Below are 239,653 nucleotides of genomic sequence, written 5' to 3'. Positions count from 1 at the left end.
GGAGGGAAGGAGCCCACTCCCAGCCACACCGCCTTGTTTTCTTTCGCTTAGCCTTGTCGCGCCGTTCTCTAAGCCACCAATGTCCTTAGATCAGATTGAGGGGCCCGCAGGAGTTAAGCCTTTAATCCACAGCACATTCCAAGCACCTACCCGGTGGTAGGCCCTAACAAGAACACAGGCAAGTGACACGCTGCCTGGCCTGAAAGGTCCGCTCAGACCTTTACATGAAGTTAATAAATATTAAGCTTCAGGGCCCCTCGCTTGTGGCCTCCTGGGAGAACAGGTAGTTGCTGAGTTGAGGAGAGGGGAAGCCAGCTTGAGATTAGGAAGCAAATCTATGTAAGCATTTCTAATAAATTACCCAGAGAGATCTAAGGAGAATCTGAGTCTCCAAGTCTCTAGTAATGTGTTGTGATTTGTCGTTTTAATTATTTGTTTTGTGTATTTTTAGGGCCCCCCAACGGTATATAAGTTTCACTTCTATAAAACCTGGATCATCCCCATCATGAGGGTGACTAAACAAGTAAAGGTGACCCCGGTACAGAATGGCAAGTGCTATATGCACAGAATGGTGGAGACTAGGACAACTTCCCAGAAAAGGAAAAGGCTGTGTTCAAGTTTGGAAAACTAACAATAGAGACTATAGTTTAAGGACTAAAAAGAAATTCTGTGTTGCTGGAGGGTACATCATGAGTTGGTCTCAAGGCTAGAGTACCTGCCCTTCAGCCATTTTAAAAGTGAATGAGCAAAGAAGAAATTACATTGCCCTGGTATGCCCTTCCCTTTAAATACCTGCATTTCCTGCCACCTCAGAAGGTACTTCACTCTATAGGAGCAACCCCAAACCTGGGTTGATTACCATTAAAACTTGCAAATGGCCACACAGTTTTCACATTTTGCCTAATTAAAACTTGTTTGTGGCCGGGCACGGTGGCTCACGCCTGTAATCCCAGCACTTTGGGAGGCCGAGGCGGGTGGATCACGAGGCCAGGAGATCGGGACCGTCCTGGCTAACACGGTGAAACCCTGTCTCTACTAAAAATTAGAAAAAATTAGCCGGGCGTGGTGGCGGGCTCCTGTAGTCCCAGCTACTCCGGAGGCTGAGGCAGGAGAATGGCGTGAACCCGGGAGGCGGAGCTTGCAGTGAGCCGAGATCGCGCCACAGCACTCCAGCCTGGGCCACAGAGCGAGACTCCGTCTCAAGACACAAAACAAAACAAAACAAAACAAAACCTGTTTGTTCTTAAACGACAAGTACCAGGTGCTACCTGTAAAAGGGTACTGGGAGTAAAAAGAGTGGAGGCAGCAAGGAACAGCCTTTGGAAAAACCAGAGCAGGGACATACTTGTACATTGTGTACCCATGTTCATAGTAGCTTATTCACATGTCCATTGACAGATGAATGAGTTTTCTAAATTTAGTGTATACGCACAACAGTACATTATACAGCTTTGTAAAGACAAAGGAATGAAAGTCTGGTAAATGCTACAGCATGAATGAACCTTGAAAATATGCTAAGTGAAAAGCCAAACAAATCAAAATTAATATTTTTTTATTTTTTAATTTTATATTCAAAATTTAATATGATTCCACTTGTATCAGGCACCTACAATAAACTACATAAAGACAGAAAAGCGGTTTCACAAGTAGAGTGAAATGGAGAGTTTAATGGATACAGAGTTTCAGTTTGGGAAGATGAGAAAATTCTGGAGATAGATGCTGGTGGTAGTTGAATAACAATGTGCGTGATCAGTCACACTGATTTGTACATTTAAAAATGATGAAAATGGTAAATTTTATGTATATTTCACCACAATTTTTTAAAGTTTTTTTAAGTTAGGTTGACCTTGACCTTCCTTCCTCTGTTTTTCTCCCACCTAGGGGCAATATCAATAATACCAACCACACTGTTGACGTTAATTATGACAGAGTCCTGTCTCCATCTGTTTATCTCAGTTGTTAATCACTGAGCGAGCAAACAGCCTGAGCTGCCTAGGCTAAAGTGTCCAATGGACCTAAAAGATCACTGTCTGTGTTACTGCCTGTTTCTGCCTTCCTTCTATTGGAAGACCTCCCTAGGTCTTAGCTAAGTTGATGAAAATTACACCCATATCTTATGTTCCAGCTTCATACCTCAACTGCCTTGTTTGCCTTGGTACTGCTTTCAGTTTAAAATACCACCAGCCCTATCAATCTTTTTAATGATTTGTCCTTCTCAAAATAAAACATAACTACCATTAGTCACAGAGAGTACTCATCCTCCTATAAATAGTTTCCTGGATCATCAAACTTATAGCTCAAGAGATTATTCTGGGATATTTAAATAAATGAAGTCAGGAAAAGGTTATTTTAGAGTCCTGAAGAATCTAAAGTGGCAAGTTTCCAAGTATCACAATTGCGAACCAATGAAGTGTCCAGGGTATTTAATGTTGGAAGCACTGTGATCGGAGGACAAATTCTTTCCATTTGGCAGAGTATCTTCAGTATTTAAGTATTTTAGAAGCAGGAAGTTGTTAAATGCCACTCTCAAATGCAACGATTAAATTTAGTCCTAAGCAATCACAGAAGTGTTTTGTTTTTAAACATACAATGTTCATAGGCTGCCCACCAAAAGACAAAAGGTTCTCCATCAGCGGGGGACTCATATTTCTCCCTAACAAGTGTCCAGTGGAATCTTGCCCTACACTCTGGAGCAGCTTCTGCAATTTTTTGCTTCACAAGGAAACTACCTGCTCAGGTAATGGTGATTTTCTGACCTCCCTGATCTTACAGTGAGTGGATCAATGCCTTTAGTCAAAGCAACAACCCTTTCTTAAACTCCAAAACTCCAATAACTCAATAATAATGGTAATTACCATGTCTCTGGCATTCCTACAGCATATGCTAGCATTATGCCAGACACTATACTGATATCAATATCATAATTCCTTTACTCGTCATAGCAAGGCCATCAGGTAGGTGTTATTTTTCCTATTTTATAAAGACCTGTTAAGGTTAAGGTACTTGTTCAAGGTCACACAACTTTCTCACAACTACACTGCTTCTCCATTTCTTCTTCTAGATGATCGCGTTCTGTCACCCAGACTGGAGTGCAGTGTCACGGTCATAGCTCACTGCAGCCTGGGCTCAAGCAATCCTCCCACCTCAGCCTCCTGAGTAGCTAGGACTACAGGCATGTGCTGCCACATACAGCTCATTTTTTCATTTTTTTGTAAAAATGCGGATCTCTTAGCCAGGCACAGCGCCTCATGCCTGTAATCCCAGTGTGTCCAGAATTGGTGGGTTCTTGGTCTCCCTAACTTCAAGAATGAAGCCGCAGACCCTCGAGGTGAGTGTTACAGTTCTTAAAGATGGTGTGTCCGGAGTTTGTTCCTTCTGCTGTTCGGACGTGTCTGAAGTTTCTAACTTCTGGTGGGTTCGTGGTCTACGCTGACTTCAAGAGTGAAGCTGCAGAACTTTACAGTGAGTGTTATAGCTCTTAAAGGCAGTGCAGACCCAAAGAGTGAGCAGCAGCAAGATTTACTGTGAAGAGCGAAAGAACAAAACTTTCACAGTGTGGAAGGGGACCTGAGCAGGTTGCTGCTGCTGGCTGTTGGGGAAGGGCAGGGGTCGGGGCAGGTGGGGGGCGGGGGTGTGGTGGCGAGCTTTTATTGCCTTATCTGGCCCCACCCACCTCCTGCTGATTGGTCCATTTTACAGAGAGCTGATTGGTCCATTTTGACAGAGTGCTGATTGGTGTCTTTACAAACCTTTAGCTAGACACAGAGTGCTGATTGGTGCATTTACAATCCTTTAGCTAGACACAAAAGTTGTCCAAGTACCCTACCCGATTAGCTAGAGACAGAGCACTGATTGGTGCGTTTACAAACCTTTAGCTAGACACAGAGTGCTGATTGGTGCATTTACAAACCTTTAGCTAGACACAGAGTGCTGATTGGTGCGTTTACAAACCTTTAGCTAGACATAGAGTTCTGATTGTGCGTTTACAGTCCTTTAGCTAGACAGAAAAGTTCTCCAAGTCCCCATCAGACCCAGAAGCACAGCCGGCTTCACCTCTCAATGGTACTCGCCATGGAACTTTGTGGCACCTAGCCCGGGCACTCTGGAAGCCCAGAGGGAGTTCGTCACCCCATCAAGCCCAGCAGGCGCCAGACGGCCATGCTGAGTGCAGGCTGCCAAGCCCTCACCCACCCAGAACCCACGCCCACCCGGATCCCACACCAGTCCACGAGTGCTGTGGGCAGCCCCGACTCCTGCCCGTGCTTCTCCCTCCACACCTCACCGCGAGCAGAGGGAGCCTGCTCCAGCCTCAGCTAGCCCCAGAGACGGGCCCCCACAGTGCAGTGGCAGGCTGAAGGGCTCCTGGAGCAAGCCCAGAGTGGACGCCAGGCTGAGGAGGCACCGAGAGCAAGTGAGGGCTGCTAGCACGTTGTCACCTCTCACCAGCACTTTGGGAGGCTGAGGCAGGTGGATCACCTGAAGTTGGGAGTTCAAGACCAGCCTGGCCAACATGGTGAAACCCCTTCTCTACTAAAAATACAAAAATTAGCTGGGCCTGATGTCACGCATCTGTAATCCCAGCTACTCAGGAGGCAGGGGCAGGAGAACCGCTTGAGCCCGGGGGGTGGAGGTTGCAGTAAACTAAGATGGCACCACAGCACTCCAACCGTAGGTGAGAGAAAGAGACTCTGTCTCAAAGAAAGAGAGAGAGAGAAAGGGAGAATGAAAGAAAGAAAGAAAAAGAAAAAGGAAGGAAGGAAAGAAAGGGAAGGAAGGGAAGAAAGAAAGAAAAAAAGAAAGAGGCAGGGCACAGTGGCTCACGCCTGTAATCCCAGCACTTTGGGAGGCTGAGGTGGGCAGATCACAAGGTCAGGAGATCGGGACCATCCTGGCTAACACAGTGAAACCCTGTCTCTACTAAAAATACAAAAAATTAGCCAGGGGTGGTGGCGGGCGCATGTAGTCCTAGCAACTCAGGAGGCTGATGCAGGAGAATGGCATGAACCTGGGAGGTGGAGCTTGCAGTGAGCTGAGATCGCGCCACTGCACTCCAACCTGGGCGACAGAGCGAGACTCTGGGGAAAAAAAAAAAAGGAAGGAAAGAAAGAATGAAATGAATGGGGGTCTCGCTACATTGCTCAGACAGGTCTTGAATTCCTGGCCTCAAGCAGTTCTCCCACCTCGGCCTCCCAAACTGTGTTTCACAGGACTGCGTTTGTTCTAGGAGATATCAATAGGTTAATATTACCATTTTTAAGGTTCTGAGAAACCCTGTGGAAAACCTCTTTAACTTTGTATAATCATAAATAGAAATATAAGAAATACTGGGGGCTGGGGGCAGTGGCTCACGCCTGTAATCCCAGCACTTTGGGGAGCTGAGGTGGGCAGATCACGAGGTCAGGAGTTCGAGACCAGCCTGACCAATATGGTGAAACTCCTTCTCTACCAGAAATACAAAAATTAGGCGTGGTGGCACACGCCTATAACCCCAGCAACCCAGGAGGCTGAGGCAGGAGAATCACTTGAACCCAGGAAGAAGAGATTGCAGTGAGCTGAGATCGCACCACTGCACTCCAGCCTGAACCACAGAGCAAAACTCTATCAAAAACAAACAAACAAACAACTACCGGATTAATGGCTGGGCACAGTGGCTCATGCCTGTAATCCCAGCACTTTGGGAGGCCGAGGAGGGCAGATCACAGGGTCAAGAGATCAAGAGCATCCTGGCTGACATGGTGTAACCGCATCTCTATGAAGAATACAAAAATTAGCCGGGCGTAACAGTGCACGCTTGTAGTCCCAGCTGCTCGGGAGGCTGAGGCAGAAGAATTGATTGAACCCAGGAGGCAGAGGCTGTGGTGAGCTGAGATCGTGCCACTGCACTCCAGCCTGGGCGACAGAACAAGACTTCTCAAACAAAAAAAAAGAAAAAAAAGAAATACCTGGTTAAAAATACTGGGAGAACACAGTTTAGTCTTCTGCTTTTTTTCCTCAAGCGTTTTTTTTGTTTGTTTGTTTTTTTAGTTGGAGTCTCACTCTGTTGCCCAGGTTGGAGTGCAGTGGCGTGATCTCTGCTCACTGCAACCTCCACCTCCTGGGTTCAAGCGATTCCCCCTGCCTCAGCCTTCCAGGTAGCTGGGATCACAGCTAATTTTTTTTTTTTTTTTTTTTTTTTGGTTTTGAGATGGACTTTCACTCTTGTTGCCCAGGCTGGAGTGCAATGGCACAATCTCAGCTCACCGCAACCTCTGCCTCCCAGGTTCAAGCGATTCTCCTGTCTCAACCTCCCCAGTAGCTGGGATTAGAGGCATGCGCCACCACACCCGGCTAATTTTGTGTTTTTAGTAGAGACAGGGTTTCTCCATGTTGGTCAGGCTGGTCTCAAACTCCTGACCTGAGGTGATCCGCCCACCTCGGCCTCCCAAAGTGCTGGAATTACAGACGTGAGCCACTGCACCTGGCCAATTTTTGTATTTTTAGTAGAAACAGGGTTTCACTATTTTGCCAGGCTGGACTCAAACTCTTGACCTCAAGTGATCCACCCACCTTGGCCTCCCAAAGTGTTGGGATTATGGGCCTGAGCCACCTCGCCCAGCCACTCAAGCGTTTTTCTAAGCATAACACTTTTTTCTTTTGACACAGGGTCTCACCATGTTGCCCAGGCTGTAGCACAATGGCTTGATCATGGTACACTGCAGCTTCAACCCCCCGGGCTCAGGCCGTCCTCCTGCCTCAGCCTCCTGAGTAGTTCAGGCCACAAGTGCATGCCACCACACCCAGCTAATTTTTTAATTATTTGTATATATGGGGTCTCTCTTTGTTGCCCAGACTGGACTCGAACTCCCATGTTCAAGTGATCCTCCCACCTTGGCCTCCCAAAGTGCTGGAATTACAGGCGTGAGCCACCATGCCAGGCCCATAATGCTCTTTTGATACAAAAACTACCATCACAACATTACAGTTCACTTCTCTCTTTTTTTTTTTTTTGAGATGCAGTCTCACTGTGTTGCCAGGCTGGAGTGCAGTGGCATGATCTCACCTCACTGCAACCTCTGACTCCCTGGTTCAAGCGATTCTCCTGCCTCAGCCTCCTGAGTAGCTGGGATTACAGGCACGCGCCACCACACCCAGCTAATTTTTGTATTTTTAATAGAGACAGGGTTTCACCATGTTGGCCAGGATTGTCTTGATCTCCTGACCTCGTGATCCGCCCGCCTCAGCCTCCCAAAGTGCTGGGATTACCGGCATGAGCCACCGCTCCCAGCCTCACAATTCACTTCTAACTCCAAATTGGCTAAAATCCCAGGGTCTTTACTCCACTCTGGCTATCAAACTGTCTGCTTACATAACAGCACTATGATCTCATCCAGTGGCCTTTTCTCTTAAGCCCTATTTTTTTGTCCTTATTCAGGTTGGTTCACTTAATGTATATAGCTTGCAGCGTCATTCCCTCTTTGTAACTTTTAAATGCTGGGGGAGGCCGGGCGCCGTGGCTCACGCCTGTCATCCCAGCACTTTGGGAGGCCGAGGCGGGTGGATCACGAGGTCGGGAGATTGAGACCATCCTAGCTAACATGGTGAAACCCTGTCTCCCCTAAAAATACAAAAAAATTAACCGGCTGTGGTGGCGGGCACCTGTAGTCCCAGCTACTCAGGAGGCTGAGGCAGGAGAATGGCATGAACCCAGGAGGCGGAGCTTACAGTGAGCCAAGATTGTGCCACTGCACTCCAGCCTGGACGACAGAGCAAGACTCCGTCTCAAAAAAAAAAAAAAAAAAAATGCTGCGGGAACACTGCACAGATTTCTCTGGGCCACATAAGCTGACATTCTGAAATTTTAACCCTTTCATCTAGGCCCCTTGATCACGAGTAATTTTCCTGACATGACTCACATTTTCACTGGCTCCAACACTCCTCACTTAGCCCCAGACTAGGTTTTTTTCCACCTCTAGCAGCTAACGTTCCAACTCCACCCCCAAGTCCTGCCTATTGGCCTAGTCTGCTGATGCCCAACATGACTCCCTGCTCAGCCCAGCTCTGCTCTAGCCTGGCCTGTCCCTGTCCTGTCCCTAAGTATAGAGGCCCCTACAGGGAACCGTACTGCAGTAATAGCAGCTGCCATCTCATTCCTGCAACTTACAAAACTTTTTTTTTTTTTTTGAGACAGAGTCTCACTCTGTTGCCCAGGCTTGAGTGCAATGGCACCAACTCAGCTTAGTGCAACCTCCGCTTCCCGGGTTCAAGCAATTCTCCTTCCCCAGCCTCCCAAGTAGCTGGGACTACAAGCGCTCACTACCACACCCAGCTAATTTGTTTATATTTTTAATAAAGATGAGTTTTCACCATTTTGGCCAGGGTGGTCTCGAACCCCTGACCTCAGGTGATCCACCCACCTCAGCTTCCCAAAGTGCTGGGATTACAGGTGTGAGCCACCTCGCCCTGCCCAGAGTGTGAATATTTGCAATTTGATAAAGGATCAGTGTGATGGTTAATACTGAGCGTCAACTTGATTGGATTGAAGGGTGCAATATTGATCCTGAGTGTCTGTGAGAGTGTTGCCTAGGAAGATTAACATTTGAGTCAGTGGGCTAGGGAAGTAGATGGTGGGCAGGCTGGGGATTAGATGGTGGGCACCATCTAATCAGCCACCAGTGAATATAAAGCAGGCAGAAAAACATGAAGTGACGAGAGGGGCCTAGCCTCCCAGCCAACATCTTTCTCCTGTGCTGGATGCTTCCTGCCCTCAAACATCGGACTCCAGGTTCCTCAGTTTTGGGACTCAGACTGGCTCTCCTTGCTCCTCAGCTTGCAGACAGTCTACTGTGGGACCCTGTGACCATTTAAGTTAATACTTAATAAACTCTTCTTTACATATATATGAAGGTCCTACCTATACTAAAAAGATCACTTTTGGCCGGGCGCGGTGGCTCACACCTGCAATCCCAGCTCTGTGGGAGGCCGAGACAGGCAGATTGCCTGAGGTCAGGAGTTCGAGACCAGCCTGGCTAGCATGGTGAAACCCCGTCTCTACTAAAAATACAAAATAATTAGCCAGGAGTGGTGGTGCGCCCCTGTAGTCCCAGCTACTCAGGAGGCTGGGGCAGGAGAATCGCTTGAACCCAGGAGGCGGAGGTTGCAGTGAGCCGAGATTGTGCCACTGCACTCCAGCCTGGGCGACAGAGCAAGACTACGTTGCAATACATATATACATACATACATACATACATACATACATACATACATACATACAATAAAATAAAAAAGTCACTTTTAGTAGTTTAGAATAGTACCTGAAATATCTCCATTAGGACTTCTCTCTCATGTTCTTTCCAAGGGCATCCTCTCTCAAAGTAAAATTCCTTTCCAAGGTTAGGAGACAAAGTAACAGTCTGCGATCTCCATGTGAATGAAGACAAACGATAACCACAGAAATGAGAGGAGTTTAGGAAGAAGCATGTAATACAGTCACATGCACAAGAAGGAAGGCTCAAAGGGGCAAAGGCAGACAAACCTTACCAACTTTACCGTTTTGCTGAAGGGGCCGTCTGTGCAGTATCTAATCCAGTTAGGGTCGGCTTGTTTTTGGAGAGTGGCGAAAATAATTTAACATTAATAACGGAACCCTTTTAAAGGAATGGAAAGTTATATGGCAGCATATTGAATCCCTCTAGAGATCCTACCATAGGCCAAATCAGGTTGCTGTTTTAATTCAAAACCACCAGGAGGTTGGGCACAGTGGCTCATGCCTGTAATCCCAGCACTTTTGGAAGCTGAGACAGGAGGATTGCTTGAGCCCAGTAGATGGAGGCTGCAGTGAACCATGTTCATGCCACTACACTCCAGCCTGGGAGACCAAGTGAAACCACCTAACAGTAATAAAACAATCATGCCACTGCACTCCAGCCTGGTGACAGAGTGAGACTCCATCTCAAAAATAATAATAATAAATAAAAATAACAAAACAAAAACCCACACACACCATGAGAAAATAAGAAGGAATCAAAAGATAGGGCTCTGAATACCATAGCCTAACTATAGAATACAGGGTACCTGGACCAACCAACCTTTCCTCTAGGTGCATCATTACTCTTCATTTGTTTGGGTCTGATTTGGTTAAATCTTAACTCAGTATTCAGTGGGTACATGGAGTAGTTTCAAGGGGACTTTGAATATGAAGTTGCAAGCCAGATTGCAAAGGGACTATGAACTTAAAGTTACAAGCCCAATTGTGGGTGTGTGGGCATGCAGGCACATGTAACATAGGGAGAGACAATGCCTGTGTGCCTGACCTAGGGAGGAGGGGATAAATTAAGAAGATTGGAGAAGGAAGGGACAGATCAGAAAACAAAGAATGAAGACCTGTGGTACCTGGCTGGTTTTGGAAGGCTGCTCTTAACACTTCTGCCTGGCAGTTAAAATCCCATAAACTCACATCTTGAACTTTTGGGAGAGCATTCCCAGAAACAGGCCATTCTTTTCTTAGTGTAGGCAGGCCCCTGCATGCCTGTTCCTGAGACTTCACTGCATGCCAGGATGAAGAAGAGGAGGTGTAGCCTCAACTCAAGGAATATGGCCTAAGAAGGGCAAGAGTGAAAAACGGTGGCTGGGCGCAGTGGCTCACGCCTGTAATTCTAGCACTTTGGGAGGCCAAGGCGGGTGGATTACCTGAGCTCAGGAGCTCGAGACCAGCATGGGTAAGATGGTGAAATCCTGTCTCTACTAAAACACAAAAAAATTAGCCAGGCGTGGTGGCAGGCACCTATAATCCCAGCTACTCGGGAGGCTGAGACAAGAGAATTGCTTGAACCTGGAAGGTGGAGGTTGCAGTGAGCCAAGATCACACCACTGCACTCCAGCCTGGGTGACACAGCAAGACTCCATCTCAAAAAAAAGAAAAAAGAGCCAGGCGCGGTGGCTCACGCTTGTAATCCCAGCACTTTGGGAGGCCGAGGCGGGCAGATCACAAGGTCAGGAGATCGAGACCACGGTGAAACCCCGTCTCTACTAAAAATACAAAAAATTAGCCGGGCGTGGTGGCAGGCGCCTGTAGTCCCAGCTACTCGGAGAGGCTGAGGCAGGAGAATGGCGTGAACCCGGGAGGCGGAGCTTGCAGTGAGCCGAGATTGCGCCACTGCACTCCAGTCTGGGCAACAGAGCAATACTCCGTCTCAAAAAAAAAAAAAAAAAAAAAAAAAAAAAAAAGAAAAAGAAAAATGGCAAATAAAGGGAAAAGTACAGAAAAGAACCAGGGCTCCTCTTTTGAGAACCACCGAAGTCAAGGATTTCATTTATTTGCCTTCTCTGAGTACACAAGTTTGCTGATTCTATCTCTCCCCACCTAGACACACACACACACACACACACATACACACACACATATCTCTCAGCATTTGCTTTGCTTTCAAGTTCCTTAAGTTAGTGTCTTTCTCTAGGACTTTCAATGGAAGTTCTTTTTTTTTTTTCTGAGACAGAGTTTTGCTCTTGTTGCCCAGGCTGGAGTGCAATGACGCAATCTCAGCTCACCTCAACTTCTGCCTCCCGGGTTCAAGCGATTCTCCTGCCTCAGCCTCCTGAGTAGCTGTTATTACAGGAATGCACCACAATACCCGGCTAATTTTGTGTTTTTAGTAGAGATGGGGTTTCTCCATGTTGGTCAGGCTGGTCTCGAACTCCCGACCTCAGGTGATCTGCCTCGGCCTCCCAAAGTGCCGGGATTACAGGCATAAGCCACCGCGCCTGGCTTGCTTGACCTTTCAATATCATAATAAATCATTGTCTGATAAGTCCATCTAATAGTCATGTGCTTCTCAAAGAAAATGTAACTGACTTGCCGTTTTCTACTGATTAAGGCTCAGACTATAAAATTAGATGTTAACTTATAGAAGACTGATAAATTGCAAATAATTTTTTTTTTTTTGAGACGGAGTCTCGCTCTGTCGCCCAGGCTGGATGGAGTGCAGTGGCGCGATCTTGGCTGACTGCAAGCTCCATGTCCCGGGTTCATGCCATTCTCCTGCTTCAGCCTCCCGAGTAGCCGGGAATACAGGCGCCCGCCACCACGCCCGGCTAATTTTTGTATTTTTAGTAGAGACGGGGTTTCACTGTGTTAGCCAGGATGGTCTCGATCTCCTGACCTTGTGATCCGCACGCCTCGGCCTCCCAAAGTGCTGGGATTACAGGCGTGAGCCACTGTGCCCAGCAGCAAATAATTTCTGTATGGTAGCGATATTCATTATTTCTTTTTTTTGTTTTCTTTTTTGCCTCCACCTCTCAGGCTCAAGCTATCCTCCTGCTTCATCTTCCCGAGTAACTGGGACTACAGGCTCATGCCACTATGCTTGGTTAATTAATTAATTTATTTTTTTGCAGAGACAGGATTTCTTCATCTTGCCCATGCTGGTCTCAAACTCCTGGGCTCAAGGAATCCGCCTGCTGCATCCTCCCAAAGTACTAAGATTATAAGCATAATTCACCCACCATGTCCAGCTGAGATGTAAATTATTTGTGTCTGGTAGAAAAAAAATATTCCCCGCCAGGACCGGTGGCTTGCGCCTGTAATCCCATCATTTTGAGAGGCCAAGGCAGGGGGATCACTTGAGGTCAGGAGTTCGAGACCAGCCTGGCCAATATGGTGAAACCCCATCTCTACTAAAAAAAATACAAAAATTAGCTGGGCATGGTGGCAAGCGCCTGTTATCCCAGCTACTCAGAAGGCTGAGGCAGGAGAATCGCTTGAACCCGGGAGGTGGAGGTTGCAGTGAGCCATGATAGCACCACTGCACTCCAGCCTGGGCAACAGAGCAAGACTGTCTCGAGAAAAAAAAAGGCTGGGCGCAGTGGCTCATGCCTGTTAACCCAGAACTTTGGGAGGCCGAGATAGGCGGATAGCCTGAGCTCAGGAGTTTGAGACCATCCTGGGCAACATGGTGACACCCCGTCTCTACTAAAATACAAAAAATTAGCCACGCATGGTGGCGCGTGTGTGTAGTCCCAGCTAGTCGGGAGGCTGAGACACAAGAATCACTTGAGCCTGGGAGGTGGAGGTTGCAGTGAGCTGAGATGGCGCCACTGCACTACAGCTTGGACTACAGAGTGAGATTCCATCTCAAAAAAAAAGATAAAATATTCTCCAAAATTATGTTTTTATGCTCTGTAGAATAACAAGTTTTGTATCTAATTTAGAAATCTAACTTCAGCATTCTTTCTTTCACGAGTCTCTTGAATTCTTTTTTTTTTTTTTTTTGAACGAGTCTCGTCTTTCCCAGTGATCATGCGTCTGGTCCTGCCTCGCCCCCCCCCCCCCCCCCCCCCCCCCCCCCCCCCCCCCCCCCCCCCCCCCCCCCCCCCCCCCCCCCCCCCCCCTGATCTCTTTCTTTGTCCTGCTGGCGGTCTCTTGAGTCAGTTAAATAAATCACTGACATACCCTCACTACATATTTGCACGTTCATAACTTTTTAAAACTTATACTTTTATGATTCAGACATTTCCTTAATAAAATACAAACAAAAAAATAAAAATTATACTTTGTCCTCAAAGAGCCAAGCATAGTATTACCTATGAGCCAGCAATTCCACTCACAAGTGCCTGTATACCCAAAGCAATTGAAAGCAAAGACTCAAACAGACGCTTGCGCACCAATGTTTATAGCAGCATTATTCACAATAGCCAAAAGATGGAAGCAACCCATGTCCCTCAACAGATGAATAAACAAAATGTGCTATATACATAGACTTTTTTTTTTTTTGAGACAGAGTCTCGCTCTTATTGCCCAGGCTGGAGTGCAAGGGCACGATCTCTGCTCACTACAACCTCTGCCTCCCGGGTTCAAGCGATTCTCCTACCTCAGCCTCCTAAATAGCTGGAATTACAGGCACCCACCACCACGCCCGGCTAATTTTGTATTTTTAGTAGAGACGGAGTTTCACCATGTTGGTTGGCCAGGCTGGTCTCGAACCCTGATCTCAGGTGATCCACTCACCTCGGCCTCCTAAACTGCTGAGATTACAGGTAGGAGCCACCATGCCCGGCCATACGTGGACCATTATTGAGCCATAAAAAGGAAGGAAATCCAGATAAATGCTAGAACATGAATAAACCTTGAAAACATTATTTTGTTTTTTGTTTGTTTGTTTGTTTTGAGATAGGGTCTCACTCTGTCACCCAGGCTGGAGGGCAGTGGCACAATCTCGGCTTGCTGAGACCTCCACCTCCCAGGCTCAAGTGATCCTCCCATCTCAGCCTCCTGAGTAGCTGGGACTACAGGCTTATGCCACCACACTTCGCTAATTTTTATATTTTTTGTAGAGACAGGGTTTTGTCATGTTGCCTAGGCTGGTCTCAAACTCCTGGGCTGAAGCAGTCCACCTGCCTTGGCCTGCCAAAGTGCTGGGATTATGCGTGTGAACCACCACCTAGCTGAACTTTGAAATTATTATGCTAAGTGAAATAAGCCAAACCCAAAAGGACAAATAGGATATGATTACACTTATATAAGGTACCTAGAATAAGCAAACTCACAAACTCACAGAGACAGAATGTAAACTAGAGGTTATAGGGGCTAAGCAGAATGGATGCGGATTTTGTTTGTTTGTTTGTTTGTTTGTTTTGAGACAGAGTCTTGCCCTGTCACCCAGGCTGGAGTGCAGCGGCACCATCTCGGCTCACTGCAACCTCCGCCTCCCAGGTTCAAGCAATTATCCTGCCTCAGCCTCCTGAGTAGCTGGGACTACAGGTGCCCACTACCATGCCCAGCTAATTTTTGTATTTTAAGTAGAGACGGGGTTTCACTATGTTGGTCAGGCTGGTCTCCAACTCCTGACCTTGTGATCTGCCTGCCTGGGCCTCCCAAAGTGCTGGGATTACAGGCATGAGCCACTGTGCCCAGCCAGATTGGGGAATCATTTTTAAGTGAATACAGAGTTTCTATTTGGGATGATGAAAAAGTTCTGGAAACAGGTAGTAGTGATGGTTGCCGGACACGGTGGCTCACGCCTGTAATCCCAGCACTTTGGAAGGTCTGGGTGGGCAGATCACCTGAGCCCTGGAGTTTGAGACCAGCCTGGGCAATATAGTGAGACCCTGTCTCTACAAAAAAACTTTTTTTTTTTTTTTTTTTGAGATGGAGTCTGGCTCTGTCCACCAGGCTAGAGTGCAGTGGCGTGATCTCGGCTCACTGCAAGCTCCGCCTCCTGGGTTCACGCCATTCTCCTGCCTCAGCCTCCCAAGTAGCTGGGACTACAGGCACCCGCTCCCGCGCCCGGCTAATTTTTTGTATTTTCAGTAGAGACAAGGTTTCACTGTGTTAGCCAGGATGGTTTCGATCTCCTGACCTCGTGATCCGCCCGCCTCGGCCTCCCAAAGTGCTGGGATTACAGGCGTGAGCCACCACGCCCAGCAACGTTTATTTTTATTTATTATTATTATTATTATTTTTGGAGACAGTCTCGCTCTGTCACCCAGGCTGGAGTGCAGTGGCACCATTTCAGCTCACTGCAATCTCCACCTCCTGGATTCAAGAGATCCTCCCACCTCAGGCTCCTAAGTAGCTGGGACTACAGGCATGTGCCAACATTCTCGGCTAATTTTTTTTTTTTTTTTTTTTGAGATGGAGTCTCACTCTGTTGGCCAGACTGGAGTGCAGTGGCGCAATCTCAGCTTACTGCAACCTCCGCCTGCTGGGTTCAAGCAATTCTCCTGACTCAGCCTCCCAAGTAGCTGAGACTACAAGCATGTGCCACAATGCCTGGCTAATTTTTTGTATTTTTAGTAGAAACAGGGTTTAACCATGCTGGCCAGGCTGATCTCGAACTCCTGACCTCGTGATCTGCCCATCTTGGCCTCCTGAAGTGCTGGGATTACAGGCACGAGCTACCGTGCCTGGCCCTGTATTTTTAATAGAGACAGGGTTTCACCATTTTAACCAGGCTGGTCTTGAACTCCTGACTTCAAGTGATCCACCCGCCTCAGCCTTCTTTCTCTGTAAACCAGATTTCTCCCTCTCTAGACACTGGCTGCCCCTCAGCTCTGAATATACATGCTTCAGGACCAGCCCTACACAGGGATGAAAAGTAAAGACCGTTAGTTCTAACATAGAATTCTCAGGTAAGCAGCCTTGATTGACCCAGCTCAGATCAGTCAAACTAGTTCAGTCAAGAGTGGCTAGGGGTACAGGGTCACCAACATCCAGTTTTTAGGGGACTATCATCATGAAGTAGAAAGATACACTAAAATGGCCAGGCGTGGTGGCTCATGCCTGTAATCCCAGCACTTTGGGAGGCTGAGGCGGGTGGATCACTTGAGGTCAGGAGTTCAAGACCAGCCTGGCCAACATGGTGAAACCCCATCTCTATTAATAATACAAAAATTAGCTGGGCATGGTGACGCGTGCCTGTAATCCCAGCTACTTGGGAGGCTGAGGCAGAATTTCTTGAACCTGGGAGCAGAGGTTGCAGTGAGAGGAGATCGCACCACTGCACTCCAGCCTGGAGGACAGAGCAAGACTCTATCTAAAAAAAAGAAAATACCCTGGCTGGGTGCGGTGGCTCACGCCTGTAATCCCAGCACTTTGGGAGGCCGAGGCGGGCAGATCACAAGCTCAGGAGATTTAGACCATCCTGGCTAACACGGTTAAACCCTGCCTCTACTAAAAATAGAAAAATTAGCCAGGCGTGGTGGTGGTCACCTGTAGTCCCAGCTACTTGGGAGGCTGAGGCAGAAGAATGGCGTGAACTGGGGAGGTAGAGCTTGCAGTGAGCTGAGATCACGCCACTGCCCTCCAGCCTGGTCGACAGAGCCAGACTCCATCTCAAAAACAACAACAACAACAAAAAATACCCTAAAAGATATCTCACAGTGTTTATGTAATTAGAGGAAAAGTTGGCACCAGAGTACCAGTGAGCAGAGGAATCCAAATAGGCCTGGGTGGGCTTTGAGTTAAATTATATAGGGGAAGGGACATTTATTTACATAACTTTCCAGGGAGTTTCACAAGGCGATATGTAGGGACTGTGGGATTTTGGAAGGGGTCCTGATCAGAGAGGAAGTGGGGAAAGTCATTGAGAGCCAGAGAGACAGCGGTCACATCATCTGGCATGTAACAACCCTTTCCTGCAGCCCACAAACCTTCAGTAAAATCATGAGATGCTTGGCGCAGTGCGATTTCTAGTGGGCACCCACAAATGAGATGCAGCCTCTTATTCAGATGTGACCTAGAGCAGGAACAGAAACAGTGAAGCCTACATGAAATTAAACCACTAAAAGTATAGAGTCATCTTTCAACTACCCTAGACCCTAGATGTTGTAGCCAAGATTACCCAGTTCTCCAAGTTCAACAAAGCCCCTAGGTAACACCTGGGTTACAATTCTAAGGGTCAAAAAAAGAAAACCACGTAGATTTCACCAATAGCAACCTGATTGAATAACCTGTGATTACATTAAGCCCAATTAACTACTGGTTGGAAATCCAATTATTCACAAGAAGAGATTTCTGAGCTCTAAAACCAGCATTTTCGCTGGTTGGAATGGAAAGGTGAGGATTTAAAAACTCTTCTGTGTTTCTTAAGCTCTAAGACTTCCTGTCTATATTTGCTTATTTTGGCCTAAGGAATCCAATTTCCCTGGAGCATTATTGCAATAGGCTGTTTTCTCACCTTACTGATTCAGATAACTTGAGGCTTTAAAGCTCTTAGGTGTTGGGAACAAGGATTTCGGGAACAGGGATTTCTGTGACCTCTAGCTCACATTAAGCCAAATTAGGCCTTGAGGTAGGATGGGAAATTAGGAAGTACCGCCAAAAGAATTGTCAAAAACAGAGTAACTTGAAATATTACCAGCGCTTCTTAACATTTGCCATCTCATTTTTTTTTTTTTTTTTTTTTTGAGACGGAGTTGCGCTCGTTACCCAGGCTGGAGTGCAATGGCGTGATCTCAGCTCACCACAACCTCCGCCTCCCAGGTTCAAGCGATTCTCCTGCCTCAGCCTCCTGAATATCTGAGATTACAGGCATGCGCCACCACGCCCGGCTAATTTTGTATTTTTAGTGGAGACGGGATTTCTCCGTGTTGGTCAGGCTGGTCTCTAACTCCCGACCTCAGGTGATCCGCCCGCCTCCTCAGGTAATCTGCCTGCCTTGGCCTCCCGAAGTGCTGGGATTACAGGCGTCAACCACCATGCCTGGCCTTGCCATCTCAATTTTATAGAATTAAGATTTGAAAGAGGGAGGGGCAATTTGAATGAGGAAGGAAAGGTGGGATGTCACGTGAGACTCCTTGGACTGTCTAAAGGTCAAGAAAAAGATTCATGGTAACTTAGGAGCATCATCATTACAGTGCCACTATCTAATTTTATCTAATTTTTTTTTATCTAATTTTGAACAAAGGTTTGTGTCTTTTTCTGCTATAAGAAAAAGTTTTCGGCTGGGCATGGTGGCTCACGCCTGTAATCCCAGCACTTTGGGAGGCCGAGGCAGGCGGATCACCTGAGGTCAGGAGTTCGAGACCAGCCTGACCAACATAGAGAAACCCCGTCTCTAATAAAAATACAAAAAATTAGCCAGGCGTGGTGGTGCATGCCTCTAATCCCAGCTACTTGGGAAGCTGAGGCAGGAGAATCACTTGAACCCGGGAGGTGGAGGTTGCAGTGAGCCGAGATCGTTCCATTGCACTCCAGCCTGGGCAACAGGAGCGAAACTCTATCTCAAAAAAAAAAAAAAAGTTTTCAAATTAAGTTCCACTGGAATTAAATTGTGAGTTTGCCCACTGTGGTGGTGATTTTTCTTGATCTTCCCAGGACCCCTTCTCTTTACCACGCTAACAGTAGGAGTGGGCATAACCCAAGCCGAATTATCACAGCACCTCCTCTCACTGGACCACAATGATTTGAAAGAGAGATAAGCAGATAAACATGTGACTAAGCACATGGGACTCTCTTCGGAGTGTCTCAGCTGGTGGAATAGTCTTTCTCCTGTTTTCACAACACTGAACTCTATGTAAGTCCTACACTTCCGGAAAACTGAGATGGTTAAGAACCACCCGCCCCCCACCCCCTCACTCCATGCCAACACACTCACTCTTTGTCCCAGCTTACTGCAAAGAATCACTCTTCTGGATAGGACTTAGATAAGACAACTGATTATACCCCTGTTTACTTATGGCAAGACCAGACACAGACTCTCCAAATTTGCGTTATTTGTCTCATAAGGGGAACTGTTTGTCCCTCTGAGACTAGCTAGCCATAGAGATATTTCCTGTTCAGCTGATTGAGACTCACCTTGATCACAAAAACAATTCCAACTATAAAACACCCCACCTGTGAATTACCGACGCCTCCCTTTAAGTGTCGGACAAACATACCCTGTCAAGAGTCTGACCTTCAGATCTAAGGTGCTTGCCCTATCACAACAGCCTGAATAAAATCAATTTCCTTATTTGCTTCGGTTTTGCCTTTGAGAGGCTGTGGAATCATAAGAATGTGTTCCCAAGATTTCAGTGGCCATACTTTCAGCCAGAGAGGCCAGAAGGAAAGAGACCACTACTTGGAGGAAAGCAGAGGCTAGTTGGTCTTGCCAGAAGGCATCACATCCTTGGTTCTGGGCTGAGGTGCTTAGTTTCCCTGCTCTGGCGTCTCCCAGTATCTTCCCATCCTTTAAATACCCTTTTTTTTCAAGGATTGATTTTGGTTCACTTGCAATTTGAGGAGCCCTAACGAATCAGTCTACCACATATAAAATTCATGATGCAGTGCAGTAGGTATGTTCACATAAAAATGCCAGGGATTAAAATACACTTTGAGCATTTATCAATGATGAAAAACTCTTTAGCTGGATCTGGTGGTGAGCACCTGTAGTCCTAGCTACTCGGGAGGCTGAGGCAGGAGGATCACTTGAGTCCAGGAGTTCAAGACCAGCTTTTGTGGTTGTGAACCTGCAAGACCCTGTCCCTATCCCCCCCAAAATACTTTTTTTAATTAGCCAAGCATGGTGGCACATGCCTGTAATCCCAGCTATTCAGGAGGCTGAGGCTGGAGGATGGCTTGAACCCAGGAGGTCGAGGCTACAGTGAGCTATGAATGCACCACTGCTCTCTAGTAGTCCCAGCTACTCAGGAGGCTGAGATAGGAAAATCGCTTGAACCCGGGAGGCTAAGGTTGCAGTGAGCCAAGATCGTGCCACTGCACTCCAGCCTAGGGGACTTAGCAAGACTCCATCTCAAAAAAAAATTAAATTAAATTAAAATTTTAAAAAAGCCCTTCAGAACATCGATTTTTAAATGACCTCTAATAAAATTTCATTGGAGAAAATGGAAAAGAAATTGTTTGTACAGTTTTTTTTTTTTTTTGAGACGGAGTTTTGCTCTTGTTGCCGAGGCTGGAGTGCAGTGGCACGATCTCTGCTCACCGCAACCTCTGCCTCCTGAGTTCAAGCGATTCTCCTGCCTCAGCCTCCCGAGTAGCTGGGATTATAGGCATGCGCCACCATGCCCAGCTAATTTTGTATTTTTAGTAGAGATGAGGTTTCTCCATACTGGTCAGGCTGGTCTCAAACTCCTGACCTCAGGTGATCCGCTCGCCTCGTCTCCCAAAGTGCTGGTATTACAGGCATGAGCCACCGTGCCTGGCCAGAAACAGTATTTTTTAAATGCAGAGACAGAACACGAATATTTTGTCACAGAAATAATCCTGGTCCAACATATAATAAATGGACAAGTGTACTGTACTACCTAAAGTGGACACATTTACAAAGCTGGCAATACTTGGAAATTTGAAGCAAGCTTTAATATGCATGTGATCCCAGCACTTTGGGAGGCTGAGACTGGTGGATTACTTGAGCCCAGGAGTTCAAGAGCAGCCTGGGTGCGCACACACACACACGTGCACACACAAATTAGCCAGGTGTGGTGGCACATGCCTATAGTTCCAGCTACTTGGGAGGCTGAGGTGGGAGGATTGCTTGAACCTGGGAAGCGGAGGTTGCGGTGAGCTGTGATCGCACCACTGCATTCTAGCCTGTGTGACAGAGTGAGACTCTGTCTCAAAAATAATATTAAATAAATAAAAACAAATTAAAAATTATATATACGTAATATAGCTCTATCATATATATATATATATATGATAGAGACAGAGTTTTGCCATTTTGCCCAGGCTGGTCTCAAATTCCTGGGCTCAAGCAATCCACTCACCTCAGCCCCCTAAAGTGCTGGGATTACCGGGATGAACCACTATGCCTGGCCCTAAAGTGTTCTTAAGCTATATTTGCTTTTTGTGGAGACAGGCTATCTTGCCATTCTTATTCATAAAACAAATTGTAATTACTGTTTTATTTTGCATTACACACCATGTAAACTTAATCTTGATTTAGTATTTTTCTTTTTGAGATAGAGTCTTACTCTGTCTACCAGGCTGGAGTGCAGTGGTGTGACCTTGGCTCAAGCCGAGGCAATATTAGGTACACGGATACTGCAGGGGGTTGAACCTGATGATCTGCTGGCAATTGTTTAAAGAGGAAGCACACAAGTTCCCAGTCCTGAGATCTGAACTTTTCTGATTCAAGATCTTTGCAAGGCCTGGGTGTTCAATTACTTCTATACTATGAGCTAGCCAATAAACTTCCAATAAATTCATTGTTTATTTAGTCGGAGTTTTGTTTTGTTTTTCTTCCAATTGAATCTGAATTGACATAAGGAAATTGGTTTTATGTTATCTCAAACAAAACTGGCTGGAAAGGAGGAATAGATGTGTAATGGAAAAAGCTCAAGGCTGTGGGCCTTGGACAAATCTCTTAACATGCCTGAGTCTCAGTCCCTTTATTTGTAAAATGAGGATAAACCCTACCTCTGGTGATAAAGTCAAGGATCCTTTGGGGTCAAGAAACAGAAAACTAACTTGAACTATCTTAATAAAAAAAGCGGCTGGGCGCGGTGGCTCACGCTTGTAATCCCAGCACTTTGGGAGTCCGAGGCGGGCGGATCACGAGGTCAGGAGATCGAGACCACGGTGAAACCCTGTCTCTACTAAAAATACAAAAAAAAATTAGCTGGGCGCGCTGGCGGGCACCTGTAGTCCCAGCTACTGGGAGAGGCTGAGGCAGGAGAATGGCGTGAACCTGGGAGGCGGAGCTTGCAGTGAGCCGAGATCGGGCCACTGCACTCCAGCCTGGGTGACAGAGCGAGACTCCGTCTCAAAAAAAAAAAAAAAAAAAAAAAAAAGAATGCAGGCCGGGTGCAGTGGCTCATGCCTGTAAACCCAACATTTTGGGAGGCCAAGATGGGCGGATCATTTCAGGCCAGGAGTTTGAGACCAGCCTGACCAACATGGTGAAATACCATCTCTACTGAAAAAACAAAAAAATTTAGCCGGGCATGGTGATGCATGTCTGTAACCCCGGCTACTTGGGAGGCTGGGGCACGAAAATTGTTTGAACCCGGGAGGCAGAGGTTGCAGTGAGCCGAGATCATGCTGGACCACAAAAAAAAAAAAAAAAAAAAAAAAAAGGAATATACTGAGGAAGCTGAGATAACCCCAAATAATCAAAGGAAAAGCAAATCAAGTCTAGGTAGGTCTTTTTCTGTCTCTCATCTCTGTTTCTCTTGGCATGTCAATTTCCTTCTCTTCTACTGCAGACTAGTTTAAATCACCGGAGGAGCCAGCAAATCCTGGACTCACAATCACACAGCCTTATGATCTATGTCACAGCAAAGTGTTGCATCAAAGTGCAAGGACTTTAAGGAACCCAAGCAGCTTCATCTGAAGATAAGGAAACATGACACAACTTTTGAGCATTTTGTTTTTAGGTCTTCTTGCAAAGTGGAAATAAATTGAGGAAAGCAGCTCTCACCTCATTCCGGGGAGTTTCGGGCACTACTCATGCCCTCATGCCCAGAGGTGGATGAAAGAGCCAATCCTGTTTTCATTTGGAGAATCAGAGCTTCTTACCCACAGAGGCCCAGAGTGGCCACTCTCAAATCCCCTTGCATAGCGACTCTTCTTTACGAAATGAATGGTCACCCTGCTCTGAACCACTCCCCTATTTAGCCAAGTTAGTTAAATTCTTTTTCTTTTTCTTTCTTTTTTTTTTGAGATGGAATCTTGCTCCGTCGCCCAGGCTAGAGTGTGGAGTGCAGTGACACGATCTTAGCTCACTGCACCCTCCACCTCCCGGGTTCAAGCGATTCTCCTGCCTCAGCCTCCTGAGTAGCAGGGATTACAGGCGTGTGCCACCATGCCTGGGTAATTTTTTTTTTTTTTTTTTTTTTTTTTGAGACAAGTCTCGCTCTGTCACCCAGGCTGGAGTACAGCGGTGCAATCTCGGCTCACTGCAACTTCTGCCTCCTGGGTTCAAGCAATTCTTCTGCCTCAGCCTCCCCAGTATCTGGGATTACAGGCACACACCACCACGCCCGGCTAATTTTTGTATTTTTAGTAGAGACGGGGTTTCACCATATTGGCCAGGCTGGTCTTGAACTCCTGACCTCAAGTGATCCACAAGCCAAGATCATGTCACTGCATTCCACAGGTGTGAGCCACCATGCCCAGCCAAGTTAGTTAAATTCTTTTATGCTACTGGAAGAAGAGTTCTTGTTGTTTTATGCCAAGGCACATCAAGGGTAAACCCACACTTGATTTTTGTACCAGATTCCACTTTTACCAGTTACAGCACTGAGGTTTCCTAAATAGTTACAATAACCAATGGTAAAACATAAAGGGTAAAAACATTTTTTAAAAAAACAATAGCGCCATCCTGGTGCGTTGGCTCATGCCTGTAATCCCAGCACTTTGGGAGGCCAAGGCAGGCGGATCACCTGAGGTCAGGAGTTTGAGACCAGCTTGGCCAACATGGTGAAACCCTGTCTCTACTAAAAATACAAAAATTAGCCAGGCACGGTGGCAGGCGCCTGTAGTCCCAGCTACTCTGGAGGCTGAGGCAGGAGAATCACTTGAACCCGGGAGGTGGAGGGTGCAGTGAGCCAAGATCGTGTCACTGCACTCCAGCCTGGGCAATAGAGGTAGACTCCGTCTCAAAAAAAAGAAAAACAGGGTGCATGTCCTTTGACCCAGCAATCCTACTAGGACGTCATCTTATGGCAACACGGGGGATTGTTTAAAAATTTACTCTTTCTGTTGTTGTGGTAAATGATCTAATTGTTCAGCAATAGGGTAGTGGCTGGATACTTGGGGAATATCCATGTAATCCATAACATAATGTATAAAAAGAATGAATTAGATCTATATGTGTGGACATGGGAAAATATTTTCTTTTCTTTTTTTTTGTTTTTGAGATGGAGTTTCACTCTTGTTGCCCAGGCTGGAGTGCAATGGCGTAATCTCGGCTTACTGCAACTTCCACCTCCCGAGTTCAAGCGAATCTCTTGCCTCAGCCTCCCGAGTAGGTGGGATTACAGGAATGCACCACCACACCCAGCTAATTTTTTTTGTATTTTTAGTAGAGATGGGGTTTCTCCATGTTGGTCAAGCTGGCCTTGAACTCCCAACCTCAGGTGATCCGCCCTTCTCGGCCTCCGAAAGTGCTGGGATAACAGGCGTGAGCAACTGCGCCTGGCCGGGAAAACATTTTCATAAATACACTGAGGAATGAAAAAAGCAAGCTGGAGAACACAACATGTAAGAGCCCATTTTTTTGAAGAACAAGTTGTGCTCAAAGGTCACATCATCACCTTCCCTAACTGCTAATCACTCTTTAATGCCTTACTCTGAAATGTTTTGCGTTAGAGTACTTATGCCCATGGGAATAGTCTTCATTCATTGTCTGTAGAAAGTTCCATGTGTACACAGATTTTATTTGTTCAAATGCTCTGTCCTCAGCTCCTAAAACATTTTAAGTGTTAATTATTAATTGAAAAAATATGGCTGGGCGCGGTGGCTCACGCCTGTAATCCCAGCACTTTAGGAGGCCGAGGCGGGTGGATTATGAGGTCAGGAGATCGAGACCATCATGGCCAACATGGTGAAACCCTGTCTCTAGTAAAAATACAAAAATTAGCTGGGCACGGTGGCGCGTGCCTGTAATCCCAGCTATTCGGGAGGCTGAGGCAAGATAATCTCTTGAACCAGGGACCCGGAGGTTGCACTGAGCCGAGATCGCGCCACGCCACTGCACTCCAGCCTAGTGACACAGCGAGACTCTGTCCCAAATAGAAAAAAAAAAAGGAAAAAATATGGATGACCCAGAAACACACACACACACTTCAGAAAGTCATATATATTTCAGAGAACGTGGGTTTTAAGAGAATAATAGCTCCGTGAGCTGACGTTAGATGTAGATGCAGCTAAAATATTCTAAAATATTTGTATAGTCTTTTTCTGCTTGACAAAGCGGGTTTAGTTATACAGTCCCATTTAGTACTTGTAATAACGCTGTGAAATACATAAAAAACAGAAATAACGTATATGTTTGTACTCTATGGCTTGCTAAAGTCATTCTTTCAATTGATGGTCCCAATCCTGGTCAACTAATTCCTTTCTATTCTCCAGACTACTTCTAGTTTTCTGAACACCACAGTTTCATTCTTTGTCTTTGTATGTGTATCCCTCGTTCGAGAATGTTGTCCTCATTTTCCACAGATAATGTTCTTGACTGTAATCATCCTTTGAAACCCTTTTCGGCCCGAGAACCCGAGACCCACACTGGAGACACTAGCCCCTCCCGACCACCAGCCCCTCCCATCCCGACCCTCCAGCCACTCCAGCCCCTCCACTTCCGACCCTCCAGCCCCTCCCCTGCCGACCCACCAGCCCCTCCCCTTCCGATTCACCAGCCCGCACTAAGATACTGCGGCGGAGGCTGCCCCAGAGCCCCTAGAGACCGGTGTGGCCCCGCCTACGTCTACGGCCTCCCGGTTGGAAGCCCCGCCCTTCCGAGGAGTTTCCCAAAACCCTGCGCGGCCGGCTTTCACCGCGCTAAGATGGCGACTCCCATGCATCGGCTGATAGCCCGGAGACAAGCGTAAGTAAGGATCCGGCGCGGGCCTACTGGAGGGCTGGGAGCGGGGAAACGCGCGTCAACGGGCTGGTTTCGGACCCCTATTGGGACTGGCGGAGAATGTCCGTTTCTCAAACACGCTTCTGCCTCCCGAGAGGCTCGGGCCCGGGCGATAAGTCTGGTGACCGTGGGTTAGCGATTTCGCGGAAGACAGCCGCGTAAAGTCTGCGGCACGGGACAGAGCGGGGTTTGAAGACAACTGTCGTTTTTGGTTTCTCTGAAGGGAACGCCCATAGTTGGTCACTCAGTGATTTATGCTCCTCCGCGAACCCCACGCGTGGACAGGGGAGCCCTGAAGCCCCGGTCTGACACCTTTATTCCAGCCGACGTAAACCTTCAGTTTCCTATTCAGCGTCGTCCAGCCCAGCTGCCTTTTCCTACTTCCTTATTCTAGCGCCTTCCCTAGGAACACCCTGCCTACAATGCCGATTGCTTTCCCAGGCTATCTTATCACCTTTTGCTACTCATTCTCCCTTTCAATAAATATTAATTTATTTAGTTCCTACCGTTCTGTGCCAGACATTGGGTATAAATAAAAAGAGGTGTTCAAGACAAAATCCTTGCTTTCAGAGAGCTTACATTCTAGTGATGGAAGCAGTCGATAAACCACAAATTGTAAATACAGCTGGTGATAACAGCTTTGAAGGAAATAAGCTGTTGTGATGGAAAGAGGGAAAGGCCCACTTTAGGTTGGTTGGACTGGAAAGGCATCTCTGAAGAGGTGGAATTTGAACAGAGATTTAAAGGGTGAAAAAGGAACAGTCATACGAGGATTTTGAGAAAGAGCATCCGGATAGTGGCATAATTGCTTTGAGCCTGAAACTTACGTTTTACAGAACGGAAAGATGGCCATTACGCCTAATGAACAAGAGAGAGTGGCAGAAGAGATTCACAGCTGACAAATAATGCAAGGGTCACCCCAGATGCCTCTTTCTTTTTTTTTTTTTTTTTTTTTTTTTTTGAGGCGGAGTCTTGCTCTGTCTCCCAGGCTGGAATGCAGTGGCACAATCTCGGCTCACTGCAAGCTCCGCCCCCTCCGGGTTCACGCCATGCCCCTGCCTTAGCCATCCTGTTGCCTTAGCCTCCCGAGTAGCTGGGACTACAGGCGCCCGCCACCACGCCCGGCTGATTTTTTGTATTTTTAGTAGAGACAGGGTTTCACCATGTTAGCCAGGATGGTCTCAATTCCCTGACCTCGTGATCCGCCCGCTTCAGCCTCCCAAAGTGCTGGGATTACAGGCGTGAGCCACCGCGCGCGGCAACCCCTTTCTTATAAAGCTTTTTTTTCCAACAGCCTTTGCACATCCAAACATCTGCCTCTTTTTCATAAATATTTCATGCCATCTCCATTTTCATGTCTATATGTAGCTCAAAGTCTGCTAGTATATATATGTGTGTTTATCTGTATATCTTTTTATGTATTTTTAATTCAAATAATCTCTTTCTCTTCTCCTTTCCATGTACCCTTTCAGGCCTGATGAGAAGAGTTCCTCAAATGTACAGACAGACTTAGGGAGTTAGAATAGTAAGCTTGGTGAAGGAAGAAGGCTCGAAGTCAGACAGTTTGTTTTTTTGTTTTTTTTTTAGACGGAGTCTCACTCTGTTGCCCAGGTTGGAATGCAGTGGTGCGATCTTGGCTCACTGCAACCTCTGCCTCCCTGGTTCAAATGATTCTCCTGCCTCAGCCTCCCGACTAGCTGGGACTACAGGCGTCCGCCACCATGCCCTGCTAATTTTTGTATTTTTAGTAGAGACGGGGATTCACCATGTTGGTCAGGCTTGTCTCGAACTCCTGATCTCAAGTGATCCACCCACATTAGCCTCCCAAAGTGCTGGAATTACAGGCATGAGCCACTGCGCCCACCATTAAGTCAGACAATTCTGAGATCAAAAATAGGATGATGATATTTAAAGGGAGTGCTAAATGATGTCACCAGGGTCCCATTTCTCCCTGTCTGTCTCTCATGCTTGTTCTTTCGTTGTTGGCTCCATATTTGGCTAGGCTCTATTCTTTGCTCCCAAGATGGCTGCAGTATCCAGAGTCCTATATATTCTCTCAGCTTCAAGTTGATTGCACTTCTTTGGTCTAGATTGGATTACATGCCCTGTGCTAAACCATGCCTGTGGGATTGTGAAGCTCTGATTGATTTAGAGATCTTATTCTCCTTTCAGTACAATTGAATGGATGACCATAAGCCAATGATGACCAGGGTGGATAGGTCAGAGGAGGTAAATGAATGCAGGATTGGCAAAACCAATGTCCACTTTAAATATGAAGTGAAAATAAGACTTAGCGTCTGAATAATACTGCTATTTCTTGTTTCAGAAGTATCAAAAGTTAAACAAATTTTTATTTTTTTATTTTATTTTATTTATTTATTTTTTTGAGACAGAGTCTTACTCTGTCGCCCAGGCTGGAGTACAGTAGCACCATCTCAGCTCACTGCAAGCTCCGCCTCCCAGGTTCACGCCATTCTCCTGCCTCAGCCTCCTGAGTAGGTGGGACTACAGGCGCTCGCCACCACGCCCGGCTAACTTTTTGTATTTTTTTAGTAGAGACGGGGTTTCACCGTGTTAGCCAGGATGGTCTCAATCTCCTGACCTCGTGATCCGCCCACCTCGGCCTCCCAAAGTGCTGGGATTACAGGCGTGAGCCACCGTGCCCAGCCTTAAACAAATTTTTATATCTACAATGTATCTGTATTTGGTACATGAGTTGCATGATTTATTGTAAAAGACAAATCTTACCTTTAAGGAGCTTCTGGTCTTGTTGGGAAGCAAACATGTGGCATATTATAAAAACTGTTGTGGTATACAGAGTGTAAGTCTCCAAGGGATTCAGCAAAGGAGGGCCTTTAGAGGCTTGCGAAGTCCAAGAGAATTTGGGGGGAAAGCAGGAGAGGAGCCTTTACTTTCATTTTATATTCATCAAAAAGTTTTAATTTTATTTACAAGGAGCATATATTACTTCCATAACAACAAATTTAAAATAGTTTTTAAGTTAGTAATGAGAAATGAGAAAGTACTATAATCAATTTTTTTTTTTTTTTTTTTTTGAGATGGAGTTTTGCTCTTGTTGCCCAGGCTGGAGTGCAGTGGCATGATCTTGGCTCACGGCAACCTCCGCCTCCCAGGTTCAAGTGATTCTCCTGCCTCAGCCTTCTTTTTTTGTTTTTTTTTTTGAGATGGAGTCTCGCTTTGTCACCCAGGCTGGAGTGCAGTGGCACAATCTCAGCTCACTGCAAGCTCCGCCTCCCGGGTTCACGCCATTCTCCTGCCTCAGCCTCTCCAAGTAGCTGGGACTACAGGTGCCCGCCACCACGCCCGGCTAATTTTTTTTGTATTTTTAGTAGAGACGGGGTTTCACTGTGGTCTCGATCTCCTGACCTCGTGATCCGCCCGCCTCGGCCTCCCAAAGCCTCAGCCTTCTTTAGCTGGGATTACAGGCGTGTGTCACTCGCCTGGCTAATTTTGTATTTTTAGTAGAGACGAGGTTTCTCCATGTTGGTCAGGCTGGTCTCGAACTTCTGACCTCAGGTAATCTGCCCACCTCAGCCTCCCAAAGTGCTGGGATTACAGGTGTGAGCCTTATCGTTCTTTAAAAAAAAAAAAAAAAAAAAAAAAGGTATTTGGACTAATAGAAGAAAACGGGAAAAAAGCCTAGATACGAACTCCTCATTCAGTAGATCTTTTGGAGACTTAACTAGTCAGTCTACTAAATCAATTGGAATGAAATAATTGATTTAATTATTTTTACCTTGTAAACTGTACTTTCATCTACCTATATTAAGTAAATTATGGAGTCTAGGCACTATTTGGGGTCATTTCTTCTATTAAACCTTATATGAGATTCCACTACTCCTTCTTCAACATCCAGAGTCGTCATCAAACTTGGCTTGAAGACTTCCAGTAATGTGTACTTACCTCCTGAAGTGGCCTGTTGTGTTTTTCAAATCTATCTAAAAGTTTATGTTGATCTGAAAAAAAGATAATATTTATAAAGTTAAACCCCACTTCTTTCTTACTCCCTTGTTTTTGACCCTTGCTATGATTTTAGTCAGTTAAAAAACCCTGTTTTCTACCTGAATTGTCATTAAGTCAGACCTCCCCTCCTTGTATTGATTTTCTGGACTTAAGTGTCAGACTTACCTTTGTCCTTGTTAAATTTCATCTTGTTAGATTCGACACAGAGTTGCAGCCTGTCAAGACCTTTTGGATCCTGATTCAGCCATCCATCATTATTAGGTATCCCTCTCAGCTTTGTGTCAACTGCAGGTTTGATAAATATGTACATTTGTGTCCTCATACAAGGCATTTATAAAAATGTTGAACAAGGCCGGGTGTGGTGGCTCATGCCTGTAATCCCAGCACTTTGGGAGGTTGAGGCGGGTGGATCACAAGGTCAAGAGATCGAGACCATCCTGGCCAACATGTTGAAACCCCGTCTCTACAAAAATTAGCTGGGTGTGGTGGCATGCGCCTGTAATCCCAAGTACTCGGGAGGCTAGGGAGGAGAATTGCTTGAACCCGGGAGACGGAGGTTGCAGTGAGCCGAGGTCGTGCCACTGCAGTCCAGCCTGGCGACAGAGCGAGAGTCCGTCTCAAAAAAAAAAAAAAAAAAAAAAAAAAAAAAGTTGAACAATACCAAACCATGCAGGCCATAACTGAATCTCTCTCTATATTGTCATGCACCACATAACAGATCCCATATATTAATTCTATGGTTGTCCCATAAGATTATAATGGAGCTAAAAAAATTTCTGTTGCCTAGTGACATCTTGATGATCCTGACCCTGTGTAGACCTAGGCTACTGTGTGTGTGTCTTAGTTTTTAACAAAAAAGCTTAAAAAGAAAAATAAATTTTAATAGAAAACAGCTTATAGAATGAAGATATAAAGAAAGAAAAAATTTTTGTACAGCTATAAATGTGTTTGTGTGTTAATGGTTATTACAAAAGAGTCAAAAAGTTTTAAACATTTATAAGTTATAAAGTAGGCTGGGTGCAGTGGCTCACGCCTGTAATCCCAGCACTTTGGGTGGCCCATGGTGGGTGGATGACCTGAGGTCCAGAGTTCAAGACTGGCTTGACCAACATGGGGAAACCCCGTATCTGCTAAAAATACAAAATATTAGCCAGGTGTCGTGGTGGACACCTGTAATTCCAGCTACTTGGGAGGCTGAGGCAGGAGAATCACTATCACGTGGGAGGCGGAGGTTGCAGTGAGCCGAGATCACACCATTGCACTCCAGCCTGGGTGACAGAGCAAGACTCTGTTTCAAAAAATAAAAAAGTTATAAAATAAAATTGTAGTAAGCTAAGATTAATTTATTATTGAAATAAAAAAAGTTTATAAATTTAGGGCAGGCTAATGTACAGTATTTATAAAGTCTATGGTAGTGTCATGATTACTGTAGCTTCATAATAAGTCTTGAAACCACGTGTTTGATTTTGCTCTTTTTCAGAGTTATTTTGACTATTTTAGATTGTATTTCCAGATAAATTTTAGAATTAGCTTACCAAAAGCTGCTGCGATTTCAGCTGGGATTGCATTGAGTGTACAGATCAACCTATGGAGAATTGGCATCCTAACAGTATTGAGTTTTCTGATCCGTGCATATGTATATCTCACCATTTATTTAGGTCATCTTTAATTTCTCTTAGCAGTCTTTTGTAGTTTTCAGAGGTCTTGCACGTCTTTTGTCAGATTTGTCCCTAAGTATTGTAATAGTGTTTTTTAAAAATTTTAGTTTCAAAAGGCTGGGCGCGGTAGCTCACGCCTGTAATCCCAGCACTTTGGGAGGCTGAGGCGGGCGGATCACAAGGTCAGGAGATCGAGACCATGCTGGCTAACACGGTGAAACCCCATCTCTACTAAAAATACCAAAAATTAGGCCAGGCGCAGTGGCTCACGCCTGTAATCCAGCACTTTGGGAGGCCGAGGCGGGTGGATCACGAGATCAAAAGATCCAGACCATCCTGGCTAACACGGTGAACCACGTCTCCACTAAAAATACAAAAAATTAGTCGGGCGTGGTGACGGGCGCCTGTAGTCCCAGCTACTCAGTAGGCTGAGGCAGGAGAATAGCGTGAACCCGGGAGGCGGAGCTTGCAGTGAGCTGAGATTGCACCACTGCGCTCCAGCCTGGGCGACAGAGCGAGACTTGTCTCAGAAAAAAAAAAAAAATAAATAGAAAAAATTAGCCGGGCATAGTGGCGGGCGCTTGTCCCAGCTACTCGGGAGGCTGAGGCGGGAGAATGGCATGAACGCGGGAGGTGGAGCTTGCAGTGAGCCAATATTGCACCACTGCACTCCAGCCTGGGTGAGAGAGCGAGACTCCGTCTCAAAAAAAAAAAAAATTTTCAGTTTCAGTTGTTGCTGGTAGTCTTGTGTATAATGATCTTATGTCCTCTGACCTTACTAATTTATTAGTTCTAGTAGCTCTTTTTTTTTTCTTTTTTTTTATTAAGAGACAGGCTTTTGCTCTGTCACACAGGCTGGCGTGTAGTTGTATGATCATATCTCATTGCAGTCTTGAACTCCTGGCTCAAATGATCCTCCCACCACAGCCTCCCGAGTAACTGAGACTACAGCTGCAACCCACTACATTCAGCAATTTTATTTTTTTTTTTAATTTATATTTTTTTAAGACAGAGTCTTGCTCCGTGGCTCAGGCTGGAGTACAGTGGCGCGATCTCGGTTCCTTGCAGCCTCTGCCTCCTAGGCTCAAGTGATTCTCATGCCACAGCCTCCTAAGTAGCTGGGATTACAGGCTAATTTTTGTATTTTCAGTAGAGTCGGGGTTTTGCTGTGTTGGCCAGGCTGGTCTTCAACTCCTGGTATCAAGTGATCTGCCTTGGCCTTCCAAAGTGCTGGGATATTACAAGTGTGAACCACCACTCCTGGCCACAATTTTATTTTTTGTACAGGCAGGGTGTTGCTATGTTGCCCAGGCTTGTCTTGAACTCCTAGGCTCAAATGATCCTCCCAGGCCAGGCGCGGTGGCTCACGCTTGTAATCCCAGCACTTTGGGAGGCCGAGGTGGACGGATCACGAGGTCAGGAGATCGAGACCACGGTGAAACCCCGTCGCTACTAAAAATACAAAAAATTAGCCGGGTGTGGTGGCGGGCGCCTGTAGTCCCAGCTACTCGGAGAGGCTGAGGCAGGAGAATGGCGTGAACCTGGGAGGCGGAGCTTGCAGTGAGCTGAGATCGCGCCACTGCACTCCAGCCTGAGCGACAGAGCAAGACTCTGTCTCAAAAAAAAAAAAAAAATGATCCTCCCACCCCTGTTTCCCAAAGTGCTGGGATTATAGGCGTGAGCCACTGTGCCTGGCCTAGTCGATCTATTTTTTGGATTCTTAGGTATTTTTTAGATAAATGGTCATCTTTTATGTTCTCTTTTTGGTATGTACTGTTTTTTTTTTTTTTTGAGATGGAGTTCCACTGTGTCACCCAGGCTAGAGTGCAGAGGCACGATTTCAGCTCACTGCAACCTCTGCCTCTGGGATTCAAGCAATTCTCCTGTCTCAGCCTCCCAAGTAACTAGGACTACAGATGTACCACCCCACCCAGCTAATTTTTTTATTTTTAGTAGAGATAGGGTTTTACCATGTTGGCCAGGCTGGTCTTGAACTCCTGATCTCAAGTGATCCACCTGCCTTGGCCTCCCAAAGTGCTGGGATTACAGGTGTGAGTCACTGCACCTGGCTGGTATGCACATTTAAAATTTTTTGGTTGCATATTAACCAGTTGCCCTTTGAAAAATTTGTGCCACTTTACATTCTCACTAGCGGTGTCCATTTGCAGAGTGGTTATTCCCTGCTTTTGCCAACAATAGGCATTAAAAAAACAACTTTGCCAATATGGCAAGTGTGTCCTAGTATTTTTGGTATCAAAGAACGTCATTTCATGTAAAAAGCCTGTACCGTTAAAATACATCCCTCAGCCTTACCTTAGCAAATAGAAATGAATATTGTTTGAATAGATAATTCATTTGGGTAGAAAGAAATGGTAATCTTTGTTTTGAAATTATGTTTGTCTAACTCAGCAATCTTTATGGAAAATTAGTAATTTTAGGGGTGATTTGTGAGTTGTGAGTGTTTAAAACATAAATATAAAATATGTTAATCATACCTGGGCTTCATTTGTTTTCTCTCTCTCTGTCTCTTCTTTTTTTTTTTTAGAGACAGTGTTGCCCAGGCTGGTCTCAAACTCCTGAGCTCGGGTGATCCTGCCTTGGCCTCTCAAAGTGCCAGGATTATAGGCATAAGCCACTGCGTCCAGCCTCATACCTGAGCTTTAGATGATATTTGTGAATGTCGTATTTATAACAATAAAAAACAAACTCCACAATGTCTGGTGGATATTTTTAATGACTAGGGTCCCAAGCTATCGGTTTCTCAATATGGAGAAGACAACCTATAAGCTTGGAAAAGAAGGCTATGGACCCCCATCCCCAACACCCTCACATATTTTCATTTTTAGGGAAAATCGTGAAAGGCTTTGAAATGGACAGAAAGAAAAGATGATTACTGAGTGCTCTGTCTAGTCCACCCTTCCTGGCTATGTGACTCTTTGAGGACCTGCTTCTTTCATTGTCTTTGCACTGTTTCTCAAATCTTTAAGTCATAGGAAACTTACAGTATTGCAGAAGATTCTTGCCCATAAAAATGCAGTGCAGAGGCTGGGCGCGGTGGCTCACGCTTGTAATCCCAGCACTTTGGGAGGCCGAGGCGGGCGGATCACGAGGTCAGGAAATTGAGACCATGGTGAAACCCCGTCTCTACCAAAAATACAAAAAATTAGCCGGGCGTGGTGGCGGGCGCCTGTAGTCCCAGCTACTCGGGAGGCTGAGGCAGGAGATTGGCATGAACCCGGGAAGCGGAGCTTGCAGTGAGCCGAGATCGCACCACTGCACGCCAGCCTGGGTGACAGAGCAAGACTCCGTCTCAAAAAAAAAAAAAAAAAAAAAATGCAGCGCAGGCTGGATGTGGTGACTCATGCCTGTAGTCCCAGCACTTTGGGAGGCCAAGGTGGGCTGAGGCCAAGGATCACCTGAGGTCAGGAGTTCAAGACTAGCCTGGTTAACATGACAAAACCCTGTCTCTACTAAAAATACAAAAATTAGCAGGGCAGGGTGGCACGCCCTGTAGTCCTAGCCACTTGGGAGGCTGAGGCATGAGAATCGTTTGAACCTGCGAGGCGGAGGTTGCAGTGAACCGAGATTGCGCCACTGTACTCCAGCCTGGATGACAGAGGAAGGCTCCGTCTCAAAAAAAAAAAGGGAGAGGCCAAGGAGGGAGCATCGCTTTAGCCCAGGAGTTTGAGACCTGATTGGGCAACATAGTGAGACCTTGTCTCTATTGTAATTAAAAAAAAAAAAAAAGCTTGCTGAAGTTCATATAGCTATGTAGTGAAAGAGTAAAGATTTCTTTAAAACTTTAAAGAAGTGCTGGGATTACAGGTGTGAACCAACACACCTGGCCTTGGTTTATTTACTATCTGTGCACTAGAGTTTAATTTTGTCTTTTTTTTTTTTTGAGACAGATTCTCACTTTGTTGCCCAGACTGGAAGGCTGTGGTACGATCTCGGCTCACTGCAACCTCCGCCTCCTGTTTGGTTTCAAGCGATTCATAGGCCTCAGCCTCCCGAGCAGTTGGGACTACAGGCATGTGCCACGACACCCAGCTAATTTTTTGTATTTTTAGTAGAGACAGAATTTTGCCATGTTGGCCAGGCTAGTCTCGAACTCCTGGCTTCAAGTGATCCACCCACCTGGTCTCCTAAAGTGTTGGGATTACAGGAGTGAGCTACCACATCTGGCTGTCTCTTTAAACTTTGTATAGAATCGTTCAATTTGGATTATTCTATCTTATATCTTATGTTAAATGAAGCTGTAATTTATTCATTGTTATTACCATGAAGTATTCCACTGTATTCTGTACCACAAATTTCTGTTCTACTTTCATATTATTTCCAATTTTGAGGATACTGCAAATCATGCTGCCAAGCACAGTGGCTCATGCCTACAATCCCAGCACTTTGGGCCGGGCGTAGTGGCTCACACTTGTAATCCCAGCACTTTGGGAGGCCGAGGCGGGCGGATCACGAGCTCAGGAGATCGAGACCACGGTGAAACCCCGTCTCTACTAAAAATACAAAAAAATTAGCCAGGCGTGGTGGCGGGCACCTGTAGTCCCAGCTACTTGGAGAGGCTGAGGCAGGAGAATGGCGTGAACCCGGGAGGCGGAGCTTGCAGTGAGCCGAGATTGCGCTCACTGCACTCCAGCCTGGGAGACAGAGCAAGACTCCGTCTCAAAAAAAAAAAAAAAAAAAATCCCAGCACTTTGGGATGCTGAGGTGGGAAGATTGCTTGAGGCCAGGAGTTTGAAACCATCCTAGGAAACATAGTGAGACCCTATCTCTACAAAAACTAAAAATATTAGCCATGTGTGGTGGTGGGCACCTGTGGTCCCAGCTACTTGAGAGGCTGAGGTGGAAGGATGACTTGGGCTCAGGAGATTGAGGTTGCAGTGAGCCATGATCACACCATCGCACTCCAGTCTGGGCAACAGAGTGAGACACTGTCTCAAAAATGAAAAAAAAATCATGCTATGGACATTTTTATAGTTCTTCCTCTTCCCTTCCTTAACAATGCAATCCTAAAGGTATTGGGTAGAATAGAGTACACTAGGTGTCTATGCAGAGGGTCAACTTGGCTTTGAAATATTAGAGCTGAATGTGGGGTCAGGAGAGCACCTACAGAGGAGCTTGAACTGGCTTGTGATGTCAGCAGGTTGTAGAGGTCATCCAGTAGTGGGGAAGTCCAATGCAGGGTGTCAGATCCCAAGCTGGGTGAAAGGTGTCCACACGAGGCAGTTTAACAAAAGTTGTCTCCTCATGGAGAGAACATCCACACAGGGTATGTGAGTGGGTATAATTTGGTATAGGGTACCGGAACCTGAGTATAAAGAGAAATGTGTCTGGGGGGCCCACCTGGCAATGGGAGTCGCGGGTGGGGGTGCAGGGCAGACTCCAAGCGAAGTTAAGAGGATATGGGGGAGGAGGCAGCAGTGGCAACAATGGGCAATTGGTTACATAAGGGGAATTGACCAAATAAGTAATCTATTAAGGATAGTGGGAGCCAGGTTTCTTCCTGAAGAAGGAAGTATAGAAGAGAAAAATAGCTGGGCGCAGTGGGTCACACCTATAATCCCAGCACTTTGGGAGGCTGAGGCGGGCGGATCACCTGAGGTCAGGAGTTCACGACCAGCCTGGCCAATGTGGCGAAACCCCACCTCTACTAAAAATACAAAAATTAGCCAGGTGTGGTGGCAGGCGCCTGTAATCCCAGCAAACTGGGAGGCTGAGGCAAGAGAATCAATTGAACCCGGGAGGCGGAGGTTGCAGTGAGCCGAGATTGCGTCATTGCACTCCAGCCTGGGCACAGGCGCAAAACTCCGTCTCAGAAAAAAAAAAGAGAAAAATAAATAATAATTGCTTCTCGGCTTTTTGGCTAAGATCAAGTGGAGAAAAATTTAAAAATCTGTGAAATTGGGTTAGAATTAAAATTATCAGTGTGAAGTCATGGTTTTCAAAATATTAAATATAGATGTCAGTGTGTATATTTGACAGATGAGTAGGTGTGTTTGTTCCCTAGCTCTATCCACTGACACTAACTAGGAGCAGCAATATCCCAGTAACAGCAAGCACGTGTGTGCACCCATGTTGGCTCCAAACATTATCAGAGCACCTTGGAGAAATGGCTGGTTTCAGGGCTGGAGCAGGGAAAATACAAACTAAGCCTATATTTTTTTGTTCTTGTACCAGAAATCAAGGAAATACCCAAATAATAAAGGAGCCATGTCAAAAGAACACAGAATCCAGCTTGAAGGGGCTCCCACTGACCAAAACTGTGACAATTTGAGCCTCAGACTAAAAGACGGTGATGGATTATAACCCATTGAATAAAATGGAAAAACATTAATCCACACTCATGAATAAAGGAACTAAATATTTAATGAGGAGTAGGATACTTACGGACTTTCAAGTATTAGCCCACAAAATAATTATTAGTTATCAATTGCTGTGTAACAGATTACTCCTAAAATTTAGTGGCTTATAACAATAAATATTAATTCACAGTTTCCCTGGGTCAGGAATTGAGGAGTGACCTAGGCGAGTGGTTCTGACTCAGGCTCTCCCATGTGGTTGTTATCAGGATGTTGGCAGGGGCAGCAGTTATCTGAAGGCTTGACCAGAGCTGGGAATCTGCTTCCAAGATGGTTCACTTACATGGCTATTGACAGCAGGGTAAGGTTCCTTGCCACATGGGTCATTGTGGAGGCTGCTTGAGTATCTTCATAACATGGCAGCTACTTGACCTAGTCTTCAAAGTCACACTCCCTAACCTTGCTTCATTCTGTTAGTTGGAAGCAAGTTGTGAAGTCCAAGCCACACCCAAGGAGAGGGGAATTACAATTCCACAAAATTTGTGAACATATTTTAAAACTGCCACAATTACAAAAGGGTGAAAAGTAACTTTACAGGCCAAACGCGGTGGCTTCTGCCTGTAATCCCAGCACTTTGGGAGGCTAAGTCAGCCAGATCACTTGAGGTTAGGAGTTCGAGACTCCTAACCTGGCCAACATGGTGAAACCCCATATCTACTAAAAATACAACAATTAGCTGAGTGTGGTGGTGCACACCTGTAATCCCAGCTACTCGGTAGGCTGAGGCAGGAGAATCTCTTGAGCCCGGGAGGCAGAGGCTGCAGTGAGCTGAGATCACGCCACTACACTCCAGCCTGGGTGACAGAGCAAGACTTAGTCTCAAAAAAAAAAAAAAAAACACCTCACGGTGGCGAAGTCTGGTAGATACTCCTTAATCAAGGGATCAAAGTGAACATCATCAGTAAGAAGACAAATTGAAATCTTATGTTAACGTGATAGGATACAATGAGAAGTACACAGCATCACTTCTGTTTTATTCCTGCCAAAGATACTCAGAGATATCAGATGTGATAGCCAGCCTCTAAGATGGACTATGATGATGTCTGTCTCCTGGTACACCCTTGTGTAATCACGCATTATACCATGGTTGGTCTGTGTGATCAGTAGAATACAGCAAAATTTATGGTCTTGGTCATTCATTCTGGGCAAAGCTGTGTTGTAAGTAGCACTTTCGAAAGGCCAACATGGCAAGGAACTAAAGCCTTCTGCAAATAGCCACGTGAGTGGGCTTGGAAGCAAATTTTCGAACTCAAATTGAAGCACACTGCGAAGATACCTGGCTTGTAATCTTCTAAAAGTGTCAAGATCACGAAAAGCAAGACGTGACTGAGGAACTCTTCCCTACTGAAGGAAACTAAAGAAATGTGACAAGTGCAACTCTGGCGCTGAACTGAATTTGCTATATGGGACATTAAGACATTTGATGAAACTTAAATGTGGTCTAAAGAGTAAATAGCGCCGGGTGCGATGGCTCACGCCTATGATCCCAGCACTTTGGGAGGCCCGGGTGGGCGGATCATCTGAGGTCAGGAGTTCAAGACCAGCCTGACCAACATGGAGAAATCCCCCTCTACTAAAAAATGCAAAAAAAATTAGCCAGGTGTGGTGGCTCATGCCTGTAATCCCAGCTACTGGGGAGGCTGAGGCAGGAGAATTGCTTGAACCTGGGAAGCGGAGGTTGTAGTGAGCTGAAATCGTGCCATTGCACTCCAGCCTGGGCAACAAGAGCAAAACTCTGTCTCAAAAAAAAAAAAAAAAAAGTAAATAGTAGGAATGTATCAACATTAATTTCTTGATTTTGATTGATATATAGGAGAAGGTTCTAGTTTACAGAAAATATGCAGGAAAATATTCTGGGTTGATGAGGAATCAAGTGGGCAACTTACAAATGATTCAGGAAAAATTATTTGAAACAGAGTTAGAACTTTTCTGTAAGGTTGTGACTGAAAATTTTTAAAAGCTATAATACATAAAGGAAAAGCAATATTGTAAATATTTTTTGGTATACTTTTGCATGGATTTCTATTGCATACAAGTAGAATTGCTGGGCCATAGAGTAAGCATATCTTTTCAACTACAGTAAATGGTTGTTTTTGAGGCTTTTTTTTTTTTCCAAAATAGTTGTACCAATTTGTATTCTTATCAATAGTGGATGGATGTTTCTTTTCCTACGTATATATATATATATATATTTTTTTTTTTTTTTTGAGACGGAGTCACTTTGTTGCCCAGGCTGGAATGCAGTGGCGCGATCTTGGCTGACCACAGCGTCCGCCACCTGGGTTCAAGCGATTCTCCTGCCTCAACCTCCCGACTAGGTGGGACTACAGGCGTGCACCACCATGCCCAGCTAATTTTTGTATTTTTAGTAGAGACGAGGTTTCACTGTGTTGTCCAGGCTGGTCTCGAACTCCTGACCTCGTGATCTGCCTGCCTCGACCTTCCAAAGTGCCGGGATTACAGGTGTGAGCCACCACGCCTGGCCTCCTTTGCTACATATCTTTGCTAACATTTGCTATTACTAGTTTTTATTTTTAGTCTTTCTGGGAGGTGTGTAGTGGTATTTTGTTGGGGTTTTAATTTGCTTTTCTTTGATTTATAATGAATACTTTTTCATATGTTTATTGTTCGTTTGTGTTTCCTAGTCCCTTTTTTTTTTTTTTTTTTTAGATGGGAGTCTCACTCTGTCGCCCAGGTTGGAGTGCAGCGGTGCTATCTTGGCTCACTGCAATCTCTGCCTTTCGATTTCAAGCAATTCTCCTGCCTCAGCCTCCCAAGTATCTGGGACCACAGGTGTGCATTGCCATGCCCAGCTAATTTTTTGTATTTTTATTTATTATTTATTTATTTATTATTTTTTTTATTTTATTTTTTATTTATTTATTTATTTTGAGACGGAGTCTCGCTCTGTCGCCCAGGCTGGAGTGCAGTGGCGCCATCTGGGCTCACTGCAAGCTCCACCTCCCGGGTTCACGCCATTCTCCTGCCTCAGCCTCCCGAGTAGCTGGGACTACAGGCACCCAGCACCACGCTTGGCTAATTTTTTTGTATTTTTAGTAGAGACGGGGTTTCACCATGTTAGCCAGGATGGTCTCCATCTCCTGACCTTGTAATCTGCCCGCCTCGGCCTCCCAAAGTGCTGGGATTACAGGCGTGAGCCACCGCACCCAGCCTATTTTTTGTATTTTTAGTAGAAATGAGGTTTCACCATGTTGGCCAGGCTGGTCTTGGACTCCTGACCTCAAGTGATCCACCCACCTTGGCCTCCCAAAGTGCTGGGATTATAGACGTGAGCCACTGTGACCAGCCCCTAGTCCCATTTTTGTACTATCTTTTCATATTCTACTTCGTCTTATTTTTCTGTTATCCATCTTTTTTTTTTTTTAATTAAAATCTTCCCTACTTGTTGTTTTACAAGAGCATTTTGTCTGTTACTGGCCTTTTGAATTTCTGTACAATTTTTTTTTTTTTTTTTGAGATGGAGTCTTACTCTGTTGCCTAGGCTGGAGTGCAGTGGTGTGATCTTGGCTCACTGCAACCTCTGCCTCCTGAGTTCAAGAAATTCTCCTGCCTCAGCCTCCCAAGTAGCTGGGATTACAGGCATGCACCACCACACCCAGCTAATTTTTGTATTTTTAGTAGAGATGGGGTTTCACCGTGTTGGCCAGGCTGGTCTCAAACTCCTGGCCTCAGGTGATTCACCTGCCTTGACCTTCCAAGGTGCTGGGATTACAGGCGTGAGCCACTGAGCCTGGCCCACTTTTTTCTGTTTTTTTTTTTTTTTTTTTTTTTTTTTTTTTTTTTTTTTTTTTTTTTTTGCGATGGAGCCTCTCTCTGTCGCTCAGGCTAGGGTACAGTGGCACGATCTTGGTTCACTGCAACCTCTGCCTCCCAGGTTTGAGCAGTTCTCCTGCCTCAGCCTCCCAAGTAGCTGGGGACTACAGGTGCATGCCACCATCCCCAGATAATGTTTTAAAAATTTTTTTTGGTGGAGATGGGCTTTCACCGTGTTGCCCACGCTGGTCTCGAACTTCTGACCTCAAATGATCTGCCTACCTTGGCGTCCCGGAGTGCTGGGATTACAAGAGAGAGCCATGAAGCCTGGCTGTATACATATTTTAGAATGAGCTTGTTAAGTTCTACACCCAGAAAAACTTTTGGGATTTTTATTGGAATTGCTTTGAATCTATACAGGAATTTGGGGAGAATTGACATTTTATAATACCAAACTTTCCAGTCTTTGAACATGGTATATCCCTCTATTTGTTTAGCTACTTTTATTGGTATTTAATTTATCTCAGTCAGGGTTTTTTTTTTTTTTAGATGGAGTCTCACTGTATTGCCCAGGCTGGAGTGCAGTGGTGTGATCTTGGCTCACTGCATCCTCTGCTGCCCAGGTTCAAGCAATTCTCCTGCCTCAGCCTCCCGAGTAGCTAGGATTACAGGTGTCTACCACTGCACCCAGCTAATTTTTTTGTATTTTTATTAGAGATGGGGTTTCATCATCTTGGCCAGGATGGTCCTGAATTCCTGACCTTGTGATCCATCTGCCTTGGCCTCCCAAAGTGTTGGGATTACAGGCGTGAGCCACCACGCCTGGCCTAAGGTTTGTTTTTGCATAAAAGTCTCACACTTCTTTTCTCTGTTTTCTAGGTATTTGGTAGTTTTTAGGATTATTATAAATATTATCTTTTTAAAATGTTAACTTATGCAGTGGCTCATGTCTGTAATCTGGGAGGCCAAAGCAGGAGGATTGCTGGAGCCCAGGAGTTCAAGACCAGCCTGGGCAACTTAGTGAGACCTCTTCTCTAAAAAAAAAAAAAAAAAAAATTTTAATTAAAAGGTTCCTTTTAGCCAGTTGTGGTGGCTCACACCTGTAATCCCTACACTTTGGAAGGCCAAGGCAGGTGGGTCACTTGAGGTCAGGAGTTCGAGACCAGCCTGACCAACATAGTGAAACCCTATCTCTACTAAAAATACAAAAAAATTAGCTGGGTGTGGTGGCTGGCGCCTGTAATCCCAGCTACTCGGGAGGCTGAGGCAGGAGAATCACTTGAATCCGGGAGGTGGATGTTGCAGTGACCTGAGATCGCGCCATTGCACTCTAGCCTGGGCAACAAGAGCGAAACTCCATCTCAAAAAAAAAAAAAAGTTCCTTTTAAACTGTTTTTGTGGCTGGGTGCAGTGATTCACGCCTGTAATCCCAGCACTTTGGGAGGCCAAGGTGTGAGGATCACTTGAGCTCAGGAATTTGAAACTAGCCTGGGCAACATAAGGAGACCTCATCTCTACAAACAAAATACGAAAACTGTTTTTGTTATATAGAAACTCAATTCATCTTTATATGGTGTCTCTATAGCTAATATAAGGTTCCACAAACCATGGTCACTGAATCCTGCCTGCTACCTGTTTTTGGAGGCTCATAAGCTAAGAATGTTGTTTATATATGAGCCTTCATTTCATCCACAAAATACGGAAATTTGTTTTCTCTCATGTTACATGAGTACCTGTATAACATCCACAGTTTTGCCTCTTGTTCCACAAAGCCTGTAATATTTACTACCTGACCCTTTACAGAAAAATTTGCTGACCTGTACCAGGCGTGGTGGCTCACACCTGTAATTCTAGCACTTTGGGAGGCTGAGGCAAGTGGATTGCCTGAGCCCAGGAGTTCGAGACCAGCCAGGATAACACGGTGAAACTCCGTCTCTACTAAAATAAAAAAAATTAGCCGTGCGTGGTGGTGTGTGCCTGTAGTCCCAGCTACTCCTGAAGCTGAGACAGGAAAATTGCTTGAACCTGGGAGGCAGAGGTTGCAGTAAGCCGAGATCGCGCCACTACACTCTAGCCTGGGCGACAGAGCAAGACTTCGTCTCCAAAAAAAAAAAAAATTGCTGACCCAAATTTAAAACCTTGCTAAACTCACTTAATTCTAATTATTACAAAATATTTTATCTGTAGATTCATTAGGATTTACAATGTACCCAACGCATTATCAATAAGAAATGACAGGTTTATTTCTTCCTTTTCAATTCCTTTACTTCTTTTTCTTCCTTGGCTGTATGTCAGTCCAATTTCAGGGACTGGATTTTTCTCAGTCTTCTAGGTAACTAGAAGTTGGCTGAAGTTTGTAAAAACTTGGGTTTATTTGTAGGATATAGCCCTTCGTCTTAACTCTGACACAGAGTTTATCTCCCTAGCTTGTAATATGTGATGCTTACCCTCTTGCGATGGACAGACACACCCAGCACAAAAGTTGACTTAATTCTGGATTTCTGTCTTCTTCCATATCTTGTTTTGATTATTCTGTTTTTTTTTTTTTTTTTTTGAGACGGAGTCTTACTCTGTCGCCCAGGCCAGGGTGCAGTGGCGTGATCTCGGCTCACTGCAAGCTCCGCCTCCTTAAGTTCAAACGATTCTCCTGTCTCAGCTTCCTGAGTAGCTGAGATTACAGGTGTGTGCCACCAAGCCTGGCAATTTTTGTATTAGTAGAGACGGGTTTCACCATGTTGGCCACGCTGGTCTCGAATTTCTGACCTCAAGCGATCCGCCCACCTCAGCCCCACAAAGTGCTGGGATTACGGGAATGAGCCACCGCACCTGGCCATCATTTTTTTTTTTTTTAAGAGACAGAATCAGGCAGGGTGCAGTGGCTCATGCCTGTAATCCCAGCACTTTGGGAAGCCGAAGTAGGTGGATCACTTGAGGCCAGGAGTTTGAGACCAGCCTGGCCAACATGGCAAAACCTCACCTCTACAAAAAATACAAAAATTAGCCGGGCGTGATAGTGCGTGCCTGTAGTCTCAACTACTCAGGAGGCTGAGGCAGGAGAATTGCTTTAACCTGGGAGGCAGAGGTTGTGGTGAGCCGAGATCGTGCCACTGCACTCTGGCCTGGGCAACAGAGCGAGACTTCATCTTTAAAAAAAAAAAAAAAAAAAAAGAGAATCTCCATCTGTCACCCAAGTTGAAGTGCAGTGGCGCGATCATAGCTTACTGTAGCCTCAAACTCCTGGGCTCAATTGCGCCTCCTATCTCAGCTTCCCAAGTAGCTGGGACTACAGGTGTTTGCCAGCACACCCGGCTAATTTTTGTAGTTTTTTTAGAAACAGGGTTTCACCATGTTGCCCAGGCTAGTAGTCTGAAACTTCTGAGCTCAAGTTATCTGCCTGCCTTGGCCTCCCAAAGTGCTGGGATTACAAGCGTGAACCACCGGGCCTGGCCCTGGCTAATCTTTCAAAATTTGTTGTAGAGATTGAGTCTTGCTGTGTTGTCCTGCCTGGCTGGTCTCAAATTCCTGGCCTCAAGCAATCTTTCCACCGTGGCCTCCCAAAATGCTGGGATTACAGACGTGAGCCATTTCAGCTGGTCAGCTTGATTGTTCTTTACCCCCTTGTTGATTCTCTGATTCTTTTTTGTTTTTTTTTGAGATGGAGTCTCACCCTGTTGCCCAGGCTGGAGTGCAATGGCGCAGTCTCGGCTCACTGCAACCTCTGTCTCCCAGGTTCAAATGATTCTCCTGCCTCAGCCTCCCATGTAGCTGGGATTACAGGTGCCCACCACCACGCCCAGCTAATTTTAGTAGAGACAGGGTTTCACCATGTTGGCCAGGCTGGTCTCGAACTCCTGACCTCGTGATCCACCTGCCTCAGCCTCCCAAAGTGCTGGGATTACAGGTGTGAGCCACTGCTCCCGGCCTGATTTTCTGATTCTTTTTTTTTTTTTTTTTTTTTTTTTGAGGCAGAGTCTGACTCTGTCACCCAGGCTGGAGTGTAGTGGCGTGGTCTCGGCTCACTGCAGGCTTTGCCTCCTGGGTTCACACCATTCTCCTGCCTCAGTCTCCCCAGTTGCTGGGACTACAGGCGCCCACTACCACCACGCCCAGCTAATTTTTTGTATTTTTAGTAGAGACGGGGTTTCACCGTGTTAGCCAGGATGGTCTCGATCTCCTGACCTCGTGATCCGCCCGCCTCGGCCTCCCAAAATGCTGGGATTACAGGCACGAGCCACTGCGCTCGGCCGATTTTCTGATTCTTAAAGAAGCTTGTTAAAAATGTTTTGATGGTCTTTTCTAGTTCTGAGCTGGAAAGTAGTCGGAATGACCTAGTCTCTCATAACTGGAACAGAATTGAGGAGCCAAGATTTGAATTCAACTGTATCTTCAAGGTCTATGCTTTTAACCATTTATTATATGTATTAATCCATTTTCACGCTGCTGATAAAGACATACCCAAGACTGGGCAATCTACAAAACAAAGAAGTTTATTGGACTCACAGTTCAACATGGCTGGGGAGGCCTCACAATCATGGCAGAAGGCAAGGAGGAACAAGTCACATCTTACATGGACGGCAGCAGGAAAAGAGAGAGAGACTTTGCAGGGAAACTCCTGTTTTTTTTTTGTTTGTTTTTTGTTTTGTTTTGTTTTGTTTTTTGTGAGACAGAGTCTCGCTCTGTTGCCCAGGCTGGAGTGCAGTGGTGCAATCTTGGCTCACTGCAAGCTCTGCCTCCAGGGTTCACACCATTCTCCTGCCTCAGCCTCCCGAGTAGCTGGGACCACAGGCACCCACCACCACGCCTGGCTAATTTTTTTGTATTTTTAGTGGAGATGGGGTTTCACCATGTTAGCCAGGATGGTCTCCCAATCTCCTGAACTCGTAATCTGCCTGCCTTAGCCTCCCAAAGTGCTGGGATTACAGGTGTGAGCCACCACGCCCAGCCAGAAACTCCTATTTTTAAAACCATCAGATCTTGTGACATTTATTCACTATCACAAGAACAGCACAGGAAAGACTTGCCCCTATGATTAAGTTACCTCCCACCAGGTTTCTCCCACAACATATGGGAATTCAAGATGAGATTTAGATGGGGACGCAGCCAAACCATGTCATTACACTTATTATACTTTGTTGTATTAAATCTCACATAACATAAAGGGTAAAATGTTGATTTTTATGAATTGGACCATAAGAGTAAACATAATTTTATCCTTTATATTTTTTATAGTTTTCAGGGTGAAAGTCACAAGACAGAATTTTAAGGCTTGTATTCTATTTTTTGTTCTGTAGTGAAGCAAATAAGCAACATGTAAGATGTCAGAAATGCTTGGAATTTGGACATTGGACTTATGAATGCACAGGAAAAAGAAAATACCTACATAGGCCCTCAAGGACAGCAGAACTAAAGAAAGCTTTAAAGGAAAAAGAAAACAGATTATTATTACAACAAAGGTAGGTTTACATGTGGTATCCAAAGGAATATTTTTTTAATGTATATATAGAATTTATTAAAGCACCAAATGTTTCATGGTGGTTCTCCAGATTTTAATTATAATGTTACTAATGTTTAATGGATGCTTACTGTGTGCCAAGTACTATTCTAGGGTCTTTATAAGTATTAGCTTATTTAAACCTGATATCTACACTATTAAGGTAGGTAGTATTATTGTCTTCATTTTACATATGAAGAAACTAAAGCAAGGAGATGTTGAATAACTTACTCATTGTCATACAGCTAGTAAGAAGAAAAAGTAAGTGTTAAATCATGCAGCTTGTCCCCCAGATTCATGGTCTTAATCATTTTGCTTTTTTGCCTCAACTGTCAATGAAATGACAGTTGAATTAAGAGATAGATTATATGAGCTGACATGGAAAGCTATCCAAGAAGTATCAGGTCTATTAATTAAGGTGGAGAACAGAATATATAATATGCTATGATTTCTGTTTATAAAAAGAAGAATTGGCTGGGCGGGGTGGCTCACACCTGTAATCCCAGCACTTTGGGAGGCCGACACCTGGCCAACATGGTAAAATCCCATCTCTGCTAAAAATACAAAAATTAGCCAGGCGGCTGGGCGTGGTGGCTGACGCCTGTAATCCCAGCACTTTTGAAGGCCGAGGCAGGCGGATCATGAGGTCAGGAGATTGAGACCATCCTGGCTAACACAGTGAAACCCCGTCTCTACTAAAAAAAAGCACAAAAAATTAGCCGGGCGTGGTGGCAGGTGCCTGTAGTCCCAGCTACTCGGAGAGGCTGAGGCAGGAGAATGGCGTGAACCCAGGAGGCGGAGCTTGCAGTGAGCCGAGATAGCGCCACTGCACTCCGGCCTGGGTGAAAGAGCGAGACTCCGTCTCAAAAAAAAAAAAAAAAACTAGCCTGGCATGGTGGCAGGTACCTGTAATCCCAGCTACTCAGGAGGCTGAGGCAAGAGAATCACTTGAACCTGGGAGGTGGAAGTTTCGGTGAGCTGAGATTGTGCCACTGCATTCCAGGCTGGGCAACAGAGGGAGACTCTGTCTCAAAAAAAAAAAAAAAGCAGCATCTTCCTAAGGGCTGTTAGCTGTATAATAGTGTCTTAAATATTTAGACTTTCAAGGCAACAGTCTTCCAATTTGTGACGTGAAAGTTCTTCAAGAGTTATGCAGGAATAGATAACCAATTTCTAGATTATCAACAGTCATATACAATTCTTCCTAAAACAAATCTGATGAGAACTTGCCTACTGATCTCCTTTTCTGCTTCCCCTTTTCCAACAACGCTTCTCTAATCTCATAAAAGAAAGGTATACCTCTCACCCATCTTTAACATACCTTAGTGTATTGTCCTTACGTATAAAAACCTAGACGGTTTTTCAGAATAGTGGTGTTTGTGCTGAGAAAGTGAATGGTCATAATAGTTTTGTTTGTTTGTTTGTTTTGAGACAGGGTCTCAATGTGTCACCCAGGCTGGAGTGCAGTCTCAGCTCACTGCAACCTCCACCTCCTGGGTTCAAGTAATTCTCCCACCTCAGCCTCCCCATTAGCTGAGACTTCAGGTGCACACCACCACGCCTGGCTAATTTTTTGTATTTTTGGTAGAGATGGGATTTTGCCATGTCGCCCAGGGTGGTCTCAAACTCCTGAGCTCGAGCAATCCACCCACCTCGGCCTCCCAAAGTGCTGGGATTATAGGCATGAGCCACTGTGCCCAGCTGGCTATAATTTTTTAGAGTAAAATTTTTTTTTTTTTTTTTTTTTTGAGACAGAGTCTCGCTCTGTCACCCAGACTGGAGTGCAGTGGTGCGATCTCAGCTCACTTCAACCTCTGCTTCCCAGGTTCATGTGATTGTGCCTCAGCCTCCGGAGTAGCTGGGAGTATAGGCGCATGCAACCACACCTGGCTAATTTTTTGTATTTTTAGTAGAGACTGGGTTTCACCACGTTAGCCAGGAGGGTCTTGATCTCCTGACCTCGTGATCCACCCGCCTGGGCCTCCCAAAGTGCTGGGATTACAGGCGTGAGCCACCGCACCTGGCTGAGAGTAAATTCTTTTTTAAGGTTTTTCCCTCAACAAAATTGAAGAGGACCTAATTGAATTGTCAATTAAAAAACATATTTTAGGCCGGGCGCGGTGGCTCACGCTTGTAATCCCAGCACTTTGGGAGGCCGAGGCGGGCGGATCACGAGGTCAGGAGATCGAGACCACAGTGAAACCCCGTCGCTACCAAAAATACAAAAAAAAATTAGCCGGGCGTGGTGGCGGGCGCCTGTAGTCCCAGCTACTCGGAGAGGCTGAGGCAGGAGAATGGCGTGAACCCGGGAGGCGGAGTTTGCAGTGAGCCGACATTGCGCCACTGCACTCCAGCCTGGGCGACAAAGCGAGACTCCGTCTCAAAAAAAAATATATATATATATTTTAATGGTATATTATTATGTGACTTGTGGAATATAACAGATGGAATGCAGAGAATTGAGTGACATGGAAATAACAAAAGTCTTTTCATTCCAATCCATCTATTTAGGTTAGGGTTTCTCTAGGTTAAATACGTAACACTTAAGAATTAAGCTGGGCGTGGTGGCTCACACCTGTAATCCCAGCACTTTAGGAGGCCGAGGCGGGTGGATCACGAGGTCAGGAGATCGAGACCATCCTGGCTAACACAGTGAAACCCCGTTTCTACTAAAAAGATACAAAAAATCAGCTGAGCGTGGTGGCGGGCGCCTGTAGTCCCAGCTACTCGGGAGGCTGAGCCAGGAGAATGGCGTGAACCCGGGAGGTGGAGCTTGCAAGGGAGCCAAGATCGCGCCACTGAACTCTAGCCTGGGTGACAGAGCGAGACTCCGTCTCAAGAAATAAAAATGAAAATAAAAAAGAATTAAGCTGGGTGTGGTGGCTCATGCCTGTAATCCCAGCACTTTGGGAGGCCGAGGCGGGTGGATCACCTGAGGTTGGGAGTTCGAGACCAACCTTACCAACATGGAGAAACCCTGTCCCTACTAAAAATACAAAATTATCCAGACCTGGTGGCACATGCCCATAATCCCAGCTGCTTGGGAGGCTAAGACAGGAGAATCACTTGAACCCAGGAGGCGGAGGCTGTGGTGAGCCGAGACTGCGCCATTGCACTTCAGCCTGGGCAGCAAGAGTGAAACTCCATCTCAAAAAAAAAAGAAAGAAATAAAAAATAAGAAATAATTCCCAAGGAGCCATCTTTACTGAAAAAAATAAAATTTAAAAATAGGAATTTAATTGATGCCAAATCTGGTCACATTCTACCATGAAGAAATATTTATTTATAGATACCTGAACTAGAAAAAAATCTGTCATTAAGAAATGCATTTCCAGACTGGGCACAGTGGTTCACGCCTGTCATTCCAGCACTATGGGAGGCCGAGGTGGGTGGATCACTCGAGGTCAGGAGTTCGAGACCATCCTGGCCAACATGGCAGAACCCTGCCTCTACTAAAAATACAAAAATTAGCTGGTGCGGTGGTGCACCCTGTAATCGCAGCTACTTGGGAAGCTGAGGCAGGGGGATCACTTGAACCCAGGAGGCAGAAGTTTCAGGGAGCTGAAATCACACCACTGCACTCCAGCCCGGGTGATACAGCGAGACTCTATCTCGCCAAAAATATATATATATATATGCACATTACCAGTAAGTTTGTTTTAATGTAATAGTTATTAAAATTTATACTATCAGCCAAATGCTGTGGCTCATGCCTGTAATCCCAGTACTTTGGGAGGCCAAGACAAGAGGATCAGTTGAGGCCAGAAGTCTAAGAACAGCCTAGGCAACATAGCAAGACTGTGTTTTTTTTTTTTTCAACTTTCAGTTATTTATTAATCAGTGTAATCTCCAGTAGATTACCTCAACATGATTTCATGCATTTAGAGGAGAAATATTTCCTGTTAAGTGGAAAATTGTGCGGATGGCTTCTGGAAGACCTTCATTCTAAAGGAGCTTTATAGTGAAACATTTCATATAGAAATCTGGACCCTCGACCCTCTTTCTTCAATTTGCTGTAGTCCACATTCACTGAGTAGAACTTGTATTGATCATTGGGACCCAGTTTGTTCAGGGCTCTGGGTTATTCTTTCTGTCCCAGCAAACATCCGAATTGAACAATGCCAGACGCGAGAGAAACAGTGCTGCTCCAGTACCTCCAGTTCCAATAAATACAAAAAGGGGGATCAACTTCACCTGCTTCTTGGCCTCATCCATGATCTGGCAGAGAATGTTTGCAGCGGAAGCCTCCAACTGCAAAGGAGACAGCCAGCCTAACCACCAGGCCCTGGGCTAAGTAGTATCTGCCAAGACCTTGTTTCTTAAAAAAAGGCCGGGCGTGGTGGCTCACACCTGTAATCCCAACACTTTGGGAGGCCAAAGTGGGTGGATCGCCTGAGGTCACGAGTTCAAGACCAGCCTGGCCAACATGGTGAAACGCCATCTCTACTAAAAGTACAAAAATTAGCCAAGCATGGTGGTGGACACCTGTAATCCCAGCTACTCAGGAGGCTGAGACAGGAAAATTGCTTGAACCCGGGAGGCAGAGGTTGAAGTGAGCCAAGATCGCGCAACAGTACTTCTACCTGGGCGACAGAACAAGCCTCCGCCTCAAAAAAAAAAAAAAAGTATCAGCTGTTAAAAATGTTCGTATGTTCTTATGTGAATAATAGGTATTAAATTATTGTAGAACTTCTTATAATATGTATATAATATGCCCTTTGCAAATATTAAAACTTAGAATTGCAAGTATGAGTTTTCCAGAAATTATTTTATTAGGAATGTAAGCAAAAAAAATGTTTGAAGACCCCTGTCCTAAAGAATGAAATATGGGTTATGAAAATTTTCATTCTAGTTTAGGTGCACACCTCTAATCCTAGCACTTTGGGAAGCTAAGGTGGGAGGATCACTTGAGGACAGGAGTTTGAGACCAGCCTGTGCAACACAGCAAGTCTCATCTCCACAAAAAATAAATAAATAAAATTTTATTTTGACATTTACTTTTGTTTTTCTAATTGTATCTCACAAGTATTTTGGTCTAAAAATATATATAATTACATGAATCTGGCTCTGTTAAAAAAGATTGCTGGCCGGGCACTGTGGCTCACACCTGCAATCCCAGCACTCTGGGAGGCTGAGGCGGGTGGATCACAAGATCAGGAGATCGAGACCATCCTGACTAACATGGTGAAACCCTGTCTCTACTGAAAATACAAAAAAATTAGCCAGACATGGTGGCAGGCACCTGTAGTCCCAGCTACTCTGGAGGCTGAGGCAGGAGAATGGCATGAACCTGGGAGGTGGAGCTTGCAGTGAGCTGAGATCCTGCCACTGCACTCCAGCCTGGGTGACAGAGGGAGACTCCGTCTCAAAAAAAAAAAAAAGATTACTGAATTTTGATTCAGTTATAATTTAATAAGTATACTTCACCCTCTTATTTTACTCCCAAAATGACAATTCAGTAAGTAATTCCATTGTGTAAAAAACTTTACATAAATACATGTTTATGTTTGGAGACTCAGGAAACAAGGACAGAAGCATTATCTAGGAAATATAGAGAAGGCTGGAATATAAAACCATTGGCCATGTGTGGTGGCTCACACTTGTAATCCCAACACTTTGGGAAGCTGCGGTGAGCAGATTGCTGGAGCTTAGGAGTTCAAGACCAGCCTGGGCAACATGGTAAAACCCCGTCTCTACAAAAAATACAAAATTTAGGCATGGTAAGTGCGTGCTTGTAGTCCCAGCTACTCTGGAGGTTGAGGTGGGAGGATTGCTGAGCCTAGGAGGCAGAGGTTGCAGTAAGCCAAGATCATGCCACTGCACTCTAGTAACAGTGGCATGGGTTACAGTGAGACCCTGTCTCAAAAAGAAAAAAAAAAAAAAAGTTAAATTTACAGGACAGTGGTGATAGAATTAATTCTGTTTTTTTCTTGTTGTTGTTGTTGTTTTTATTTTGAGACAGTCTTGCTCTGTCGCCAAAACTGGAGTGCAATGGTGCGATCTTAGCTCACTGCAACTTCCGCCTCCCAGGTTCAAGAGATTCTCCTGCCTCAGTCTCCTGGGTAGCTGGGAGTACAGGCGTGTGCCACCAAGCTGGCTAAATTTTGTATTTTTTTTAGTAGAGACAGGGTTTCACCATGTTGGCCAGGCTGGTCTCGAACTCCTGACCTCAAATGATCTGCCTGCCTCGGCCTCCCAAAGTGCTGGGATTACAGGTGCGAGCCACTGCACCTGGCCTAATTCTGTAATTTAAAAACCTGATTTAGTATGCATGTTGTTTGACAGAATAATAGCAGCAAGCCATTTGTCCCTTTCATTCAGATTTACCAGACTTTATTCTTTATAAATAATGTGAGTGAGCATAGTTTTGAAGTATTGAATTTCTGGTCTTTAAAGAGTAAATAACTTGGCCAGGCAGGGTGGCTGACACCTGTAATCCCAGGACTTTGGGAGGCCAACGTGGGCGGATCATGAGGTCAGGAGTTTGAGACCAGCCTGGCCAGTATGGTAAAACCCTGTCTCTACTAAAAATATAAAAATTAGCCAGGCTTGGTGGCACACACCTGTAGTCCCAGCTACTCGGGAGGCTGAGGCAGAAGAATTCCTTGAACCCAGGAGGCAGAGGTTGCAGTGAGCCAAGATTGCACCACTGCACCAGCCTAGACAACAGAACAAGACTTCATCTCAAAAAAAAAAAAAAGTAAATAACAGGGGACATGCAGGAAAAGAAATAGTTATTTTAAATTAAAGGGCTGCTTTTGAAAAATTATGAAATGGCTATTTATATGATTCTGAGAACTCAAACTACAAATTACGGCTATTGTGCAATTAGCTTTGTTCTGTTGTTCAGGAGGTAGTGATATAGCTATATCAGCCTAAGTTCCAGACTAAAAAAATTTAATCATCTTAACTACTAACCTACCTGACTTTTATACAGTTGCTAAGATACATTGTATTGCTTAAATGCTGGTTAAGTTGACTGCATGTACCGTGTACAGCCTACAATGGCAGACTTTCCACTTGCTTATAATAAGAAATACTGTACTCTATATGTGATAAAAACAAAGAATGTTTCGCCAGAGTAAAATGATTTGGGGGATAGCAGAAGGGCTTGTCTGAGCTGTGTATAATCACTCTATTAACAGGAGCTTTTTCCCCCCTCGTGTTTATCAGCATTGGAGAAACCAATGTAGAAAGAAAGGCCAAGAAAAAAAGGTATGTGTGGTTTTAGCAGTGTTTTATAGATAACATGTAATACTAATTGGAGGGATGGGAAAGGTGATTTTAAAACAATAGCTATGCCAGATGCAGTGGCTCATGCCTATAATCCCAGCGCTTTGGGAGGCCAAGGTGGGTGGATCACCTGAGGTCAGGAGTTCGAGACCAGCCTGTCCAACATGGTGAAACCCTGTCTACTAAAAATACAAAAATTAGCTGGGTGTGGTGGCACATGCCTGTAATCCCAGCTACTTGGGAGGCTGAGGCAGGAGAATCGCTTGAACCTGGGAGGCAGAGGTTGCAGTGAACCAAGATCATGCCATTGCACTCCAGCCTGGGCGACAGAGCGAAACTCTGTCTCAAAAAAAATAGGTATAAGATTTGGATCTGAAGCCTCTTATTGCAATTTGTAATTAAATAATCATCCTATTTTCTGATAAGTTCCTTTTTTTTAACCTGTCTGGAAATGCATTGCTTCCATTTCTCCTTTTACTCCAACCTTCTAGAGTCCTTATACCTGGAAACAATAAATAATTGTCTTCTCTTGGCTTAGAATAGGAAGTGTTAATAGGCTGAGAAGAAATTGTTGGCCAGCCATATCTGGTCTGAAGTAGTTAAAATAAAGATGATGAAACAGTCACCAGCTAAGCTACATGAGGTTTAAATAGGCCCAATTGTTATACTGCAGCTTTATTCTAACATTATTCCCTCTGAAACATAATATAGTAGATATGCTTATCTTGAATTCCATCCAAGAGAATTAAGTTGCTGAAGTAACAATGCCTTGTAAAGAGAGGGACTGTGGTTTACAACAGTTAGGCAATCTCCAAAACATCAAACCTAAGGATAACCTTCTAGCAAAGCTTCAATATATAAGCATATATATAAACGGAATCATATGAAATTGCTTTTGGCTGAGCATCGTGGCTCACGCCTGTAATCCTAGCGCTTTGGGAGGCTGAGGCGGGCAGATCATGAGGTCAGGAGTTCAAGACCAGCCTCACCAACATGGTGAACATGATGAAACCCCGTCTCTACTAAAAATACAAAAATCAGCTGGGCATGGGTGTGCGCACCTGTAATCCCGGCTACTCGGGAGGCTGAGGCAAGAGAATTTCTTGAACCCGGGAGGCGGAGGTTACAGTGAGCTGAGATTGTGCCACTGCACTCCACACTGGGCGACAGAGCAAGACTGTCGCGAAAAGGAAAAAAAATGAAATTGCTTTTAAGATTCTGTTACATGTCGCCTTCCCATGTATATAACTGTGTATTGTCTAATAGGTCTAAGAGTGTAACCAGTTCCAGTAGCAGTAGCAGTGACAGTTCTGCCAGTGATTCTTCATCAGAGAGTGAAGAAACATCTACCTCTTCCTCCTCAGAGGACAGTGACACTGATGAAAGCTCCTCTAGTTCCTCATCCTCAGCCTCCTCCACAACCTCTTCCTCCTCCTCTGATTCAGACTCAGATTCCAGCTCTTCCAGTAGCAGCAGCACCAGCACAGATAGCAGCTCTGACGATGAACCACCAAAGAAGAAGAAAAAGAAATAGAGTTGCTCCATTCATATTGGACCGATGGACTGAAAACATTAATGTGATTCTTGAAAGGGAATTTAGAATATGTTAAGGCCAAGTAGGTTAACTGGTGAACATTTCTAGAATTCAAAAGTTGCTAAATGTTTTACATTGTAAGAGCATAAAGAGTATTAATAATGGCTTATAGAGAGAGACTTTTTTATTTGAAGGGTGAATCTTGTTTTTTTTTATCTTTAAAATATATCTCCAGAACTTAAAGCTGAAATCTGCAAATCTGTTTGTGTGATGAAACAATCTTTTCTCTCTGTGAAATAAATGCCATACTTTGTTGTATATGTTAGTGGTATGTATCAGACATATTTTCAGGATGGTGCATCAGGATATCTGGCAGTGGATTTCTAATGCTTTTGGCTGTGCGTTATGTAAGATTTAATATGTTGTTACTGTAAGCTTAGGAGTTTTCCTACTATTAATAAATGTGCTCTATTTTGACATTTATGTTCAGAAAGTTATCTGACTTTTTGTCCTAAGTGGTATGTTCAAGGAGCCTATTAATATATTTATAGTTTTTTAATGCTGTAAGTTTCAAATTGCTGTGTTACATCATTCATCTTCTTCTGGTTCCTTAAGTTTTTCAAGTTATCCTTTTCTGAGGAAAATTATTCTAGAGGAACCTAAAAAGGGACAAAAAATTTGAAACTACTTAGGAGTCTAATCTTGGTGCCTTCTGATAAAAGTCAGTGTATCAGAAAAGAAAGCAGCCATGTAAGAGGCTAACTTAAGTAGAAGTGCTAGAAATATCTTTGTGTATTAACATGCAATAAAAGGTACCATTCAAAGCAGGGGGAAAGGTAGGAAGAAGAGGTAATTTTTACTGAAAATTAGGGCAATGTTGGTTGCCTTTTATTGAAAGCTTTTTTTAAGCTTTCATAAAGATTGCCTTTTGCTATTTTTGAAAACACGACATTATAGTTTGTATGGTAACTGGTCATATATGACAGTCTACTGCATAAATATGAATGACTAGGATTAATCTGGTGTGTTTACATAGGATATACATAGTTGAAATCTAGCATGAAGGTTAAAAAGGAAATACTGCACAATCTTTCTTAAAAGTAAAATGCTGTTATTGTGATGAGTCTTTGGTTTAATATCACAGTATTCTGTGATGTCTTTTTAACTTTTTGGAAAGAGGTATCATTTGTAGAAAAAATTTGATTTGGGTTAAATATAGGTTTTTAAAACTATAACTGTTGTCTTTTTTATATTTTTATGAAAAAGCAGTAGAAAATTACTTTTGAAGAAAACAGGCTATTTAAATATTGAAATATATGTATGTTGTGAGTTTAAGGAGCCTGTAATTGTCAGTTTTACAAAACCATCTGTGTTCAGTGGTTGTAAATAAATTCTCAAAACATCATTTCAAAGGCTGCCTACAGAATATTATCACTTGACAGACAGAGTTAATAAATTACCAATCAGGCACATTTTATAATGTTTGTCTCTGTAAAGGTAATATTAGCAGTTAAAGAACACGGATGAGAGAAGAATCTGTTACATAGGTCGCATCACTTGCAGTTAAATAAAACTAACAATTTGTGCTCACAAGCTTATTAAACTTCTGTTATCTCTTTACTGTTTTATTTAATGCCAGTTCTTATTCCATTTGAGGTGTAAAGACATTTGAACAAATTCCAATTTTAAAGTTTTACTAATATGGCTGTTAATAGTATGACTGGAGAAGTACAGAGAGCAGGAACTCAGTTCTTCTAGTCACACATTTCATTCAAAAAGACAGAATCAGGCTGGTCACAGTGGCTAACGCCTGTAATCCCAACATTTTGGGAAGCCAAGACGGGAGAATCACTTGAGTCCAGGAGTATGAGACCAGCCTAGGCAACATAGTAAGACTCTGTCTCTACAAAAAATTAAAAAATTAGTTGGGCATGGTGATGTGCCCCTATAGTCCCAGCTACTCAGGAGGCTGTGGTAAGAGAATAGTTTGAGCCCAGGAGGTTGAGGCTGCAGTGAGCCATGAGTGTGCCACTGCACTACAGTCTGGGTGACAGAGTGAGAAAAAACAAAAAAACAGAATCAATGGCAAAGTGGAGACTAACTTTTAGAGAGTTTTATTTTTAGTCCTGCCTAAAGGCAGGACTCTGGAAGTTGAGTCCCTGGCAAATGTAGTGAGTATATTACTTAACCACATGCATATCAAAAGGAGTCGTTAGATCATAGGTTTTCATTCCACACACATTTTGTTTATGTTAATAGACTTTATAATATAGCAACTTTGCCCTAGAATGAAAATACAGCATTAGCCATAAGTTAACACTGGAAGTGGAAAAAGTGCAGAGAGGGTGTTTCATATTCTTAGCCATATTTATTCTTTTTAAATTTTGAACTGTAGATTTATAGAAAAGTTGCAAAAATAGTACAATTTCCTTATAAACCTCATCTACCTTCCCATAGTGTTAGCATCTTACATAACCATGTCACAATTGCCAGAACCAAGAAATTTAACATCTAGTAAAATGCTATTTTTAAAGACATCCTACTATTAAACTGAAAACCTTATTCATATTTTGCTCATTTTTCCACTAATACCCTTTTTATTTTCCAGAATGCTACCCAGAAAATACATTTCATTACTTCTACCCTTACTACAGTCTCAATACTTCACTGTTAACCTTGTCTTTCATGCCCTTGTCACTTGTGAAGAATTATCTTGTCTAATACCCCTCAATCTGGGTTTGTTTGGTTGGGCGCGGTGACTCCTGCCTGTAATCCCAGTACTTTGGGAGGTCGAGGTGGCTGCATCATTTGAGGTCAGTAGTTCAAGATCAGCCTGACTGACATGGTAAAACCCCCTCTCTACTAAAAATACAAAAAAATTAGCCAGGTGTGGTGGCGCACGCCTGTAGTCCCAGCTACTCAGGAGGCTGAGGCAGGAGAATCGCTTGAACCTGGGAGGTGGAGGTTGCAGTGAGCCGAGATCATGCAGTTGCACTCCTTCATGGGTGACAGTGAGACTGTCTTAAAAAAAAAACTTGGATTTGTCTGATGTTTTCTTGTGATTGAACTGAGGTTACGCTTTTTGGAAGAATATTACAAAAATGGAATGTCCTCAATCATATCATGAGATATGATTCACGTGTTCATGTGTCTTATTTATTACTGGCAGTGTTGACCTTGATCACTTGATTAAGGTGGTTCCAGGCTGAGCGTGCTGGCTAACAGCTGTTATCCAAGCGTTTTGGGAGGCCAAAGCAGGCGGATTGCTTGAGCTCAGGAGTTCAAGGCTGACCAACATGGTGAAACCACATCTTTACAAAAAACACAAAAATTAGCCGGGCACGGCTGGGCACGGTGGCTCACACCTGTAATCCCAGCACTTTGGGAGGCCAAGGCAGGCAGATCATGAGGTCAGGAGTTCGAGACCAGCCTGACCAACATGGTGAAACCGCGTCTCTAGTGAAAACAAAAGCCAGGCGGGGGGGGCCGCGTACCCATGGGGGAGGGGGCATGAGTCGGAGAGACCGTGAACCGTCTCTATAAAATACAAAAATTAGCGGTGGCGCCTAGCCAGTCTCGGAGGCGAGCAGGATGGCGTGACCGGAGGCGGAGGCAGTGAGAGATGCGCATGCACTCAGCTGGGCAGAGCGAGATCCCAAAAAAAAAAAAAAAAAAAAAAGCAGACATAGCACTACAATCCCAGCTACTCAGGAGGCTGAGGCAGGAGAATCGCTTGAATCTGGGAGGCGGAGGTTGCAGTGAGCCGAGATCATACCACTGCACTCCAGCCTGGGCGACAGAGTGAGACTTCGTCCCCCCCCAAAAAAAATTAGCCGGGCGTGGTGTGCGTCTGTAGTCCCAGGTACTGGGGAGGAATAGGTGGGGCGATGGCTTGAGCCCAGGAGGCTCAGGCTACAGTGAGCCCAGATTGTGCCACTGCACACTCCAGACTGAGCAAAAGTACCAAAACTTGCCTCAAAAAAAAAAAAAAAAAAAAACCGGCATGGTGGCAGGGCATACACCTGAAGTCCCAGCTACTCAGAAGGCAGAGGGTGGGACGATTGCTTGAGCCCAGCAGGTCCAGGCTGCAGTGAGCCGAGATCAGGCCACTGAACTCTGGTCTGGGTGACAGAGTGAGACCCTAACTTAAAAAAAAAAGGTTATTATCAGATTTTTCCAGGGTAAGTCACTACCTTTTCCTTTTTCGCTAACCGATACCTTAGGGAAGATATTTTGAGAATATGCAAATTATTTCTCCTCAATCTCACTAGTTTTAGTGGATCAGTGGACCTTGTCTACAACAATTATTACTATACTATCATATTTTCCAAATGATGTTTTTCTTTTTTCCTTTTTTGAAGAGCCTCTCTCTGTCACCCAGGCTGGAGTGTAGTGGCATGATCTCAGCTCACTGCAACCTCTGCCTCCCCAAGTGATTCTCCTGTCTCAGCCTCCCAAGTAGCTGGGATTACAGGTGCCCGCCACCACGCCTAGCTAATTTTTGTATTTTAGCAGAGATGGGGTTTCATCCTGTTGGCCAGGCTGGTCTCAAATTCCTGACCTCAGGTGATCCGCCCACCTCAACCTCCTAAACTTCTGGGATTATAGGCGTGAGCCACTGAGCCTGGCCCCAAATGATGGTTTTCGTGTTTTTTTTTTTTTTTTTTTTTGAGCTAGGGTTACAGTCTTGTTGCCCTGGCTAGAGTGCAATGGCACGATCTCGGCTCACTGCAACCTCTGCCTCCTGGGTTCAAGCGATTCTCTTGCCTCAGCCTCCCGAGTAGCTGGGATTACAGGCATGTGCCACCACGTCCAGCTAATTTTTGTCTCTACTAAAAATACAAAAATTAGCCAGGCATGGTGGAGCATGTCTGTAATCCCAGCTACTTGGGAGGCTGAGGCAGCAGAATATTCATTTTCTGACACCAGGCTGTGCCTTTGGCAAAAATTAAAAAAAAAAAAATACTGGAAACCAGACCTTGCATTATGGTGCCTTAATTGAAACAAGTTGACCCAAAACACGATTTCAAATTGTACTTTTGTATGCTTCCCTGTAGGATTTTACACCCTGGGAAAAGTGTGCCATAAAGAGATTTAGAGGTGTGTTTCTGCCAAAGAGGGAGAAAGGCTTTATCAAAGGAGAAGAGAGAAAGGAAAACCAATATGATACCTGGGCTACAGATTCCTTCTCAGTTCAACTTTAGGAGTGGGTACCCATGGAAATTGAAGACCTGGATGTTGCCAATGTTCTTGAAAGTTTTTTGTGTACCCCCAAGGGCATTTGTGTCTGCTATTCAAGCTAATCAGTAATAACCACAAACATTAACAGAACTCTTCTTTGGAAAGTACTATACAAAGATATATAAATAACACTTCAACAGTGGTTTCCTTGGAATTCGCCATCTAGTTGGGGAAACCAGACAAACAAAAAACAAAGAACATGGCCAGGCACGGTGGCTCACGCCTGTAATCCCAGCATTTTGGGAGGCTGAGGCGGGTGGCTCACAAGGTCAGGAGATCGAGACTATCCCAGCCAACATGGTAAAACCCTGTCTCTACTAAAAATACAAAAATTAGCTGGGCGTGGTGGCACGCGCCTGTAGTCCCAGCTACTCGGGAGGCTGAGGCAGGAGAATCGCTTGAGCCCGGGAGGTGGAGGTTGCAGTGAGTCGAGATCATGCCGCTGCACTCCATCCTGGCAACAGAGCAAGACTCTGTCTCAAAAAAAAAAAAAAAACGCTTGCAGGAAATATTTGAATTTATCAAATTCAAATTGATAAACTGAATTGTGTTATTGAGCCAACAGTGTCAACAGTGAACTTTATTTGCTCTTCTGGACTTAATCATTATGAATTCCAGGATTTTTTTCAGTAATGAAGCTGAATATCCTGACTTGGTCTACCATACGGGAGTTTGATGGCTTAGCAGTTGTAACTTATTATTTTATTTAAGCTCAGGGCTGAGAAGGAAATTTTTTTTTTTTTGAGATGGAATTTCACTTTTGTTGCCCAAGCTGGAGTGTGATGGCACAATCTCAGCTCACTGCAAACTCCGCCTCCCAGGTTCAAGCGATTCTCCTGCTTCAGCCTCCCAAGTAGCTGGGAGTACAGGCATGCACCACCACGCCCAGCTAATTTTTTGATTTTTAGTAGAGACGGGGTTTCTCCATGTAGGTCAGGCTGGTCTTGAACTCCCAACCTCAGGTGATCTGCCTGCCTTGGCCTCCCAAAGTATTGGGATTATAGGCGTGAGGTACTATGCCTGGCTGAGAAGGAAATTTTTTAAACTTGTGGTAAAATACACATAACATTAAATTTACCATCCTAACAAATTTTAAGTGTACAGTTCAATGGTATTAAGTATATTCACAATGTTGTGAAACCATGGCCACCATTACCACCATCCATCTCTAGAACTTTTCATATTGCAAAACTCAAGTTCTATACCCATTAAATAATAATTCCTCATTACCTCCCTGCTCCCAACCCCTAGGAACTGCCATTCTACTTTATGTCTTTGTGCATTCGACAGCTCTTGGTACCTTATGCAAGTGGAATCATATAGTATTTGTCTTTTTTGATTGTCTTATTTCATCTTGCATAAGATCCTCAAGGTAAATCCAAGTTTTAGCACTTGTCCTTCCTTTTTTTTTTTTTTTTTTTTTGAGGCACAGTCTCACTCTGTTGCCCAGGCTGGAGTGCAGTGACACAATCTTGGCTCACTGCAAACTCTGTCTCCCAGGTTCAAGGGATTCTTCTGCCTCAGCCACCCAAATAGCTGAGATTATAGGTATGCGCCAACACACCTGGCTAATTTTTGTATTTTTAGTAGAGATGGGGTTTCACCATGTTGGCCAGGGTGGTCTCGAACTCCTAACCTCAAGTAATCTGCCTGCCTTAGCCTCCCAAAGTGCTGGGATTACAGACATGAGCCACTGTGCCCAGCTGTTCTTCCTTTTGGAGTTTGAATAATATTTCATTGTATATATACATATATATATATACCACATTTTGCTTATCCGTTCATTCATTGTTGAACAGTCAGTTGCTTTTACCTTTGGCTATGATGAATAATTCTGTGAGATGGAAATTCTTACGAATGAGAATTGCCCTCAACCAGTTTTTTTGAATACTAAGTGGTTTTAGAGATTAGCTTTTGCTGAAGATGTGATAACGTTTCTTAATACGTTCAACCTAAAATTATCAGTTAAAATGGTATTGATATGTGAAACTCTTACTGTGATAAAGTTATTTTGGGCAATACATAACGTTGTTTGAATCACAAGAAATGTCAGGCTGATTTACACACTTCCAATGGTGTCAATTTTTTTAAATTTTTTTTGAGACAGAGTCTCACTCTGTTGCCCAGGCTGGATTGCAGTGGCGTGATCTCGGCTCACTGCACCCTCCACCTTCCAAGTTCAAGCGATTCTCCTACCTCAGCCTCCAGAGTAGCTGGGACTACAGGTGGGCGCCACCACACCTGGCTAATTTTTGTATTTTTAGAAGAGTCAGGATTTCACCATGTTGGCTATGCTGGTCTGGAACTCCTGACCTCAGGTGATTTGCCAGGATTGGCCTACCAAAGTACTGGGATTACAGGTGTGAGCCACCGTGCCTGGCCTGGTGTCAAAGTTAAAACAAGACCTGAGATGTCCATTATCGCACAAGTTTGCAGCATATATCTTTTCTGTGATTTGAACTACAGTGCCTGCAGCATGTTTTGGCTCTCACATATAAAGTAAATTTCCGCATTTCTTTTTTTTTTTTTTTTTTTGAGATGGAGTCTCACTCTGTCACCAGGCTCGAGTGCAGTGGCATGATCTCAGCTCACTGCAACCTCCACCTCCCTGGTTAAAGCGATTCTCCTGCCTCAGCCTCCTGAGCAGCTGGGACTACAGGTGTATGCCACCACGCCCAGCTAATTTTTGTATTTTTAGTAGAGATGGGGTTTCACCACGTTGGCCAGACTGGTCTCGATTTCTTGGCCTCATGATCTGCCCGCCTCAGCCTCCCAAAGTGCTGGGATTACAGGTGTAAGCCACCACTCCCGGCTGGAAATTTCCATATTTCAAAATCAGTTTAAATGTACAATTGAGGATCTCCCATCTAATCTTCAATTGGAGGTGATTACTTTTCAATGTAATGATATGCTCAAAGGCATATATTAAGAGAAGAGTCTAATACAATTTACTTATTTTTTTTTTGAGACAGTTTCACTCTGTCACCCAGGCAGTGGCACGATCTCAGCTTACTGCAACTTCGACTTCCTTGGTTCAAACGATTCTCCTGCCTCAGCCTCCTGAGTGGCTGGGATTACAGGTGCACACTACCACGCCTGGCTAATTTTTGTACTTTTAATAGAGACGGGGTTTCACCATGTTGGCCAGGCTGGTGTTGAACTCCTGACTTCAAGTGATCTCCCCGCCTTGGCCTCCAAAAGTCCTGGGATTTCAGGCATGAGGCACTGGGCCCAGCCTCTAATAAAATTTTATAAATTTCTCTCCAGCAATGATTATTCTAAAATAATATCACATGACAGTGGATTGAGATCATATTTAAGAGTACCTATCTGTGTGAAAAGATATTTTCTTTTTCTCTTTTTTTTTTTTTTGAGACAGAGACTCATTCTGCAGCCCAGGATGTAGTGCAATGGCGTGATTGATCTCTGCTCACTGCAACCTCCGCCTCCCAGGCTCAAGCTATTCTCCTACCTCAGCCTCCCAAGTATTTGGGATCACAGGCACGCAAAACCACGCCCAGCTAAGTTTTGTATTTTTAGTAGAGATGGGGTTTCACCATGTTGGCCAGGCTGCTCTCAAACTTCTGACCTCAAGTGATCCTCCTGCCTTGGTCTCCAAAAGTGCTGAGTTTACAGGCGTGAGTCACTGCATCTAGCCAAAATTGCTTTATTCTTATTAACAGGCTTGAAAACTTAACTACTATATTTTAAATTTTATCAATAAGCTAGGCGTGGTGGCTCAACCCTGTAATCCCAGCTCTTAAGGAGGCAAAGATAGGAGGACAGCTTGAGCCCAGGAGTTTGAAACCTGCCTGGGCAATATGGTGAGACTGTGTTTTCCATACACACGCACACACAAACTGTAAATGTTATCAATAAAATATTTATGGAAACTTTCGTATTATTATATAAGTACCTAGATGAAATCCTTGATTTAGCTGGGTATGGTGGCTCACACCTGGAATCCCAGCACTTTGAGAGGCCGAGGTGGGTAGGTCTCTTGAGGTCGGGAGTTCAAGACCAGCCTGGCCAATTTGGTTAAACCAAATTGTATACTAAAAATTAGCTGGGTGTGGTGGTGGGTGCCTGTAATCCCAGCTACTCAGGTGGCTGGGGCAGGAAAATCGCTTGAACCTGGGAGATGGAGGCTGCAGTGACCTGAAATTGCACCACTGCACTCCAGCCTGGGCGATAGAGTGAGATCCCATCTCAAAAAAAAAAATTTGATTTTGCCACTTGACCTGCAAAGCCTAAAATATTTTACTATCTGTTTCTTACATAGAAAGTTTGCTAGGCTGGGCACGATGGCTCACGCCTGTAATCCCAGCAGTTTGGGAGGCCAAGGCGGGTGGATCACTTGAGGTCAGGAGTTGGAGACCATCCTGGCCAACATGGTGAAACCCCGTGTCTACTAAAAATACAAAAAAAATTAGCTGGGCATGGTGGCATGTGCCTGCAATCCCACCTACTCGGGAGGCCAAGGCAGGAGAATAGCTTGAACCCGGGATGCAGAAGTTGCAGCAAGCTGAGATCGCACCACTGAACTCCAGCCTGGGCGACAGAGCGAGACTCCCTCTCAAAAAAAAAAAAAAAAAAAGAAAAAGAATTCAGGGGAGTCCATCAATAGGGTAGAGTAAAAGCAAGTTTACTACAGAAGTAAAGAAACAAAAGAATGATACTCCATAGACAGAACAGTGACATAGGCCGCTTGACTAAGTATACTTATAGTTATTTCTTGATCGTATGCTAAATAAGGAGTGGATTATTCCTGAGTTTTCCAGGAAAGGGACAGGGATTTCCCAGAACTAAGTGTTCCTCCCCGCTTTAGACCATATAGGGTAACTTCAGGACATTGCTATGGCATTTGTAAACTATCATTGTGCTGGTGGGAGTGTCTTTTAGCATGCTAATGATTTATGGTTAAGAAATAATGAGCAATGAGGACGATCAGAGGTCACTTTCATCACTATCTTGGTTTTGGTGGGTTTTAGCCAGCTTCTTTACTGCAACCTGTTTTATCAGCAAGGTCTTTGTGACCTGTATCTTGTGCCGACCTCCTATCTCATTCTGTGACTAAGAATGCCTAACCTCCTGGGAATGCAGACCAGTGGGTCTCAGCCTTGTTTCACCCAGCCGGTAGTCAAGATGGAGTCTCTCTGTTGGAACACCTCTAACAATTTCAGCAACTTTTCAAAATGGTGTTTGTATTAGTCTGTTTGTTTGTTTTTTCAGAGTCTCACTCTATTGCGCAGGCTGGAGTGCAATGGCTGGGTCTTGGCTGACTGCAACCTCTGCTTCCCATGTTCAAGTGATTCTCCTGCCTCAGTCTCCCGAGTAGCTGGAATGACAGGCATTAGTCCGTTCTTGCATTGCCATAAAGAAATACCTGAGGCTGTGTAATTTATAAAGATAAGAGGTTTAATTGGCTCACAGTTATGCAGGCTGTACAAGAAGCATGATGCTAGCATCTTCTCAGCTAATGGGGAGCCCTCAGGAAACTTACAATCATGGCGGAATGTGAAGAGGGACCACACACATCACGAGGCCAGAGTAGGAGCAAGAGAGGATAATGGAGGAGGTGCCATACACTTTTTATTTTTTTTGAGACAGAGTCTCATTCTGTTGCCCAGGCTGGAATGCAGTGGCATGATCTTGGCTCACTGCAACCTCCGCCTCGAGTTGAAGCAATTCTCCTGCCTCAGCCTCCCAAGTAGCTGAGACTACATGTGCACACCACCGCACCTGGCTAATTTTTGTATTTTTGTAGAGATGGGGTTTTGCCATGTTGACCAGGCTGATCTCAAATTCCTGACCTCAAGTGATCTGCCCACCTTGGCCTCCCAAAGTGCTAGCGTTACAGGCATGAGCCACCATGCCCAGCTGTGCCACATACTTATAGTCAACCAGCTCTTATGAGAACTCACTACCATGAGACCAGAACTAAGAGGATGGTGCTAAATTATTCATGAGAAACACCTCCATGATCCAATCGCCTCACATCAGGCCCCACCTCCAACATTGGGAATTACAATTTTACTTGAGATTTGGGCAGGAACACAGATCCAAACCATATAAATGTTTAAAAGAACATCTAACTGCTCAGCTTTTCGATAGGTGACTTCAAGTGACTTTATGCTGTGTGGTAGGCAGAATAATTCTTCCCCAAAGATGTTCATGTACTAATCCTCAGAACCTGTGAACCTGTGAATATACTAATATGCTTTTTTTTTTTTTTTTGAGACAGGATCTCTCCCTGTCACCCGGTGGCAGGATCATGGATCATTGTAGCCTCCACCACCCAGGCTCAATTTATCCTTCTACCTCAGCCTCCCAAGTACCTGGGATTGCAGGCGTGCACCACCACATCTGGCTAATTTTTCAATTTTTTAAGACATGGGGTCTCACTGTGTTGCTTAGGCTGGTCTTGAACTCCTGGGCTCAAGTGATCCTCTTGCCTAAGCCTCCCAATGTGCTGGGATTACATGCATGAGCCAACCCACCCAACCTAATATGCTATTTTTATTTTATTTTATTTTATTTTATTTTATTTTATTTTATTTTATTTTATTTTATTTTATTTTAATTTTGAGATAGAGTTTCACTCTTATCACCCAGGCTGGAGTGCAATGGTGTGATCTCAGCTCACTGCAACCTCTGCCTCCCAGGTTCAAGCGATTCTCCTGCCTCAGCCTCCTGAGTAGTTGGGATTACAGGCACCCGACACCATGCCACCATGCCCTGCCAATTTTTGTATTTTTAGTAGAGATGGAGTTTCGCCACATTGGCCAGCCTTGTCTCAAATTCCTGACCTCGTGATCCACCTGCCTTGGCCTCCCAAAGTGCTGGGATTACAGGCATGAGCCACCGCGCCTGGCCCTAACGTGCTATTTTATTTGGCATAGGGGAATTGAGGTGGCAGATGAAATTAAGGTTATTTAGTTGACCTTAAAACAAGTAGATGAGATTCTGAATGATCTGAGTTGGCCCAAAATAATAAGAAGTCTCCTTTACTTTCATATAATACATATATATATATATATATATATATATATATATATATTTTTTTTTTTTTTTTTTTGAGATGGAGTCTCACTGTGTCGCCCAGGCTGGAATGCAGTGATGTGATCTTGGCTCACTGCAAGTTCCGCCTCCCAGGTTCACGCCATTCTCCTGCCTCACCCTCCCGAGTAGCTGGGACTACAGGCACCCACCACCACACCTGGCTAATTTTTTGTATTTTTTTTTTTTTTTTTTGAGACAGAGTCTCACTCAGTCACCCAGGCTGGAGTGCAGTGGCTCCATCTCCGCTCACTGCAAGCTCCGCCTCCTGGGTTCACGCCATTCTCCTGCCTCAGCCTCCCGAGTAGTTGGGACTACAGGCATGCGCTACCACGCCTGGCTAATTTTTTGCATTTTTAGTAGAGACGGGGTATCACTGTGTTAGCCAGAATGGTCTCGATCTGCTGACCTCATGATCTACCCGCCTCGGCCTTCCAGTGCTGAGATTACAGGTGTGAGCCACCGTGCCCGGCCAAATATATATTTATATATATATATATAAAATAAATAATGGAGATGGAATAGAAAGTCAAAGTGACGTGATTTTAAAAGAACACAACCAGCCATTGCTGGCTTTGAAGACAGAGGAAAGGGTCACAAGCCAATGAATGAGGGCAGCCTCTAGAAGCTGGAAAAGGGAAGGACTCTCCCTTAGAACCTGTAGAAAGCAAGTCTTGCCAATACATTGTCTTAATCAAGTGAGACTCGTGTCAGACTGCTATTGACACAATTGTAAGATAACACATTTGTGGTGTTTGAAGCCCCTAAATTTGTGGTAATTCATTACCGCAGCAGTAGAAAACTAATACACTATCCCAGACTCTTTAAAACCCTTTCTTGGCCGGGTGCGGTGGTTCACGCCTATAATCCCAGCACTTTGGGAGGCTGAGGCAGGTGGATTACCCAAGGTCAGGAGTTCGAGACCAGTCTGCCCAACATGGCGAAACCTCGTCTCTACTAAAAATACAAAAATTAGCTGGGCGTGGTGGTGGGCACCTGTAATCCCAGCTACTCAGGATGCTGAGGCCAGAGAATCACTTGAACCTGGGAGGCGGAGGTTGCAGTGAGCCGAGAGATCTCGCCCTGCACTCCAGCCTGGGTGACAAGAGCAGAACTCTGTCTCGAAAAAAAAACTTTTCCTTACTATGTCCACAAATCCCAATGTATCATGATTCTTATCCGGTTGTAATCAAGCCCCTTGAATTGAAAAACTCTCTTAAATCAGATCCCCAAACCTTATAAATATTCCAACTTTGCTTTCCCCCTTAAAGATGTTACTGAGACTGTGTTAAGGTAGTGATCTTTTTTATTGAAGTGAACAATCACTCAGTTTTGCTTTTTTTTCTCTTGAGACAGACTCTCATTCTGTCGCCCAGGCTGGAGTGCAGTGGTGCAGTCTCGGCTCACTGCAACTTCCACCTCCCAGGTTCAAGCAATTCTCTTGCCTCAGCCTCCCAAGTAGCTGGGATTACAGGCGTCTGCCACCACGCCTGGCTAATTTTTTTGTATTTTTAGTAGAGACAGGGTTTTGCCAATGCGTTGTCTTGGTGGTATTTTTGGGGAGCTAGTGTCTGACAATTGTCTTATCCATGTGCTTAGCTATGTAGTAGATTTTTAATAAATATTTGATAAATAATGAATAAATTATCTGAGTTTCTAAAATAATATGGAATAATGTTTATGTAGCTGTAGTTGTGACTTGGTAGTTCCTATATCTAGGTGTGATTTTCAGAAAATATTGGTGGAGATCATTTAAAGCCCAAATGAAACCTTGTACATGGATATTTATAGTAGCTTTATTCATAATTTTTATTTTATTTTATTTTATTTTTGGACTTCTACAATGACTTCTAATTGTTTTTTGTTAATGGAAACAACCCAAATGTTCTTCAACTGATTAATGGCTAAACAAGCTATGTTATATCCACACAATGGAATACTATTCAGTGATTAAAAAAAAAGAAATAAAGTACTGATACATGAAAACAACAATGGATAAATTTCGCAAGCATTATACCAAGTGAAAGAAGCCAGACTTGAAAGGCTATATACTGCATGATTCCATTTGTTTGATATTCTGGAATAGGTAATGGCATAAGGACAAAAAGTAGATCTATGTTTTCCAGGAATTGGGGTTGAAATGAAGGGTTCATTACCAAGGGGCAAGAGGGAATATTTTGTGGTGATTGAAATGTTCTATGTCTTGACTGTGGTGGTAGTTAAACAACTGTATGCATTTGTCAGAACTCATAAAACTGTACATTATATACTTTTTTTTTTTCTGAGACGGATTCTCACTCTGTTGCCCAGGCTGGAGTGCAGTGGCAAGATCTCGGCTCACTGGAACCTCCACTTACCAGGTTCAAGTGATTCTCCTGCCTCAGCCTCCCGAGTAGCTGGGATCACAGGTGTGTGCCACCATGCCTGGCTAATTTTTGTATTTTTAGTAGAGAATGGGTTTCACCATGTTGGCCAGGCTGGTCTCAAACTCCTGACGTCAAGTGATCTGCCCACCTCTGCCTCCCAAAGTGCTGGGATTACAGGGATGAGCCACCACGCCCAGCCAAGGATGAATTTTATGATATGTAAATTATACCTCCAAAAACCTAACTTAAAAACAGTACTCAGTTACTAAGTATTGCTACTCTAACAATATACATTAAATCTTTATTTTTTTTTTTGACAGAGTCTTGCCCTGTTGCCCAGGCTGGACTGTAAATGGCACGATCTTGGCTCACTGCAACGTCTGCCTCCCGGGTTCAAGCAGTTCTCCTGTCTCAGCCTCCCAAGTAGCTGGGATTATAGGTGCACGCCACCATGCCCAGCTAATTTTTCTATTTTAGTAGACAAAGAGTTTTGCAATGTTGGCCAGGCTGGTCTCGAACTCCTGACCTCAGATGATCCACCCGCTGTGGCCTCCCAAAGTGCTGGGATTACAGGCATAAGCCACCGCGCCTGGCCTTTGTTTCTCTTTTAGTTTTATGGTACATTATTTTCTGCAATTTCTCCATTCTGCACAGTAGTCTTACACTGTTCTAGAACATGAAGTTAGACATAGAACATTCACTTTGTTAAAACAGATGTAACTTCTTAAACAAAATGATACAATATTAAAATATTTAAAATTTAGAAACAATTTTAGGAACTTTTTATTTGTTGAAACAGAGGAAACTTTTGTTTGAGATGGAGTTTCGCTCTTGCTGCCCATGGTGGAGTGCAACAGCAAGGTTTTGGCTTACCACAACCTCGGCCTCCTGGGTTTAAGTGATTCTCCTGCCTCAGCCTCCTGAGTAGCTGGGATTATAGGCACTGGCCACCACGCCCAGCTAATTTTAGTATTTTTAGTAGAGACTGGGTTTCCTCCATGTTGGTCAGGCTGGTCTGGAATCACTCCCGACCTCAGGTGATCTGCCTGCCTTGGCCTCATAAAGTGCTGGGATTACAAGCGTGAGCCACCACACCTGGCCAGAAACTTCTTATTTGCAGAATAATGCCAAATAAAAGGCTACACTGGCCATTCCTCCCCTTTTTGGTTTTTAAATAAAGTTTCGTTTTGTATTGAAAAAGTATCACTACCCTTTTATACTTTATCTAATAAAAGCATATTATTATTTGCGTTAGCCAAATAACCTTTACTTCAGAATAAGCAAGGAAACTTAACGTTTGTTACATATTTTCAATTTGCACCTTAATACTCATCTTTAATCAAAATTATTATGGTGTGGCCGGGAGCAGTGGCTCACGCCTGTAATCCCAGCACTTTGGGAGGCCGAGGCGGGCGGATCACGAGGTCAGGAGATTGAGACCATCCTGGCTAACACAGTGAAACCTCATCTGTACTAAAAATACAAAAAATTAGCCAGGCCTGGTGGCGGGCACCTGTAGTCCCAGCTACTGGGGAGGCTGAGGCAGGACAATGGCGTGAACCCGGGAGGTGGAGCTTGCAGTGAGCCCAGATGGCGCCACTGCACTCCAGCCTGGGCGACAGAGTAAGACTCTGTCTCAAAAAAAAAAAAAAATTATTACGGTGTAAAGTGACAAATACTCTTTTCTTTTGCCACTCTCCATCCCCTCAACCCTCCAACCTATACAGCCTTGTAAATCTTCTTAAGCAGAATTTGAAAGCAAGTAAATGAAATAGGCACAATTTCTGTGTAGGATAATTTAGTAGTATCTATCAAAATTAAAAATCCTTTTGATCTAAAGAGTCCAGGCTAAGGATTTATCATATAGGTATAATTTGCTCATTATATGGGGTTGTTTTTCGTTTTTAATTATTTTAACTTTTTTGAGACAGGGTGTTGCTCTGTCACTGAGACTGGAGTGCAGTGGTGCTATTAGGGCTCACTGCAGCCTTCACCTCCTGGGTACGAACGATTCTCCCACCTCAGCCTCTCTAGTAGTTAGGACCACAGGCCTGTGCCAACACAAACAGCTAATTTTTTATTTTTTATAGAGATGGGGTCTCACTATGTTGCCTGTCTTGTATGAGGTTATTCATTGCAGCTTAGCATGTAATAGTAATGGCTTGGCAACAAGCTGAATATCCACCTGTAGAGGAATGCTTAAATAAATTAGGATAGTTGCATAAGTGGAATATTATTCTGCCTCTAGGAAGAAAAAGGTAGTTCATTATATACTGATATGGCAGGATGTCCAAGACATTTTTTCTTTTTTCTTTTTTTGAGACAGGGTCTCACTCTCATCCAGGCTGGATGGCACGCTCCCGGCTCACTGCAGCATCGACCTCCCAGGCTCAGGTGATCCTACCACCTCAGTCTCCAGAGTAGCTGGGACTATACGCATGCACCACCACACTAAGCTAATTTCTGTATTTTTCGTAGGGTTGGGGTTTTGCCATGTTGCCGGCATTGGTCTCAAACTCCTGGTCTCAAACGATCAGCCCCCCTCGGCCTCCTAAAGTGTTGGGATCATAGGCCTGAGCCACTGTGCCCAGCCTATCCAAAGTATTTGAAGTGAGAAAAAAAGGACTGAACAGCGTATATAGTGTGTTACCTTTTGTGTAAAAAGAAGTATTCCTATATTTTAATGTATTACTTACAAATATGTAGGGAAGGATACATTATCAAATGCTAAGTGACTGCCTTCCAGGACTGGAACAGCTAACAGGCAGAGATGGGAGAATCAATTATTTTTTATTCCGTCATGCTTTGAGTTTTGTATGAAGACATTTCCTAATTTATATAGCTCTATAGAGAAATTGCATATAAACAGTGAAGCTTAAAAGAAATAGTAGGTAGTCAGGAATTCTTTTTTTTTTTTTTTTTTTTTTGAGACGGAGTCCCGCTCTGTCGCCCAGGCTGGAGTGCCGTGGTGCAATCTCCCGATCTTGGCTCATTGCAACCTCCGCCTCCTGGGTTCAAGCAATTCTCCTGCCTCAGCCTCCTGAGTAGATGGGATTGCAGGCGCGACCACCATACCTGGCTAATTTTTGTATTTTTAGTAGAGACGGGGTTTCACCATGTTGTTCCGGCTGCTCTTGAACTCCTGATCTTGTGATCCACACGCCTCGGCCTCCAAATGTGCTGGAATTACAGGCGTAAGCCACTGCGCCCGGACGGTAGTCAGGAATTTTAGAAATGAAAAAGGGCTGGGCGCTGTTTGGTGGCTCACGCCTGTGATCCCAGCACTTTCGGAGGCTGAGGCAGGCAATCCCTTCAGCCCGGGAGTTTCAGACCAGACTGGGCAACATAGTGAGACCCTGGCTCTACCAAAAGCAAAACAAAACAAACAACAACAAAAAACCCACCCCAAAAAACAAAACGAAAAGTTTTATACTTCTGTTGCTACCTTTGAGGCTCATAAAAGCATTTTTCATAATTCTTATACTACTTGATTACAAAGTTCCTCAAAACCTTTGAATCTCATTAAAAACAATCTCTAAATTGACCTCTTCAAAATCAGAAAGTAAACAGCAAAAAGAAAACAAAAAACTTCATAAGGCTTCTTCACTGAAAGTAAACAGGTAAGAGACTGGCTCTGCCGCCAGGCTGGAGTGCAGTGGCACAATCTCGGCTCACTGCAACCTCCGCTTCCGGGGTTCAAGTGATTCTCCTGCCTCAGCCTCCCAAGTAGCTGGGACTACAGGCGCGCGCCACAACGCCCAGCTAATTTTTGTATTTTTACTACAGACGGGGTTTCACCATGTTGGCCAGGATGGTCTCTATCTGTTGACCTCCTGATCCGCCCACCTCGGCCTCCCAAAGTGCTGGGATTAGAGGCGTGAGCCACCACGCCCGGCCAATATCTCGTTTTTGAAATGATGAACAAGAGGTTCATCCCTGGACAGTTTCCCTATTAGGTTCTATGAGACCCTTTGAAAACCCTGTCAAGTCTATATCATTTTACTCTCTGAGTTAAATTATGGCTTGCCCTGACTGAAAGGATGTTTAGAGGTGAAAGAAGTGTTCAGAATGATATGCTGAAGAAAAACATTAGTGGGCCGGGTGCGGTGGCTCACGCCTGTAATCCCAACACTTTGGGAGGACGAGGCGGGTGGATTGGTTGAGGTCAGGAGTTCGAGACCAGCCTGGCCAACATGGTGAAACCGTACCTCTATTAAAAATACAAGAATTAGCCGTGGGTGGTGGCGCCCGCCTTTAATCCCAGCTACTCCGGGGGCTGAGGTACGAGAATCGCTTGAACTCGGGAGGCGGAGGTTGCAGTGAGCCGAGATCGCGCCATTGTACTCCAGCCTGAGCGACAACAGCGAGATCTATCTTAATAAATAAAAAGGAAAACATTAGTGGCAGAAGACGTTTAAATGACGAAGAAACAGGGACGGTTTGGCTTCTTAGGGTAAGTTTACTGGAAATACCAAACAGCCTCCTGCGTCCTTTGCCTTTTTGCAAGACCTGTTGAGGACTCGAGGCTTCGATACCTGGAAGCAAGTCTAGGGAGCTCCGGGTTGGGCCGGATCCCCACCAGGGGCGAGGGGCGGAAGGCCTGGGTCTGTCACCTGAGCCCCGGAACCGGCATATCCGGTTCGGCCCGGCCCCGCCCTTCGGAACCTCACTAGCGGGCTACGCGCAGGAGGGCGTGCGCTCCCGGATGTGCAGGCCCTGTCCTGCCCTGGCAGCCCTGCCCGACGCGGCCGCAGTGCCCAGAGGATCAGGCCTAGATCGCTCGGGCGGGTCCTTTGCCTGGCCCGGGTCATCGGACCCCACAGCCAGGCACGTCAGCACCCCGGGCGTCGCCTCCCGGCCCAGCCGGCCCACAGACCCCCGCCCCCTACTCCCCCAGCGGGGAGGGGCGCAGAGGCATCACGTGACGCCCCGCACCCGCCCGGTCCTGGTCACATGGTGGCACGGCCGCTGCGTCAGTCACAGCCCAGGCTGCGGGAGTCCAGCTGCCGTCGCCGCCGCCAGCGGACGGGGCGGGGATCGTGGTGCCAGGTCCTCGTCAACCCGCCCCCGCCGCCTCAGTCAGCTGTCCCGGCCCCGGCCCGACCGTCATGGAGCGGTGCGGGGCCTACGCCTGTTCCGTGTGAGGCGCGTCGCTGCCGCCGCCGCCGCCGCCGCCGCCTTCGTTTGTCGAGGCCTCCGGAACCCCAGCCGCCTCCCGGAGCCCCTCGCCCTTGGCAGCCTGTCACCGCCCCCTGGGCGGGCTCGAATGCGCGTCCGGTGAAGGTGCAGGCCCGGCGCCGCCACTGCCGCAGCCAGGAGATGGTTCGGGCCTAGCGGAGCCGGGACTGGAGGTAAGAAGGGCTGACAGACTGACCAAGGGCCTGGCCGGGCCGCGGGGGTTGTGTCCGGGGGCGGGTGGGGTGGCGGGGGGGGCGCAAGTTCTGCGGGGAGCCTCGGGGAGACCCTCCGGGCTGCGGCTGCTCGATCAGGCGTCACCCCTCCCCTCATCTGCGCGTCCCACCCCACCACCTTCCCGCAAAAATAAAATAAAAAAAGCTAACCCAATCCTAACAAAAATTCCCAGAAATCCATCCGTTTAGTGTTTCTCCTTTCCTCTTTCTTTCCTCAGACATTCCATCGGCTGATTTGTTACTTTTTCATATCCTCTTCAATTTCAATTTATGTCTAATTAAAGAGAAAATAGGCCTAGATTCTGGCTAACATTACCCAGCTAGTTCTCGCTTTCCTTCTCGCGATCCTGCGCACCTCTCCCACACCCCCACCCCCCCAAAAAAAAAAAAAAAAAAAAAGGAAAAATTTCCGCCTTCGTCTTGCGAAGGGGGTTGACTAAAAATGGGAACGTGGGGGTATAATACTCGAATACTCCCCCCCAGAACTTCTGAATCGGTCGGTTACCTAGTTATCCCAGTAGCCTGTGCGTGGATATTGATGTTTAGGCCTTTCCTCCAGCTGCCTGTGCTTGGGGTTAATCTCGTAATTGACGTCAGTGCTTTGTTCCTTCTACTTTGCTGTTGCTTCCACTCTTTGAGGATGGATCATGGAGTACAGCAGTTTTGGGAGTAACCTTATTGCCTTTTCGTTTACAAACAGTATTATTTTCAGGAAGTGGAAGTACAAATCTGAAATGTTTGTATATGGAGTTCAGGGCGAAGAGTTCAATTTAGAGCTCTCGTAGTTTTGTCAGTTGTAATTCAGAATTGTGCGGTTTCTTCCCTGCTGGCCACATGGAAATTTTAAACTAAGGCCAGTCACTTTTCCATTGACCAGTGTTTTTCTTGATGGAATCTAAGCTATAGGTGTCTGTGAGTAGACTGTAAATGTAACATAAAATGTGTGCTGTTTTTAGGGCTCAGATATGAAAAGCGCAAAGCTTTGTTTCTATATTGATTCTGCGCTTCATAAAGTGCTTTTTAAAACTTAACTGGCCTTTAACTTATCAAAATTGAAATATTTATGAGAACTTTCTTAATTTGGGATTTGATAAAGAGCCTTTGTGGTCTGTGAGTCTGCCTAGAATCATCTTTGGTCATACGTGCATAAAGAAGTGTTGGCAAGTGGCCACTTGGTTTTCAACAAAGCTGGCTTCTTTAAATTTCTCAGGTTCGTTTTCTTTATTATCACTGCATCTTTCAGCTCCTAAACATAAGAAAAATTCCCAGTAAGTTATTTTAAGTTATCTTTCAGAGTTAACTTACTAAAAACCTGTAAGCAGTCAAATTTTTCTTTATTACCAGCAGTTTCATTCAATTTGTGGTGGTTTGCAGGCTGGTACTTTGATTTTTGTTAGCTCTCTAGGAATAGTAAGCAAATTTTACTTTAAATAAAATTTTCCTTCAAGTGGGGACAAGATAGGGTGTCTGAAAAAAGAGCCTAGCTGTGTAAATTGGAACATGATCTACAATTTGGGAGTGTAAGGTGAAGCTGTGTAATTAAGAATTCTTAAAGATTGAATATTTTTGTTCTGAGTCACTTTCTACTTATCAGATTCTCACATTCAGGTTGATACATTTTCTCTTCTGTGTACTCTTCAGTTATTGTACCCTTTTTGTAGCAATATATTCTGCAGCTGGGCCTGGTGGTTCACGTCTGTAATCCTAGCACTTTAGCACTTTGAGAGGCTGAGGTGGGCGGATCACCTGAGGTCAGGAGTTCTAGACCAGCCTGGCCAACATAGTGAAACCCCGTCTTTACTAAAAATACAAAAATTAGCCAGGTGTGGTGGTGCACACCTGTAGTTCTAGCTACTTGAGAGGCTGAGGCATGAGAATCAAATTAGCCAGGCATGGTGGTACATGTCTGTAGTCCCACCTACTCCAGAGGCTGAGGCCCAAGAATTGCTTGAGAATCGCATGAACTGGGAGGCGGAGGTGGCAGTAAGCTGAAAGCACACCACTGGAGTGCAGTGGCTCCATCTCTGCTCACTGCAACCTCCGCCTCCCAGGTTCAAGCGATTCTGCTGCCTCAGCCTCCTGAGTAGTTGGGATTACAGGTACGCGCCACCATTCCCGGCTAATTTTTTTTTTTGTATTTTTAGTAGACACGGGGTTTCGGCAGGTTGGTCAGACTGGTCTCGAACTCCTGACCTCGTGATCCACATGCCTCGGCCTTCCAAAGTGCTGGGATTACAGGCGTGAGCCCCTGCGCCCGGCCAACCTAGGCGATGTCTCAAAACAAACAAGCAGAAGCCCACTATATATTTTGCATTGTAATTTTCTTCTTTTCCCTGTCTCTTGCAGATATTGAGGGGTGCATAATAATTTTCTTATAGATCTGTTACAGGGTCTTTGAGGAAGTACTATATTTATTCCTCTTTTTATCTTCCCCAGTATTTTACACAATTACTAGATTGAATTTGAATGTGATAATATTTTGAACTTGAAAGTGTTGCTATATGAACTTATCTAAGATTTCACAAAAAGGTAATGTAAAGAAAGCTGTATGAGCAAAGGATCAGTATTTGAAAGGGAAAAACCTGTCAGTTTCAGAAGATGAGACAGAAGATGAAGCTTTCTAAAAGTTATATATTTTGCCTTTTTTGAGAAGGTAAGGTAAATGCCATAGTTTTACGTGTACCTGAGAGGAACAAATAAAACAGGTATTTCTTCCTTTGTGGCCATCTACTGGTTTAGAATGGAGTTCAAAATCTATGAGGACTTTTCTTTGTGGTATTTTTTTTTTTTTTTTTTGAGACGGAGTCTCGCTCTGTCGCCCAGGCTGGAGCGCAGTAGTGCGACCTCGGCTCACTGCAAGCTCCGCCTCCCGGGTTCACGCCATTCTCCTGCCTCAGCCTCACGAGTAGCTGGGACTACAGGCGCCTGCCACAGCGCCCGGCTAATTTTTTGTATTTTTAGTAGAGACGGGGTTTCACCGTGTTAGCCAGGATGGTCTTGATCTGCTGACCTCGTGATCCGCCCGTCTCGGCCTCCCAAAGTGCTGGGATTACAGGCGTGAGCCACCGCGCCCGGCCTCTTTGTGGTATTTTTAATAAAATCAAAGAGATATTCTTAAGTATTGAGAGCACACCTGGACCATGACCCAGAAGTACAGCATGTACTATAAAAAATTGATGACTTAGATTTTTTTTTACTTTAGCTTTATTCTACAGATATCTCACTACGAAGACTTTTCTATATGATATAAAGGTTCCCAGCTCTCCTGCATCCTTATTATGTTTTACCCATTCCCTTATTCATTTCCTCTGATTAGTTGGAAGAATTCTATTTGATTTCTGGGAGGGTGTTAGCTAGTCTCAGTTATTGTGAAAGAAGGTGTAGTTAGTGACTAAAGACTGCATAAAGCTAACCTGACCTGTTACCTTGCTGCTTTTTCCTTTGGTTTAAGAAAAGCACTCCTACTGGCCAGGCGCGGTGGCTCATGCCTGTAATCCCAGCACTTTGGGAGACTGAGGCGGGCGGATCACGAGGTCAGGAGATTGAGACCACAGTGAAACCCCGTCTCTACTAAAAATACAAAAAAAATTAGCCGGGCGTGGTGGCAGGTGCCTGTAGTCCCAGCTACTCGGAGAGGCTGAGGCAGGAGAATGGCGTGAACCCTGGCGGCGGAGCTTGCAGTGAGCCGAGATTGCGCCACTGCACTCCAGCCTGGGCAACAGAGCGAGACTCTGTCTCAAAAAAAAAAAAAAAAAAAAAAAATCTGTAACCTGAGGAATGTTCTGACAGAAGGCATTTTATGTAACTTTTTCTCTCTTGGAGTTCTTAATGAACTGTGTTGGTGGCTTTTAGGCAAGGAAACATAGCTTATTAGTGGATACTATTCTAAACTAATTACTTCAATAATCATTTCCTAGGACAGGTAAAAGAACTTCATGTATTCTTTTCCCAAGGTTGTTGCGTAGGAGGGATCAGGGATTGACATGAATAGACTGCACTGGAAAGCCAGTATGGTTTGATTATCCAGAGATTTCTTCGGGGACAGGGCTGCCTGGGGTTGCTTTGGGCCTAATAGCTCTCCCAGGATTTTGTCAGTTTGGAGTTGCCTAGTGGGTTATGACTTTTCCTTTTCATGTCATCATTAGGGAAGGGACAGTTTTATGGAGAGGTGAGTACCAGCCAATACTCTGCAGAGACACACCTTCTCACCTTTCTGCAGTTGCTTCCATTTCTTCCAAATGGAATATTATTTCTTCTGTCTTGTTTCTTACCTGTTAAAATTTCACCATTTTTAAAGGTCTGATTCACGTTTCATTGCCTTCTTGAAGTTTTGCTTAATTCTTCACCCTACTCCAATTGTGATCTACTTCCTGCATCACTTTGTAGCTCCTTTTTTTTTGAGACAAGGTCTCACTCTGTCATCCAGACTGGAGTGCAGTGATGTGATCTTGGCTCACTGCAACCTCCGCTTCCCATGCTCAAGCAATTTTCATGCCTCAGCCTCCCGAGTAGCTGGGACTACAGGTGTGCACCACCATGCCCTGCTAATTTTTTTTGTATTTTTTATAGAAATGGGGTTTCGGCCTGTTGTCCAGGCTGGTGTACCTCTTTTAATTATTCATTATGCAGCTACTATGTGACTATAGCCTGCTCAGTAACATCACGAAAAATGTATTAGGGAAGACACTAGTAAAAGAAGGACTGTAACTGTTGTAATATTTCATTATGTGTTTCTAAAATATAAAGATTAAAGCGATCACAATATTATACACTAAAAAAAGTAACACTCATTCCTTAATATCATCAGTATCCAGTTAATTGTTCACATTTCCCTGATTATAGTTTTTGTATTGTTTTTACAATTTGTGTGAATTAGGATCCAAATAAGGTCTGTATATATTACATTGGGTTTAGGTAATTGATACTTTTTTTTTTAATCTATAAGTTTTCCTCTATCTTTTTATTGTGGTTATTCCCAAAGAATTGGTTTGTTGAAGAAGCCAGGTCTTTGCCCTATGATACTTCTCAGACTCTAGATTGTGTTGATGAGATCCCAGTGGTTTCATGTAATATGTTCTTTTGTCCCTTGTATTTTCTGTAAATTTTATTTATTTTATTTTATTTTTTTATTTCTATTATTTGAGATGGAGTCTCGCACTGTCACCCAGGCTAGAGTGCAGTGGTGTGATCTCAACTCACTGCAACCTCCGCTTCCTGGATTTCAAGCAGTCCTCCTGCCCCATCCTCCTGAGTAGCTGGGACTACAGGCGCTTGCCACCATGCCCAGCCAATTTTTGTATTTTTAGTAGAGACGGGGTTTTGCCATGTTGACCAGGCTGATCTCGAACTCCTGACCTCAGGTGGTCTACCCGCCTTGGCCTCCCAAAGTGCTGGGATTATACGTATGAGCCACTGCACCCGTCCTTTCCGTAAATTTTAATACTTAACATTTAGAAGTGTGATCTGATTTAGCATTAAATTAAATAACATTTTAAATAATAATAATAATTATTATTTTTTTGGACAGGATTGCACTTGGTTGCCCAGGCTGGAGTGCATGGAGCAGTCATGGCTCACTGCAGCCTCGATCTGCTGCGCGCATGTGATCCTCTTGCCTCAGCCTTCCAAGTAGCTAGGACTATAGGCACGAGCCACCATACCTGGCTAAATTTTTTGGTTTTTGCAAAGATAGGGTCTTGCTGTGTTGCCTGGGCTGGTCACAAATTCCTGGCCTCAAGTAGTTCTCCCACCTCAACCTCTCAGTCTGCTGAGATTCCAGGCATGAGTTACTGCACCTGGCCATTTTTCCTTTTTTTTTTTTTTTTTGAGACGAATTCTCACGCTGTCACCCAGGCTGGAGTGCAATGGTGGAATCTCAGCTCACTGCAACCTTCACCTCCCAGGTTCAACTGATTCTCCTGCCTCAGCCTCCTGAGTAGGTGGGATTACAGGCGCCTGCCACGACACCCAGCTAATTTTTGTATTTTTAGTAGAGACGGGGTTTCACCACTTTGGTCAGGCTGGTCTTGAACTCCTGACCTCATGATCTGCCCGCCTTAGCCTCCCAAAGTGCTGGGATTACAGGTGTGAGCCACCTTGCCTGGCCCATGTTTACATTTTTAAATGGTGGGAGAAAAATCATTTCTTTAGCAAGTGAATATTTTAGGAAACTCAGGTTTCTTTGTCTTGCTCTCTCTCTTTTTTTTTTTTTTTTTTTTTTCTGAGGTGGAGTCTTGCTCTGTTGCCCAGGCTGGAGTGCAGTGGCATGATCTTGGCTCACTGCAGCCTCTGCCTCCCAGGTTCAAGCGATTCTCCCTGCTTCAGCCTCCCGAGTAGCTGAGATTACAGGCGTATGCCACCACGCCTAGCTAATTTTTGTAGTTTTAGTAGAGATGGGGTTTCGCCAGGTTGGCGAGGCTGGTCTTAAACTTCTGACCTCTGGTAATCCGCCTGCCTTGGCCTTCCAAGGTGCTGGGATTACAAACATGAGCCACCGGGCCCGGCCAGGAAACTCAGATTTCAATGTCCATAAATAAAGTTTTACTGGAACACAGACAGCACACCCGTTTGTTTTTTTGTTTATGTATTGTCTGTGGCTGCTTTTGCTGCTGTGATGGCAGAATTTAGTAATTGTGACTATATGGCCTGCCAAACCTGAAATATTCACTGTGGCCCTAAAAACATTTGTTGAATCCGGCCTTAGTGGATACTTGGGTTTGAGGATTTCTTTAGGGTTGAGCGGTTAGTTACAAAGTCCCTATTTACTGTGGTGGCTGTTAGGGTTTTTTGTTTGTAGAATATGTATATTTGTGTAATACATATGTGTATAATACACGTATATTATATTTACATATATTACATGTATTAGATATTTATATATTACACATCTTGTGCATTATATTATATATACTATAATATATAGTATGGTTTATATTATATATACTATAATATATAGTATATATGTACTACATATAGTATATATGTAGTATATATTATATACTCTGCTGTATATTATATACTGCATAATCTACTTAATACATGTATATATTTTATGTGTGTATATAGATATATATAAATTTTTTTTTTTTTGAGACAGAGTCTCACTCTGTCACCCAGGCTGGAGTGCAGTGGCATGATCTTGGCTCACTGCAACCTCTGCCTTCCGGGTTCAAGCAATTCTCCTGCCTCAGCCTCCTGAGTAGCTGGGATTACAGGCGCACGCCACCACTCCTGTCTAATTTGTGTATTTTTAGTAGAGATGGGGTTTCACCATGTTGATCAGGCTGGTCTTGAACTCCTGACCTCGTGATCTGCCCGCCTTGGCCTCCCAAAGTGTTTGGATTACAGGCGTAAGCCACTGCACCTGACCTGTATAGTTATATGTACACTATTATGTAGTATACTATGCAAGTGAGCATTACTGTCTGAGCTTTGCTTCCTATCAGATCAGATTCCCCTAGTGATACAGACAGGAGGCAGGGAAATACTGGCTAGAAGAGGGTGGGGTACCTGGTGAGGACCCCTCAAGCTTGGACCCATAACACTAAATAAGAACTTCACATCCCTGTTTTCCCGCCTGAATGTTGCCTTTTCCGTAACCACCCTGGCCTGCCACGCCCCTCCACCCTGTACCCATAAAAACCCCAAGCTCCTCTAGCAGAGGAACAGAGTGGTACTGCAGAGGAGAGAAGAGAAGAAGCAGAGAGGAGAAGCAGCAGCTGGACACTGGAGACTATGGGTTGGAGGGGATTTCAGCTAGGGACAGCTGAGCTCCAGGGGAAGATTATCTTCCCACTCCATCCCTTTTCCAGCTCCCCATCCTGCTGAGAGCCACTTCCACCCCTCAATAAAATCTCTGCATTCAGCATCCTTCAAGTTCATGTGACCTGATTCTTCCTGGATACCAGAGAAGAACCTGGGTACCAAGAGGGCAGGATGTGAAAGGCTATCACCCTGACCTTCCACTGAGGTTAACACTTAGCCATCCATGGACAGCAAATGATAAAAGAGCATTGTTTGTAACACACACCCTCTGGGGCTCCAGCGGTCATGGGCAACCACCCCTAGATGCTGCCATGGGCCAGTATGGGGTTCATTCCTGCCGGCACCCAAAAGCTTCTGCACCCACTCACCCTGTGTGCTCCCCCTCCTGCAAGGGGTTTGAGCATGGCAGGTAAGCAAGTGAGCCACCCCTGTCACAAGTCACATGATGGGGTCGAGGGAACTCTGCTGTGTCAGTAGGAGCTCCAGCCCTGCTGTGAACTGCACATGCAAGGGATCTAGGTTGCATACTCCTTATGAGAATCTAACTAATGCCTGATGATCTGAGGTGAAATGGTTTTCTTTCAAAATCATCTCCCTGCGACCCCTGTCCATCCATGGAAAAATTGTCGTCTGTGAAACTGGTCCCTGGTGCCAAAAAGATTGGGGACTGCTCATCTGCATGACTTTTCTGAATCCGGAATGCACACCGTGTTCAAGAACTGGAAGGGACTGGTAGAAAGTATGAGATTAATCTGATGAGGAGACAAGAGTCATATCAAGTAGAATATTGTAAGCCATGTTGAGGACTTTAAAGTTTATCTTAAGGTAAACGGAAAGCTTATTTAAAAATTTTAAGCAGAAGTTAGGCAATCTGACCTGATTTGTGTCTTAGAAAAATTACTTTGGCTGCTGTATGGCATATAAAGAGAGACCGAGGGAAGTAGAAGTCCAATTAGAAGGGCTGCAGCGTTTATTCAAGCCGAAGATAAAATGTGGCGTGTTTTGAACGGTGGCAGTGGAAAAAGAAGTGAGGAGGGAGATTCAAAATATAATTTGGAGGTTATGGTGATGGATTAGATTTGGAGAGAGGTTGAAGGAAGAATTCAGCAAAAGCAGTTGGCTGGCTGGATGCACTACTATTAGGATGAGGGTCACTGGAGGAGGAGTGGTTGGTGTTAAGGGAAAGCAGATCAGAAAGTTAATTTTAGATGTATTAAGATTGAGATTTTTGGGACTGGGCATGGTGACTCATTACAAAGTTCTTGTAATCACAGCACTTTGAGAGGCTGAGGTGATAGGATTACTTGAGGCCAGGAGTTTTAGACCGGCCTGGGCAACGTAGTGAGATCTTGTCTCTACAAAAAATTAAAAAGAAAAAAAAAAATTAGCCAGGTGTGGTGTCATGCACCCTTTAGTCCCAGCTACTCAGGAGGCTGAAGTGGGAGGATCACTTACCTAAGGAGTTTGAGGTTACAGTGAACTATGATTGCACCACTGCACTCCAGCCTGGGTGACAGACTGAGACCCAGTCTCTAAAAAATAAAAAATCAAAATTAAAAAAACAGAGATTTCTTAGTTTTGAAGCCTTTGGGATTAAAAAACGGTAATACAATTTTTTTTTTTTTTAATAGAGACAGATTCTCCTTATGTTTCCTAGGCTGGTCGTGAATTCCTGAGCTCAAGCAGTCCTCTCACCTTGCCCTCCCAAAGTGCTGGGATTACAGGCATGAGACATAGTATCTAGCCCTGATTAAGATTTCTCTTTTTTTTATTTTTTATTTTATATTTTTATTTTTATTGATTTATTTTTTTTTTGAGACAGAGTCTCGCTGTCGCCCAGGCTTGAGTGCAGTGGCGCGATCTCGGCTCACTGCAGGCTCCGCCCCCCGGGGTTCACGCCATTCTCCTGCCTCAGCCTCCCGAGTAGCTGGGACTACAGGTGCCCGCCACCTCGCCTGGCTAATTTTTTGTATTTTTAGTAGAGACGGGGTTTCACTGTGTTAGCCAGGATGGTCTCGATCTCCTGACCTTGTGATCCGCCCGCCTTGGCCTCCCAAAGTGCTGGGATTCCAGGCGTGAGCCACCGCCATGATTTCTTAGATAGCCAAAGGGCATTGTCAAACAGGTTCCTGGATGTGTGGTTTTGTATTTCAGGAGAGAAAGTGTCATGGAGAGCATATCTGGGCATTCTGGTTGTAGGCATAGAGTTGTTTTTTTTGTTTTTTGTTTGAGACAGAGTCTCACTCCATCACTTAAACTAGAGTGCAGTGGCACGATCTTGGCTCACTGCAACCTCTGCCTCCCAGGTTCAAGTGATTCTCATGCCACAGCCTCTCGAGTAGGTGGAATTACAGGCATGCACCACTATGCCCAGTTAATTTTTGTTGTATTTTTAGCAGAGACGGAGTTTCACCATGTTGGCCAGGCTGATCTTGAACTCCTGACCTCAAGTGATCTGCCCGCTTTGGCCTCCCAAAATGCTGGGATTACAGGTATGAGCCACTGCGCCTGGCCACATAGAGATATTTTAAGCTTTGGGAATGTAAGGAGAGGATATAAAATGAATGAGAATAAGACTCATGGCTGAGCACAGAGGAGCACCGATTTTGAAGACATCTGGTAGGTAGGATGGGAAGAGCCAGAGGAGCTGGGGAAACTGGGAAGGCTAAGTGTTACAGAAGCCAAAGAGTATATCAAGGAGAGATAAGTGGCTGAATGTATTGAATGGTTAAGTCAAGTAAAATGATAAAATATCTGTTGAATTTAGCAATATGGAAGTTGCTAATGATCTTGGCAAAGAAATATGATGTGGGAAATTGGAAACAGAATATTGGGAAATTGGAAACAGTAGAATGTTGAATAGTGATTGGATACGGCATTTTGGAAAGTACTAATAATTTGACTATCTACTAAAGTTGAAAATGTTCCTCCTCTGCAGTAGTTCCACTTCTAGCTGTCTATTCTAGAAGAACTCTCACTCATTGGTACAAAGAGATGTGCATAAAAATGATCGTTTAGCATTGTTTGTAATGGCAGAGAAAGGGGAAACTACCTAAATATGTGTCGTCTGGAGAGTAGATAAGTAAACTGTGTGGATACACAGTGAAAATCAATGAACTACAGCAATGGATTAACCTCATAATGCTGAGGGTTAAAAAAACAGAGTTGTTAAGCGTATACCTTTTTAATAACGTTGAAAAAATATGCAAAACAATTCAGTTTCTTATTTAGAGATATATACATATGTAGTAAAAGTATAAAGAAAATTCCTAGCTGGGTGTGGTGGCTCATGCCTATAATCCCAGCACTTTAGGAGGCCGAGGTGGGCCAATCACTTGAGGTCAGGAATTTGAGACCAGCCTAGGCAATATGGTGAAACCCCATCTCTACTGAAAATACAAAAATTAGCCTGGTGTTGTGGCAGGTTCCTGTAGTCCCGGCTACTTGGGAGGCTGAGGCAGGAGAATTACTTGAACCTGGGATGTGGAGGTTACAGTGAGTCGAGATCGTGCCACTACACTCCAGCCTGGGGAACCAAGTGAGACCCTGTCTGAAAAAAAAAAAAAAGAAGAAAAGAAAAAGAAAAAAAAGAAAAGAAATTCCTGAGAATGGTTGACACCAAAATCAGAATAGTGTCTACTGCTTACAGGGGGAGAGAATACTTGGATATGTGATCCAGGAGAAGTACACAGCAGCCTTCAACTATGTTGGTAATGCTTTTATTTCCTAAGGTGGTTGTTTGATGGGTAGCACAACTGTCCACTGTATTGGTCCTTACCTTTTAGGGTAACATTTTATAAAATGAGTGGTTGCTGAGGAAGTGGAGAATCACCAAAAGTCCTTTTGAGAAGCTTGGCTGGAGAGAGATGTGGGGCCAATGAAGACTTTTTTTTTTTTTTTTTTTTTGAAACTGAGTTTTGCTTTGTTGCCCAGGCTGGAGTGCAGTGTCGCGACCTCTGCTCGCTGCAACCTCTGCCTCCTGGTTCAAGCGATTCTCCTGCTTCAGCTTTCCGAGTAGCTAGGACTACTGGTTTGCACCACCACGCCCGGCTAATTTTTGTAATTTTAGGGGAGACATGGTTTTGCCCTGTTGGCCAGGCTGGTCTTGAACTCCTGGCCTCAAGTGATCTGCCTGTCTCAGCCTCCCAAAGTGCTGGGATTACAGCAGACATGAGTCACCATGCCTGGCCTTTTTAAAAAAATTTTTTAAGAAGAATATGTTTGAATGCTGATGAAAGGATTCGTAGAATTCACTAGAGACGGAGAAGTTGAAGTTGTTGGAGAAAATCGCAACTGCTAAAGGTCTAGAAGGTAGCAAAATGAGGATAATTGTTCTTTGTTAGGAAGATTCGAGTTTTTTTCCTTTGTCACTGGAAGGGAAGAGAATAGATGTACACGCTGATAGTTTGAAAGTTGATGGTTGATTGATAAAAAATATTTTTCTTCCATTGTTTTTTATTTTTATTTTATTTTTGAGATGGAGTCTCACACTGTCGCCTGGGCTGGAGTGCAATGGCGCAATCTTGGCTCACTGCCTCCTGGGTTCAAGCTATTATCCTACCTCAGCCTCCCGAGCGGCTAGGATTACAGGCGCCCACCACCATGCCTGGCTTGTTTGTTTGTTTATTTATTTATTGAGATGGAGTTTCACTCTTATTGCCCAGGCTGGAGTGCAATGGCACGATCTCGGCTCACTACAACCTCTGTCTCCCGTTCAAGCGATTCTCCTGCCTCAGCCTCCCGAGTAGCTGGGATTACAGGCATGTGCCACCATTCCCGGCTAATTTTGTATTTTTAGTAGAGGCGGAGTTTCTGCATGTTGGTCAGGCTGGTCTGGAACTCCCAACCTCAGGTGATCCGTCTGCCTCGGCCTCCCAAGGTGCTGGGATTACAGGCGTGAGCCATCGCGCCCGGCCAGGCATGGCTAATTTTTTGTATTTTTAGTTGAGATGGGGTTTCACTATGTTGGCCAGGCTGGTCTTGAATTCCTGACCTCGTGATCTGCCTGCCTCGGCCTCCCAGAGTGCTGGGATTACAGGCGTGAGCCACTGTGCCTGGCCGCTTTTTATTTTCGTTTATTTATTTTTGAGACCAGATCTTGCTCTGTTGTTGGCCATGCTGGAGTGCAGTGGTACAAACATAGCTCACTGCAGTCTCAAACTCCTGGGCTCCAGTGATCCTTCTGTGTCTCCAAGTAGCGAGGACTACAGGCATGCACCACCTTGCCTGGCTAATTTTTACTTTTTTTTTTTTTTTTTGAGACAGAGTCTCACTCTAGTGCAGTGGCACGATCTCTGCTCACTGCTAGCTCCGCCTCCTGGGTTCACGCCATTTTTCCGCTTCAGCCTCCCGAGTAGCTGGGACTACAGGCACCCGCCATCATGCCTGCCACGTGTGTGTGTTTGTGTGTGTGTGTGTGTGTGTGTGTGTGTGTGTGTGTGTTAGAGACGGGGTTTCACCGTGTTAGCCAGGATGGTCTCAATCTCCTGGCCTCGTGATCTACCCACCTCAGACTCCCAAAGTGCTGGGATTACAGGCTTGAGCCACCGTGCCCGGCCTAATTTTTACATTTTTAAGAGATGAGGTCTCACTTTGTTACCCAGGCTGATCTGGAACTCCTGGGCTCAAGTGGTCCTTCCACCTTGGCCTCCCAAAGTGTGGGGATTGCAGGTATGAGCCACTGGGCCTGGCCCATTGTTTCTTAAAGCAGAAAAATAATTTATTCCAAAAGATGGCAGAGAGCCAGGTATGATGGCTTATGCTTGTAGTCTGAACTACTCTGAAGGCTGTGGCAGGAGGATTGCTTGAGCCAAAGAATTTGAAACAAGCCTGGGCAACATGGCAAGACCCTATCTCAAAAAAAAAAAAAAAAAAGATGGCAGAAATAAGATTTTCATCCTGAAAATGTAATTTGGTGTAGTTTTGTTGGGATCTTCCCTCTCAACATGCCTTCCTACTGACTGCCCCACTGGAGTCTTGTTTGTCTAGTAGCAGGTTTTAGACCCGTCACTGATTCCCATGTTTTGATAAGGCAAGAGCCATCTTCAAATCTATAAATTCCAAGGGATAGATTAATATATTTGTCAGAAGAGAGCATCTTCTGTCTTAGAAGAGTCCATAAACATTGTGTGGAATCAGCACAGTTTAGGTTAAGTAGACACATAATTCATCAAAGTGTAAATAAGGTGAAGGAAAAAATACTGCAGTGTGAAAAAAAATTCAAATGTGGTATGAACATTTAAGGCAGCTGATGCCCCAAATAGGCAAAGTCAAAGAAGGTGGCCTGCATCTGGAGGTGATTTTGCATCCAAAAAGGAATTCACTTTCTTGATTTCAATGACTGAACACTGTAGAACATGTCTTCTTCCTCAAGGCCAATGATGCTTCAGATACCAGGTGGTTTCATCTTTCAAGCATGGTCCATAGAGAGGATTGCATTGGGCCAAAATTGCAATCAGCCAAAAGAGAGCGGCAAACTGAACAGGTCACCATCATGGTGATGATAACTGCCCAGTTAGTCCCCTTAGGGATGAACTAGGGCACAAAGAAGCCAACAAAGCCCCAGAACATGCCCGTCACTGTGAGGTCGTGATACGCTATGTTTGCTGCTGGAGCTGCCACTCTCTGATTTTTAGTATTCTGTTTTTTAATCTTTGTCCATTAAGACAAGGTTATTTGTGAATGAAAATTAGGATTGTGGGGAGTCACAGAACTTCATGAAATACTTGTGAGGAATGGGAAAGAACATTAATCAGAGGAAAACAGTACAGTTTCACTTTGGGTGGCCGAGGCGGGTGGATCGTGAGTTCAAGAGATCAAGACCATCTTGGCCAACATGGTGAAACCCTGTCTCTACTAAAATACAAAAGATTAGCCAGGCGTGTTGGTGGGCGCCTGTAGTCCCAGCTGTTTGGGAGGCTGAGGCAGGAGAATTGCTTGAACCCAGGAGGCGGAGGTGTCAGTGAGCCGAGATTGTGCCACTGCATTCCAGCCTGGCGACAGAGCAAAACTCCATCTCAAGAAAAAAAAAAAAAAAAGCAATATCTGGGAAACTTTGAGGGACGAGTTGAGCGTGATTTATGAAATACAATAAGAAATTCACGTAATACATAAGGATGTGATGAAGAAAGCAAAAATGTGTGGAATTGTTATCTTTGTTTTCATATTTTTCTTTTTTTTTTTTTTTGAGAAGGAGTCTCGCTCTTTCACCCAGGCTGGAGTGCAGTGGCGCGATCTCGGCTCACTGCAAGCTCCGCCCCCCGGGGTTCACGCCATTCTCCTGCCTCAGCCTCCCGAGTAGCTGGGACTACAGGCGCCCGCTACCTCGCCCGGCTAATTTTTTTTTGTATTTTTAGTAGAGACGGGGTTTCACCGTGTTAGCCAGGATGGTCTCGATCTACTGACCTCGTGATCCGCCCGCCTCGGCCTCCCACAGTGCTGGGATTACAGGCGTGAGCCACCGCGCCCGGCCTGTTTTCATATTTTTCACTACATTATTTTAAACCTGAAGGCTATAGAAGTCTCATGACTAACTTTGGGGCAAAGGTCCTTCTGTGCTAAATATTGTCTTGGGACTTGATGTTTTGTTATTGGCTTTGATCTCTAGGTGTACAACCTTTGCTTCCCTGACTTGTAGGAAGTGACCTCTTCAGACTGTCTCACGGGTAGAGAAATCCTACCAAATGAGGCCAAGAGGGATTTATGTATTGTTGAGGCTTTGTGCTTTAACATAGTGCATTGTGGTAAAGTTACAGTTTAATAGCAGTTGTAATATACTGGGTTTGAAAATAATTGAAATCCTAGCACAAATCTCATTTTGACTTTTCGGAGTTTGAATCACTCAATAATCTTACCGTTGAATGACTGTTTTTCAGTAGGATAGTTATTCTAAGACACTAAGTGAAAAAAAAAAAAAAACATTGTAACAAATTCTGACCTCCACTTGAATGGGGAAAGTTAGAGTACACATTTTACGCTAAACAGTTTTAATTTTTTGTTTTTCAGACAGAGTCTCACTCTGTTGTGCATGCTAGAGTGGAGTGGCACAATCTCGGCTCACTTCAACTTTTGCCTCCCAGATTCAAATGATTCTCTTGCCTCAGTCTTCCGAGTAGCTGGGACTGCAGGTGCGCGTCACCACACCTGGCTAATTTTTGTAGTTTTAGTAGAGATGGGGTTTGGCCACGTTGGCCAGGCTGGTCTTGAACCCCTGACCTCAAGTGATCCACTGCCTCAGCCTTCCAAAGTGCTGGGATTACAGATGTGAGCCACAATGCTCGGTTGTTTTAAATTTTTAAAAATTAAACTTGCAAAAAGTCATAAAGTGTTTTATATACTTATTTAATTTATTTGAGACAGAGTCTCATTCAGTCCCCACAAAGTGCAGTGGCATGATCTCGGCTCACTGCAATCTCTGCCTCCCGGGTTCAAGTGATTCTCGTGCCTCCACCTCCCAAGTAGCTGGGACTACAGGAGCACGCCACCATGCCTGACCTAAAATGTTTTATAACTAATGTATGTGTTTATAAAAAAATTATAGAATGAATTTAATTCCTAGGAATACACATTTAAATTTTTATTTTTACGGTGTACTAATTTTTTTATTGTGGCAAAATATATATAACATAAAATTTACTATTTTAATAGTTTTACATACACAATTCAGTGGCATTAAGTACATTCAGTGTTGTACAATCATCAATACTGTCCGTTTCCAGAACTTTTTCATCATCCCAAACAGAACTTCCCCACCTCTATTCTATTTTCTGTCTCTTTGAATTTGCCTATTCCAGGTGCCTCATATTAAGTAGAATCATACAATATGTGTCCTTTTGTGTCTGACTTATTTCACATAGCATAACGTTTTCAAGGGTCATCTATGTTGTAGCATGTATCAGAATTTCATTCCTTATGGCTAAATAGTATTCCATTATGTGTGTGTGTGTATATATATATATACCACATTTTGCTTATCCGTGTTGATGGATCGTCATCTGTTGATGGACACTTGGGTTGTTTCCATCTTTTTGCTATTGTGAACGATGCTGCTGTGAACATTGGTGTACATGGATCTGTTTGAGTCTCTGCTTTCAGTTCTTTTGGATATATTCCTAGGAGTAAAATTGCTGGATCGTATGGTAATTATTTGTTAAAAGTTTTTGAGGAACTGCCAATCCATAGCAGCTGCACCATTGCACATTCCCACCAGCAGTGCACAAAGGTTCCAATTTGTCTACATCCTCACCAACATGTGTTATTTTGTGTTTTTGTTTTTATCATAGCCATCCTAGTGGGTGTGGAGTGATATTGTGGGTTTTTTTCTCTCATTGAACTTTACTTGTTTGTTTATTTATTAATTTATATTTTTTTGAGACAGAGTTTCGCTCTTGTTGCCCAGGCTGGAGTGCAGTGGTGCAATCTTGGCTCACGGCAACCTCCACTTCCCAGGTTCAAGCAGTTCTCCTGCCTCACCCTCCTGAGTAGCTGGGATTACAGGCATGCGCCACCACGCCTGGCTAATTTTGTATTTTTAGTAGAGACAGGGTTTTTGCATGTTGGTCAGGCTAGTCTCGAACTACTGACCTCAGATGATCCGCCTGCCTCAGCCTCCCAAAGTGCTAGGATTACAGGTGCGAGCCACCGTGCCTGGCCTTTATATTTTTATTTTTATTTTATTTTATTTTGAGATGGAGTCTTGTTCTGTCGCCCAGGCTGGAGTGCAGTGCAGTGGTGCAATCTCGGCTCGCTGCAAACTCTATCTCCCAGGTTCAAGCAATTCTCCTGTCTCAGCCTCCTGAGTAGCTGGGATTACAGGTGCCTGCCACCATGCCCAGCTAATTTTTGTATTTTTAGTAGAGACGGGGTCTCACTATGTTGGCCAGGCTGTTCTCGAACTTCTGATCTCAGGTAATCCGCCCGCCTCGGCCTCCCAAAGTGCTGGGTTTACAGGCGTGACCCACTGCGCCCAGCGTTGTTTGTTTTTAAAAGTAGGTAGTCAAGTGTGGGAGTGAGAAGGGGTCAAAGACTAGAGCAAGGGGTTCAGTCTATAACTTGACTGTGAACAATCAGTTGAGATAACTGACTACCTTCGAACCAGCCTCTCATTAAACTTTGTTTCATGGATCTCAAAATTCTGTGACAGATTCTCGGTTAAGTCGCTTCCATTAAACAGTACTGATTTTAAAAACTAGCAATTTAAAACTGCCATGTGAAAAAACTCAAAATGGATCACAAAACAGTCATCTTTTCCTTCTGAAGATTTTACCATGCACTGTTATCATTAACCAGTCTCTTACTGTTAAACTTAAATGGCCAATTGAAACAGTTCTGAGACTGTTCTTCTACCATTGATTGAGACTGGGGTGGCAGGTATTAGGGATGATGTTCATTTAGTCTTCTGAGCTTTCTGAGCAGACTCGATGATATTGCCAGGTCCAGGAGCCTTCTTGTCCCCCCTTTTTTTTTTTTTTTTTTTTTTTTTTTTTGATTAAAAAAATTTTTTTTCTTTTTTTTTTTTTTTTTTGAGATGGAGTTTCACTCTTGTTGCCCAGGCTGGAGTGCAATGGTGTGGTCACGGCTCACTGCAACCTCCACCTCCCGTGTTCAAGTGATTCTCCTGCCTCAGCCTCTCAAGTAGCTGGGATTTCAGGCGCCTGCCACCATGCCTGGCTAATTTTTGTATTTTTAGTAGAGATGGGGTTTCACTCTGTTGGCCAGACTGGTCTCGAACTCCTGACCTCAGGTTATCCGCCTGCCTCAGCCTCCCAAAGTGCTGGGATTACGGGCGTGAGCCAATTTTAAATTTTTTGAGAGAGAGTCTCACTCTGTCACCCAGGCTGGAGTGCAGTGGTACTATCTTGACTCATTTGAACTTCCACCTCTCAGGCTCAAAGCATTCCCCAGACCTCAGTTTCCTGAGTAGCTGGGACCACAGATGCATGCCACCATACCCAGCTAATTTTTTGTGTTTTTCGTAGAGATGGAGTTACACCATGTTGCCCAGGCTGGTCTCAAACTCCTGAGCTCAAGTGATTCTCCTACCACGGCTTCCAAAGTGCTGGGATTACAGGTGTGAACCACCGTGCCTGGCCTTATCCTCCGGTTTTTTTTTTTTTTTTTTTTTTTTGAGGTGGAGTCTAGCTGTGTCGCCCAGGCTGGAGTGCAGCGGCGCGATCTCGGCTCGTTGCAAGCTCCGCCTCCCGGGTTCACGCCGTTCTCCTGCCTCAGCCTCCCGAGTAGCTGGGACTACAGGCGCCTGCCATCACACCCGGCTAATTTTTTGTATTTTTAGTAGAGACAGGGTTTCACCGTGTTAGCCAGGATGGTCTCGATCTCCTGACCTTGTGATCTGCCCGCCTCGGCCTCCCAAAGTGCTGGGATTACAGGCTTGTCAACTCTGTTTTGATGACACTCACAGCAACTGTCTGTCTTACATTATGAACAACAAAACAACCCAAAGAAGGATAGTCAGAAGCTCTCAACACACGTGGGCTTGCCAGGAATCATATCAAATATGGGAGCATTATCAGATTTCAAGAATTTAGGGCCATCTTTCAGCTTACCAGAATGGCAGTCGGTCTTTCCCTTCAGCTCAGGAAACTTGCAGGCAGTGTGAGCCATGTGGCAATCCATTACAGGAGCATAGCCAGCACTGATTTGGACTGGGTGGTTTAGGATAATCACCTGAGCAGTGAAGCCAGCTGCTTCCATTGGTGGGTCATTTTTCCTGTCACCAGCAACATTGCCATGATGAACATTTTTGACAGATACGTTCTTGACGTTGAAGCCCCCATTGTTCCCAGGAAAAACTTCACTCAAACTTCATGGTATATTGCAACAGATTTGGCTTTAGTTGTAACACTGACTGGAGCCAAGGTGACGGCTATGCTGACACCAGTCTCCACTTGGCCCACAGAGATAGTACCAATACCACCAATTTTGTAGATATTTTGGAGAGACAGACACAAGGCCTTGTCAGTTGGACAAGTTGGTAGTAGGATGCAATCCAGAGCTTCAAGCAGGGTGTTTACACTGGCATTGCCATCTTTACAGGTGACTTTCCATCCCTTGAACCAAGGCACGTTAGCACTTGGCTGCAGCATGTTGCCATCATTCCAACCAGAAATTGGCAAAAATGCTACTGCGTTGGGGTTGTAGCCAACTTTCTTATTGTAAGGGCTGACTTCCTTAACTATTTCCTTGTATCTCTTCTGTCTGTAGGGTGGCTAAGTGGAATCCATTTTGTTAACTCCAACAATTAGCTGTTTCACACCCAGTGTGTAAGTCAGAAGGAGTTAACAGCTTCAAATTCACCAACTGCAACAATCAGGGTAGCACAGTCAGCCTGAGATGTGCCTGTAATCATGTTTTTTAAAAAGTCTTTGTCTTGGGGCATCAACTAGTTACATAATACTTTCTGGCCGCAAGTTTCACAGGGAACTGTCATCAGTGCCACCACCCTGACACTCAGCTTTCAGTTTATCCAAGACCCAGGTGTACTTGAAGGACCCCTTTCACATCTCAGTAGCCTTGTAGAGACTGGGTCTCATCATGTGGCCCAAGGTGGTCTTGAACTCCTGAGCTCAAGCGATCCTCATGCCTTGGCCTCCCAAAGTGCTGGGATTACAGGCATATGCCACTGCACCCAGGTGATAGTATTTTGTCAAGTGGCAGGATTAATAATATCTGACATGGGCCGGGTGCAGTGGCTCACGCCTCTAATCCCAGCACTTTGGGAGGCCGAGGTGGGTGGATCACCTGAGGTCGGGAGTTCGAGACTAGCCTAACCAACATGGAGAAACCCCATCTCTACTTAAAATACAAGATCAGCCTGGCATGGTGGCGCATGCCTGTAATCCCAGCTACTCGGGAGGTTGAGGTAGGAGAATCGTTTGAACCCGGCAGGCGAAGGTTGTGGTGAGCCGAGATGGAGCCATTGCACTCCAGCCTGGGCAACAAGAGCGAAACTCTGTCTTAAAAAAAAAAAAAAAAGGTCAAAGGACTGAGTTCAGGGGGCTTCCAGAGAGGTAGCCTAGAACGTGTTCATGTGCTGAGAGGGTGGCGCACCATTCTCCAAGGGAATTGAAGCTCCTACACCATTGTACATCTTGCCTCTGTAAGTCTTCATTTGACGGTTTATTTATATCCTTTAAGATAACATTTGTAAGAGCCCAGTAACCAGGTTTCCATTCATTCTGTGAGCTTCTCCAGCAAATTATTAAAACTGAAGGAAGGGGTTGCAGAACCCCAATTTTTAACCAGTTGGTGAGAAGCACAGGTAAAAACAACCTGGGACTTGGGATTGACATCAAAAGTGGGAGGCAGCCTTGGGGACTGAACCCTCACTCAACCTGTGGGGTCTGACAGTATCTCCAGGTAGGAGACAGAGGATACCCAGCTGGTATTTTCTGAAGAATTGATTGCTTCCTTTTTTTTTTTTTTTTTTTTTTTTTTGAGACTGAGTCTTGCTCTGTTGCCCGGGCTGGAGTGCGCTGGTGCGATCTCGTCTCACTGCAACCTGTGCCTCCTGGGTTCAAGTGATTCTCCTGCCTCAGCCTCCTGAGTAGCTGGGATTAAGGCATGTGCCACCATGCCCTGTCAATTTTTGTATTTTTAGTAGAGGAGGGGTTTCCCCGTGTTGGCCAGGCTCGTCTCAAACGCCTGCCCTCAGGTAATCTGCCCTCATTGGCCTCCCAAAGTGCTGGGATTGCAGGCATGAGCCACCGCGCCCAGCCGATTGCTTGCTTGTGTGTGGGAAAAAAACCCCACACGTCTGGTGTTAGAAGGATGTTGTGAGAGTATTGTGTGAGAAACTGAGTTTGTTGGCTGGGCGCTGTGGCTCATGCCTGTAATCCCAGCACATTTGGAGGCCAAGGTGGGCGGATCTCCTGAGGTCAAGAGTTGGAGACCAGCCTGGGCAACATTGAGAAACCCTGTCCCTACTAAAAATAAAAAAAAAAATTAGCCAGGTGTGGTGGCGTGTGCCTGTAATTCCAGTTACTTGGGAGGCTGAGGCATGAGAATCATTTGAACCTGGGAGTCTGAGGTTGCAGTGAGCTGAGATTGTGCCACTGCTTTCCAGCCTGGGAGATAGAGCGAGACATTGTCTCAAAAAAAAAAAAAAAAAGAAAGTGAGCTTGTTTATTCCTGTATTCTCATAGCTATAAAGTAGTTTTGCCTGTATGACAAAGATATACTTCACATTGACTCATTTAAATTTCATGTTAACATTAGAGGAGTTCAGATTACTGGAATTACTGCTTTTGGAGAAAACTTATTTCATCTTAGGCAGAAATAGTGATGGTAAGAGACACAGGAGGGAAAAAAATCGAACCAATATATTTGATACAAAAAGATCAGAAAAAAATTGAGAATAAGTGCTATAACTGGTATATTAATTTTTTCTTTTCCTTCTTTTCTTTTTTTTTTTTGACATGTAGTTTCATTTTGTCACCCAGGCTGGAGTTCAGTGATGAAATCTCAGCTCGCTGCAACCTCCACCTCCTGAGTTGAAGCTTTTCTCCTGCCTCAGCCTCCCGAGTAGCTGGGATTACAGGCACCTGCCACCATGCCTGGCTAATTTTTGTATTTTTGGTAGAGACGGGGTTTCACCATGTTGGCCAGGCTGGTCTTGAATTCTTGACCTCAGGTGATCCGCCTGCCTCGGCCTCCCAAAGTGCTGGGATTACAGGAGTGAGCCACGGCACCCGACCTAATTATTACAGTGAGTTAATTTAGTTCTTAGCTTCCTGGTAGCCTTATAAATGTTCACTTGTGTGACTTTGATTGTTTAAAAAACCAGTTTCTTTGACGTTGAAGTACAGAAAGAATTTTATTATGGGAATCACCTATTTTTACAAGAGATACAGAAATATTTCTTGAATGATTATTTTAGTTCTGCTCAATCTATAAAATAAAATCATACTTTATTTTTTCTTTTTCTTTTTCTTTTTTTTTCCTTTTTTTGAGACGGAGTCTTGCTCTGTCGCCCAGGCTGGAGTGCAGTGGTGCAATCTTGACTCAGTGCAAGCTCCGCCTCCCGGGTTCACGCCATTCTCCTGCCTCAGCCTCCCGAGTAGCTGGGACTGCCACCACGCCCGGCTAATTTCTTTTTGTATTTTTAGTAGAGATGGGGTTTCACCGTGTTAGCCAGGATGGTCTCGATTCCTGACCTCGTGATCTGCCCGCCTCTGCCACCCAAAGCGCTAGGATTACAGGCATGAGCCACCACACCCGGCCTTTATTTTTATTTTTTTGAGATGGAGTCTTGCTCTTGTCACCCAGGCTGGAGTCCAGTGTTGTGATCTCGACTCACTGCAACCTCCACCTCCCAGGTTCAAGCAATTCTCCTGTCTCTGCCTCCTGAGTAGGTGGGATTACAGGCACCTGCTACCACAGCAGGCTACTTTTTTGTATTTTGTAGTAGAGATGGGGTTTCACTGCATTGGCCAGGCTGGTCTTGAACTCCTTACTTCCAGTGATCCGCCCCCTCGGCCTCTCAAAGTGCTGGGATTACAGTTGTGAGCCACCGCTCCTGGCCTTAAGCCAAAGTTTTCAGGCTCACGCCTGTAATCCCAGCACTTTGGGAGGCCAAGGCAGGCGGATCACCTGATGTCTGGAGTTTGAGACCAGGAGTTTGGCCAACTCGGTGAAACCCCATCTCTACTAAAAATACAAAAATTAGCCGGGCGTGGTGGCAGGCGCCTGTAATCCCAGCTACTCAGGAGGCTGAGGCAGGAGAATCTTTTGAACCCGGGAGGTGGAGGTTGCAGTGAGCTGAGATCGTGCCTTCGCACTTCAACCTGGGGGACAAGAGCGAGACTTCGTCTCAAAAAAAAAAAAAAAAGAAGTTTTCAGATCTTTCAGGATTTAAATTTAAGGAAACTGGTAGTTAACATATTCCTTAGTTTCTCAGGTATAAATAACTTTGTATGTTGGCAGAACCATAGCCCAAGACGCCTATTTGAAGCATGGTTGTTAGTGATAGTTATAAAACTGTTACTTGGTTCAAATGTGATGGAGTATAATATGTTCTTTGGTTTTGTTTTATGAATACTTAAGTTTTGTGGTATTCTTTAAAGATTGAAATACTTTTTGTGGTTCTATAGAGTGCTAAGTACTAGCGAAACCAAAGAAATCCTGTTTAAGCTTATTAGAAAATTGTACACATACAAAACAATTTGAAAACATATCTGAAACACTTAGAACATTCTTTTTTTTTTTTTTTTTTGAGACAGAGTCTTGTTCTGTCTCCCAGGCTGGAGATCAGTGGCACAGTCATGGCTCACTGCAGCCTCTGCCTCCTAGGTTCAAGTGATTCTCTTGCTTGAGCCTCCGGAGAAGCTGAGATTACAGGCGTGCACCACCACACCTGGCTAATTTTTTTTATTTTTAGTAGAGATGCAGTTTTGTCACGTTGGCTAGGCAGGTCAAGCGATCCTCCCACCTCGGGTCCCCCCCTTTTTTTTTCTAAACATTAAATTGCTTTTTTTTTTTTTGAGATGGAGTCTCGCTCTGTTGCCCAGGCTGGAGTGCAGTGGCGCCATCTCAGCTCACTGCACGCTCTGCCTCCCGGGTTCATGCCATTCTGCCTCAGCCTCCTGAGTAGCTGGGACTACAGGTGCCTGCCACTGCGCCTGGCTAATTTTTTGTATTTTTAGTAGAGATGGGGTTTCACCGTGTTAGCCAGGATGGTCTTGATCTCCTGACCTCGTGATCCACCCACCTCGGCCTCCCAAAGTGCTAGGATTACAGGCCTTAGCCGCTGCAGCCATTAAATTGCTTTTATTGCATGACACTTAGTATGCAAGTCAGGAAGTTTTAATTTTAAATGTTTGCTTTCAGTAGTTCTAACCACTGATTAAAGTCCTCAGAAGTACTTGGTGGCTCTCATGCCTGTAATCCCAGCACTTTGGGAGGCCAAGGTGGGAGGATCACTTGAGGTCAGGAGTCCAGGCCAGCCTGGCCAACATGGTGAAATCCTGTCTCTACTAAAAATAAAAAAATTAGCCAGCCATTGGCATGCACCTGTAATCCCAGCTACTCAGGAGGCTGAGGTAGGAGAATCACTTGAACCTGAGAGGCATAGGCTGTGGTGAGCTGGGAGATCGCACCACAGCACTCCAGCCTGGATGGTAGAGCAAGACTCTGTTTCAAAAAAAAAAAAAAAAGGAGTATAATACTGGTTTTGTTATTTATTTTAATTTTATAATTATAGTTTATGATGAACTTTAATTTTCTGATTTGATTTATGAATTATAGGCCAGCAGTGCTCCACACATACAACCTGATTGTTTCTTTCTGGGCTCCAGTGGGACTTTTTTTTTTTTTTTTTTTTTTTTAAAACAAAACCAGGTCTGATTATTTACTCTGTCTCCAGGGAAGAGTGTTGCAGATTCCCTGGTAATCCCTAGTGCCAGAGTTTGACAGCCTTTACTACCATTGTCTATTTAACCAAAATCCTTGCTGCTATAAATTGGCTGTATTTCTCTTGGTTTGTTCTAGTGAAAATAAGACAAACTGTCACGATTATAGAGATGAGACTTCCATTTTTCCCTCACTCCAAAGACTTCCTTTTTCAATACAATTTTAGTTACTGTTACTAACCCAAGTTAATTTTTGATTATATCATAGAAAACCTGGGTTTTGCCATTTATTGAGGTGTTAATTGAAATATTAATATATTTAGAGCAGGAATGTCGTTTTTTAGGGAATCTAGAGCAACAGCAAAGCTGAGGTCAAACTACCATAAGGATGGACACCAAGGAAGCTGTGTTTGGGACAAAAAGAAATCAAGATAAGGTAGATGCAAAGTAGAGAAAAGAACTGGACCCTGGGGGGAAGGGTGGTAGTTGGGAGTGGGTTATATGCTTCTAAGGGCAAAGAATAGGCAGATTTCTGAAGAGGAAGGCCCAAAAGGAAATACTGAGGATTTGTGTTCAAATACTACTTTCCCTCTGAATGTACAAGTTTTTGCTTTTAGCTAACAGAGTACTTCAAACTTTGATAAGGTTAAGTGTTTTGTTGGGGTGGGTTCTAATATTCTGGGCTAGTGTTTCCTCGGAATAGTTGTGGAAGACACTATTGGTATTTGTTGATAAAACCATTGCCAAAACCCAGCTTCAGCACTAATGCCTGTTATTACTTGGAGGTCAAAAGGGAATCTGTGATTGAAGTGTTAAGCTGACAAAATCTGTACAGAATATTTAATTTTTCCTTTTATTTTTGGGATACAAAGGTTGTGTTTCTTTTCATAGCAACATGAACCGTGAAGACCGGAATGTGCTGCGTATGAAAGAACGGGAAAGGCGGAATCAGGAAATTCAGCAGGGCGAAGACGCCTTCCCACCTAGCTCTCCTCTCTTTGCAGAACCATACAAAGTTGTAAGTTGCCCTTCTGTGAATGTTTTTTTCCCATTAGCGTGACATTTTTGCTTTTAAAATCTTTCGTGCTTGAATGTTTATATTAGAAAAGAATTACTATGAATAGCACTTAACATTTTTTTTCCTGTCCTTTACATAGAACATACTTTTTTGGCGATAAACTTTTCTTTGGAGTATATTATGCTTACAGAAAAATAGACAAAATAGGTATTATGGCTTGAAGAATTTTCACAGCATCAACAGCATCATACAACTCAGATCAAGAAATAGAGCATTACCAGCACCCTAAAAGTCGTTTTCCAACCCACCTCCTATTGCTGTCCTGTGTTCTTAAAAATGTGGTCTGAGTTGGCTCATACATTTACCTCTATTTTCCTAGTTGTGCTACTAACCATGGGCGGGTACTTCACCATTCTGAATTTTGAATTAAATTAGAATTTTGTGACTCAATTTGCATTGTTTGATTTTTCCTAGGTGTTCTTTAAGTATGATATCAATAAAAAATGAATATTTCCTAGATGCTTTTGTTTCTTCTCACTGCCATTTGCTACTTAGTTTACAAAGTTTCAGAGATTATTAGTATGTTTGAATAAATGTGTCTTCAGTATCAGTCTGATTTCTTTCTCTGTTGTTATAGACAGTCATTCGGGTATCACTTCTTTCATTAAGTTTTTGTTTCTGCTTCTAACTATAACATTGAGTTATAAGGAATATAATATTTTCATAAAGTGCCAAAATATGAGTGTTAGCTAATCTGCTGGACTGTGGAACTTAATTTTTTTTTATTTTTATTTTGTGAGACAGAGTCTTGCTCTGTCGCCCAGGCTGGAGTGCAGTGGTGTGATCGAGCTCACTGCAAGCTCCGCCTCCTGGGTTCACGCCATTCTCCTGCCTAAGCCTCCCGAGTAGCTGGGACTACAGGCGCCCGCCATCACACCCGGCTAATTTTTTGTATTTTTAGTAGAGACGGGGTTTCACCATATTAGTCAGGATGGTCTCAATCTCTTGACCTCGTGATCCGCCCGCCTCGGCCTCCCGAAGTGCTGGGATTACAGGCGTGAGCCATTGTGCTCAGCCGGAACTTAATTTTATAAAGGCAGATTACTTTCTGTTCTTCAAACGTTTTTTTTTTATGAGACGGAATCTTGCTCTTTCGTCCAGGCTGGAGTGCCATGTCATGATGTCGGCTCATTGCCACCACTGACTTCTGGGTTCAAGTGATTCTCCTGCCTCAGCCTCTCAAGTAGCTGGGATTACGGGCATGCACCACCTTGCCGGGCTAATTTTTTTTTTTTTGGAGATGGAGTCTTACTGGAGTACAATGACGCAATCTCTGCTCACTGCAACCTCTACTTCCCAGGCTCAAGAGATTCTCCTGCCTCAGCCTCCTGAGTAGCTGGTATTACAGGCACCCGCCACCATGCCTAGCTTAATTTTTGTATTTTTAGTAGAAACGGGGTTTCACCATGTTGGCCAGGCTGGTCTCCAACTCCTGACCTCAGGTGATCTGCCCACCTTGGCCTCCAAAAGTGCTGGAATTATAGATGTGAGCCACCATGTCCGGCCATACCCGGCTAACTTTTATATTTTTACTAGAAATGGGTTTTCACCATATTGGCCAGGCTAGTCTAGAACTCCTGACATCAGGTGATCTGTCTGCCTTGGCCTCCCAAAGTGCTGGGATTACAGGTGTGAGCCACTGCACCCGGCCCTTCAAAATACTTTGTGTATTTAAAAGACAGTCTTGCTATGTTACCCATGCTGGAGTGCAGTTGCTATTCACAGGTGAAATCATAGTGCACTGGAGCCTCAAAATCTTGGAATTGAGCAAACCTGCCTCAGCTGCCCAGAGTAGCTGGGAGTACAGGCACGTGCCACTGCGCTCGGATTATATTTTAGTATGGTTATTTTTAGGCACTTTTCAATGATTTTTTTTTTTTCACTACAGAAATGATATATTTGGAGTTTACTTCAAGGTATTAACGTTAAGATATGAGGTAAAGCCTCCCTTTGAAAGGCCCCTTTCCATTTGAAGTTTGGAAAATTCGTTCAGAAGCATATTTTATTTCTGATTATGCTCATTTTATAATTTTATTTTATTTTTTTGTAGACTAGCAAAGAAGATAAGTTATCAAGTCGTATTCAGAGTATGCTTGGAAACTACGATGAAATGAAGGATTTCATAGGAGACAGATCTATACCAAAGCTTGTTGCAATTCCCAAGCCTACAGTACCACCATCAGCAGATGAAAAATCTAACCCAAATTTCTTTGAACAGAGACATGGAGGCTCTCATCAGAGTAGCAAATGGACTCCAGTAGGACCCGCACCCAGCACTTCTCAGTCTCAGAAACGGTCCTCAGGCTTACAGAGTGGACATAGTAGCCAGCGGACCAATGCAGGTAGCAGTAGTGGCACTAACAGTAGTGGTCAGAGGCACGACCGTGAGTCATATAACAGTAGTGGGAGCAGTAGCCGGAAAAAAGGCCAGCATGGATCAGAACACTCCAAATCACGTTCTTCCAGCCCTGGAAAACCCCAGGCTGTTTCTTCATTAAGCTCTAGTCATTCCAGGTCTCATGGGAATGATCACCATAGCAAGGAACATCAACGCTCCAAATCACCTCGGGACCCTGATGCAAACTGGGATTCTCCTTCCCGTGTACCTTTTTCAAGTGGGCAGCACTCAACTCAATCTTTCCCACCCTCGTTGATGTCAAAGTCCAATTCAATGTTACAGAAACCCACTGCCTATGTGCGGCCCATGGACGGACAGGAGTCCATGGAACCAAAGCTGTCCTCTGAGCACTACAGCAGCCAATCCCATGGCAACAGCATGACTGAGCTGAAGCCCAACAGCAAAGCACATCTCACGAAGCTGAAAATACCTTCCCAACCACTGGATGTAAGTCACACATTTAGAGCTTTTAACATTGTGACTATGTGAAGCAATTGACTGACCATGAAATTATGATTGAACTTGAACACTGCTTCCTTGCCTTAATAGTAAGGAATGTAAAAGTTGAAAGATGAAAAAAAATGTAAAGACAGACTTGTGAGTTACTCCCAAGTGGATCTGTAGATCTGTTAACTTGTCCTCTTGGGAAATGGAGAAAATGTCTTTCATAGTTTTCAAATATTAAGATGACAAGTCAGTTATAGAATAAAAGAATGACTAATTGATATCTTAGATTTCTGCATTTTGATTTTATAGAACAATATACCTTTGTTGTTGTTTAAAAACAAAATTAACTTTTCTGTGCTTAGATTGATACTAATGAATGAGATGCAGGTGATGGTTTATGGTTATGATAAATGGGACTTTTGGGTCTGTGGAAATGGTAATATTGTATACTTTGAATGCTATGATCCTTTTCTCTGGTTATACTTAAAGGATTAAGACAGCTGTTCCAGGTTCATAGTGATGGTTTGAAATTTAAATTGCTTACCAAAGCATTTTGGAACATTTCATTGGGATATAGCTGAAACTGTATCTTTTTTTTTTTTTCAAGATGGGTGTCTCATAATGTTGCCTAGGCTGGTCTGGAACTCCTGGCCTCAAGCGACCCTCTTCTTAGCCTTCCAAAGTGCTGAGGTTACAGACATGACCATCATGCCTGGCCCAAATTTTATCTCTTTTTTTTTCTTTTTTTGAGTTGGAGTTTCGCTCTTGTTGCCCATGCTGGAGTGCAATGGCACGATTTCGGCTCACTGCAACCTCTCCCTCCCAGGTTCAAGTGATTCTCCTGCCTCAGCCTCCCGAGTAGCTGGGATTACAGGCATGTGCCACCACGCCCGGCTAATTTTGTATTTTTAGTAGAGATGGGGTTTCACCATGTTGGTCAGGCTGGTCTTGAACTCCTGATCTCACGTGATCCGCCCGCCTCGGCCTCACAAAGTGCTGGGATTACAGGCATGAGCCACCACGCCCGGCCCCAAATTTTATCTTTTAATGTAGTTTGTGCAATAAAAAAAAATTTGGAAAGTGACGTCAGTAGCCAAAAAATTACAACTCTTAGCTCAAAATGGTGGAAGGAAGAATCCGGGTAATGTAAAATGCTGTTTTGCAAACATTTAAAACATCTTTCCAGTGGCCTTGGGAAACTCATTTTGAGTGGCTTTTGTTATCTAATTACTCCTCTCAAGAGAACAGTAAAATGGTAATTTGTTCTTTCTTTAAACAACATGATCTTTAGAGTTTGACTTGAGTTCGGCTCTCTAATTCCTGTTTGTGCCTTAGAATAAGCAATTTGCTTTTTGTGACTTAGAAAGACTATGTAAAATGTCCATGTTCCAGGCTAGTAATCTTTCAGTAATACTTGTTTAACCCATTTTTGCTTAGTGTTCCATTATTGGAATGCTAAGCTCTTAGGAGTTACTTACATCCTACTGCTCAAGGTCATCGCTAAGGTACGATTTTTCACACAAAAAAATTTGCAACCTCTGGCATAAATGGGTTAACTTTTTTTATGTGAAATGATGTATCTCAGTATCATGATATATTTTATATATAGATAAGGTTAAATTTTTAGATAAGCTGCACACCTGAAAAATTACATTCTAAAAATTATTTCTAATCTAAAATATAGGATAAAAAACTTAAAACCTTTGAAAACTATAAAGTTCCCCCAGCTTTGTATAGTTTGGTGATTAAAATCTTCTGGTGCTTGAAAAATTTATATTTAAGGAAATTAATCCAAAGATTCTAACCAGTGTACTGATTTAGAGTAGTGGGATCATAAATACTTTTAATAATGTTTTTAAATCTGTGAAGCAAATACTAAAAATCTACTGATAAAAATCTAATGTGTGCTGCTTTTTCTCTCAAGGCATCAGCTTCTGGTGATGTGAGCTGTGTGGATGAAATCCTAAAAGTAAGTTTTTAAAAAAATATTTCAATTTCTTTAATTTTTTATGCTCTGCCACCTTCTTACCCTCTTTCTACCTGTATTTCACAAAGGATCTGAAGCAACAGATTGCTTATATTTGTAACTTGATTATGTCCATCATAAATAATTTACTGTCTTCTTTGTTTACCATTTGCCTTCAGAGAGCTAGTTTTGTTCTTTGTGTTTTTTTTGTTGTTGTTGTTTTTTTGAGATGAAGTCTCACTCTGTCGCCCAGCCTGGAGTGCAGTGGCGCAATCTCGGCTCACTGCAACCTCCACCTCCCAGGTTCAAGCAATTCTTTCACCTTAGCCTCCTAAGTAGGTGGGATTACAGGCTCCCGCCATCATGCCCGGCTAATTTTTGTATTTTTGCAGAGATGGGGTTTCACCACATTGGCCAGGCTGGCCTGGAACTCCTGACCTCAGGTGATCCCACCTGCCTTGGCCTCCCAGAGTGCTGGGATTACAGGTGTGAGTCACCGTGTCCAACCGTGTTCTTTGCTTTTAAGTAAAATAAATTTTAATCTTAACACTTACTTTGCCTGGAAAACATCAACAAACCAATTATAACTGTACTTTCTCATGCTTAACTGTTAATAATTTGAAGTTCAAAAAACTCAGTAGTTATCAGTCAAACCATTATGATCAAAATACTTTGCTTTGGTTCATCTGTACATAGTGGTCAAGTCTTACAGTAATAGATTTCCTTCCAGTTTTGCACATTTTTTTTTTCTTGATATGGAGTCTCACTCTGTTGCCCAGTCTAGAGTACAGTGGCATGATCTACACTCACTGCAACCTCTGCCTCCTGGATTCAAGCAATTCTTGTGCCTCAGCCTCCTGAGTAGCTGGGATTACAGATGCCCACCACTACGTCCAGCTAATTTTTGTTATTTTTAGTAGAGATGGGGTTTCACCACTTTATCTGGGCTGGTCTTGAACTTCTGACCTCAAGTTACTCCCCACTCCCCCATCCCCCTGGCTGGCCTCCCGAAGTGCTGGGATTATAGCCTGAGCCACTGCATCCGGCTGTTTTACACATTTTTTTTTTTTTTTTTTTTGAGCCGGAGTTTTACTCTGTCACCCAGGTTGGAGTGCAATGGCGTGATCTTGGCTCACTGCAACCTCCGCCTCGCAGGTTCAAGTGATTCTCCTGCCTCAGCCTCCTGAGTAGCTGGGATTATAGGCACCCGCCACCATGCCTGGCTGATTTTTGTATTTTTTTTTTAGTAGGGACAGGGTTTCACCATGTTGGCCAGGCTGGTCTGGAACTCCTGTCTGCCTGCCTTGGCTTCCCAAAGTGCTGGGATTATAGGCATGAGCCACCACACCCAGCCAACATTTTGGGTATTTAATGACACATGTTTAAAATTGACACATGATGAAAAAGTACATTACTCTATTGGAAAAAGAGAAAGTCCAGTGAATTAGTGAATGACAATGGCTACTTTTTGCTTAGTAGAGAAAACTGTCAGTCACATATTACTTGTATTTTCTTTTTTTTTTTTTTTTTTGTGAGCTCCTGAATTTGTGTCTGTACTTAAATTTCAGTGTGAACACCTTTGAAAGACTACCTGCATTGGTTGCTTCCACTCTTTCTTTCCCATTCCTTCCTTTCGCCCACTATAATCTCCCTTTTACCTCTGCCATTTTGCTGAACCTGTTTCTCTATGGTCATTATCTTTCTCCCTCCATCCAGAGGCATCATTTGAGTTATTTTTTATTCTTTCTGCCATGTATTTTTTCCTTCTGCAAACATTCTTCTTTCCTTGACTGTTTTTATGCTTCATTGTTTTTATTTGCCTTCCACCTTTCTTGCCTCTCTTTCTTTGCCCTTTTTGGAACCCTTGTGCCTTCTCTTATCTCTTAAGAGCAGGTGCGTTCTTCTAGCCTCTGCTCTTTCTGCTCTTTGACTTGCCTTTTCCACCATTCTTGGCTTTATCTCTTAGGCAGCTATTTAGTCTTTCTATCCTACGCTGGCCTCCTTTGGGTTTTGGTTTGTCTCTTAATTGCTTCTTAGCTGAGTTTCCATTTGAATTTATTTCTCTTTGCCTCTTCAGACTCAACATGTCTAAAGCCATATTTATCAGACTTCCTTGGATTAGTAGTACACCATTTTCCCATGCTTATAAGTGTAGAATCCTAAATATCTCTAATTTCCTTCTCATGTTCTATGTAGTTTGAAAACTAGATGTAGACTTTAAAATTTTTGCTTTTGAAATATCCATTCCTTCCTGTTTCTGCCACCTTGAGCTTCAGTAATTATAACACTGAGTCCTCATTCAGCCTTTCTGCCTCCAGAATCTCCCTACTCGTATGTCTTTTGCATTGCTACCTGATTCAGGCCCTGTGGTCTTCATAAACTAATTTTTCCCTTAAAAATTTTCAGTGGCTCTCTAAGATTATAGAAAGAATAGTATCCAAATTTAATATCCGCAGGTCAATCCTAACCTCTCTCATTACTGACTGACCGCTTTTGCCAAACTGGTTTCCCTAAGCCATATACATTCTTGCTCTTTTACCTCCTTAAATAAAGTAAGCTTGGAATGTATTTCTCCTCCCTCTTCAGTTATGTATAGATTTTTTTTCCTGTAATCCCAATGAAATCCTTCTTCCCCCATATCAGATTATGAGACCACAGTGATAGCTCTTTCATTTGAATCGCATTCATTTCTTAGTTGCCATGTATATAAAAAGTGTAAGGGAGCATAAATATTTTCCTCTGAATCCTCAACAGTGCATAGAATTATTAGTATGTGGAAGATTTTCTTACATTTAATGATCTCTTTAATGTTATTGACATCTGTATTTTATATGTACAGGGGCTTGGCACTTGGCCTTTAGTTAATAGGTTCTCAGTCATCCGATGATAATTGGAGAATTAAATCAAATTTTCAGTTGAGAGTTTTGATATTTGAGATATAAAATGCTGATGCTAAAAACCTGAGTTTATGAATTTTTGTTTCCTTTTCCCTTTCCTGTCTGTAGTATGCAAGGAACTTCAGGTGTGTGTTCCCTTCATGTTTTCTTTGTATTTGTAGTCATATCATTTTTAGGAACCCCATTATGAACTTAAAAAAAATTTACTCTAAATGTATATTTATTGAAAAAATGATTTATTCAAGGCATGCTCATTCAGCACCTACTTTGTGTCAACCACTGGGAATACAGTGGTCATAATGTTATGCCTTTGAGCTGATATTCTAGAGCTGGATGTAGGAAGCAATCTGTTACATAATATTATTTCAGGAAGTGAAATTCTATTAAAAAACAAAGCATTTTAAGGGAATAAAGAGCAATTATGTGCAGGTGGCTGTTTTAAGAGGTTCAAGTAGTAATATATCAAGTGCCCTTGTCTCCTTCCGTCATTCTGTTGCCCAAAGCTAAACATTAACTAGGACGTAGACTATGATTTGTCCTTGTCACTTAATAAAATACTGTGGACATCATTACATATCAACAGTTAAATTTCTCATTTTAATGTCTGCTTGGTGTTCTATTTTATAGATGTCTGGTAATTTATTTAATCAGTACTGTGTTGGTGTCAACCTAAATAACAGAGGCTCTCTGAAAGAAAAGATGATGGGAATAGAGCATTGCAGTGGAAATACATGTGCCATAGTAGTCTATGGGCATATTCAAAGAGGTAAAGAGAGACAAAGGTTTTTAAAGGAAAAAATGAGGGAGATTACATAATTGTTTTTGAAATAACTATCCGTGGCTACAAAGATCAGTAGTAAGGATGACACCAGTCTGAGGTCGGACAAGCTGGACAGATGTCCTTGTGGAAATATTTTTTTGGTTTAAGGTTTTGATGACCTTTGTGCAAGGTTGTGGTTTTTGAAGACTTTTTTGTTTATCAGGCATACAAACATGAGAAGCCTTTCTTCATGGTCTTTCCCAGCTCAGGGTGTTTGTTTTTGTTTTGTTTTTCGTTTTTTTAAATATATAAACATCAGTGACTCCATTTTGATTCTCACAACTTTCACACTGACTACCTAGATTGTTTCAGTTTTTTAAGTGTGAGCCCCTTATACGTGTATCTTTACAAAATTGTGTGGATATTGCTATGGGATAAATTCTTAGGTGTTATACCACTGTTAATTTGTTGCATTTCCTTAATTTACCTGATGGCTTACTTTGAACTAAATGCCAGTAATAATATACTCACTCCTTATTCTGATACCTCTGCCTCCTCGGCTTATCTAACATACACGTTGTAATCTTACCAGACCTCACCCAGACATATTTGACATTAAGATTAGGCAGAAGGCATTGAATGAAATCAAACTTAGTGTCTTGCTTTTCTGTTTTCCTCCTCATGTGCTTTTGAAATTTCTCTTCTGATTTCTTCCCCTGACTAAATTTTTCTACGAGTATATAGACTCTATAGCTAGACTTTTGAGGATGAAATATACTGTTCATTATTTACTAAGATGTATGGCCTTGAATAAATAACTTTTGTGCTTCAGTTTCATCCTAAATAGAGGTAGGATAATAATGGTATCTACCTCATAATGTCATTGTGAGTACTAAATGAGTAATAAACATGTAAAACACTTAGCACAGTGTCTGGCCCGTTCAAGGTACACAGTAAATGTTAGCTGTTTTCCTTATCATTGTCCCCTTCCTCCCACTCTCCCAGCAAGCTCTTCCTTACTAGTGTTTTATTATGTGCCTTGTGTTTGATTACAGGCTGATTTCTGTAACTATTCACAGGTTTCATAATTTGAATTGTAAACTCCTCAAAGCCAGGGAGCGTTTATTAATCTTCTTATTACCTACACCATAGTGCCTTGCACACAATTGTGCTTAATATTTATTGACTAAATATGTAGAATTTTGGAGGAGCTGTCATGAAACCAGTATTTATAAATACAAATCTGGTTTTTAGCTGTATAATTTTTATCCTTGACCTGGTTGAAAACAAACTGTAATAATTACATTTCAGGAGATGACGCATTCATGGCCTCCCCCTCTAACGGCTATTCATACACCATGCAAAACAGAACCTTCCAAATTTCCTTTTCCAACTAAGGTAAGTAAATAAAATGTATCTTTCATAATGTAAGAAAACTTTAGATGGCTTGACTAAAATCATACGGATTAAAATTGTCTTGCCATTCCTATTCTAGCGGGAGACAGACAGTAAATAAGTGAATAAATAGATAAATTCAGATAGTGACAACTGTTATGAAGATAATTAGCAGGATAATGGAATTGAGAGCATCTTGGATCAAGAGGTATTTAAGAAAGCTTTGAAGGCAATATGGGAGAGAGATTTAAAAGACATTAATATAGCCGGACACAGTGGCTCACGCCTGTAATCCCAGCACTTTGGAAGGCTGAGGCAAGAGACTCTCTTGAGGCCAGAAGTTTGTGACCAGCCTGGTCAACATAGCAAGACCTTGTCTCTACCAAAAATTGAAAAAAAAAAAGCTTGGCATAGTGGCACATGCCTGTGGTCCCAGTTACTCGGGAGGCTGAGATGGGAGGATCACTTGAGCCTGGGAGGTCAAGGCTGCAGTGAGCTGTGATTGCAGCACAGCACTCCAGCCTGGGCAACAGAGCAAAATTCTATCTAAAAAAAAAAGACATTGATATTTATTGCGGACTATTATGGTATTGTAGGCCAGAGGTGGTAAGGGCTTCTCAAACTGTTGTTTTAAGAACCTGTTTCCATAAGACATAGCAACCATACTTATGTCCCATGGAAAGAGGTTCCTCAGATAACAGTTCCAAGGTTGTTTAAAATCAGCTTTTTTAAAACTTATACTTAACAGTATTAATTTACACTTAAAACAAATAATACAGAAATACATTCTCCTTGTGAAAGTTTGACCAGTACCCCTAATAATAGCCTTTCCCCAATTCCGTCCCCTTCATCCCAACCGAGCTCCTTTCATACGTACCTTTGCAAGTCTTTTTTATATTCATGTAATACATATATAATCATTACATGTAAGCATTTTCTCATTTATTTCTACACAAATATATTGTTCTGTATCTTCCATCAGTCAGCAGTAGGTCTTGGGGACCTGTCCATGTTACTACATGTAGAGGTATTTCGTTTCTTTTAGTTGCATCTGTAGTGTTAATGTATCCTAGTTTATTTAGCCATTTCTCTTTGGTATTTAAGCTGATAGCAAGTTTTCATTTCTATAAATGTTTCTTCAGTTGGTATCTTTGTTGGTGCCTTCTGTGTGCATGTGATTTTCTTTAGGGTAAAAAGCAAAAAGTAGAATTGCTGAGTGTTGAGAGTATATATTTAATACATACTCTCACAAATTCCTTCCATAGTTCTATTACAGCATTTGTACCAGAATAATTTGTGTATTACCTGTTGTTTCACACATGCACACCACCATTTGATATTATTAAACAGCAGTATTTTGAGTAAAAATGGCATTCCATTTGCTTGATTGCTAGTGAGGTTCATCATCTTTACATATTTGTTATCCATTTGGTTTCTTTGTGGGTAAATTTGCTTATTTTCACTGTCCTTTGGGTTGCATTTTTTACCTATTGAGTTTTAGGTGGTCTACCTTTTTTGTTTTGTGTTGTTTTGTTTGAATTCTGGATTCTAATAATTTCTTATACATGCTGAAAATTTATCTACCAGTTAGGTTCTTGTCTTTTTATGGTCTAAAGTTTTTAATTTTTGATGAATAAAATATATCTTTCTCTTCCTTTATAGTTTTTGCTTTTAATGTCTTGTTAAAGAAGACTTTTCTTTCTCTAGGATCATAAACATACCCTCTTATTTTTATTTTAATGTGGTTTTTAGTTTTATTTTTTATGTTTACTTTTGTGAATGATGTCAGGTAGATTTAAAAATTTTCTGTCTATATGTGTGCCATAGCACTCTTACCTTTTATGTCTTTGTTTACATATACGAAATGCACTGGTATTTATTTATTTATTTATTTTTCTGAGATGGAGTCTCCCTTTGTCACCCAGGCTGGAGTACAATGGTGTGATCTTGGCTTACCGCAACCTCTGCCTCTTTGGTTCAAGTGATTCTCCTGTCTCAGCCTTCCGAGTAGCTGGAACTACAGGCGCCCGCCACCATGCCCAGCTAATTTTTGTATTTTTAGTAGAGACAGGGTTTCACCATGTTGGCCAGGCTGGTCTTGAACTCCTGATGTCAGGTGATCCACCCGCCTCGGCCTCCCAAAGTGCTAGGATTACAGGTGTGAGCCACTGCACCCAGCCAGTGCACCAGTATTTAATGTGCAGTTTGAGTTTTGTTTTTTGTTTGTTTGTTTGTTTTGAGATGGAGTCTTGCTCTGTCACATGGTGCGATCTCAACTCACTGCAACCTCCACCTCCTGGGTTCAAGCGATTTTCCTGCCTCAGCTTCTTGAGTAGCTGAGATTACAGGCGCATGCCACCATGCCTGGCTAATTTTTTGTATTTTTAGTAGAGACGGTTTCACCATGTTGACCAGGCTGGTCTTGAACTCCTGACCTCAAGTTATCCACTTGGCTTTGCCTCCCAAAGTGCTGGGATTAACAGGCGTGAGCCACCGTGCCCGGCCTGCAGTTTGAGTTTTGAGAGGTATGTGCACCTGTATAACCACCACCGTAATTAGGAATTAGAACATTTCCATCACCCCCAAATTTCTTCATGTTCCTTTGTAGTCTCCCTTGCCTCCACCACTGTCCCTATGCAATTTCTGATCTATTTTATGTCACTCTAGATAAGTTTTGCTTTTTCTAGAATTTCATGTAAATGCAATCAGTACATCATGTACTTCTTTTATATATTTACCTTCTTTTGCTCAGTATTTAGTTTTATAATTCTTCCATGTTCTTGATTATATCCATAGTTTCTCTTTTTCTTTTTCTTTTTCTTTTTTTGAGACGGAGTCTCACTCTGTTGCCCAGGCCAGAGTGCAGTGGCACGATCTCGGCTCACTGCAACCTCTGCCTCCTGGGTTCAAGCGATTGTCCTGCCTCAGCCTCCTAAGTAGCTGGGATTACAGGCATGTACCACCACACCTGGCTGATTTTTGTATTTTTAGTAGAGACAGGGTTTCACCATGTTGGTCAGGCTGGTCTCGAACTGCCAACCTCGTGATCCACCTGTGTTGGCCTCCCAAAGTGCTGGGATCACAGGCGTGAGCCACCATGCCCAGCTGAGTTTTTCTTCTTTTATTCCCAATCAGTATTTTATTATATGGAAATACCAAAATTTGCTTCCTGTTGATGAGCATTTGGGTTATTTCCAGATTTAGACTGTTAAGAATAAAGCATCTATAAACATTCATGTTTTCTTTTATCCTGGGTAAATACTGGGTCACATAGTAAAAAGTAGAATTGCTGGTTCACAGGGTAAGTGCATGTTAAATTTTACTTATTTATTATATTTAAATTCTTTAGAGACTGAGGTCTTGCCTAGGCTTGTCTTACCTAGGCTGGAGTACAGTGGTGTGATCATATGGCTCACTATACCCTTGAACTCCTGAGCTCTAGCAATCCTCTCATTTCAGCCTCTTGAATACCTCGGACTACAGGTGCTTACCACCATGCCAGACTTATATAGAGACGGGGGTCTTACTGTACTGCCGAGGCTGGTCTCAAACTCCTGACTTCAAGCCATCCTTCTGTTTCAGTGTCCCAAGCACAAGCTACTGTGCCTACCACTAAATTTATAGTAAACTGAAAACTCCTTCCTCCCTTCCTTCCTTCCTTCCTTCCTTCCTTCCTTCCTTCCTTCCTTCCTTCCTTCCTTCTTCGCTGTCTCTCTCTGTCTCTCCTTTGCTTTCTTTCTTTGCAACAGGGTCTCACTTTGTCATCCAGGCTGCAGTTCAGTGGCAGGATCATGGCTCATTGCAGCCTCGACCTCCCAGGCTCAGGTGATCCTCCTGCCTCAGCATCCTGAGTAGCGGGGACCACAGGCATGCACTACCATGCCTGGCTGACTTTAAAAAATTATTATTATTTTTTTGAGACGAGGTCTTGCTCTGTTGCCCAGGCTGGAGTGCAGTGGCGCGATCTTGGCCCACCGCAGCCTCTGCCTACCGGGTTCAGCCTCTGCCTACCTGCCTCAGCCTCCTGAGTAGCTGGGAGTACAGGTACGCACCACCACGCCCGGCTAATTTTTTGTGTTTTTAGTAGAGGCGAGGTTTCACCATGTTGGCCAGGATGGTCTCAATCTCCTTACCTCCTGATCTGCCCGCCTCGGCCTCCCAAAGTGCTGGGATTATAGATGTCAGCCACTGTGCCCGGCCCCCATTCTTTTTAATTACTAAGGTAATATTCAATTCTGTGGCATCATAATTTACCTAATTATCTACTAATGGACATTTGGGTTGCTTCTAGTTTTTGGTTACTTTTTTGTTTGTTTGTTTTTTGAAATGGAGTCTCGCTCTGCTGCCAGACTGGAGTGCAGTGGCATGATCTCGGCACACTGCAACCTCTACCTCCTGGTTTCAAGCGATTCTCCTGCCTCAGCCTCCCAAATAGCTGGGACTACAGGCACGTGCCACCCCGCCTAGCTAATTTTTGTATTTTTAGTAGAGACAGGGTTTTACCATGTTGGCCAGGATGGTCTTGATCTCTTGATCTCGTGAGCCGCCTGCCTCGGCCTCCCAAAATCCTGGGATTACAGGCATGAACAACTGAGCCCAACCTCGTTTTTGGTTATTAAAAATAAAGCTGGCCGGGCGCGGTGGCTCACGCCTGTAATCCCAGCACTTTGGGAGGCCGAGGCAGGCGGATCACAAGGTCAGGAGATCGAGACCATCCTGGTTAATATGGTGAAGCCCTGTCTCTACTAAAAATACAAAAAATTTGCCAGGCGTGGTAGAGGGCGCCTGTAGTTCCAGCTACTCGGGAGGCTGAGGCAGGAGAATGGCGTGAACCTGGGAGGTGGAGCTTGCAGTGAGCCGAGATCACGCCACTGCGCTCCAGCCTGGGAGACAGCAAGACTCTGTCTCAAAAATAAATAAATAAATAAATAAAGCTGATGTGAATATTTGTGTATAAATCTTTATATAAACGTATACTTTTGTTTCTTTTTTTTTTTTTAAGACAAGGTCTCTGTTGTCCAGGCTAGAGTGCAGTGGCATGATCATGGCTCATTGCACTCACGAACTCCTGGGCTCAAGCAGTCTCTCACCTCAGCCTCCCAAGTAGGTGGGACTACAGGCACATGCCACTATGTCTGGCTAATTTTTGTGTTTTTTTGTAGAGATGAGGTTTTGCCACGTTGCTCAGGCTGCTCTTGAACTCCTGGGCTCAAGCAGTCCTCTTGCCTTGGCCTCTGAAAGTGCTGAGATTACAGGCGTGAGCCAATACACCTGGCCTGTTTTTATTTCTATGTTATAAATGCCTATTAGTGGGGTGGTTAGGTATATGGTAGGTGTCTGTGCCTCACACCTGTAGTCCTAGTACTTTGAGAGGTTGATGCAGGAGGATGACTTGAATCCAGGAGTTTGAGACCAGTGTAGGCAATATGATGAGACTCTGTCTCCACAAAAAAATAAAAAAAAATTACCCAGGCATGGTGGCACAGGCCTGTAGTCTTAGCTACTCAGGATGCTAAGATGGGAGGATTGCTTGACTGCAGCTGGTTGAGGCTGCAGTGAGCAAAGATCATGCTACTACTCTCTAGCCTGGGTCACAGAGAGAGACCCTCTCTGGCAGGGGGAGGGAATTAGAAAACAACTGTCATGCTGGGCGCAATGTCTCACGCCTGTAATCCCAGCACTTTGGGAGGCCAAGGTGGGTGGATCACCTGAGGTTGGGAATTCGAGACCAGCCTGACCAAGAGAAAACAACTGTCATACTGTTTTTCAAAGTGGTTGAACCATTTTATATTCCTGCCAATGGTATATGAGAGTTCCACTTGTTCCATGTCCTTACTAACACTTGATATTGTCAGTCTTTTAAAACTTTAGCCTTCTAGCAGTATTATAGTGGTACCTCATTGTGATTTCAATTTACATTTCTCTAGAGACAGAGTATCTTGAGCATCTTGAGCATCTTTTCATGTACTGATTTGCCATTTGCTTATCTTCTTTGGTGCAGTGTCTGAATATTTTGCCCATCTTCTTTGGTGCAGTGTCTGAATATTTTGCCCATTTTTAAATGCGCTAAGATTCTTTTTTTTTTTTTTTTTTTAAGACAGAGTCTCACTCCATTGCTCAGGCTGGAGTGCAGTGGTGCGATCTCGGCTCACTGCAAGCTCTGCCTCCCGGGTTCATGCCGTTCTCCTGCCTCGGCCTCCCGAGCAGCTGGGACTGCAGGCGCCCACGACCATGCCTGACTAATTTTTTATATTTTTATTAGAGAGGGGATTTCACTGTGTTAGCCAGGATGGTCTGGATCTCCTGACCTTGTGATCTGCCCACCCCGGCCTCCCAAAATGCTGGGATTACAGGCATGAGCCACTGCGCCCGGCCTGAAATGGGCTAAGATTCTTATTGCCATTATCATATATGTGATTTGAAAATTTGTTTTCTTGCTCTGTGGACTACCTTTTCATTCTCTTAATAGTGTCTCTCTAAGAATACATGTTAATTTTTATAAAGTCCACTTCTTCAGTGTTTTCTTTTACAGGTCATGTTTTTGGTGTCTATGAAAGCTTTGCCTGGCTGGGTGAGGTGGCTCTTGCCTGTAATCTTAGCACTTTGGGAGGCCGAGGTGGGTAGATCACTTGAGGTCAGGAGTGTGAGACTAGCCTGGTCAACAAGGCAAGACCCCACCTCTACAAAAAATGTAAAAATTAGCCAGGCATGGTGGCATGACCTATATAGTCCCAGCTACTTGGGAGGATGAGGTGGGGGATCGTTTGAGCTTGGGAGGTTGAGGCTGCAGTGAGTCATGATTATGCCACTGCACTCCAGCCTAGGTGACAGAGTGAGACCTTGTCTCAAAAAAAAAAAAGAAAAAATAAATGTTTGCCCGCTGGGCTGGTGGCTCACACCTGTAATCCCAGCACTTTGGGAGGCTGAGGTGGGCAGATCACTTGAGGTCAGGAGTTCAAGACCAGCCTGGCCAACATGGTGAAACTCTGACTCTACTAAAAATACAAAAATTAGCCAGACATGGTGGCGGACATCTGTAATCCCAGCTACTCGGGAGACTGAGGCAGGAGAATCACATGAACTCAGGGGGCGGAGGTTGCACTGAGCCAAGATTGCGCCAGTGCACTCCAGCCTGGGCAACAGAGCAAGACTCCATCTGAAAATAAAAAAAAAAAAGAATAATCTTTGCCTAACCCAAATCCTCCTGTGTTGTTTCCTAGCCTTTTTTTTTTTTCTTTTAAATAAGAGACCAGGTCTCTCTGTGTTGCCCTGGCTAGTCTTGAACTTGTGGGCTCGGGTGACCATCCTACTTCCTCTGCTTCCTGCCTAGCTGGGACTCTGCTCTTAGTTATCCTATACTTTTCTTTTTTTGAGAGAGTCTTACTCTGTCACCCTGGCTGGAGTGCAGTGGTGTGATCTTGGCTCACTGCAACATCTGACTTCTGGGCGCAAGCGATTCTCATGCCTTGGCCTCCCAAATAGCTAGAATTACAAGTGCATGCCACCACACCCAGCTAATTTTTGTATTTCTAGTAGAGATGGGGTTTTGCCATGGTTACCCAGCCTGGTCTCGAACTCCTAAGCTTAAATGATCCACCTGCCTTGGCCTGCCAAAGTGCTACAGTTATAAGCGTGAGCCACTGTGCCCAGCCTTTCCTAGATTTTCTATAGTTTTAGGTTTTACATTTAGATCTATGATTTATCTTCAGCTAATTTTTCTATATTGTTACAATATATGGAATGAAGTTTTATCCTCTTGTATGTACATATCCAATTATCATCTTTATTTAAAAGCCTTCTCTTTCCATTGAATTGCCTTTGCAGTTGTAGTTGACTCTGTATGTGCGGTGCATTTCTGACTTTTTATGTTTCATTAACCTGTTTGTCTGTCATGGTGCCAATATGAGCCTGTCGTGATGATTTGACTTTGAGACTTACTGTAAAGTCACTGCAATGTAAATCCTCAAATTATATTAGTGTTTTTCAAAGTAGATTTGACTTTTATAGGCCCTTTCCATTTTCATAAGAATTTTAGGCTGGGCACAGTGTCTCACACCTGTAATCCCAGCAGTTTGGGAGGCCAAGGTGGGTGGATCACCTAAGGAGGAGTTTGAGTCTAGCCTGGCCAACATGGTGAAACCCTGTCTCTACCAAAAACACAAAAATTAGTTGGGTGCGGGGCATGGTGGTGCACACCTGTAATCCCAGCTACTCAGGAGACTGAGACAGGAGTCTCTGGGAGGCAGAGGTTGCAGTCGGCTAAGATCATGCTCATTGCGTGTGCTCCAGCCTGCGTGACAGAGCAAGACTCTGTCTCAAAAAAAAAAAAAAAAAAAAAAGAACACCTTGTCAGTTTCAACATAAAAGTCTTGTGGGATTTTGACAGGGATTGCGTTGGATCTATAGATCAATTTGGGGAGAATTGACGTATTAGCAATATTGAATCTTCTGACCCATGAGTCCTTATTTCTCTCTATTGTGGTCTAATTTAATTTCTTTCAGTATTGTTTTTAGTTTTCAATATACAGATTTTGGACATCTTTTGTTAGAGTTATCTTTTTGTTTTTTGAAAGAGTCTCACTCTGTCGCCCAGGCTGGAGTACAGTGGTTCTCAGTGCAACCTCCGCCACCTGGGTTCAAGCAATTCTCCTGCCTCAGCCTCCCAAGTAGCTGGGATTACAGGCGCCCACCATGACGCCCAGTTAATTTTTATATTTTTAGTAGAGATGAGGTTTTGCCATGTTGACAAGGCTGGTCTCGAACTCCTGACCTCAACTGATCCACCCGCCTCGGCCTCCCAAAGTGCTGGGATTACAGGTGTGAGCCACCATGCCTGGCTGATTTTTTTTTTTTTTTTTTTTTTGTGAGACAGAGTCTTGCTCTATCACCCAGGCTGGAGTGCAGTGGCACGATCTTGGCTCACTGTAGCCTCAGCCTTCTAAGTAGGTGGGATTACAGACTAGTGCCACCACACCCAGCTAATTTTTATACTCTTAGTAAAGATAGGTTTTCACCATGTTGGCCAGGATAGTCTTGAACTCCTGGCCTCAAGTGGTCTGCCCACCTTGATCTCCCAAAGTGCTGGGATTACAGGCATGAGCCACTGTACCCGGCCCTGTTTGATTTTTTTAGTGCTATTATAAATGGAATTTTATAAAAATTTCAGTATTTGATTTTTCCTTGCTAATTTATAGAAATACATTTCATGGGCCGGATGCGGTGGCTCATGCCTGTAATCCCAGCACTTTGGGAGGCTGAAGAGGATCACCAGAGGTCAGGAGTTCAAGACCAGCCTGGCCAACATGGTTTAGTAGAAACCCCATTTCTGTTAAAAAATACAAAAATTAGCCATGTGTGGTGGCACACACCTGTAATCCCAGCTACTTGGGAGGCCGAGGCAAGAGAATTCCTTGAACCTGGGGGGTGGAGGTTGCAGTGAGCCGAGACTGCGCCATTGCACTCCAGCTTGGGCGACAAGGTGAGTCTCTGTCTCAAAAAAAAAAAAAAAAAAGAAAAGAAAAAGAAATACCTTTCATGTATAATTTTATGTTTCATCTTGTAATTTTGCTAAATTTACTTAATTTTAATAGCATTTTTGTAGATACCATGTATTTCCTACCTAAGACAATCATTTGACCTGTGAATAAAGATTTTATAATGTTTGTTTCAAATGGATGCCTTATTTTATATTCTTGCTTTATTGCACTAGCTAGAATCTCTAGTATGATGTTGAATGCCAGTAGTGAGATTAGACATTCTTGCCTTATTTTTTATCATAGAGGAGAAAGTATCCAGTCTTTCATTATTAAGTGTGATATTAGCTGCAGGCTTTTTGAGGATGTCATTTATTACATTGAGGAAATTCTTCTATTCCTCTTTGCCTAAGAGTTCTCATTAGGAATGAATTTTGAATTTTGTTGAATATTTTTTAAATCTATTGGAATGATCATAAGATTTTCCTGTTTTGATTTGTATTAATATGGTGAATAACATTGGTTAAATTTGGCTGGGCGTGGTGGCTCACGCTTGTAATCCCAGCACTTTGGGAGGCTGAGGTGGGCGGATCACCTGAGGTCAGGAGTTTGAGACCAGCCTGACCAACATGGAGAAACCCCATCTCTACTAAAAATACAAAATTAGCTGGGTGCAGTGGCACATGGCTGTAATCCCAGCTACTCGGGAGGCTGAGGCAGGAGAATCGCTTGAACCCGGGAGGTGGAGGTTGCAGTGAGCCAAGATCACCCCATTGCACTCCAGCCTGGGCAACAAGAGCACACTGCATCTCAAAAAAAAAAAAAAAAAAAAAAAAAAAAAAAAAAAAAAAAAAAAAAAAACCCAAAAAACATTGGTTAAAATTTAAATGTTAAATCAATATTACATTCCTGATATAAACTCTACTTGGTCATGATGTATTTTTTTATAGTGCTGAATTTGATTTTAAAAGTATTTTCTAATTTTTGCATCTGTATTCCTGGGCTATCTTGGTCTGTATTGTTCTCTTCTTAACATCTGTAACCATAACAGGTCTGTTGTCTGATGCACACAGTAAGTCAATAACAGAGACACTGGGTTGCTGCAAAGAAGGAGTTTAATTATAGTGCCTCCAAACAGAGATGAGAGGAAACCTCAAATCTGTCTTCCCAAGGAGTTGAGACCATGGCTTTTAAGGATTTTGGAGTGGGCTGAAGTATTAAGATCATTGATTTGTCAAAGAATTCTAGGTGAAATCATGGGATAGGAAGATGTACAAGCAGTAGTCTTCATGCTGATTCTGTTCCCCTGTGGAGATTTAAACTGGTTGGCTTCAGCTCTTCCACTGTGCTTAAGCAACTCTTGATTTAAAAAAAAAAAATTTATGGAAACAGGGTCTCATGATGTTGCCCACGCTGGTCTCAAACTCCTGGGCTAAAGCAATCCTCCTGTCTGAGCCTCTTAGAGCACTGGGTTGATAAGCATGAGCTACTGAGACTGTCCTGCTTAAGCAATTCTTTTTTTTTTTTGAGACAGCATCTCACTCTGTCACCCAGGCTAGAGTGCAGTGGCATGATATCAGCTCATTGCAACCTCTGCTTCCCAAGCTCAAGTGTTTCTTCCTGCCTCAGCCTCCTGAGTAGCTGGGATTACAGGTGCCCGCCACCATGCCCGGATAACTTTTTAGTAGAGACAGCGTTTCCCAGTGTTGCCCAGGCTGGTCCTGAACTCGTGATCCACCTGCCTCACTCTCCTAAAGTACTGGGGTTACAGATGTGAGCCACCACACCTGGCCTTAAGCAATTCTTAAACAACAGCCTTAAGTTTCTAATGTCAGAAATTCTATCTGTAGGAACAGTGGGGATGCTGATGGTCAGTATCTAGTGTTAGTGACTCTCTGTTACAAAGAAGTGAGTCAGCCGGGCATAGTGGCTCACGTCTGTAATCCCAGCACTTTGGGAAGCTGAGGTGAGGGGATCACAAGGTCAGGAGTTCAAGACCAGCCTGGCCAATATGGTGAAACTCCGTCTCTACTAAAAATAGAAAAATTAGCTGAGGGTGGTGGTGGGTGCCTGTAGTCCCAGCTACCCAGGAGGCTGAGGCAGGAGAATTGCTTGAACCTGGGAGGTGGAGGTTGCAGTGATCTGAGATCATACCACTGCACTCCAGCCTGAGTGACAGAGCGAGACTCCGTCTCAAAAAAACCAAAAAACAAAAAAAAACAAAGAAGTGGGTCAAAGTGCAGTATAATTAATGCTTAATTATAATTATATTTCTGTCCAGAATTCTGTTTAACCCTATGAGGATGGTTTCATATCCTTGCCTTATTTTGGTATCTTGAGTAATGGTGACCTTATAGAATGGATTGGGAAATAATTGCTTCCCCTTCCATTTTCTGGAATAGTGTGCATAGAAATGGTATTTTTTTCTTTCTTTCTTTTTTTTTTTTTCTGGAGACAGTCTTGCTCTGTCACCCAGGCTGGAGTGTGGTGGCATGATCTCAGCTCACTGCAAGCTCCGCCTCCTGGATTCATGCCATTCTCTTGCCTCAGCCTCCCGAGTAGCTGGGACTACAGGCATGCGCCACCACACCCGGCTAATTTTTTGTATTTTTAGTAGAGATGGGGTTTCACTGTGTTAGCCAGGATGTTCTCCATCTCCTGACCTCGTGATCCGCCTGCCTCGGCCTCCCAAAGTGCTGGGATTACAGGCATGAGCCACCATGCCTGGCCAGAAATGGTATTTTTTTTTTAAGTGTTTGTTAGAATTTATCTCTGGATATAAGCTTTCTTTGTAAGATGGTTTTTAAGCAAAAATTAGACTTCTTTAGTAGCTATAGGGCTACTCATCTATTTCTCCTTGAGTGATCTTTGGTTGTTTATATCTTTCAAGGAGTTTGTCCATTTTATCTATGAATTACCAAAGTTAACAAATTGCTGTAGGTTTTTTCTAATATTCCCTTATACATTTAACATATTTTATTATGATAGCACTTCTCTTACTCCCTACTCTGGTAATTTGTTTTCTTGAGTGTCCTGGCTAGAGATTGTCAGTTTTCTTGATAGCTGTTTTTTCTTTCTCTGTTGTTTTTGTTTTTTATTGCATTGATTTCCACCCTGATCTTTTACTTTTCTGCTTTCTTATGGTTTAATTTGTTCTTCTTTTTTTTTTGAGATGTAGTCTTGCTCTGTCTCCCAGGCTGGAGTGCAGTGGCGTGATCTCGGCTCACTGCAACCTCCACCTCCCGGGTTCAAGCGATTCTCCTGCCTCAGCCTCCTGAGTAGCTGGGATTACAGGCATGTGCCACCATGCCTGGCTAATTTTTGTATTTTTAGTAGAGATGGGGTTTCACCATGTTGGTCAGGCTGGCCTCGAACTCCTGACCTCATGATCTGCCCACCTCAGCCTCCCAAAATGCTGGGATTACAGGCTTGAGCCACTGTGCCCGGCTTACTCGTCTTTTTAACAGATTTCTTGAGGTGGAAGCTAAGGTCATTTAATTGAGATTTTTCTTATTTTCTTATTTTATTTATTTATTTATTTTTAGATGGATCTTGCTCCGTCACCCAGGCTAGAGTGCAGTGGTATGATCTCGAATCATTGTAACCTCCACCTCATGGGTTCAAAGGATTCTCCTGTCTCAGCCTCCCAAGTAGCTGGGATTACAAGCATACACTACCATACCTGATTAATTTTTGTATTTTTAGTAGAGACTGGGTTTCACCATTTTGGTCAGGCTGGTCTCAAACTCCTGGCCTCAAGCGATCCACCCACCTCAGTGTCCCAAAGTGCTGGGATTACAGGGGTGAGCCTCCGTGTCTGGCCTAATTTCTTGTTTTTTGGATTATAGCTAATTGTGTTGGTTACCAAATATTTGGAGATTTTCTCCATATTTTCTGTTTTGATTTGTGATTTAATTCCATTGTGGTCGTGAAGCATACATTGTATGAGATTGAGACTTATTTCATGTCCCAGATGATTGTCTGTTTTTGCTAATGTTTTGTGTACACTTGAAAAGAATGTGTATTCCAGCTAGTGTGGTGGCACACGCTTATAATCCCAACACTTTAGAAGGCTGAGATGGGAGGATCCCTGGAGGCCAGAAGTTTGAGACCAGCCTGAGCAACAGCCAGACCTCATCTCTACCAAAAATTTAAAAATCAGCTGGGCCCGGTGGTGGGCACCTGCAGTCCCAGTTACTCAGGAGGCTGAAACAAGAGGATTGCCTCAGTACAAGAGGTCAAGGCCACAGTGAGCCATGATCATGCCACTGTACTCCAGCCTGGGTGACAGAGAAAGACCCTTTCTCAAAAAGAAGCTTATTCTGCTGTTGTTGAGTGGAGTATCCTGTTAGGTCAAGTTGGCTTATAGTGTTATACTAATCTTCTAAATCCTTACTCATTTTAATTCTATCAATTATCTATTATTGAGAGTTAACTCCAACTATAATTTTGGATTTGTATATGTGTTCTTGCTTGTTTCTTCATGCTTTCTCAAACTCCGTTTTTAGGTGCATAAACATTTAGGATTGTTACCTGTTAGTTGAGTCTTTATTACTATGAAACAACCCCTTTTAAACCTTATTCTTTGCTGTAAAATTTACTTTTATATTAATATGACCAGCTCCAACTTTCTTTTATTTAATGTTAGCATGGTGTACTTTTTTCTAACCTTTTGCTTTTAACCTGTTTATGTTCTTATATTTAAAATGCATTTCTTGTAGGTAGTATATGATTTTGTTGTGCTTTTTAAATATAATCTGACACTCTGCTCTTTAATTAGGGTGTTCAGACCACTTATATTTAATGTGATTATTTATATAGTTGGGCTTAAATCTACTATCTTGCTTTTTGATTTCTCGTTGTCTCATCAGGGCTTTTGTGTGTGTGTGTGTGTGTGTGTGTGTGTGTGTGTGTGTGTGTCAGCCTCTATCTTCAAGTGATTTTATACCATCCTTTTGTACTGTATAAGACCCTATTGTCGTTATACTTGCATTTCTCCTGTCGTAGAATCTGTATTGTTTGTTTTACTTCCACATAAAGTATAAATGGCACTATATTGTTACTATTTTTTATTTAAACGATCTATTATCTTTTAAGCTGGGCGCAATGGCTCACACCTATAATCCTAGCACTTTGGGAATCCGAGGAAGGAGGATCACTTGAGTCCAGGAGTTTGAGACCAGCCTTGGCAACATAGTGAGACCCTATCTCTACAAAAAATAAAAAAATTATCTGAGTGTGGTGATACGTACCTGTGGTCCCAGCTGCTCAGGTGGCTGAGGTGGGAAAATAGCTTGAGCCCCAGAGGTCTTGGCTGCAGTGAGCCATCATCACTCCACTGCACTCAAGTCTGGGTGGCAGTGAGACCCTGTCTCAAAATAAATAAACACAGTTTGTTATCTTTACTTTTTTTTTGAGACAGAGTATTGCTCTGTCACCCAGGCTGGAGTGCAGTGGTGCAATCTTGGCTCACTGCAACCTCCACCTCCCTGGTTCAAGCAATTCTCCTGCCTCAGCCTCCGGAGTAGCTGGGATTACAAGTGCCTGCCACCACGCCCTGCTAAATGTTTTTTTTTTTTTTTTTTTTTTTTTTTTTTTTTGTATTTTTAGTAGAGACAATCTCGAACTCCTGACCTCAAGTGATCCACCAACCTCCACCTCCCAAAGTGCTGGGATTACAGGTGTGAGCCACCACCCCTGGCCCATTTTACAAGTATCTGGAGGACTTTCTTTAATATTTCTTTTAGTACTTTGAAAAAATATTTTGCCTTTCCATTTTTATTTTTAAAGTGTTTTTGCCAGCTATAGAATTCTAGATTGAGGACCTTGCCCCCTTGCAACTGTCTGCCAGCTTGCATTGTTTTTGATATGTACATTGTTGTCATTCTTTTGTTTGTATGTAAAATGTCCTTTTTTTTTTTCTTTTGGCTGTCTTTAAGTTTTTTTTTAATCATTGCTTTTAATCTGTTCAGTTATGATACGTTCTCCTGTAGTTCTCTTTATCTTTCTCGTGCTTGAGGTTTGTTCAGCTTCTTGAAACTTTGGTCTTATAGTTTCCATCAAATTTGGGAAACTTGCTGTTGCTCAATTTTTTTTTTTTTACCCTCTTCTCCCCTTTTATCATCTTCTTCAAGGACTCCAATTACATGTATATTAGGCCCTTTAAAGTTGTCCCAGAGTTCACTAATGTTCTGTTCTTTCTTTTTTTTTCTTTTTTTTTGTGGGGGGTCTTATACTGTATTGCTCCATTTTGGATGACTTGTATTGCTGTGTCTTTAGGTTCACTAATCTGTTGTTCTGCGATGTCTAATCTGCTGTTAGACATTTAATACATATTTTTATGTTAGACATGTTTTTATCTATAAAAATTTGATAATGCTTATATATTTATTAATTAAACAGATATTTATTAACTTCTTACTATGTTCCTGGCATGAGATTTGACAATTTGTTCTTTATTAATGACAAAGGTTTTTAGTAGAAAGATGAGGGTAAAAGACTAGTTGTACTAGTCTCAAAAGATATCAGAGTAAGTGTCTTTTGAAGCATTTACTGTAAAAATAAACAGAGAATGTGGTACCAAGAACTGTATGGAGATGTCAGGGGAGTGTTTTTATAAGATGAAGATATTTTGTTATTTTTATAATGCTGATGGTTTAGTAGAAAGGGAAAAACAAATGATCCATGGGAAAGAGAAGAGGTAACCTTAAGAAATCTTCACAAGAGTGATTGAGATTCAGTGCCCAAGTAGAGGACAGTAGCTTTAGAATAGAACACCACTACTTCATTGGCACCAGAGGGAAGCAGAGAATATGGGTATAGTTGGGGATAGCTTGGAAGATTTTCCAGTGATAGTTTGGAGAATATTAAAGATTTTGATTGCCTTTGCATTTACCATGTTTGGAACAACCTCCAGCAGTGTTCTTGACACTGGAAATAGAACACTGTACAATTTAAATGTTCTTGCTCTAAGACGGGTATGTAAAGAACATAGGAAAATGCTGTGCCAATGCTTAGAATAGTTCTGGCACAAAGTAGCTGTTCAATGAATGTTTGTTAACTGAATTTGGATATATATACTCAAGTAACTGTTTAGATTTTGGTGTTTGTGAGACACGTCAGCTACTGACTGATTGTTGCTAAGGTGGGTTGCTTCTTACCGATAGCTTATCTCATTCTCCGAGTTTAAGTGGGTACAACTTCATGTGTGATACACCTAAAAGCTCTGTGTGATACTTTAACAGGTACTTACTCTCCATGTGCACTAGCTATATGTACCAAGTCCAATGAGAGGACAGAGAAGGGAGAAAGTTGTTATACCTAGGGAATTTGGGGTTAACATCTTACAGGAGGTGACACCAATTAGAGTTTGAAGGAGAAGTGTAGGAGTGCTAGCAAGATGTGGGACGATAAGGCACACATCGGAAAGCACTTCACACCACTGATGAGTCTGAAAGAGCAGTTCACAGGTGGCAAATGGTGCTAAGTTTAGGATCATATTGGGGAGCTGGTTTAGTGTATCATCTCTCTCCTTGAATTGGTCCCATTTAAAAACAACAATTCAATCCCTCTGTTCCATGTGATTCCTCAGTCACTCCTTTTGTTTAGAACAAAACTTACTAAAGATTGATTCATATTTGCTATTTTTCCCTGGTATTTTGCTGGGTGCTATAAGGAAGTGTGAAACAAGAAATGTGTTTTGCCTGTACCAAACATTTGGTTGTAGAAATCAATAATACAAAAGAAAGCAATAGGAATTATTTATTAGTGTTTAATTGGATGTGTAGTTGTGTGCATCACACTTAGACATAAGTTGTCTTCTCTTTGTATTCTGTTCTTTACCTAGAACCTCTTTACCTAGGTGCTTCACAAATCTTTATCTTATCTTCTCCTCCCCATCTCCTTCTCTCTTTTCCTTCCCCTTCCACATGCCACTGTTGATACAGTAGCTGCTTTAACATGAATTACAAAAAGGAACCCAGGACGAGGCAAGAGTAATGGCACAAGTGCAGTTTATGCACAGTTGCAGTGTTGGAACAATGATGTTGAAGCCAGAAATGTCTGGAACTGTGAATATCTTCAACTTGGTTATAGAATCATGCTCTGTACAGTATATTCTGTAATGAAATGAGGAGTGAATCTGAATATTTTTTATACTAACAGAAGTTGTTTCATATCAGTTATCCCACTTAAAAATGAGTTAGACACCTCTCTCTTTTTATCTCTCTCTCTCACACACAGATACACACACACATGCACACCACCACCAAATATGCTATATGTATCTTTTCATAATGTATTTTTAGAAAATAATTAAACCCCCTTCTCTCTTCAGAGTAAAGATGATGTTGGCCTAGCATGGTGGCTCATGCTTATAATCCCAGCACTTGGGGAGGCCGAGGCAGGTGGATCACCTGAGATCAGGAGTTCAAGACCAGCCTGGCCACCATGGTGGCCGCATCTCTGCTAAGCCCCATCTCTACTAAAAATAAAAAATTAGCTGGGCGTGGTGGCATGCACCTATAATCCCAGCTACTTGGGAGGCTGAGGCTGGAGACTCACTTGAGCCCAAGAGACGGAGGTTGCAGTGAGCAGAGATTATGCCATTGCACTGCAGCCTGGGCAACAAGTATGAAACATCCTACAGGAGTGTAAAACTCCATCTCAAAAAAAAAAGATGATGCTTTAACAATGAATGAAGTAACTGCTTCCCTAAAAAATATACTTGAGTGGCTGGTTGCGGTGGCTCACGCTTATAATCCCAGCACTTTGAGAGGCCGAGGTGGGTAGATCACGAGGTCAGGAGTTCGAGACCAGCGTGGCCAACACAGTGAAACCCCGTCAATACTAAAAATACAAAAATTAACTGGGTATGGTGGCGGGTGCCTGTAATCCCAGCTACTTGGAAGGCTGAGGCAGGAGAATCGCTTGAACCTGGGAGCTGGAGGTGGCAGTGAGCTGAAATCGCACCACTGCACTACAGCCTGGGTGACAGAGCTAGATTCTGTCTCAAAAAGAAAAAAAAAAAATATATATATATATATATATATATATATAGTGTATAGATATATATACGAGTGTGTGTATATGTGCATACATATCCGTGTGTGTGTATATACATATACATATACTCGAGTTGGGAAAATAACAATAATATTGTCATTGTTTATGTATTAAACTCTGGCTTTTACGTTTATAGGTCTTTGGTCCGTCTTGAGTTTTTTTTTTTTTTTAAATATGATGTGATATAAAGGCCCAGCTTTATTTTGCCCATGGCTATTCAGTTTGCCCAGCACCATTGTTAAAAAGACTATTCTTTCCCATGTAATGATCTTGGCATCCTCTTGGAAAATCAGTTGAGTGTAGAAATAGGTTTTTAATGTTTTTTAACCGCAAAACTATATTTTAGCTCTCTATTTGGATTGTTCTTTCACAGACAATTCTGTAACTAAAGGAAGATTATGCTTATTTTTAAGTAAGCTTTTAGGAATATTTGTGTAATTTTAGTGCTACATCTTGTACCCAGATTTAATTTTAAGAAATGCATAGTTCGCACATATGGAACAGCTGTTCTGGTCATGAAAATTGAGTTTGGAAAGCCGTGTTTCACTGAGGGTGACATTTTGGCTTCTTTCTATTGGTGCTTCCTGAATGCCGGCCACTATGCTGTTATAGGGCTTACATGGAAGTAAATGACCATCTCTTCCTCATGTTGCTAACGTATATAAAATACTGGGAGCAGGGAGAAGGAGGGAGTAAAATGACATGGAAATATCCATATGGGATTTTTTTAGTCCATAAAAGTGGCATACTTTTTTTTTTTTTTTTGAGATGGAGTCTCGCCCTGTTGCCAGGCTGGAGTGCAGTGGCGCAATCTCGGCTCACTGCAACCTCCGCCTCCCAGGGTTCAAGTGACTCTCTTGCCTCAGCCTTCCGAGTAGCTGGGACTACAGGTGCACGCCACCACGCCCAGCTAATTTTTGTATTTTTCGTAGAGACGAGGTTTCACCATGTTGGCCAGGATGGTCTTGATCTCCTGACCTCATGATCTGCCAGCCTCAGCCTCCCAAAAAAGTGGTATACTTCTAATGGATAAAGGTTATACAGCTATTTTCACTTAGTACATTGTCTTCGGTGTTACCTTTAGTTTTAAATGAAGTGTTTTCTTAAGACCAAGAATTTTAAATTGAAATTATTTATTTTATAAAGGGCTCTAAATAAGGATATGACTACAGTGGATGCTGCTGAAAGAATTGAATGATAAAGATTATTAGGTGGCTTAATGCTTTTTGTATTAATCTCTGGGAAAGTCCATTATTGATCACAAAATTGCCAAGGCTGATCAGACAGGATCATTACATTCTTTCTGTGCTTTTTCAGGTACTTGAAGTGTTTTTATGTAATTTAAGCATTTTTCACTAATTAACCTTTCTTTTTTAGTGTCACTTTGTATAATTTTATGTTCCTTTTTCTTAGGAGTCTCAGCAGTCCAATTTTGGCCCTGGAGAACAGAGTGAGTATTTCTTTCCCTCTTTGTTTTCAAATTAAGCTATTTATTGAACATTCAGTTTTCATGGTCACACCATATATAACTTTAGTAATACCTTTACATGTCATATCCTTTTTCATTTTTCTTTTCTTTTGTTTTTCTGGAGTGTAGTGGTGTGGTCGTAGCTCACTGCAGCCTCGATCTCCAGGGCTCAGGTGATCCTCCTGCCTCAGCCTACTGAGTAGCTGGGACTATGGGCACATGCCACTATGCCTGGCTAATTTTTTAAATTTTTAGTAGAGATAAGGTCTCACTATGTTGCCCAGGCTGGTCTCGAACTCCTGAGCTCAAGTGATCCACCTGTCTCGCTTCCCAAAGTGTTGGGATTACTGGTGTGAGCCACCATGCCTTCGTATCCTAATTTTTATGATCTAATGAGTAGTAGTGGGTTGAGCTGAAAAATTGTTATGCTTTAAAAAATTCAAGAACCGTAAGTCATTGGGGATCAAAATACACTACTTCTATTAAGCATTTGAACTAACAGTTCATGAATACAATTTGATGGGCACCTCTTAAACTCAAGAGTTATTCTTCTTTCCTTTAACTTACTTCATGAAGATACTTGGTTCTATGATGGTAAAACTCCGCACAAGAAGGGGTCATTTTATTTAGCTGACCATGGCCCTTTTCTTCTTATATTTATTCAGTCCCTGTTTATTCTTCCTTGGTTTTCTGTTCTGGGTAGAAAGTCTGCTGCCTGCTATACCCTCACCTTCACCCTTACTCTTTTGGCCTGTCAGAAGAATTCTGGGGAAGATATTCTTAGGGAATTCAAATATGGTCCCAAGAGATTGTGGTTGTATAGACTGAGAGTGGTAAGATCAGGAACCATTGCAAATGTCTGGGCTTCACCATAAACCTCTGTAACAAAACAGGTATTGTTTTTGCCAAGAGCAGTAACTTCTTAATTAAGGTAGATTTATACTAGTCATAAGGTATTTTGGAAATGAAAATGTGGAACTTTTTGATCCTTAGTTTATCTTCAGTGATCTTAATGCAGGGATAAAACTCAAAGAATACCTCTTTTGATGTTATGCTTTCTTTATCTGTATATCAATTTCTTAGTTCCACCTTAAAGGCCATAGCTACAGGAAAAAGGGATCTGACATTGTTAATATGCAGAAAATGTTAAAATGCAGAAAATAGCTAACTATAGGCCAGAGAATTTACATTTTCTCTCTTCTTTTTATTTCCTTTTTTTTCTCAGCTTGTTTTCCCTAGTCATCTTCTTTTAATAATGCTTCATCCTTCTACTCTTCTCCCATTCTCTTTTCTGAAAGCTGTTCACAAATGGGATCATAAGCTGCCTCTACTCACTATTTGTGTTTTTCACTTTGTTTGTTTTAGAGCTATTTCTATATCCGCATAAAGCTCTAGCTCATTGTTTTAACCTTAAAATTGTTATATGAAAACATCTTAATTTATTTCACTCGTCCCCTATCGATGGACATTTTTTTTCCAGTTTTTGCCATTACAAACCAGGCTATAATAAACATTCCCGAGTGTGTGCTTGTGTGTTCGTGTATTCCTCAAGATTATACCTGTTATATAAATTCCTTTCATTGGAATTACTGAGTCACTTAGCAGTATAGTTACTTACAGTACTGAGAAGGTATTACCAGATTGCCCTTCAAGAAGATCTTATGAGTTTATAGTCCTACCAGCAACATGTGCACATGCTTATTTCCCCTGTAGTCACCAGTATCTCATATTATTGGGCTTTAAGGTGTTACCAGTTTGGTGGTTGAAGAATTATATTTCATTGTTTGATTTACATTTATTTGAGGGTATTTTACATAGACATTTTACAGTCTAAATAGCCATCCTTTAGTTGCTCACTTCATTCTTTTTGTTCCAGAAAGATATAATCCTTCTAAAACTTCAAATGGGCACCAATCTAAATCGTAAGTTTATTGCTTAATGAGTTTAATGTTTATCGTTTTTGCTAAAAGTTACCTGTAATATCTGGGTGTTTTGAACAGTATTTAGAAATATTGAGGCTGGGCAGGGTGGCTCACACCTGTAATCCCAGTACTTTGGGAGGCCAAGGCAGGCAGATCACGTGAGGTCAGGAGTTCGAGACCAGCCTGGCCAACGTGGTGAAACCCCTTCTCTACTAAAAATACAAAAAATTAGCCAGGCATGGTGGTGAGCGCCTGTAATCCCAGCTACTTGGAAGGCTGAGGCAGGAGAATTACTTGAACCTGGGAGGCAGAGGTTGTAGGGAGCCAAGATCACGCCACTTCACTCCAGCCTGGGCCACACAGCAAGGCTTGGTCTCAGAAAAATTAAAAAGTAAAAGAAATATTGACCTTTTAAGGCATGAGCATGCAAATTTTTATGTAAAGGGTCAGATAGTGAAATATTTAGGCTTTCAGAGCCACATAGTCTGTGATTTGACTGCTCGGCTCCGCCATTTGTAGTATGAAAGCCGCTGTAGACTCTTAAGTGTGGCTGTATTCCAACCACACTCTTTAAAACAATGTGGTAGGTTGGATTTGGCTTGTGGGCCACAGTTTGCCTACCTTTGCTCCGAGATCATGGTTTTTTCTCATCTGAGAGTTGTATGTGTATGTTTTTGTGTGTATATTCCTAATTTATATTTAATAAGTCATAAAATAAAGACAGGATTCTTCTTTAGGCCAAGCCCTTCATTTAACCACTAGATTAAGTAACATACATAGTTTGTACTGTCTTTAAGTTTTCTTATTTTTATTTTGTTGGTAGAAGTAGGAATATATATAAAAATGTAACAGGGTAATGTATTGGATGAAAATAAATTCCAGCTTAAAGGATGAACTCCTGAACTCCTGAGACCACAAGTTAACTCAGTGATAAAGCAAAGTTCTAAAGAAGCAGTGACTACAGTGCCAGCTTTCTATGCCATAGTCACAGACTATACTGTGATGACCCTAGCCTGGTAGCACTTCAGCTGAATATAAGAACTAAGAATGAAAATATATGAACACAAAAAGTACCCCCCTCACTGCTGAAAAATTCAAATTATACTCCTATTCATCATATTTATATGTAAAGAACGGATGTGTACTTACCATGTATATACCTATCACTTTGGTTGTGAGGGAACAAAAGCGTGCAGGGCCCTGAGCAGTCTGGTAAAAGCTTTGACATATTCACATGTGTAAACAAGTTCATTGAGCTGCCATTGTTAAATCATAAGGGCTGAGAGAATTCAGACTAAGTACATTTCCTTAGAGGAAAATCAGTCATAGAAATAGATGCACTAAGTCCCTGTCTGAAAGAAAACTCTTTTTTCCCTGTTCTGTTTAATTGGGCCAGTCTTAAAAATCATCTGGTTACTTTATTTCAAGGTGATGTTTAATATGTAATATTTTGAACTTAGGGTCAGGCATAGAAATGTTGGTTAAACTTTCAGGGGGAAAAGTACAAGTAGTTAATAGAGTGAAAGAAGATTTCCTTCTCACTGATTGGAGATTGTCATGAAATTTTAAGAAAGGTAATGGAATTACTGGTAATGAGAAATTAGACATTTTCCTACTTGTAGTCCTTCCTAAGCTTTGTATTAATTTTTCCTCCCATGTAAAAAGACAAGGAATGTTTTGTGGACTGTTACATAGAAAATTTTAAGTTTAATGGTTTTGATTTTATGACCTTAAAACAAAATTTACATCTTTAATTTTGCTTTCAAAAACAAATTCCAGAAACTGTCAGCTTATAGTATTTGTGTGTGTGTGTTTTAATTGATTTGAATTTTGATCAAGGGAGATTTTGGAACTTGGGAGATTTTTTTGTTTTGTTTTGTTTCTTTGAGACAGAGTCTCGCTCTGTTGCCTAGGCTGGAGTGCAGTGATGGGATGTCGGCTCACTGCAACCTCCAGCTCCCGGGTTCAAGCGATTCTCCTACCTCAGCCTCCCGGGTAGCTAGGATTACAGGCGCCCACCACTACGCCAGGCTAATTTTTGTATTTTTAGTAGAGACAGGGTTTCACCCTGTTGGCCTGGCTGGTCTCAAACTCAGTTGATCCGCCAACCTCAGCCTCCCAAAGTAGTGGGATTACAGGCATGAGCCACCGCACCCAGCCAGAACTTCGGAGTTTTAAAAATATATACATAGCCATTTCTGCCATATAGCCAGGACTTTTACCCAAAATATTTATTTCTACAGAGGGTACTTTGTTTCATAGCAAAAGGCATTTATGAACTGGAACTTTGGCTTAGGAAACTGTTCTAGTTTTCACAGTTACCCAGTTGTCAACAGTTAGACTAACCTCTCTTTATGGAACATGGGGGACAGAGGAAGAATTGCTCGATGCTTTCATTTTATCTTCCTTCTTTTTAGGAATTATATCTCTCTAGTGGATTGTTGGGTATGACTTTGTTAATTTTTAATAATGAATGTGTGTGTACAACAACTAGGGGAAAAGTTAGAGATTACAGAACTGAATATGAGAGTTCATAGAAAGTAGCTTTTGTTTAATTAGAAAAGGTGAATATTTTATTCATGGGAAGGATAGAGCTTAGGAATGGTAAAATTCCTCCATTCTCAATTTTGAGATTTGAACCAAACCAGACAGAATAAGACTTACTGGTGTTTTGTTTTTTAGTTAAATTTTTGGCTACCACAGTGATTATTTCTAGAATTTGTAGTAGATATTTAGTACTCTGGCATACCATGTAAACTGTTCCAAAAATAATAATTCTTTCTGCCTTTTCCCTCTAGTATGTTGAAAGATGACTTAAAACTAAGCAGCAGTGAAGACAGTGATGGGGAACAGGTGTGTCTACTATTGTATTATTTTGCCAGTCTCATACAGTATTTTCATTGTATTTTATAAAAATGATAATTGGATAATGTATTTATTACTTAAAATAAGTTTCTATAAGCTTTCTGACACTGGAATGTTGTGGTTTTCTTCTCTGTTTTTAAATCTCCGTTTTTTTCTTATATTTTTAAAAAATTGGGTTTTCCTCAACATTTATTATGGATCAAAACATACTCATGAAGCAGTAGAGTATTGACAGTAATAACTATTAACAAAGCTTTTGATCTTATTCTGGCAATTCAGTTACTCTTTAGGTAAAAACAGTATAAGTGCTAAACATTGTTGCACACATTAGAGAAGCCAGTTTTTTCTGTTAAGAGTTCAGATATTGTTCACACTAAGCAAATAGAATACTGTTTATTCATTCACAGATTCCTTCTTATGTTTTAATTTTAGGATTGTGATAAGACAATGCCGAGGAGTACACCAGGAAGGTGGGCATCCTTTTCTTTTCTGTTTTATTGGTAAGAGTTGGGTCAGCCTGATAACATTGCAGGGATATAGTAAGTGGCCTTATAAGTAAATATCAATTTTGATAATGGTTGTACAACTCTGTAAATTAACTAAAAGTCATTGAATTATACACTTAAAGTGGGTGTTTTGTGTATTATACCTCAAACTGTTTTTAAAAGGTGAGTATTAATAGCTAAGTAGCACATCAGAAACTTTAAAAAGAATTACTCATATCATTTACAGTGAAGTTCCGGATTCATAGAATTATAGCAGTCTAACACATAGTAAACATTTTAAAGAAAGTTGCGGCCGGGCGCGGTGGCTCACGCCTGTAATCCCAGCACTTTGGGAGGCCGAGGAGGGCGGATTACCTGAGGCCAGGAGTTTGTGAACCACCTGACCAATATGGTGAAACCCCGTCTCTACTAAAAGTACAAAAATTAGCCGGGCGTGGTGGTGGACGCCTGTAGTCCCAGCTACTTGGGAGGCTGAGACAGGAGAATTGCTTGAACCTGGGAGGCGGAGGTTGCAGTGAGCTGAGATCGTGCCACTGCATTCCAGCCTGGGCCACAGAGCAAGACTCCATCTAAAAAAAAAAAAAGAAAAAAAAAAAGAAAGTTGGTTGTCCGATTTGGATGTTTTCTTGTTGTCAGTGAAAAATAAACTTTGGACATTTGTATATTTCATCTCTTTTAGTAACTCTGAACCTTCACACCATAATAGTGAAGGAGCAGATAACTCCAGGGATGATTCTAGTAGCCACAGTGGATCTGAAAGCAGCTCTGGATCTGACTCAGAGAGTGAAAGTAGTTCCAGTGACAGTGAGGCAAATGAGCCATCCCAGAGTGCATCTCCCGAGGTGAGACAGAGGCGGTGGGGTACTTTCCATAGGCCCTCTCAGGGTCCTTGGTGATGTCCATTTAAAACCTGATCCAAATATAAAAAGAGAAGGAAAGAAGGTTCCACAGTCTGACAAAAAGAAATTGTACTGTGTACCTTTGAGGAAACCTAGATGGTTCCTTGTTGTTTGAGCAAATTCGGTCTAGATTAGGAACTGCTTGGCATATTACAGGTCACTAAAATATTGTGTACCTTTAGTATGGTCTTTTATTTTTATGACTCAACATGGTAATTGATGTTCTGCAGTTAAAAAATCTCTCTTTGTACCTACATCATTTATTTACTTTCTGGAATTAAATATTCTGTATGGTAATTTGTAGTTATGCCTTTGAAATTGGATTCTTGAATAGGAATATTTGCTATTTAAAGGTCATATATAACATTAAGCTTATCTTCTTTTTTTTTTTTTTTTTTAGACGGAGTCTTACTCTGTCACCCAGGCTGGAGTGCAGTGGCTCAGTTTTGGCTCACTACAACCTCCGCCTCCCGGGTTCAAGTGATTCTCCTGCCTCAGCCTCCTGAGTAGCTGGGATTACAGGCGTGCACCACCACACCTGGCTAATTTTTGTATTTTTAGTAGAGACGGGATTTCACCATGTTGGTCAGACTGGTCTCAAACTCCTGATCTCATGATCTGCCCACCTCAGCCTCCCAAAGTGCTGGGATTACAGGTGTGAGAGCCGCCATGCCTGGCTGCTTATCTTCTTATTCAGATGATAAGAGCTAATAGTCAATACTCAGCCCTTTGCTTTGGTTCATAGAGAACCGTTTGCTTTTGTTACATTAGGCATTATGGTTTTTCCTCTTCTTTGAGCTTGTAAAGGAGGGAGAATGCTTCAGTATCGAAAAAAGCATACATATTTCTTTGTTTTTCAGCCTGAACCCCCGCCAACAAACAAATGGCAACTTGATAATTGGCTGAATAAAGTGAATCCACATAAAGTGTCACCCGCTTCTTCAGTGGACAGTAACATCCCATCATCTCAAGGCTACAAAAAGGAAGGCCGAGAGCAGGGCACTGGGAATAGCTACACTGATACAAGTGGACCTAAAGAAACGAGTTCTGCCACTCCTGGACGAGACTCCAAAACCATCCAAAAGGGATCAGAAAGTGGGCGTGGGAGGCAGAAATCTCCTGCACAGAGTGACAGCACAACACAGAGAAGAACTGTAGGCAAAAAACAACCCAAAAAGGCTGAGAAGGCAGCTGCTGAAGAGCCTCGTGGAGGCCTGAAGATAGAAAGTGAAACCCCTGTAGACTTGGCTAGCAGCATGCCCTCCAGCAGACACAAAGCAGCCACCAAAGGCTCAAGGAAACCCAATATAAAGAAGGAGTCTAAGTCTTCCCCTCGACCTACAGCAGAGAAAAAGAAATATAAGTCAACAAGTAAATCTTCCCAGAAATCAAGGGAAATCATAGAAACAGATACCTCATCCTCAGATTCAGATGAAAGCGAGAGCCTTCCTCCTTCCTCACAAACTCCTAAGTACCCCGAGAGCAATAGGACTCCTGTTAAACCCTCCTCAGTGGAGGAAGAAGATAGCTTTTTTCGGCAACGAATGTTCTCTCCTATGGAAGAGAAGGAACTTCTTTCTCCCCTCAGTGAGCCTGATGACAGGTACCCACTTATTGTGAAGATTGACCTGAATCTTTTGACTAGAATACCAGGAAAGCCTTACAAAGAAACAGAGCCGCCCAAGGGGGAAAAGAAAAATGTGCCAGAAAAGCACACGAGAGAGGCTCAGAAACAAGCCTCAGAAAAAGTTTCCAACAAAGGCAAGAGGAAGCATAAGGTTTGTGAAGGGTTTTGTTTGTTTTGAAACATCAGAATCTGAAATGCGGGGGAAATCTCAGTAAGCCACGAAGTAACAAGGTGGGTCATAAGCTGTGAAGGAAAATAGTGGGTAAACCCAAGGCCCAGGTGAGGCTACGTGTGGAACAGTCTCTTGAGGATTTCTGTGCTTCTGCCTGTGTCCTTCAGTAAAGCAGAATAGTTGCTAATGAAATAAGAAATGAGTCAGTGCTTTTCAGCATGTGCTGGCCAGTGTAGAGGTTAGAGAGCAGCAACTTGCAAACAGGCATTTGCAACATTCTCAACATTTTGGTTTTAGGTGTTTTTAGTTTGGATATGTACTCCCTGGATTGTTATAATCCCTACCATTCTCTTCTGTCGTACACCCAGACCAAGTCACACTTTAAATAACTAATCTGCTACGCACCTCTATGCCCCAGCTTATTTTCCTTAACAAAGGTCAGAACTAAAAATATTGCTGGCTCATAGCCAGCTCTCAACCCTAAATACTTCCAATATAATTTTGGATATAGAGGCAAAATTTGTACATTTAAGGTCTGCTTTTCTTAGACTGAGGAAATGTGAAAACTCACACGTGTCTGATTGGAGGATAATAATCATACAATGAAGAGATCTGAATCACTACATATGTAGAGACTCTGTGGGAAAAACAGCCTGATCTTTTCAACTCTAGTGAGGAATTTTCAGGAGAATGTAAAGTTTTAAGTAGTCTATATCAAAGAATACTATAATTTCCTCTGATACATATGTATGATTGTGAAAGACCAGAAGTTAAGCTTGAGTAGGTGAACAGATAGGTACCAGAATGGCCTTACCAAGTAAACCTAGAAAACAAACACCACTCCAGTTGACCTGAGAATCACATATACTACAGGGAGAGTAGAGCACTTTCTTAAAATGGAGTGAGATATTTTCCTCTCCTTTTCATAAAACCACAGTGCCATGTGCAGATGATATATATTCAGACAAATTAGAATAATACCTCACTTCTTTTTTGAATCTTTAAAAATTGAAATTGTCCACATTATTTAAATTTTTAGAAAACCAAAGCTTAGTACTCTCCATAGTATACCTAATGAGTTTCCCTTATCATAGTATAGAGATGTTTTGCTCAACTAGTTAAGCTGTTTAGAGCTGCTGGCCCCTGTAGCCCACAGCCTCAGATCGCTGGACTTGGCTGTGGGATTTAATTCATAGAATTATGTGGAATAAGAACTTGTGTATAATAGACTCTGCTCTTTAGGAAACTAGGACATTTTTTATGGAATTTTAAAAAATGGTCCTTTTGTGCTTAAAAAGTATTATTTTTTTTGTAAGATTTTATTTTTCTTACTTTTAGATTCAGGGTCTTACTCTGTCACCTAGGCTGGAGTGCCATGGCATTCATAGCTCACTGCAACCTCAAACTCCCAGGTTCAAGTGATCCTCCCTCCTTAGCCTCCCGAGTAGCTAGGACTACAGGCATGCGACCCCACACCTGGCTAATTTTTTATAGAGATGGTGTCTTGCTATATTGCCCAAACTGGTCTCAAACTCCTGGAATCAAGCAGTCCTCCCACCTCAGCCTCCCAAAGCACTGGCGTTACAGGTGTCAGCCACCACACCTGGCCCTTTTATAAGGTATTCAAACATTTAAAATACAAAGTGTCAAGGGCAGTACCTGGAGATAAAGCAGGTAGTACCAAGAGAAGACCCAGTTAAGGGTAATGAAGGATGTAGATTTCTTTTTCTCATATTTTCATTTGTCTGTCTTTATTCATTTATATAGGGGAACAGATTCTTTTGTTATGGTAGAATATTTGCATTCTCGTGCCCTGATATTTGAAGCAAAAGGAAAACTTAGATTCACTTAGAAAAGTAACATTGGCAATGGATGGGCCCACCACTTGTGTTTTCCATCAGAAAGTTTTCTGAGTCACTAGGCTGTGCTATAATCAAAAGTATGGACCATAAAAAATGTTGGCAAAGTTGTGAAAAAGTTGGAACTTTGATATGGTGCTGATGAGAATGGAAATGATACCACTGCTTTGGAACATAGTTTGGTAGTTACTGAAAAAGTTAAACATAGAGTTACCTTTTGATCTGCAGTTGTACTGCTAGGTATATATCCAAGAGAAATGAAAACATATATCCACACAAAAACTTGTACTTGAATGTTCATAGTAGCATTATTCATATTAGCCAAAAAGTGGAGACAACCCAAATGGCCATCACCTGATTAATGACTAAACGAAATGAATAAATTCTATGCAGTGAATACTATTCAGCCATAAATGAGAATGCAGTACTGATCCATGCTGCAACATGGATGAACCTTAAAAATGTTACACTAAATGAAAGGAGCCACAAAGGCCACATATATTGAATGATACCGTTTTCCTGAAATGTCTAGAATAGGCAAATCTATAAAGATGAAATGTGATTGCCAGTGTCTGGGGGAGGAGGAGATGGGGAGTGACTACTAATGGGTATAGAGTGTGTTTTCAGGATAGTGAAAATATTTTAGAATTCATTAAGCCGGGTGCGGTGGCTCACACCTGTAATCCCAGCACTTTGGGAGGCCAAGGCGGGCAGATCATGAGGTCAGGAGATTGAGACCATCCTGGCTAACACGGTGAAACCCTGTCTCTACTAAAAATACAAAAAATTAGCCGGGAGATTGAGGCAGGAGAATCGCTTGAACCCAGGAGGTAGAGGTTGCAGTGAGCTGAGATTGTGCCACCGTACTCCAGCCTGGGCGACAGAGCGAGACTCCATCTCAAAAATAAATAAATAAATAAATAAAATTTCATTGTGGTGATGGTTGTACAACTCTAAATACACCAAATGTTACAGAATTGGGCACTTCTAAAGAGTGAATTTTATGTTATGTAAATTATATCTTAATTTTAATTTCACAGATACCATCTCCCAAATCATTACAGTGAAAAGATGCCATCTTAGAGACTGTAGGAAATCTGTTTCAGTCTTTGGGTTCTGTGTATCTAAAATAGGAGACCTCAGCCTTAAAACCTCATCTTTTTGAATATTATTTAAATGAATTATTGTACTTCTCTTTTATCTTCTTTCTGATGCCTAATCATGGATAAACTCTTTGTGGGTAGCTAGTGCTGGAAGCTGAAGTTAGTTGAATAAAAATCAGACCACGGTTTCTATTTTTCATCTAGAATGAAGATGATAACCGAGCCAGTGAGAGCAAGAAACCCAAAACGGAGGACAAGAATTCAGCAGGCCATAAGCCATCCAGCAACAGAGAGTACGTTCCCAAAACACGTTGCATGCTAGTGTTGTTGATATATGTATATCATTTGATAGTGGGTACTTTCTAACATGCTCTGAGTGTTCCTTTTAGTAAGCAAGTGTTATATAAATGCATACACATAACATATGCCAAATAGTGGCAGCTTTCGCTTTTAGCTAATAGGGATGGAAAACATTCAACATTTAATTAGTTCTTCCTTTCTTCATTTTTTATTGGGGTAGGGGTGAGTATGGGGGGAGAACTAAAGTAAAGCTATGCCACTTTCTGGTTAGATGGCAAACTTATCTGTAATTTCCAAGAGACTCGTTGCCAGCTTAAAAGTGGTAATCCCTTCATTCACCATTCATCAATTTGTTCATTCAGCCAATATTTATTGAGTACTGCTGAGTGGTAGGTCAGTTTTTGACCCTGGATATACAGCCACGGGAATAAAAACAGAGAAGATGCCTACCTTTGTGGAATTTACAATCTTATTTTGTTTTATAGAAATCATGTGTCCTAGTAATGAAATGGGGAAAAACAGATTTGTCTTGAAAGCAGACAAAGAGAAATGGAAAAATCAATTACCCCTGTATTACTATGTGGAGAAATGAAGGCATTCGTTTGGTTTGGCAGGTCATCTAAGCAGAGTGCTGCAAAAGAAAAGGAGTTGTTGCCTTCTCCTGCTGGGCCTGTTCCTTCAAAAGATCCAAAAACAGAGCATGGCTCTCGGAAGAGGACTATTAGTCAGTCTTCTTCCTTAAAGTCAAGCAGTAACAGCAACAAGGAGACGAGTGGCAGCAGCAAAAACAGTTCCTCCACATCAAAGCAGAAGAAGACCGAAGGGAAGACTTCCAGTAGCTCCAAGGAGGTTAAGGTAAAGTGTTGGGGGCCTGGGGCTTTTGAAAAATCACTCAACTAGCCATGTGACTTTTCCAGGGTGACACTGTGCTTTGAAATTATTATAACATCCCAGTAAATACATAGGCCTATGCCTTTTACCCTCTATATGTAATTATCCTGATAAATGAATACAGTGATGTAAGACTGTGAAGGCAGTAAGTCAGCTGGTCGCATACATATTGAAATAAAAACCCCTGGGTACGGTGGCTGATACCTGTAGTCCCAGCTATTTGGGAGGCTAAGATGGAAGAATCATTTGAGGAATTTGAGTCCAGCCTGGGCAACGTGGTGAGACCCTGTCTGTAAAAGAACTTTAGAATTAAAAAAAAAAAAAAAAAAAAGAAACCAGTAATTGGAAAACTTGGTTATGGAAGTTTTTAAAATAAGAACTAAGTGGTTCTAGTTGCTAAGATTGAGTTCTTGTATATTGTTTGAAATAGGCTTTGAGTTTCTCAGAATTATACTTTACAAACAAGTTATATTACGTAAAGTGACAAAGCAATAATTTGACTTTGATTCATAAAATAGAAAAAGAAATCTTTAGCTAAGTTAGCACTGAAATTATTTCTAATTATTATTCCTAGGATACTCACAATGTAGGGGAGCATTCGTCATGTTTATAGTTGGAGATTTGGATCAAAGGAGCTTTTTCAAGGCTGTACTTTAGTAGTCACTCACCCTCAATTTGTTTACCAGGTTGTTTGCCTTCTGAAGTGTTCTGATCAGGAGCAAATTTACTCAAATCAGAAAATAACTACTATTTAGTAAGCAAAGGTTTGAGAGTTGAAAAATAAGACTCCTTAAAGCTATTATATTTATTAACTGTGGTAAAATTAAAATTTTTTAAATTGAGATTATTTTAATTAAGAACTTCTCAAATTAAAATACACAGAAAGCTTTTTCTCTAGCCTAACAACCTCCTTCTGTAGTAGTTTAGTGTTAGCACAAGGTGCTTAGGACCTTGACTCTTATATTGGCTGCTTTATTGCTCCAGTTCTCCATCTGCCTGCTGATGGTTTTTCTCCATTTCCCATCCTTTAACTGTAGGATTTGAGGCCTCTGTGCTTGCTTCTTGAATCCTGCTATTGCTTTTTTTAAAATTTTTTATTCTATTTTATTTATTTATTTATTTGCTTTTAAATAAGTGAGCTGTCCTCATTTGGATTCTGCTATCTCATAGGTAAAAATCACTGTGTATGCTTCTATCACACATAAGAAGGGAGTTTCTTCAAGAAGTTCGTTAGCTTCTTGAAAGCAGGGATTTGTGTGTTACTTTGTGTTTTATCCGGTGCTTAACTTGCTGGGTAATGAGGAAATATTTGTTGGATCGAATGTAGTCATTTGGTACTCTGTTGTTTTCAACAAAATATAGAATAGGGCCTTACCACTTTGGTTTCAGTAGCTCTTGGCACTTAACAGTTATTGAAGTTAATGTTTGTTAGTCTTGACAATTTCCAAGTTAGGCAGTAACATTTGAGTTTATTAGAGAACAATCTGTAATTTAGTTAGGAAATATGCTATTTTTTATTCTATCAACTAAAGAAAAAATTAGATCTGAAAAACCAACATTACACATAGTTTTTATATAAGAAAACTGTGTTTAAATATTTGGAAACTTATTTTCAGAAATCCTCTGAAAAGCAAATCTGAATGTAGGTCCTTATGGGTCTATTTATAAAACATAGAGGGGGCCAGGCATGGTGGCTCACGGCCTGTAATTCCAACACTTTGGGAGGCTGGCTGGAGGATTGCTTGAGCCCAGGAGGTTGAAGCCACAGTGAGCCATGATTACACCACTGCACTCCAGCCTAGGCAACAGAGTGAGACCCTTTCTCAAACAAATAAATAAATAAAACAGAGGAAAAGCTATCCTAGTAATGTTACAGTATAACATAATATTCAGAAAGCCATTTCAAAGTATAATTATATGTTTAAAAATTTTATATTTTTTATATAAATATAAAAAATTTTATATTGGGTAAATTGTTAGGTAAAGTAAAATTATATATTATTGAGTTTTCTAATGTTGAAACATCCATGCATTCCTGGAATAAATTCCACTTGTTTATGGTGTTTTATTATGGAAAAATGTATATTCGTTTTATTAAAGATAGGGCTGGATGGAAGGCAGTTGAGAGAGAGTCATAGCTCTTTCATAAGGGGCTATATTGATAGAAGGCAGAACAGACATATAGCCAGGTGCAGTAGTACATGCCTACGGTCCCAGCTTCTCAGGAGGCTGAGGTGGGAGGATCACTTGAGCCTAGGAGTTTAAGATCAATCTGGGCAACATAGCAAGACTCCATCTCTTAAAACAAAAAAAAGACATGTGGATGAGAGGCAGAGTAAAGTTTAAGAAAGTAACTAGGCTTTTGAAGTCTGGCAATTCTGAATTTAAAACTCAAATTCCAGGAATGCCACTTAAAACCTGTTTGAACTTAGGCAAGTTACTCATCCTCCTTGAGACTGCTTTTTCATTTTATCTTAATAGCAGTACTTATTTCATAGGTTTGTTAAAGGATTAACAATAATGCTAAGTACTTAGTTAACTTAGTGCCTGGTAAGTAGTAAGCACATAATAAATATTAGATGCTATTAATATGATTGCTGTTTTTATTGACCAGTAAACTACCAATAAATTTTGCCGTAAGTAGTGCTGCCATTTTCATACTAGGCTTTTGTCTTCCTTATGTTTTAACAACTGCCTAGGCCAGTGCCTGGCATATAGTAGACCCTTATATAAATATTAGAATGAATATTTCAGTTATATAAAATGGACCCTTTTTTTTTAAAGTTTACATTATGAAGTTTATAAAAGTTTTGTAACAAGGAAATTCATTACGAAAGGCAATGAAATTTTGTTTCCTTTTTACCAGTGGCTGAAGAAATGCTATTAGTTTCATTTTTCATCTCCTTACAGTTTTCATTGTAGTTATATATTTTTTTGGTCAGGAAAAGGCTCCAAGTAGCTCCTCTAACTGTCCTCCATCTGCACCAACTCTTGATTCTTCTAAGGCTCGGAGAACAAAGCTTGTCTTTGATGACAGGTAAGATAATATGATTTTTTGTATCTGTATTTAAGAAATGATTCCAGTCAGCATATAAGAAACTCGTTTTAATTTCTATCATTGGCCGGGCGCGTTGGCTCACGCTTGTAATCTCAGCTCTTTTGGAGGCCCAGGCAGGCAGATCACGAGGTCAGGAGTTTGAGACCAGCCTGACCAACATGGAGAAACCCTGTCTGTACTAAAAATACAAAAATTAGCTGGGCATGGTGATGCACACCTGTAATCGCAGCTATTCAGGAGACTGAGGCAAGAGAACTGCTTGAACCCGGGAGACAGAGGTTGCAGTGAGCCGAGATTGTGCCATTGCACTCCCGCCTGGGTGACAGAGCGGGACTCTGTCTCAAAAAAAGAAATCTATCATTGATCAGAAGGATGTATACTTATGTGTGATCTGCAGAATATTCAGGTTTCAATTTGAAAAGTATCCACTAGTCCAAGTACTGCTTCTTTAGCTTAACTCCATGACTCCCATGGGGGATGTGAATGATCTGCCTTCCAGTAGAAGAATCTTACTACTGCTGATATCACTGTTAAAATAGAGGGTTTCTTCGATGAGGAAGAGCAATATTGTTTTCTCCTCTATTTTAATAAAAGGTAATTTCTCCTACTCACATTCTATTTATGCTTAATCTTTCAATCAACTTGAGTAACTTAGTATTTGATACTAGGGAGCTTGATTTCTATTTTCCTAATTAGGTTTGCCATGAGTTGGTCAAAACAACTTATGCTTTTAACCTGATATAAACATTTGTCAAAAAATACTGAAACAAATACCTAGTAATAGCTCATTTTCTTTGCTTGAGGACATAAAAACTGAGAGATACTAGATACTGAAATGAACTAGTATTATGAAAATATTTACTATTCTATTTATAATGAAAATTTATCTTGCAGAAATTATTCAGCAGACCATTATCTACAAGAAGCAAAAAAGCTAAAGCACAATGCAGATGCATTGGTATGTTAATATTCTCCTTACATTTACATATTTAATCAAATTAACTTAAGTAATCTTCTGATGTTTGTAGCCATAGTAGATCACTACTCATTACTTGCATTCTCCTTTCTTCAGTCTGATAGGTTTGAGAAAGCTGTATACTATCTTGATGCTGTGGTATCTTTCATTGAATGTGGGAATGCATTAGAGAAGAATGCTCAGGAATCCAAATCCCCATTCCCTATGTATTCAGAGACGGTGGATCTCATCAAGTAAGTGGAAAAACTTGGCAGATCATTGGCAATAACATTATTTCTCTGGTCCATCAAGGAAGGGGCTGATATATAGTAAACTGAAGAGGGTATATAATCCTTTAATGTCCTTGGATAAAGAAGAAGTAGATAATTCAATGAGTATTTTTGCTTTTATTTAGGTTTGAAATTCTAATGTTTTGAGGACAAGTGAACTCATAAGATCAAGGTGAAGTATTCTGTTTGTCATTTGTTTGTTATTGTAACTCAACAGATACACTATGAAGCTAAAGAATTACTTGGCACCAGATGCTACAGCTGCAGATAAACGACTCACAGTACTTTGGTGAGTTTTCTGTGTTCTAGCCTCTGCTAGATACAGACAGTTCTATAATAAATAGTGCTGTGTGTGCTCTTCTGAATGTTTTCCTTGAATCAGACTTCTGTAATCCTGTCTTAAATCTGTTCCTGATGGGTCAAGCAGGAAGTAACTCAAAATTCCTACTGAAAGGTTTGAGTTGTTGTCAGTCTCTGATCCATTTCCCTCTTGATGAAAGCCTTGGCTTTGTGAGACTGATAGTAGAAACCTCCATGGTCTTGAATAATCACTTTTCCACACTCTTCTTTTGGTACCCGCTCTCTCCATTCGCATATACTTTTCCTTAGGGAGCAAGCATCTAGTTTGTTCAGAATAAAGGATGTGACTTGTTTGCTTCATCCCAGTGAGATATTATCAGTTCAGTTGTTATAGGTCTTTACCTGGCACTGTGTTTAACACTGGGACTGCAGCTAAGAAGAAAACTAACACAGCCCTATTCATCATGAAGTATAGTCTAGTGTGAGAAGACAAATCTAATCATCATACAAGTCCATATGAATTAAGTATTTTGAAAGAAAAGTATATGTAACTGTAACAGTAGAGGGTAGGGAGACCTACTCTATTTAGAGGGAACAACATATACAAGGGCTGGATGGTGGAAAGTCATGGGAAACTTTCAAGGAACTAAAAGAAGACCAGCGAGAAATGGGTGTGACTGGAGAGATAGGCAGGGATGATCCTGCACGGTCTTTGTAAGCTATGTTGTGGTTTGTAATATTTGCAGTTGAGTTTCCTAGTTTTTGTTTTTTAATTTTAGATTGTTTACACTTTGGTTTGGAAATTCTACCCCTTCGTAATTTTTAAAGCTTCATGACATGTTGGTGTCCTATGGATAAGATTTGGATTTTGGAATGTCAGCAAATAATGAGAGGCTCGTCCAAGGCTTCTTAGCCATCTTCCCCTCCCTAAGATGTGTACCACAATAAGAACACATCTGTTGGTTTTGCGTAACGGTTAATGTTGTGGCCTGTGCCGTGGTCACATGAGTCAGTCTCCTGCACAATGCAAAGGCTGTCTGTGCAAATCTGGCCAGAGTTTGCTGTCCTGGTAAATAAGCTGCCCTTTTCCATTGGCTAGCCTGCGATGCGAGTCTTTGCTGTACCTGAGGCTTTTCAAACTGAAGAAGGAAAATGCTCTGAAGTACTCAAAGACGCTGACAGAGCACCTGAAGGTAAGTATGCAAAAGCACAAGGTCCGTTTCCTAGGAGACAGAATTTGTAGTCTCCCATCCCTACCTGAGAACTGCCCTCATGTTTATGCGAAACACACCGGGGAGGAGCTACTGTTTGGGACCTTTCAAATAAGTTTGAGGTTTCTTCGAGTTTTTTTAATCTATGTGTATCTGATTGTAGAACTCTTATAGCCACGTGCAGTGGCTGTATTTACTTTTTAAATGATCTTTTGTTTTCGGCCGGGTACGGTGGCTCACGCCTGTGATCTCAGCACTTTGGGAGGCTAAGGCAGGCGGATCACGAGGTCAGGAGATTGAGACCATCTTGGCCAACATGGTGAAATCCCATCTCTACTAAATATACAAAAATTGGCCGGGCGCAGTGGCTCACGCTTGTAATCCCAGCACTTTGGGAGGCCGAGGCGGGCGGATCACGAGGTCAGGAGATCGAGACCACAGTGAAACCCCGTCTCTACTAAAAATACAAAAAATTAGCCGGGTGTGGTGGCGGGCGCCTGTAGTCCCAGCTACTCGGAGAGGCTGAGTCAGGAGAATGGCGTGAACCCAGGAGGCGGAGCTTGCAGTGAGCCGAGATTGCGCCGCTGCACTCCAGCCTGGGTGACAGAGTGAGACTCCGTCTCAAAAACAAAACAAAACAAAACAAAACAAACAAACAAACAAACAAACAAAATATATATATATATATATACACACACACACACACAAATTAGCTGGGCGTGGTGCCACACGCCTGTAGTCCCAGCTACTTGGGAGGCTGAGGCAGGAGAATTGCTTGAATCCTGGAGGCAGAGGCTGCAGTGAGCCGAGGTCACACCACTGCACTCCAGCCTGGTGACAGAGAGAGACTGTCTCAAAAACAAACAAAAAGTCTTGTTTTCATGCCATCCTTTTCTGATTACTATCTTAGTTTCCTAAAAGATTTTCCTATGTTTCTTCAGGCCAGCACCACATAAATCCTGCTAAAATCTGCCTCTGATAATGACTTGGAACCCTTCAGTACTTGCCTGCTGGGTCAAGTTTAAACTCCTTACCCAGGCCCCAAGGGGTCTCTCTCTTGTTCCTTGTCTAAACCTCTGATTTAGGCAAACTACATGGGGCACATACATTGTCTTTTCTGCAGCCTTTGTGCATAGTATGATTCATGTCTCCCCTCTCCCCACCCATCGACCCACCCACCCCTTTTTTTAAGAGGAAGTTTTTTAAAAAAACGATCATGGCTCACTGCAGCTACTCCCAGGTAGCTGGGAGTAGCTGGGACGTATTCCCCTTCCCTTTATCCGTGTGTTACTCATTCTTTCCTTGCCTCTTCTGTGAAGTCTTCCAGAAGACCCAGCTCTCACCTAATAATTTATTTCCTTTGTACTTTTACATACACACACACACACACACACACACACACGTGTATTTTGGTGTCTTAAATATTTAAAGCTGCTTACGATCAGCTCTTGCCCAATGCTTTTAAATATATTTAGAACGTTATAAGGTAGTGGTGGTTTCTGTTGTTGTTAAGTACACTTTACTTTTTCCACAGAATTCTTATAATAATTCTCAAGCACCATCGCCTGGCTTGGGAAGGTAGGTAAAATTTTATTATGTAAAATATTATTGTGGCGATAAAAGTGAAATGAGTATGGTCCAATTTCCAAAAATGGAAAGATGACTACTTTTTAAATAAGTAAAACCGTCTCTGATAAAAGATTTTTAGAAGTTATAATTTTTTCTCTGTGTTTTTTATGAATTGAAAATATAAATGAACATAATCATAAAGATTAGATAAGAGACATTTCGCCTGTTAAGAAATCTGAGTTTTTACTAGCGCTCAATCCTTTCCACAGTTCGATGTCCATAGTTACTTGGACCTATCACAGCAGGCTTATCTTTAGTCAGATCTTGGCACTGCCAGAATTTAGTAACAGTGACATGGTTGTGATTTCTCCTCCATCTCCACGTCCCTTTCATCCCACCTATCTCCCAAAGGATGAAAAACACCGTGGAACCTTTTAAATTGTATCTGTTCAGTTATTATGTTTATAAGAATTGACATTCTTTGTCCTGTATGTATTTTCTTACATAAGTTTATAATGTTAGAAGTGCAGATAAAAATACAAACAAGCTGGGCGTGGTGGCTCACGCCTGTAATCCCAGCACTTTGAGAGGCCGAGGCGGGCAGATCACAAGGTCAGGAGTTCAAGACCAGCCTGGCCAACATGCTGAAACCCCATCTGTACTAAAAATACAAAAATTAGCCAGGTATGGTGTCATGCGCGCCTGTAATCCTAGCTACTCCAGAGGCTGAGGCAGGAGAATCATTGGAACCAGGGAGGCGGAGGTTGCAGTAAGTCGAGATCGCGCCACTGCACTCCAGCTTGGGTGACAGAGCACGAGTGTCTCCAAAATATGTATATATATGTATACATAAGTTTATTTTTAGCCCAACTTTTGATTTTTCCTTTCTTTTAGTGTGTGATCGTAGTCTTGAACATTTCACAAATTTTAGTACTCCTGAAATGAACCTGCCAGATTTCAACATGTATGTTTTCTAAGAAATATTTAATTGGCAGGAAGTTTGGGGTAATTACAGTTGCTTGAGAGAGCTGTACCTCTTTGTCAGCTCTGAGTAATTTGGTTAAACTAGGAAAGTGTCAGAAATTATGGAGTTCAATAAAAGATGTTCCCGTCTTCTACCACAGTTTTTTAGGTTAAATGCAATTCCACCAAACTTTCTACAAAACAGTATAAAAAATACGTAATTATATGCCCGAATAGATGGAAAATGTTGAGCAGAGAGTGAGGGGATCTGGCTTTTAAGTCTTTGAACTGTAACAAGGTGCATGACTTCTTCAGTTATTGTCCATGTCTTGTTTTGTTGTCATTCATTAAAACAAAGGGTACAGATTCTAAGATAACAAGATTATGAATTATAAGATTATAGTACTTATTTAGAAGAAATTTTAGTTCTCTGCAAACCCATCTAAAGAGAATCTTTACATTTTAAATGCTTTCATGTAGAAAGAGCTAGTAGTACTTGATTTTATAATGCTCACCATGTCCATATGAACAAGCTTCCTATTTCTGTTGTGTAGCAAAGCTGTGGGGATGCCTTCCCCTGTTTCTCCAAAGCTGTCACCAGGCAATTCAGGAAATTATTCATCTGGGGCCAGTAGTGCTTCTGCAAGTGGTTCTTCAGTGACCATTCCACAGAAGATCCACCAGATGGCAGCCAGCTATGTTCAGGTCACATCCAACTTCCTTTATGCCACTGAAATTTGGGACCAAGCTGAACAGCTTTCCAAAGAGCAAAAAGGTAGGTAGGTTTCTGGATAAACTTCAAGGGATGGAATTGTTAGAAGGAACTTTTGTAATTTTAGTTAAGTAAGTATTTAGTCTGTATTTAGTTTTATTATTTGCTTTAGAGTTAATGATAATCTGTTTGTTAATAGTCTTCATTGCTTAGCAGTTAAACACTAAATGAAACTCAATTTGGTCAAAAGATACCTCTCATGATGCTGGTGACAAAACTAAACTGAAAATAGTTCTTGGTCTAAGACAAATGTGCCTCTATTCTGGCACGTTAAATGCAGCAAATACCATAAAAGTAATAAAATATATGTCCTACCCTAGGATGGTTAACAGTAAATTTGGCAATAGGCATAAGATTACATCCAAACATCTGTACATCTGAGAAGGTTAATGTATAAGAAAGCATGTTCATACTGGATTTTTAGGTATATTGGAAGAAACCTTTGAAATAAAGGAGACTGGAAAATGAATAGAATTTTTTTTTTTTTTTTGAGATGGAGTTTTGATTTTGTTGCCCAGGCTGGAGCACAGTGGCACGATCTCGACTCACTGCAGCCTCCACCTCCCGGTTTCAAGCGATTCTCCTGCCTCAGCCTCCTGAGTAGCTGGGATTACAGGTGTCTGCCACCACGCCTGGCTAATTTTTGTATTTTTAGTAGAGATGGGGTTTCACCATGTGGACCAAGCTGGTCTTGAACTGCTGACCTCGTGATCTGCCCGCCTCAGCCTCCCAAAGTGCTGGGATTACAGGTGTGAGCCACCGCGTCTGGCCAGAATTCTTAACGTTCTTTAAAATTAGGTTGTTTGAAGCTTTGCCCCTTGAAAGTTTATTATTTCCCAAACCAAGGACATTGAGAATTATAAAGTCTTTGAAGACCTTAGTGGAAAGTACTGTATAACCACCATTTTATTTAGTAGATATTATTAGCAAATATGTGCATGCAGCTTCTCTTTAGGCAGATCCTTTACAGAGAAACACTACATTAGCCAATCAAGTGTCATTTTGTCACAGAATACATTTAAATACTTATAATGTGAATAGGTAATCAGATGAAAATGAAAGATTCCTATCCCTAAAGAGAGGCAATGGTGAGACCAAGGTAAAAGTGGAATCCCAACTTTTTTTTTTTTTTTTGAGACAGGGTTTTACTGTGTCACCCAAGCTGTGGCACAGTCACAGCTCACTGCAGCACCTACCTCTTGGGCTCAAGTGATCCTCCTGCCTCAGCCTCCTGAGTAGCTGGGACTACAGATGCGTGCCACCACACCCGGCTAATTTTTCTACTTTTTGTAGAGATAAGGTCTCATTACGTTGCCCAGGCTAGGAATCCCAACATTCAACATAAAGCTGTATTTATAAAAACATAATTTGTGGCCGGGCGTGGTGGCTCACACCTTGTAATCCCAGCACTTTGGGAAGCCAAGGCGAGTGGATCACCCAAGGTCAGGAGTTCGAGACCAGCCTGGCCAACATGGTGAAACCCCATCTCTACTAAAAAAAAAAAAAACAACAAAAAAAAACAACTTTTTTGTATTTTGTATTTGGCTGAGGCAGCAGAATCACTTGAACCCAGGAGACTGGGGTTGCAGTGAGCCGAGATCGCGCCACTGCACTCCAGCCTGGGCAACAGGGAGACTGTCTGAAAAGAAATGAAAATAAATAAAAACATGGGATTTAGTTATCAGTTGGTTCATGGCATATGATTGTAGCTGAAAGTTCGATATAATCTTAAGTGTCTAACCTCACAGAGGCTGTTACAGGAAACAGGCAAAGAACGTCCTCCTTTTTGTATCACTTGCTTCTTATACAAAAGCACTGCACAAAATGTTTTGAGTAATCAATAGCACATTATGGCATTAAATCTTCATTTTAATAATATCTAATGCATAATAGCAATTTATCGTTCCCATTCATGGAATCCTGCTTATATATAACACTTAATTTCTGACCATACCTTTTGTTTAAAATGTTGCATGACTTAGGGAACAAATATAACTTGAGAGACTGTGGAATGATTTGCTCTAAAACATGGACAGTAAGCATTTTAGTGTAGGAGGAGGTATTTTTTGAGTTTATGAATGCTGTTTTATAATCTCTACTCATAATTTTAAAGCAGTGATTCAAAAGAGTATATACCATTTAATGAATATTTTTGGTTTTCTAGAATTCTTTGCTGAACTGGATAAAGTAATGGGCCCTCTCATCTTTAATGCAAGCATCATGACAGATCTAGTTCGTTATACCCGGCAGGGACTGCACTGGCTTCGCCAGGATGCCAAGTTGATATCTTGAACTGAACACATTCTCGTTGCCTCTGATTTTCTCCACAACACTGTGTCACATCACGAAGGAAAACTGCCATAACATACCACCTAGTCGACACTAAGAATGAGGAATAGTTTTCTCCTCGTTGGTTCATGTGTTGTTGTTTTTGATAATCCAAAGCCATCATGTCAGTTGGCCCTTTAATATTTCCAATGTGAAAGATTATTTAAATGCTTTTAAATCTGCAGCACATTGATAAGATGGTTTCCGTGAGCTATGATAAGATTGAAATTCCAGTTGCAATTCATAACTAATGAATTGAAATTTTATTTATTTTAGTTTTTTTAAGTTCCCAGATTGGGGCTAGTTTAAGACTTAGTTATTTCTGCTTATAAATTTACTCTGTTGAATATTTAGCATAAATTTAATGTAGACATTTTTATTTATATACCTTGGGAGCTTTATTACCTAGTATCTTTTTGTGGTAGCTGTTCTAAGAGTAAGAATTGGTTCATCTAAAATAAGGACATATTCTTTCTACACCTACTACCTGACCTGATATTTGAAATCTTAACTCCAATTTTATTATTGTGGAATTTACAGTTAGTATTAAGGATATTCTTCTACACATGAAAAAATCACTTAAATATGAGAAAATGGCATTCTACATGTATGTACTATGAAATGTGTCTGATTTGGTATGCATTATTTCAAAAACTGTGAATGTGTGTTAACACTACAGCAATCACACGGTGACTATAACTTGCATTTAATGCATTACAAAAGAGGGAGGACAAACTTTCTAGAAGAAGCATTTCGTGTTGAAGGGTTTCATAAAAGGACAATCCTGAATGTTACGGATTTTATTAAAACCATATGTTATTTTTTGTTGCTAATCATTTGACACTTAATCGAAACAGAATAAGTTACTGTGGAAAAAAGGATGATCCAACTCCTGAGGATTGCTGCCTGTGTGTCTTTAATTGATTATCTTTGACGGTTAGAGTTATTTTTTCAGATTTTTCCCTCTCATACTGGATTGTGATGCTCTGATATGAGCATGCAGTGACTGATACAGAAATAGGCTGGAGCTTCGGTGTGTGCTTTTGCTATACAACTTACAGTTCTAATGCCTGATGTAGAGATGATGAATTTTCTCCTTTTTAAACCTATCTTCTGTTTAATCCTTTTGTATTATGAAGGCCCTCTTCAATGATGTATGTTTCTGATGGAATCAGAAAATTTCACACTAGAAAAGTGTACCTAACTTGATTCAGTGTGAGCTCTCGGGACAGGGAGGGGAGCCAGGGGTAGAGCTTAAGAAGCTGGCTCTGTAAGAGTTGTATATCAAAGTACCTTTTGCTACAAGGTGCATATAGAAGTCTAAGGTAAGAAATGTACCCTCTATACTTTATTTTTCATGCCCCTATCATGTTTCGTGTGCCTTAAATCTTACCTTTAAATGAAGACTCTATGGATTGTTTACAAATGAAGTTTTACACTAGGACCAGATTGTCCATGCATGATTGGTCTTCTACAATAATAATGTTCAGTTCTTTCGTTTTAAATCTTTCTTTAGGGTCATATAAAGATTAGTTCTTTCAGAAAAGCTATTGCTTTGGTACATGACTTAGTCTAACCAATTGGGTAATGCTGCTTTGAAAAATAGTTTGTCCCTCTCCCCATTCCAAAAATGAATCCATTCAGTCAGAAAAAAAGATTATGCCACTATTTGTAGATGATTGCTAAGGCTTGAAATAGGAAAGGGGAATGAAGGGATAGAAAAGTTTCAAAAGTCCAGTAGTGCAGTGAATCCTTTGTGTTTGAGACTTTTTTACACTTATTTCTGAAGTTAGTGAACTTTCATTGTCCTTGTGGCCTCATATTTATAGAGCTTCTTAACTGTTTTGTACCTCAGATTGTTTTTAGATATCATTGAAGATTGAGATGTACAAATTATGTTGAATTTAACCTGGTTCTCTTGAAGAAATTGCCTCTGATATCTTTTTAACTTAATCTTAGTGTGTTCTAGGAACAGTTTTCCATAAGAGGACAACTTCTCAATGATCATGACAGTTATTTGGTAAGAAATAATGGTTGTTAATCAAGTACATGTATGTCTTGTCCTTCTCTGATTTCTCTGACTCGGATTCCTTAATTTGCAGTGATGTCTTAGAAATGGAAAAAGTATCCTCTGGGCTTTCAGACTTTCAGCAACAACAGCCAATGGGATACCTCTGAGTTCTAGTGTGTTCTAGTCTCTTGTATGTCCTGAAAGGCAGCAGGAGCATTTCTGGGGTCACACTGATATTTTGTTAAAGCAGAGTTTCCTGCATGGTTTATGGTGCTGCTCTAATATTTTCTCTTTAAAACTGTGTCAATTTTTGGAGAATGAATTTTTCAACCTTTTCATTGTGGAGGATTTTTCCCACAAGGTAGTAATGGGCAATGGATCAAAATCCTATCGTAAATGATTGAATTTTCAGTGTCATAGTGTGTGGAAATACTACTCCCTTTCCTTCACGTCCGTCTTCTTAGATGTTCTTTGTCATTACCTGCTCCAGCACATACTTTGGACTCCTTTACAGGTGACCTTCCTCCCTCCCTCCTCAATAGGTGTCCTCAGTATTTTCTAACCATTTAAAACTGAATTTGACAAGTGGCTAAAAACTTAGTCTGAGACTTGTACGTAGTATATGGTTAATTATAGAAACAACAACTATTTTAAACAGTTACTCTGTTGACTGCTCTTTATGACTACACTTGTATGCCAGGAGGCAGCAGCCTATACACCATTAGACTCTTTACAAGCAACCAACGAACCAATTGCAGTGGATGCAGTTGTCACAGTAGTCTTGCCTGGGCTGGACTGGGCTGGGCTGTGGGGAGCGTTCCCCTTCAGGGGAGTTTCCACAGCTCAGCCCAGGCTCCAGGCTGGCTAGAGAGCATCCAGCCCATTCCTTGCCTCAGTGCCACCTTTTTCTGCGCAAGTAGCCAAGAAGTGACTTTATACACAGTGAGTACTTCAGATAAACTTACAGCTATAGCTGCCGAAGAGTGGAGAAGGTTGACCACCATTGATTTAATTCTCTAGTGTAAAAGCAATTGAGAGCAGTGTGCATGAGCCCACAGACACCTGTGTTTCTGGGAGCTCTCGCAGTGGCGGATTTGTAGGCACTTGGGCTGCACTTCGAATGACACACTTGGCTTTTTTAGATTCACTAGTTCTTAAAAAATTGTTGTTCGTTTCTTTTCATTAAAGGTTTAATCAGACAGATGAGACAGCATAATTTTGTATTTAATGACAGAAACGTTGGTACATTTTTTCATGAATGAGCTTGCATTCTGAAGCAAGAGCCTACAAAAGGCACTTGTTATAAATGAAAGTTCTGGCTCTAGAGGCCAGTACTCTGTGGAGTTTCAGAGCAGCCAGTGATTGTTCCAGTCAGTGATGCCTAGTTATATAGAGGAGGGGTACACTGTGCACTCTTCTAGGTGTAAGGGTGTGCAACTTTGGATCTTAAAATTATGTACACATACACACTTTATATATATGTATGTATGTATGAAAACATGAAATTAGTTTGTCAAAAATGTGTGTGTTTAGTATTTTAGCTTAGTGCAACTATTTCCACATTATTTATTAAATTGATCTAAGACACTTTCTTGTTGACACCTTGGATATTAATGTTCAAGGGTGCAATGTGTATTCCTTTAGATTGTTAAAGCTTAATTACTATGATTTGTAGTAAATTAACTTTTAAAATGTATTTGAGCCCTTCTGTAGTGTTGTAGGGCTCTTACAGGGTGGGAAAGATTTTAATTTTCCAGTTGCTAATTGAACAGTACGGCCTCATTATATATTTTGATTTATAGGAGTTTGTGTCTGGGTCCCAGGAACATCTACTGGGGATGACTGTTAGGCAGCTTGTGATGATGTTTTTTAAAAAACCTAAGTAACTTGGGGAGCCAGAGCATTTCAAACCCATAGAGACACCTGTCATACCTGTATATCCCCTAATACATGGAACATAAATTTCATTTCAGCTTTATGCATTAATGTATTGAAGAGGCAGGCTTTTTTCCAGTAATAATACTGTACATCTAAGGTTGCTATTCAGTAAAATTAATAGAAGAGATAATTATTGAATGCCTTGGAATATGTAGTGACAAGAGGCCAAATTTTTCATGTTTGTGAGCATGTCTTTCAGATACTCACTAATGGAGAAATTCACTTTAGACCTCTAGACCCCAAAACCAAGTTAGCAAGTGACAAAAAGTAAATTATTAATAGTTCATAAAGTGGATGCTGGTCTTACAAAGCTCCTATTCACATGAACCCTATGGTTAATTAGAAAGAACTTGCTGTCTCCAGAAAAGGGAATGGAAAGAATAACTATGTATCTTCTTTTCATGTAATTTGGTCACAGAATAAGGTATTCAAGTTAAGTCTAATCCAAGTCTTAGAGATCTTTAAGTATCCTAAAATAGCAGCCTAAGTAGTCATCATGTAAAGAAGTTGACTTTCAGGAATGTCAGCATTGACCTCTCCTTGCCGCTGTTACTCAGCTAAACATAACTTGCCATTCTGAAAAATAAAAAAAAGCTCCCACCCAGAAATTCTAGTGATACTCAGTTTTGACCTCTTACTGCTTCCATGTGGGACTTCTTTTCAGCTTTTAACCATTGGAATTTTCTACCTGCTATGTTCCTCCCTGGAAAATATCAGTTTGGAAATGCTGCCTTTCAAATCAATGCCATGATTATCCATATTGTTGAGTTTGTTGTTGGTGTTCCAGAAGTGTCCCCATTTTACAACTTTATGCACACACCTGGCAAATCATTAACATGAGCATTCAACAGTACTGGGATGGGTGGGGTGGGGTGGGGGTGGCGGGCTCACCAACAGAACTGGCCAGTTGACATTGCCTGAAAAGGCACCACCTTTAAAGGCCAGTTGTGGGGTTGGTAAGCACAGTTATGAAAATTTCTATCTAGCCTCCGTTTTGAATGGTTTTAAGAAATTTTGTATATGGAGGATGGAAATGCTTATATATTTATTGAAAATCCTTTTATTTGAAATTAAAATTATTTGGTAAATAATTGTTTGATATTTGGGGAGGGTTTTGGAGGGGAGATAATGTCACTGATAAATTAAAAGCCTGTTGATTTTGCAGAAAGGTACTGTTAGTGACTGATAGGATGCCTTTGTTTTGTACATGAACCAAATCTTTGTTTTACATTTCTTTTATCCAAAATATTTAGGCATCTGACATTTTCAACCAGAATTTCAATTATATACTGTGATTTTTATTTGTTGCAATACATTACAATTTCAGAGGTACTTTGGGGCTCAAAAGCTAGGATTTCTAAGTCAGTATGTGCATTTCACATGATAAAGCTGTTAATGGTGAGCAAAGTATTATATACTAACTAGATTTTTCCACATCTGTATAGTATATTATATGTATTTTGTGGTATTGAGAGTATAGAAAGTTTAGAGTGTCAAACATGCGTTTAATGTGTATTTTTAAACAAATTTATGGCAATTAAAATATTTGGAGACAAGGGTATCACATTTCAATTTGTAAAGATCTTTTTAACTCTACTGTGTCATTAAGATGCTTTGTACAATGCCAAACCATAGCTGGAGAAACTAAGTTTAATAAATATCAAATAGATTTTCTGTATTAAAGTTAATGAACACTGTACTCTTTATATTTCTTCAACTCTGAGCCCTTTTCATGCAATTCCTGTTTTGTGTCTTAAGGTCCATTACTACTCTTTAAAAGTCTGTTCCCGCCAGCTGAGGTCTCATTTTCTGATTACAGAAATTCTGAACTTGCTGGCCATGGGTCCTTGTGCATATGTCAAAATTCACCTTGTCCCAACAGAAATCTTAAATCTCTTTTGGTGCTTTTGGTGGCTTGGGCTTTCATTGCTTTATTAAACTAGATTTTTCTTTCTGTTCTGCCTTATGTTCAGACAGTCATAGACAAACCTGGGTGCTTCATTAGATGGCAAGTGCTTGACCATCTTTTTTTTTTTTTGAGACAGAGTCTCTCTCTCTCACCCAGGCTGGGGTGCAGTGGCATGATCTTGGCTCACTGCAACCTCCGCCTCCCAGGTTCAAGTGATTCTCCTGCCTCAGCCTCCCAAGCTTGACCACCTTTGACACCTCCCTGAAGAGTTACGGAGTGAAGGGATCCAGGGCCACAGCTTAGGAACTTGCTAAAGTTGATTATGTAGCTGTTGATTATGTAGCTGTCACCACACTTTCCAGATTGAGAAGCTAACACATTATTGGGCAATGCCGTTTTTTTCTTCAGTATACAAAGTGAATCCTTCTTTCCCTCAAAAGCTTGAATTCCAGACTGCTAAAATTTCAATTTGAGACATTTAATAGTATCCATAGAAAAATAAACTCTAAATTGACAAGTTTAGTTAATGCTTATCCATATATCAACATTCTAAGAAGAAATGGAGACCAATTTAAAGCATACATCTGCCTTTAAATATTAAAAATACAAGATTGCTTCACTTGGGTCTCTCCAGCCAAAATGCAGTCAATATTCCATAGAACGGAGCATTATCGGAGGTGACTGCTGTCCTTTCTTCCCCTGGTATGTACATCATTCCTGGGCCACACTTAAGGAACAGCGTCTTTTTCTAGGGGAAAAGAAAGGATAGTTTTTTTAAGACTGGGTCTAGGAATGACCAGGGACACCTATGCTGCATTTCCTTCCTCTTCGCGTCATCTGTCCAGTCTCGGGAAAGACTGAAGAATGGAAAGGCACCACTCTTTCATGGTACCCACATGGAGCTGTTCTTGGCTCCTAACTCCTAAGGGATTTTCCATGGAGCTCCCAGTCTCAGTCTAGAACTCCGCCATCCCAGCTTTATTCTTAGGTTCATGTGTCTCCTTGTCACTCCTCTGCCCAGCTTCCCAGGGCTCTCTGGCCCAACCCTGCTCCCAGGTTCGTGGAGTACCTGCATAGCCTTGTGATACACTCAGAATCATCCCGACAGGAGGCTCCAATAGGCCTGAGGGAAACCCCTCTCCAAAATGGGGTCATTCTCCGTGGCCTTCTCTTTGCTGAACTCACTTCTGGTATTGGGGAGCCATCTATCTGTAGGGCAAAGACATTCAGATATGAAAGTGTTGACACCCTGCTGCACACCTTGGAAGAGTGATCATTCCATTCCCCGGATGCTGTAGACTTGGAACAGAGGAACCATTCCTCAGGACTGAATCTAGCTTTCAAGTTCGACCACCACTATCATCTCCACACTCCACACATACACATACGTCTCCTTCCCTCCTTACCTGGCCCAACAGCAACAGGAAGATCATGAGGACTGCACAAAGTTTGAGGTGCCACATCTTGACAGAGGGAGGATGTTGGAGCCTGAAAGCCAGGGACAGTTCCTACTTCCTTTTATAGACTGACATTGACTCTTACATTGTTACCGGGTGAGATGGGGGCAAAGTTTATATTTGTAATCAGAATCAATTTAATAAGTTAATGTCTACCGCAGGAATGTGCTCAAGGGCCGCCTTTCAGGCACATTGTATTTACTGATCCCTCATCTGGACTTTGAGTGATTGTGTTGCTGGCATGGACCCTTTCGCCCATTTTACCAAAAGTCAGCAGTGCCCTTCCTTCCCTTTGAAAGCCACGTGAAACCATTGAGGGAGGTCAGGCAACTAGCCACATTTCTATTCCAAAATAGCTCAGTGAGATCACTCCCATAGAATTCCAATAATGAAGTCTTCAGAAATAATGTTGGCCCCTTTCAGCCTTGTCTAGGAAAGAAGCACTAATCTATTGTGTACAGGCAATTGGATAAGGCCCTTATCTCCTTTCTGTGGGAGGATGCTTCAGCAAGGTCTGCAGTTCCCCAGATCGTCCACTTGCTTAGATGGACTGTCACCCTAATCTGCACCTGTTCATCTCACTAGTAAAATGAAGACCCAGCTGTGGAAAGTTCAAAGTCTGGCCTCGTGCCCTCTCAGGGGAATGGCTGGATGTGAGACTTACTTGGACCACAGGTGAATTTAATAATTATAGGTTTCTTTTTGTCTTTAAGCACATGTAGATGAGGAGGTAACGATCTCCTAAATCAGAGGGAGAGCTTGTGTAGTGACTGTATTAAAAGCCTTGAATTATGGGTTTTCTTCCGAGTAGTTGAGTGGGGCCTTTCCTTCCGGCAGCTTCAGGGCAGCAGGCACAGGGATGAGATACCTCCAAAGCCCAAAGCATCAGTTTAAGTAGGAACTGCTGCAGATTTCTAGACCAAGGGAGGACATGTATCTAAACCATGGGTAGTTATGGGTACTCGTGAAATGACATGGGCATTTTAAGTTTGAGGGGAAAGGTGTGAATTCCGAGTAAGGAGATTCATTGGACTTTAGATCTTCCTATGACCTGGGAGGATAATAAGCTTAAGATAAATACAACAAATTCTTTCTGCCAGGCATCACACTGAAAACTTGGCTAATACCTCTTCCCAAGGGCCATCTGTCTCATCTTCACAGGTTGTGTATTTGGATAAGAACCTGCTTGTTCCTTTACCCCAGGAAAATGTGGAGGAGATGCACAACAGCTGAAGGTAGAAAAGGATGGCCACTGACCCTGCTGCCAGTCAGATAGAGGGAGCTTCTTGCCAAGGGAGAAGCAGATGGTTTGATGGACTTCAGAGCTGGAATTGGGCAGGATGTGACCACAGATCTGACTGTCCTGATTCTAGTCCTCTCAGAATCATGGAGCCAGGCCTTGAGGGGGATGCCACTGCATGCATTTTAGGAACATTGAGAAGAGACCTATATACCAACTAACCAGTTGAGACTAGTTCTCTGCTCCCTCCCTTCACCCCTGAGCTTGGATACCGGATGATCCCAGACAGGGGCCTAACTGGGAACTTTTGCTGGGAGGGGAAGTGGCTATGTGGGTGACCTAGTGAGCACTGGGTAAGAACACAAATGTGATTAGATAAGCAAAGGACTGGACAACGTGCTGTCCTAGAGCCTGTTGGGTCTGTGGCCTCAGTGCCAGCCTCCCCTTTACCAGTCTAGAGTTGACGTGCCAAATGGGATTTGGAAACTGTTCATCCAAAAGATGAGTAATTCTCCTAATCCTCCATTTCTGCCTTCCTGTACTTCTAGCAGGATTAAACTAGCCTTTGTGTTAATTTGTAAAGCCGATAACACAGTCAAGGAAAGAAAGAGCTTGAAGCCCTTGCCCCTCTGTGTGTAGGGGGAAAAGGACCATACATCCTCATGAGTGTGACAACACTGCACAGGCCTTTGGTTCAAGCCTCTATGTTGTATGCCACCCTCTCCCCAAAAGAAAAAACCATTAGTCACTTTCTGTGGAAGGAACCACTGTTGGGGGAAAGTATTTTAACATATGTCTACGTGAATGCTAGTTGTTCTAGTTAAGTATGGAGCAAAAATCAAACTCAAAGCAACATCCAGGCAGCACTTAGCTGAATTGACAGTATTGGTCCACAGCCATCCCATACTTGAGAGACTGTGAAGGCCTCTTCTTGAAATTTAAAAAAAAAAAAAAAATTCATGGATTCTACAATCAAGTATTTTGCTCAGTGAATATACATGTAACTACATGCTCCTTCATCCAATAGAAAGGCCTAAGTAGCCTTTAACAGTTTCAGCCATAATAAGGTAGAATGCTTGGCTGGTAAGCAGTAGCCTGAGGTCTACAGAGTGCAACTGCCCATAGGCCGGCCCTTCCCCTCTTTGGGCTTTAGTCTCCTATTCGGTCAGTTTGGGGGTTCAAATGACTAATTTACAAGAAGAAAATGAGACTGAAGCAGATTTGATAGCTGAGAGCTTGGTAAATCTGGATACAACTCTCAGAGATTTTATGCTTCTGAGGCAAATGCTTAGGATGAAATGGGAGAAAGAGGGTATAGCTACCTGAGCAGCTGTTTGAAACACACTCCAGGTCGATCACTAGGAGTCGGCAGTAATTGGAAACTTTTTGCTGTCCCTAAGCAGGAGGTGCCTAATGAAAGATGAAAGACTCTGAAATGGAAAACTTTACCAGGTAAAATTTCAACAAAAGGTCAAAGTGTATTTGCTTTTTTGCTAGCTGGAACTGGCATAGACTTTTGGGCCTACCTTAGGCCTGCATTTTGAGGACTGCCTGCAAACTAAAAGAGCGAGGGCATTCCTTTCATCAGACTCTGCAGCCCGTAGATAAAAACGCTTGTGGGGGCAGGAGCATTTGGAAAAAGAAAGTTTAAATGGAGCAAGTGGTTGTGCCAGAGTAGCAGGTAAGGGATCCATACTCAGGACTGGAGGCTCCAGGTGGGTTACCAGCACTGAAGCCCACAGCAGCTGTCCTTCCTTAAAAGGTTTTACTCAGGTCCTCCTGTGAGGATTTCTGCAAATAGAATGTCCCCTAAAATGATCCCAGGTCATGTATAGGAGCACTGAACTACTAAAACTCACCACATTCCACACACCCACCACCTCAGCACTCCTGCCACATAGGTGAGATCCATTTCCCCAAGCTTAGAGAGGGAAGCCCTTTGATGAGACATAGGCTTAAAGCAGACTAATTTCATCCATAGCAGAAGCTCCACACATCACAGGGCTTACGGCAGGGTCATCTCAGTAGAGCACTCCTGGAATAAAAATAATAGGCTTGGTGCCTGGTTTGGGCTGAGAAAAGGGGTTTGGATCTTTTGAGCTGGTCTCTCCAAAGGAGTCAAAGAACCAGGGAGAAATAGTCTAAGTGTAGAACAAGGTGAGCAAGATGGGAGAGGGTGGCCGTCTACTTTGGCGGCTTGGGGCAAACACCAGAGGGAGAAAGACATTAACGGCCTCTCAAAGCAGTGGTCCTCCTCTGGGCTGTGAACTTTTTGAAGCTATGCAAGGTAAGGATGAGTCCACAGTTTTCATCATTCTCAAGGAAGTCTATGACCCAAATATGTTGCAAGACCTGGGAATAAATCTAGACAAAAAGGCAAATGGGAAAATTGGACTGTCTTTTGGGGGTGAGGTAGAAGAGTTCCTCAGTTAGTTGCCCTGTGTTAAGCCTGTACCGTCTTGCCAGACACTTGTCACTCATTTCACCATCACAACCCAAGAACTTTATAATATTTCCATTTTATGGGTGAGAAGCTTAAGGCTCATGAAAGTAGGTTTCTTGTCTATATCACATAATGAGGAAGTGAGGGGCTAAGAGGACGAGCCGAAGACTGTAAGACCCAGCCTTCTCCCCATATCCTGCCTCACAATGTAGTTTATCTTTTAGGTTTTGTTTTGAAGTCTCGCTCTGTCACCCAGGCTGGAGTGCAGTGGCACAATCTTGGCTCACTGCAACCTCCACCTCCCAGGTTCAAGCGATTCTGCCTCAGCCTCCTGAGTAGCTGGGATTATAGGCGTGTGCCACCACGCTCAGCTAATTTTTATATTTTTAGTAGAGACAGGGTTTCACCATGTTGGCCAGGCTGGTCTCAAACTCCTGACCGCATCCGGCCATGTTTTGAAGTACCTTAACTTTTGATTCTAAAAGGCAATAGCAGTAATTAGGATAATAAAGATACAGTCTGGCCGGGCACAGTGGCTCACACCTGTAATCCCAGCACTTTGGGAGGCCGAGGCAGGTGGATCACGAGGTCAAGGGATCAAGACCATCCTGGCCAACATGGTGAAACCCCGTCTCTACTAAAAAAAAATAAAAATACAAAAATTAGCTGGGTGTGTTGGTGTGCGCCTGTAGTCCCAGCTACTTGGGAGGCTGAGGCAGGAGAATCACTTGAGCCCGGGAGGCGGAGGTTGCAGTGAGCTGAGATCACACCACCGAACTCCAACCTGGTGACAGAGCAAGACTCCATCTCAAAAAAAAAAAAAAAAAAAAGTCTGACCCAGAATCAAAGTTGCTGCTAGCAGGAAGAGTCCTTAGAAGAGTTTCTAAAAACAGATCTCAGATCCCATATCATGTACTGTACTGAGTTTTGACAACTCATCATATTCCACATACCTGCTACCACAGGTGAGATCCATGCCCCGAAGCTTAGAGAGAAGCCTAAGGAACTAGAGGCATAAAACTGCCAACCACACCTACCCCCACCATCCGTCGGTGGGCAAAGGGAAAATGGTACCTTTAATACCAAAAAGATAATTTAAAGGCTTTAGATCAGGGGTAAACTTTATTCATAAAGGGCCAGAGTAAATCTTTGAGGCTTTATGAACCACATACGGTTGAAAACATTGTTGGCTTCCTGGCACAGAAAAAGAAAACTGCTGTGGAGGCCAAGAGATCACCTCATCCGTTTTATAGCTGATATCCCCTCAGGCTAAGGCCTGCCTTAGGAGGAAAGGCAGTAGAGCAAGCTTGTCCAACCGCAGTCCTGGGCAGCAAGCGACTCAGGATGGCTTTGAATCCGACCCAACAAAAATTTGTAAACTTTCTTAAAACGTTGAGGTTTTTTTGCAATTTTTTAAAGCTTATCAGCTATTGTAGTGTTAGTGTATTTTATGTGTGGCCCAGGGAAGCCAAAAGATTGGACACCTCTGCAATAGAGCATAGTTTTAAGAGCATCACTTTAGTGCAAGACTCCACCATTCACTGCTGTATAATTTCTGGCAAATTACTTAATGTCTCTGTGCCTGTTTCCTCATCTGCCAAATGAGGATACATTAAAGGTGCTTGTGAGGTTTAACAGTTCATTTGTGTAGCCAAGAAGAGTATGTGAGGTCCAGAGCACCATGGCTTACGCCTGTAATCCCAGCACTTTGGGAGGCTGAGGCAGGCAGATCATCTGAGGTCAGGAGTTCCAGACCAGCCTGGCCAACATGGTGAAAACTGTCTCTACTAAAAATACAAAAAATTAGCCAGGTGTGGTGTCCTGCACCAGTAATCCCAGCTACTCGGAGGCTGAGACGAGAATCGTTTGAACCCAGGAGGCAGAGATGGCAATGAGCTGAGATCGCACCACTGCACTCCAGCCTGGGTGACAGAGCAAGACTCCATCTCAAAAAATAAAAAATAAAAGTGTTCTTGACACATACTAATTACAATATAGTTACTAGACTTTATTGTTGTTATGGGAGCAGAGGGCTAAGAACCTGCACTCCCCATAGCCCATGTCACCCACAAATGGTTAGCTGCAGGAGTAGCTGCAGCTACTTTCTTGTAGATAATGGAACAAAGGGCGAGCCCTGCTCTTTCACCAAAACCCGAGACCAGGCAAAACTTCAAGACTCATGCTGAGGAGGGGCGCTTCATGAACTTGAATATTAGTGGCCACACAGGATTCTACTCACAAAAATGTAATATCACAACAGTGCAGACCATAGGAAGTTTATTGTGTCTGAGACACTACAATGCAGACTCCTCTTCCAGAGAAAGGTCTTTCAGAGACAGGGAACCGTCATCCGGATGCGTCGCTCATTTGTCATTTTCATAGGCAGCTGGATTCTTCCTCTTGGATTTCTCGAACTCTTCAGTCCCCCATGTGTAGATAAGATAAAACACTACAAACTCTTTAAAAATTAAGAAAGTCAACAGAGATCACACATGTAAGACATATAGAAGAAAAAAGTCTCAGTCCTCTTGACTTCTTTAAAGTATACACTTCAGTAGTTCTTAGCATATCCAAGGCCATGCAACTATCATCACTATCTGCTGCACGTTTAATATAAAGCATTTCACCACTGGTAAGAACTAAATAAAGATGACCTCAGAGGAACACGCTGGAATCACCCGAGTGACCCTGGGCCAGTCATTTCAGTTCTGTAACTCAGTTTTCCCCGTGTAAGATGGGGAGGATAATATGACCAGCTTAAGGGGAGTCAGGAATATTCAATGAGAAAGGTGCGTACGGCAAGTTACAGAGCGCCTGCCCGGCCGCCAGCGCTCAGAGGGGAGGCGCAGTGACTGCTGCTGCTGCTGCTGGGGTCCAGCCTCCCGCTCCCGCGGGCCCAGGGCACTCACGCGGCACCACGCGAAAGAAAGACTCCCGAATGCGGCGCAGAACGTTGGGGATTCCTTTAGTGAAGACGTGCGGATAGACGCGCTGCTCGAAAGGTGACAAGCTGTAGCTGATCACATGCCGCATCCGCGTCAGATTCCCAAACTCGCGGCCCATTGTGGCGGCGGCCCTGCAGGACCGAGGGTGGACAGGCACTTGGCTCGCTTTCGCGAAGCGCCGCAGTCCCCGCAGGGGTCCGTCCCCAACCCCAGACTCCTGCCCCTGCACTCCTTATCCTTTCCCAGCCCAGCGGGGCGCCCCTAGCCTCCCAGGGTCCACCAACACTGCACAACCAAACCCCACTCACGCACAGGGGTCAGCTCGCCCTCCGCAGTCACCGATCCGGTTGACTCGTTCGTCACTTCCGGCAAGATTGGAAGCCGCTCTTGGAGGTGGTGAGGTAACTTCCGGGAGATACCATTTTCCTACTGTCTCTAAGGGATGACGCCTTTGTCCCAGAAAGAAGTGGCCTGACTGGGTGACCCGTAGGTGGGCGGTGCCTTGGAGGCCCTGCCGGGGCCGGTGGGGTGGGCCTAGCGGAGGGCGTCGGGGATTGAACTGACTTTGGGGGACAGTGGACAGGCGGAGGCGCTCACATTTTTCCTCAGCCCTCGGCTTTTCTGTGGAATCCCAGTCCGGAAGCGGCCGAATGCGGGAGGCGGGTGAGGGAACAAAAAGGTGACGAGGAAGGGGCCTGCCGACCTCCGGGGCCGCTCTGGCCAGGAGCTTGGGGCCTGCGAGTTTTCCCAGCTGTAGACAGAGCGCCTCTGAGCCCCGAGGCCGGGCCGCCGCACAGCAGAGGAGCACGAGGTTTTATTTGGCCTTGGCCAGTAGCTCAAAGGGGGCTTCGTTATTTTCAGGCCATCAGCGACCCCAGCACCAAAATCAGGGACACACATCTAAGGCTTGTCTTGGACTCGGTTTTAGAGTCCACTGGCAGGCTGTAAACGTTCCCAAGAGATAATACAAACGTTTCCTCAATTTCAGCCACAAAAATAATCGTCAACTGATGAATGCTGAGGCCGCCTCGACAGCAGCCAGCTTCTTCCCCAGATGGTTTGCGTGGGGTGGGGGGTATCACGATGCCCCAGTTCTTTCTTCTCCCCACGGGAGAAGCAAGGAACGTCGGGTGAGAGGCCTTACTGTGTTTTCCCTGAAGTACATTCCGCTTGAGGATGCTGTTGTCCTGTACAGCTCGCCCTGAGGCGTCTTGTGTTTTGTTAATGGCATTGCTGGCCATATTTAATCTAGGACTAAGCTCGTTCGACAGTTGGGGGTGTTTGATAACACTGCTTACGGACCACGGAGGCTCGGCAGGCAGGCAACTTGTATTTTGCAGACATACCTTAGTTTTCTCATGTAGGTACTGCACAAACTGGCTTCGTATCTTGCACTATGAGTGTAGGCTGACTCTTCCAGAATAGTCTCCTTAGGGGTGGCGCTGGATATCCCCTCATTTCAGCTTTTTGTGGTGCTCCTTTGCCTCATTTTTTTAAACCGTAATGTCTAGCCTGGTCTCAGCTCCAAGGCAAGAACAGAAATACAGGTAAGGACAGAAATATTGTAGCAAATTCTACCACCATTTGGATGAATAATAATAATAAAACATTCATTTATTTTATAGCATCTGCAACCATCCCAAAACCTTTCAACCAAAATATGTATAGATGAGTGTGCAGACCAAAGTAAGGACATCAATATGTTACATTTAAAAATAAGTCAAAGTTAAAGGCGATGTCTTCTTTTAAGAACATTGCAAATACAATTCCAATACTCCAAGTACATATTCTGTACCCAGCCACCTGGGAGGACTGAGAAACCTAACGGTTTTCTGCTCTCTGGAACTTCTATGCCAATTGTGGCTTTCTCACCCCTCAAATTAACATGCAGCGAATAATTACAATTGTAAACACCTGGAAGTGGAAAAGGCCATGAGGATAAATTGAGAGGAAGAGTAAACCTAATACCATAAGTTGCATAACAACAGATGTGAGTATCATCCGGAGTAATTGGTTAGCTTTTCCACATGCCTCAGAAGTTTCAGCAAGAACCTAGCGAACATCTTAATCCAAATTTCTCAAAAAATGAGAGATTTTATTTAAGATCATTCCTCAATTTATCTTAGACTTTCAGCTACATAGCTAGTCCGGTAGTATAACAATAACAGGTTTTAAGTAAATGCCAGGGGAAAAGAGAGGAAAGCTAAACGACCAAATAAATCTGTATCTAATTAACAAATTGGCTAAATAAGGTGTTATCAGCTGCTTGATATAGAGCTGATAAAAAATCATCTTCAGCTAGGCATACTTGAGGCCTGATTACAGAAGTGACGCTAGTCCACCCACACACCTGAAATTTATTTAAGAGACCAAGCTAGGCTCTTCCTGGCCTTTAGGAAGAGGACTGGCATGGAGAAATATGTTCCTCACTAGTTCTCCCAAGCCATGGCACTTCCCAACAAATTCCTCCTTTGGTTTTGCTGCATTGCCTGGCTGTGTTTTCCTATTAGCCTTGGTTCTCAGGCTTCTGGGGGAGATGCTCAAATTACTGCTAGTGCTGAGTTGGAATCTGGGGCTACGCCTCGGTCCTTGCTGCAGCCTATAGATGAGAGAGACAGAGCTGGCCTCCTTCCCCCGCTTTTCAAAGTTCTATCTGTTGGGCAAGGTGGGGCACCTAGGCTGCAGCCAGACTCCAGAGCTTTGCACTACATGAAGAAGCTCTATAAGACATATGCTACCAAGGAAGGGATTCCTAAATCCAATAGAAGTCACCTCTACAACACTGTTCGGCTCTTCACCCCCTGTACCCAGCACAAGCAGGCTCCTGGAGACCAGGTAACAGGTATGTAAAAGCAGATTGGTTAACTGGGTGGAGGGAAGATGATAGACACTAATGCATTTCAATTACAGAAAGGAGCTGAGCCTAGTTCCTTGAATTGCATTTTATTTTGCATAAAACTCAATATCCAGTTGAAACAAATCTGGGACTTGAGATTATTGTTTTTTCCTAATGCTCTCATTGGTTAAGGTGGGCTAATATGATGGAATTTTAAAGCAACACAAGAGACTTAATGGCTTTCAAGGCTGAGGGGAAGTGCTGCTAGAGAATGTTAGCATCTCTTTCTGTTCCACCAAGCTTTTGGCCCAGAAATGGGCCTTAAACATCTCTTACAGCTATTGGTATGATGTGTTAAATAGGATATTTTTCTCTTGTTTGTTACTTTCTGTGAGAGAAAAGCTTAAAGTTCCCCTTTTGAACAGTTGGCCCTTACAAGAACGAAGTATCAGTCCACAATTTGAGTCAGCAGTTGGGTGTGGTGCTTTAAAGAATTGTAATATGGTAAAACCCCATCTCTACTAAAAATACAAAAATTAGCCGGGCGTGGTGGTGCATACCTGTAGTCCCAGCTACTCGGGAGGCTGGGCAGGAGAATCGCTTGAACCTAGGAGGCAGAGGTTGCAGTGAGCCAAGATCGCACCACTGCACTCCACCCGGCAACAGAGGGAGACTCCGTCTCAAAAAAAAAAAAAAAAAAAGGTATATATCCAGCTCTTGATTTAAAACCATTCTAACCCAACAGGGCAGTTGTATCTGCTTCCTTAATATCCTATTTTAATATAGTGGTTTTAGAGCATCCGTTTTTAATCTCAAGTGTTCTAAATTACATTGTTTTAAATTGACTTTCTTCACTAGGGCTTAGAATGTCATCTTAATAAGTCTGATAAGTGTTTTTATTATGGTTTTCCCTCTAGAGATTATCCAAGAGAAAAATACTGCTTTCCTTATCAGCTGCTTCTGTGTTTGGAGCAAATTACTCAGAATGAAGCTTCAGGCTGAGCACAGTGGCTCATGCCTGTGATCCCAGCACTTTGGGAGGTTGAGGTGAGAGGATCGCCTTAGCCCAGAAATTCAAGACCAGTCTGGGCAACATGGCGAGACCTTGTCTCTACAAAAACAAAAAATCAGTTGGGCGTGGTGGCTCATGCCTGTAGTCCCAGCTACTTGGGAGGCTAAGGTGGGAGGATCAGTTGCACCTGGGAGGTTGAGGCTGCAGTGAGCCATGATGGTGCCACTGCACTCCAGCCTTGGTAACAGAGTGAGACCCTGTCTCAAAAAAAGTAAAAATAAAAATGAAACTTCAGAATGTAGTGATTCCCTGTTACTTTGATTCACCACCAAATCTGACTTTCTGGAGATAAAATGTCCAGTAAGGTTGCTGGGAATTAGTAATGATACCAATTGCCTTCCATTTCTATATTAACCCCAGTTTTTTTTTTTGAGGCTTGAGAAAGTGGGGAAAAGAGAAGGGAGAAAGCATATTATGAAGTACTAATTCTTTGACTTGACTGCCTGTTATGTTGACTCATATTCAAGCACTACTGGTAGATTGTTTTTTTTCTTAGGAATCCTTCCATCAGTGGAACTGCTATTTAACCTGGATCGCATTACTACTGTTGAACACTTACTCAAGTCAGTCTTGCTGTACACTATCAACAACTCAGTTTCTTTTTCCTCTGCTGTCAAATGTGTGTGCAACCTAATGATAAAGGAGCCAAAGTCTTCTAGCAGGACTCTGTGCAGAGCTCCATACTTATTTACCTTTAACTCACAGTTTGAATTTGGAAAGAAACACAAATGGATTCAGATTGATGTGACCAGCCTCCTTCAACCTTTAGTGACCTCCAACAAGAGAAGTATTCACATGTCTATAAATTTTACATGCATGAAAGACCAGCTGGAGCATCTTTCAGCACAGAACGGTTTGTTTAACATGACTCTTCTGGTGTCCCCCTCACTGATCTTATATTTGAATGACACAAGTGCTCAGGCTTATCACAGCTGGTATTCCCTTCACTATAAAAGGAGGCCTTCCCAGGGTCCTGACCAGGAGAGAAGTCTGTCTGCCTATCCTGTGGGAAAAGAGGCTGTTGAGGATGGGAGATCTTCCCGTCACCGTCACCGCAGAGGTCAGGAAACTGTCAGTTCTGAATTGAAGAAGCCCTTGGTCCCAGCTTCCTTCAATCTGAGTGAATACTTCAAACAGTTTCTTTTTCCCCAAAATGAGTGTGAGCTCCATGACTTTAGACTTAGCTTTACTCAGCTGAAGTGGGACAACTGGATTGTGGCTCCGCACAGGTACAACCCTCGATACTGTAAAGGGGACTGTCCAAGGGCAGTTGGACATCGGTATGGCTCTCCAGTTCACACCATGGTACAGAACATCATCTACGAGAAGCTGGACTCCTCAGTGCCAAGACCGTCATGTGTACCTGCCAAATACAGCCCCTTGAGTGTTTTGACCATTGAGCCTGATGGCTCAATTGCCTATAAAGAGTATGAAGATATGATAGCTACAAAGTGCACCTGTCGTTAACAAATGGTCCTCTTAAAACCTTGAGCCTCTTTGGCAAAGTAACTACTGTGTGCCTATGTGTGCCTTCAAGAGAAAGCTTCATATATTAAGTCTCTAAATGCAGCATATGTTATATAAAGAGGAGCCTGTGTAGATTAGTACTTTCTATGGCATCTATCAGGATAAAGGGATAATATCAATTGTTGCTACAGAGCCTTTATTTCCAAATTTAAATGAAATATTATTGTGGAGAACGGTACATTTTTTTCCTTGAGCGATTTTTTTCTTTTCATAGGAGTCTTATTCTTGATAGGGAAAAAACCTTAATTAGCATCAATCCTGGATGGACTCGCAGCTATAAATAGGCAATTCAGATTGCTATAGTCTTAACGGAAGAATAAATTTCTGTCAATGGTATAAATTTTGTGTGTGTTTTATTAAAGATTGCTTTTAAGTGATCCTTTGGGGGAGAGAGGAAGTGTCTAAAAGCTGGCCATAGCTCAACTTTTGATCCTTTTTCAGAGTGAAAGGGAGGCTAACGTCACCAAAATTCTCATGAAGTTAAGACTCACTAGGACTAGAGAGTAGGCAGTGTAACCCATTTCCATTGCTTTAGTGTGATTGGTGAACAGTATACTAATTCTCCTTGTTAACTAGCATATATAAATCAATCGAGTTACATAGAACAATATAACATTTGTTCCATTCATGTAAAGGAAATTGCCTTGCATGTTTTTCCAAGAAAACCTATGCACAAGACTTTGTAAGTGTATTTTTTTCTTTATATATTTAAAACCCCTGACCTTATGAAAGGAAGCCAGGGAAGGTTTTTTGTTTTGGTTTGGTTTTTGCTGATTTGCTTAGCTCCCTCCACTCCACCCCCACAGGTTTTTTTCCAGTTCGATTTAGAACTGTTCCTACTAAGCTTGCAGTAGTGACTGCTTATGTTACTCACTGGGTCTTATGTGGATGCTAGGGTTTTTATGTAGGTTTTCAATATATCTATTTTGAGAGAGCCCTGGAGGCACAGAGGTAGGGTTGATACCGTGATTTTGTGTTTGAGTTTCTAAAACCTTGATGTATAAACCAAAAGTAACTCCTAGATGTAATAAGTACTTTTCATTCTTGTAAATGATCATTTGAGGAACTGCTAGACTTTTCCAAACCAGCTGCACCATTTTACATTCCCACCAGCAGTGCACGAGGGTTCTGATTTCTCAGCATCCTTTCAACACTCATCTGACTTTTGGGGGATGTTTTTATTTTCTATGGGTACGTAATAGTTGTACATATTTATAGGGTACATGTGATATTTTGGTATAAGCATACAGTGTGTAATGAACTTACTGTTTTATTCTAGCTATCCAAGTGGGTGTGAAATGGTATCTCATTGTGGTTTTGATTTGCATTCTCTGGATAATTAATGATGTTAAGCACCTCTTCATTTGCTTATTAGCCATTTGTATATCTTTTTTGAAGAATGTCTATTAAGATCCTTTGCCCATTTTCTAATTGTTACGTTTATTGAGTTGTAAGAGTTATGTATTCTAGATATAAATTTCTTACACAATTTTCAAATATTTTCTCACTCTGTAGGTTACCTTTTTGTTATTATAAAATATATATAACAACATTTTACTATCTTAACTATTTTTAAGTATACAAGTCGGTGGCATTAAATACATTCACACTGATTTCCAACCATCACTATATCTCGAACTTTTTCATCATTCCAATCTGAAACTCTACCCATGTAGAGTTAAGAAAAAAAAAAAAAAAATCCCAGCTTGGGCAACAGACAGGGTTTTGCAATGTTACCCATTAAAAAAATCCCAGTCTGGGCAACATTGCAAAACTGTCTCCACAAAAAATACAAAGATTAGCTGGGTGTGGTGCCATGAGCCTCTAGTCCCAGCTATTGGGGAGGCTGAGGCAGGAGAATGTCGTGAACCTGGGAGGCGGAGCTTGCAATGAGCCGAGATTGTGCCACTGCACTCCAGCCTGGGCGACAGAGCTAGATTCCATCTCAAAATAAGTTAATTAATTTAAAAATGTTCATTTTTTTCTTCTAGTAACCACTATTCTATTATAGTTCTACAAATTTGCTTGTTCTAGGTACTTTCTATAAGTGAATCATTCAATATTTGTCCTTTTATCTCTGACTTACTTCACTTAGCATAATGTTTTCAAGGCTCATTCATGTTGTAGCATATATCAGAATTTCATTCCTCATTAAGGCTGAATAATCCATTGTATTCATACCACATTTTGTTTATCTATCAATGGACACTTGAATTGTTTCTACCTTTTAGCTATTGTGAATAATGCTGCTATGAACATTGGTTTTTTTTTTTATTATACTTTAGGTTTTAGGGTACATGTGCACAATGTGCAGGTTTGTTACACATGTATCCATGTGCCATGTTGATTTCCTGCACCCATTTACTCATCATTTAGCATTAGGTACATCTCCTAATGCTGTCCCTCCCCCCTCCCCCCACCCCACAACAGTCCCCGGAACGTGATGTTCCCCTTCCTGTGTCCATGAGTTCTCATTGTTCAGTTCCCACCTATGAGTGAGAACATGCGGTGTTTGGTTTTTTGTCCTTGCGATAGTTTACTGAGAATGATGGTTTCCAGTTTCATCCATGTCCTTACAAAGGACACGAACTCATCATTTTTTATGGCTGCATAGTATTCCATGGTGTATATGTACCACATTTTCTTAATCCAGTCTATTGTTGTTGGACATTTGGGTTGGTTCCAAGTCTTTGCTATTGTGAATAGTGCCGCAATAAACATACGTGTGCATGTGTCTTTATAGCAGCATGATTTATAGTCCTTTGGGTATATACCCAGTAATGGGATGGCTGGGTCAAATGGTATTTCTAGTTCGATATCCCTGAGGAATCGCCACACTGACTTCCACAATGGTTGAACTAGTTTACAGTCCCACCAACAGTGTAAAAGTGTTCCTATTTCTCCACATCCTCTCCAGCACCTGTTGTTTCCTGATTTTTTAATGATGGCCATTCTAACTGGTGTGAGATGGTATCTCACTGTGGTTTTGATTTGCATTTCTCTGATGGCCAGTGATGATGATCATTTCTTCATGTGTTTTTTGGCTGAACATTGGTTTACAAATATCTGTTAGAATCTCTGCTTTCAGTTCATTTGGATCTATTCCTAGAAATGGAACTGTGGGATCACGTGGTAATTCTTTGTGGCTGTGGCATTTTACATTTCTACCAGCAATTTACAAGTATTCTAATTTCTCTACCTCATAGCCAGCACTTGTAATTTTATTTGCTTTTTAAATATATATATTTTTTATATAAAATAGCTATCCTAATGGCTGTGAAATGGCATCTCATTGTGTGTTTGGTTGTTTTTTGTTTATTTATTACTTTTAGAAAAGTAAAAGAATAGTTACTCCATGGGCAGAGTAGCTTCATTGTGGTTTGGATTTGCATTTCCCTAATAATTGATGATGAGTATTTCTTCATGTGTTTACCAACCATTTGTGTATCTTCTTTGGAGAAATGTCTACTCAGTCTCTCTCTGTCACCCAGGCTGGAATGCAGTGGCGCCATCTCGGCTCGCTGCAACCCCCACCTCCTGGGTTCAAGCAATTTTCGTGTCTCAGCCTCCCGAGTAGCTGGGATTACAGGCGTGTGCCACCAGGCCTGGCTAATTTTTGTATTTTTGGTAGAGATGGGATTTCACCACATTGGCCAGGCTGGTCTCAAACTCCTCACCTCAAGTAATCTGCCTGCCTCAGCCTCCCATAGTGCTGGGATTACAAGCGTGAGACGCCACAGCCAGCCCTATCCACTTTTAAATATATTTTCTTATTCTTTGGGTTACCTTTTCACTGTGTGTGTGTGTGCACATGCGTGTGTGTAGAGATGGGTTTCACCATGTTGCCAGGCTGGTCTTTTTTTTTTTTTTTTTTTTTTTGGAGACGGAGTCTCACTGTTGCCCAGGCTGGAGTGCAGTTGCGTGATCTCAACTTGCTACAGCCTCCACCTCCCAGGCTCAGGTGATCCTTCCACTTCAACCTCCCAGGGAGCTGGGACTATCGGCAAGTGCCACCATTCCTGGCTACTTTTTTTTTTGTATTTTTAGTAGAGATGGAGTTTCACTGTGTTAGCCAGGATGGTCTCGATCTCCTGACCTTGTGATCTGCCCGCCTCGGCCTCCCAAAATGCTGGGATTACAGGCATGAGCCACCACGCCCGGCCAACGAGGCTAGTCTTGAACTCCTCAGCTCAAGCAATCTGCCCTCCTCAGCCTCCCAAAGTGTTGGTATTACAAGCGTGAGCCACTGCACCCAGCCCCTTTTCACTCTTTCGATAGTCCTTTGCACAAAAGTTGTCAATTTTGATTAAATCTAAAACATCTATTTTTCAATTTTTTGACTGTGCTTTTGGTGTCATATCCAAGGAATCATTGCCACATCCAATTTTGGGTTGTAAAATCAATGTCATGAAGATCTTTCCCCTATGTTTTCTTCTAAGAGTTTTCCAGTTTTAACTTTTACTTAAGTCTCAAATCCATTTTGAGTTAATTTTTGTATATGGTATGAGGTAGAGATCCAACTCTTACTCTTGCATGTGATTATCTAGTTGTTTCAGTACCATTTGTTAAGATGACTTTTTCTCCTATTGAATTATTTTGGTACTCTTGTCAAAAAACAGTTGACCAGGCAGAGAGTGGTGGCCCACACCTGTAATCCCAGCACTTTGGGAGCCAGAGGCAGGAGGATTGCTTGAATCCAAGAGTTTGAGACCAGTCTGGGCAGCAAAGTAAGACATCATCTCTACAAAAAATAAGAAATTAAAAAAATTAGCTGGGTATGGTGGTACACACCTGTAGTTACAGCTATTCAGGAGGCTGAGGCAGGGATTGCTTGAGCTCAGGAGGTTGAGGCTATGATTATGTACTCCAGGGTGACAGAGAGCAAAGTCCTGTCTAGATAGATAGATAGATAGATAGATAGATAGATAGATAGATAGATGATAGATTAGATAGATACACACTTTTTTTTTTTTTTTTAAGAGACAGTCTCTCTCACTCTGTCATCCAGCCTGGAGTGCAGTGGCATGATCTCAGCTCCACTTCCCAGGTTCAAGCGATTCTCGCACCTCAGCCTCTGGAGTAGCTGGCATTACAGGCAGGCGCCCTCATGCCTGGCTAATTTTTGTATTTTTTGTAGAGATGGGGTTTTGCTATGTTGGCCAGGCTGGTCTCCAACTCCTGGCCTCAAGTGATCTACCCACCTCGGCCTCCCATAGTACTGGGATTACAAGTATGAGCCCCTGCGCCCTCCCAAAACCATACGAATTTTAGAATCAGTTCATTAATTTCTGCAAAAAAGCTAGGATTTTGATAGGGATTGTATTGAATTTGTAGATCAGTTTCAGAAGAATTGCCATCTTAGCAATATTGTCTTCCACTTCATGAACATGAGATGTTTTCCATTGTTTAAATAATCTTTAATTTTCTTTTCTTTTTCTCTTTTTTTTTTTTTTTTTTTTGTGACAGGGTCTTGCTCTGTTGCCCAGGCTGGAGTGCAGTTGCGTGATCTTGACTTACTGCAGCCTCCACCTCCCAGGCTCAGGTGATCCTCCCACTTCAGCCTCCCAGGGAGCTGGGACTATCGGCAAGTGCTAATTTTGTGTACTTTTAGTAGAGATGGGGTCTCACCATGTTGCCCAGGTTGGTCACAAACTCCTGGGCTAAAGTGATCCTCCCGCCTCCCTCCCAAAGTAGTAGGGTTACTGGCCAGGTGCAGTGGCTCATACCTGTAATTCCAGCACTTTGGGAGGCCAACGCAGGTGGATCACTTGAGGTCAGGAGTTCAAGACCAGCCTGGCCAACATGGTGAAACCCTGACTCTACTAAAAATACAAAAATTAACTGGGCAAGGTGGCACGTGCCAGTAATCCCAGCTACCCAGGAGGCTGAGGCAGGAGAACTGCTTGAACCCGGGAGACAGAGGCTGCAGTGAGCCGAGATATCGCACCACTGCACTCCAGTCTGGGCAACAGAGTGAGACTCCATCTAGAAAAAGGGAAAAAAAAAACGTGGTAGGGTTACAGGCATGAGCCACCATCCCTGGCCAATTATGTCATTCTTAAGAGTTAAAAAAGGGCCAGGCATGGTGGCTCACGCCTAATCCTACCATTTATAGAACCCGAGGTGAGAGGACCTCTTGAGTTCAGGAGTTCAAGACCAGTCTGGGTAATACAGTCAGACCCCTGTCTTTAACAACAACAACAAAAAATCAGCTAGGCGTGATGGCTCCAACCTGTAGTCCCAGCTCTTCAGGAGGATGATATGGGTGAATTACATGAGCCTGGGAGGTGGAAGCTGCAGTGAGCCATGATTGTGCCGTTGCACTCCAGCCTGGGCGATGGATGGAGTGAGATCCGATCTCTAAAAATAAAAAAAGTAAAAAAGTATCTGGAATGGGCTAGGCACAGTGGCTCACGCCTGTAATCCCCGCAATTTGGGAGGCCAAGGCTGGCAGATCGTTTGAGGTCAGGAGTTCGAGACCAGCCTGACTAACATGGCGAAACCCCATCTCTACTAAAAATTCAAAAAATTAGCCAGGCTTGGTGGCGTGTGCCCGTAATCTCAGCTACTTGGGAGGCTGAGGCAGGAGAATCGCTTTGAACCTGGGAGGTGGAGGTTGTAGTGAGCGAAGATCGTGTCATTGCACTCCAGCCTGGGCAACAAGAGTGAAACTCCATTTATTTTTTGCATGACCTAGTTCTGTGCTTGAGTATGAATGTGGTCTGAAATCTGAAGATTTCGAAAAGAAGAAAGCAGGGGAGTTAGAAAATAAAATGAAGGGATAATTTTGATAGAAGTTAAGTATTAGGGTCAATGCCAAAATTCAGGAGCAGAAAAATTGGGCATTCTTACAGGTAAATTCTAAAATGTACTTACCTAAACTTTTTTTGCATAGTGTTTTGATGCTACAGGTGAGTAATGATAGCTTGACATTTAATTTTTTTTCTTAGACTTTATTTGTAAATCTAGTCTCACTCATAGGACAGTGTTAATATTCCTGTAATGTGTCAAGGCTGATAGATCTTTTAAATTTAAACTTCAAAGTTTCTCTTATACACAATTGACAAGGGTATACTAATCGCTCAACTCTCTCTCCCATATGAAACCTATTTTCTTTAGTTACTCTTATAAAAGCTGCCACTCTAGAAAACAAATGAGAAAGGACAACAGTGATTTAAATCTGGAAATTTAAGGATGAAGCTACATCTGCCTTAAATAGATGCATTCAGCTTTGGTATTTAGTCCAGATGAGATATGAGGTCACTTAATGTGATGAGTGCTTTAGTATGCCAAGAAACAATGGGGTACGTCAGGAGCTGCTTTTACCTTCAGCTCTGAATTTCCTGCCCTTTATCAGTTTAAATCAGCTCTTGTGTTATGTTGAATACTTTGTGTTTTACTAATCAGCTTCAAGGGCAGCAGCTACTGGACTTGGTTTAGAGTGCAGTTTAGACAGTCTGTGGGAAAAAAAATTGCTCTTTCATGGGGTAGAAGGGAATGAAAAATGTTCAGACAGAAGAACTTGGTTTATATAAAATTTTATGTAGTCAATTTTAATGAAAAATAAAAATTTAAAAAACAAAAAATTTTTATGTAGTCAATTTTAATGTTTAACTTTGTAAGGATTGTAACTTATAAAGTAATAAGTGAAGTGAAATTAAAATTTTCAAGATGTTCTTTTAGAGGATGTAAGACCCAAAAATATTTTAGGTATTTAGATTAGCTAAATGGATACAATAGACAACTATGCTGCTTAACCCATTAACTGTTCTCTAAATAGAAACAAAATATAAACACAACCAGGAGATGCAGGCACTTCATCCTTTACCATAATTGAGAAGTTAAATAGGGCCTCTTCATGTGGGTAGCTACTTCCTGATACAGTTGTCCTTCCCAAACCACACATTTACTAGTCGATTTTTGGAAAGGGCTTGTTAATAAGATCAGGACTATTTCAGTATCTATTTAAAGAGCAGGATCTTATACATGGCTTACCAGAGTATTTCCTTGTCCTACCTTAGTATGTAATGCAATTTGTATCAAAGAATTTTATTTAAAAAATTTTTGTGTATCAGAGAATTGAGTAACTAGACATAGGTGGATAAGTGTCAATTGTACATTTTGGGAATCTTAATCCTTTAAGAGTAATAGGGGCTTTGTGAACAGTACACAGTCATTTATAGACCTGTCTTTGATGCTGGTATCTTCCCATGCTGGAATAACAGTCAGTGTTATAAGAGTTCACAACCTGTGCGTGGATGTCATTTTGGCTTTCTCAAATAATTAGCTCATTGAACAAATATTTATTGAACACTGACTATGGACCAGGCGCTGTGTGTGGTTAAGAACAGTTTGATGTTTTTAGCTCCCAGAGAAGGATATCAGCTACCAGCTATGGAGGCTTCCTCTATGACCCTAAGTTCCATCAGTGAGCATTCGTTTCTGCGGAACATTGTATAGAGGAATACATTTTGGGGTGGCACTGCAAAAGCAGGCTGGGTGAATACTAAATGATCTTACCTTTGATTAGAATTGTTTAAACTTTTTATTTTAGCAGAGATATTAAAATAACATACTAAGTAATATAAATAATTTAGTAAATTTAGATACCAAATAATATACTAAAACAGATAACTGTGAATTTACATGAAATAAATAATAGAGAGATCCTGTGTATCTCTTATCCAATTCGTTCAGTCTTGCAAAACTACAGCATAATATCACAACCAGGATATTGACATTGATAAAATAGAATTTTTGACATTGAAACCTACTTGGTCCGAGGGAAATACTGATTCTAACATCAATAAAGCTTTTATATTCCCTGATGGAATTTGCTTAATGGTTCAATATTTTTTTCATTTTACGTTGTTTCACCTCTCCCTTGAAACTCTGAGGCTTCTGTACTATGATTTAATTTATTCAATATTTATTGGGCGCACACTACGTGTCAGGTATCCTTGTAGATGGTCTGATGGAAAATAAGATAGACATGATATTTGCTGTCATGGAGCTTTTGTTACAGTGTGGGGACACAGACAAAAAAAAAAAACAGTCATATTCAGGAACCTCTAGGCTAAGGCCTGAGGGGAGAACAACCTTGTGTTCTAGGAACAGAAAGAGCTGGATGTGGCTGGCATGTGGTGGGGGGAGAAGGAATGGGTGGAATGGCAAGTGGAGTGGGAGAGGTTGAAGGAGCATAGAGACTTGATGATACCAGACCTTGTTGGCCAGTACAAGGGCATTAGATTTATTTATGTATTTATTTATTGAGGCAGGGTCTCACTTTGTCACCCAGGCTGGAGTGCAGTGGCATGATGTTGACTCACTGCAGACATGACCTCCCAGGTTCAAGCGATCCTTACAGGGATTACAGGCGTGAACCACCATGCCCGGCTAATTTTTGTATTTTTAGTAGAAAGGGGGTTTCAACATGTTGACCAGGCTGGTCTCAAACTTCTGGCCTCAAGTGATCCACCTGCCTCGGCCTCCCAAAGTACTGGGATTACAGGTGTGAGCCACTGCGCCTGGCCAGGCATTAGTTGTTTTCTGTTTGTTTGTTTTGTTGTTTTTGTTTTTTAATATGGAGTCTCACTCTGTCACCCAGGCTGGAGTGCAGTGGCGCAATCTCGGCTCATTGCAACCTCTGCCTACTGGGTTCAAGTGATTCTCCTGCCTCAGCCTCCTGAGTAGCTGAGACTACAGGCACATGCCCCCATGCCCAGCTAATTTTTGTATTTTTAGCAGAGATGAGTTTTGCCATGTTGGCCAAGTTGCCCTCGAACTCCTGAGCTCAAGTGACCCACCTGCCTCAGCTTCCCAAAGTGCTAAGATTATAGGCATGAGCCACCACGCCTGGCCAGGCATTAGATTTGTATTCCAAGTTCTAAAGAAAGCCTTTGAGAATGTTTAATCAAGGGCCTGAAATGGTTGGATTCTCTTCTTTTCTTCTTTTTTTTGAGACAGACTCTTATTCTGTCACCCAGGCTGGAGTGCAGTGGCGCGATAAGGGCTCACTGCAACCTCCATCTCCCGGGTTCAAGCAATTCTCCTACCTCAGCCTCCCGAGCAGCTGGGACTACAGGCATGTGCCACCATTCCCAGCTAATTTTTTTGTATTCTTAGTAGAGATGGGGTTTCACCATGTTGACCAGGCTGGTTTTGAACTGACTAGTACAGGGCAGTGGCATGATTTTGACTCACTGCATCCTTGACCTCCCAGGTCAAGGCCTGCCTCAGCCTCCCAAAGTGCTGGGTTGACAGGCATGAGCCACTGTGCCCAGCCTCTTTTTTTTTTTTTTTTAAATAGATCATTCTGGCCCGGTGTGGTGGCTCATGCCTGTCATCCCAACACTTTGGGAGGCTGAAGTGGGTGGATTGCTTGAGCCCAGGAGTTTGACACCAGCTTGGGCAACACAGGGAGACCTCATCTCTACAAAAAAAAAAAAAAAAAAAAAAAAAAATCCCAGGTGGGTGGTACACATCTGTGGTCCCAACACCTTGGGAGGCTGAGGTAGGGGAATTGCTTGAGCCCAGGCAGTCAAGGCTGCAGTAAGCTGTGATCGCATCACTGTACTCCAGTCCGGGCAACAGAGTCTCAAAAAAAAAAAAAAAAAATCATTCTAAATGTTCTATGTAGTATTGTTTGGCAGGGACTAGTCTGAAGCAGGGAGACCTATTGAAGGGGCCGTTGTCATCGTTCAGGTGAAAGATGCTGCTGCTTTGGACTATGGCAGTGGAGATGGGGGTGCAGAGAAGTGAAAAAAACTTGGAATTTATTTTCATGGCTTTTTCTTATTTGGCTTATCTCTGAAGTGAAAGGGTGGCAACCTTCTAATAAGAGAAGAAATACAAGTTTATCGAGTGAAATGAAAGGATACAACTTAGCCCATTCTTTGGCTTTATAGTTCCATCCAAATGAAGTGTTTCTTAATTACAACTTTTTTGAAATTTTCTTCTTGCATTTATTCATTTGAGTTTTTATTTATTTTGGCCTTTACCTTTCATGGTAGAAGCTTTTTTCAAAAGTCTTTTGTTGTCTACTTATAAGGCCCTAGAAAAGCCGTTGGAAGCTCTGTGTCAGAAGAGGTGTTAGTGCCCTGTGGTTTGAAGCTCCTATCAATTTCTATAGGTTTCTCCACAGAAGAATTATCCAATCTTCTGGTGGGAAAAAGATGGGGCAAAGATACACACTTAGCTACTAGTGGCTTTACAGCCCAGCAATGCAAGCTAAGATCTCATCATTCACAGTGAACAGTTCACCTTTTTTCCCCAATAGTGTATCGCTTTCCCCAACATCCACCATGCCTGGAGTTTATTTGCCTGGAACGTCTTTGATTGAAACTCTCCCACAGAATCAACTCCCGGTCTCTTGTTAGTTGGGAGAGGGGTAGTCATCTAGCTGCTTGGGATGAGAGTGTACATAAGGGCCCAGTTGTTCCATGTAAAGATTCAGCTGACAGTCACAGCTGGTCCCCTGTTTTCCATACATGGCATGATACATGGTACATGGCGTGATACATGGTACATGGATCCTGAGCTTCCCCAGCGTCTGAGGCCTGACTCATTTGCTTCTCATTGACATTCCCATCCCCAACAGGTCTAGGTTTCGCTTTTTCCTAACTGCTCACTCTTCTAGCCAGTTTCTAACTTCTGAAACTCTGTTCACACTCATCTGTTGTTCTCTCCTCCCTTATTCTTTGTCCTCATGGGTATATTTGATGTTCACTTGCTCTAACGTTAGTGTGAAGAAGTAGAGATAAATGCACGTGCTCAGTTCTCCAAGTCAAAAAGAGGTGCTCGTTAAAGTACTATGTAAAGTCCTTGTCCAGACCTCTGCTTAGAGAAAATGAATAAGAAAAGTCTACAGCAATTTGCAATCCCTTTGTGACCTACAAATAATTTGCTGCATGTTCTTTGATAGCATCCTTAAATTTTTCCATCTCATCCTTCTATCAGTTTTGGGTAAGGAAAGTAGGAATATTCCTAAGGCAGGAGAACATCCAACATTTCAACTGTATATAATATTTGACATTTAAAACTACCTCATTAGATAATATTAACTAGCAGGGCTAAATCACTTGGAATAAGTAATCTGAAGTTTTGTCTAAGTGTAGGAAAATGGGTTTCAATTTTATCTTTAGAAAATGGACAAACAGGTTTCACAGTTTATTGAAGTCAAAAGGCTAGTATGCTCAGCTTCCATTGCATCATTCTCCAGGAAAATTGTGCTGTGAACTTTGCAAATCATTGCATGATTAGAGAAGAAAGTGATTAGCATCACAAGTTTCATTGTGTTTGTGCCCTTGAACATTGCCAGTTTGTGAAATATTTGTAAAGGGCTGAAACAGGGTTGTAGAGATTAAGGAATCTTGGAGATTTACTGAGTTGATGCCCCACATTTAGCACTTCCTGGACCTGAAGAGTTCATGACTCCACCTTATCAGATCTTTCTCCAACAAAATAAAAAATATTCCCAACAGAGTAGCACTTGGTTTATTACCACTTATTAAGACCATACTAGAGACAGAAATAGTAGGCAGGCCCCAGGGAGTTTAGTAGAATAGTTAAAAGCACAAGCTCTGAAACTACCTTCGCTATGACTTTGGGCAAATAAGCTCACCTCTCTGAAACTCACTTTCCTTCTCTGTAAAACAAGATGATAATACCTACTTCATAGAGTTGTGAGGATTAACAAGTTAATACCTGGAAAGAGCTCAGAACAATGCCTACCAAAGTCAATTCTCACTAAGCACTGCTTTTATTATTCCCACAGCTAACATGCTCTGAAGCTGTGCTGTCCAGTACAGTTGTCACTAGTCACGTGTAGCTACTGAGCATTTAAAATGTGTGTAGTCAAAATTGAGATGAGCTGTAACTATAAAATATTACCAGTTTTCAAAGATGTATGAAGTCTTTTATCAGAGATTTATGCATGTAGCATAAATCTATTCCCTCCATGGAAAACCCACACGCCCACACATTGCCCACCTCACTGATTTTTACAAATGGTTTCAATTCCCTTTGAAGGCTGCTGGTGGGCTGATGTATTTACCAAACTATTGGCAGTTTCACACATTCAAATTTTAATCTCCGACCTCTGCAAACAAAAGATCTTTATGTTCTCCAATTGTGAAATTTATTCACAATTTCTCCCATCCAAGTACTAACCAGGCCCGACCCTCCTTAGTTTCTGAGATCAGATGAGATCGGGCGTGTTCAGGGTGGTATGGCTGTAGACTTAGTCACAATTTCTATGCAGAGCATTTGTCTGTGCATGAATTCAGATGCTTTGTGAACATATCTGCTCACCGCCACATTTGAGAATTTTCACGGAAGAGAGGGTTTTTTTGTAAAAGCCTTGGCAGTCCCATCTCTTTCCAAAGAATACCCCACAAATGCTGTGCCGGAGTGAAATTGTCACAACAGAGACATCAGCCCCGGCAGTGTGTCCAACTATGTTGAGAAATCCCATACCAAAGTAAGCCCACAACAAGCTATGCTGGTTTCGTCATGAGGAACAGTGTTTTTTTAATTTTTATTTATTTATTTATTTTTTGAGACGGAGTCTCTGTTACCCAGGCTGGAGTGCAGTGGCGTGATCTTGGCTCACTGCAACGCCCGTCTCCCAGGTTCAAGCGATTCTCCTGCCTCAGCCTCCTGAGCAGCTGGGACTACAAGCGTGCGCCACCACACCTGGCTAATTTTTTTTTTTTTTTTTTTAAGTAGGGACAGGGTTTCACCATGTTGATCAGGCTGGTCTCAAACACCTGACCTTGTGATCCACCCACTTCGGCCCCCCAAAGTGTTGGGATTACAGGTGTGAGCCACTGTTCCTTGCCAAGGAAGAGTGTTTTAAATGCTTGGCCGGGCGCGGTGGCTCACGCTTGTAATCCCAGCACTTTGGGAGGCCGAGGCGGGTGGATCACGAGGTCAGGAGATCTAGACCACGGTGAAACCCCGTCTCTACTAAAAATACAAAAAAAATTAGCCGAGCGTGGTGGCGGGCGCCTGTAGTCCCAGCTACTCGGAGAGGCTGAGGCAGGAGAATGGCGTGAACCCGGGAGGCGGAGCTTGCAGTGAGCCGAGATTGCACCACTGCACTCCAGCCTGGGCGACAGAGCCAGACTCTGTCTCAAAAAAAAAAAAAAAAAAAAAAAGAGTGTTTTAAATGCTTGAGAAGAGATTCATATGGGTTTTTGTCTTGTTGATACATTTTGGGACACCAAGACGGATGGATTGCTTGAGCCCAGGAGTTGGAGACCAGCCTGGGCAATATGGTGAAACCATGTCTCTACAAAAAATACAAAAATTAGCTGGGCATGGTGGCGTGTGCCTGTCGTCCCAGCTACTTGGGTGGCTGAGATGGGAGGATTGCTTCAGCCCAGAAGGTTGGGACTGCAATGAGCCATCATTGCTCCACTGTACTCCAAGCTGGGTGGCAGAGCAAGACTCTGTCTCAAAAAAAAAGTATAATGGGAGTTTATGAGCAAGCAAGGATTTTGGAGTCAGAGATATCTGGATCTGAGTCCAGGCTCTACCATGTAATAGTTCTGAGATGCTGAACTTGACCTCTCTTAGTTTCCTTACCTGCACAGTGGCATAATAAAAATTACTTTGTGGAAAAAGACTGATGAAATATGAAGAAAATAATGTAGGCTGGGCATGGTGTCTCACACCTGTAATCCCAGCACTTTGGGAAGATGAGGCAGGAGGATCGCTGGAGCCCAAGAGTTCAAGACCACCCTGGGCAATATAGTGAGACCCTGTCTCTAAAAAAATAAAAATAAAAATTAACCAGGTGTGGTGGCATGAGCCTGTAGTGAGCTGTGTTTGCACCACTGAACTCTAGGTGACATAGCAAGACTCTATCTCCAAAAAAAAAAAATAATAAAATATCTCTATTGATTACATGGTGAAATAATATTTTGATATATTGGGTCTATTTGGATATATTAAATAGTTGCATATATTTAAGATATAAGTTAGTTTCCCCTGTTTCTTTTTACTATTTAGTTTTGAGACAGCGTCTTACTCTGTTGCCCAAGCTGGAGTGCAGTGGCACAATCTTGGCTCACTGCAACCTCCCCCTCCCGGGTTGAAGCGATTCTCTTGCCTCAGCCTCCTGAGTAGCTGGGGTCACAAACATCCACCACCACGTCTGACTAATTTTTTCTATTTTTAGTAGAGATGGGGTTTCACCATATTGGCCAGGCTGGTCTTGAACTGCTGACCTCAGATGGTCTGCCCACCTTGGCCTCCCAAAGTGCTAGGATTATAGATGTGAGCCACCGTGCCTGGCCTACTTTATTTACTTATTCGTTTATGTATGTATTTATTTGGAGACAGGGTGTCTCTCTGTTGCTCAGGCTGGAGGGCAGTGGCACAATCTTGGCTCACGGCAACCTTTGCCTTCTGAGTTCAAGCGATTCTCCCATCTCAGCCTCCCAAGTAGTTGGTATTATAGGCACGAGCCACCACGCCCTGCTAATTTTTTTGTATTTTTAGTAGAGACTGGGTTTCACCATGCTGGCCAGGCTGGTCTCAAACTCCTGGCTTCAAGTGATCCACCGGCCTCAGCCTCCCAAAGTGCTGGGGTTACAGGCATGAGCCACCGTGCCCAGCCCTTTTTCCTATTTTTTTTTAAGATGGGGTCTAGCTCTGTTGCCCAGGCTGCAGTGCAGTGGCATGATCTCACTGCAACCTCTGCCTTCTGGGTTCAAGCAATTCTCCTGCCTCAGCCCCCTGAGTAGCTGGGGTTACAGGCATCTGCCATCATGCCCAGCTAATTTTTTTTGTATTCTTAGTAGAGATGGGGTTTCATCATGTTGGCCAGGTTGGTCTCAAACTCCTGACCTCAGGTGTCCCACCTGCCTTGGCCTCCCAAAGTGCTGGGATTATAGGCGTGAGCCACTGTACCTGGCCTACTTCTTAAATATGTCTATTAACTGACTTAAAACTACATATATGGCTCATATTTCTATTGAACAGTACAACAGTCCCTTCCTCATATGATTTTATTCTAAACTCTGCCTGATATTGCCCCAAGGTAGGGCTCATGATACTTCTAACGTATACACATTATATATTTATTATCTTTTTTTTTTTTTGAGACAGAGTCTCATTCTGTCTCCCAAGCTGGAGTGAAGTGGCACGATCACAGCTCACTGCAGCCTTGATCTCTTGAGCTCAAGCAATCCTCCCGCCTCAGCTTCCCAAGTAACTGGGACTATAGGCATGCACCACCATACCCAGCTGATTTTTTTTTTTTTAAGTTGAGACGAGGTCTTGCTATGTTGCCCAGGCTAGTCTCAAACCCCTGAGCTCAAGTAATCCACCCACCTTGGCCTCCCAAAATGCTGCAATTACAGGCATGAGCCACTGTGCCCAGGCTATTACTTAATATAGTTCCTCCTCCTATGCAGTGGCTTTCTCTGTCTCTCTGTCTGTCTGTCTCTCTTTTTAAAGAGAAACAGAATCTTCCTGTGTTGTCCAGCCTGGGCTTAAAGTCCTGGGCTCAAGTGATCCTTCTGCCTTGGGCTCCTTAGTAGCTGGGCCTAACAGGCACATGCCACCATGCCCAACTAGCTTTCTGGTCTCGAACCCAAATGTAGTTCTTTTCCATTACTGAACTGCGTAAGCATGGTGGAATCATGAATGGTATAAGATAAACTGCAGCTCTCCCTGGTGAAAATGGGCACAATTTGGGAGAGAGGCACAGTCTGAGACACCTGTGAAATGTGCTGATTTTCTGCAGCTACCTTTGGAATGCAGTCCTCAAGAGCTGTCTAATATCTGTCCTATCCAAGTCAAAGGAACTGACAGAATACAGGGAGATGATACTCTGCCCACCAGAGGACCTGGACCTAGTTCTGCCAAGGTTCTTATTGTTTCATGAAACTGCTAACGTGAAGCTGAGAAGTACCATGTAAATACAAATGTGGTGTCAGGATTGGGACATGCCTTGACCTGATAGGTTCTGAGGATAATGTAAATATTTTCATTATGATGTGATCAAATCAGATTAGAGTTGGTTAACAGGTATCACTAGGCTATATACTTTTGAACAGACTACTTTTGTATTACTGCTAAAGTTTTTTTTTTTTTTTTGAGACGGAGTTTCGCTCTTGGGTGTCCAGGCTGGAATGCAATGGTGCAGTCTTGGCTTACTGCAGGCTCCACCTTCTGGTTTCAAGCGATTCTCCTGCCTCAGCCTCCTGAGTAGCTGGGATTACAGGAGCCCGCCCCCACGCCTGGCTAATTTTTGAATTTTTAGTAGAGACGGGGTTTCACCATGTTGGCCAGGCTGGTCTTGGACTCCTGACCTCAGGTGATCCTCCCGCCTCGGCCTCCGGAAGTGCTGGGATTACAGGTAGCCACAGTGCCTGGCCAAGATTCTTAATTTTAATGATTAGTAGACTAATTTACACACAATGGTAATTTTTTAAAAGTCATGTGATCTGCAGGCACATGAACATCTGAACATGTGGCCCACAAATAAACCTGAGATCACCTGGCTTGCAAGATACCTTTAGGTCTATGGGCAGAAGGTTCTCTGAATTAGTAATTTAGTGCTAGAGTACTTGAGCTTCCTTTCTGCATTTGTAGACACATGCTTAAAACATCAGAGTGGTTAGAACCCTTAGAAGCCATCTCTTGCTTTGTATGTGAAGACCTTGAGCAAGAATGGGCCAATATCAGGCCGGGTGTGGTGGCTTATGCCTGTAATTCCACCACTCTGAGTTGGGTGGATTGCTTGAGACCAGGAGTTCGAGACCAGCCTGGTTAACATGGCAAAATCCCGTCTCTGCTAAAAATACAAAAATTAGCCAGTTGTGGTGGCACGTGCTTGTAATCCTGGCTTCTTGGGAGGCTGAGGCACGAGAATCAGTTGAACCCAGGAGGCGGAGGTTGTAGTGATCTGAGATCACGCCACTGCACCAGCCTGGGCGACAGAGCGAGACTCTGTCTCCAAAAAAATAAAGAATAGGCCAATGTCAATGACAATTCTTAAGTGTGTGTGTGTGTGTGTGTATATGCGTGTATACATATATATATTTGTGTGTGTGTGTGTGTGTGTGTGTGTATATTGCTTGAATGAATTGCTTGAACCCGAGAGGTGGTTTCAGTGAGCTGAGATCGCGCCACTGCACTCCAGCCTGGGCAACAAGAGTGAAACTCCATCTAAAAAAAAAAAATAAATATAGGCCCTGCACGGTGGCTCACACCTGTAATCCCAGCGCTTTGGGAGACCGAGGTGGGCAGATCATGAGGTCAGGAGCTCCAGACCAGCCTGGCCAACATGGAACCCCGTCTCTACTAAAAATACAAAAAAATTAACTGGGAATGGTGGCAGGCACCTGTAATCCCAGCTACTCCGGAGGCTGAGGGAGGAGAATCGCTTGAACCTGGGAGGGAGAGGCTGCAGTAAGCCGAGACCACGCCACTGCACTCCAGCCTGGGCAACAGGGTGAGACTCTGTCTCAAAAAAAAAAAAAGTGTAAATTCAGTTATCTTTAGTATAGTCGCAAGATTAAAAAGTTTTTTTTTTTAATAGAGACAGCATCTCATTATGTTGCCTAGGCTGGTCTCAAACTCCTGTGCTCAAGCAGTCTTCATGCCTCAGCCTCCCAAAGTGCTGGGATTTCAGGCTTCAGCCACCACACCCAGCCTAGTCACAAGATTTTATAATTATCCCACTATCTAGAGATGGGGCCTAGAGATGAACATTTCTGTCATCACCCAAAGAGGCTTCGTACCATTTAATAGTCACTTCTTATCCCTTCTTTCTCTGTGGATTTGCCCATTCTGGACTTTTCATATACATGGAATAATATGTGGGGTTTTGTCTGTTTTCTTTCACTTAGCATAATGTTCTCGAGGTCCACACGTTGTAGTACATGTCAGCACTTCATTACTTTTTATGGCTGAATAATATTCCATTGTATAGAGATACCAGATTTTATTTATTCATTAATCTGTTGGTGGCCATTTAGGTTGTTTCCACTTTTCGTTATTATGAATCATGGTGATAGAAACATACGTACAGGTTTTGACATGAACATATGTTTTCAGTTCTCTTAGGTATAGACCGAAGAGTGGATTGCTGGGTCATATGGTAACTTTCTGTTTCATCATTTGGTGAACTGAGAAACAGTTTTCCAAGTCAGTTGTATCATTTTACACTCCCAGCAGCAGTGCGTGAGGGTTCCTTCATATCCTCCTCAATACTTACTATCTGACTTTTTGTCTTATAGCCATTCTAGTGGGTATGAAGTGGTACCTAATTGTGCTTTTGAGTTGAATTTGAGGTTGAGCAACTTTTTAGTGCTTATTGGCTATTTCTAGATCTTCTTGTGAGAAATTCGAATTCTTCCTGTTCAAATCCTTAGTCTATTTTTAAAAATTGAATTGTTTGTATTTTTATTTGGTGCATTGTAAGCTGTTAAGCATACTAAGGTAAATCTAATTTAGGGAAAGCATTCACTATTTCAGGAAGACCAGAGAGTTGCAGTTTGGCATTATTATTATTATTATTATTATTATTATTATTATTATTGAGATGGAGTTTCACTCTTGTTGCCCAGGCTGTAGTGCCATGGTGAGATCTCGGCTCACCGCAACCTCTGCCTCCCAGTTTCAAGCGATTCTTCTGCCTCAGCCTCCTGAGTAGCTGGGATTATAGGCAAGCGCCACCATGCCCAGCTAATTTTGTATTTTTAGTAGAGACGGGGTTTCTCCATGTTGGTCAGGCTAGTCTCAAACTCCCGACCTCAGGTGATCCGCCCACCTCGGCCTCCCAAAGTGCTGGGATTATAGGCATAAGCCACTGTGCCCAGTCTATTTTTAATCCTTTTCAGGCACTTATAAAGTTTTCAAAAAGAACTCATGTTCACAGAATAACTATAAAGCAGGACCTACCACCATTACTAATAAAGGTTATTAATCCAATCCCAAGAACCAAGAAAGAGGATCCAGGCCAGGTGCGGTGGGTCATGCCTGTAATCTCAGCACTTTGGGAGGCTGAGGTGGGTGGATCACCTGAGGTCAGGAGTTCAAGACCGACCTGGCCAACATGGTGAAAACCCATCTCCACTAAAAATACTAAAATTAGCCTGGCATGGTGGTGCATGCCTGTGATCTCAGCTACTCGGGAAGCTGAGGCGGAAGAATCACTTGAACCTGGGAGGCAAAGGTTGCAGTGAGCTGAGATCGTGCCACTGTACTCCAACCTGGGTGACAAGAGTGAAACTCTGCCAAAAAAAAAAAAAATGGGGTCCAAATGAACTCTCTTGAAAGTCCTTGCTTCCATTCATGGCAGCACCTCCCTAGACCTCCCACTGCTGTGCCCAAGTGAGTGACCAAAGAAATCTGCTCTGAAAAGAAAGCAGCCTCTTCGGATATGGCAAGTCACATCTTTTTGTCAAAACCACCAAGAGGAGAGAGTGATATAGGAAGTGTGGTGACCTGAAGGAAATGACAGGCCCAGGGTCTAATGTTTTTTTGAAAGTTGGTTCAAGGAGGGTGGATCACTTGAGGTCAGGAGTTTGGGACCAACATGGTGAAACCTTGTCTCTACCAAAAGTACAAAAAATTAGCCAGGCATGGTTGCTCATGCCTGTAATCCCAGCCACTTGGAAGGCTGAAGCAGGAGAATCACTTGAGTCCAGGAAGCGGAGGTTGCAGTGAGCCGAGATTGCACCACTGCACTCCAGCCTGGGCAATGGGGCAAGACTCTGTCTCAAAAAAAAAAAAAAAAAAAAAAAGAGTTGGTTCCCAGTGTTATAGCTGTTAGACTTTGTCTAGCAGGCTTTCTGGTTTTTGCCAGAAAGCCCGTAAAAAGTTAAACAAAAAAGTCAGTTCCCCAAGTGAGCACTGACAGTGAGTCTGCTCATGGAGAGCCATCGGGCCCTGGCTGATGCCAGGGCAGAGGGGTTGTCAGCAATGGCTCTCGGTGGAAGGAGTACTGCTGATTTCCTTTCTGGCTCCTAGGACATGTGTTCACTGCCTCTTACCTTAAGTGTGGGCCAACTGGTACATGAACACTCAATAATTGCTTGCTAATTAAATAAGTCCTTTTATTCAATTTAATCACTTCCCTAGGAGGGCCATTTAGTGCCTTAAATGCTGTTTGCATGGACTCTCCCACTCCCATACCCCCCACCAACACACATACGGGGCCTGGAGGCCAAGGCCATTCTTGGCATGTTGCTATCAACTGTGAACTCACAGAATAGAGGAATGACACAGCTGTTCACATGAAGTCAGGTCTCCCACATTCATTTATTCAACAAACTCTGAGATTACTTCTGAGTCTGGTACTGCCAGGCATAGTCCTTTCCGTCAAAGCCCTCACTATAGGTCTAGTGAGGCAGACAGACAACTAAATGACCACATACTCTACAATGTAGTATTATGTAGGGCCGGAAACAATGAACTCTACCTGGGGATATCAAAGAAGGCTTCACTGGTGAGGTGATACTTGGCTCAGGGGTCATGTAACTCAGCATCATGAGGGGTTCTTATCAGGGACATTTGCTAATGGAGAAAGGAAGAAAAAAGGAAACTTCAGGACACACCCAGTCCCCTGTTGGGGTAACTATGGGATGGAAGCCTATGTCTCCTCCCTGGCCTGACTTCAGCTTAGTCTTTTTGCCTATGCTGTCGAGCAAAGAAAAGGTAGAATCAAGGTCAACCCTCCTTAGTACAGCAAGAGGAAAAAGCAGCCAATCTCCACATTTTCTTGCCTTTGTTTTGTTTATCAAGGGAAATCTTGTTCTCATTTTTATGGCAAATGTTTATGACTTTGAACCAGGAACTTGCCTGCTTTGTATTTCTCTTGCACTGCTTTATCCTCTTTCCTGAGTTGCTAGTTTTGAGATTGTATAAGCGTTGTTAGAGGATTTCCAGCAACATCAAAGGGCAGAGAGACTGCCTCCCCTGAACCCTGGGGCAGCTATGGAAATCTCTCTTGCCCTCTTTGCTAGTAGTTGCTGTTCCCAGGGAAAGGGCAGCTCTCAACACCCAAATCTCAACAGGCTGGATTTTCCTCTTGCCTCCCTGTATGAAAAAGGTGTCTTGACTCCACATTAGAAACTTATTCGTTTCAAACAATAGCAAGCAGCTCTGCCTGACTCATGCAAAAAAGGAATGTATTGGGAGGAGACCTAGTGGTTCACAGAATTGACTAGAAGGCTGGAGAACCAGGCTGTGAAAATAAGAACAAAGGAGGCTGCCCAGCAAGAGCAAGGGACGGGCCGGGATTGTTACTGTCCTTGCGCACCCTGACTCGTGATCATTTCTCACCTGTCCCAGTGTCTCTCTTTTACTCACATAAGAGTCCCGGCTTCTGGAAGAAGCATCAAATTGATTAAGTCCAGGTTTCAGGCCTGTACTGTGACTGGGCTGGCTTTCAAAGCAGGAGGGGGAGTTCTGTCTCCCCAAGACTTACACAATATGAAGAAAGTGTTCACTACAGCCCTGTTTGCCAGAATGGTGAGTGAAGCTTAGGAGAGAAACTACCAGCAGCATAAGCAACACCTATGGGAGACCCCAGGTGGATAAACCAGTCCTTAGAGAGAAAATCGGGACTGGGGTTTAGTTGAGATTGTATTTCTCAGGAGAAACTCAAGTGAGGAATAATGATAACTAACATCACTTATTGGTGGCCTACTGTGAGCCTGGCACTACTCTATGTGATCAAATCTCCTTTAACCTTTATCTGGCAGGTATGTAGTATCCTTGTTTTAAACATGAGGAAATGGAGGTTCAGGAAGGTGGGGACCTCTCCAGGTTCATAGAGCTACTGGTATTCAAACTGAAGTCACCATACTTTGGAACTCACACTCTTTCCTACTTCACTGATTTTCTATCTCTGGGATACACCAAATTGAAGAACACCTTTCTCTCCCTGTTTCATTTTGAGAAATCAAGGATGGGCAATGAGCCTGTCTATAAATCTGTCTCTGCCACTCCTAGGCAGTTGCTGTCAGTTGCCCTTTGCCCCATAATTCATTTGGTGTCATCCAGTTAACAGACACATTCCCCTTTCATCTTGCTAGGTGATTTGCTAGGCAAGTCAAAAGTAACTTGCTATGTTGTTTTTTGTTTTGTTTTTTTTACTTTTCTTGCTGCTTCCCTTGAAGTAGAAAAAGCTGCTAACTAGGACCTAAGGACCCTGGCAAGGGTAAATGTGACCACAGACACAGTGCCCAGACTGTGATGAATGCTGGGCATACCCCCGGGTTTTAGAACAAAGTATCCTCTGTGTGAGTAACTGACCAGATACGCCACAGTTAAAATCAGGAAGGTTTTCTAGGTGAATGCTTAGGGCATGCATTATCAGTCTCCTGAGCCACCAGCCAAAATTCATCCACATGCACATAGCATGCTGTGACCTAATTCTGTACCAAGTCCATCACGCAGCTTCTGTGTGCAGCCTGGGGTCCAGAGCTCACAAATTGGATTTTTCTTCCATTGAATATTCTGGGTGACTCCTCAGCAAGCAGAAATCTGGGAGGTTTAGCTCAAACAGAATGACAGTTTTAGGAGAGGGGCTTTTTAGAGACTATCTCATCCCATTTTATGATCTGGACACAAGAGAGACAGTCTGGCCATTCCTGGGCCTGAGGAGGCTGTTGCCTTTTCTAAGCAATGCTTTTGGGGTCGAGTTCAGAGCCTGAGATAGTTTCTTTTCTTGAAAACCAAAATGAACCTTAGGGGACCAGAAGAGCAAAGTGGAAAAGCTTATTTGCCCACACCTATCAGTCCGGGGCCCACTGAAGTTGGCAGAGAAAAAGAAGCCTGTATCCATCTTTTTCATGAATCCTCTTTTGTCCAAGGATGTGTGAGTAACATCTGAATGAAGGAAGACCACAAGGATGGAATGGTTTCAGGCCTGGGGCTGGGGGCCAGGCTGGAGTAGAAAAGTTAAGTCATTCTGACCAAAGCAAACAGAGGCTGGGTGTCACCCAGTGTCTGCAGGGAAAAGGTGACATATGTGTACTTAATGGGAACGTGACAGCCCAGCACTCCTTTCCAGGAACTGCTGATCTGAAAGGGAATCTCGTTCAATCCCTGGAACAGTCAGCCCTCACCCAGTCTTACCAAGAGGCCCTGCCTGTCAGGAGTTCCCACCACGGAAGGCAAGCTTCATTCTCCCTGCACTTTCTTCTTGTGCACTTTCTACTTTCCTATAAAGCCCTATCATTAGACAACTGTGGTGAATTCAGTGCATAATTAAAAAGCAAACAAACTTACCCCAGAAGAACATTTACAGTTTAGGTAGACATTTGTGTATAAGCAATAATTCATGCTTTGTTGAATTTCTAAAAAAACATGATTTTGTTGAAAGGTTTCTGACCTCTAATATACTTTAACCAGTACATTACCATCTCTGAATTATTGAGACAGCTATGTAGCTGCTGCCTAAAAGAAAGATACCTCTGGGCTGGGTGTGGTGGCTCACACCTGTAATCCCAGCACTTTGGGAGGCTGAGGCCGGCGGATCACGAGGTCAGGAGATTTGAGACCATCCTGGCTAACACGGTGAAACCCCATCTCTACTAAAAATACAAAAAAATTAGCCAGGCCTGGTGGCGGGCGCCTGTAGTCCCAGCTACTCGGAGAGGCTGAGGCAGGAGAATGGCGTGAACCCGGGAGGCGGAGCTTGTAGTGAGCTGAGATTGCGCCACTGCACTCCAGCCTGGGCGACAGAGCAAGACTCCATCTCAAAAAAACAAGCAAAAAAAACCCCAAAAAAACATACATCTGTTGCTTCAACTATGAACTACAGATCCACTGTTAAACCATACACAAAATCAAAGGACACAAACTTGGAAAAATATTTGCCACACATAGGAAAAACTGTTAATCGCCTTAATATATAAAGAGGTTTTTTGTTTTGTTTGTTTGTTTGTTTGTTTTTTGAGACAGGGTCTCACTCTGTCACTCAGGCTGGAATGCAGTGGCACAATCATGTCTAACTGCAGCCTCAACCTCCGGGGCTCAGGTGATCCTCCCGCCTCAGCTCCCTGGAGTAGCTGGAACTACATGCATGTGCTACCATGGCCAATTAATGTTTGTGTCTTTTGTAGAGACAGGCTGGTCTCCAACTCCTGGGCTCGAGTAATCTGCCCACCTCGGCCTCCCAAAATGCTACTAGGATTATAGGCATGAGCCACTGTGCCCAGCCCTAAAGAGGTCTTACAAATCAATGAGACCAATAATCTAATACAAAAATGAGCAAAGAAAATGGACAGCCAGATCACATACAAATGGCCTTAAAATACACAAAATGGTGTGTAGTCTCATTTATAATATATGCAATATAAATTAAGACAGATATTATTTTTACCTTTCAGATTTCAGAGATCCAAAATTTGATAATGCACTAGGCATGGTGACATGTGCCTGCAGCAGCAGGCTGCTTGCAGGGGACGGGCCCAAGAGCTGTTGGCCACAGCACTCATTCTGCAGAAGGGAAACTTGAGGCCCCAGAAGGCAGGGGTTGGTCCCACAGAGACTGGTGGGCAAAAGGGATCACCCCAAGTCTCAATGGCACTGGGAACACTTACACGCTCTGACCTGGACTAAGGCTGCCAGGATGGTCCATGGCACTTTAAAAGCTAAAAAGGCCAAACACAGTGGTGTGCACCTGTAGTCCCAACTACTGGGGAGGTGGAGGCAGGAGGATCACTTGAGCCTGGGAGTTCAAATCCAGCCTGGGCAACACAGCAAGACCCTGTCTAAAAAAATTTGATAATGCACTGTGTTAGTGAGTGTATTAGTGTGATCTCACACTGCTGTAAATAAATACCCAAGACTAGGTAATTAACAAAGAAAAGAGGTTTAATTGGCTCACGGTTCTGCAGGCTGTACAGGAAATGCAGACTTCCACTTCTGAGGAGGCCTCAGGAAACTTACAATCACGGTGGAAGGCAAAGGGGAAGCAGGTACCTTTTACATGGCCAGAGCAGAAGCAAGAGAGGGGGAGGGGTGGGTGCCACATACTTTTAAATGACCAGATCTCATGAGAACTCACTATCTTGACCAACAGGGATAGTGCTAAACCATTCATGATGAAACTGCCCCCATGATCCAATTGCCTCCCACTAGGACCCACCTCCAATATTGAGGATTACAACGGAACATGAGATTTGGGTGGGGACATAGATCTAAACCATCTCAGTGCGCTTGTATACATTTTTTATGGGAATGTAAATTGGTATGGGCTCTTTGTAAGTGTGATTTGACAATATCAATCAAAATAGAAAATTCATGTTCCCTGTTACAGTTGTCTATTATCATGTAACAAACTACCCCCAAACTTAGTAGTTTGCACTTCTATAATTATTGTGCTCATGTTTTTGAGGGTCAGAAATTCAGGAAGAGCTAGGCTGCCGAATTCTTCTCTGATCAGTATGGTGTCAGCGGGGGTGGCTGACACTGCAGGATTCACTTCCGAGATGGCTTAGTTACTTGCCTGTCCAACGCCTAAGTGCTCCTTGGCCTCTCTTTCCCCTCTCCACATGCTATCTCATACTCCTGGGCTTCTCCATATGGCTTGTATTTCTCATAGCTTAGTAGTCTCAGAGTAGTAGCACTACCAAGAGGCAAGAAGTGGAAGCTACCAGGCCAGTGAAAGCCTGTGTCCAGAACCAGCCCAACATACCTTCTGCTACATTCTGTTGGTCAAAGCAGTTACTGTCACCCCTAAGCTCATTATCCAAGGGGACGGAGAAATAGACCTCACCTCTTCTGGGTAGAGTAGTGGCAAAGTCACGTTGTAGAAAAGCTTGGGAGGTGGAAAATTTTTTCGTGATTGTCTTTGTAAAGTACAATCTACTACCTATACTTTAACCCACCAATTCATCTTTTAGAAATTTATCCTGTAAGTGGACTTACAAATGTGAACAAAAATAAATGAACAAGGGTATTTGTTACTAAAATAGTAATAGCAAAAGACTGGATTAACCTAAATGTCCAATAATAGGGTTATTTAACCCAATTTATTTGTGTCCATGCAATGGATAGCTATGTGCCTGTCTTGAAAAAACAAACAAAAAAACCTATGCACTGACTTTGAATCAACTCTAACATATACTTTCAAATGAAAAAAATAAAGGTGAAGGCTGGGCACGGCAGCTCATGCCTGTAATCCCAGCACTTTGGGAGGCCGAGGTAGGTGGATCACCTGAGTCAGGAGTTCAGACCAGCCTGGGCAACACGGTGAAACCCCATCTCTACTAAAAATACGAAAATTAGCCAGATGTGGTGGCACACCCCTGTGATTCCAGCTACTAGGAAGGCTGAGACGTGAGAATCACTTGATCCCAGGAGGCAGATGTTGCAGAGAGTTGAGATCACGCCACTGCATTCCAGCCTGGGTGACAGAGTGAGACTCTTACTCAAAAAAAAAAAAAAAATTTTTTTTTTGGTAGATACTGGGTCTCACTACATTGCTCAGTCTGGTCTCGAATTCCTGGCCTCAAGCGATCTTCCCACCTCAGCTTCCCAAAGTGCCGGGATTACAGGTGTGAGCCACTACACCCAGCTCCATCTCTGTTGGAAAAAAAAAAAAAAAGGTACTTACAGTAAGAAATGTTTCTATAAGTCCTTTACAATAAACCCCTGGAAATCATATATGAAACTAAGCCCTCATATGTGTTGGACTATTGGGGACACACAGAGATAGGGAAGTCCTGAATGGAGTCTCGCTGCTGCTACCATCTCATCTTTCCCACTCGCTTGCTAGTTCTGCTCAATCTGAAGTCCAAATCCTGCTCTCCTAGGAAGGCTGCACTGACATCCACAACATACAATTCTTTACACTGGTCATGTTCACATGACAGCATGGCCTTTGGAACCAGATATTAGGGGGTTAAGTATTGCCTCTACTGCTTATTAGCTACCTGACATTGACAAAGTAATGTCTCTAAGTCCCAGCTTTCTCACTTGTAAAATGGGGTTATACTGATACCTACTTTTGAGGAGTAAGAGGGCTAAAAAGATACATACAGCTCTTAGCAGAGTGCTTGGCACCAAAGAAGTGGTCTTTAGTATTCCACTCATAGTCACATCACATTAACCATATCCAACAAAGAGAGTGGGCATCAAAGCAAGAAACCACAGGGACTTGTGAGGTGGACAGTTGCTTTGCTTTGGTGTCATCAGTTTAGATTACAAGTGCCAAACTATGTGGAGTGGAGGCCCACCACCTCCCCACCTATCAGCTCCTTGATATAGGGCCTGGCCAGGAACAGCAAGGTCTGTGGCTCTAATCCCAGCTAAACACAGCCATCTAAGGGTCTCTTCAGAAAAGAACTCCCCCAGGCCTGAGAAAGTATTGAGATACTGAAGGGTGCAGACACCTCTCTTTATGTATTGGAAACGTGCATGTTTCCACTCTCTCCATGCACACTCGCCTCCCAACCACCATCACCAAGGGAGACTCCAGCTTTGTGGCAGTTTCTACCCCCTTCTCCTCTCCAAGATTCTCTGTGCTTTTGTAATAATGAGAAAAGAAGTGTCAGTGCCTTCTGGCCAGAGACCCCCACAAGCACACCTGTAGTTGAACAAGTTGGGTTCATTGCTTGTTGAAGTGAGAGAGGACACATAGCATGGGAAACCATGTGGCATCTCAGGAAGAGAGCATTAGAAAGGACTTAGAGGATCTGGGTTTGGGTTAGTGGTTTTCAAGAGGGTTAAAGAAGCAGAACTTTCCTTTGTGCTGGATGCTGTCAGGAAGCAAGAGTAATTCTTTGATTGAGTATATTAATAAATCTTATCTAGAAAGAGGAATGATTAGAGTGAGGCTAAAGCTGCAATTGGTAAAGAAGCAGCAGGTACTCACATTAGCTAGGACAGCAGGCACTCACATTAGCTAGGTCATTTTTGTGACTTGGACAATGTTCATGCTTTTGTATGTGTTAGACGTGATTAGAGTGCTGTTGTTTTTGTCTTGATCCATCATAGTTGAAGAATGGCCCTGTCTCACGGTGATGCCCTGTGAAATGGCTTATGTCCAATGGGACAACACTAAGGCCTTGCTGTGAATGTCAGGTCAAATTCTGGCAACACCAAGGTCCAGCTGGGCCTTTCAGATGTTAGGGGTTACTTTTCTCTTTCTCAGAACAGAAGAGGTTAAGAGAGACATGGGTAGGTGGGATTTCAGTTTTCTCGGGACTTAGGCAGAAAATTGCTTAGTGTATGCAAGAGGTGAGTGGTGGGTGGGTGGAGTGGGTCCCATAGTTTTCAAAAAATATAAGTAAAAAACATAAGCATTTTTTTTTTTTTTAGACAGAATCTCACTCTGTTGCCCAGGCTGGAATGAAGTAGTGTGATCTCAGCTGACTGCAGCCTCTGCCTCCTCGGTTCAAGCGATTCTTGTGCCTAGGCCTTCCAAGTAGCTGGGACTACAGGTGTGTGCCACCACCTCCACCTATTTTTTTTTTTTTTTGTATTTTTCTAGAGACAGGGCTTTACCATGTTGCCGAGGCTGGTCTCGAACTCCTGAGCTCAAGCAATCTGCCCACCTTGGCCTCCCAAAGTGCTGGGATTACAGGCATGAGCCACAGCCCCAGCCAACATGAGCAATTAAAATTTTTGTTTGTTTGTTTGCTGGGCTGTCTTTCTTCTATTTTGATGCTGCTGTGAGACTCTGCGGATCAGGGTCTTAAAAACATTAAAAGTCTTTCAGGCTGGGTGCGGTGACTCATGCCTGTAATCCAGCACTTTGAGAGGCTGAGGTGGGTGGATCACCTGAGGTCAGGAGTTTGAGACCAGTCTGGCCAACATGGCAAACCCCGTCTCTACTAAAAATACAAAAATTAGCTGGGCGTGGTGCCCGGTGCCTGTAATCCCAGCTACTCGGCAGGCTGAGGCAGGGAAAATTTCCTGAACCCGGGAGGCGCAGGTTTCAGTGAGCAGAGATTGGGCCACTGCACTCCAGCCTGGGCGACAGAGGGAGACTCTGTCTCAAAAAAGCGAAACAAACGACAAAAGTCTTTCAAAGCCAAAAGGTTCTTAGGCACTGTCTTAAAGCCTAGAGCTCCAGCTGAAGCTGGTGCCTGAGTCCAGATGGTGTTGAAAAAGGAGCAGGGCCCAGAGGGCACCACTCTCAGAGGTCCGGCTAAGGTGTCTCTTGCCTCCGAGCCCCAGAAGACCCAAGAAGACAGAGTTCCTCAGGCTCCCAGTGTCCCTAGGAAGTGGCAACCTTGACTCTTGGCCAGAGTTCAGAGTCCTGGTTATTAACACTAATAAACCTTTATTTGCCAGGGATACTACCATGGGAGGACACGGCCCCTAGCCCAGCCCTGCTGATCCTGTGGGAGGGGGAGGGCAGCGGAGGACAAAGGCAGAAACCTGAGAGCTGGAGAGGCTCAGCAAAGGGCCCCCAGCCCCTCTCAGGAACGGAGCATTTCTTGGCAGAGTGGTATTCATAGGACAAGAGTTTGGAAAGTCGGGGCAGGGGAGCCTGAGGACACAGCAAGGAGAGCTCAGTGGCAGGTGCAGGCAGAGCGTTCTCTGGAAAATGGAGATCCCGGAAGGTGAGGGCCTCGAGCCCCAGCGTCCAGCCTTAGTGGATATGCGTATGTCCAGCTCCCTAAGGACCCACTCAGGACAGCTAAGGTGCACACAAGTCCAGGGGCTTCCCCGTGCTCCGCCCCCCTCCCCCCCACCCCGGTAGCAGGCTGGAGGGCCCAGACCATGCGGGGTAGTGGGAGAAATGGAAAGAAATGGGACAGGGAACAGGAGACAAGAGCCCATGGTGGGAGTCAAAGAGCTGGAAGAGTTTTGGAAATGGGGGTCTGGGGGTAGAGTTGATCAAGGGGCGAGTTACTCAGCGGGACAGGTGGGAGGCACGAGGCCCTGGCAGCTCTGTTTTCTTGGCCGGGCTTGGGGAGGAAAGCGGGTAGCCGTCAGGCGCCTAACGGCCCGCCCTGGACCTCCCCACCGAGGGAGGTGTCAGGCCCCCAGGGACCCGGCCCCCGAGCATCACGGACGCGCTGGAGGCCGGTGGGCGGTCGCCGTAGTCGCCCTCCCACCACCTCGCTCAGGTTCCTCCGGCCTGGGGCAAGAGACCTGTGGCCCGCGCGGGAACGCACTGTCCACCCTCAGGCCTGGGACTGGGCCGGCGAGAGGACGCTACCAAGAGGCTGCGGCTCCCGGCCCCGCGGCCGGACGTGGCGCCTCCCCTGCGGCCGCGGCCGGAGCCTGGAGGTGGGGTCGGAGTCAGAGCCCGGGGCTCTGATGTCACCGCGCTGCCGCGAGGGCCCAGGAGCGCGTCTCGGCTGGAGCCTCAGGTACGCGGCGGGGGCGGCGGAGCGGGAAGCGGGCGGCGGGCGGCGGGCGGCGGGGTCCGCTTCCCCCGGGAGGCCGGCGGGGCTGCGGACGGACGGGGGTGAGGAGCGGGTGGCGAGGCGGTGGTCGCGGGGCAGCCCGGGCGTAGTTCGGCCGGGACGTGTCCGGCTCGGCGCCGCGTCAGGTTGCGCCAGTGGAGTCGGACCCCAGCGCGCCTCTCCCAGCTGCAGAGCCGCGGGGCGGAGAGGCGGCCCCCTCTAAGCTGGCGGCGAGGCTCAGGGGCGCGGCTGGGGGCGCCGAGTGTGGCTCCAGGGGCGCCGCGTGTGGCTCGGGGGCGCCGTGTGTGGCTGAGGCGCGCAGCGCGGTCTCACTCCGCCACCCTCCGCGCCTGCCCTTTGTCGCCAAGCATCTGGAGAAGCCAAGTCCTTCCCTCCCGGGCTCGCGCTGTCCCCTGCGCGCGATCCTTCCCCGACGGTGAACCCAACGGGAAAGGCCCAGAACTGCGTGGGGCTGCGGCCGTCTGCTCTCGCGCGGCTCCGCGTGTCTCTGTCGCCCCCTGCGGCCGCCAAGGCCTGTGCCTCTCTCCTTCCCGTGCCTCGGCTCCCAGAGCTTGAACCCCAGGTAACCGGGTCTGTTCACGCCCGCGGCCGCCTCTCCCCGGGTGTCGCCAGCTTCCTGCATTTCCTGTGCATGGCACGGAGCTCGGATCTCCAGAGACTCTGCATCTGGGGTGCAGCGACCGATGAGCCCGTAAACCAGTCGCACACTTGGAGCGCGGATGCTGTGTGGGGTGCGCTGTCAGCGCGGACAGGCTGGGAGAACAGGGGGACGCTGGGGACAGGGAGAGCCGGTGAACTTCCCAGAACGTCCGCCTAGCCAGACCTAGCTGCGGGTACTGGGGTTCGAGACGTGGTCCAGTACCCAGGAACTCAGTCTGACAGGGAGACAGCGCCTACACAGTGAGCTCAGTACTGAGGGAGGACCCGCTGGGAGGGGCGGCCTGGATAGCCCCTCCACAGAGAGGTGAGATGTGAGGTGGCCTTGAGGGAGGTATGATCTAAATCCTGATCAGTCGTTGTATTTGAGGCTGTCCGTTCTCCTGTGCCTCCTCGGTCGCCTTACCTGGATCTATTCCCATTGCCTTGCTGTGATTTTATCCACTGGAAACTGTCTTCAGCTATTTCCCCAGTAACCTCTAACTAAAAACCTGGGTCTTGCCTGGTCTACCCTCCCCTGCTGAACTCCAGAGCCACATCCCAACTGCTGCCAGACTTGTCACAGACACCATGAAGCCCAGACTGAAGGAGCGCTGGCCCCCTTGACAAGTCCTCGGCCCCAGCTCCTCCTTTCAGACTGGTGCCTCCACCTGCCATACCCCTAGCTTTGAAGGCCAAACTCATCTTCGTCTCCTTACTCTCTGGCTCCTTCATTCGGGTGACAAGTATACATCAAATGCCCACCTCAACTCCCCCTCCCAGGACTCCAAGCTGGTGTCTTTCTAGCAGGCAGTCTAGGTTGCTCCCTCTGCTCTGGAGAGGCTTGGCAAAATGCCTGCAGAGCTCCTTGAGCTCCACCTCTGAACTCCCTTTCCGCAGCAGGCACAGGCGTGGGAGCCCAGCCCACAGGTGCCACTGCCACTGAGACAGGGACCCCTAAGCTAGGGCTACCCCCAGCCACACTGGGGCTGGACTGCAAGAGGCTCCCTGCAGCCAGACAAGTGTGAAAATGCCTTGTTGTTTTGTGCTGAGGCCCCCCCAAAACACACCAAAGCAGCTGGGCCCTCTTGGCATGGTAGGTTCTGCAAAGGACACACTGTGAGGAACCTGCATGAACATCAACCTGATAGGGCCACCAGTGCAAAAGCATCTTCAACAAGTTACAGTCAATAAGGAAACACATGTGTAGATACATTTTTATTGCCCATTCAGGCTGTTTTTATTTGCTGAATTCAGAATCCTTTAACATAGTAACTCACAAATAAGATAGATTTTCATAGATTTTCAAGACCTCTTTTGAGGAAACATCTTGTATTTGGTGATCCCCCTCTGTAGCTGCAGCAAGCCAAAATGGGCAGGACGGGTGGCATAAGCTAGTGCTCCTAAGCTGGACTCAGAAAGAGTAGGAAGAGAAAGGGCTAATGTCTGAGGAGTCGGGTGGGCTTCCTAGATGAGGTGACTGTACTCCCAGGAGCTGCTACTCAGAGTAGTTTCTTGTCCTCCTAAAGTTTAGAGTGGAAATACTTTGCGAAAGACGTCCCCAACCCTAAGTGTGAGGGCTAAGCTCCTGGGCTTAGTAGGCATATACAAATGTCCCCAGGTGGGTGACATCAAGATGTTCTGGTCCTAGGTCTGCTGAGAGCCTCTCCTGGGAATGTTGTAGGGACTGCCTTTCCCTTTTAGGAAACACCATATCCTCCTACCACTAAACCCCATACTTGCCCTAACCAGCAATCTGTAACATCCTGGGCCTCAGGGACGTGGGTGGAGGGTGACTCTGAGCTCCAGATTGTGTCTAGGAGGCTCAAATAAGCCTGCTTTTTGGTCCTCACCCTAGCCGTGGGCCACCCTACTCTTCACTCCCTACCAAGCAGCTCAGAGAATGCAGGCCAGCCCCTCAAAGTCTCCATAGTTCATAGGGAGCCCCAAACCTCAACATTGCCCTTTCCGAAGCCTCAAAATTGCTCTTACCCTGACCCAGGCACACCCACTCAACTCTTACCCTTGATCCCCCTCCCAGGACCAGAAGGGATTGATTTCTGGTCAGTCCTGCCCCAAGCTGCGCTTGCCTGCTCTGTTTGTACCTAATATTGCACGAGGAATCTGGCCAGTGTCTATGGTGGCAGGTGCTTCACCCATTCTGTCCTCTTCCCCAGAAAAGACTAATAGGGAGGGAATAAGGGTGTGCAGAAGCTAAGGAACTCTCTTCCTTCTTTACCAAGGCCACCCCTACATCTACTCCCTGCAAATCTGTTATTTCCCTTGACATTCAGCAAATATTTGGGGTTTTGTTTTGTTTTGAGACAAGGTCTCACTTTGTTGCCAGGCTGGAGTGCAGTGGCGCGATCTCAGCTCACTACAACCTCCGCCTCCCGGGTTCAAGTGATTCTTCTGCCTCAGCTTCCCGAGCAGCTGGGACTACAGGCGCGTGCCACCATGCCCAGCTAATTTTTGTTATTATTAGTAGAGATGGGGTTTCACGATGTTGGCCAGGATGGTCTTGATCTCTTTACCTAGTGATCCGCCCACCTCGGCCTCCCAAAGTGCTGGGATTACAGGCATGAGCCACTGCATGCGGCCCAAATATTTGTTTAACATTGACTATATGCCAGGGACTCTGCTGGGCACTGAGAGTGCAGCAATGAGGAAGAGCAGGGCCCGTTCCCAGGAAGCTCAGGGGTGGGAATGGGAGGAGGGAATCAGAAGCAAGACAACAGGGACAGTGTGGGGTGGGGGTCAGCTCAGCACACTGTTGGGGTCCCAAAAAGTGAGGAGACCTCTAAGCTGAGTCCTACAGGAGAAGCAAGAATAGAAGCAGGGCAAAGATGGGGGTTGGCCAATCATTCCTAGACAAAAGGCAGAGTTTGAGAAGTGGGGACCAGATTATTTTGGAATCTGCCAATAGTGTGTGGGGAGGTAGGGGTGACTTTCCCATAGTGGAATGTGGGCTTCCTTGGAGGATTCGGGCTGTTGGGGAACAGGAGGGATGGTAAACTGCCTTTCAGCAGGGCTTGCTTCTAGGAAATTGATTCTGGCTGCAGTGAGCATGGAGGCAGGCCTGGATTCCAGGCAGGCTTCTGCCATGTCCCAGCTGTGTGGCCCTGGACAAATCATTTCCCCCTCAGAACCTCACCGTCCTCGTCTGTAAAATGCAGACAGCAGTTGCGACGATCAGAATAAATATTTATATAAAGCACCTGGAACAAAACAGGCACAGAGGGAGGGAGGAAGACTGTGAAGCTGCCTCTGCCCCTTGCCCTGGGTCTTCCCCCACCCCTCCTTTCTTAGCTCCCCTGAGGTCACAAGAGTGTTCTTGACCATTGTTTATTAGGGAAAGATCACATGGAGAAGCCAACAGAGCGGCCAGGAAGCAGCCTGGGTGGAACAGGATTGGGGAGGAAAGGAACATGGGTACATTCTCCGCGTTTCAGGAGGTCTCAGGGTAAAGGCTGCTTGTGTGGGCAAGGGGAGCCCGGCAGGGAATGAGCTGGTCCCAATTCCTTCCCCTGAGCTGGGCCCTCAACCTTCAGAGGTGCTCCCTCGGACTGGTCCTACTTCCTCTGCCACCTCTGATCCCAAGGTGACTCTGCCAAAATCTGGGGGATGCCAGCGCTTGTGACGGTGTGACCAGGGAGGGGAAGTGTAAGCGTCTGGCCTTCCGTGGTGGCGGGGCCAGCAGGCTGTCCCAGCCCTCACCCGGAGCTCCTCACCCAGCACCACATCTGTGTTTTCCCAGGACCCACGCAGCCAGCCAGCCTCAGCATTCATCTGCGCAGCCATGGAGGCCCTGGGACCTGGGGGCGACCGCGCCTCCCCGGCCTCGTCCACTAGCGGCCTGGACCTGCGGCATCTGTCCATGCGCGCGGACTCGGCCTACAGCTCTTTCTCCGCAGCCTCCAGCGGCCCCGAGCCGCGCACGCAGTCGCCGGGGACAGACCTCCTTCCTTACCTAGACTGGGACTACGTGCGCGTGGTTTGGGGCGGCCCGGGCCCCACCCCACCCGACGCTGCCCGTTGCACATCCCCGCGGCCCCGGCCCGCGGTCGCCGCCCGCAGTGGGCCGCAGCCACCAGAGGTCCCGGGGACCCCGGGGCCACTGAACAGGCATGCCACCCCGCTGCTGTACGCGCTGGCGGCCGAGGCGGAGGCCGCCGCGCGGGCTGCCGAGCCGCCCAGCCCGCCGGCCTCGAGGGCCGCCTACCGCCAGCGGCTGCAGGGCGCGCAGCGGCGAGTGCTTCGGGAGACGTCGTTCCAGCGCAAGGAGCTTCGCATGAGCCTGCCCGCCCGGCTGCGGCCCACTGTCCCAGCGCGGCCCCCAGCGACTCACCCGCGCTCCGCCTCGCTCAGCCACCCGGGTGGGGAGGGGGAGCCGGCGCGCTCCCGGGCTCCCGCGCCAGGAACTGCCGGCCGGGGTCCCCTCGCCAACCAGCAGCGGAAATGGTGCTTCTCGGAGCCAGGAAAGCTGGATCGTGTGGGTCGGGGCGGTAGGCCGGCGGGGGAATGCCTGGGTGAGGCCTGCTCCAGCTCTGGCCTCCCTGGGCCCGAGCCCTTGGAGTTCCAGCATCCGGCGCTGGCTAAGTTTGAAGATCACCAGGTCGGATGGCTGCCCGAGATGCAGCCCCCAGGCTCCATGAACCTGGACTCCGGGACCTTGAAGCTCGGTGATGCCTTCAGGCCCACCAGTCGGAGTCAGAGCGCTTCAGGCGAAGTGTTGGGTTCCTGGGGAGGATCAGGAGGGACCACACCCGTTGTCCAGGTATGGAAGTCAGGAGATGCAGGCTGGTGAGGGGAGCATCTGGGAAACAAAACTTGAGCCACATTTCAGTCGACTGTTCACCCTTCCAGGCTGTTCCCCAAGGAGCAGAAACCCCCAGAGCATTGTTTCTGACCAAATTTTCCAGGTGAGAGACACAGACCACTCTGGACCAAGCTGGGGGGAGGCAGCTTGCATAGCTTTTGCCCAAAAAATGAAAGGGCTTCCTACCTACCCTCAGTCTGAGCCTTCTGGTTATTTTGCAAATACCCTACTGTCTCCCTGGTGCAACACCAAGAGCTTCCTTCCTTTCACTGTGGTCACCATGGGGTCCCTGCCTCCAGATTCTTGCCTCAGAAGGAGGCTGCCGTGGTGTATCCTGCAGAGTTACCCCAGAGCAGCCCTGACGACGGTGAACAGAGGGTCTCAGAGACCTGCATTGTGCCTGCCCAGCTCCCCTCCCTTCCTGATGAAGTGTTCCTAGAAGAGGCCCCGCTGGTCAGAATGAGATCACCACCAGACCCCCATGCCTCCCAGGGGCCCCCAGCCAGGTATTTCCCTCTTGCTTCCAAGCATCGTGAGGCACCCCCCTGACACACACATCTACAAAACGCTAGAGGGGTGGGAATGCTCTCCTAGCTGGAGCCTGGGATTCCAGGTGATGGGGGTAGGGACAGATGGCCCTTGGAGGCCACCATTTGTTTGTGGCTGGAGCTTTTTCTGATTCAGTGTCTTTTCTGCTTCCAGTGTCCATGCCTCTGGCCAGCAGTATGGAACTGGCTTAGGCCAAAGAACTGGCCAGGCTACAGTCCCCCCAGAGTACCCGCTCCATGAGTGTCCAGGAACTGCAGGGGCAGATGACTGCTGGCAGGGGGTGAATGGTTCTGTAGGTATTTCCAGGCCCACAAGCCACACCCCCGCTGGGACTGCAAATGATAACATCCTAACTATTGACCCCACTGGACTGACCACGAATTCCCCCACAGCTGCAGAGAGTGACCTCCTCAAACCTCTCCCAGTTAATGCCTTGGGACTTTCAGGCAATGATACTCCAGGTCCCCCTCACAATACTGCCCTAGCCAGGGGCACTGGCCAACCTGGTTCCAGGCCCACATGGCCCACTCAGTGCCTCGAGGAGCTGGTTCAGGAGCTGGCCAGATTAGATCCCTCTCTACGTGACCCTCTTGCTTCCCATCCCAGCCCAGAGCCACCCCTGGGCCTGCTGGAAGGACTGATTCCTTTAGCAGAGGTCCGGGCTGCAATGCGGACTGCCTGTGGGGAGGCTGGAGAGGAGGCTGCCAGTACTTTTGAGCCAGGGTGAGTGAGGGGTACTAGGGATTCTGGACACAGAGCCCCTGAAGTTGGGGACAGGAAACCCAGGAAGCTCTGGTTTTGTTCCCAGGTCCTATCAGTTCAGCTTCACCCAGCTCCTGCCAGCTCCTCAGGAGGAGACAAGGCTTGAAAACCCTGCCACCCACCCTGTGCTTGACCAGCCATGTGGCCAGGGGCTCCCTGCACCAAATAACAGCATCCAGGGCAAGAAAGTGAGTGGAGAAGGGCTGGTGGAGGCTGGGGGTGGGTAGGAGCCTAGAGCCTGGGCAGAGAAGTCATGAGCCTGGCCCCAGCCTTGAGCCTTCCCTGCAGGTGGAGTTGGCCACCCTCCTCCAAAAGATGCTTCAGGACCTTCACACGGAGCAGGAGCGGCTGCAGGGGGAGGCACAAGCGTGGGCGAGGCGCCAAGCGGCTCTGGAGGCTGCAGTGCGCCAGGCCTGTGCCCCTCGGGAGCTGGAGCGGTTCAACCGGTTCATGGCCGACCTAGAGCGCGTGCTTGGTCTTCTGCTGCTGCTGGGCAGTCGCCTGGCGCGCGTGCGCCGCGCCCTGGCCCGGGCGGCCTCAGACAGCGACCCTGATGAGCAGGTAAAAGGGGTTCAGTTTGCAAGCGAGTAGGGCGGTGAGGGGCCTGCTCTCTCCGGAGGGAACCATTCCGGGAGCGGCGGCGCCCTCACCCGGCTCACGGCGCCTCTTCCTGCGGCTCCAGGCCTCCCTGCTGCAGCGACTCCGGCTCCTGCAGCGGCAGGAGGAGGACGCCAAGGAGCTGAAGGAGCACGTGGCGCGGCGCGAGCGGGCCATGCGGGAGGTGCTGGTGCGAGCACTACCGGTGGAGGAGCTGCGCGTCTATTGCGCCCTGCTAGCGGGCAAGGCCGCCGTCCTGGCCCAGCAGCGCAGCCTGGACGAGCGCATCCGCCTCCTTCAGGACCAACTGGACGCCATCAGGGACGACCTTGGCCATCATCCCCCGTCTCCCAGCCTGGCGCGGCCCCCAGGGACCTGTCCTCCAGTTCAGCCGCCCTTCCCTCTTCTCCTTACATAGTTATAGGTGGAGAGGGTGGGGTGCACCGCCCCTACCTCTCACCCACGTAAGTGGGGTGATGCTGATTTAGTCTCTGCTTTTCCCTTGAGGGATTGGGGAGGACCCAGGGCAGGCCTCTCTAAGATACTCCTCCAGCCGGGCGCGGTGGCTCACGCCTGTAATCCCAGCACTTTGGGAGGCGAGGCGGGCAGATCACAAGGTCAGGAGATCGAGACCATCCTGGCTAACACGGTGAAACCCCGTCTCTACTAAAAATATAAAAAATTAGCCGGGCGTGGTGGTGGGAGCCTGTAGTCCCAGCTACTCGGGAGGCTGAGGCAGGAGAATGGCGTGAACCTGGGAGGTGGAGCTTGCAGTGAGCGGAGATCGCGCCACTGCACTCCAGCCTGGGCGACAGAGCGAGACTCCGTCTCAAAAAAAAAAACAAAAAAAAAACATTCCTCCACAGTGTTCTCATGTGGCCTCACCCAGGTCTTGTGGATTATTTGGTAATTAATTTATGGATCTTAAAAACTAGTATTCCCCCATTTTGTGATGAGAGTGTGGGGCTGGCAGGGGTTGGTTGGAGGGAGGAGAGAAGACAGAGGAGCACTTAAGGTGCAAAGCAGCCTATTTTTTCTTCAATAAAAATTGTTAAGAGAAATGTGTGTGTCACCTGCAGCACAGCTGTGGGAGGAGTGAGAGGGGTCTTGTTTACACAGTCACCAGCCCTGGCTAACTAGAGCAGAAGAGGGATTTGCTGGCAGAATATCAGTCAACCCTGCCAACGTCTAGTTAGTCTGGAGAAACTGGCTTGAAAACAGGAGGGACCAGGGGAATACTGGGCTTTCAGCTCCACTGTCACCAACATTTCCTAACTGTTCCAGTGACTGTGTCACAGCCACAAAGGCCTAGGTCTGATTGGCTGAGTCTAGATTCTGTAGCTGGTTTCTAGCCAACATCCCAGCTTCAGTAGTGAAGTAGGAGTCCTGTCTCCTTTCAAGATTCAAGCTACCGAAATGGGCTCAGATGCTGTGCTGCCTAAATGCCCTGACAAATGTTCAGAATACCTGGACATCTGGGGACATTCATTCCAAGACCCAGAAAGCACTTTCTTCTTCCAGTTATGTTATCAACACTGTTTATCCTTCTCTCCTTCAGAGATCCCACTGGGTCAGCCAGGCCTGAGGCGGGCAGTCGAGGGTGGGAGCTGAAGGTGAGGGGTGGGAGACCTCAAGACCCTCCATGCTGGGACTAAGGACCTGGAGACATAGCAGTGGTTGTAATCTGAGGGTGGGCCATGGTTGGGAGTGGGAAGTTAGGGACTGGAGTGGTATGACACATAGGACTCCTCAATTTGTGCATCCACCCCATGTATATACAATCAAAGTTAGGTTCTCAGATACACATGTTGAAATCTGCTTCAGCCTTTGTAGCTGCAAATGCTGGGGCCAACAATATTGTTCCACAAATATTCAGTGTGTTTTTGGAAGTTGGGCACATTAAAAGGCATGTTTATGTGCATTTATAGCCAACTGACCCCCAAGTGAGAAATCTCTGCTCCTGGGCTTGTTTTCTGATGCGTATTGTCACCAAGTGCAACTGGCTGGGAATTTTAAATGGCCGTATTCATACCAAAAGCGTTTGTTATAACAGTTGTGCTATTGAGCACGGAACAATGCTCACATTATGCCTTTTTATAAAAAGCATATGGGGCTCCTGCTGAGGCCTTTGCGGGTTCTAACATTATACTTTGCTTTGCCCCTTTGAACACAGTGGGCAGAGCCTCTGCTCCAAGGTCTTCAGCCTAGTAAACACACCCAGAGACCTGTTCTGGATAGAAGCTACTAATTTCTGTGTTTTGCCTTGTATGGACCCTACTGCATTATTCCGTTGTGGTATTCTTAGAAACACAGCTACTTGGGAGACTGAGGTGGGAGGATCATTTGAATCTGGGAGGTGAAGGTTGCAGTGAGCCGAGACTGCGCCAATACACTCCAGCACTTCAGCCTGGGTGACAGAGTGAGACCCCTGTCTCAAAAAAAAAAAAAAAAAAAAAGAAAAAAGAAAAAAAAAGAAACACAGCTAACATATCCATTAAGCCAATGGGAATTGTGTATTTCAAACAAAGCATCCCCAGCCCGGCTGGGCGTGGGGAGCACGGGGGTAGGAGTAGGGGCATCTGCCACCTTCGCATTAAACTGGACTTCGGTTGTGCGCTGGGTTTTTCCGTGGGGAAATAAATGAGGCTTTTGTGCTTGTCCTTGCCAGATCAGGAGAATCCCAAAAATAAGGCCACACCTCCTGCAATGGACGTTCTATGTTCCCTCGGTCTTCTTGCTCCAGTTTTCTCCCTTCCATTTCGTTATTTCTCCAGAGGGCAAGAATGAGCTCACCATATTTGTTCCATATCAGCACCACAGAATTCAAGACTTTGTGGGGACCAGAAGCCCGGTGAACTGACCCTTCAGGATACTGCCAGCAGAGGGCGTTGTCCTCCTATGGTGAAAGCTGGTATCTACGCTTCGCCATCCGCAGCTTCTCCGGCTTACCAGGCACTCTGGGCCAGCCACAGGGACTTTGACTTGCCCTGCTGAGCAGTTAGTCCCGAAAGCTGGAGCTGAGGCTTTTGCTTCTTTCAGAAAGAAACTGAGCAGCCAGGCAGGGAAAGACTGGCTGTCTTTGCCACTGGGCCTTTGTTGGAAAGTTGCTGGCCAATGAGAAGTGGGAGAGAGGGCAGTCGGGGGGAGGGGTGTGGGGGGATTTAAACGGTACACTGATTAAATCATATCCTCCTAATACGGATTTGATCAGTGCACTTTTTGATTTCGAACATCAGTATGAAAAAAAAAAAAAGCCTTGCGTAGTCTCCCAGGGTGAGAAAGCGGGTTGCATGGGTCCCTATAGGGGTTTCTGCGCGCCCCCCTGCCTCCGTCTGCTTTAGCCGCCGGCTCCCCTGCCCCATCCTCCTTCCTGGCTGCCTGCCGCGGTGCTCTCGGGCTTTTGGGGGAGCACAGGCTGCGGCTGGCATCGTTGCTGGGCAACAGGCAGCCCCGCGGCCGCCTCCCCAGCTCGCTTATTCCGCCCCCGCTGCTCCTCCTAATATGGATTTAATCAGTGTACTTTTTACCTTCAGGCTGTAAATTAGAAACGGAACAGGGAAGCCATGTTCGGCGGTGCCCGAAACCGGCGCGCAGTCTGTCTTGAACATCCTGCTCTGCACAAAACGTACCCCTCAGAGCGGCTGGCGCAAACCTCAGGGCTCCTCATTGGAACAAATTGCCGTGCTGTTCATTCACATGTAAACCAGGAGCTCAGGAAATTTAGGTCAAATGTGGTTGAGGGCTGCAGAGAGAAACAGGTGAAAGGGGCATTTGGGGGCGCAGGAAGGCGGGAGGCGGCAATTGCTGAGCACCCCATAGTGTTGCTGTCAGCCTAGCTACAGCGTGGAAGGTCACAATGGACGTTTACCTGTTGTCTTTGATGTTTAAATCAGCAGCCACTTCCCACGAGGAGGATTTTTTTTTCTTTGAGGAGAGAATATAGATCTCGATGTCTCTGCTTTCTTTTCTCTTCCCTGCAGGCACACCCGAGGCACCCAGGCCCCAGGTTGAAGTCCGGAGGTGTGGCAGTTCCAAACAGGTGAGGCGGGTTCAAGGCAAAAGGCTATCTGGAGAGCAAAAGAGAATTTAAGTATAGGCCAGGCGCCTATAAATACAGGGTGACTCTCGCCTGTAATCACCGCATTTTGGGAGGCCGATGCGGGCGAATTGCCTGAGCTCAGGAGTTCGCGACCAGCCTGGCCAACACGGTGAAACCCCCGTCTCTAACAAAAGATTAGCCATGCGTGGTGATGCCGCCTGTAATCCCAGCTACTCGAGAAGCTGAGGCACAGAAATCGTTTCAAGCGAGAATCGCTTGAATCAGGGAGGCGGAGGTTGCAGTGAGCCGACATCCCACCACTGCACTCCAGCTCAGGTGGCTGAATAGCAGTGGTTTAGGTCTGGAAGGTGGGAGTAGAAATGCTAGAGGAATGTGAGTTTAGAAAGATATTATTTCTATTTTTAACTAAAGTGATATCATGTACAGAATATGGGATAATTTCCCTCCTGTGGGAATACATTTTTCCTAGTAGAATCAATTGTTACTTATGTATACAATCACTAACATGTTAAAAGAATGGTGATCATGGCAGGGCGCGGTGGCTCATGCCTGTAATCCCAGCACTTTGGGAGGCCAAAGCAGGCAGATCACCTAAGATCAGGAGTTTGAGACCAGCCTCACCGACATGGCGAAACCCCATGTCTACTAAAATTCAAAAAATTAGCCGGGCATGGTGGCGTGTGCCCATATTCTCAGCTACTTGAGAGGCTGAGGCAGGAGAATTGCTTGAAGCCGGGAGGTGGAGGTTGCAGTGAACTGAGATTGCACTACTGCACTCCAGCCTGGGCGACAGAGCGAGACTCCATCTCAAAAAAGAAAAAAAAAAAAAAAGAATGATCATGTAAAGCAGATCCACAAATCAGAGCTATTTGGTTTTGGGATGCAGCCATTTACCCCCTGGAACCAAGTCGGCACCCCACATTGGTGTTGCAGTTCATAAAGAGCTCTATCCGCTCATTCCATGTGCTCTTCCTTCCCCCACAGCTGGTGAAATAGGTACAGGAAGCCTTTTGTCCCATAGACAGAGAAGATGGAGTTTGGGGAGCTGGGAGACTTGCCCAAAGACACTAAATGAGTGAAAAGGGCTGAGATGAGCCCACCCTGCTTCCTGCAATAGGATAGCAGCCAGTGTCATGAAAAAGAGCACCAGGAGACTATCCAGCTCTGCATTTACTAGCTGTGAGGCCTGGACAAGTAACTTATGACTTCTCTAGGCTTCAGTTTCCTCACTTTAAAATCAAGATACAAATAGTACATACCTTATAAACTTGCGATTAATACCTGCGAAGTGTTTAGAATTGTGCCTGGCACTTAATCAGCACAGGTTATACAGTATATGCATAACCTCCAACCTCCAGCCAGGCACGGTGGCTCACGCTTGTAATCCCAGCACTTTGGGAGGCCGAGGGGGACGGATCACGAGGTCAGGAGATCGAGACCATGGTGAAACCCCGTCTCTACTAAAAATACAAAAAATTAGCCGGGCGTGGTGGCGGGCGCCTGTAGTCCCAGCTACTCGGAGAGGCTGAGGCAGGAGAATGGCGTGAACCCGGGAGGCGGAGCTTGCAGTGAGCCGAGATTGCGCCACGGCACTCCAGCCTGGGTGACAGACCGAGACTCCGTCTCCAAAAAAAAAAAAAAAAAGAATAACCTCCAACCTCCATTAAAGGATATGTAAAACTTTATTTAAAAGCTTGCTATAGATATGACTCATACCCATCTATACCAACAATTCTTCCTCATTAAAAGGAGTGATTTCGTCCCTGTGACAATTCTTGTCAGCTAAATTGCCTTCACAATTATTTTCTGTTAGTGTTGAAAATACCCTTCTAATGGTGTGCCTCCTGCTAGGTGATATATGATTCTTAAAAACTTTCCATATGTGTATGAAACTATAATTTCTTATTGGCTTACCTTATAGTTGCAGAAAGCTTTGGCCTGCAAGGGAAAGCAGTGTTTTCTAACACCTAAGCTTTAGGTATATTGATCCTAAACTCTCGCTAAATGTTTTACTTCACTTGGAAGGCTTGCAGCACACTCTTCTGAAATACATAGATTCTTCCGGCAGTTCAAATGACCCTCCTCTGACTTAAGTGTGCAATAAACATTAGTTATTGTTATTACTACTTTGCTGGTTTAAATGTTGTCTTTATCAAGGCAGGTCATACCTGTGTCTGTCACCTTTGTCTGAGGCCCTGTCTCAGTCAGGCGTCTCTTTTACTATGGAAAATCTCCAGTATTTTATTCTGTTTTCTAGACTGTCAGCTACTCCAATTGCTATAATTGTGTCTCCCACAATTTTTCTGCAGAGGCAGAAGATTTAATTTGCATTTTAAAATAATTTATGCAGAGTTCCAGGCAAGGAAGGTGGGAAGATCACATCAGGGCCCACATTTATCTACAGTTCTCCATTACGATATCCATGTGTGGTTGACTCCTTTACTTTGCAGAGCAATCCAACTTCTTTCAATAACAGAATGCTTGAAAGAGGCAGAAGAATGAAAGAAAAGAAATTAGATAAAAAGAAAAGAAAAATACAATAGCAAACACTGTAGAATTTTTAAGGGAAGTACATCACCACTCCAGTGGAAACAAAATGGAGGACTGTTTATTTCATTGCTCAATCAAAACATTCCATGAAAGACTGCCTTAAGTAATTTCAAAGGCTTCACTGATACATATGGGGGTGGGGAGGGAAGCTCCACTACCCCATGCCACAAAACTGTTTGATATAACTAATGACATGCAAACACAATTTGCAAAAGCAGAGCATTATCACAATATGATATTTAAAAAATTGGTTGAGTAAATAGATTTCATATCTTTAAAAACATAAAATAGTTACACTGTATTGAGCCTGGGAAATCTTGGCAATATCTACAAACTTTCTCACTTACAGATAGGAACAAAGGCCCAGAGAAGTTAAGCCACTCATCCAAGCTCACTGAGCAGAGATTCTGCATTTGCTATTTTGGAATAAGTTGTCTACTTTCAAATGGTTTTTTAAAATGGGTATTACATACTTTTTGTTTGTACAGAACAGTCATATAAAATACTTGCTCCTTAGTTGTATCCATTACTATTTAATCGCTCATTTTTCTGTCATAATACTATTACTTTTTTTCTTTTAATATTCACCTATTGCACTGAAAGGCTCCACTGGATTTGAAAACCAGATTCAGAAACATGGCATAAAGGTGCAATTCACAAACCACAATTTTTTTAAAAAATTAAGTATTCATGCCAAATCAAAATAGCCACCCACAAGTGCCAAACACATGTTTATATTTCATGATGGAGACAACCACAAATTAAAAGTATCTGCCAAAACGTCTCTTTTCTCTAAGTCACCTTTACTTTCAAGATGTACTTGTTTGCAAATATTTAGCATTCACAGTACAACTGAAATTAGTTACATTCATAATGGTCACAATCGTTATTCTGTGTTCAAGACTCTCCAGAATCTTGATTGCCTAAAATGAGGTAGATAAACTTTTAAGTTTGTTGGTTGGGATTAATTTCCTTTAGATCTTGATCATCTATTTTTTAAATAGAATTCCAAAGTATTTAGCAAAAAAATGGAAAATGTCTAAGCACTTTGCCTAAAAGTGGAAAAATATAATTCCAAAATGTTACTATGAAAGTTGCTTTACCTCATTTCAATTTAAAAACAGAATAAAAGCATCAAATTACAAAACCACCACATACCTTAGAGCTGACAACCTAACATCTTTTAACATTTAAAGAGACCCTTGCTCTAGTTCTGGCTTGGGATTGTGTAGCTGCAGAGGCATCAGGTGAAGGCATTCAGGGGCCAGACCAGCTGCTGCCCCTTAACCTTTGCCCCTGGATTTCAAGTTCCCTCTAGAGTTCAGGCCTGTCTCCTGGAGTTCTTTATAGGAAGCTCTCACTGATTTCTCAAATCCCATCTCTGGAGATGGGTCATGCTTCAGAAAGAAGCTGGAGGTGCAGGCCCGTCTGGGTTAAACAGGCTGCCCTGGACAAAGTTGGAAACAGAATGAGGCTCCAGGCGTTGATTGGGCTGCAGTCTTGGGCGGGTTTAGGCTGCGACGAGCAGGCCACGATAGATCAACCAGGTGGTAGCCCCAGGGACCTTCAGGTTGTTGGAGGCAAACTGGGCACTAGACCAGCTAAAGGCCCCGGAGTAGGTCGACGAGAGATTTCTGAGAAGGCTGGAAGACCACCACGGGTCTTTGTCTTTTTACGTGGAGCCATGGGCGAGACGCTCAAGAACTTGCTGAAGGAGCTCGACTTCTTCAAGCCTCGGGCCAGGTCCTGGAGCATGAGGTCGTCAGCCAGGACGCCCAGAAATGCACTGGTGGTGGAACTGAGGATGGTGGCGGCCACCTGTACCGGGCGCCTGGCAGCAAGACTGCCACTTCCACCACCAGTCGCATCTGGCTCCGTGGTGCCTCGCAGGCCTGGATCGCCAAGAAGGCGGCGCAGCGCGTACGAGGAGCCGGGCCGCAGGTACTGGTAGGCGCGACGCCCGCTGTGGTCACGCACGTGCACCTGGGCACCCAGACGCACCACCAGCAGCACAGCAGCGTCCTCGTGGCCGTGCAGCGCAGCCAGGTGCAGCGGCGTGTAGCCGCCGTGGGAGCGCGCGTTCACGTCGACTGGTGCGCCACTGCGCCGCGCGACCTCCACCAGCCGCAGCGCCATCTCGCCGTCGCCGCTCTTGGCGGCCCAATGCAGGGCGGTGAAGCCAGACATGAAGTCGCGCTTGGCCGCCAGGCCGCGGTCGCGCAGCAGCAGCCCGTGCAGCTGGTGGGTCCAGCGGCCCCCGGCGGTCCGCACGAGCCACTCGTGCTCGGACGGCTCCAGGGGCACGGCGGACGGCGGCGGCGCGGCGGGCACCTCCTCGGCGTCGGGGCTCAGTAGACGCGGGCCGGCGCGCGACAGGCGCCTCAGGTGCGGGGAGCGGCCCAGGCCGAGGCCCAGACCGGACTCCTCCACGGAGAGCCGCCTCAGCAGCAGAGGGGAGCTCCGCGGGCTCGGCTCCTCCGACAGCTGCCGGCGCAGGCCCTGCTCCTCCACCCGGATGCGGAGCGTGGCGGGGGCCGGGACGCAGCGGACGGGCAGCATACAGGGCTTCTGCTGCGGCGGCCCTTTCACTGCCCCGGGGCCGGGCTCCGGGTCTGACGGATCAGAGCAGGGCGAGGCCGCCTCAGAAGGGGCCCTAGGCGGTGGGGCCGCGTCTGCGGAGGGTCTCTCGGTGGCCTGGGCTAGCTCGAGGGCTGGAAGCGGTGGGGCGGCGGATCGCTCCCCGGGCGGCTGAGCAGGCTCGGAGGCCGGTCCCCCCGGGGTGTCCTGTGGCTCTGTTGGCAGACCCAGGTCCCCTGGCGGCTCCACTGGCTGCGGCACCAGGACCAAGGGCGGAGCTCCCGGGGCAGAGGTGGCCCCCGGCAAGACCACAGTGGGCTTCGACGGCTGGGTCGCTGTCCCCGGGGGGCCGAAGGGTGCGGGCTCGGGCTCCGGGGGCCGCGGCTTCTTCCTCAGCACCACGAACTTGACGCCGTCGAGCTCCTTTACCACCGCCACGTTGTTGACGAACTGCTTGAAGCGGTCCCTGCGGGCGGCGCGGCCCAGCGGGTCGCCCGCATCGAGCAGCGGCTTGAAGCGGCTCAGCAGCTCGGAGTTGCGCACCTTCCCGCCGTGCTCCTGCAGGAAGCCCAGCACCGCCGCCTGGCTCACCCCGGCAGCCGCAGCGGCGGCGGCGGCAGCGGCGGCCAGCGCCATGGTGGGGCCCTGGGTTCCTGGCTGCCGGGGCGGGTGGGCGCCGCGTCGCCGCGGGACGCGCGGGAGCGGGGTTCCGGCAGGCGCGGCCGCGCTCACCTGGCGCCTTCCCCGCGGCCGGCCGGGCGTGTCCCCGAAGCTGGACCTCGGTCGCGCCGGTGCTGCCGGGCCGAAGCGTCTCGGGGCAAAGGGCGCCGGGGGCCGCGGGGAGCGCCCACGCCCACCGCCCCGCCGGGCCCCGGCCTTCGGGGTAGGTTTCTACCTTTGTGTTCTGTCCAATGGGCGCCGGGTTGCATCCCCCGCGCCGCGCTCGCCTTACAGGTGACAGCTGCCCTGGCGATGCAGAGGGAACTGGAGCAGAAATTCCCGCCGCCCCCCGCCCGCCCCGGAATTAAAGGCGCAGCGCTCCAGCTCTGGTCCCGGTTGCTAGGTGGGTGTGTTCCCTAGGGACGCCGCGGTCCTCCAAGGAGGAATGGATTTTTATTCCTTTAATAAACACTTAACCACTGCAAAACACCGAGCGATGATTTCAGAGCAATCCTTTTTTTTTTTAAAAGGTCGTCAATACCGCTCCAATTTTTTTTTTTTTTTTTTTTTTACTGCATTTCATGCAGGAAAACGGCTTCATGCGATTTACAGCAAAACCAATTCACTCTGCGCGGCAATGCACGTTACTCTAGGTTTAGAGAGACGTTTTCAAAAGCAATTTTCTCATGGTAACATAATACATTTTCACGTAGGATTTGGGGTATAAAACCACAGGAAACATAAACTAACAGGAAAACATAGAGGAAAACATAAAGAAGGAAAAAGAATCACCTGAAATCACCATTAACATTTAGAAATATCCTCTCTCTCTCTCCCATATGTGTATGCATGTTTATGCTTTAAAATAAGAAAGCAATGCGGAGTCATGCTATGTTTTTAAACCTTCATTTGTTCCAAAGATAGGTATTGAGCACGTAGTTTGTGCCAGGACTTTTTTTTTTTTTTTTTTTTTTTTTTTGGCTAAGATGCATCAGTTAGCAAGACAGATTTAAAAACACGTGACCTAGTAGGGCTCATATGTTGGAGGAGAACACAAGCATATGGTGAATCCGAACACTATATGATATGCTAAATAAATGCCATGAAAAAAGCACAGCGGGATAAAACGGATGAGGGGAGGGTTGCAATTTTGATCTGGGCAGTCAGGATAGTACTCGTTGTGAAAGTGACATTTAAACAAGGACTTGAAGAAGATCAGGGAGTTACGTAGACGGAGAAGAGGTTTCTAGTTGAGGGAACTGCCTGGCAGAGGTAGAATCAGTTCCTTAATTTAAAATGCAGGCCGGGCGCGATGGCTCACACCTCTAATCCCAGCACTTTGGGAGGCTGAGTTGGGCGGATGATCTGAGGTCAGGAGTTCGAGACCAACCTGGCCATCATGGTGAAATCCGTCTCTACTTAAAAATACAAAAATTAGCTGAGTGTGATGGCACACGCCTGTAATCCCAGCTACTGCGGAGGCTAAGACAGGTGAATCGCTTGAACCCGGGAGGTGGAGGTTGCAGTGAGCCGAGATCGCGCCACTGCACTCCAGCCTGGATGACAAGAGCAAGCCCTGTCTCATAAATAAATAAATAAGTGCAGTACTACAAATATATATAACCAGAAGCAGCATATTGTAGTAGCTAAGAAAACAAGACTCTGGAGTCAACATTCCACGCTTGAATTCTGACTCTACCTTGGGCAAATGCCTGGACTTCTCTGTGCCGTAGCTTTCTTGTCTGTAAAGGAATGATGAAAATAGTACTTACCTGCTCAGATGGTTGAGAGGATTAAGTGAGAAAATAAACACAGAAGACTTAGCATAATGCTTTCCTTACAGTAATCATTCCAATTATTAGTAGTAGTATAGTCACTACTATTAGCATTACTGAAAAGGAAAAGAGAAGACTAAAATGTGAAGGGTCCCCTTTCCCCAATCCAATCCCCAGGGGCAGTTTCTGAGTTCAGCCCTATCCCCAAGATGCAAACAATTTAAACATTTCCCCCTCACTTTATATTGTGAGCATTCCTCCCAATGACAGTAGCTAGTCTTCAAAAACATACAACTTTTAATGATAGCATCAAATAAATGTAGTATTATACTTTGTTTTCTTATTCTTCATTGTTTATATTATTTCTAGTTTTTAATTTTTATAGGATGCTGTTGATATATAAGACTTTGTGCACCTTTCTGAGTAATTCCTTAGGATAGGCTCCTAGGAGTAGAATTCGTAGGGCATGCACCATCACACCCAACGCCATCACACCCAGCTAATTTTATTTTTATATTGCCCAAGCTTGTCTCAAACCCTTGGCCTCAAGCGAGCCTTCCACCTCAGCCTCCAAAGATTATATGTGTGAGCCACTGCATCTAGCCTTACCGCCCCCCCTTTTTTTTTCTTTTGAGATGGAGTTTTGCTTTTGTTGCCCAAACTGGAGTGCAATGGCACAATCTTGGCTCACTGCAAGCTCCACCTCCCAGGTTCAAGTAATTCTCCTGCCTCAGCCTCCCAAGTAGCTGGGATCACAGGCATGTGCCACCATGCCTGGCTAATTTTTTATTTTTAGTAGGGACGGAGTTTCGCCATGTTGGCCAGGCTGGTATGGAACTGCTGACCTCAGGTGATCCACCCACCTCAGCCTTCCAAAGTGCTGGGATTGCAGGCATGAGCCACCGCGCCTGGCCTACCTTACCCATTCTTTAGACCCACCTCAAGGTCCACCCCTGTAAAGCCTTCTGCAACTGCCTCAGGTGTATCATCCTCTGCATTCCTCAATTATTTATTTCAGCAAACATCTATTGGATATCTTTGGGTGCAAGGCTGTAAGCCAGATACTCTGGGTAGAAGACACAACCTGCCTTTGAAGAGCTTACTGCTTAGTGGAGAAGAAAAAACATATTAAATACAATTAATTATGTGACATAGCCAAATGAAATGAATGCTCCAGGTACTTACCAGAGCAAGTAGGGGGCGGGGGGTGAAGGGGTGGGGAAGGATAGGGAAGAGGGAGGCCTGGGATGTCTCCAAGAGGCGGGCTATGAGAACGGGATAGGTGAAAGCTTGAAAGTGGGACTGTGGGCCAGGTGTGGTGGCTCACACCTGTAATCCCAGTACTTTGGGAGGCCGAGGTGGGCAGATCATGAGGTCAGGAGATCGAGACCATCCTGGCTAACATGGTGAAACCCTGTCTCTACTAAAAATACAAAAAAATTAGCTGGGCATAGTGGCGGGCGCCTGTAGTCCCAGCTAATTGGGAGGCTGAAGCAGGAGAATGGTGTGAACCCGGGAGATGGAGCTTGCAGTGAGTCAAGATAGTGCCACTGCACTCCAGCCTGGGCAACAAAAAAACAAAGTGGGACTGTGAAGGCTGAATTCAGGGTAAAGAGTATCCAGTATGTTTGAAGTTCAGGGTGTGTGCCAGGGATATAGAAAAATATAACGTTGGAAAAGTCATCTGGGGTGATGGGTGAAGGCCCTTAAATGGTAGTTTGGACTTTACCCTGTTTGCAGTAGAGTGTCATTGAGAGCTTGCTTTCTTCTTTTTAAAAAGTGGCTTTATTTTCTGATTATAGAATTAATAATAATGTTTTCTCCAATTCTCAATAGTTTCTAAAACATAAAAAGAATATGTCACATGTTAGAGTCACTTCATATTTTTTAGTTTATGCTATGAGGAGTTTTTCTCTGTACATCCATAGATATATACACAACCATGTAACCATTTGGTACACATGGGATTAGACCGCATGTTGCTAAGAACCCATGTTACTGTAGTCAAGGCTGGTGTGGGGAGTGGGCAGAAGAGGGGACTCTGGGGAGGTAGTGGCGGGGTCCAGTGGAAGATGGTAGGGCTTATCAAGCTTAGACAGTGGATGGGTGCCAAAGATACTTCAGAAACAGAAGTTGCATTATATTGTCTTGTTTTCACTTTTAAAGTTATATTCCCTTTGTTTTAATTTTCATTTCAATAGCTACTTTTTATATTTTATTTTCCTAGCTTTTTCTGGGCCAATTCTTGTGTTCCTTGAAAAGTCCTTTCCATGATCTCATAGGTAGTGAAGCCTCAACTTGGACTTTTGTTACCATCTCTTGTCTCCAAGAAAAGAGATGAGGGAGAGCACTCTCTGTTAAAGATCATTATTGATTTATGTGGTTTGAACTAATTTTGACTATGATTGTAACCCCCCAATGGATTTACCTTGCCCACTACCTAGACAGAGCCTATTTATCAAGACAGGGGAATTGCAAAGGAGAAAGAGTAATTCACACAGAGCTGTCTGTGCAAGAAGACCAGGGTTTTATTATTACTCAAATCAGTCTCCCTGAGAATTTAGGTACTGGAGTTTTTAAGGATAATTTGGTGGGTGGGGGGGGGGCAGTGAATTGGGAGTTCTGATTGGTCAGGTCAGAGATGAAATAGGGAGTTGAAGCTGTCCTCTTGCACTGAGTCAGCTCCTGAGTGGGGCCTACAAGACCAGATGAGCCACTTTACCAGTCTGGGTGGTGCCAGCTGATCCAAGTACAGGGTCTGCAAAATATCTCAAGAACTGATCTTAGGCTTCACAATAGTGACGTTATCCCCAGGGGCAGTTTGGGGAGGTTTAGAATCTTGCAGCCTCCAGCTGCATGACTTCTAAACCATAATTTCTAATCTTTTGGCTAATTTGTTAGTTCTACAAAGGCAGTCTAGTGCATTTTGGGAAAGGGCTGTTACCATCTTTGTTTCAAACTATAAACTAAGTTTCTCCCAAAGTTAATTTGGCCTGTGCTCAGGAATGAACAAGGACAACTTGGAGGTTAGAAGCAAGATGGAGTTAGTAAGGTCAGATCTCTTTCACTGTCTCAGTTGTAATTTTGCAATGGTGGTTTCATGATCGCTAAGAATAGACAAGGATTAAATACTGATGGAACAGGAATTGGTAGTACAAGCAGTTTATTGACAGTGCTTAACAGGCTTCAGGCTCTGAGCTATGTAAGGAAACTTGGCCAAGGTCACAGTTAACAATTGGGTGAGCTCAACCTGGAACCCCAGGCTACCTGCCTATGCTCATTTACATGCAAAGTTAGGTCACTGATGATTTAAAATTGATGTTCTGAATGTTTAATAAATAAAGTAGGGCAAAGCTCCTCACAAATACCTCACTTAAACTTTTATTTATGCTTGTGCTTCTGAACATACTCTGCTTTAATATTTTAAGTGATAAGTTTATAGGTTGAGCAAAGATTACAGTGAGGATGCCAGTGACATCCAGTTCCCCAGGCTACTTTTCAATTTTGATGCCCTGTTGCCAGTGAGGCCAGAGAATCAATTCTTCCAGTGACCCAGCAGTTTGCCCGCAACATTAGGAAAATCAAATATAAAATGTATATTTATAGCAAGGGTAAAATTCCATGATGTGTCTTGAACATGGAGAATGAAATAGGAAGGCTATTTGTTCTTATCTCGGTATCTTAAATATGAAGCAGATCAGGATAGAGGCCCTCTGTAATTTTTAAAGCTACAATATTTAAATATAAAATAATTTCATAATTTTATACTATGTTACATTACATTTATATTAAATATATAATTACATTTATATTATTATTATTATTTTTGAGACAAAGTCTCACTCTTGTCCCCCAGGCTGGAGTGCGATGGCACGATCTTGGCTCACTGCAACCTCTGCCTCCTGGGTTCAAGTGATTCTCCTGCCTCAGCCTCCTGAGTAGATGGGATTACAGGTGCCTGCCGACGGTATTTTTGTGTTTTTAGTAGAGACAGGGTTTCACCATGTTGTTCAGGCTGGTCTCAAACTCCTGACCTCAGGTGATCCACCCACCTCAGCCTCCCAAAGTGCTGGGATTATAGGCATGAGCCATCGTGCCTGGCCTATATTCTATTCTATTCCTTATTCTAATCCACACTACCCTCTGAACCCCATGCCTAGGCCCCACCAAGAGCTGTAGCGGATGCTTAATGTTTGTAAATGTCTTCTCCCCTACCATGGCAGTAAAAATCAGCTCCTTTCATTGAGTTTATCCATTGCAGCCTGCCACCTCTGCCCGCTGGTGTCTCACCAATACATCTTATCTGTAAAGAAGAGTTCCTCTGGTCCCAGGAGGCAGGAGCTCCAGGGACTTGAGGGGGATGGGCTGCCCAGCAGTGGCTGTAAAGGGACTTTGCCCAGATATCAAGCTTTTGCGGTCAACTTCCGGAACAAATCGTGCTTTGTTCTTGCTTCCAGCCCAGGGAAAGCAAGAGGGACCTCTCTCATGCCTGCAGCTTGTTAAGCCCACTTCTCTCTAAGGTCAAAAGAACTTTATTTCTAAATCTGAGTGAAAGTGTCAGCTCACGTGTTTCTGCTGTAGACTGAGTTTTTGACTCTGCAGTTCATTTTTCAGGCTGCTGCTGCTCTGATTGCTCAGACTGTTGCTTGGTTGCTAAGTAGGGAGCCACAGGCCTGGTCCATGGAGACTTGGAAAGCTGTGTCCTGGCTTCATGAATCTCCAGCAGTTGGTGCCCTTTGCTACCCATCTTTAGTCATCCCTTTCAGTCCCTTGCCTTCTCAGGTATGAGGTGTTTTTTGTTTGTTTGTGGTTTTTTTGAGACAGAGTCTCGCTCTGTTGCCAGGCTGGAGTGCAGTGGCACAGTCTCGGCTCACTGCAACTTCCGCCTTCCAGGTTCAAGCAATTCTCCTGCCTCAGCCTCCAAGTAGTTAGGACTACAGGCGCGTACTACCATGCCCGGCTAATTTTTTGTATTTTAGTAGAGACAGGGTTTCGCCATGTTGGCCAGGATGGTCTTGAACTCCTGACCTCGTGATCCATCTGCCTCGGCCTCCCAAAGTGCTGGGATTATAGGCGTGAGCCACCGTGCCCAGCCTGAGTTTTTATTTAAAAGAGTACACCTGCTCCCCTACTCCTGGGGCATTTGGGGGGTCAGTTTTTCTTTTTCTTTCTTTTTTTTTTTTTCTTTTAATGGGCAGCACTTCATTCCATAAAATAGAATACTGTTCCCTGGGGTCAGCTTTTCTTTCACGTGGGACAGTGTCTGAATTAGGAAGGGCCTAATCTGAGAGGCCTGCAAAATGCTGGTCTTTTATTGTTGTTGTTGTTGTTTGAGACAGAGTCTTGCTATGTTGCCTGGGCTTGTCTGGAACTGCTGGGCTGAAGTGATCCCCTGCCTCAGCCTTCCGAGTTGCTGAGATGACAGGCACCTGTCAATGTGCCTGGCTCAAAGTGCTGTTTATTTTTATTTTTTATACTTTAAGTTCTAGGGTACATGTGCACAACGTGCAGGTTTGTTACATAGGTATACATGTGCCATGTTGGTTTGCTGCACCCCTTAACTCGTCATTTACATTAGGTATTTCTCCTAATGCTATCCCTCCCTCTGCCCCCCACCCTCCGACAGGCCCTGGTATGTGATGTTCCCTGCCCTGTGTCCAAGTGTTCTCATTGTTCAGTTTCCACCTGTGAGTGAGGACATGTGGTGTTTGGTTTTCTGACCTTGTGATAGTTTGCTCAGAATGATGGTTTCCAGCTTCATCCATGTCCCTGCAAAGGACATGAATGCATCCTTTTTTATGGCTGCATAGTATTCCACGGTATATGTATGCCACATTTTCTTAATCCAGTTTATCATTGTTGGACATTTGTGTTGGTTCCAAGTCTTTGCTATTGTGAATAGTGCCGCAATAAACATACATGTGCGTGTGTGTTTATAGTAGCATGATTTATAATCCTTTGGGTATATACCCAGTAATGGGATGGCTGGGTCAAATGGTATTTCTAGCTCTAGATCCTTGAGGAATTGCCACACTGTCTTCCACAATGGGTGAACTAGTTTACACTCCCACCAACAGTGTGAAAGTGTTCCTATTTCTCCACATCCTCTCCAGCATCTGTTGTTTCCTGACTTTTTAATGATCACCATTCTAACTGGCGTGAGATGGTATCTCATTGTAGTTTTGATTTGCATTTCTCTGATGACCAGTTATGATGAGCATTTTTTCATGTGTCTGTTGGGTGCATAAATGTCTTCTTTTGAGAAGTGTCTGTTCATATCCTTTGCTCACTTTTTGATGGGGTTGTTTTGTTCTTGTAAATTAAGTTCTTTGTAGATTCTGGATATTAGCCCTTTGTCAGATGGTAGATTGCAAAAATTTTCCCCATTCTGTAGGTTGCCTGTTCACTCTGATGGTAGTTTCTTTTGCTGTGCAGAAGCTCTTTAGTTTAATTAGATCCCATTTGTCTATTTTGGTTTTTGTTGCCATTGCTTTTTAGTCATGAAGTCCTTGCCCATGCCTATGTTTTGAATGGTATTGCCTAGGTTTTCTTCTAGGGTTTTTATGGTTTTAGGTCTAACATTTAAGTCTTTAATCCATCTTGAATTAATTTTTGTGTAAAGTGTAAGGAAGGGATCCAGTTTCAGCTTTCTATATATGGCTAGCCTGTTTTCCCAGCACCATTTATTAAATAGGGAATCCTTTCCCCATTTCTTGTTTTTGTCAGGTTTGTCAAAAATCAGATGGTTGTAGATGTGTGGTGTTATTTCTGAGGTCTCTGTTCTGTTCCATTGGTCTATATCTCTGTTTTGGTACCAGTACCATGCTGTTTTGGTTACTGTAGCCTGGTAGTATAGTTTGAAGTCAGGTAGTGTGATGCCTCCAGCTTTGTTCATTTTGCTTAGGATAGTCTTGGCAATGTGGGCTCTTTTTTGGTTCCATATGAAGTTTAAAGTACTTTTTTCTAATTCTGTGAAGGAAGTCATTGGTAGCTTGATGGGGATGCCACTGAATCTATAAATTACCTTGGGAAGTATGGCCATTTTCATGATATTGATTCTCCTATCCATGAGCATGGAATGTTCTTCCATTTTTATGTGTCCTCCTTTATTTCGTTAAGCAGTGGTTTGTAGTTCTCCTTGAAAAGGTCCTTCACCTCCCTCATAAGTTGGATTTCTAGATATTTTATTCTCTTTGTAGCAATTATGAATGGGAGTTCACTCATGATTTGCCTCTCTGTCTGTTATTGGTGTATAGGAATGCTTGTGATTTTTGTACATTGATTTTGTATCCTGAGACTTTGCTGAAGTTGCTTATCAGTTAAAGGAGATTTTGGGCTGAGATGATGGGGTTTTCTAAATATACAATCATGTCATCTGCAAACAGGGACAATTTCACTTCCTCTTTTCCTAACTGAATACACTTTATTTCTTTCTCTTGCCTGATTGTCCTGGCCAGAACTTCCAACACTATGTTGAATAGGAGTGGCGAGAGAGGGCATCCTTGTCTTGTGCCTGTTTTCAAAGGGAATGCTTCCAGTTTTTGCCCATTCAGTATGATATTGGCTGTGGGTTTGTCATAAACAGCTCTTATTATTTTGAGATACGTCCCATCAATACCTAGTTTATTGAGAGTTTTTAGCATGAAGCGCTGTTGAATCTCGTTGAAGGCCTTTTCTGTTGAGATAATCATGTGGTTTTTGTCGTTGGTTCTCTTTATGTGATGGATTATGTTTATTGATTTGCATATGTTGAACCAGCCTTGCATCCCAGGGATAAAGCCGACTTGATCATGGTGGATAAGCTTTTTGATGTACTGCTGGATTTGGTTTGCCAGTATTTTATTGAGGATTTTTCACATCAATATTCATCAGGAATATTGGTCTAAAATTCTCTTTTTTTGTTGTGTCTCTGCCAGGCTTTGGTATCAGGATGATGCTGGCCTCATAAAATGTGTTAGGGAGGATTCCCTCTTTTCTATTGATTGGAATAGTTTCAGAAGGAATGGTACCGGCTCCTCTTTGTACCTCTGGTCCTCAGCAAATGTAAAAGAACAGAAATCACAACAAACTGTCTCTCAGACCACAGTGCAATCAAATTAGAACTCAGGATTAAGAAATTCACTCAAAACCGCACAACTACATGGAAGCTGAACAACCTGCTCCTGAATGACTACTGGATAAATAACGAAATGAAGGCAGAAATAAAGATGTTCTTTGAAACCAATGAGAACAAAGATACAGTGTACCAGAATCCCTGGGACACATTTAAAGCAGTGTGTATAGGGAAATTTTTAGCACTAAATGCCCACAAGAGAAAGCAGGAAAGATCTAAAGTCAACACCCTAACATCACAGTTAGAAGAACTAGAGAAGCAAGAGCAAACAAATTCGACAGCTAGCAGAAATAACTAAGATCAGAACAGAACTGAAGAAGATAGAGACACAAAAACCCTTCAAAAAATCAATGAATCGAGGAGCTGGTTTTTTGAAAAGATCAACAAAATTGATAGACCACTAGCAAGACTAATTAAGAAGAAAAGACAGAAGAATCAAATAGATGCAATAAAAAATGATAAAAGGGATATCACCATCAATCCCACAGAAATTAAAGTGCTGTTTTAACCATTTCTTTAGTTGTGAAATGGAGTCCCTGCTTGGTCAAGGTGGATGAATTAGTAACTCAGAGGTCAGACTTCTATTCCATGCAGTTTCCCATTGTATTAGTCTGTTGTCACTCTGCTGATAAACACACACCCAAGACTGGATAATTTATAAAGAAAAAGAAGTTTAATAGACTTACAGTTCCACATGGCTAGGGAGGCCTGACAATCATGGTGGAAGGTAAAAGGCACGTCTACCTGGAGGCAGGCAAGAGGAAACTTGTGGAAGGAAACACCCCTTTATAAAACTATCAGATCTCATGAAAGTAATTCACAGTCACAATAACAGCACAGGAAAGACCCACTCCCATGATTCAGTTACCTCCCACAGGGTGCCTCCCATGACACGTGGGAATTTTGGGAGCTACAATTTAAGATGAGATTTGGGTGGGGACACAGCCAAATCATATCACCCATGCAGATGGGCTCGAAGATTATAGCACCGAATGTCTGGAAATGTGAAATCCACTGACAACATTCCTCGTTGAAACAACCTTGTCCTGGCTTTAGAGATGACAGGTAGAAATAATTCAACTATCCCCTCAGCTCTTGTTGTACTAGTGTACCATGTTTGCTTGTCTTTAGAGATGGAATCTTACTATGTTGCCCAGGCTGGGTTTGGAACTCCTGGGCTCAAGTGATCCTCCGGCCTCAGCCTCTCAACTAGCTGGCACTACAGGCATGTGTCACTGCACCAGGGTTAGTATACCGTGTTTAATTTGCCCTCTATTTAGCAACTTGGTTCAAGGTAGGAAAAAATCCTTAAACATCAGCTTATCGGGTTTCCTATTCAATGATTCTAAGAGCTAATTCACAGAGAGCTTAAAATAATTTGAAGTAAGCTGTAGTAAAAGACTGAATGTCAGGTGTTGATCGAGAATCTCCTTTATAGAGGGGAGGTGTTTCGGGGAAGAGTCAAGCTAGGTCTGTGTGGTGGAGGGAGCAGGACATGAGGTGGGTGGCAGGGTGGGTAGGCAGCCAGAAGGTCTAGAGATTCTCAGAAGATCTGCTTGTTTGCCACTTTGAGACGATCAGCTGTGTAAATATTGGAGAGTTTTATTTACAGCCTTCAGAGGAATAATTTGTGATACTAAACAACGAGCAAAAAACAGGAAGGTGAACTCTACCTTTGAGGATGTGTGGTCTGGGGAAGAAGTCATTGATAGTACTGATTTTACTTACCTAACTAAGCCTCAATGAAATATTGGCAATGCTAAATGAAAACAGGGATGAATACAGGTCTCTTTTCAGCTACGTATTCCCCGGGTGGCCCAAGTTCCAAAGAGTAAGATTCTGTGTCCTTATCAGTTGGGGTATAGCTCTAAATATTTGATAAATATTTATAATGATTAAATGGCAAGAATTTGTCACATAGTAGTGACTGTGGTCACTTTGAGTTTTTTTTTTTTTTTCAGAATGAGGTCCCAGGTTACTATCTATATACCTTATGTTCAATAACTACTGATAATGATAAAACAGTAACAGTTCATCACATGGCAGTGACTCTCATCGTATCAGAAGGCAGCTAGGCACACCACTATAACCACTGTAACCATTATGCCACCAACACCACTCTCATCACTTGGATTTTTCCTTTTCAAAATGGGATCAGAGGTTACTGTCTACATACCTGACTCTCATCCTAGGGTGAGTCAGTTAACACCTTGGATATGTTACAGTAGGTTGAAGTGATTTGAGTCTCATGATTTCAGGAGCTAGAAGTGGGGCCGTGGAGAGGGTTGTTTTTCTGGAAGTTTTCAGAATGTAAACTTCTGGTTACCTGTTACCTTCCCAGATGTTGATGAATGGAAGTGAGCATAGCACAGTTAGCAGCACAAACATTTCCACTACTAACCTTTAGGCGGGGAAGGATTCTCCCCTAGAGCCCTCAGAGGGAGTGGGACCCTGTTGACACCTTGACTGGGGGCCTCTGGTCTCCACAACTCTAACAGAGTAAGTTTCTGTTGTTTTAAGCTACTCGGTTTGCAGGAATTTATTATGGCAGCTACGGGACTTCAGTTCCAGATAAAAATGGCTGGAACAAGAGCAAGGAACAGCAACAACAACAAAACACAGATTATGCTGGGGGCACTCAGCAGGAGGAAAGGCTCTGCTTCCCCCAGAATAAGTTTCTGTCTCTAAAACACAAACTCTTGAGCATTTGTTTCTTAATGGTAAGAGACTAGAGGCTGCGGCTTTGTTATTTCTGCATGGCACTGTGTTTCTGCCTCTCTTTTTCCTTCTCCAATCTTTGTCTTCATTAGCAATGATGATAGAATTTCCTAGGCAAAATAATCCTTTATTTTTTAACTGGAAAATTTTGGCAAAATGTCACAATGTTCTAGTGTCCTAAAAGCTCAACATACTGGGGCTTAGGAACTTTCCAGGGGAGAGACAATAAGACCACAGTCTGCAAAGAGCCTTCTGTGTGGCTGTGACAGCGAGGACAAAAACAATCACATTAATGTTGTTCGTTAGGATGGGGCTTTTTTGTTGCTGCTTTTTCGTGATAGTTTTTCACTATTCAGTCTAAATTTGTAAAGACCATTGTTTGTTTCCATTAAGAGAAACTGTTTATGTCTCAAAGTTAACCCATCCTAGGTCCTGTTTGTTATTTTCCATTCAGAAGATGCAGTGAGTTAGAGGGTAGCCCCCTAAAGATATGTGTATGTCTTAGAAGCTGTTAATATGACCTTATTTGGAAAAAGGATCTTTGTAGATGTAATTAAATTAAGGATCTTGAGATAAGAATATCCTAGATTATCCAGGCAGGCCCTAAATGCAATGACAAGTGTCTTATAAGAGACAGAAAAGGAGGGCCAGGAACGGTGGCTCACACCTGTAATCCCAGCACTTTGGGAGGCCGAGGAAGGTGGATTATTTGAGGCCGAGAGTTCAAGACCAGCCTGGCTCACGTGGTGGAACCCCGTCTCTACTAAAAATACAAAAATTAGCCGGGTGGTACTGGTGCACGCCTCCCAGGTGGAGGTTGCAGTGAGCCGAGATTGCGCCACTGCCCTCTAGTCTAGGTGACAGAGTAAGACCCTGTCTCAAAAGAAAAAAAAAGAAGAAGAGAAGACACAGCGGGAGAAACGGAGAAGGCCAAATGAAGATGAAGGCAGAGATGGGAGCGATGCTGCCAAGAAAGCCCAGGAACATCTATCTGCAGCCATGTAAAGCTGGAAGAATTGAGGAGGGATTCTCTCCTAGAGCCTTCCGAGGGATCGAGACCCTGCTGATACCTTGATGTTGGACTCCTGGCCCCAGAACTCTGAGAGAATAATTTTCTGTTGTGTTAAGTTACCCAGTTTGCAGTATTTTGTTATGGCAGCTACAGGAAACAAATACCAAAGGTTAGAAGGAAATGGTGGGTTTACTCAAATCTTGCTGAAATGGAAGATTCTATCCTGAAATATGAGTGGCATTCCTCAGGCCTTTGAACTCAGATGACCTGAGGCTGTGAGGAGATCCGGCCCAGGCATGTCTCAACTAAAGCTATGGCTTTGGCTGCATGTTGGAGAGTCTTGATGTGTAGATCACGTTTTAGGAGCAAAATTTCCCTATAGTATAAAGGTGTTCAGACTCCAAGGAAGGCTCCTCATTCTACAAGGTATTTTATGTGATAAGACAGGCCAGCAGTCACCTTTTCTTTTTTTTTTTTTTTTTTGAGACAGAGTTTCACTTTTGTTGCCCAGGCTGGAATGCACTGGCGTGATCTCAGTTCACTGCAACCTCTGCCTCCCGGGTTCAAGCGATTCTCCTGGCTCAGCCTCCTGAATAGCTGGGACTAAAGCTGCATGCCACCACGTGCGGCTAATTTTTTGTGTTTTTAGTAGAGATGGGGTTTCACCATGTTGGTCAGACTGGTCTCGAACTCCTGACCTCAGGTGATCCACCTGCCTCAGCCTCCCAGAGTTCTGGGATTATAGGCGTGAGCCACCACACCGGCCCAGCAGTCGCTTTTTACAGCCCTTGGGAGGGGTGTTTCTTGTTAGTTCCTTTGAAAAACTCCTGGTCCCTACCTCCTCCTCCACCCATGCACTTTCTGGCACCCCACCACCACCCTGCACGGCCTGCATCTTTCTGGAATCATCTTCCATGTGGCATTCCAGGTAGCCATCACCAAGCTGATAGAGTTGACAAACAAGATGAAACACCTTAGTACTTCCAGTTCAGAGTTAAAAATACAAAGGATAATAGGTGGCAGCTCTTGTTTTCTGCAAAACCATTTCCTGGTGGAGAAGATACATATATAAACAGAGACCTGTGGGAAGATGTGTTCATGGATAGACAGTGGGGTTGGTGGGGGTGCAGTGGCTCACTCTTATAATCCTGGCACTTTGGGAGGCCGAGGCGGGTGGATCACTTGAGGACAGGAGTTCGAGACCAGCCTGGCCAACATGGTGAAACCTTGTCTCTATTAAAAATACAAAACTTAGCTGGGCGTGGTGGTATGCACCTGTAATCTCAGCTGCTTGGGAGGCTGAGGCAGGAGAATCGCTTGAACCTGGGAGGCAGAGGTTGCAGTGAGCCGAGATCGCACCACTGTACTCCAGCCTGGGTGACAGAGCAAGACTCTGTCTCAAAAAAAAAAGAAAAAAAAAAGATAGATGGGGGATCTTTTAGCTGTCTGGGATGCCCAGAGGAGGAGCCCTTTTCCTTGGGAGAGTCTGAAAACATTTTGAGAAGACCTGACCTTGAAGCTGAGACCAGAAGCTCTGCAAGCTGAGATGGGGGAGGAAATCATTCCTGGCAGAGGAGCATAAGCAAAGGCATACAGTGTGTTTGTGGAACAGCGAGAAGTACAGGGTAACAGACCAGGGATGAAGATGGGGGGTGAGTGAGTGCAGAAACAGGTTGAAGAGGGTGGTTGGTGCCAGACCATTAAGGGCCTTACACATCCTTGATGACTCAAGCTGAACGTGTTCCACCTGAACTGGTTATCTTCTTCCCTAACCCTCCTTTCCCTCCCCCGGGGTTCCCCAGCTCAAAAAAAGCCATCATCACCTACGCAATCTGGGTCTGGCAGAGACCTGGGCATCTATCATGATTCTTCTTCACCCTCGTTAGTACCTCCTGAATCCCTCCTGCTCTCTCCATTCTTATGCCAGGCCATAATCACCTCAGCCTGGACATCTGCTGCGGTCCTCCCTCCCCTCTCCCTGTTGTACCCAGTCTCCTTGCTCCCAGTCTGGCTTGCCTCCACACTCTGTTTTCTACTTACAGCCGGAGCATTCCATTTAGAAAACAGATTTAACCATATCACTTGGCTGTCTGTGTAAAACTCCGTAAGCTACTTTCAGTGGCTCACAATGCCCTCTATGATATAGCTTCTGATCAAAACAATGCATGCACAGAGGAGCTTGGAATGAAAAGTGATAGTGTCCTGACACTGTGATCCCCACTCCCAGGCTTCCTCTCCATAGGACTTCTTTTGGCCAGTTCTGGGTTTTAGGTACTCCTGGTGATGATCTCCATATCCCCCAATG

At 44.0% G+C, this 239,653-nt stretch overlaps 7 protein-coding genes, 1 non-coding gene and 2 pseudogenes across 19 annotated transcripts; 5 read left to right on the top strand and 5 right to left on the bottom strand.

The window, feature by feature from the left end:
• The first annotated feature begins 25,764 nt into the window (after positions 1-25,764).
• Positions 25,765-57,640, top strand: ZCCHC10 (zinc finger CCHC-type containing 10). 8 transcript variants are annotated; one of them, XM_003259957.4, is made up of 5 exons: positions 25,765-25,958; positions 30,174-30,239; positions 47,076-47,237; positions 54,449-54,490; positions 55,775-57,640. In XM_003259957.4, the coding sequence occupies exons 1-5, from the start codon at positions 25,918-25,920 to the stop codon at positions 56,040-56,042; spliced, it is 579 nt and encodes a 192-aa protein (XP_003260005.2). In that variant the 5' UTR covers positions 25,765-25,917; the 3' UTR covers positions 56,043-57,640. The 8 variants fall into 8 exon arrangements, with proteins under 8 accessions (XP_003260005.2, XP_012360871.2, XP_012360868.2 ...); XM_012505417.2 differs by having other exon boundaries at positions 54,421-54,490; XM_012505414.2 differs by lacking the exon at positions 30,174-30,239.
• On the bottom strand, positions 51,216-54,226 carry LOC115837002 (annotated as a pseudogene).
• Positions 57,641-75,654: 18,014 nt separating the features above from the next.
• Positions 75,655-161,408, top strand: AFF4 (AF4/FMR2 family member 4). 3 transcript variants are annotated; one of them, XR_004031704.1, is made up of 22 exons: positions 75,655-76,059; positions 102,138-102,264; positions 104,375-105,169; positions 107,094-107,138; positions 112,104-112,190; positions 132,137-132,173; positions 134,068-134,113; positions 136,912-136,966; positions 137,411-137,448; positions 138,164-138,326; positions 139,244-140,161; positions 143,349-143,437; positions 144,059-144,299; positions 147,278-147,372; positions 148,288-148,351; positions 148,466-148,602; positions 148,856-148,927; positions 150,038-150,131; positions 151,684-151,727; positions 153,236-153,456; positions 155,618-158,570; positions 158,635-161,408. XR_004031704.1 is itself a non-coding variant. In XM_003259950.3 (21 exons), exons 2-21 carry the CDS (start codon positions 102,142-102,144, stop codon positions 155,743-155,745), a joined length of 3,492 nt encoding a protein of 1,163 aa, XP_003259998.1. In that variant the 5' UTR covers positions 75,655-76,059; positions 102,138-102,141; the 3' UTR covers positions 155,746-161,408. The 3 variants fall into 3 exon arrangements, 2 of the variants coding, with proteins under 2 accessions (XP_003259998.1, XP_030674630.1); XM_003259950.3 differs by having other exon boundaries at positions 155,618-161,408; XM_030818770.1 differs by lacking the exon at positions 75,655-76,059 and adding an exon at positions 101,233-101,682 and having other exon boundaries at positions 155,618-161,408.
• Positions 95,233-96,399, bottom strand: LOC105739398 (annotated as a pseudogene).
• On the bottom strand, positions 161,007-163,102 carry LEAP2 (liver enriched antimicrobial peptide 2). The gene is made up of 3 exons (XM_003259955.4): positions 163,046-163,102; positions 162,709-162,848; positions 161,007-162,387 (listed from the first exon to the last, which is right to left on the bottom strand). The coding sequence occupies exons 1-3, from the start codon at positions 163,100-163,102 to the stop codon at positions 162,351-162,353; spliced, it is 234 nt and encodes a 77-aa protein (XP_003260003.1). The 3' UTR covers positions 161,007-162,350.
• Positions 163,103-169,039: 5,937 nt separating this feature from the next.
• Positions 169,040-170,164, bottom strand: LOC100601353 (cytochrome b-c1 complex subunit 8). Its single transcript, XM_030818753.1, has 3 exons — positions 170,037-170,164; positions 169,689-169,855; positions 169,040-169,237 (listed from the first exon to the last, which is right to left on the bottom strand). Exons 2-3 carry the CDS (start codon positions 169,840-169,842, stop codon positions 169,143-169,145), a joined length of 249 nt encoding a protein of 82 aa, XP_030674613.1. The 5' UTR covers positions 169,843-169,855; positions 170,037-170,164; the 3' UTR covers positions 169,040-169,142.
• A 755-nt stretch (positions 170,165-170,919) lies between these two features.
• On the top strand, positions 170,920-175,499 carry GDF9 (growth differentiation factor 9). Of its 2 annotated transcripts, XM_030818747.1 has the most exons (3): positions 170,920-171,271; positions 172,390-172,566; positions 174,129-175,499. In XM_030818747.1, exons 2-3 carry the CDS (start codon positions 172,434-172,436, stop codon positions 175,097-175,099), a joined length of 1,104 nt encoding a protein of 367 aa, XP_030674607.1. In that variant the 5' UTR covers positions 170,920-171,271; positions 172,390-172,433; the 3' UTR covers positions 175,100-175,499. The 2 variants fall into 2 exon arrangements, with proteins under 2 accessions (XP_030674607.1, XP_003259999.1); XM_003259951.4 differs by lacking the exon at positions 170,920-171,271 and having other exon boundaries at positions 172,170-172,566.
• A 20,436-nt stretch (positions 175,500-195,935) lies between these two features.
• LOC115831857 lies at positions 195,936-195,995 on the top strand. The gene has a single exon (XR_004027348.1). It is a non-coding gene; the product is annotated as a U7 small nuclear RNA (small nuclear RNA).
• A 10,385-nt stretch (positions 195,996-206,380) lies between these two features.
• SHROOM1 (shroom family member 1) lies at positions 206,381-214,492 on the top strand. 2 transcript variants are annotated; one of them, XM_012505282.2, is made up of 8 exons: positions 206,381-206,463; positions 210,914-211,933; positions 212,023-212,078; positions 212,275-212,481; positions 212,678-213,247; positions 213,333-213,474; positions 213,575-213,847; positions 213,969-214,492. In XM_012505282.2, the coding sequence occupies exons 2-8, from the start codon at positions 210,956-210,958 to the stop codon at positions 214,299-214,301; spliced, it is 2,559 nt and encodes an 852-aa protein (XP_012360736.2). In that variant the 5' UTR covers positions 206,381-206,463; positions 210,914-210,955; the 3' UTR covers positions 214,302-214,492. The 2 variants fall into 2 exon arrangements, with proteins under 2 accessions (XP_012360736.2, XP_030674593.1); XM_030818733.1 differs by lacking the exon at positions 212,275-212,481.
• Positions 214,493-220,529: 6,037 nt separating this feature from the next.
• On the bottom strand, positions 220,530-224,204 carry SOWAHA (sosondowah ankyrin repeat domain family member A). The gene has a single exon (XM_003259948.4). It carries the CDS (start codon positions 223,704-223,706, stop codon positions 222,060-222,062), a length of 1,647 nt encoding a protein of 548 aa, XP_003259996.2. The 5' UTR covers positions 223,707-224,204; the 3' UTR covers positions 220,530-222,059.
• Positions 224,205-239,653: the final 15,449 nt, after the last annotated feature.

The sequence above is a fragment of the Nomascus leucogenys genome, chromosome 2 (assembly GCF_006542625.1).
Source record: "Nomascus leucogenys isolate Asia chromosome 2, Asia_NLE_v1, whole genome shotgun sequence".
In the NCBI taxonomy this organism is placed as follows: domain Eukaryota; kingdom Metazoa; phylum Chordata; class Mammalia; order Primates; family Hylobatidae; genus Nomascus; species Nomascus leucogenys.
The sequence above is the reverse complement of the archived record's forward strand: the minus strand, read 5'-3'. Positions and strand labels throughout refer to the sequence as shown.

Bases quoted from the DNA above. Each gene is read 5' to 3' on its own strand.
- ZCCHC10 (XM_003259957.4), top strand. From the start codon at position 25,918: ATGGCGACTCCCATGCATCGGCTGATAGCCCGGAGACAAGC. The intron at 30,240-47,075 runs GTATCCCTCTCA...TTTGTTCTGTAG, and splicing joins CAGCCATCCATCATTATTAG to TGAAGCAAATAAGCAACATG. The intron at 47,238-54,448 runs GTAGGTTTACAT...CGTGTTTATCAG, and splicing joins AGATTATTATTACAACAAAG to CATTGGAGAAACCAATGTAG.
- AFF4 (XM_003259950.3), top strand. From the start codon at position 102,142: ATGAACCGTGAAGACCGGAATGTGCTGCGTATGAAAGAACGGGAAAGG. The intron at 134,114-136,911 runs GTAAGTTTATTG...TTTTCCCTCTAG, and splicing joins AATGGGCACCAATCTAAATC to TATGTTGAAAGATGACTTAA. The intron at 140,162-143,348 runs GTTTGTGAAGGG...TTTTTCATCTAG, and splicing joins AAGGCAAGAGGAAGCATAAG to AATGAAGATGATAACCGAGC.
- LEAP2 (XM_003259955.4), bottom strand. From the start codon at position 163,102: ATGTGGCACCTCAAACTTTGTGCAGTCCTCATGATCTTCCTGTTGCTG. The intron at 162,849-163,045 runs GTAAGGAGGGAA...TTTGCCCTACAG, and splicing joins TCCTGTTGCTGTTGGGCCAG to ATAGATGGCTCCCCAATACC. The intron at 162,388-162,708 runs GTACTCCACGAA...CTTTTCCCCTAG, and splicing joins TGTATCACAAGGCTATGCAG to AAAAAGACGCTGTTCCTTAA.
- LOC100601353 (XM_030818753.1), bottom strand. From the start codon at position 169,842: ATGGGCCGCGAGTTTGGGAATCTGACGCGGATGCGGCATGTGATCAGC. The intron at 169,238-169,688 runs GTGAGTGCCCTG...TAATTTTTAAAG, and splicing joins TTTCTTTCGCGTGGTGCCGC to AGTTTGTAGTGTTTTATCTT.
- GDF9 (XM_003259951.4), top strand. From the start codon at position 172,170: ATGGCACTTCCCAACAAATTCCTCCTTTGGTTTTGCTGCATTGCCTGG. The intron at 172,567-174,128 runs GTATGTAAAAGC...TTTTTTTCTTAG, and splicing joins TCCTGGAGACCAGGTAACAG to GAATCCTTCCATCAGTGGAA.
- SHROOM1 (XM_012505282.2), top strand. From the start codon at position 210,956: ATGGAGGCCCTGGGACCTGGGGGCGACCGCGCCTCCCCGGCCTCGTCC. The intron at 212,482-212,677 runs GTATTTCCCTCT...TTCTGCTTCCAG, and splicing joins TCCCAGGGGCCCCCAGCCAG to TGTCCATGCCTCTGGCCAGC. The intron at 213,475-213,574 runs GTGAGTGGAGAA...CCTTCCCTGCAG, and splicing joins ACAGCATCCAGGGCAAGAAA to GTGGAGTTGGCCACCCTCCT.
- SOWAHA (XM_003259948.4), bottom strand. From the start codon at position 223,706: ATGGCGCTGGCCGCCGCTGCCGCCGCCGCCGCTGCGGCTGCCGGGGTG.